This window comes from Chamaea fasciata, unplaced genomic scaffold (genome assembly GCF_029207755.1).
Source record: "Chamaea fasciata isolate MVZ Bird 193981 ecotype frontalis unplaced genomic scaffold, bChaFas1.0.hap1 SCAF_16, whole genome shotgun sequence".
NCBI classification, from domain to species: Eukaryota; Metazoa; Chordata; class Aves; order Passeriformes; family Sylviidae; genus Chamaea; species Chamaea fasciata.
This window is the reverse complement of record NW_027094101.1, coordinates 8,893,103-9,161,945: the sequence shown is the minus strand read 5'-3', so window position 1 is coordinate 9,161,945 and position 268,843 is coordinate 8,893,103. Positions and strand designations below refer to the sequence as shown.

Genomic DNA, 268,843 nt, shown 5'->3' with positions numbered 1-268,843 from the left:
CCAATCCATCCCCAATCCATCCCCAATCCGTCCCCAATCCGTCCCCAATCTGTCCCCCAATCCATCCCCAAATCCATCCCCAAATTGATCCCCAATCCATCCCCAATCCATCCCCAATCCGTCCCCAATCCATCCCCAAATCCATCCCCAATCCGTCCCCAATCCGTCCCCAATCCATCCCCAATCCGTCCCCAATCCATCCCCAATCCATGCCCAATCCGTCCCCAATCCATCCCGAATCCGTCCCCAATCCATCCCCAATCCATCCCCAATCCATCCCCAATCCATCCCCAATCCGTCCCCAATCCATCCCCAATCCGTCCCCAATCCGTCCCCAATCCGTCCCCAATCCATCCTTGGAGCTGCCGTGGTTGTGGAAAGGATCCCACACTTTCCTGGCGTGAGGATTTATTCCCTCCCGTCATTCCTGAGGATCCCGCAAGGAATTGGGAGGAGCAGGGCAGATCCTGCTCTGTTTATTCCAGAATTAATAATTAGAGTTGGGATTAATTAAAGTGGACTTTTTCCACCCGGAACACCTTCCACTATTCCAGGATGCTCCAAACCCTGCCATGAACAATTCCAGGGATGTGATGGGAGCAAGGATCCTCATCCCCAGAGTCAGGAATCCCAAAAGTTTGGGAAACGATGTGGCTGAGAGCCCCTGGAAATCCCCAATCCCTCAGAATTCCCACAACCTCACCCCGATTTTCATGGAAAACATCGGCAGGAAGGGCAGGGAACAGAGGGAATTCAACCCCAGGGAAGGAATTCAAGCGGAATGCAACTGGAAGGAGATCCTGGCGATTCCCATTTTCCCATTTTCCCATTATTCTCCCATGCACCTCATGGCAATCCTTCACCCCAGATCCCTCCTCTCCAGGCTGGGATCCCTCAGATCCGGGTTGGATCATCCTGAGATGAATTTTTGGGAATGCTGGGATTGCATCATTGAAATCTTTTCCATTCCTCTCTCCCGCTTTGTCCCTTTGTGTCCCCCACTGGAACGGCCACACCCTGTTCATCCCAAACCCGGGAACATCCCAGAAATCCCTGGAATTGCCGATGGATGGCTGCTCCATTAGGCTCAGCCTTGGGAGCGGCCCGAGCTCTCTTCCCAATTATTCCCAATTATCATTCCCGGTTATTACCCGGGAAGAGCATGGGGAGCAGCGTTGGCAAATGGAACGTGCCGCTGGATAATGAACTCCTGAAAACATTCCAGGAGACATGGAAAGATCCAGTCCCGGACTGAAATCCCATCCCCACAGCCCCGGAGCCCAGAAAAATCTACGGAATTCCAAAGGAATTCCAAAGGAATAAAACTTCCAGGGCTGGAGCGGGCGAGGACTTGCCCTGAGCTGTTTCTTGGGATCCCCGCGAGTTTCTCGGGATCCTTGGCAGTTAAACCCTGGAGTAGCCGAGCCCAGAGCTGAGCCCAGAGCTGAGCCCAGAGCCGAGCCCAGAGCCGAGCCTAGAGCCGAGCCTAGAGCCGAGCCCAGAGCCGAGCCTAGAGCCGAGCCCAGAGCCGAGCCCAGAGCCGAGCCTAGAGCCGAGCCCAGAGCCGAGCCCAGAGCCGAGCCTAGAGCCGAGCCTAGAGCCGAGCCCAGAGCCGAGCCCAGAGCCGAGCCCAGAGCCGAGCCCAGAGCCGAGCCCAGAGCCGAGCCCAGAGCCGAGCCTGGAACCGAGCCTAGAACCGAGCCTAGAGGCGAGCCCAGAGCCGAGCCTAGAGCCGAGCCCAGAGCCGAGCCCAGAGCCGAGCCCAGAGCCGAGCCTGGAACCGAGCCTAGAACCGAGCCTAGAGGCGAGCCCAGAGCCGAGCCTAGAGCCGAGCCCAGAGCCGAGCCCAGAGCCGAGCCTAGAGCCGAGCCCAGAGCCGAGCCCAGAGCCGAGCCCAGAGCCGAGCCTAGAGCCGAGCCTAGAGCCGAGCCTAGAACCGAGCCTAGAGGCGAGCCTAGCTCTAAACGCGCTCCCCCCTGCAGCCTGGGCTCACACAGGGGCCCGAGGGCGGATCCCCCCTGTTCTTTGGGCTCCATCTCCCTTTTTCGGGACTCTTCCCCCCGGGTTTTTTGGGATCAGCCGCGCTTGGAGGTGCCGGATCCGAAGCCGCTCCGAGCCCGCCGCGCCCTGGGGGTGCCTGGGGAGGGTCCCCGGCTCGCTGCCCCGCACCCATGGGTGCCCCCGGCCCCGCGGCGCCGCTCGGGGCCCGAACAAAGGCGGCGGCGGCGGCGGCGGCGGCGGCGGCGGAGGAGGAGGAGGAGGAGGAGGAGGAGGAGGAGGAGGAGGAGGAGGAGGAGGAGGAGGAGAAGGAGGAGGAGGGGGGCGATGGTGCGGGGCTGCCCCGGCGGCTCCTCCCGCCCCCGCCCTGCCCTCCCCTCGCTCTCCCTCCTCCCTCCCCCGGTAAATCCGAAGTTTCCTGTTGGGCACGGGCGAAGCTCGGCCGGAGCTGCCGCCTTCCTCCTCGCTCCTTGGGATTTACCGTCGGGAGAGGCTCGGGGAAGGGCCCCCGCCTCCTCTTCCTCCCCCTCTTCCTCCTCCTCCTCCTCCTCCTCCTCCTCTCCCCAGCCTTCCTCCATCCTCCATCCCCGCGGGCGGGCGCCGCACGCCGAGCCCCATCCCCTCCCTCCCCTCCCCCTTTCCCCCCGCTGGATTTCGGGGCTGTCACCGCGCCCGGGGCGGACTCGGCCGCCCCCCGGCAGCCGCGGTTGTCGCCGGTCCCATGTGAGCCGCCGGGCACGGCTATGCCCCTGGGGACGCCGCGCTCCGCCCCGCTAAGGTAGGACAATCCCCGCCAAGAGCCCACCGGGCCCCCCCCAAATCCCAGCCCCGGCACGCTGCTCGGGGGGCTCCCCGGAGCGTGGGGGGCGCCCCCGGCTCGCCGGGGGGAGGCGGCGGCGGCCGCGCCCGGGCGGAGGCTCGACCTCCCCTCCGCCCGCCTTTGTTGCGGCCGGAGCGCCGGGAGCTCGGCGGAGCGTCCCCGCGGAGCCCCCGGGGACGGAGCCCGGCCCCGACCCGCCGCCCTCGGCCCGCAGGTGCCGCCGGCCGTGACCATGAGCTCCGGCCAGAGCCGGGAGCCGCCGCGCCCGGCCGAGGTGCGGGTGCCCATCACGGCTCCGCGCCGCCCCGCCGAGCAGCCGCCCGGGGATGCCGGCACCGGCTCCGGCTCCGGCCCCGGCTCCGGCCCCGGCTCCGGCCCCGGCTCCCCCGGCCGAGACCCGCCCGCCGAGCTGGGCTCCGAGGAGGAGGAGCAGGTGCCTTACCCGGCGCTGGCACCCACCGCCTTCTTCTGCCTCAAGCAAACCACCCGCCCGCGCAGCTGGTGCCTCAGGCTGGTCTGTAATCCATATCCTTTCCCTCGGGACATCGCGACACCCCCCCGGGACACCGCGACATCCCCCCCGGGACACCGCGACATCCCCCCCGGGACACCGCGACATCCCCCCGGAGCATCCCGGCGGAGCCGCGCGTCCCCCGCGGCCCGGGGATGCCCCGGAGGCAGCGGCGTGTCCTCGGCGTGTCCCCGATCCCGGCCGGGAAAAGGGGACAGGGGGGATTTGGTGGCCGCGGGACAGGCGGGGAGCGTGTCCCCAGTGTCCCCCAGTGCGTGTCCCCCAGTGCGTGTCCCCCTGCCAAGGTCCCGCAGCGGCTCCGTGCGAGTGTCCGGGACGCTCAGGGGGGTTCGGAGCTGCGGCCCCCCACCCCGAAATTCCCAGCGGGAATAATAATAATAATAATCATAATAATCATAATAATAATCATAATCATAATAATAATAATAATAATAATAATAAATTCCCTCAACTCCACTGGCGGCTGGCCGGGGATGGGGAATCATCGGAATTCCAAAGGCGACCTTGATTTCCTTGGAATGCCGGGGGGGCGGCAGCCCCCTGCCCCCGCTGTTTATATAAGGAAGCCGCGAGTGCACGGGAGCTTTTTCCCGACGTGGAAAAAAAAGAAAAAAAAAAAAATGGAGCTGGAGTTGCTCCGGGAAAGGCGCATTCCCGAAAAAGTCCCCTCCGCTTTTGTTCTGCTGCGACTCGCGGGGAAGGCAGGGAACGGCGGATCCCTTAAATCCCCGCCGCTCGCCGCTGTCCTTTCCCGGCTTTAGGAATGTTAAATAATCATTCCCGGCAGCGTTTCTTCCCCCTCCGGCTCGTGACATCCAGGAGATGGAATTTTCCCCGGGATTCTGTGCCTGCGAGCGGGAGTTGTCCGTGCGGGCCGGGAATCTTTGGGAAGTGAGCTTTTCGCACGGGCGGTGTGTGGAGAATTCCTGCTTTTCCCTGCCCCTCTCTGTGTGCCCGGTATTGATTCATTGAGGAACCGGCTGCCCGTTGATCCTCCCGGCACACACACCCCTCCTTGCGCCCGGCAGGAATTGCACGTTCCCCCCGGGGCTGGGAGCTGCAGGAATAATCGGGAAGGGGGGGAAGAAAACCCAATCCCGCAGTTTTTTATGGATTTGGGGCTCCTTTCGTTCTGCACGAGGTGCTGCCCGACTTTGGTCCTGCAGCGATCCCTAAAAAACCACTCGGGGGTTTATTCATTCACTAAGGGTCGGATTTAGTCGGGAAAAATCCTTTTTCCCGGTTTTTTGCATTTTCCCCCTGTGGAAAATGGAGCTCCTTGGCCCCAGCTGGTTCCTTGGCTCTGCCCTTGCTGGGTGACGCTCGCAGCAAACCTGGGCTCTAATTCCTCCTCCTGAAGCGCTCCTTGCGCCTGGCCGCCCATTCCAGCCTTCCCAAGAGCCTGGCTGCTGGGAAAACGGGATCTGGGATACTGCGATGGGCATTTCCAGCCCTGAGGGGGGAACCGGCACGTGCGAGCGTGGGAAGGAGGGGTTCGATGCTTGAACATTCCACGGAATGATAATTCCATAAGAAAACCGGGATATGGAGGCGGCCTTGGGGAGGGCACTGTGCTGTCTCAGCCAGGATGGATTTACTCCCTAATCCAGGCGCTCCTGCTGGAAAACTCTGGGAGTCTGCGGGAGGAAAAGGAGTTTCCTTTGGGTTTGGCATTCCCGAAATCTCCTCCGGCACGAGGAGAATTCCAAGGCAGGTTTGGGGTTTTTTTTGGGAAGAGGGTTCAGGTGTGTGTGCTCAGGCTGGGCTTGGATTTTCCCGTTGGGAATTCCCAGCAGAAGACTTTCCTTTCCCGAATTTCCCCATCCGACAAAACACCAGCTGGAAATGGGGATGGGTTTTTAACAGGAATTCCGTAGAATTCCCAGGATTTCTGGGCTTGAGCTCCTTGCTGGGATTTATTCCCATTTTTTCCCGGTCTCCACAAGCAAATCCTTCCATGACATTTTTCGGGAAGAGCCGGTTGGGATTTTTGGAGCCACCTCAGAGCAGGATCTGGGTGTGTTGGACCAGAGGCACCTGGAAGTTCCTGGGATTGGGAAAAATTCCATGGAATGGGATCCTTGGGAAGCAGCCGGATGAGGGGATTGGAGCAGGAGCAGGGCTGCAATTCCCGGGAGATTTTCCCAGAGGGAAAAGATCCCACGGAGGGAATTTCTGCCTGGGTGGGTTTGGATTCTCTTCCCGCCCTTCCCCAAAGCGCAAATCCATAAACCAGGAAAAGGGGTGTTGGGATTCCTTAGGATTTATGGGAAGGAGGGATGGGACTGGGAATGCTCCCCAAATCCTTGGATTTTCCCCAGCACCCTCCTTGGATGGGGCTTCTGTTGGTTCTTTTCCAGGGAAGTTTTCCTTGCTCCCACTGGGATTCATTTGGTGGGAAGAGGCAAAAGTCTCGCTCCGAGCCCTCCAATTCCCAAATCCCTCTTTTCCCTGGGTTTGCCGATTTGGGAATTCTCCTCCTGTGAAATTCCAGCTCCAGGCTCCGATTCCCAGCAGCTCCTCGGGGCCGATCCCATGGAGCTGCCTTTGGACGAGGCACCCAAAATTCCAACACTTCTTCCACCCCAATCAATCCCTTCCCAACCCAAATTCCCCAAGGACCTCCCCAAATATCCCGCTCCAGAGATTTTGCGGGAATCGGAGCCATCCCGGCCCCGTGGGCCGGAGCGGGTGGGAATCTCCGGGAAAAGGCCGTTTGCGTTGGGAGCCGAGGCGGGAAGGGCTCCCTGGGAGCCTTTGGAGCGGCTAAAAAAAGCTGGAGCCGGGCTCTGGAGGGGAGACAGGTGGGGCGGGATCGGCTTACGCGGCCGGCGGCATTCCCGGGAAACATTCCCAGCGGGAACACGGGCCCGGAGCTGCCCTTGGGGCTTGGGAACAACCAGGGAAAACCATCCAGGAAAAGCTCCCGCTCTGTGTCTGCTTCCAGAGGTTTGGGTTGGAAACACCAATTCCGGCGGGGAATCCTTGAGGAGAAGCGTTGATTTGGGCAGGTTCCCACCTGCATTAATGAGCATTAATTAAGAGCGTGTTAATTTCATTGATCGCAGCACGGGCGCTCTGGGCTCACCCGTGCCGGCCAGTGCCATTCCCGGCGTTTGTTCCTGGATTTTGGGAGCGCGGGAAGCTCTTGCCGAGCTCCAGGGTCACCTCCAATCCCAATCCCCACCCCAAAAAATCAGGGATCACGGCGGAACAAACAAGCCGAACATCAGTTTTGGGATGATCCAAATGGGATTTTTCCCTCAAATCCGGGCGGATTTTCCCTGCTGCGCTTCCAATTTCCCGGTTTTTCTTTCTTCAATCCACCTGAAATGGGGATCGAGCTTCCTCATTTTCCCCGGGATCGGGTTTGGGATTTGCCTCCCCTCGGGGTCATTCCCTGCCTTCTCCCCTGTGGATCCACGGAAACCTGGAATGTCACCCGAGGGTTCCCTGGGAGATTTGGGATTTGCAAGGAAGGGCTGAATCCCTGGATGTCCTTGGGAGAATCTCCCGGATTTCTGGCTCATGGATGTGACCCCTGAGGTGGAGGAAACCTTGGAATTCATCCCAGGACATCTCCGAGGGGTTTTCCCTCTGGAAAAGTGGGAAAATGGGATGGAGGGATGGGAGGAGCGGCACTGGGAATCTGCTCTAGGATCCCTTTATCCCAATCCGTGTTTTATTGCCGATGGATTCCGGAGTGATGCATCGCTGCATCCCCAAATCCGGGTTTTTTTTTCCCTGGAATTCAGTGATTCCAGGCTGCTTTTGTGGCTGCTTTTCCTCTTCTCCTGATTTAGTTTAAGTTTTCCTGGGAAAATCCCCTCTGGTGCAGACTGAGAGCCGCCAGCTCATCCCATTGGATTTTCCTGAGGATCCCTCCCAGCCTCTGGGAGTTATCCTCAATTTATTCCCTTTTCCAGAGCAGCCTCATTCCCATTTTTCCTGCTATTTATGGATGCACGGATCCATGGCAATCCCAGACTCCGCTTGGCTTTTCCAGCTGCCTTCAGTTCCTCCCCTCAGATTTCCTGGGAATCAACAAATCCCGTTCCCGTTTGGAGTTTGGGTCGGAATTCTGGGATGTGGGTTGAGCCCGGGTGTGTTTTCCAGCATTTCCTTGGAAACGTGGATCCCAGTGGATCCCAGGAGCCGAACTGGGAACGCAGCAGATCCCGAGGCTCCAGCTCATCCCTGGGGATGGATCTGGGGAAGCTGGATCCCAGATTTTCCCCGGATATTTTCTGAATGACCGCCCAGCTTCTCTGGGATGTCTTGCCGGTTTTTAGGGAGTTGTTTTTAACGGGAAAACGGGGTTAGGTTGATGGACGGTTTGTGTTCGGGGGCTCAGGCTGATCCCTTGGGAGCCAAATCCTGACTTTCCCAAGCTCCGGGCGGGATAATTCCATTGGAACAACTGGGATCACTCAATGAACTGGGATTTCCTGGGATTTTCTCCCTGCGTGTGCATGGATTTGGGATTTGTTTCCCAATCCCTGCTGCAGCCAAGAATTCCTGCTTCCCACTCCGAGTTTTCCTTGGATTTCCCCCCTCGATTCCCGGTCTGAGATCTCCTCGGGCTGCTGGAAATCCAGGAGGAAATCCCAAAGATCCGAAACCATCCAGGCTGCGTTTTCCTTCAATCCCTCGGAATTCCATCCCCTGGAAAAACCAAGGCTGGAATTCCTCAGGCGAGGAACATTTCCCCAAACATTCCCACAGAAACGCTGCAAACTCGGATTCCGCTCTTAATTCCTAAGGGGCAAAATCCCTAAATCCCCAATCCCCTAAATCCCGAAGGAGAAGACACTTTTAGAGGGAATATTTGGGAATATTCCTAGGGAATATGCCCGGGATAGGAGGGGAGTTCCTCCAGGGTTCTTCCATCCAGGAGTTAATCCCAGAACTCCCAAGCCTTTTCCTGAAGCAGCGGGGGAGCGGAGTCGGAGGGTGGAAATCCAGGAATGGTCACTCCGGAGCCATCTGGGAAACTCTGACCAAAAGCAGCTGGAAAAGCCAATTTTTTTCCCCCTTTATTTTCCCGGGAAAAAACGCCGCTCTGGGCGGGGATTTGGCAGCGGACGAAACGCTCGGCTCCGGGATCTCGTTTTTCCCTCTTCCCACGGACAGACGGGAATTGTGCGAGCTCACAATGCTCCCAGTATTCGGCTGCTTTTCCCCAGAAATTCCAGAGGAACGGGATGAGCTGGGTGTACGTGCAGTTATTCCAGGCGGGAATTGCAGGCGGGGCGCTGCCCCCAATCCCTTCCCTGCGTCCTCTTTGCCCGGATATCCAAAATCCCGGGAGATCCTGCTGGGAGCAGGAGCTGCAGTGGGGGGGGATGTTTTGGGATTCCCGAGGGGTGGAGGACGTTGGAGGGATGTTTCGGCAGGAGCATCCCCTGGGATTCCTCTGGAGCTCCCCGTTCCCGAACTCTTCCATCCTCCCCGCCTGTTCGGTGTCTGTTTGGATTTTCTTCTGGCCCGGGAATTCCCGGGGGATTCGGGATGGGAACGCAGGTGTTTCCATGGATTTCTGCTCCCGTCTCCGAGGATGTGCAGACGAGGAGGAGCTGACACCTCCTTTCCCGGGAATGACAGGGAGACGAAGCGAAACGTGGGATTCGGCGCCACAGATGGGAATCCTTTGGGAAAGGGCTCGTTCCAAGGGCTCGCCCCGGCTCAGCTGGGATGGGGCTGCTCAATCCCAAAATCCCGATCCCAAATCCATCTCCGGCTTCCCTCGGGAGGGAGCTGAGGGCAGACAAGGCAGGATCGTCCCCGCTGGAGTCGCTTAAAGCGCGAGTTTAAGCCGGGCTTAACCCCGCGTTTCCCGAGACTCGGGAATCAGGGAGATTCGGGAACCGGGGATCAGGGATCAGGGAGACTCAGGAATCAGAGAGATTTGGGAACAGGGAGATTTGGGAATAAAGGAGACTCAGGAATCGAGGAGTCAGGAATCAGGGAGATTTGGGAACAGGGACACACAGGAATCAGGGAGATTTGGGAATCAGGCGGGCGGGGATCCGGGAGATTTGGGAATTGGGATGATTTGGGAACGGGGAGATTTGGGAACAGAGGGCCTCAGCAATCAGGGGGATTTGGAAATAGGGAGAGTCAGGAATCAGGGAAACTCGGGAACCGGGGAGATTTGGGAATGGGGAGAACCAGGAATCAGGGAGCTGGGAACAGGGAGACTCGGGAATCAGGGAGAGTCGGGAATCCGGGAGATCTGGGAATGAGGGAAACATCAAGGCCCGCTCCCGGCCCCGCAGCGTGTCCTGATCCCGGCTCCCGCTGGACGTTCTCCAGGATTTCTGTCCATTCCCGCGGCTCCTGGAGCGACCCAGAGCCCAGACATCCCTGGGCTCCGTCTGCCCGGGAATGCCGCGCCGGGATCCCTGAAAAGGCTCCGGGGCCGGCGCTGCCAGGAGGGACGAGCTCGATCCGTGCGGTTGGTTTCTCTGGAATTCTGGGATGTGCCGCCCTTTTCCAGAGGCTTGGGAAGCCAAGAGCTTTTCCCAAAGATTTTCGCCAGGAGCTTGTCCCGAGCTCCTTCAGTCCGGATGTTGGGAAAAACTTGGGGTTTCTCCATGGAAGTTCTCGCCTGCCCAGAAATATTCCCGGGAATGGGATTGGAAGAAACCTGGATAAACGTGGGATTATCTGGGATGGCCTCAAGGCTTGGATTTCAATCCTGGTGGATCCCTGAATTCCCACGTGCTGTTCGCTGAGGGCTGGAGAACTTTGGGATGACGGCAGGAACGAGGGAATTCCCACCCAAGGGGCGGGGCTGCTTTCCCTTTGGAATGGCTGGAATTGCTCCATCCCGGATCCAGCAGCTCCTCCCGGAATACGGATCCTGGAATATTCCCCTCAGCTGCCACAGTTAGACCCAAATCCTTTGGATCCGATCCACGTATCCCAGATTTTTCCAGCAGCGCTTTTTTGGGATCAGTGCTTGGGATCTGAGTGTTTCCCACCTTCCTTCCCGGTGTCCTGGAGCATCCCTTGGATCCCAGAGCATTCCTGGATTCCCAGGGAATCCCTTGGATCCCAGAGCATTCCTGGATTCCCAGGGAATCCCTTGGATCCCAGAGCATTCCTGGATTCCCAGGGAATCCCTTGGATCCCAGAGCATTCCTGGATTCCCAGGGAATCCCTTTTATCCCAGAGCAGGCTCAGAGACAAATCCCAATCCCAATCCCAATAAAACTGCTCCAGAGCACTTCATATTCCCAGCTCCGCCCAATTCCTTGAATTCTGTAGGAAAAGATCTTAGGAGCGGGGTTGGGTTGAGCTCTGGTGTGGGAAATTTGGGATTTGGGAAAGGTTTTGGAATTCCAGAGGGTTAATTTGGAGGAAAATCCTACGGAATAGGAGGAGAAGGAAGTGAGGGAAAGGGAGCTCAGCACAAATTCCAGGGCTTGAATCCTGCCTGGAATTTTGGGGATTGAAAGGGGCGTCAGAGTATGGAAGGGACAGGATTTCCCGGGAATTCTGCAATTCAGGGATCAAGCCTCGCTGTCCCTTCAGCTCCAGTCGGGAACAAGAGGTGATGATGGAGGAAAAGGTTCCACTGGGCTGGAAAAACGGGAATATTTTAACCTTCCCTGCGCGGCCTGATCCCGGAATTTCCAGGGAATTTCCCTTTAGCAGCTCCCAACGGAATCCCGCCCCAACCCTTCCCTCATTCCCAGGAATTGTGGAGGGAATTTTCCGGGTTTTTCCCCAAACTCCATTTCCTCCATTTCCACCACGGGGTTTTCCAGGAGCTCTTGGTGTTTCTTGGGAACGCCCGGAGGGAATTCCGAACCGGACTTTGGATCCCATCCTCCTTCATCTCCCTTTTCCCGCCTTTTCCACTTCGAACACCGTTCCCAACCCAGGGTTTTTTTAGGATGAGGAGGGAATTCCCAGTTTGAATCCAGGGAGAACAAATTCATCCCCGGAACTGGGATTTGGCAGGACACGAGGGGACGGGAGGGAGAAAACCACGGAATTTTTTGCCTTTCCTCATTTTTCATTGAGCCCCCTCATTTTTCCCTTTGGAAGCAGCTCTCAGTCCACAAAAATCCCGGGAATTGTCCCTCAAATCCCCACTTTATTTAAAATCCCCGTCGGAAAAAGGTGATTTGGGGAGACGAGCGGGAATTTCGGCGCCAATTCCCCGAGGATTTTCCCACCCCACGCCCAGGAAAAGTTGGTTCAGGTTTGGAATTGGGGTTTTTTTTGGGAATTGGGATGGGGAGAGGGGAAGGAAAGGAGGAATTAATGAGCTTGGAGCCGTTGCCATGGCAACCCGCTGCTAATGGATCTCTGGGGTTCCCTCTCCACCTCCAGCCGCTTTCCTGGGAATATCATTCCCATGGCAACGGATGGCGCCGATCCCGCCTGGGCCACCGCCACAAAAAGCTCCTTTTCCCACCATCCCGGGGAATTTTTAGTGGGAAGAAAATAAATTCCTGCTGCTCCAGAGGGCTTTTTTTATTTTTTTCTTTTGGAATGCTTGGAGCAGAAATTCCCAACTTGATCCTGGTTTGGGTTTTTTGGGGTTTTTTTTTTTGAGGAATTTTTCATCTCGAATCCGGCCCTCGCCTCCCGTGGGCTGTTTGCTGCCTCCTCTTCCTCACCCTCCCCTTGACCTTGGAATTTTGGGAGGAAAAACCTGGGGAAAAGGGGGAATTTGGGGGTGTGGGATAATGAGGCACAAAGGGATTCCCTTGACCTTGGAATTTTGGGAGAAAAGCTCGGGAAAAGTGGGAATTTTGTGGCGTGGGATAATGAGGCACAAGGGGATTACTGGTCCCCTTGACCTTGGAATTCTGGGAGAAAAACCTGGGGAAATTGGGAATTTTGTAGTGGAATAATGAGGCACAGAGGGAACCGCTCAGAACTGCTCATTCCTCGGAGAAATCCCCCTTCCTGCCTTGGCTTTCCGTCGCCTTTGGACGACCAAGATTCCATCAAATTCCTGCCTCCCTCCTCCCAATCCCAACGGATCTGGACCCAAATGGATTCCCTGGGGCGAGCGGCACCCTGAGGAGCTGCTTTCCCAAGGAAAGTCGGGATTGCTTCTCTTTCAGCCCAGGGAAGGGCACTCGGGGTCGTTTTCCAAAGTTTTCCCGTCCCGTGGCCGTCTCCGTTGGGTTCCTGGTTTTCCAACGGCTTCTCCCGCACGGATGGCTTTGCCAGGGAGCCTGGAATGTTTGGATCCGATTTTATTTTGTTCGTCTCCGGAGCTCCTGGAGTTCAAACGCTTTTCCAGCCTTTCCAGAGCCTTTCCAGAGTCTCCACCCGGCAGGATCAGCACTATCCCAACCGTCCCGATTTTTTTGGGATTTACGACCTAAAAACTTGGGGGTTGGGGTTGTAAATCCCTAAAAATCCCAAAGCTCTTCCTTTTCCCCAGATTATTCCCTCCCAGCCGCTGTGGTCTCGCCGTTTTCCGGTGCCCGGAGAGGAAAGGTTGGATTTGAGGGAGATTCATGGATCCCGGCAGCTTTTCCAAGGATGTTCCCGCATCCTTGACCTCGGAAGAGAAGGCGGGCGGCGCCGCAGGTTCCCACTCGGCTCCTCGGCCTCAATTCCCGGCCCGTCAATCCCCCAGAAATGCTGATGTCGGGATTTGAGCGGAGCCGTTCGAAATCCGGGATAATTACCTCGGAATCGGATCGTTCCATGGCAGAGCTTCGCAGCTGCTCCTTCCTAATCCGCCGGGCGCGTTTAGGCTTCATTCCCTATTTCCTCTCGGCTTGTTCGAAGGGAAAATAAATTGGCTCCATTAGGGAAAAGAAGGAAAAAAGATGGAATTATTGCTTTTCCAGCACATCTAGGCCGTGGTGAAATCCTTCCGTGGTGAAACAAAAAAAGAAATCATTCCAATTACTGGAGGAGGAATTCATTTTTTTTTTTTCATCCCAACCAAAGCTTAAGCGGTCACCCTCGGCTAAATTCCGCCTTTTATCAGTTTAATTGGAAAACGTTCATTCCGTGAAATAATCTGGGAATGCCGGGAAGGAATCGCCAGTTGCCAGGACAACCCGTTGCTCCGTGGCTCCTTTTTAATCCTGATTTTTTTCCTCTCCCCCCCCTTTTCCTTTCTCTCCAATGTCACTTCGGATCAGATCATCCTGACGGGAGATTTGATTATTTGGGAATTCGGGCGGCCTGCGTCGGAGGGCGAGAGGGATTGTTTTGGGAAGTTAATGGAATTTAGGGAGCTCTTCTTGTACCCGTGCCCGTCCTCCGCGGAAGGTCGCGAGGAGAAGTGGGAATGACGGGGAATGATGGGAAATCAGCAGAAGCGAACGAGAGGCGGCTCCTCCCTGATCCCAACAGCTCGTTCCAGCAGATTCCAGCTGGGAATGTCCTTGAGTCCGAGTCGGATTGGTGACTTGGGACATGGCGTGGGCTCCATGGGATCCGTGGGATCTGTGGGATCCATGAGCTCCATGGGATCCATGGGATCCATGAGCTCCTACTCGGCGAAATCCCAATGGCAGAAATGAGGGTGGCTCAAAGTCTGTTGGAGTTTTCCCAGAAAACCACTTCCCTCTCTCCCACCTTTTCTCGTCCCTGCAGAAATAATCGGGATTTCAGGTCGGGATGGAATCTTGGTTCATTAGGAAGGAAAGAATTCCAGAGGAAGTCAGGGATGCAGGGCTGGGTGTCACCTCAAAGGGACGAGTTGGTGGCAGGTCCATCCACATTCCATAGGAATCCAAGGCCTCCAGTGCAGCCTGGACCAGAAATCCCTGGATTGGGTCATTCCAAGGAAACCCTTGGCTCAATGGCCCAAGGGTTTATCCCATGGCTGCATTGCAAATCCAGAGACAGGATTCCACTGTCCCATTTTTCCTCTGGGAAAAACGGGAAAAGCTCTGGAATGCACCCAGGAATGGGGCAGCTGTGATTTCCAGGGAGATCATTCTGGAGCGGGATTTGGGGGGCTGTTCCCACATTCTAAAATTGTCCCACAAATCCCAGAGCTCTGCCGGCCCGGGCGTTGGAATTTTGGGATGGATGCGGTGGAATTTTTGGGAATAGATTTCCGAGGTTCGTCTGAAAAAGAAAAGCCTGGAAAATAAGGTTATTCCTAAAAAAAATCTTGGATTCCTTGGAAGCCACTGAGATCCCAGCCTGCTGTGAGTGCCGGGCTCCGCAGGGGATGAATCCATTCATTCCGTTCCTGATCCATTATTTATGGCCCAACATTTGCTCTGGAAAACGTCTCCGCGTGCTCGCCGCCAGAACCTTCGGATCCCGCGGGATTTTCCCTGGTTAACGAGTCCCCGGGGTCAGGACAGGGGCAGACTCCCAACGTCTCCGCTCCGGGTTTTTTTCCTGCTCCACTTCTGTAGGAATTCTCCTCCCCGGCCCAGCGAGATCAAAGGGAAAAAAAAAAAAAAAGGGAAAAACGAAATCCGGGGAGCCACTTGTTGGGATTTCCCTTTGGAGACACCTAAATTGCGGCTTTGCTTTTCCCGTCCGCTAATTACCCGTTGGTGGATTTTTCCATTTCATTTGTTGGTTGTTCCCTTTTTTCCTTTTTTTTTTTTTAATTTCCCTTTTTCAATCCTTTTCTGGTTTTTTTTTCCTGGGAGAGCCCCATCCTGCGGGAAGCTGCTCCGCCCCATCCCAAGGATGCTCTGGGATGAATCCGTGCAGGATCATTCCCATTTTTCTGCCCCTTCCCCCCCCTTCCCCTGGCCCTCGTGGCTCTGGCTCCAATGGGATGATTCATTTTCCATTTGCCAAAGGATGGAATAATCCATATCCGTGTGCCTCCGGCTCTAATCCCTCTTTTTTTTTTTTGTCCCGGGGTGATTGGATTCCGTGTGGGAGGGGCTTTAAAGCTTTGATTTTGGGGGGGGGAGGGGATTTGGGATTAAAAAGCAGGTTGGAAATGCAGCCTGGCATGTGAGGAATATTTGGATGAAATTTGTCCTTTCCCCTTGACTTCAGCCGAATTCCAGGGAATTGCTCCCTGCTCTCGTCCTTCTCCCAAACATCCGAGGATCGAAAATCCAAATTCCTGAAAAATCAAGGGAGTCAGCGACGCTTCCTGGCTCCGTCCCCGAAAGTTCATCCCATCCTGGAGAACTTTCTCCATGACCTCTGTGGATTCCCATCTCCCTTTCCCGCTGATCTCGAGGGAATGAACCCGTCAGGCTCCTGGAAAAGGCGGCCTTTCCACACGGAAAGGAGGGAAAACCAGGATTTAGGGGGGGTATTCCCAGCATTCCTGGCCCATTGGCAGCTCCATGGGAACGGGGCAGTGCCGTTCAGTCCGTGCAGCCTCACTGATTCCCAATAAATTATTTGGGATCGCTTGATCGCGTTCCGTGTCCCCAATCCAATGTCACTCATCCCACGCGTCAGCGCCGGCTCCAAACATCCCAGGCAGCTCCCAGCCCTTCCCACTTGTGGCTCTGGACTCCCCAAATTCTTTTTTATCCGTGGATTTCGTGGGGAAAAAAATCCTTTTTTTTTTTTTATTTTGTTTTTAATCTCAGTTTTGGCAGTTTTCTCGGGATCTGGGAGGAGGGAGAAGCTGTAAATCCCGGGAATGGCCCGGAGGGAGCCGGGGAGTCACACCCAGCCCCATTCCCGGCCTGAGGAATCCCAAATCCCGCTCCTTCCTCGCCTTTTGTTCTCCCCGGGCCGTCCATATATGGAGCTTTTCCAGGGGAAACCTCCCGGCGGGGCTCCCGTCTGAACAGTGGCGGCATCCCAGGATTCCTGCAGCTCCGAGCTCCCGGAACTGCCTCCGGCTGGAACTGGGAACTGGGAACTGGGAATTGGGAACTGGGAATTGGGAATTGGGAATCCCAAGCAGTGCTTTTGTCATGTCAAACTCCCGGCTGGAATTTTGCTCGGAAGTATTGGAAAGCTGAAGGGAGAAACCTCTGGAATGTGGGAATTCCTGGGATTGGAGCATTTTGAGGAGTTCTTCCCTTTTCTCCCTCTTTTTTTTTGTTCAAAGTTCCCACCTCTGGTAATTGATCTCTCCATGGAATCCTGCAGGGATCACACTCGGAATTCCTGTAGGCAGGGTCCGATGGTGCAGCCAGAATTCCCGGATTTCCCGGGGCTGGATCACAAAGGAAGAGGAATATTCCCTCTGCTCCATCAGCCTGATCCATGAGGAAAAGTGACCCAGATTCCCAGAGAAGCTGTGGTCGCCCCAGGATCCCTGGAATTGTCCAAGCCCAGCCTGGGAAGTTTTGGGATTGGAACTGGATGAGCTTTGAGGTCCTTGGAATTAGGGATCAGTGGCAGCATCCAGAACTTCCCATTTCCATGGGATCATCCCCTGGATTGTGACGGTGGGTTTGGGATAACGAGGGCAGGATTTGATCCTGGATTTGATATCCATGGAAATCAGCTCCTGGTGTCCTAAGGGAGAGGAGGAAAAGCGGGAAGAGCAGTGGGAAACCCCAAAGCTTTTCCCTCCTTCCCATCCCTGTGTTCTCAGCATGGAAACATCCCACTCCAACCAGAAATCCTCATCCCGGGGGGGATTTTTTTTTATCCCTCTGGAAATGGAATTTTGTGCCGGCACATCCTGGCAGCCCCCCCACGCCGGAGCCGAGTTCTCCAACAATTATTGGAAATCGGACTGGGAGCAGCTTCCTCTGCATCCCTGGCCCATCGATCCGATCCCGGAGTGGAAATGCGGGGAAGGAAATGGGAATTGGCATTTGAGAGGCGAGGCGGGGATGATAACTAACGGGATCGCTTCCTCCGGAGCAGCGGGAAAACCCGGCTGATCCATCCGGCATGGGGGATGTGGGGCTTGGCGTTGGCTGGAGCTGGAGGAATTCGTGGAATCACGGAATGGTTTGGGTGGGAAGATGGTTGAAGATGAGTTTTTTCCGATCCCAACATTTCCCACCATTCCAGGGTGCTCCAAGTGGCCTCGGACAATTCCAGGGATGAGGCAGCCACAGATTTTCTGGGAATCTGGGGCCTCCCCACCTTCCTTTTCTCCCACTATTCCATCTAAACTTTCCCTCTGGCACACAAGCCCCACCCCCACCCCCCGGACATTCTCCAGGAACTCGGGATCGCTTCCCAAATCCTTCCCAGATCCCAGGAGCGGGCACTGAAAGGACTTCACCGCTTAAAACGAGTCAGGAATTTCATCCCAAAGTTCAGTTCCAGTCACATTCCCGTTCTCGGGAATTTTCCGGCCGGTTCGGAGAAGGAAACAAGCACCTTAAAATCCAACTCTATTGACTCATCCTCTCGCGCACGTCCTGCACAGCCGGCTTTGGGAAAAGCTGGCATTGGGTTGACGGGAGCAGGAGCTGGGAGCTGCTTTGGGCTCATTCCACGCTGGCTCCCATGGGATGACGGTGCTGAGGATTTTTGGGAATATGTGGGATGGGATGCTCTGGATATCGCCACTCCAGAACGTGTGGAGCCGTTTGCAGTTTTCCTTGGGGAGAACTCGTCCTTGGGAAGCCAAAATTCCCCCCAAAAAATTTCCTTTGGGATTGGATTCCGTCCGTTTTCAACTCGGGTAAAAATCAGATTTTAGCTGGGGAGATGCTGGATTGGGATAAATTTTCCCGGAATTGGGATATTTATCCCTGAAAACAATCCCTGGCGCGGAGGGATTTCTGCTTTCCCACGCTGTTCCCATTAAATCCCGGAAAATCCCTCCTCACTGCTCCCCCTGTGACGCTGCCGCCTGACGTTTCCCTTTCCTTTCATCCCTCCCATCCCCTCTCCCGCCTTTCCCTGCTCCACTTTTCCCGGGAGTTCACGCCCTGGTCGCAGCCAGGTTGGAGCAGGATGGAAACGAGGCCAGGCTTTGTCCCAGTTGGAAAAGGAGGAATATTTTTTTTTGCTCTTGGAAAACATTCCCGGCGTCGCTTAGCGTTAGACACGACTCCGGCGCCGGCGCGTTCCCGGCGTTTGCTGGGAAATCAGGGAATTTTGGAATTTTCCAGGTGCTTGGCAGGCGGGAATTTCTCCTTCTGCTGCTTTTCCGTGTTGTTTTTTCCTGGGAAAGAACAATCTCTCCTTCAGGAAGGAGGGATGGCTGGGAAGGGGACGATGACGGGAGGGTTTCAAATGTTTGGGGACTTGAGGGAACAAAATCCTGCTTTGTTCCTCTTGGGAGCTGGGAATCCTCTAAAATCCCACGGGATTTAAGGCTGAGGAGGGGGAAGGGAGAGGGAAAAGAGCGTGGAATGTCTGGGTTGGGATCGAAGGTTGGGATCAGGCTGCTCAGGCCTTTGGGGATGTCCCAGGGATCCCAAATCCCTCCAGTTTCCATGGAGCCAAGGCTGGGAATGCCGAGGGCTGCTGCATCTCCCAGAATTCCAGCCAGAAATTCACAATTCCCCATCCAGGCTCACAGGGATTTCCCTGGATTCGTGGCGTCCCCCATCCCGGCATTCCCACCGTCCCTCAGGGCATCCGACAATTCCAAAGGGGCTGGAAAAGAGCAGGAATGCTCCTTTTATTCCAGAATCCAGACCCGGATTCCCAAATCCTCCTTTTGGAGCTGGTTTGCAGGGCAGGATCGGGACAGCTCCAGCATTTCCAGGGAATATTTTGGTGCTAATTAATCCCCCATTCCCAGCACTTCCAGGCTCTGCTGGATCCGGGGAATTTCTCTGCAGCTGCTCAGAGCCATAAATACGGAATTTGTGTCAGCTTGATCCCTTTGGATCGGCATCCAGAGGAGGGAAAATGCCTGATCCAGCGTTTCTGTCCTGGAGAAAAAAAAAGAACATCCCAAAGGCAGCGATTCTGGATGCCAGGAAATCCTTTGGTGTCCAAGGCCGGCCTCCTCTGGATTTTCTTTCCCAGTGGAAAGGAGGGAATGTGCCCTGGAAATCTGGGAAAACGCTGGGAAAGCAATTTTTTTAAAATCACCTTCTTAGGGAATTTCAAACAAAATAATTTTTGGGAATTCTGAGAATTGGATTTGGGGCGTGTCCGTGTCCCACCACTGGGAATATTGGGATGCCCTGAGGAATCCCTGGAAGTGGAGGAAGCAGCAAATTCCCTCTTTTTTCCTTAAAAAGTGGCTCAGGAAGGAATTGGGGAAAAGGGAGGAAAACCCAGCTGAGAGCTCTGTCCGTTCCCAAGCCACCGACTCCTGGGAAAGAAAAAAAAAAAAGGGATTTATGGGGAAACACTTGGAATGATCCCACTTTGTGGAGTTCGTGGGGAGGGGGGGTTGTGGGTGGTTTTTGGGGGGTTTTGGGGTTTTTTTGTTGTTGTTGTTGTTGTTTTGGGGTTTTTTGTTTGGTTTTTTGGGGGTTTTTTTTTGTTTTGTTCTTGGTTTTTTTTTTGTTTTTGGGGATTTTCTTAAATCCCTTTCCCAGAGGAGGAATCTTCCCTTTGGCCAAACGGAGCAAAAAAAGGAAACTCTTCCAACTCCTCTGGCTCACGGGGCATCCTCCTTTTCCAGGCCAGCAGAGTGGTCAGAGCTGTTGGGTTCCCTTCATTTCCCATTTTTTCTCCTGGTAAAACAAGGATTGGGAAGTGGCAGGTGTGATTTGGGATAAACCTCTGCCATTCCAGCTCCTCCTCCCGTTGGATTTTCCATCCTTGTCCTGCCTCTTCCCGCTCGCTCCCAGCTGGAGACGTTGCTCCAAAGGGAGATTTGAACGGGAGGCAGGAGCAGGATCCCTGAAAATCCCAGGAATCCTCAGGGATTTCATGGATGAGGTTAAAGCCGGGTTTTAGCGCGGGGGTGGCTCCCACCTGCAGAATTCCCTGCCAATTAGCGGGAATTCAGGAATGGTCTCGGCATGGAGAAGGATTTCCCCACCCTCAGCTGGGTCTTGCTTTTTTTTTTTCCCCCAGGAGTCAGAGGGAAAAGCGGGAACAGAGAATTCCAAGAGATCTAAAATCGGGTTGGGGGGGGGGGGGGGGGGGGGGGGGGGGGGTTGGGGGTTTTTTTGGCTTGGCTTCTAAAACAGGGCAGGGAAAATCCCGTGCCGGAGAATTCCATGGAATTCTGAGGTGCTGCAGGCAGGGAGAGCTCGGGAAAGGCGGGGAACGGGAGAGGTCTCATCCAGGAGCAAAAGCCGGGCTGGCAGGGAGATCCCGGGATGAAATTGTCCTAAATAAAGGCGGAATTCCCGCATCCAGCCCCCAGGGAATCCTCTCTCCCTGCTCCGTCCTCTTCCCATCGGGAAAGGTTGGGGAAAAAATCTGGATTTGGGATGGGATGCGAACCCAAAGGGGGGGTCGGGGGGGGGGGGGGGAGGCAGCAGCCTTTGGAACGGGATCGGGACGAGGCTTTTCCACCTGCGCGGACATTCCCACCCCCCGGCACGGCCCTGGAGCCTCTGGAATTGTCCCAGGCGCAGAAACCCGAGCGGGCGCCGGGGAGAATCCCAAGGTCAGGGCGAGGCTTCGGTTCCCTCCCCGCCGGCCCCTCCCCCGCTCCTGGAATCTTTCCTTTTATGTGGGAAGTGTGGGGATGGCTCCCGGCCGCGGCCGTGTCCCTGTCCCCTCCGCCATCCCGGCAATCGTCCCGCTCCCTGGCTGTCCCCAAAGGAAGGCTTCGGGGTCGGGATGAGCGGCGAGCTCAGCTCCTCTTTTCTTCCCCACAGCTTGGAAAATCTTGGAGAGACGTTGGGAATTCTGCGTGCTGGGATCTCCAGCCGCATCCCATCCCGTCCCATCCCATCCCGTCCCATCCCGTCCCACGGGAAAACGTGGAGCCGTCCCGGAGTGTGGGAATGCTCGGCAGGCGAGGGCCGGGCGGGGTGGGATCCCCGCTCCATGAGGAGAATCCCAACTCTCCCCACCCCAGTGCGTGATCCCAGGCGGGATTGGCAGCCGGGGGAGCCGGGGCAGGGACAGCTGCTCCCGCCGGGAATTCCAGCCCCGCGGGATTCCCACCGTCCCCACCCCGGCGCGTGGGAGTTGGGAGCAGCTGGATCCCGGCTCCTGGAATGCCGCCGGGGTGGGAATTCCTGGGCGGGAAGGAGCAAAGCCCAGCCCGGAGCGGGTTTGGAGACGCCGAGGTCCTGCCGGGGCTGGGAACAGATTCCCGGGAAATCCATGGCTGCCTCACCCCTGGAATTGGCCAAGGTTGGACACTTGGAGCGCCTCGGGAGAGTGGGAAGAGTTGGGGTTGGAGCAAAATGGGGGGAAAGTTGCGAAGGGCCGTGGCCAGCTCTGAATCCAAGGAATTTGCAATTCCCAATCCGCCTGGAATGCCACAGGCTCTCCCTCCTCGAGGGGAGCCCTGGCTCAGATTCCCAGAGAAATCATGGAAAAATGTCCAGGGCCAGGTTGGACGAGGCTTGGAGCAGCCTGGGGTAGGGGAAGGTCCCTGCCCACGGCATTGGATGAGCTTCAGAGTCTCTTCCAACCCAACCCATCCCGGGATTCTGGGAATATTTCCCCCCAAGCAATCCATTGTCCTTTCGCTTTTCCTGCCCCTGGAGCTGGGAGATTCCCACCCCTGGAGCTGGATTCACCCTGATGTGGGAATTCAGGAATTTTCCAGAAGTTTCCTTCTTCCTTCCGCCTCCTTTTGGGATTGCTCTGCTTTGATTGGAGGTTGCTGATTCCTTGTCCCCGTGGATATTCCCAGTTGGGAATTCCCGCTGGAATGGCTCCGTCCTTACCTCAGCCTAAAATATCCCTGAGGTTCCCACCCTGCAATTCCCGGCCGGATTTCACATTTTGGGATGCGCTGGGAGGGATTTTTGGGTTTGTCCCGGCAGAGGAGGAAATTCCAATGCTCATTCCCTCGGTGTATTCCCGTTTTCCTGCGTGTTCCATCCCTTCTCCCTGTCCTGGCAGACGAGATGTCTGATCCATAGGGAATGCTGTTGTTCCCTAGGGAATGTTCCATAGGGAACGTTCCATAGGGAATGCTGTTGTTCCCTAGGGAATGTTCCATAGGGAACGTTCCATAGGGAATGCTGTTGTTCCCTAGGGAATGTTCCATAGGGAATGTTCCATAGGGAATGCTGTTGTTCCATAGGGAACGATGCCGAGGCTGCTGTTGCACTTTGCTCCCTGCTCCCGTTATCCCACCTGGGTTTTCCATGCCCTGGAGCCGGGATTCCCTGCTGAGCTTGGCTCGGGAGCCTCGGGGTGGGATGGAATGGCGGGAGCTCAGGTCAGGAATCCCGGGAGAGGCCCAGGGCCAGCCGTGGAGCTGATTCCCAACATCTGGCCTGGCTAAGCACAGCCCTGGAATGGGCCAAGCTGGGCAATTCCCACTCCTGGGGGCTCCTTCCTGAGCATTTCCCACCTCTGGAGGAATCCAAGGAATACCTGGATGTGGCGCTCGGCGCTCTGGGCTGACCAGGTGGGATCAACCATCCTGGAGGGCTTTTCCAACCTCAATAATTCCGGGATTTTATGGAGAGGGGCGGCACTGCTGGAGGTATTCCTGTCCCCGTGCGCTCCGGGCGTTGCAGCAATCCCAGGTGTTGGGTGGCTTTTCCCGGGATTTCTGGCGATATCCGGTAGCCAGCGGGTTCCATCCCCGGCCAATCTCCCCTGTGGATCTCGCAGAATCCCTCCTTCGGCCCGAATTCCAAATAAACATGGCCATGTTTGGAAATCTCCCTGCCGGGCCCCCCCCGCCCCCTTCCCTCCCGGCGGGAACTTTGGCCGGAGGGTGACTCATCACAATCCCTTCCCAAAGAGCTGAAATTCCCGAGGGAGCCTCCGGCCGGGATCCGCGGGAGCCTTCGGACACCACAAAACCCCAGCCGTTCCCACTCCTCGGGCCTCCAGATGGATTCTTCCCTCATTTTTCGGTTTTCCTGGAGCTCCTTTGCCAGCAGCAGGGAGCAGCACCTTGGATGTGCCGTTCCGTGGGGTGATCCCAAGTTTGGGAACACCTTTTCCCACTCAAACCCTTCCCAATGCCGGGTTCATCCCTTTTTTCCTCCATGGACTGGATTTTAATGGAAAAAATTCCCTTTTCTTGGAATGCCGCTGAGCAGGGGCTGGTGAATAACGAGAATAACGATTAGTGCTGGTCAGCCTGGCTCGTTAATTAATTAAGTAATTCATTAATGAGCTGCAAATTCCACTTGGATGAAGGATAACCTTTGAGGTGTAATTAGAGGGGAGCAGTAATTAGCCAGGCTGGGGTGGAGGGGAGAATTCCCAATCCCAGCGGGATGCAAAGCTGCCTCGGGCAATCCGCAGGGACGAATCCCTGCTGCCTCCGAGGGGACGGAACCGATCAAACCCATCCCCCAAATCCCCCCAATTCCCGCTTTTCCAAACACTAGGAGAGATGGAGGGACGGTGAAGCGGCAGTGGTGAAGGCAGGGTGGATTTATGGGATTTTTTGGGAAGGAATTCCTCCCGGGAAGGGTGGCACAGTTTCCCAGAGAAGCCGTGGCTGCCCCTGGATCCCTGGGAATGTCCAAGGCAGCTGTTCCATCCTCGTGGATTGCGGTTTTCCCAGGAATGCTGGGATGAGCCTGGCGATTCTCTTTGGACATTTCCACAAAGTCCCAGAGGATTTGGGGGTTCCCTAAATCGTGGGACGTTATGGAATCACGGATTCATGGAATGCTTCGGGTGGGAAGGGACCTGGAAGTTCCTCCATTCCCATTCCACGGGCAGGGACACCTCCCACTGTCCCAGGCTGCTCCAACCTGGCCTTGGGCACTTCCAGGGATCCAGGGGCAGCCACAGCTTCTCTGGGAATTCCATCCCAGCCCCTCCCCTCCCTCCCAGGGAATATTTCCTTCCTCGAATCCAATTTAAATCCATTTCTTCCCTCTTGTCCCGACCCTGGTGAAAGTCTCTTTCCACCAACCCAGCCGCCATTTGGGAATACTCCTGGGATGTCTCTCCAGGGCTGCCTCAGCCGAGGAGATCTCCTCGGCAGGGGCTGCCGGGAGCTCCCATCCCTTTCATCCATTGCTATTCCCGGAAAACACGATTTTCCGAGGCCGGGGAGCTGCATTTGGGCAGTTCCTTTAAATAACCCTGATGATAAAGCGTTATCCCTGGAAAAGCCATCTGGTCCCTGTGCTCCCGGAGCAGCTCTTCCCAAACCCCTCCCTCCTTCCAGCATTCCCAAAGTTTCCAGCTCAGGCTCTCCCCCAACCTCTCCCACCCATTCCAAACTTTTTTCCAGCTTTTTTTTGGCCCTAAATCCAGCTCCCCTTGGAGGAAAGGTTGGATCTGCACCTGAAATTCCGGGAGCTGCTTCCCTCGGAATTCCAGCCTCGTTCCACGTGGATCTGGAGCAGAGGGATCAGTTCACCTCAATGATCTGTTCCCAGACTGTGCAGGCCAACTCCTTCCCACATCCCTTCCTCCCTCCAGCATTCCCAAAGTTTCCACCTTTGGCTCTCCAGCCTGTCCCACCCATCCGAGCCCTTCCAGGCCGTTTTTTCCCAGGTTTTTTTTGCGTGCCCCAAATCCAGCTCTCCTCGGAGGAAAAGTTTGGATCTTCACCTGCAATGCCGGGAGCTGCTTCCCTCGGAATTGCAGCCTCGTTCCGCAGGGCTCACGTGGAGCGCAGGGAGCAGTTAACCTTCAGCGGGGCCGGCGGGGGAGGAAAGGCTGGGAAGCGGTTCCGTCGGAATGTTTGGATTGGGAGGGCTGACATTAGAGTGAGTAAATGTCAGCGGGAGCGCAAACAGCGGGACGGCTCCTGGCGGGCCCCGGCTCCTCGGGGGGATCGCGCGGCAAATCCGCCTCCCTCCCACCCAGAATTGCTAAGCAGGGCTCGCATTCCCACCTGGAATTCCAGCCGTGAACCTGCCGCTCCTTTCCCCAACTTTTCTTTGGATTCCAATTCATGTTTTCCCAGTCTTTTTCCCGCTTTTCTGTCCTGGCTGGGGCCCTCTCCGATGCGTTTTCCAGTGATCCCACCAGGCTGGGTTTTCTGGAGCGTTCCAGGGTCTCCGGTGCCGTTTCCCACCTGGAATGGCCCGTTGAGGATGAGCAGGGATGAGCTGGAAATGGAAACTCCCATTTTTGGGGGGCAGGAATTGTTCCCTCTCCCTGAGGGACAGGTGGGATTGGGATTGGGATTGGGATTGGGATTGGGATTGGGAGTGCCCTGGGCAGCACCAGCAGCTGGATTTGCTGATCCCTGGGATCCCAGCTCAGGGATTTTTCCCTGATTTTTGTTGGGAGCAGAGAGCTGGAGCTGCTCAGGGGTGAAATCTCGGCAAAGCGCCGGCAGGGAATTTATGGAATGACCTTGGAGAACCATTCCCGTTTCTGGGAAGAGGAAGGGGTTGTGTGTGTGGGGGGGGGGGGACACAGGGAGGAGCCGAAGGTGCCGCCCGCTGGGCTGGGACCATCGGACAAACCAGGATCCTGGTCTGAGAACCCATTCCTGGTGGAATTATTCGGGATGAGACAAGGCTTGGGCTTGGAACGTGTCCCTGCCAGACGGGATAAATATCGAAGCTGCGGCTGGGCGGGATCCAAACCACAATGGATTTCTCAGGTTGAGCTTTTCAGGACAGGGTTGGGTTGGTTTTGGTTTGGTTTTTATCCGAGGGTTTTGCTTTGAGATTCCCTGAGGAATTTCGGGATGGTTAAAGTTTTACCGCGCCCTTCCCAGCCCGCCAGATGGATTCTCCATCCGCTGTCTGGACGGGCAGAACGCCGGGGAGGTTCCTGCAGGGTCTGGGATGGGTCTTCTCCGCCTGGTTTTGGCACAGAAGGGAAATTCTGGGTGGCATCAAGAGGAGACCACCAGGGTGGGAAGGGTTATCCCTCATCCCAGAATTCCATCACTCCACGGTCGCTTCCAGAGCCGTGTGTTATCCTGGGATAACAGCACATGGATCCAGCCATGGACATCCCTGAATTCGCTTCTCCCAGCTTAGAACCTGGGGCAGGATCCATCCTCCAGGAGCAGGATCCATCCCTCAGGAGCAGAATCCATTCTCCAGGGGCACGATCCATTCTCCAGGAGTAGGATCCACCCTCCAAGAGCAAGATCCACCCTCTAGGAGCAGGACCCATCCCTCAGGAGCAGGATCCATCCTCCAGGAGCGGGATCCACCCCCCAGAAGGCGGATTCCCGCTCCCAGCTCATCCCGCGGGGTTTCCCCTCCCGGTGGCTCCCAGCCCCCACCCAGGCGATTACTCAGCTGTTTCTCAGCTGTTCCCTGGGGCGGCAGGGATGAGAAGGCAGCGGGGATATCACTCCCCGGGTGGGGTTTTTTTATTTTCCCGGATTTTATGGCTGGGATAAGCTGCTCCCGAGGCGTTGGAACAGCTGTGGGCCGGCAGAGCCGCGTGCCGGGCGTGTCCCGGGGCTCCAGGTGCTTCTTTGGGATCCCTGCTCCCGGTGTCCCCCCTGCTCGCGGCTGCCAGGCTTTTCCCAAGCAGCCTTTTGGGAGGGGCGGGATTCGGGAAAAGCCGGGAAAACGGGACCGATCCCCTCAGGCTCCGGTCCCCACAGATCCTCGCGCTCCCTGGGTTTTCCTGCTGGGTTTTCCCCAACCTCCTTCCCTCCCTCTCTTTCATCTCCCGGGATTTGTTTGATGGGATTTCCTGGTTTTCCCCGTGGCTGAGGCCGCCCCGGCCCCTGCTGCTGAGCAAACCCCGCAGCTCCCACAGCCCGCGATCGGCTTTTCCGGGCCAAAACCTGAGAGAATCCTCTCCAAACCCTGCCAGCTCCTCATCCTCTGGGATAAATCCATGGCACAGAGGAGGAGGAGCCAGAGCTGGACCCTCTTGTTCCCATGCTGGTTCATTTGACTCCATGAAGAACCGCTGGAATTGCTATCCTGAAATTCCAGAGCTTGGCAAGGTTCAAGCAAAACCTTCCCCGGCCCCTTTACACTTTCCAAGCCCGATATTCCAAAGAAAAATCCCTCTGCAGGCAGGTGGTGAGCAGGTTAATCCAGGAGAAACTGAGAATTCCTTGGAGCAGGGGCGGCCTCGTGTTGAACTGACCCGGAAAGGAGAATCCCGGGATCCCAAAGCTCATCCCGCAGCAGTTTTTTGGGAATGATCTCCGGGTGCCTCACTCCGGGATAACCCCGGGGATGCTCAGGTGCAGCTCCCGGCAGTTTTTTGGGAATGATCTCCGGGTGCCTCACTCCGGGATAACCCCGGGGATGCTCAGGTGCAGCTCCCGGCAGTTTTTTTGGGAATGATCTCCGGGTGCCTCACTCCGGGATAACCCCGGGGATGCTCAGGTGCAGCTCCCGGCAGTTTTTTGGGAATGATCTCCGGGTGCCTCACTCCGGGATAACCCCGGGGATGCTCAGGTGCAGCTCCCGCCCACGGCCGCTCGCCGGGTCCCGCCGAGCCTCGCCCACGTTCCCGGGTTTGCCCTTTCCAATCCGGCAGCTGCCAGGACCTTGGGAAGCGCCTCGGCCGCGTTCCCCTGGCAACGGCGGGAGCCGGGAATGGCGAGGTGTGTGGGAGAAACACCGAACTCCACATCCGGCCGCTCCAGCGCCGCGGGCCAGCCCCATCCCCAAAGGCTTTTCCACCTTTTTTTATTTTCACGGCCAGGGGGGTATTTTTAGCTCTGACACGTCGCAGGGATCGAATATCCAACGGGATGGGGGAATTCGCAGGGGGGAACCCTTGGGATTTACCCTGTAAGCTAAACCCGGCCCCGGCTGCCGAGGACGGGCTTGGGTTCCCCCCGGCTGCTGCTCCGGCTGAACTCGGGGATACCTCCAGCATTCCCCATCCCCGGGAACGACTGACACGGCGGGAAAAGTGCCAAGGGTTTTCCAGCAAAAAAAAAGGGGGGAGGGGGGAACAAATGAACTTTGCGCTCGCCGGTGTGGGCAGCTCCCCGCCTGCTCCGCTCTCCTTCCCCTCCTCGGGTTATTAATTTGTCCATCTGCTCCCAGGGAAGGGCTTTATGGGTTTTTTTTCTCTTCCCTCTCTCAATCCAGGGAACCAGAGGAGGAGGGGGGAGAAAAGGAGCAGGGGAAGGAATCTAGGCCATCCCTTTGTGGCTCTGTCTGGGGCTTGTTTGAAAGGGCCCGTTTCTGTCTCGGGCTCCGCGCGTTTGGTTTTATTTGGATTTTCCTTTGTTCGCTCAGCTGGAACAGGCGGGCGCAGAGGGAGGGGAAGGCGGAGGATTCCAGGAACGGGGTTTTGGCAGCAGGTTGGGCATGAAACAGCCTCATCTGGGATTTGGGGGGGGGGGTGTTTTTTTTTTTTTGGCTGCAGCGGCAGCGGCAGCAGATGAAAGGAGCTCGTGGAGGGGCCGGGGCCGGGGCTGGTGGTGCCCAGGCTGTGCCGGGTGAGCCGTGTCCCGCTCCAATAGCTGGGATCCTGCTGGGAATCCCTGTCCTGTTGGGAATCGTGGGGAATCCCTGTCCTGTTGGGATTGCTGGGAATCCCTGTCCTGTTGGGATCATTAGGAATTCCTGCCCTTCTCTGTTTGGAATTATTGGGAAGCTGTTGGTGATTGATCCCTGGCTCCGACCTCGATGCACCCACCCCGCTCCCGTGCCCACCGCCCCCAGGGCATCCCAAATCCTGGGATAAACACAGCAGGAAGTTGAATCACGGACTGGGTTGGGTTGGAAGGGATCTGAAGGATCACCTAGATCCAGCCTGGGGTCTTGTTCCCACCGTGGGATTTGGCTCCCAGCTGGGAGCCGCCCAGACCCGGCTTTTCCCCCAGCAAGTTTCCTTTGGGATTTGCTCCCTGCAAATCCAGATTTTCCTGGATTGGTGCTGTTTCCCTTCCCTGCAGTCTCGGAATCCGCTGATGGAAAGCTCCAGTTTGATCATTTTAATCACGTCAGGAGCCCAAACCTTCCCAGATCCCTGGGGCGGGATTCATTTTGGGATGTGTGTGCTGTGGCAGTGCGGGGCCAGGGAACGGTTTGGGTTGGGAGGGACATTAGGAATGATCTCATGCCATGGGCAGGAACACTTCCCACTAGCCCAGGCTGTTCCACGGATCCATCCACGGGTCCAGCAGCCTCAGTGTCCCACCCTTCCCCTGTCCCTCCTTCCCTGACATCCCACCAAATCCCCCGGGAGCTCCTGGTGGCACGGGATGGGCTTGAAGGTCCCTTCCAGCCCGACCCATTCCGGGATTGTGGGAAGCAAATCTTTGCTGTGCGGTAAGCGATCATCCCTCAGCAGCAGCCAGGGTGGGACTCGGATAAAACTGAGCTTATCCTGACGGGCTCGAGCCTAAACCACGTGCTGAGGAGCTCGGCTGACCGGGAACCCTGGGGAGTGAGCAGGCGCCGGAACGTTCTCGGGAGGAATCATCCCAAATGTCGAGCTGGTCTCCAAATCCTGGTGGGAGTAAATGTCGCCGGAATGGCTGAGGCTGTGGACGGGGGGAAGTCTGGGAAAGCAGCTCCAGCAGGCAGCGGGAGGGGGGTGACTCCCGGGATCCCAGGGAGAGCAGCATTCCCGGGATGGGGACAGGGACAGAGCCAGAGCTCGCGACTCTCCAATGGGCTCCTCCTTCCTCTGGGGTGGAAGCACCTTTGGGATCCTGACCGGGATCTTGGAGCAGGGAACCCTGGGGGGCTTTGGGAGGAGATCTCTGAAGGGTGAGCTCCAGGCTTTGGAATTCCCACCCTCTGTTTTTCCATCCCTGGATTTCCATGGATTTGGAGCAGCCAATCCTGTCAGAGCAGTGTCCACATGAGGTGTGGATGGGGAAACGCTGGATCCAAAGTGTCCAGTTCCCTGTGGGAGGCAGGGGTTGGATTCCTTGCAGGACAAGGGGGGATCGCTTTAAACTCAACGAGGGGAGATTTGGGTGGGATTTTGGGAAGGAATTCCTGGCTGGGAGGGTGGAGAGGCCCTGGAACAGATTCCCAGAGAAGCTGTGGCTGCCCCTGGATCCCCGGAAGTGTCCAAGGCCAGGCAGGACGGGGCTTGGAGCAGCCTGGGACGGTGGAAGGTGTTGGGGTTGGAACTGGATGGGCTTTCGGTCCTTCCCCACCCAATTCCCACTGCTTTTTGGTGGGAATTCTCCTCATGGATGGACATCCCTTGTCTCACCCTCAGCAGGGACAGCCCTTCCCAGGTTTCAGCAGGATGCTGAGTGAGCCCCCTCAGCATTCCCTGCACTCATGGCAGGAAACATCCCTGGGAATGGCAGCTCCCAAAGAAACTTCCCGGAGCAGCTCCGAGCTCCAGGCAGGGCCCGGATCCGCCCGGATCTGCGGCAGGAGCCGGCTCCGGCTCCGTGCTCAGAGCAGATGGAAGGAGCAGCATTTCCCTCCCACGCTCCTCCCCAGGAGCCCCTTTGGAGCGATGACATTTTTCCTTTAACCCCCTGATATTTTTCCGGGATCTCAATGAACAGCCCACACACACCAGGATGGGGATTTGGGGTTGGTTTTTTTTTCCCCCTCCCTTCCTTTTCTTTTTTCTCTCTCCCTGGATTCAGGGAAGGGGCTGCTCCCAGTATTTCAGGGAAAGCCAACCTGGCATCCCCCCTGGCGCAGGTTGAATTCCTCATCCACTGGATTCCCAGGAATTCCATTAATTGGAATTCCAGCAGAAAATGAGAGCAGAGGGGAGATCATTTTGGTGCTGCAGGTGTGGACGTCACCTTCCCAAATCCCCCCACCATCCATCCCCAAGCTCCCCATTTTCCCAGGGATCATCCCCAAGGGATGAAGGATTCCATTTTCACCAGACTTCCCGGGGTGTAGCTTTCCATGGAAGAGGAATATCCCTGGAAGTATTTAAACTTCTGCTGCTTATCCCTCGTTCACTAAGTCCCCAAGCTCGTTAAAACCCCAAGCGGTGGTTTAATGTCTTAAGCCTTGACCTAAATGACCCGCTCCGTGTCCTAGGATTAGGAATGCTCCGGATTGGGAAGAGTCCTGTCCTCCTCCAGCTTTCCCATCAGTTCTGCATTTGGAATTTGGGTTGGTTTAAAGCCCATTTGGGAGCAGCAATTGGACTTTTCCTGATTGGAAGGCTTTTATTTTATTTTTTATTTCTTTGTAAGCAGATCGGGAGGGTTGGAGTCAGCCTTTAAAAAGCCTCGTTCATCCCTAATCCCGAATAATTCCGTCTCGGTGGCTTTTAACGTGATTAAATCAGGGCAGGCTGTGACGACACCCGGCAATTCCGCTGCTTCCCAGAGAATATTGGATTTGACCCGGAGGGAGCGAGGCTGCCCAGCCTCCGGAGGAGGAATTCGGTGCTTGGCTTGGGCAGTGCCGAGTTCAGCCCCCCGTTCTCCCTGGAGTCTGGAATTCCAGAGCTTCTCCCCATCGGTTCGGCCTCATCCCTGCGTCTAAAGCTGTTTGCATTCCCTGGGAATTCCACATCCCAGGATTTCCTTGCCTGGAGCTCTTTGTTGGTGGATGTGCTGGGAGGCGGGGTGGGGTCACCTGGATTGCCCTGGCCGTGGGTTTGTCCCCCTTGGCATTCCATCCCTCTGGAATTCCATCCCTCCATCGCTCCCCCTCTGCACAACGCCCGCATCCTCCAGCCAGGAATAATTAGGAATAATTAGGAATAATTAGTTCCCTGGGCGATCTTGTGCCAATCACTCGACCTCGTTATGTCCCAATTCCTTTGTGCTTAACGAGGGGATAATCCGGGGAAAGGAGCTTTTCCAGAGGGTGCTGGGGGATAAACCCATTGGCAGCTCGGAGGTGCTGAGCCGCGGGGACGTGCCAGAATCCCGGGAATACGGCAGGGAATGGGAAATCCTTGGGGCAAAATGGGATGTTACAAATCGCAATTCCCAGACAAGGGAAAGCCCCCAAGGCAGAATTCCCCGCTGGCGAGAGGGAAATCCTGGGATGGCGTTTATGTCCATAAATTATATATATAATATATAATTAATTTTATATATTGTAATATTACATTATATATAATAATAATAATATGTATAATACGTATTATACATAATGATGAGATATATATATATATATATATTATAATTTTGCCCCATAAATTCACATTGCTCCGATATGTTCCCAAAGGACTCTGCAAGTCCCAGTTCCTCGTGGATCTAAAAAGTGGCATTTTCCAGGTCTTTTTTCCCCCCTCAATCCCGCCAATCCCTCAAAAAAAAAAAAAAAAAAGGAAAATAAAAGAGAGGGATTGATGAGGAGGAGGCATATCCAAGGATTGCGATCAGGACTCTGCATTCCCAAAACTCCCAGGCACTTTGGGATGGGGACATTTCCAGGGATGGATTTTTTTTTTTTTTTTTTGATCCAGGGCGTGCTCCAGGTTTTTTCCTGGAGCCTGGAAAGAGGGAGAACAGGCTTGGAATTCCTCCTTTCCCTCAGGCACGGCAGATTCCTGACCTGCCCGATTTACCCTGTGGGGATTTAGTTCAAGTCTGGCTTTACTCTCTCAAGTTCCAAATTCCCACAGCAGCCACCACGTCTCCTTTGGCACAACTTCCCCCCATATCAAAACATCCCCTCTCCACCGCGGCCTCCATCCGAGATTTAACGTGCAGGGGGGGAAAAAATCAGGTTTCTTTCCTTGATTTTTCCTGCGTTTTTAATCCTTCAAAGGGCTGCTCAGCCCCCATTCAAAGCACTTCTGTGTTCTTGAGGGAAGACGCAACTTCGTGGTGGCAAAACAGCTGCGAGGAGACGTGAAAACAGAATAAATGGGAGAGGAGAACAAACGGGAGAGGAGAACAAATGGGAGAGCAGAATAAACGGGAGAGCGGAATAAATGGGAGAGCGGAATAAATCAGGAGCTGGAGAAAGGAAGGAGCGGGACGCTTTTATCTGTTCCAGCATTGTCCCCAAACGTCCCCGTTTTTCTGTCGCTCCCAGCTCCTCTCAGATCTGCCAGACGGGGACGTGGCGCTGCAGGGGATGAGGAGAGATAAGGCAGCGGGGCTTGGTTAATTATTAACATCAAGATTCCCAAGGAATCGATGGGAGCTGTGGAGGGGCTCCCAACCTCCGGGGGCAAAGCTCAGCTTTAGAATTCCCTCACCGGGCGATTTAGGCTCATCCTAAACTGGACTCGGGGTTTTACTGAGAGCTTGAGGGTTTTTTGGGGAGGTTTCAGGGCAACAAATCCCCCGGGGGGGAAAAGCCCTGAGCCAAAATTCCCTTTCCGTGGGGCAGCCACTCCCTCCTTCCCAGGTGTGGATTGAAAGCAGCTCCATCCTGATGGGCAGCAGGGTCCAAGGTCATCTCCAGAACCATCCAGGACGGGAGAGGAGCAGTTTGTCCTCCTGCCGCCCTTCCCTCTCCGCAGGCTCCGGGATTTCTGGAAGCACAGGGCAGCCCTTGGGTTTAATTGGGATCTCCCCCTGAGCAAACCCATCCTCAGGAAAAGATGGAAAAGGGAGATGTGTGCTGAGCTCCAGCAGGAGACGGGAGGTGGATCCATATCTGCACCTGCCGCAAACACAATCCCGTCAAATCCTCATTTCTTTCCCATCCCGCTGCTTTGATGGAACAGGAATTTGTGATCCACGGGATAATGGATTGGTTTGGGCAGCTCTGCCTCTGTGGGATTGCTGGGGAGGAGAGGCCTGCTCCTCTCTCGGCATTCCCAGGAATCCCTTCCCAGCTCTCCCACGGAAGTTGGGAATATTTTCTGCTCTCACTCAGCAGGGTGGGATGGGGCCAGGCTGGAAAACCCCGAACGGGAACGTTTTCTCACCCTCATCCGTGCAGGAGCAGGGCTGGAAACAGGGATGCAGGAATTCCCACCCGAGCCTCAGCTGGATTAGAGAAATCCCAGAAATCCAGTGCGGGGAGGGGTTTGGAGCCTGGGCTTTTGTCTGAGTTATTATCAGGGGATTTCGAGGCCTTCAGGGAATCCCGGAATGGTTTGGCTTGGAGGGGACCTTAAAAATCATCCAGGGACACCTTCCCTTATCCCAGACTGTGGTCTTGGACATTCCAGGGATGGAGCAGCCACACCTTCTCCGCCCAAATTTCTCCCAACATCCCACAAAATCCCATTCCAGCAAACCACAGCCACCAGGGCCAAGCGGTGCTTTGCCAAAACTCCTGATTTGGCGTTCACCCCGCGGTGTTGCCCCATTCCCTGCCCCCTTTTGTGGGAGCAGCTCCTCCACATTCCCATTCCACAACCCAGGCTTCGCTGCACAAACCCAGCCGGACTCGTTACCATTTGGGAAGCCGCGATTTCCCTAGGAGAACGGGGGGAATCAATCAGCAGCTCCTTTGTTTCCACGTCCGCGGGCTGGGGTTTGTTTTTCCCGGGAGCCGGAGCTGCTCCGGGGTGGTTCATCGCAGGCACTAACTGACTACCACGCCGCTTTCTTTTTCCTGCTTTTTTTTAATTCCCACTATTCCTCAGCCGGAGGGAAAAGCGGAGCTGACAGGCAGGGAAGGGACCGGCGCGGGTGACACCTCCCGGGCTGGCACCCGGGGGACACCGAGGGGCTCCGCCGGGGATGTTTTCCCGGGGTTTCTTGGGAAACCAAAGGCTGGTTCCCAAATTGAGACCCGGGGCGATTAGCGGGTTCTAATCCGCGAGGAAATGGGGGTTTCTTCCTCGTTTGTTTGGTTTGGTTGTTGTTTTTTTTTTCTTTCTCCTTCCAAGTTAAATTATTCCTCCAAGTGCTTTAGAGCTGGAGCATCCAGAGAAATTCCAGCCTTGGCCACCTTTTCCTTTCCTGTTTGTCCTCCCGAATCTCTTTTTCCTTTCTCTGTGCAACCCCATCCAGAAATGTTTCTTCTTCCTGGTTTTGGGTTTGTTTGTTTTTTTTTTTTTCCTTCAAATTCAATCGATTCCTCCACGTGCTTTTGAGCTGGAGCATCCAAGGAATTCCCTTTCTCCCTTCTCTGTGCAGCCCCCCTGAAACAGTTTTTTATTCCCGGGTTTCTTTTCCCCCCACCCCTACAAATTCATTCGATTCCTCCACGTGTCTTAGAGCTGGAGCATCCAAGGAATGTCCAGCCTTTGCCACCTTTTCCTTTCCCATTTTTTCCCCCCAAATCCCTTTTTCTCTCCCCTGTGCAGCCCCTGTGGGATGAGCTGCCCCATTATCCCATCCTGGCCGCGCTTCCCAGTGCTTCTGTGGGACTGAGCCGCTTCCCAGAGATCATTTGAGGCGAGAAAAGCCCAATTAGCTGCACATTCCAGCCCTCCGCTAATTGAGAAGGGAATTGACGGTTATTTTTACTCGGTCTGGAGACAGCAAAATATTTTTTCTCGCTGAGGAAGTCGTTTGGCAGAGAGAGAGGGACAATCCGGGAAAATTCCAGCTGGGAAGAGTCGGGTCAGGGCAGGGATGGAGGGATCCAGGGATTCAGTAGTGCCAAGGTTGGTGTTACAGCTCCTGGAACATCCTGGGTGGGGGAAAAAGGGGGATTTTGGGATCTGACTCACGGCTGGGAAAAGCTGGGAAAAGTGCTGAGGGGTTTCTGCTGCTTGCAGCTGGATATGAGGAAATTTTTGTGGGGAAGAATTCCGGTTTTCCTGGTGGTGGTGAAGCTGTTTGTGTCGGGTTTGGGTTTTGCTGGAGGGCTGGGAATTTTCTGCTGGACTCGTGGTGGGAAATGGGGTTCTGGAGGCCGTGGGTGTGGTAGGAAGCTGGAGGAGCCTGGATGAGCTTGGAGAAACCTGGGAATAGTGGGAATTGTCCCTGCCCATGGCACTGGATGAGTTTTTTCCAACCCAAAACCATCCCGGGATTCTCGGAGCTGGACACAACCAGGCCGGGGCCTGAAGCCCGGGAGATGTGGGGGTCCCGCTCTCCAAAGTGGAATTTGCCACGGGAAACATGGAAAAGTCAGATCCCGCTTTTCCAGCCGGGCCAGGAGGAGCCTGTGGCCGTTCCCACCTCATTCAGGGCATGGATAAGGACACGGGAATCTCCTGGGATTGGGTTGGATTCGGTGTTGGATGCCTTGGAGCAGCGGGACTTCTCCTGCCCAGAGACTTCTCCTGGATCCAGATCCAGTCTGGAATATCACACAAGCACAGTAACGACCTCAAGGCCCCGCTGAGGGCAGGATCTGTGCTCGTTAGGGCTGCAATTAACGCTGCTAAATGAGTCTTTGGGCCCCTCAGGCCTGCAGGGTTTCCAGCAAGGCCGGAGTTATCCAGGTTGGAGCTCCCAGAAAATCCCAGAGGAGCCACCCGGGGAAAAATTCCAAAGAACCTGAAGTGTGCCAGGGTCTGATCTTCCAAATGGTTTTTGGGATTTTGGGAGAATCCAGGCTGGGGAAAACTCCTGGGGCTGCTCAGGCACAGCGCTTGGGGCTGGAGATCAGGTGGGGAATTCCCGGGAGGAAAACTCGGGAGCCACGAGCTCCAAGCCTTGGATCCCCGCAGTCCAAACCTCCTGGAATTAACCCAGAGAACCGGGATGAGGAATTCCCTGTTTTTTTAACGACTGGAGCACGGGGGTATTGTGCTGGAATTAAACCCAAGAGTTCTCCCAGAGGGAAAAGCCTTCCCAAGGATTTTCCTGGCAGAGCTTCACCCCGGTGTCTGTTGGGATTTTTCCCAGCCCGGCTGCGCTCGGGAATGAATTCACACCTGACTTATGTTGGGATTCGTGTCTGGGAAAAGGAGTCTGGCACAGGCAGCTGCAGCGGGTTCAGCCTGAGGTGGGAATTGCAGGCTGGAGCTGGTGTTTGTGCCCTGGGATTCCTCCAGGATTTGATTCCAAACCTTCTTTGAGCTTTGCTCTTTTGCTGAGAGGGGAAAAAAAAAACCCCAAACCAAAAAACCTGATTTGGGTTGTTCTTCCTGCACACAGAATTCCCCAATTCCAGCTGAATTCCCTCTTGGAAATCACCCCCCAGCGAAGGAGGGAGGAGGGAATGGAGACGGCAAAAAGTGCCCTGGCAGAAGTTGAGAAATTCAGGTTCACCTTTGGTGGGCCACCAATTCCTGCCCTTCTTGGCTTCCCGGGAATTCCTCTCCTGCTCCATCACACCCTCCCTCCTCACCTTCCATTTCCAGCCCTGAACCCGGGTGAGATCCGCAGGAAAAGCTTGGCTGAAGGGGCTCTGCTGGATTTGGGCCGGCTCTGCCGGGATTTCCAGGTATTCCTGAGCCAGGGCTAAACCCTAAATGCATCACTCCGCATTAAAATATGGAAATCCGCTCCCTGCGGCGCCCTCAGGATGCAAAGATGGGACAAATCCACGGGATTTCCAGCCCGGTTTTAAGCCTGGCTCATCCAGGCCTGGCTGGGACCTCCAGGGAATTCATCCCTGGAATTTTTAGAGCCGTTTATAAATGATGGGTTTGGGATTTTTTTCCCCAATTTCAGACACCAAACCTGATCCCTGAGGAAACACCCCCGGCCCTGGCACTGCCCCTCTGTGCCCCCTGCTAACGAGCAGGGCCTTAATTAGTGTCAGGGCTTTAATTAACAGGAGGAGGGAGAAGCTTTTATTCTATTGGGAATTGGGAATTTATTCCCAAATTGGGAATTTATTCCCAAATTCCCCCTGGCTCCAACCCCACGTTTCTTTGCCCTTTGTGGCACAGGGGCAGGAACGTCCTGCCCTGGGAATTCCCCGACAGAATCCCGGTGATCCCGAGGGATCTGAGGTAGGAAAACTTGGGGAAAAAATGGGATTTTGTGATTTTGTCTTCCCTTTGCAGCTCCCGCTCCCCGTGTGGCACCACAGCCCTCCCTTGGTTGGGCTGCCAGCGCCGCGGGGGGAGTTTTTCGGGAGCTTTCTTTTATGGCCGTGTGAAAAGAAAAAGGGGGAAAAGGCAAAAAAAGCTTTTCCATTAACGGCGAGCTCGGGGAGCCTTTTGTTCGCCGGGTTTGTTTACAAAACCTCTCGGGGCTGCGGTTGATTCCTTTGGAAGAAAGTGTTGGGATGGAGCTTGGATCCGGTCCAGGGGTTTTTTTGGGATCTGGAGAATCCCAGCCCGGGGTGGGGATGGATGGGGCTGGCTCGGGGAGCAGCCGCTGGGCATTGCCGGTTGAGAAAAATGAGGTTCATTTTTATTTTATTTTTTTTTTAGTAAAGTTTCAGTTTATTTTTATGTTTTTTGGTGAAATTTCAGAGGTCTATTAAAGATAATAGAAGATAAAGTAAAGGGTTAAACGGCTGGGCGTTTGCTATTTAGTTAACTGTACACTTATTATTTTTGGAGATATTTTTAATTCCTTTTTATTATTTATTCTTATTATTTTAATATTTACCTTAATTATATTACCTTGTTGTATATTTATATTTTTATATCATTAGACTATTTAATCTATTTTTAAATTTATTTTTTATCTATTTCTATAAATTACTTTATATATTTTAGGAATTATTTTGCCTGCCCCTTCCTTGGGTTTGCTGTTTTAGAGTCTATCTGGTTTTTTGGCTGTGGATTTTTGGCTGTGGATTTTTGGCTGTGGATTTTTGGCTGTGGTTTTTTGGTTGTGGTTTTTTGGTTGTGGATTTTTGGTTGTGGTTTTTTGGTTGTGGTTTTGCTCTTTTTTATTATTAATATTATTTCCAGTTTGGGCTTTGGCTCCTACTTTTTACAGGTGGTCGATGTTGATAGTTGATATGATTGTAGTAGGGGTTTATTATATGTTTATTGGAAGTTATTTTAATTAAGTAGATAGATTCATTATAAGTATAATTATAATTATATATTAGCTATTCTATTATTATTTTTAAGGGCAGAAATAAATCTGGAGGGAGGAGAGGCACAGGGAGCATCCAGACAGAAATAAATGGGGGGAAAAGTGGAAAAAAAAATCAGGGATAAATCACGGAGGGAAAGGAGGGAGAAATTAACCCAAAATTGGAAAAAAATCCCATCAGGAGCTTGTCCTGCTTCACTCCTGGCGTGGCTGGGATTTTATTCCGTTTATTCCATCATTTATTCCATCATTTATTCCATTTATTTCTCGGGAGGGGATGACAGAGCCTTTGGGGTGAGGAGCAGGGCCGTGCGATACTCACACCCACAGAATTAAAGCTCAGGATCTGTCTGGGCTCCCACGGCAGCTCCCAGCAGGGAAAAACACCCCGGAGAACATCCCTGGGATGAGTGGGAACATGAGGAGAACATCCCTGGGATGAGTGGGAACGTGTTTGTGTCGGGGTTGTGCTGCTGCTGCTGCAGCTCAGGGATGTGTCACAGCTCCGGGGCGGATCCAGCCATCCCAAATCCCAAATCCAGCCACAGCAAAGGAGGAAGAACTCGGGGAATCCCTGGGAAAGGTTTTTCTTTGGAAAAATCCGAAGTTTTTGTAGAGCAGGAATAAATCCCCAGGTGGTTCAGCTCCGTGGAAATCCCTGTTCTCCGTGTTTTTGTTTCTGGGGGCACCCCATGCCCTGTGCTGCGGCTCCTGTTCCCTTTTGGGGCCGAGGATTTGGGGTTCAGGATCCCTGGGATGTGTCCAGCCCTTCCCATCCAGCTGATCCAGGATGGGGAAATGGAAAGGGGAAAAAAAAAACCAAAACGAGGTTTCCATCCCGGCTGGATTTATCAGGGGATGTTCGAGCTCTCCGCATCAAATTAAAGGGTTTGGGGAGAGTGAGAACCCCAAATGCTGCGCTGGGGTGACCCCGGGTGTCACCTCTGTCCCCAAAACCCGGCACGGGGACCCTGCGTGGCCTCTCCATCCCCAGAGCAGCCCCCGGGTCACTCCAGCCTCGAGCTCCTTCCCGGGAATTTGGGGAATTCCTGCAGAATCACAGCTGAGAATAAAGCTCGGCTTAACTCTGAGCTCAGCCCAAACAGCCCCCGGAATCAAAACTGCTTCAATTATCCTGAAAAAAAACCAAAAACAACAAAACAACAAAAATTGCCTGTGTCCATGGAGGGAATGTGCCGGGGATCCCAAGGGTTTGACTGAGGATTTGAGTTTATTTTTCCCTCTTTTTGTCACTATTACAGCCAGGAAAAAAAAAAAATTAAACCGAGCCCAAAGCGTCTGTTGTCTCCCAGTGAAGGGGAGAGCTCAGTCCGTGGAATTGCAGGATTGGGATGACAGGTGTAACCTGGCAGGGGTGGATGTTGTTGCTGCCGCTGCTGGTGGAAATCCATCCCCAAATTCCGGCTGCAAAGCCCTCGGCTCTTTGGGAATGGCGCCGGGATTTTTCCAGCTGAATTCAAATCAAAATGAAAAAAGAAAACAAAAATCCCAGGATGTCCCGTGGAAAAGGGAGATCATGGGGAGCTCCAGGGTTGTAGGATCCTAGGAGTGCCGTGGATGGAACATTCCTGAATCTCAGAATCTTGGAATCTCCTGGGCTGGGAGGGATCCCCAAGATCCAATTCCCGGCCCTGCACAGACACCCCGAGACCCAGGTGTGTCCTGTGGGTGCTCAGGATGCTCAGGCAGGGAACAAAAAGATGGAAAACTCAAAAAAAATTTCCCATTTTCTTTTGTTCCCTCGTCACCTCTTTTAGCCACCCTCATTCCCAGCCCAGCTCGGGATCCACCCAAGGCTGGAAAAGCTCTGCACATCCCAGAATCCAGGAAAAATTGGGGGGAAAAAAAGCTCCTGGAGCGTGACAGAGCCTCTGCTCCCCGAGCTGAGAGTTCCCGTGGCTCTGGGAGCGTCATTCCCGAGGTGAAAAGGGCATTCCCTGTCTGGATCCGGCTTTGGGAGGGATTTGTCTCCTCCAGCTCAGCGCGTGGCTGGAGCAGATGTTGTGGGCGGCCAGGCTGGAATGTGCGGCTGCTCTGGATCCCGGGAATGCCGCCAGCTCCCCCTCGCCCGAAATTCGGGGCCTGTTTGGGCTTCTCCTCGATCCCAGCGGCAAAAGCTTTTCTCCTCGGAGTAAGGCGGGCGAGGATCGTTGGGAATGGCGCGGGGGAAATCCGTCCGTCCCTCTCTGTGTGTGTGCCTGTGTGCCTCGAGGGTCCTCGTGGTGCTGTGTCCTGGGAACTCCCTGGAGCAGAATTCCCTGGGGAGCAGAAGGAAAAATTGCTGGGGAGCAAAGGGAGAAATTCTTGAGGAGCAGAGGAAAAAAATCTTGGGGAGGAGAGGGGAAAAAAATCCCTGGGGAGCAAAGGGAAAAATCCCTGAGGAGGACATGGAAAAATCCCTGAGGAGCAAAGGAGAAAACCTTTCGGGAGCAGAGGGAAAAATCCCTGGGGAGCAGAGGAGGAGCAGGAGCTGCTCGTGCCCAGGTTAAGAGCAAAGGCAGACCGAGAATCCCAGAATTATTCAGGGAAAACCCTCTGAGATGGAACCGACCCCGCTCTGCCAAGGCCACCAGTGTCCCCCAAAGCCACCAAACGTCACCCAGGGGCTCCAGCCTCAACAAGCTCCACGGCCCGGGAGCAGCCCTGGCTCAGCTTTGGGAATTTCAGTTCACATTTCCCGGGAATTCCACACGTCTATTTCCCCCCCACTCCTTTCCCCCCCTTCTTTTCTCTCTTTCCCCTTCCCAAATTCCCCACCCAAACGTCCTTGGAACACTCTGGAATTCCCAGGATCTCTGTGTGTGTGTGTGTGTGTATATTCCCTGCATTACTCACATTTTAAACTTCCTCCCGTAAACATTTGCTTTTCCTTGGAACCAAACTGGGATTTTGGAGCTTCGGGATTTTCCTCAGCCTCGGGACAGATCCATAATAACCAGGATCCCACCAAATCCCAGGGGTTAAAATCACGGGTTAAGTCTCCCAAATCCCCTGAGTGGCTTAAAAATAATGAGATTATGGGAAAACAGCGCCGTGGTCTTGCTTCTGTTCAGTCCCTGGGTGTGAGGATCGTGGCGCCGGCCTCTCTCCGATGGGAAGGGAAAATCTGGGAATTTTTAAATGGAGCTGCTCCCTCTGGAGCACCTGGGAATTTGGGAATTGTGTCCATCATTCCACAGATGAAAACTTGTGGATTTGTCACAATGGTGACGCCATCCCACTTTTTTTTTTTTTTTCTGTGTTTATTGGGGGACTATTTGTAGGATTTGGGAGAGGGATGGTGGAGAACCAGAAAATAACCAGGAAAAGAACAGGTGGGAAATAACAGGTTAAAATCCACTGAGTGTCTTTAAAATAATGAGATTATGGGAAAACAGTGCCGTGGTCTTGCTTCTGTTCAGTCCCTGGGTGTCAGGATTGTGGCCTGGCAATTTGGGATTTGGGAGAGGGATGGTGGAGATCCAGAATCACCAGGAAAAGAACAGGTGGTTATCTAAAAAGTGAAAAAAAATAACAGGCTAAAATCCCCTAAAAATAATCAGATTATGGGGAAATGGCGCCGTGATCTTGCTTCTGTTCAGTCCCTTGGCCCCGATGTCCCGAGATGTTTTTTCCCTGGATTTTTGGCCAGAGGAAGGAATGTGAAGCGAAGCCTTTGCCTCCAGCGCGGGTCCCCCTTTGGATCGTTCCCTTTCCCAGGGATTTGGGAAGTCCTCGAGCCGCCGTTGCCATGGGAACTGCCACGTTCCCGGTTTTTTGCCGAGTCACGGTGTTTGGGGGATTTGCCGGGAGGATCCCGGTGCCATCCCTCACCTTCCCGGCTGGAAAACAGCTGGCAAAATTTGGTCTGGGAACATCCCCGAGGATGTTCTGTGGGAATTCCCTCTCCGGTCACATCCCTTGTGCTGCTCCAGGACTTTTTTTTCCCACCTTTTATACTGGGAATGGGCTCTGGCTGTGGTTGGGGGTTTTGGGGTTGGATTTGGGTGTTTGATCTGTGGGGTTGGATTATCCCGGTGCCTCCAGCCAGGGAAAAGCATCCAGAAAACTCCTAAAGATGGGAAAAATCGGGAAGAAATCATGGAAGGGAGGGAGAAATTAAATCAACGTTGGAATTTCAGCGATGGAAAAATCCCATCCGGAGCTTGTCCTGCTTCACTCCCGGCGCGACCGGGATTTTATTTCATTTCTTCCTCAGATTTCCTACGTTTATTTCCATTTTGGACAAGTGGGTTTCCAAGTCTTCCCTGTTGGTTCCCATCTCTGAGTTAAATTTTATTTAATTAAATTAAATTTTTTAATCAAATTAGATTTAATTTCCAATTAAAGCGCCTCTAAAACAAGAACCGGGCTGGGATCAGGTTTTAGGGAACTGCATAATTTGACTCCACCGATTTTGCCTCTTTATTTTTTTTTTTTAATCTGGATAACTAAGAACGTGCAGAACCAGTTGGAGACTGAAGCCCTGATCTGCTGCAATCAATTTTATCCTGAACGGATAAAACCCCCAGATAATAAAATATTCCTAAAGGAATAAACACGGAAAGCTTTTCCTGCCGGTTCCCAAAGCAGAATTACTGTCATCAGAAATAATTCCGTGCCTGTGCCTCTCTCTGCCTCCCCCAGGTGTGGGTTTGGAGGCACAAAGGTTTATTCGCATCCAGATGTTCCCAATTATTTCCCCTAGAAACGGTTCTCCGGTTTCTCGCCTCATTTGTGGAATTATTCCGTCTTTTTGTGGGGTTTTTAATTGTCCTGCCAGCAGCAAACGGCAACTTTGGGCCCGTTTTGCGCTGATGGAAATCACCACTTCCTGCTCAGATCAATTAATTATCGGTTAATCGAGCGCTGGCGGGTCCTGGTGAGGAATACGGGGGAATTTTGGAGGCTAACCCGGGAGCCCTTTTCCTTCTTTTTTGCTCCCTCTGGATCCTGCATCCCAACATTCCCATCCCTGGCCCCGCCAGCTTGGCTGGGCGGTGTCTTTGTCCAGCAGGATGTGGGATCTGTCATTCCTGGAGATGGGGAACTGGGAGGAGAGAACCACATTCCCATCAGGATGTGGCTCTCAGAGTGAAATTTGTCATTCCTGGAGATGCAGGAATGGGATGAGAGAACCTCATTCCCATCAGGATGTGGAGGTGAGAACCTCATTCCCATCAGGATGTGCGTCTCAGAGTGGAATCTGTCCCTTCTTGGACATGTGGGAATGGGGTTGGGATAGAGAACCTCATTCCTATCAGGATGTGACCCTCAGAAAGGAATGTGTCATTTCTGGAGATGTGGGAATGGGATTGGGATGAGAGAACCTTGTTCCCATCAGGATGTGGAGCTCAGAGTGAAACCTGTCCCTTTTGGAGATGCAGGAATGGGGTTGGAATGAGAACCTCATTCCCATCAAGATGTGTGCCTCAGAGTGGAATCTGTCCCTTCTTGGACATGTGGGAATGGGGTTGGAATGAGAGAACCTCATTCCCATCAGGATGTGGGTCTCAGTAGAATTTGGCATTCCTGGAGATGCACGGATGGGAGTTTGGAAAGAGAGAACCTCGTTCCCATCAGGATGTGGCCCTCAGAAAGGAATGTGTCATTCCTGGAGATGCAGGAATAGGGTTGGAATGAGAACCTCATTCCCACGACTCCACAGGGAAACCAGAGCAGGACTGGAGCGAGGAACCGGGCACCGTTCTGCTGGTGCTGCCCTCGACTTGCTCCTTTGCTGTGGGGTGATTCCCTGCTAAAACTCGGGATTTGGGGCTGGGAATCGCCCGGGAGAAGGGCTTTGGACGGGAGGAGGGTTGGGACGTGTCACCTGGGTGTCCCCTCCCGAAGCCGTGCTGTCCTTAACCCGCTGGCACCTGGTTCGAGCACGTGAGCATGCTGGTGATCCTGCTCAACTGCGTCACCCTGGGCATGTTCCAGCCCTGCGAGGACGTGGAGTGCCAGTCGGAGCGCTGCACCATCCTGGAGGTGAGCACCCACGGCCCCGGGATTTGGGGGATTTGTGGGATGCAGGGCTGGGGTGGCTGCTCTGGGATCGGTGGGATCCATTTGTGGGGTGGCTGCTCTGGGATTGGTGGAAGTCTCATCCTTCTCCCCGGGAAAACTTTCCCACAGGGATGAGTTCGGGATGGCCCCTATGGGATCCACTTGGGGTGAGGCCCAAAGGCTGATTTGGGTCTGACCCAAGCAGATCCTTTCTCTCCACCCTCAGCAAGGGCAAGGGGGGCTCAGGAGTGGGGAAACCCACTGCAACGAGCCAGGAGCTGTGCCAGGGCCGGCCAGCTCCCCGCAGGTTTGATGTTGGGGCTGGCAGGTGGCACTTTGGTGACAGGAGCACGGAATGTCCCCGTGGTGGGAGCACTCAGGTCCCTCCCGCCCCCTGTGTCGCTGTTAGGGACTCGAAAGAACCACGCTCAGTCCGGTTGAGAGGAGAGCAGAGAAAGAGAGAGTTTATCATGATTTGGGGTTTGAATAGGATTTGGGATTTGATCAAGGATTGGGAGATGAGAGGAACACCCCTCTGACTCCAGTGGTTAAACCAGCAGCCCATCACAGAGAGAAATGGAAACAATCCACTTTTGTTTATGTTACATGTGTGAGAAACTCCAGTAGAAAACGCGCAAACGATGGTCAGAAGGCTGAAAATCAGGGCGACACCGCCCAGCAGGGCAGCTCTGACTGAAATCCCCTTTTCCCTGCCCCCCCCCAGGCGTTTGACGACTTCATCTTCGCCTTCTTCGCCGTGGAGATGGTGATCAAGATGGTGGCCTTGGGCATCTTCGGGCAGAAGTGTTACCTGGGGGACACCTGGAACCGCCTGGACTTCTTCATCGTCATGGCAGGGTCAGCCACCGCCTCGTCCCTCCCTCCCCACAGGGCAGGAAAACCCCCGGGAGACAAACCCAAGCCTGGTCCTGCCTGGATTTCAGAAGGCCAAATCTGATTTTTTTAAATCCTCACCCCCAAAACCACGCTGGGTTGTGAATATCAGGCAGAGCCGTGCGGAGGGGGTTTGGAGCAATCCTTCAATCCTAAAACATCCTCAGCTGATCCAGAGTTGTCCCGGTGCGGTCGTGGCCGAAAAATAAAAATCATCTCAGCCCCACGCCAGCAGAGCCAGGCAGGGACGGGGCGAACAAGGAGAAGGCAGAAAAGCCCGTTAAGAAATCTGAAATCTCAGTGGGAGAATTGCTGGGAGTTCACCCAAATTCCAAACTCCTCTTGGTTTTACAGCTTAATCCCGTCTCCCCCAGCTGCTGGCTCGTGCGGGATGTGTTAATAAACAGCTCCAGGGGCGATCCCGTTGCTTTTGACACCGCTTCCCTCACCCCCACGGGGAAATCACCGAGCGGAGTAAAAGCTTGGCAAAGCTCACACTGATTTTTATTTTTTTATTTTAATTTTTTTTTTAATTCCCAAAAAATAAAGAGCTTTGGAAAGCCCAGGCCTCTCCTACCTGCTCGGTACATCCCGAGGAAAGGGATGGAAAGCTTTAATTACCGCCTGACTTCTGAATTCCCGCCTTCCCAATGGCCGGCCCGGGGTTAATTAAAACATCCTCGGGATATGTTGGGGCATTTTTTTTTTTCCCTTTGCATTAGCGCTGTGCCATCTTCCCCTGCGCTAATGGGGGCTTTTGTTATTTGCCTGGAACACAATTAGGAGCGGTTTTAGTGCTCTGAATAAAACATGAGCTCTCTCCTGAGCCCGGCTTCCTTGGAACTCGGCTGCAGCTCCAGCCCGACAAGGAACATCAGGGACAGAAAAAAAAAAAAAAAATCCAAACCAACCTTATTATTAATTATTTTTTCCTTAATGATGTTTTCCCATAAAGCTGCTGCGGTGTTTAAGGGAGGAGCGGTAGGGGAGAAGGGAAAACTCGGGGTCAGGATCCTGATCCAGGAGCTGGGGGGGGTTTCCACATTGGATACCCTGAGGAGGAGCAGGGAATCCCCAGCTCCTCAGGGACCCCCCAAACCCAGGATTTGGGGACCCCGTGGAGGCAGAAGGGCCGAGCCCAGGAGCGGCTTTGTCACCGGGAGTTCTGCTGTTGGAATGAGGGGGACAGTGACTGCTGAGGAGTTTCCCAAGGTTTGCCCCCCACATTCCACGGCTGGAATACATTTGAGGAGGATGAAAGCAGCAGGAGAGCCCGCTGCAGGTGGGGCTTTCCTCAGGCTGGGGATGAGAAGAGGAAAAACCCATTCCCTGACTGATCCTGGGACATCTCCTGAAGGTTCTGGTGCATTTGAGCCATTCCTGGGATAGGATTTCCCTCCTTCCCTGGGCTCTCTCCAGAAGGCTTTGGTGGTTTAGAGCCATTCCTGGGATAGGATTTCCCTCCTTCCCTGGCCGATCCTGGGCTAATTCTTTCTTCCTTATTCAAAACCATCTCCAGAAGGTTCTGGTGGATGTGAGCCACACCTGGGCTAGGATTTCCCATCTCTCTGAAGAGAGGCTGGAGCTGGGATTTAGCCCTGTGCCAAGGGTCGGGATCCACCTCTCTCACCACCACCACCCTTCGATCCATCTCCTAAACCTCGAGCCGTTCTCAGCAGGGAGCTCACCCCTGGAATAACAAAGCTGCTTTTTTTTTTTTTTTTTTCCAGCGAGGAGCTGGGCGTGCTGAAGTTATTCCGAGTGGGGTTTTTTTTGTGACAAGAAGGGAAACAAGTGATTTGTTTGCCCCGTTCTGCCTCCTCAGAGGAGCTGCTTTGCCTCAGCAGCAGCAGCAGCCCCAGAGGGAGCGAGGAAACTACAAAATAAACACAGCTCCTGCCTGCAGCACAGCGTGTCTGAAGTCCCTTCCAGCTCCCGGAGTCCTTTCATGTTCTTTCCTCGCCCCAGAAATGTTCCCTGGAACGTTTCGGGCCCGCTGGAACTCGTGGCCTCCCCGTCTGCCCGGCAGCTGAGCTGATGAAAGCGTTTCCCCAGCGGCAGGGATGTTGTTCAGGAGAGCTGTTCCCGCCGCATCCAGTCCCTGGAGACATTCCAGGCTCCCAGGATATCATTTGGGTTTGACAGCTGAAGGTTTGGGAGATGTTGATGGGCAGAAAACATCCCAAAGCTTCTTGTTTTTTCTGGGTAGGGAATCACTACCGAGTGCCAATCCATCCCAAATTCCCAGCTCCAGCAGGTTTCTGTTGGCACATTCCCGAGGGATTGAGGATTTACAGGTAGAATCTGATAACAGGACACCACATTTGGCATCCCGGTGCATCCAGTCCCTGGAGATCTTGCAGGATATCATTTGGATTTGACAGCTGAAGGTTTGGGAGCTGTTGATGGCAGAAAACATCCCAAAGTTTTGTGCCTCCCGTTTTCCAGTGCAGGGAATCACCCACTGAGGGCCATCCCAAATGTTTAGGGGGAATGGGGAGGAAGAATCAAGGAGGAAATGTTCTTCACTCATAACAATCTAATGGGAAGCAAATGGTTTGTGCAATTTTTTGTTGTTGTTGTTGTTGGTTTGGGTATTCAGGTTTGGTCCCGGGAGGGAAGAAAAGCAGCTCCTTGTCCTGGAGAGTCAGGGAATCATGGAATGGCTTGGGGTGGAAGGGACCTTAAAGATCATCTCACTGGCAGGGACACCTTCCACTGGCCCAGGTTGCTCCAAGCCCCGTCCAGCCTGGCCTTGGACACTTCCAGGGATCCAGGGGCAGCCCCAGCTTCTCTGGGAATCTGTGCCAGGGCCTCACCTCCCTCCCGGGCAGGAATTCCTTCCCAAAATCCCATCTAAATTTCCCCTCTTTCAGTGTGAATCCATTCCCTCTTGTCCCACCACCACAATTCCTGCTGGAGTTCCCCCCTCCAGCCCCCTTGGAGGTTTCACATCCTGGAAGGAAAATCCTGCTGTGCCAGCAGTAAAGGAAGGGAGAGACCTTAGAACTCATCCCATCCCACCCCTGCCATGAGCAGGGATAACTCCCACAATTCCCTGATTTCCCCAAAACCCCTTGGACGCTTCCAGGCACCTGGAATTGCATCCACGGGAGGAGCTGGAAGCACAGGATGGGTGGATTTTCCACCCCTGGGGCTCACAGGCAGCGAAGCTTTTCCAGACCCCCCACTCCCTGACCCCCATCCTGAGCCCTCTGCCGCTTCTCCCTGCAGGATGATGGAATATTCCCTGGATGGACACAACGTCAGCCTCTCGGCCATCCGCACCGTGCGCGTCCTGCGGCCCCTCAGGGCCATCAACAGGGTCCCAAGTAAGTGACACCCGCCCCGGGAAAACTGGGAATCCGTGGGGATGAACCCCTCACACACATGGATGTTGGGAAAACTGGGAATCCATGGGAATGACCCCCTCACACACCTCAGTTTCTGAGCTCAGTCTGGGAAAACTGGAAATCCGTGGGAATAACTCACCCCAATTCCTTAGTTCAATCTGGGAAAACTGGAAAGCCATGGGAATAAAGCCACCCCCCACCTGGTTTCTTGAGCTCAGCCTGGGAAAACTGGAAAACCATGGGAATAACCCCTCCTACACCTGGCTGGCTGCTTCGTGCAGCTGACGAGAGGAAATCAATTAATTTAATTTATAACGGCGAGTTTAGAGACGGCCATTATCATAATTCGTGTGGGCAGAGGGTGAGGGAGCAGGGGATCGACCCCCGGAGCTGTTCTCCAAGGTTTTTGTCACTTCCCTCAGGAAAACACCTCTGCTCGTGGGGCAGAGTAAACAATGTTCCTCCAAAGGGAGGGAAAGGTCGTTTCCAAGAGGGATCTTCGTGCCCTGCTGGGCTCCTTTCCCCTCCTCAGGGATTTAAGCCCTTTCCGTGACTTTTCTTGTTCGGGATTAGCAGCTCCGGAGCTTCCCTGGCTGCCGAAACCCCACGGAGGGTTTTGCTCCACGTGGAACAAAATCGGGATCATCCTCGACGGGGAGTTCAAGTGGCTCCTAAATCCATTTTCAAGTGGTTTCAGCTGCTTGGCTTCTAAATCCAATTTTAAACCCGAGGCACCGCCACGCTGGAATAATTCCCTGCTGGAATGCGCCGGCTGCCGAGCCGCCCTTTGCAAGGTGCTCGTTCCCACGGCGAATTCCGTCTTTTCCCAACCCAAATCCGCTGCAATCACGGTGCTGCAGCGTCGTGTGGAAATCACAGGGAAGAAGGGGGGGAAAAGAAAAAAGGATATTTTTTGGAGCCAGCCCCACATCCCGCCTGGATTCAGCACATCCAGGGACAGCCGAACAACCTCCCCCCAGAAAGGATTTAATTCCAAGCCCTCCGAGGAAAATTTGAGGGAGCAGGTGGATGTTTACACCCGGGAAATTTCTCTCCAGAACTCCCAATTCCACGGGATTTTTATTTTTTTTTTTCTCCCTTCTGGAAAACAAGGGAACGAAAGCAGTGAATCCCACAGCGAGGTCCTCGCTTTAAAAACGAGGCCCCAACACAAAAAAAAGGAGAGAGAGGGAGAGGCCGAAAGGGGCCGTGGAACCCTGTGGGGCTTTGCTTTCCTAACCAGGTTTCGTTGCCAGGGCTTTGGAAAGCACAACACCAAGTTTCCCTCTGGGATTTGGGGCTCCGGGGGAGTTTCCCTGTGGGATCCGGGGCTCCATTTGGGATGGGGCGGAGCAGAGGGATTCCCGGCACGGGCTGGGCTCGGAGCCCTCCCTGAAATCCACAAACCCCTTCCCTATTCCCATGGAACAGTGGGAATCTCGAGCTGGGATCCAGCGGGGCAGCAGCCAGGGGAATTGAAGGATTTACACCGAGCTCCAGGGATCCAAACAACTCCAGCTTTAGGTGGGATTTTGCTCTGAGTCCAGCTCGTGCTTGTTTCCCTGAGCTCTGACACCAAAAACTCCTTCCAAGCTTTTCTCGTTGCACTTCCCGTGGGATTTTCATCTTTTTCCGACAGACAGGTGATAGAAAACGTCCCATTTTTTAATTAATATTCCGTGGGATGAAATCCAGCAGGGTTCAATCCGTGTTTGGAGTGTGGAGGGGCCGGAGGAGCAGCTGGGCTGGGCTGACACCACCAAAGGAGACCTGAGCACCGGGATGAGGATTCCCGGGAGTTATTCCCAGAAATATCCCCATTCCTGGAGGTCAAATCATCCAGCCCCCACTTGTCTGGGAGACACCAACTCCATCCACTCAGAACATCGGGAATTTTGCTGTTTCAGACCGGAAGATCCCAGGATCTGCAGAGAAGGGATGGGAAAATCCATCCCAAAAAAAGGGATTTTGGTGGATTTTTTGTGGTTGCATTTTCAGCCTTTCATCCACAGCTCAGCCGAGGGATTCCCTTGGAATTCCAGCCCATCCCAGCAGCATCCATGCCATTCCCAGCTCTGGGATTTGGGATTCCCTTGGAATTCCAGCCCATCCCAGCAGCATCCATGCCATTCCCCGCTCTGGGATTTGGGATTCCCTTGGAATTCCAGCCCATCCCAGCAGCATCCATGCCATTCCCCGCTCTGGGATTTGGGATTCCCTTGGAATTCCAGCCCATCCCAGCAGCATCCATGCCATTCCCAGCTCTGGGATTTGAGTGTGGGATTTTCCACAGGATAAAATTTCCAGCTGGAGCAGAAGGGAGGAAGCTGGTGCTAAATCCCGGGAAACCGGCAGAACCAACCTGGAGATTTCTCCCTGGGATTCCTGGGCTCTTCCCTGGGATCCAGCCAGGGCTCTCAGCTCGTGCCTTCCAGGCACAATAAATTCACCCACGAGGTTCTTTCGGCTCGATGCGGTTTGGTAAGAGAAGCAAGAAAAACCCCGGCCAATAAAAACATCATTTCTATTAGAAATCATTCCTTCCAAACTGTTGGGAAAATAGAATTCCATCCATTTATTCTCCTTGGCAGGGGCTGGAGTCAGGGATTTCCTTTTTTTTTTAGTGGTGGTCAGTGGGTTGTTTACTTTTTTTTTTTCAAATCCTGCTTTATTTTTATATTTATTTTAGTATTTTTTAATATTTAATTTCCATTTATTTTTGTATTTATTTTAATTCTGTTAATTTTTGTTTTTATGTTTATTTTTCTATTTATTTTTCAATTTTTCAATTTTTATTTTTAAGTGAATTTTTTATTTTTTACGTTTATGCTTACTTTTCTGTTTATTTTAATTCTTAATTTTGTTTTATTTATTTTACATGTATTTGTATATTATTTTTATTTGTATTTGTTTAATTTTTTTATATATTTTTAGTTTTATTTCAATTTTTAGTTTTATTTCCATTTTTTAAGTTTTTATTTCTATTTTTATTTCAATTTTTAGTTTTTAGCTATTTATTTCAATTTTTATTTTTTATTTTTTATTTTTTTCTTTCTTTTTTTTTTAAATTTTTTTATTTTTCTGCCGTGGGGTTTTAAACCAGGCATCCCACGGAACGGGAATGAAAATCCCGCTCCTTGTTTCAGCCTGGGTGATGCTCTTTTCCCCTGGCACACTGGACATTCCAAGAAAAACCCCGGAGCGGCTGGAGAACAGCTGGATCCAATCTCCGGGCTGATGCCACTGAACAATCCCAAACACCAAAAGGAGCTGAGCAGGGAAAAAAAAATAATTCTCTGGCACAGGGAGAGAGAAATTTTACCCATTTTTGGAAAAAAGAGGGAAGGGGGGGAAAAAATCCGGGAGAAAATCCCAGCGTCGTCTTTCCAGCGGGGATGGAGCGAGTCTCTCCTTTCCCAAAGACGGATTTGCCAGGAAAACGTGGGATCGCTCCCGGGGTGTGACAGCGCTGGGCAGGGCCGGGAGCGGGATTTGACCATCCCGGGGTGTCCCTTCCCACTCGGGGCATCCCGTGATTCTGTGCCGGGAACAAACGCCAGGAATTCCAGCCCCGTTTTCCCTCCAGAGGACGGGATTTGCTCCGTCCCTTCCCTCGGGGCGGCACTGGGACAGCGGGGACAGGGACAGCCGGGCACGGGCACCTCGCAGGGCTCTGCACGCAGAGCTCGTTACCCAACCCTAATTATTAATTAGCTGGGAGTTCTTGGCCGGGCTGCTGGGTGCCCTCGTGCCGCGCTGACGGCACGATGGGATTTGGCTCCCTGGGATTCCCCCTGGCAAATCCATGGGAGGAGAGGCAGGAGGAGAAAGGTGGGATAGGTGGGTGGGAATGGTGGGAATGTTGGGATAGGTGGGTGGGAATGGTGGGAATGTTGGGATAGATGGATGGGAATGGTGGGATAGATGGATGGGAATGGTGGGAATGTTGGGATAGATGGGTGAGAATGGTGGGATAGACAAGTAGGAATTTTGGGATAGATGGGTGGGAATGTTGGGATAGATGGCTGAGCTCCAAGCTGTAATTCCCATTTTATTCCCATTCTATCCTGGATTTTGGAGGTATGAGAGGGGGCAGCTCCCAGCCCCATCCCCATCCCTGCCCCCTTTCCCAGCCTCATTCCCACCCCAGTGCTGGGAATGCCAGGCTGAGCTGAGGCTCTGCCAGGCTCTCAATCCCTCCAGTCAGGATATCCACGATGGAATATCTGCCGTGGAAATGCACATTTCCCTGCTATCCAGAGGCTGGAGGAACTCGGGGTTCATGGAGATCCTTGTGGAGAGCTGTGGGATTGGTGGGAAGGTCCCCACAGCCTCGGCATGAGGAGGGAAAGGGAGCAGAGCTTTCCTTGGAGGAAATCCATCCATCCTCAAAAAAAAAATCCATCCTGCTTTCCATCCTCAAAAAAAACAAAAACAAAACAAAACAAAACAAAAACAAACATCAAAATTTCCCGCCTTGCCAGCCAGGAGAGGAGTTCCCCACGGAAAAGGAATTGCCTGGGGTGGAGGCCCAGCTCCCAGCCCGCCCCCGGTGTTTAGGGGAACAGTTTCTGTGATCCGCGAGAGGAGTTTGCAGCGTTTGCAAATCCAGATTTTAACAAATCTGACGTTTCTCCCGGAAAAATTGCCTGGCAGCTCCTGTGTGTGTCCTCGAATGCCACGGGAAACACCTGGAAATCCCATCCTTGGATCCCCCCTCTGGGGATTGCTCTTTGTTTCCCATTTTTTGGTGGTTTTCAGCCTCAGGATTTAGGGGAAAAAATCCCACCAAAATCCCGATTTTTCCGCCCTGGCTGCACATCCAAGGGGGGAATGGCGATTTCTCCTCATCCCAACGTGGTTTTTTTTTTCCCTTCTCCCCCAGGTATGAGGATCCTGGTCACGCTGCTGCTGGACACTCTGCCTATGTTAGGCAACGTCCTCCTCCTCTGCTTCTTCGTCTTCTTCATCTTCGGGATCGTCGGGGTCCAGCTCTGGGCAGGGCTGCTGAGGAACAGGTGCTTCCTCGACAGGAATTTCGCCATGTAAGTACACAAAAAGGAAAAAAAATCTCCACCTTTTCCTTCCTTTTTTAATTTTTCCCCACCTTTCTCTTCCTTTTCCAGCCGGGGATTTTTCTATCTCCTGCTGGAAAAAAAACTCCCAGCTTTCAGCAGGGTTCTGGGTCCAGCTGGGAACTTTTTGCCTGGAAAAAAAATTTTTTAAAAAATCCCATTTGTCAGCAATTTCCTGAGGGTTTGAGCAGCTCTTTTTGTGTTTTCCTGCTGCACCTGAAGGACGAGGATGGGAGCGGGTTGGATTAGCTCTGCCTGAGATCCCTGACCCTGGGAGCTGGAGGATTTAAAACAAATTCCCAGCTCTGCAAACAGCTCGGGTCACCCAGCACAGCCCAACCTCTGGCAGGGGCTGCTGAGATGGAGATGCTGCTGAAACTCAGAGATTAAAAAAAAAAAATAAATAAAAATCCTTGTCAGGGTTTTAAGATAAGAAACTGGATGTGAGAAGCATTGGAAATCATTTGGAGCGTGGGACGGGCGTCAGGGATGGGCAGCACCTGGAATCATGGAATTGTTAAGGCTGGAAAACGCCTCCAGGATCACCAAGCCCAACTTTAAAGAGACAAATTCCCCATTGGGTTCATCCAGGCTGGGCAGTGGTGTGGAGCAGCCCCTGTGAAAATAATAAACCTTCATGGCCCTGCAGAGCCTCACCTGGGATCCCCCAAGGCCCAGCAGATCGATTTCAGCCCGGCCCAAGCTCTTAGTCCTGGTTTGGGCTGGGCTGCTGCTGTTTGTCTTTGCTCCTGGCGCTTTTGGCCCCGGGATAAATCCTGGGCCTGGCTCTGTGGGAAACAGATTTGTAGAGAGTTATCAAAGCTGCTAATGCCTTAAATCACCCCTCGTGGGTCCTACCACAACGCACCTTCCATCATTCCATTCTTCCCAAAGCGTTCGGTCTTATTTACAGGACCATCCTTTAAAACTTCTTTCCAGTTCCGTTTCTCTCCTAACCGTATATCCATATCCTATTCCATGGCATTTCTAGAGGCGACATTTCTCAGAGTTTACATACAAATGCATGCTGTGTGAACCTTCTGTGGAGCTTTAAAAATTCCCTAAAAAATCTGTTTCCCAAATGGCTGATCCTTTGGAGCCTGCTGCCAGCCCTGGGATGATCCTGGGATGATCCCGGTGTTGGGATGGCTCCTGGCTCATCACTTGGGGCACCCCTTGCTGCTCCCCCGCCCCTTCCCGGGGTGACGACACCCCTGAGCATCCCCCCAGGGTGAAAACCAGCACGGGGGAAAAAAAAAATAATGGGGATTTGCCTGGAAAAAACAAATCCTTCCTGTCAGAGCCGTCAGCGGCTCCGAGGTGAGGAAATGCCCCCGGGGCAGCTCTTAGGGCAGCTCAAACCCGGCGGGAGGAGACGGAGCCTGTAATTACACCTCGGGGAAATCATCCGCTGCCCGCGCTCGGATTGACTCAAGACAGGCGGGGATCATCCCTCAGGTCCCGCTCCTGCCTCTCACGGCTCAGCCCTGGCCTTCCCACCTCCCTTCTTTCCCTCTCCCTGTCCTCTTCCCGGCAGGGATCGATTCCACCCCCCACATCCCGACGCTCCGAACCCTCTCCCGCGTCCCCCGGCAGGGAAATCTTCCCGATCCCCATCACCACTCTGAGAGCGACCCCAAAACTGCCATTCCCAGCCCCAAACCGAGCTGCTCCAGCCCCGCCCGGGTGTCCCCGCTGCTGTGGTTAACTCCGGGCAGCCCCCCTCTCTCTCTGTCTTTCTCTCGGAGTCGGGTTTTTAAAGGCCGGGTGGTTTCTCTGCGAATTTCTCAGGATGAACCACGGGGGAAGCGCTCGCGGAGCGCGGACACTGAGCAGCGGTTGTGGAACGGCCACTGGCGGCCCCGAGGGCCTCGCGGGGATGGCTTTTCGGGGCTTGTTCCCCCGCAGGGAAGGGTTTGGGATGAGCCGTGTCTGAAGGGGTTTGTCCGGGATTTCTCCTTCCCTCTGGGATGGGCTCTGCCGCCCCCGGTGAATTTGGGCTCCTCTGGTTTATTGTTTGGTTTTGGGATGAGCCGTGTCTGAAGGGGTTTGTCCGGGATTTCTCCTTCCCTCTGGGATGGGCTCTGCCACCCCCCAGCAGCTGGGAGAGCTGAATTTGGGGGGGCTCTGCTCAGCTGGTTTATTGTGGCTGAAGATGCTGAATCCCAGAGGAATTTGGAGAAAGCGGGGTGCCCACGGAATATTCCAGTCCGTGAGAGCAATGTGGGGTTCTGTGGTGCCCTCACCCCCAGTGCTGCTGGCTCGTGGTCTGTGTTAATTTTAGATCCAGCAGAGATCCACTCCCTGCATTTCCAGCTGTCCCAGATTTCCTGGAGCTCTGTGGGGAAGTTTTAAGGAATCCAGATGGAGCTATTCCCTTTTTTTTTTTTTTTTTTTAATCATTTCTGACTCATTCTCTCAACCCAGGCGTCAGGGTTCACCCCTGCAGTGGTCATTACCACGCCAGCAGCAAATTGTAAAGGGGAAAAAATAAAATAAAAAAGGCACGGAATGACCTGGAAAACTCTTCAGGGTTCCATCCTCCTGCTGTTGGACAGATCATGGAACCCTGGAACGGGCTGGGTTGGAAAGGACCTTCAAGGCTCCGATTCCAAGGGCAGGGACACCTTTCCCCTGTCCCAGGCTGTTCCAAGACGCGCAGGGCTGGGAAATCCGCAATCCCTCAGGGCACAGAGGAATTCCAGCCCTTCAGGAGGGGCTGGACAGCCAGGCTGGGGCTGAATCCTGGCTCTGGTTTCCTTTACAGCCCTGGAGAAGAGGGAAAACCTGAATTATTGGAGGGTGTCCCCTTTGGCGCTGCTGCCAAACCCTCCCAGCTGAAACCAAAACCAGGATCTGGACGAAATCCTGAGGCCGGCAAGCCAGGCAGGGCCCTAACCCCAAATTTTGTGGATGAAAGGAGGTGTAAGTGAGCTCCCAAACAGCTGCTTCAATCCAGCCTTGCCCTGCAGCTTTTCCAGAGGCGTCACATGGAAGGACTGACTTTGATTTTTTGCCATCATCCCTCTCTCCCCGTGGAAACCTTTTCTTTTCAATCCCCCTCGAAAGCTGGCAGCTCCGAGTAAAGCGACTATTTTTAAGCCGGGCGCATTGTGAGGGAAATTTTTTGGGGACTTTTTTGGAGGTGCACTGGGAATTTCTGCTTTTCTCTCTCCGTGTCTTTGAGAGCTGTGCCGCTACGGGGCTGCAGTGAGGTTATTTAAGGATTTTCAGTCGGGATTTTGAAGGGATTGTTGCAGGAGCGGGTTGGAACTCTGGGATCTCTGCTCGTGGGGATGAGGGAGAATTTCTCCCTCCCTCAAAACCTGGGATTTCATGGAACAGCAGGGCCAGGATGGGTTGTGAGGGAGATCCGGGTGGGGGGAGCTGCAGGGGGAGTTCCCCAAGGATTTTTTGGGGTGGGAAGGAGCGTTAGGAATATTAACCCACAAACGCCAGAGGTTTATGTCCAAAACAAAAGGAGACAGAGGGGTCCTTTGACTTTATTGGAATAAAGGGAGAGGCTCATGGGGCATTTCCCCTGGGGTCTCTCCGATTTTTGGAGGACTCAACCTCCTTTTTATCCCAATTTCCCAGCCCCATTTCCCTCCCTCTTTCCCCACTGCCTGAGGTCCTTGAGAGTTCCAGACTTCCCAGAGTGCCCAACACCTAAAATTCCCCTTTAATGTACAACCCCCCTTTTAATTTTTAATTCTTATGGAAATCCTGGGGCTTCCCCCATCGTTTCTTCCATCTTTCAATATCCAATTTCACTTATCAGCCAACCTACAGCTCGTTCGTACAGGCAAAAATCTCCTTTTCCATTCATCAGTCGGTGGAATTGTTCCTTTGATCTCTCAGTGCTGGTTTGTTTTTTTTTTTTTCCACCAGCAGACTCAGAGTTTGTTTGTGAAGACAAATCTGTCATTCCCCTCAGGAGGAAGGTTTGGTGTGGGAAAGACCAGCAACTCCTGCGTGACATCCCCAAAAATGTGTTTTTCCCACCCTCCTGAGCCTCTCCCGGTGGAAATAAAGGAACCGGGGCAGGCCCAGCCCAGCCGGGCTCCTCTCCTGGGGCTGCTCGGGCTGTGTTGGGATGCAGGGCAGCGTTTTCCAGGCCGGGAGCCTTCCAGGGAACTCAGTGGCTCGGAAAAGCAGGAGAGGGGAGGGAGCTGTGAAGTGTTCCGTGTTTCTCCGCTGCCTCGGGATACTCCTGGTGTGAGTTTTCAGTTTTGATTAACTCGGTGCTGTTCTGCCTTCAGCTGCTGGGAGGAGGCTCGGGCAGCGCAGGGATTTGTCTGAGAGGTGTTTAATTGCTCCTGCTGGCATTGGGTTCCCTGGGAGAGCAGGGAATTCATCCTGCTGGGTTCCTGCCACCTCCTCCCATCCCTCCGCTGCTCCCCCGAGCTGTGTTCCGCAGCTGGATTCCAGGGGTTGGGATGTGTGGATGGGATGGGTGGGCTGGGGAAAAGCTCCCCTGGAGGAGGATGGAGCAGAGGATAATCCAGCAGGAGTGGGAGAAAAATGGATTTTCCTGCCCCGCTGTTGTCCTTCCTGCACATGGACACGCCGAGGGGCAGGGAAAGGGAAATCCAGATGTGCAGGGTCGGGAAAAGCCGGGAAAGGGGCGCTAATCCTCTCTGATCCATCCCGGGGCTGGGCTGCTCCTGCCTTTCCCCCCAGCTCTCCTGATTAGCGGGTTCGTTAGCATTAATGAGCCATTTCTCTCTAGCTGTCGGCAAGGGACGGGGAAGTCGGGAAGGAGCGGATGGTCCCGGCAGAACTCGTTCATTTATTCGGGGGATGTTGGGGTTCCCCTCAGTGCGCAGCATTTTTGGTTCTCCTTCTTTCCCCTCTTTGGTTTTGCCAGGAAAAGAAATTTAAAAAAAAAAAAAAAAAAAGGAAAAATGTTTTAAGAAAAGGTCTGAAATTTGCAGTTCGGGTCCCTTCCCCTCTCACCGGGTGGTGCTGGAGCTTCCCACAGGAGCAGCTCCTTCCCAAAAGACTTCCCCAGGGAGCTCCAAGAAACCTGGGATTAGCTGGAAATGCAGGGGCTGGATCCCTGCTGGGTTTCCTGGATCAGGACAGGGAAGAGGGACAGGTTGGGCAGAGTGCCCCCCAAGGGACTGATTCTGTCATCGGGGACAACTTTTCATTTGGAAATGGTTTTGGGCTCAGCTGCAGAAGGGAGAAAAGGGAGGATAAAATCCATCAGCAGCAGCGGAACCGGCCCAGGCCTCGCCCACCCCTCCCAGCAGAGCTGGGCTTTGCTCTCCTGCTGGGATTTTCCTTCCCAAACTTCTGCTTCTCCCGGTGGTTCGGGCCTTGGATCTCCTCTGTGCAGCTCCTCAGACCCCAGCCCGGGGCTCCGTGTCCTCAGGCAGCCGTTGCACATCCCAAAACTTCCCCAATGGACACTCCTGGGATGCACAGAGCCGCTCCAACTGTGCGTGGCCCATCCCAGTGCCACGGGGGCAGCTCCTGTGGTTTGCCTTCTGGGAGTTTAAGTCGCCCCCCAGGTGTCTCCTCGCTTCTTCTCCCGAATTCTCCAGCTCTCCCCAAGTTTTCCTGCACCCTGGCGCGTTTCAATCCTGTGTTTAATCCTCCCCCTGCGTGGCTGCAGCTCCTGGCCCATTCTCCAGCCCGTCTCACGTGGAAATTTCCCCCAGCCGGTGGGAGGGCAAGGAAAAGTCTTGGGGAGGAAAAACCAGGTTTTGTTTCTCGAGCCCAGAAAGAGCGGGGCGGTGATTGTCACGGTTTAGTCTGGAGGTGTGGGCTGGGTGAGGAAGGATTTGAACACAAATCATTCCCAGCCAACAGTCCCCAGGGATTGTGCTCCTCCTCCTCCCCTCTCCCGTTCCTGAGGCTGAGGAACCCTCCACGCCCATCCCAGGTAACTGGACGGTGGAACAGAGCCGCGTTCCCCAGGGAAAGTTGGCTGAGGGCTGATTTCCCCTCAGCTCTGCCCTGCAGCAATTGTTCCCTCCTCAAAGTGCAGCCGCAGAGCTTGGCTCCAGGGTTTTGGGGGAGCGATTCCAAGCAATTGTCTGGAATAACACTTGTTAAAGCCAAATCTCTTCGCCAGATAGGGACTGTTGGGAGAGAGATAAAAATAGAGCTGTCCTGGCTGGAAGAATTACCTGGTTATCTTCTGCCCACATCTCTCCGAACGTTCGTGTCGCCTTCCCGCTTATCTCCGGGTGATTATGGAGGAGCTGAGATCCCTGGAGCTCGGAAAAAAACAGCGGATTAAGTTGGCTCGGGAGCAATGCGGCTCCTCAGTTGGAGCCCTGAGCTCTGCAGGCTCTCACCGACGGCCCAGAAAGTGCCAGATCTGGGAGGCGAATCTGGAAAAAAAGCAGCTCCTGCAATTCCAGCAATTCCTTATCCAGGCTGGGACGGAGCCATGAGCTTTACCCAAGCCAATCCCATCAGAAATGCAGGAAGCACCGTGCCTTTCCCATTAACGTGGGCTCTTCCATTTTATTATTTTTTTTTAATGGAAATGGGAGATGGGCCCTGGCTGGGTCTGTCCTTGTGGGAGCTCAGCCCCTCATCAGACACGTCCTGAGGGGAAAATTCATTGGGGAGCTGCTCTGCCACCGGAAGATTTATCTCCAAATCCTTCCAGAGAGCTCAAAAGCTCCCTGGATTTGGGGAAAGAACCTGACCTTGCTGGGATTTTTCTCCCCATCCCCTCTCCTATCATGCTTGTACCTGCTTGGGGAAACTCCGACTGATCTTCACCGGGAGATCAGCGGGGCGTGAAAGGATTTGGTTTTAGGGGTTGGAATTTTGACTTGCTGAAGGGACAGCAACCAGCACCTTTCCCTGCTGCTAAAATCAAGGATGAACCAGGTTGGGGGTTTTTTTTCCCCTTTTTCTTCTTCTCCAGGACATACAACCTGACCTTCCTCCACCCCTACTACCGGCCGGACGAGGCGGAGGAGAACCCCTTCATCTGCTCCTCGCACCGGGAGAACGGCATGCAGAGGTGCTCCAACATCCCCAGCAGGAAGGAATCCAAGGTGGAGTGCACCCTGAGCATGGACTCCTACAGCCCCAGCCTGGGCAGCCCCGAGCCCGGCAGGAACTCCTGCATCAACTGGAACCAGTACTACAACGTCTGCATGGCCGGGGACGTCAACCCCCACAACGGCGCCATCAATTTCGATAACATCGGCTACGCCTGGATTGCTATCTTTCAGGTAGGAGCCTCCCAAAGGTTGAGGGGATTTTTCCTGGTTTTCTTGAGGGTTTGTTTTGTTTGGGGTTCTCTGTTTGTTTGGGGTTTTTTGGTGTTTTCTGGGTGGGTTTGGTTTTTTTTTTGGTTCTGGGTTTTTGGTTGGATTTTTTGGGAGGTTTGAGGGTTTTTGTTGCTTTTGGTTTTTTTGTTATTGTTGTTGGTTTGGTTTGGTTTGGGTTGGGTTTTTTGGGGAGGGTTTTTTGTTGGTTTTTGTTTTGCTGTTATTGTGTTGTTGGGTTGGGTTGGGTTGGTTTTTCGGGTTGTTTTTTCCTGTTGGTTTCCTGGTTTTTCCCGGTTTTGGGGTTGGTCATTTTTTCACCCAGAAAGCTTTTGGTGAATGAGGCAGAGGAGGAAGGGATTTGCTCGGCCCTGAGGGAAACCGCAAATCCAGAAACGGGGAATAAATGAATCAGGCAATAAACGGTGCAAGAGGGCGTTGGGAGAGGAGAAACTTTTCTTTAGAAATCACTTCAAAAGAGGGAAAAGAAATTCTCGAGGCAGCAAAACTCACGGCAAGTTCCACCTCTGCAAATCAGATAAATCCCAGGGAATTTTTGGGAGCGGGGTCTTTTTCAGGAAACTGGAAGTGGTGTTGAGGTTTTTAGGCAAGACTTAACTTCGTGCTAAAATGAAGGAAGCTTAGGCATGGCTTAGGCTCGGTTTTAAGTCACAGGGTGAGCACTGAAGGCTGGAAAGGGGGAAAAAATTCCTGAGAGGAAATTCTGCCCGCAGGGAATTTCACTCCCTCTTTTTGAGGCACTTCAGAAAAGACCAAAGAAGTGCTTCTCACTCAGACTGGGGCGGGTTTTCCAGGCGATAAAACCCGTCATAACCGAAGGGTTTTCCAGGCATTTGGAGAGCTCACGTCCAGAGGCCGTGCTTTCCCAGGGCTGCCCCAGCTGGAAGGTCCCTCGGTTCTTTTCCATCTTTTCCATCTTTTTTTCCATCAGGGGCACTTCCTGGTGTTAAAGCATTTCTTTGGCTCAGCCCGGTTGCTTCAGTTCCCCCGAAAGTGGAGGTGACACCTGTTCCCGGAGCAGAATCCTCCTTTTAGCTTCGTTAACGAGGGGTAATTACTCAGGCAGAGCTCTGCCTTTCACTGATGGATTTCCTCCCCGTTCCACATGATCCCGTGGACTTCAGCGCTCCCAGCTTTCGGCCGGGAGCAGCAAAGTGGGGAATGTTTGCCCTGAGCACCTCCCCTGCTCTGCTGCTCCTCGGGAGCTGCCCTTGGATCGCAGTGCTGGGGCCAGAACCACATCCAGAGGGGTGCAGGTAGATCCCACTGGGATCTAAATCCCGATTTTCCCACTGGGAAAAGGCTTTGGAATGAGCGAAGGAGAGAGGAGCTGCTGGATAAGGGGAAGAGGGAATTCTCCTTTTCCTGCTCTTTGGTAGGTCTGAGGGACGTTCCCAGGAACCTGGCTCCTTTTGGCAGGGAAAGGACTCTGAGGGGGAGCAGGAGGGGTCCTGCTGCCTCCTCCCTTCCCGAGCCCTTTTCCAGCTGCGGATTTCAATTCCATTTGATTTCCTCGTCCTTACAAGGCTCAGCTTAACTCCAGGAAGGTCCCCCCAGCCCCAGGAGAGGTTTCAGCTGATTCCTCTGGGCAGAACAATGCCCGGCAAAGTGGGATCTTGTGTCCTCAGATTGTTCTGGCATCCGCCAGGAGGTCGATGATTCGTTTCAGGCCATCCAAAGGCTCCAGAGGATTTCCAGCCAAAAAACCCTCCTCTCCTGTGTTTATTCCTGTTGGAAGCCAGGGCTCGGTTTTTAGGAGCCGGGAATGATTTAACTGCAGGTGAAGAGGCAGCAAGGTGCTGGATGTGGGAAGAGGAAATGATCAGTGCGGCCGGTGAAGCCCTAAATCCAAACAATGGCTGGAAGCAGGGAACGCCGAGCAAATAAATCCATGGAGTCGTGCTCTCATCCCTCTTAATAGCTGGAGCTGGACAGCAGCAGGTCAGCAGTCGGATGAGGGCTCCAAGCGAGCAGTGCAGAAAGTCCAGCTGATGGATTTAGGAACTCGGGAGCCTCCCTGGGGATGGGCATTGATTTACTGGGATGAGCCTGGGGCGGGTCGCGCCGAGCCGTTATTCTGCAGGATAATGAATCCGTGGCACTTTGCAGGAGCTGTGGTGTGCAGAGAGCCCCGAGGGCTTGGCAGATCTCCAGTGGGGAATCGAAGCAAGCTCAGGTGGCTGCCATGGACACGGCTTCCCTCAGGATTTATCCCGAATGAGCCGGGCACCTTGGAGTGTTCAGCCTGGCAAAGAGGGAGGAAAGAGGGGGAGACACTTTTGGGAAAGGTCTGGAATGCCAGGACAAGGGGGGAACAGCTTCCAGAGGGCGGGGGTGGATGGGATAATGGGAAGGAATGGGAGCACGGTGAGGTGGGCTCATCCCTGGAAGTGTCCAAGGCCAGGTTGGAGCACCCTGGGATGGTGGAAGGTGTCCCTGCCCGCAGCAGGATGGGCTTTAAGGTCGCCCCCAGCCCAGCCCATTCCAGGACTCCGTGCTCTGGTGCGGTTTAGGAGCTGGCAGAAGGGAGAGGGATGAAATGAGCCCCACAGGGAATTTTTATTTCCCCCCAGAAGGAATTTTTGTAAGCGCAGGTGGTGCCCCCCAGGAGCTCCCAAGGGCACTGATACCGTTCAGACCACGAATGAACCAAACCAAAAGCAGAGAAAAAAGCAGAGTTTGCAGAAAAGCCTGAAGATTTCCACCCCAGAACATCCAGCAAACCCAGGGATGGGTGGGCTCTTCCAGCTCCCAGAACTAAGATTTCTAAAAGGCATTTTTTCTTTCCGAGGCAATGACCCTGAACTTCCCAGAGCCGGGACAGGTGACAGCAGGGAAACAGGGAAAAAATGTGTTGTCGACCTTCCGAGGAGAAGTCGGAGACAGCAGAACCTGGTGCAAATTAAAAAAAAAAAAATCAAAAATAATTAAGGGGGATGGCTGCATCCCTGAGTGCTGCAAAGGACGATAATTCCTTATGTAATCCTGAAAATGATTCATGTTTTGCTTCCCCTCATTTGTTGTGCAAGAGGCTAATTCGTGCCTGCGTTCGTTACAAAGGCACGTTCGGTGGCAAATTAGGCGAACTAATTATCTTATTACAGACTAAATGAAAGGGAGATGGAGCCTAAATTAACTGTGAGGTTTGGCATGATACGAAGATCCCTTTATTGCACACGAATCCCAGCCCCGACAACCCGAGCAGTAATTACAGGTATTGTTGTCACGCGGCAGATGATGAATTACCCACCTCGACAAAGTCCAATTTAATCGGAATTACTGGCGGATCCCACTTGGAGCAACCAAAAACCTTCCCACCTCCCTGACCCAGCAGCCTCGGGGTGGGCCAGGCCTGAGGGCAGAAATCCTGATAAAAATTTAAAAAGGGATTGGGAAGCTGGAAGTTTGGGAAGAGGAGGTGTTTCAGGCTGCTTTGCAAAGCAGAGGGACCTGGAGCGGGGAATTTCCTAGACAGGATTTGTAGGAAAGCAAGGCCTGCACTCACACTTTACTCCAGGGGTGACAACGCCTCTGGGAAAAGCTGACGAAATCCCGGCCAGATCCGAGAGGAATGCTTTTCCCATTGTCCGAGGGTGCTGTAAATCCCTTTACTTGCTTTCTGCTGCAGCCTCTGCTCTCCCACTCCCAGGAGTCCTGCAGGTTTTGGGAAAGAGCCAAAAAGCTGGAGCAGAAGGAGGAGGTCTGAGGTTTCCAGCTGTGCCCCAAGTCATTTTGGGGCTGTGTTTTCAGGAGCTGTCACACTGGGTGATTGTGTTTTCAGCGTTCGTTGAGCAGAGAAATTCGGGATTTGGGACCTAAAGGAGGTTTTGGGGTTTTTTTTCCTCCAATGCCTTTAAATTGGAGATCTGTGTCAACAACGCTTCTCCGCGCTGAATTTGGCAAGGAAAAGAGCTTGGAGCTTTTCATTCCCACTGCTTGGAGATGATGCTTTGTCACTCAGCTCGAATCTGTTTTGGATCACCGAAAATATTTCCCTGGAAATGACGGGGTTTGGAGCTCTGTTGCTGTTGCTTTTTTTAATTTGGTCAGCCAAACAAACAGCACTTGCTGCGTTTGAAGAGCTCTCAGGCTGAATACCCCCAGCTAAAAATACCCAGCCCTCTTCAGGCAGCTCGGAGCGTGCTTCCAGGAGGGGCTCGTTGCCTTTGGAAAATCTTTGCTGGGAAGGTTTGGGAGGAATTGTCTCGTGTGGGATGGGGCAGAGAGGCTGCCCCTGATGCCAGGAGTGCTCCCACAGCCTCTGGGGGTGTTGGATGGGATGAAAAATCTGGACTTCCAAACCTCTGGAGTTTTTTTTGGAGAGTTTCATCCAAGCTCAGTGGTTGATTGTTGTGTTTGGAGCAGGAAGAAGGGCCTGCAGCCCAGTCAGGAGGGCAAAAAGCTGCTGGGTTTGAGGAACATCAACAACGGATCCAAGGGAGCGGCTGGAGCTGTGTCAGGGCAGGGTTAGGTTGGATTTTAGGGAAAGGTTCTTCCCCAGAGGGTGCCGGGGCACTGGAGCTGCTTCCCAGGGAATGGGCACGGCCCCGAGGCTGCCGGAGCTCCAGGAATGTTTGGACACCACTCCAGGGGTGCCCAGGCTGGGACTGTTGGGGGGTCAGGGTTGAACTCTGCTCCTCCCAGCTCGGGATATCCCAAAAGTCCATAATTCTCTTAGGGAAGTCTCCCTTTGCATTGATTGCCCCAAATCTGCTCCGTGACCTTTCCCCCGAGCCAAAGGTGCAGCTCCCCCATCCCGATTTCCCAGCCTGTTGTGGTTTGGAATGAGCTGTAAAATCCCCTCCAAGATCTCAGCCTGGCTTTGCTTCCTTTTCCTTCGTGGCAAACCCTTCACCCCCCAGAAATGTGGGATTTGTGGGGCTCCCTGTGCTCACGGTGCTGCGGGTGAGCAGGTGAATCCCTTCCCTTTGCCAAGGATCCTTTACACAAATCGTGGAGGCTGTTTGCTGGGATAATGATGATTATTGATATTATTATTGTTGTTATTATTGCTATTATTATTGTTGATATTATATTATCATATCGTAATTATGATATTACTATATTACACTATATTACATTGTAGTTATAATAATAGTAAGTTATAATAATTAAAATAGTTGTTACTAAATTATATTATCATTATAATTATTGGTTTTGTTTTAATATTATCATTATAATATTATATTTAAATATAATATATTGTAGTTATAATAACAATAGTTATAATAATTTTAATAGTATTATATTATAATTATAAGTATTTGGGTTATTATTATATTATAATGATAATATTATTATACTACAATATATTATATTGTAGTTGTAATAATTATAATAGTTATAATAATTATGATAGTATTCTATATTATTATTATTATTATTATTATTATTATTATTATTATTATTATTATTATTATTATTATCCCAGCAAACCAAACCTCGGGAATCTGGGCTGGGCTGGGATTTGCTGGAGCAGCAGGTGAGTGAAATCGGGGAGGTTTTTGCTGTCGGGTGAGGGCCCTGCATTGTTTAGTGTGAAACAACAACAGTTCCCCTTCCCCTCGGAGCCAAAGTGGGATTTGGGTGGCTTTTGGTCCCAGAGCTGCAATTCCGTGAGGATTTGGGGTGACAAAACAACAGCATCAGTGACGTGCCTGACTTCACCCCACGCTTCATTCCCTACTTTGCTTCTCCAAATCCACCAGGAACCGCCAGCACTGCCCAGGGATCACATCCATAGGAACAGGTTGGACAGGTCAGGAGCCCAGGACACGGAAAGAATCACAATTTCCTTTTTTCCCCCATCATTTAGGGCCACTTCTCAGAGCAGATCCCTGCTTTGCAAGGCTCAATTTATACCGAATGACAAAACCGAGCGAGGCCTCAGAGCGAAAGGAAAAGCATCTGTTCAGAGGATGTTACTCAATGTAATAAACCTGTTTTTCTGGCCACAGAGGTTCCTTAACGAGATGTTTCGGGAGGAAATAATTAAAATCGTGACGTTGGCTTCAAAAATAGGGATTTGATTATCTGCCAAAGCTCGCTCTGCCTGTGGAATATTCCCAGGAATATTCGCCGGGCAGTGCTGGGGAGCTAAATCCACGTTGCCCAGGAGGGGGGAATCCAGATAAGAGCCTTTCAGAAACGGAGGCTGTAGGCCTTAGAAAACTTCCTGAGGCCATCAGGGTAATTAATAGCCCTCACAATTTACAGCACTGGATCCCATCCTGATAAGTTGGATGAAAATAAAATCCGAAGAAGCCGTGCAGCAGGGCCAGGGGGAACGAGGAGATAAAAAGTAAATGACCCCAAACACTCACAGCCATCCTCAGAGTTGCAGCTGGGTTCAGGATTATTGATTTGGATGCAGATAATTCCCAGGTTTCCCCCCACCCCCCCCAAAGGACTCAATTTAGGCCTGAGAAGAAGCGGCCGAGTACAAATTAGAGATGTCAGTCAGAGATGAAGACTTCAAATGTGGGTTTGTCTGGATTTCCAGAGCATCTCCCACCCGAGCCAGGCGCTGAGCTCAGCCAGCAGCTGCAGCCCTGGAATCAGAGGGAACTTCTGCTTTGCCAGAGCTGCATTTTATCGGGGTTTTAATAAGGGAGACAGGCTGATTTTTGGGAGGCTGTCACTCCAAGAGGAGTTCGCTCAGGTAATCAGAGCGGGGGAATCACGCCAGGAGACAGCTCCGGGCTGGAGTTCTGCGCTCTCACTCCCTGCTTTGGGCTCTGATCTTCCCAGCCTGGCCTCACGCGGAGCTTTCCCAGCCTTCCCTCGACTGCCTGGTGGCACCTCGAGGTGGGTTTGGAGCTGCAGCTCTGGCACCAGCCCTCGGTGCCTCCTGACAGCCAGGAATCCAGCCCTTGACTAATTGAAGTTGGAATCTGCACGAGGCTTTTCTCCCCTGGATGATTCTTTTTTGCTCTTTGTGATCTGACACTGAAGTGAAAAAAAAAAAAACCCAACCCCGTCCTGCTCTCGAGCTGGCTGCAGCCAAGAGCTTGCAAAAAATTTTTGGCAGAGCTCAGAGAAAAGAGGGTTTCTGGTGAAAAACTTGTGGACACGATAAAAGAAATAGCCCTGTGCAACCCCTGAAGTGACCCCAGGAAAAAGCAGTGTAAACCTGCTGCCTCCCTGGGAGCGCTGAGGAGGTCTGAGTTAATTGCCAGCATCTTTAATCTCCATTTCCCTCGTGATTTTCGCTCTGGAGTTCTAGATTGACTCTGATTAGCTTCCCTAGAAGATCTGATTCTGTCCCCAGTTACTCTCCTATAAATCAGACGAGCATCTTTATTACAGCTGATGAAATTGCCGTGGCATGAGCAGAGCAAGGGGGCTCGGAATCAGCGAAGACCTAAAAAAAATTAAATCTGATTGGGTTTTGCCCGCTCTCCTCCTGCTCCTGTGGGCGAGGTGCTCGGGGAGCGTTCCGGCCAAGGATCAGTGAAATCAAAACCTGCCTGCGTGCTCAGCTGGGGGAGTCTCCTGTTCAATCCCTGCAGTGAGGGGAGGGAGAATTGGACAAAACGGAGAGATTTGTTGGTGTTAATGGGAGAGAAATGATTTATCCCAACCCTGGGGAAGGGGGGAAGAGCTGGAGGAGCAGGGAGGGACCTGAGCATCACCCAGGAGCTGAGAGGACGCCTCGGTGGTTCTCCTGGCAAGGCAGGAATCTTTCCCGCAGGCCGCGGGCGTGGAGCGGGAGCAGCACCTCCAGCACCACCCTGCCAATCATCTAAATTGAATCTCCCAGCTCTGCGCCCTGCAGCTGCCGATTTCCCTGTGCCTTTGCACATCTTTCCCATCACGGCGGAATTAGGAGCGAGTGAGTTCTCGCCCTCTTATCGGGCTGATAAATAATTGCGGGTTGCGTTGGTGGGAGCCTTTGAAGGGGAGAGCCTCTGGAGAGGCTCTTTAATGGGGCTCCGTGTGAACAGCCGGGGCTCGAGCAGGGTTTAATTACCGAGGAGGGATTGCCGAACTTGGGAAGCACCAGGAAGGTGCTCCAGGGCTTTGGGAGACGTCGCTGGAGGGGCAGTTAAGTGGATTAATCAGAGTGGGAGTGAAGGGAGGAGAAAGTTGTTTCTCTTCGGTGGAATAAGCAAAGCAGGGCTGGAAAAACATCCCCGGTTTTCCCTCTGAGCCCATGGGATCCCACAGGGGTTTGGGCTGGGGAAAAGCCCGTCCAGTTTGGACAGGGGCACCATCCACATCCCCAGGCTGCTCCAAGCCCATCCAGCCTGGCCTGGGAAGATGCCTTGGGAAGGCTGAGCTGGAACAGAGACTGGGCAGAGCCGGAGAATAAAATACGTGTTTATTAAAAGGCCTTTAGGGTACACCTTGGGCAGTACAAGAGCCTGGCCAGGGCTACACCCAAGGTGGGCCCAAAATGGTCACAAAATGGACCCAAAATGGTCACAAAATGGACGAGCGGTCACGAGGTCTCACACTTTTATAAGTTTTGGTCCATTTGCACGTTGGGGTTTAATTGTCCCATTCCAGCTCCAGGCTGTGAGGTCCCACCCTCCTTGTTCCTCCCTCCAGCCCACCCCTCTTTGTGCTTTTGGGCTGAAAGTTGTCCTCGGTGTGCAGCAGGACAAGGATTTGTTTTGTGTCCCTGCTGTGTGCAGAGCTGAGTGACACTGGCTGTGAGCTCAGAGCGGCACCCCTGGGCACCACAGAACCTGAAATACATGGAAACTAAATCTTCAGGCATCAGCAAAACTTCCAGGGATGGGGCAGCCACGAGCTCAGCCGCTCTGAGGAGGAACGGGTGGGATCCAAGTGTGCAGAGCAGCAGCAAACCTCGTGCAGGTGCCTTGGTTTGGGTCCCAAAACCTGTTTTAGGCTTTAGCTGGGGGTTTATAAATCAGCTCTTGGCAAAGTCCTGGTGCTCTGGTTCCCATTTCCACCAGGGAGCTCTTGGATCAGGGAAAAATGACCTTGGAAAGTCCTTGGAATGGGGCAGGGATGGGCCTGCAGGTGGCTGTGCATGTGCTGTCCCGCATTTCCCCAGAGCTCCGGGATTCAAAACGCCTCCGGACGTGTGCGAGCCGCCTCTTCTCTCTCCAGGAGCATCCTGGCAGCCCGGGAATCCTCCCCTGCCAGGCCAGGGATGAATCCCCCAAGCGGGGACAATCCCCAGCGGGTCCCTCTGTCCCTCTGGCATGGCCCTGCTTTACAAGTGAATAGCACAAAGCCTCATTTTATACACCTGGAACATTCGCCGGGCTGGGTGAGCATTTGCCACCCTCCAGAGGAGGAACGAGGGGGCGTTGATTGATCCCTGTGGGAAACGCTGCCTCTCATGCAGCAAAAATATCCCTCCAAGGCTCGGGTGGCCCTCAGCGTTGGCTCAGACGCCCTCGGGTGACTCCTGGTGGGTTGTTTTGTGGTTTTTTTTTTTCTCTGTGTTCAATGGGTTTATAATCCATTCCATTCGAGGGTTTCCAGCTGAACCCAAACCCAGTGCAGAGGCGCATCCCGTATTCCCGGGGTCCCTGGGCTGGTTTTTCATCCCTCGGCGGGAATGGAGAATGTTCTGTGCGTCCAGAGGGGAGCCGGGCAGCACAGAGGAAATAATTCCCGGGCGACAGGCAGAGGTTTGGTGTCACCTTGTGTCACCTCCTGAGGTGATTTCTGTTCTCCCTGTGGGAGGCTCAGCTGTGCTCGGAGCCCTCCCAGCCCCACAAGGACTTTGTCCTCTATAAACGTGTGCGGGGAGAGGCAGGAAAGGGCAGGAAGGGGTTTGGTTGCTCGGCTGCTCCTCAAGGATGAGCGCCCAGGGCAGCTTAACCCCTTCCCACTCCATGGGAACCACGGGGGGAAACGGGGATAAAACCAGCCGTGGATTGAGCTCTGGGGTTAATGAGGAGTAAAGGATTCTCTGGGGTTTTGTGGCAGGACAAGGGGCAGGGGTTTTAAGCTGGCAAGAGGGTGGGGTTAGATGGGATTCTGGGGGAGAAATTCTTCCCTGTGAGGGCGGGGAGAGGCTGGGATGAAATTGCCAGAGCAGCTGTGGCTGCCCCTGGATCCCTGGCAGTGCCCAAGGCCAGGCTGGATGGGGCTTGGAGCAGCCTGGGATGGTGGGAGGTGTCCCTGCCATGGCAGGGGTGGGATGGATGGGCTTTGAGGTCCTTTCCAACCACTCCGGAATTCCGGAATTCTGGGAAGCAAAGCTCTGCCGAGTGCTGGCTGCTCAGCGAGGGTGGGATGTGGAAGAGCAGCTGATGGATGTGAGGAGGAGCGGGAGGGGTGGGAGCAGTTTGTAAAACGTGTCAGACCCGATTCCTGCCAGCCCTCAACAGCCCCGACACGGGGAAACAGCTGCAGAGACAAATTTCACAGGTATCTCCTCCTTGGCAGATGAGGCTGGTTGGGTTTAGCTGTGCTGCCTCCTCACCCAGTGCAGGGTGAACCTCCACGAGATTCCATGTGGGAAGAAGCATGGAAAACTGGCTGGGAAAACATCAGCACTTTGAATTGAGGGTGAGAAATCCCCCAAGAGGCAGAAGCCCCGAGCTGCTCCCTGGGCTCTGATGGCTGTGTGAATGCGTGGGCATGTCCCGAAGATCCGCATCCAGGAGTTTCCTTCTGTGCCTTGAGCAAAAAAACCCCAAAAAATCCAGGAATTCATGGATTCGTGCCTGATTTCCCTGCAGGGTTTTATTCGCTGCCTCGGGGTTTATGCATCAGCTTTTGGGGGGCACACCAGGCAGAAAATCCTCTGAGCCTTCCCTCCCCACGGCAGTTCCTTCCCTGGTTTAAATCAGGGATGAAGCCACGAAAACTGGGGGCAGGAGCAGTTGTGGGGTTTGCCAAGAGCCCTCCCAGGCTCCCCTGAGGTGATGGTGAGTGGGGGACGTCACCAGGAGCGAGTTCAGACAGGAGCTCGGGTTCTGGTGGAGACTGGAATTCCAGGATGGAATTTCAGCCCTACTAGTGAGCCAGCACTGGAAGTTTGGGTCGTTTTATCTAAATAAAAAGTGTAAATTACGTGGCAGAGCTCTGCACACAGCCTGGGCGGTGTTAATTAAACCCTCAGCTGCTTTTTTTAGTGGAAGGAAGGCTGAGAAAACGAGCCTTAAATCAAGTCTACATTTAATTAAAGCCTCTCTTCCATTCAGATGCTCTCCCACTATGATAGCGCTGGTGCAGTTGGAACGCTGAGCCAGGAGGAATTCACGGGGAAATTGGGTTTGCAGAAACAAAACCAAGTTAAAAATGTGGGAATTTTCTGGGCTGCATTGCAAAACCAGCAGATTTAGGTAAAACTCCAGCTCTCTACAGGGAAAAGAGGGTTTTTTTTAGGGTTGTAACCCCTCCTTGGAATTTCTTTGCCTCGGAGCCGGTGTTTCAGGTGGTTTATTTGAATGTCTCAGGGTTTTCATTGCACCGGATTCCTGTAGGAACCTCAGGCCAGTCCTTGGGCCGCACATCCCTTCTCTCCCAAACCAGCTGGGAGCGGAGTTCTGGATGGATCCCAAGAGTTTCTGCGGAGCGATGAGTACCTGGCACTACAGGAAAATTGATATTTAATAATTTTTTTGGGGAGGGGTGACTTTTGTCCTCACGCTCTCGTTTCTCTGTCTCCCCTGCAGGTGATAACCCTGGAAGGATGGGTGGACATCATGTATTACGTGATGGATGCGCACTCTTTTTACAATTTTATATATTTTATATTGCTCATCATAGTAAGTACGACCTGGCAGATTCTCCTTCTCCTTGTCCTTGCAGGGGTGATGTTGTTCCCTGTTTTTTTTGTCCACAGGGAAGAGCCAGGCAGGGTTTAGGATTCGGGGCTTTCCCTCCCTCTTGCCCTCCCACTCTCGGTCTTTTCACCTGGACGTGTCTGTTCCAAAAAAAATCCAAACTTTTCCTCCCTTAACCTCCTCAGTGTGCCAGGGGGAGCCCCATCTCTTTGGAGATGACAGCACTTTTGGGGAGCAGACCCTGGGATTTGGGAACGTTTGGAAATCCCGGGATTGCCGAGAACCGTGTGAGGTTCTCCCCCGGCTCCCTGCAATCCCTGCCCCTTGGGATTCTGGAGACTGAGAATTTTGGGGTTTGGGGTGTGGTAATGCATGTGAGTCAGGATGGAGGGCTTGGGGTGTTGTCTGGGTCCTTCTTCTTCACCTTCTTCCTCCTTCATCTTCATGGGTTTGGCTGGTTTTCTGTAATTGGGTGGAAAAGGTCAGCCTTGGGTGGTCATTATTGGGTCAGAAATGTAAATAATATCGGTGTCACCTCGTTATGGGCTAATTGGCCCTTAAATAACCTTGGAAACAGTTAGAAGCTCTCCATTTTACCTCGTTTCTCTAACCTGCCAGTCAGAGCTCATGGCTGGTGAGTCTGTAAATAGATAGGAAATAATAAACACCGGGTGTGAACACAGAACCGACGCTTCCCGTGTCTTAATCCCGACCTTGCCGAGATAAAAAGAGCGGCAGGAACCTTCACCCTGACTCCTCTCGCTGTTTTCTCCCCCAGGTCGGCTCCTTCTTCATGATCAACCTGTGCCTGGTGGTGATCGCCACGCAGTTCTCGGAGACCAAGCAGCGGGAGAACCAGCTGATGCAGGAGCAGCGGGCGCGCTACCTGTCCAACGACAGCACCCTGGCCAGCTTCTCGGAGCCGGGCAGCTGCTACGAGGAGCTGCTCAAGTACATCTGCCACATCTTCAGGAAGGTGAAGAGAAGGACGGTCCGCCTCTACAACAACTGGCAGAGCAAGCGCCGCAAAAAGGTCAACCCCAACAGCGGCGGCGGCGGCGGGCAGAGCCAGCGCGGCAGGAGGAGGATCACCTCCATCCACCACCTGATCCACCACCACCACCACCACCACCACCACCACTACCACATCAGCAACGGGAGCCCGCGGGGGCCCCGGGCCAACCCCGAGCTCTGCCAGCTGGAGCTGCAGGTGATGAAAGGCGGGCAGCAGCTGACGCTGCCCGCTCCCGCCTCGCCCGGGCCGCGGGGCCCCGCCGCTCCCCGCGCCGACGCCGGCGCCGTGCACAGCATCTACCACGCCGACTGCCACGTGGAGGGGCCCCCCGCGGGCTGCAGGGCCGCCGGGACCACCAAAGGGGCCGGGCTGGGCGGCCACGGCAGCATGAACTACCCCACCATCCTGCCCTCGCCCTGCGGCTCCGCCGCCCTGAGCAAAGGGAAGAAGAACGGGAATTCCCCGGCGGCCGTGGGGAGCAGCCCGGGGAGTCTGGGGCTGGATTCCCACGGGAAGCTGCAGCAGCTGGTGGGAGAGCATGGTAAGGGCAGCCAAGCTGGAGTTTTCTTTGTTTAGGGTGACTGGGAGAAGGGTGAATGGCTCTGGAGTCGAGGTTTTAATGGCGGCCCTGTGGGGCGCTGAGGGTTGGGATCGTTGTGAATGTGCTGGAGCTGTGGGGAAATCCAAGGATTGGGACCATTGTGAGTGTGCTGGAGCTGTGGGGAAATCCAAGGATTGGGACCATTGTGAGTGTGCTGGAGCTGTGGGGAAATCCAAGGATTGGGACCATTGTGAATGTGCTGGAGCTGTGGGGAAATCCAAGGATTGGGACCATTGTGAGTGTGCTGGAGCTGTGGGGAAATCCAAGGGTTGGGATCGTTGTGAGTGTGCTGGAGCTGTGGGGAAATCCAAGGATTGGGATCGTTGTGAGTGTGCTGGAGCTGTGGGGAAATCCAAGGATTGGGATCGTTGTGAGTGTGCTGGAGCTGTGGGGAAATCCAAGGATTGGGATCGCTGTGAGTGTGCTGGAGCTGTGGGGAAATCCAAGGGTTGGGATCGTTGTGAGTGTGCTGGAGCTGTGGGGAAATCCAAGGATTGGGACCATTGTGAGTGTGCTGGAGCTGTGGGTAGATTCAAGCATTGGGATCGCTGTGGGTGTGCTGCAGCCAGAGGTGGGACAGGTGAATCCTTGGATTTCCCATCATGGATGGTCCAGGCCGCTGCTGGAGGCCTCTTTGCTGCAGTTACAAAGTCAGGCTTTGAGCTCTCGTTGTGCTTTGTGATATCCTGGAGGTGCTCCCACCCTTCCCACCCAGACCCAGAGCTCTGCAGCTCCTGGGATTCCCAGCTCCAGCAGAGAACCCCCAGGGGCTGGGAGATGGTGCCTTGAGGAGGATGAGCAGGTGGAATCTGCGGGAGAAGCACCAGATAAAGCAAACTCAGACGTTTAAAACAGGCAGGCACTGAAAGAACCCGAACCAGACACTTCCAGTTCTGCTCCGATGGGCCCCGGAGCCTCTGAATTCCTTTTTGGCGAGGAGGAGCGGCAGGTTCAGCACTCAGAGGACGTGTGGAGGGCAGAGCTGCACATCTCAGGCTTCTCCTGTGTGCAGAAGAAACGCGGGGCCGAGTTTTCCTGCAGATTTGGGGGCTCCATTCAATCTGGGGAACATTTTGGGGAGCTGTTTGGTGCCTGTGTCCCGTCCTCTCTGCACAGACGCAGCCAGCCCGGCACAGTCAGTGAGGTTTTATCTCCCCTCACATATAAATCACCCACTGGAGCGGTGATTACACGCAACACTTGGATTTCTATTTTATAAAATGTTTTCCCAGCCCTGGTGGCTGGAGCTAAAAAGCTGCAAAATACCCTTAAGCCCCTGCAACAGCGAAAAGTCACAAAGATCCAGCTTCTATTTTTTAATCTCTTTAAGCCAAACTCGTCATTTGGGGGTTTTTTTTAATGCCTCTGTTTTCCAAAACTGTTTATTCGCGTCTGCACGGACACAAATATTTACCCTGGCGATGGATGTGCTGGAGAAAAAAAAAAAACAAAACAAAAAAAACCAAGCCTGGCTTGAGGGGAGCGGGGGGGTCGCAGGGGAGGTTGGGTGGCTCGCCTTTGTTAATTTCTGTTGTTTTTAAGGACCACACAAAAGGCTAGGAGTGGATTGTTTATAGAAACCGCCTCGGGCAGACGCTTCCGAACTCTCGGGAGCTCGGCACGGGGGGCAAGGTCGCTGCCAGCAGTTCTGTTGTTCAGCAAGGACTCCGTATAAATCACCGCTCTCATCCTGAGCTGTGCAAATTAATGAAGGTTTTTTAGGAGAAGAAAAAAAAAAGCAAACCTTTTACCTTGAGATAAAAAAACAAACCCAGGCTCTGTAGAAGGCTGGAATTGGGAAAGAAAGGAGCAGGAGAGCTGCTGGAGTCACGGTTTGGATCCTCCTGCGTGCTGCTGGGGTCCTTTTTAGGAGAAGAAGGGCCCAAATCTCAGTCCCAACTGTGCCGTGCCCGAGCCAACTCAGTGATTGAGGAGATTTTCCCGTAGCCTGGGGTGGTTCTTTGAAAGCTGGGATTAGATTGAGTTGTCATTAATAATGCAATTACACCGTCCACTCTCCACAGAGGGATTTCAGCCCAGAGGATGCCAAAATGCTTTAGACAAATCTCCTGGAATTGTTTTGTCTCTTCCAGAAGTGTGCTCGCAGCTGGGAAGGGCTGGAAGGTGGGGAGAGGCTGCTCGTCCATGCCCTGAAGGAAACGGGCTGGGGAGGGGTTCGGGGCAGACCTGGAGACCCTGTGAGGGCCCTGCTCTTCCCTTCCATGGATCTGGCTCTTCCCAGGCCCTGCTTCCCGCTCAGCCACTCCTGCAGGGCTGAGCCAGGGTCAGCTCTGCACCAGGGCTGAGGGATGTGACCTCCAGGAGGGCTGGGTGTGACCTCCAGGAGGGCTGGGTGTGACCTCCAGGAGTGCTGGGTGTGACCTCCAGGAGTTATGGATGTGACCTCCAGGAGGGCTGGGTGTGACCTCCAGGAGTGCTGGGTGTGACCTCCAGGAGGGCTGGGTGTGACCTCCAGGAGGGCTGGGTGTGACCTCCAGGAGGGCTGGGTGTGACCTCCAGGAGGGCTGGGTGTGATCTCCAGGAGGGCTGGGTATGACCTCCAGGAGTGCTGGGTGTGACCTCCAGGAGTTATGGATGTGACCTCCAGGAGGGCTGGGTGTGACCTCCAGGAGGGCTGGGTGTGACCTCCAGGAGTTATGGATGTGACCTCCAGGAGTGCTGGGTGTGACCTCCAGGAGGGCTGGGTGTGACCTCCAGGAGTTATGGGTGTGACCTCCAGGAGGGCTGGGTGTGACCTCCAGGAGTTATGGATGTGACCTCCAGGATGGCTGGGTGTGACCTCCAGGAGGGCTGGGTGTGACTTCCAGGAGTCCTGGATTTGACCTCCAGGAGTGCTGGGTGTGACCTCCAGGAGTGCTGGGTGTGACCTCCAGGAGTGCTGGGTGTGACCTCCAGACTTTGGGATGTTCTTTAAGTACCAGGATGGAGCTCTGCCGGGCACAATTCCCCTTTCTCCATCCCTAAAACTCAGCGAAGGAACCACAGGGAAGAACCCCGAGCTCCTCCAACCCTCCCTCAGCCTTTTTTGGGGGGGAAACAAAGAGCCTTCAGTTCTCTCTCCCCTCTCCCAAGCCACCCAGCGGAGCGTGTTGAGTGCAAGACTCGTGCAAGGAGAGCCCAGAAGTGACAATTGAGATCTTTAAGGAGCGTTAACAGCCCGGGCCGTCCCAGCCCCAGCTGGAGGCAGGTTGGTGTGTGCAGGGAAGGAAGGATGCAGCGGAGGGAGAGAGCGTTCTCCTGCCTCTTTCGTTGTGGGTTTGAAGAGCTCCGAGTACAGCCTGTTCCCCGCGTTCCCGTGCCCTGCGATGCTGGAGGTTATTTTAGCAGGCAGCCAAGGAGACTCTGGTATTTTGAAGACATCTGCGGCGCCAGGGCTTTTCTCATATCGCTTTTAACGCTTTGATAGCGCTGGGAGCCATCTGGCAAAGGCCCCTCCCTGCGCTGCTGCTGCTGCTGCCGGGGCCGGGCTCAGCCTTCCCCCCTCGGCTCTGGCTGAGCAGGGACACCGTGCAAGGGGCAAAATATTCCTGATCCCGGCCATGGCTTTGACGCAACGCCCCAGAGCCAGGCCCGTCCTCCAGGGCCGTGCTGATATCCCTGTGACATTCGGGGAAAGGAGAAAAATGCGTTCAGCCCCTGGTCACATCCCAGTTTTCCAGCGAGGGTTTGGTGCCATGGCTGGAGTCAGCATTCCTGCTGGGTGAGCTCCAAGCTCCGGGGCTCAGAGCCAGCAGCAGCCACGCTGCTTTTAGCCCAAAACTGCTCCCAGGGGTCACCATCCCACCTCCAGACAGGGACCACGTGGAGGTGGCACTAATGGGCATGGTTTGATGGTGCTGGGTTAATGGACTTGGTCTTTTGGTCTTTTAAAAGACCTGTAGAGGTTTTTTCTCCGTGGTTCTGTGAGAGGGGAAAATTGTTCTTTTGCCTTGCATGCCTCTGTCTCAAGGAACTGATGCTTAAACGGAATTTCGTGGGAAGGAGTAGCGTGCTCATGCTGGAGGTTTTTTTCCTGCCATTAATATCTGGTTCCTAAAAATAAGGAGGCTGAGAATAAGGCTCCTAAATAGGAGGAAACTTAAGGATTGGATTCCTAAACACGAGGAAATAAAATCTGGGTGCCGCTCCACCCAAACCATCCCAGCTCCTCTCGTCCCCGTCCCTCCATTCCCTGGCTCCGGGACAAGCAGCATTTCTCCTCACACCACAGAACACGTGCTTGATTTTAAAACCCCCCTGCCCGCCCGGCCCTGTGCCTCAGGCAGAGAATCCACCTGAGCTTTATTAAAGGCTGAAGGAGGCCGAGGGGACTCTGTGGCTCTCTGAGATGTGACCCGCGGTCTGCAGTCTGCAGCCACCTTTGGTCCTTTCTCCTTCCCCCTCCTCGTTAGGAGCTAAATGGCAGCGGTGGCTGAATTGGGTGGAAGAGCTCGATAGTGCTCAGAGATGGTTAGTGGTGGGATAATCAGGAATAATGGGAAAGGAGGGATGGGCCGGTCACTCTTCCCTCAGCCCGGGACACAAAACGAGGGTCACACTCCCTGGAGAGCCCGTGGAGGAGGGAAAAGAGACCAAGAGGGGAAAATGAGGCAAAACCAGAGCTGCTGGGAGGATGGATGGATGGATGGATGGATGGATGGATGGATGGATGGATGAGGGATGGATGGATGGATGGATGGATGGATGGATGGAGGATGGAGGGAAGATGGATGGATGGATAGATGTAAGGATGGATGGTTCCATGGATGGATGGATGGAAAGCTTTTTTAGGGTCTGGAGAATAATTCCTGTGAGGAGCAGTTGTAGGAGATCAGCCTGAAGAAAAGGAGGCTCAGGGGGGACCCTGTGGCTCTGCACAGCTCCCTGACAGGAGGGGACAGCCAGGAGGGGCTGGGTTCTGCTCCCAGGGAACAACAGGGCAAGGGGGGATGACCTCACCTTGGCAGATGGTGGCTCTCAGTGCGCGGTGTCTCCCAGTGTGTGGTGGCTCTGGTGCACGGTGGCTTTTTGGTGCACAAAGTCTCCTGACACACGGTGGCTCATGGTGGCTCTCGGTGGCTCTTGGCTGCTCACGGTGGCTCTTGGTGCATGATGGCTCTCGGTGGTGTCTTGCAGCGGCTCACGGCCCATGGCGGCTCTTGGTGTGTGGTGGCTCTCAGTGGTGGCTCTCAGTGGTGTCTCATGGTGGCTGTCAGTGCATGGTGGCTCTTAGTGTCTTGCGGTAGCTCTTGGTGTGTGATGGCTCTCTGTGGTGGCCCTTGGTGCATGGTGGCTCTCTGTGGTGGCACTTGGTGAGTGGTGGCTCTCAACAGTGTCTCTCAGTGTCCTCAGTATCTTTCAGTGTCCCTTACTGTCCCTTGCTGTCCCTCAGTGTCTCTCAGTGTCGCTCAGTGTCCCTTGCTGTCCCTCAGTGTCCCTTGCTGTCCCTTGGTGTCCCTTGCTGTCCCTCAGTGTCCCTTGCTGTCCCTTGGTGTCCCTTGCTGTCCCTCGGTGTCCCTTGGTGTCCCTTGCTGTCGCCCAGTGTCCCTGGCTGTCCCCCGGTGTCCCTGGCTGTCCCTCAGTGTCCCTCAGTGTCCCTGGCTGTCCCCCGGTGTCCCTGGCTGTCCCCCGGTGTCTCACCGTGCCCGTGTCCCCGCAGGTCTCCGCCGGACGCCCAGCCGGCTGTCGGGGCTGAGCGCGGCGGGCTCTCTGCCGGGCCCCGGCGTGCCGGGGCTGAGCTGCGAGCTGCAGGACTGTCCCTTCTGTGCCACCCTCCTGGATGACCCCGACCTGGCCCTCAGCGACTCCGACAGCAACGCCGACTCCGACAGCAACGGCGTCTACGAGTTCACGCAGGACCTGCGGCACGGCGACCGCCGCGACCAGCTGCAGCAGCAGCAGCAGCAGCAGCGGGGCAGGAGGAGGAGGAGGAAGAAGAAGGCCAAGGAGAGGAACAAGGTGGTGAGGCTGTGGAGGGCGTTCGGCGCCAAGCTCAAGAGGATCGTGGAGAGCAAGTACTTCAACCGCGGGATCATGATCGCCATCCTCATCAACACCCTCAGCATGGGCATCGAGTACCACGAGCAGGTGAGCGGCCTCGGGGCCTGGGGGGGTGGCTCGGGCACCGAAGAAAGATGAGAGGCTCTAAATATTTCAGAAGGCAAAGAGCGTTTTATTGTCTAATTCTTGCTGCCTTTTGTAAGGTGTTCCCATACAGACTTGACATGGTTGGTGAATAGGAACGACACCTCTCTGATCCCGGTGGTTAAACCAGAGAAACAGCAAAACACCACCTGGAGAAATGTTTTGAGAAAGGAGAGTTGTTTGCCAAGGTTGTTTTGAGAAGCTTTCTTGAGAGATTTTTCCTTGGGAAAAAATTAGGAGCTGTTAGCAGGCTAAAAATCTCTCAGACCCAGAGAAATACCAGGCCCACAGCTTGGGGTGACTGGAGTTGGTTTCAAGTCTGCCAGTTTCTCTTTCCCGAATTATTTACGTGTGGTGGTTCGAGTGTCTGCTAGAATTATTTGCTCTTTTTCTGCTGTGAGATAGGATTAGGAGAAAAGCAAAGCAGGTTTAAAACCTAAAAGGTATATGGAGATGTAAGGAGGATTTTTGTTGTTGGAAAAGGGGCTGAAGATGATCCCATGAGGAGCAGGAGAAGACTTTGGGGTATGGGACACCTGGAAGAGCTGGTGGGGTTTGCAGAGCAGAAATGTGTGTGGTGTTGGACGTGTCTGCTCAGAGCCTGGCTGCTCCTTGGCTGGGAATTATTGATACAAAAAAAGGAATTTCTGTGGTGGAAATACCTTTGGTCTGACGGTTGAGCTGGAGATAACCCAGGCAGAAATTTCTTCTTTGATCCGGATCTTCAAATGAGACTTAAACTATCAGGCGATACTAAAAGCGACAAAGGAAAAGAAATTAGGTTGTCCCTGAAGGCTCCAAAGCCTTTAATCTGCTCTCACAGGGCGCGGGTAGGATTTTATTGAAGTGTTTTGAAGGGAGGGAAGGGGAATGGTGCCGTTCTTCCCAGCGCTGGGATGGCAGGGAGCAGTGCTGGAGCTCAGGACTGGAGGGGCTGAGCCACAGGAGCATCTCCACTTGCCCACCCTTCAAAGTTCTGTTCCCCTGGGCTTCCCTTCCGTGGAAAACTTGGGGATTTTCCGCTGTTTTCTCGAGGCGTGCTTGGGAATTTCTCGTGTCACCTCCGTGTCAGGTGCAGGAAACGCATCCCAGCGAGGCCAGGATCTATTTTTTCTGGGATCAAAGGCATCCAGTGCTCCTCCAAAACCTTCCCTGCAGGGTCATGACTAGGTCAGGGTTATTTTTAAAGCTTCTCCTCCTCTCCTGCATGGTCTGTCCTTTTGGGAATGAGGAGCAGAGGCAGAGCAATCCACCCAAAAGCAGGACAAAAGGCTCTGCAGCTCCTTCTCCATCATTTCCCAGGATTAAGTCCTGCTCAGGACCATGACAAACAACCCTCTGGAGTGCTGCTATTTCATTTTCTCTCCACTCCTGTGCTTTACCACCCCCTATTTTAGGCCGAGACTTATTTTCTTTCAAAAAAAAAAAAAAAAAAACCAAACAAAACCCCAGGACTCAGCTAAAACAACCTCAGCCGTGCAACGACAAATCAGAATTACAGCAAAGTGTCCAAAATCCAGCAAGGATTGAGCTGTCCCCGTCAGCTCCCTGTCGAATCCCGCTTCGCTGTTCCGTGAGAAGTTCTAAAATTGGGGAAAAAAAAAAAAAAACCAAAAAAAAAAAAACCACCTTGGCAGCAGCTTCTGAGCAGGCCATTCATCCCTCATTTCTGCATGGATACCCCTTTGTCAGGCGGATACAGCTCTGTCAGCCCCGGGGGTTTTGCCGTGATGGGAGCTGGGGGAAAACCTGAGGCGGGCAGCGGGGAGGAAATCCAGGGATCACACGGAGTGTGTCCCCAGTCGGTCCCGCCAAGGCGAGCGGGGATAATTACAGCCTTGCTGCTAACAAAGGAGAGCTGTAGCTGGCTGGCTTTTACTGCCCCTTCTACCTTGTAAAAGCTTGGCTTTAGGGCACCTCAGAGCCAATGGCAATAAAGATTCCGAAGCTTTTTTGGCCGCCGAGCGTCGGGTTCCTGCCAGCTCGGCTCGCGGGCGCTGCCCAATAAAAAGGGAGGAATTTGGAAGTGAAACCTGGAAAAGTTCTTCCACGTGCCTGGGGCGCTGGGGTAATGAGGTGCGGAGTGTCAGAGCCCAGCTTGGTGACACCTCACCCAAAACCTCTCATCCCAGCCGTGTGCCAGGGGCTGAGGCACCGTCCAAATCCCATGGGAAATGGCTCTGGGCTCCCAGACTGGGCACAGGGATTGGGGGGCAGAGTGGGGCGATTTGGGAGCCCCCCTGGTGTGGGAATTGGCTGCGGGGCTCGGGGTGTGGGGCTGGTTGGTGTGGGGAGCAGGAGGAGCTGTCCGGGCAAAGTGTCCCCGAGCCCCAGCAGGGTGTTGGGGTGGCGGGGAGGGAGGATGGCCCGGTTTGGGGACATGAGCCTGACAGGGAAAACAGCGGGATCACGGTGTTCCGGGTGCTGCCCAGAGAATTCCAGCTGGGAAGTTTTGAGCCTCTCCAGGCCGCAACCAGCTGTGGGTGTTGCCATTGTCCTCTTCTCCATCCTCCCAAATCCAGAGGCCATTCCCCAAGGATTTAGGAGCTGCTCTGTGGCTCTCCTCAGTTTCCCTTGCTCCGACCCAGCTGTTCCATGTTATCCCAAGAGCAGTTTTTAGGGAATCCAGGGAAGCCTGTGCCCTGTGCCTGCTGGTGGCAGCATGGGAAGGGCTCTGCTGGGCCCTGAATCCCTGCAGAACACAACCACACAACCCTGGAGTGGTCTGGAATCTTAAAGCTCACCCAGTTCTGGCCCTTTGCCATGGGCAGGGACACCTTCCGCTCTCCCAGGCTGCTCCAAGCCCCATCCAGCCTGGCCTGGGACACTTCCAGGGATGGGACAGCCACAACTTTCCTAGGAAACCTGTCCCGCCAACACTTGCCACCATTTATTCAGAGTGAAACAGCTTCAGCAGCTCCTCTACTCTCGACTTACTTTGAGCACTTTTCTTTTAGGCCATTGTCTGGTTGTATCAAACTGCAAACACGCCAGAGCAGCAGCCCCAGGGGAGCGCATCCCAAACCTCACTGTCCGTGGGGAAATGCCCAACCCCTTTTGTAAAATTTATTCGTGGCTTCTTGTTTTGGTTTATTTTGGGTTTATTTTCCGACTTCTCCATAGTCACCAGTGGCTTTGCAGATAGATGGACGCAGAAAATGGATTTTTACTGGAGCTGGTCGGGGCCAAAGCGTCGGCGCTGTGTGTGTGGGAAGGGTGAGGGGCTCTGAAGGCGTGCGGAGGGAGACGGGGCAGGGCTGGCCCCGCGGACGCCGCTGCTCGCTCTCATCCCGGGACGAGGCAGAGCTCTGCAGAGAAGTCTCACGGAGCCCTCTTGAGGCAGTGGAGCATCACTGTCCGCTCCCGCGGATGAGGGAATCGTGGGTGGGAAGTGCCGGGCTGGAGGCAAAACCCCCCAAAAAGACAAAGATTCTTTGTCTTTGGAATCACAGAACATCCCGAGTCAGGAGGGACCCGCAGGGATCATCCAGCCCTGCACAGACACCCCAAAACCCCACCCTGGGCATCCCTGGGAGCATTTTCCAAACTCTCCTGAAGCTCTGGCAGCCTCAGGGCAGTGCCCGTTCCCTGGGGAGCCTGGGCAGTGCCGGCACCCTCTGAACCTTTCCCTAAAATCCAACCCAAACCTCCTGCGAGACAACTTCACCCCATTCCCCGGGTGCTGTTCCTGCCGCAGGGAGCAGAGGTGGGGAGGAGCTGAGGTGGTGCTGCCCCAGCCTCGGGAGAGAGAGAGCCCCATCCGTATCCCTCAGGGCGTCAGTCTGTGTTTTTATGGGAATTCTGGAGAAATTCCCACCAGTGGCTGCTCTTGGCTAAATGGCAGCACCCCCTTTAGTGCACGGAGCTTGGGTGGAATTATGGAATCATGGAATGATGAGTTGGAAGGGACTTGAAACAACATCATCATCATCGTCATCATCATCATCATCATCACCATCATCATGTCATTCCCCCCAGTCACAGGCAGGGACACCTTCCACCATCCCAGGCTGCTCCAAGCTTCATCCAGCCTGGCCTTGGACCCTTCCAGGGATCCAGGGGCAGCCCCAGCTTCTCTGGGCACCCTGTGCCAGGGCCTGCCCACCCTCACAGGCTTTAACACTTTTTTCCAAACCATTGTTCCAAACATTCCCCCCGAGGGGATCCAGTCCCGCGCCTGTGGCCGTGACAGCTCGTGGGGAAGGTGAGGAGATGCCAGAAGGGCTCCGCAGAGCTTTCCTCAGGGCAGCACAGCCCGTGCTGGGGCAGGAGGCCCGGGCAGCCGCTGATGGGAAGCGTTTCCTTGGCATTCCAGGCGTTGGGAGCAGTCGGATCCTGCCCGGCACATCCGCAGGGTTCACAGCCAGCTCCACTCGGGACGTGGCTGGGAACTCAGAGCTCCCGGGGTGCTCTTCATTAGCAGCAGCACGGCTTGGATTGCAAAGCTTCATTGCCCGCCGTGGAGCCCCTGGTATTTTTGTTTTGTCCCTCCTGTGCTGTGTTTGTTTATAAATTTATTAATTGATATCTTTATAAATTTATTGATTTGTAAATGTATTAATTTATTGGTTTGCTGACCTATTGATTTATTGGTTTATTGATTTATTAGTCCTCCCGTCCCCAGCACAAGGAGCATTCGCTCCCAGGGATGAGGAGAGCCAAGTACAAAGAGGGAGGCGATCCTTGCATTAATCTTCCGGGCGGTTTCGGAACATTGGATGAGTTTTTTTTTGTTCTGCATTTCATTGCAGCTGACAACCCTCCAGAGGAGCTGAGAGTGTGCCACGGCACTGCAGCACCGAGCAGGGGACAGGGCACTCCAAAGGCGTCACCTTTGGGATGCTGGGCTGGGATACCTGCCACAGGGGATCCTATTCCAGGAAAACCCAATCCTTTTTTTGCCCCAGACTCGGTGTCACTGAGTGCTCCGAGGAAATAATTGCTGCTGCTTCATCCTGCCTCGATTCCCAGCTCGGTGATTACCCAGGAGAAGGACAGAAGGAGAGGTGCCGGTGTTATCCCTGCAGAAGGAAACCATCCACGAGCCCCCCCCCCTCCCCCCACCCCGCTCCTCTTCCCAGAAGAATTTGCTGGAGGAGCCGTTGATACTTGTAATGATCCCACATAAAAGGCTCCATTTACATCAAATGGCGCTGGGAAACGTTACTTTATATTCTCTCCTCAGCAGAGAAGTACAAATTAGTATTTGTTCCGAGCTATTGCTGTTCAAAGGGGCTTTTAATTGCTTTTCTGATCCCTCATCCATGGCGCGCGTTTGGTGGGGAGCAGCTGCCTTTGGAGCAGCTCGGAGCTGACCTTGAGGGGCACCCAGTGGTCCGTGGCTTGTCAGGAGTGTTGCTTTTGAGTAGAACATTTCATTATTCCGGAGTAAAAAGTCATCCTGTGTGATTGAAGGCAGCACTCGCTTCAGCGGTGACGTCCCTGTTTTTTTAAGCCTTTGCCAATTTTGGCCTGAAAAATTGGTTTGGCATGGGGGAAGCTCGGCGCTCGCTCGGAGAGCAGAGCAGAATTTTTCAGCGGTTGTTTGAAGCAAATTGCTGAAATTCCTTTCGAGTCGTGAGTCAATAAAATATTACCCTGAGCTGAGATTCGCGCTTTCAGCTGGCGAAGCTTGCTCTCTCTTCCAGATTTTTTTTTTTTGCAGGATCCAATTTTAAGGGCTCACACGCTGCTGGCAGGATTTGAGGAAAACCGATTCCCCCGGCCCAGCTTGGGATGTGAAAATTCAGCCCAGCATGTTTGTGGTGGTTGTGTAAATGGTGTGAGACTCATCCTGCCCTCAGGAGTGCTTCGGGTTTTTTGTTTGGGCTGTGCCATTCCAAACTGTCCTTTCCCTGCTCCCTCTCCAAGGTCCCAGCAGTGAGAGGACAACTCTGCCCAAGTGGAGAACACATCAGTGATGGAAATTCGGCTTTCTCCACAGCTTGTGGACAACCTGGCTTCTGTCTCCACCTCAGGGAAGGGTTTTTCCTGGGGAACTTTGGGAAGAAAGGGATGTTTTCCATCTTTTGTGCCCCAAGATGATTTTATTGCACATCCAGGCCCTCTTTCTGTCAGGTCAGCACCAGGTTGGGCTTCCCCTCCCTGATCAGAACCAGCAGCAGCTCCCACGTGGAGATTTCCACCTGGAAGGTGTCATTCCCACCTCAGAGGGAATCAGGGATCGGAGGCAGGGTGGTAGGAGCTGGAGGCAGGGAAAATCCAGGTGTCCTGGCTCGGTGTTGGATCATTCTCATGGACAAACCACAGGGAGCCTCCTCTCTCCCGCTTTGCTCCAATTTAAGGGCTCCTCCCCTGCTCTCTTCTCCTTCTCTGGGTATATTTTTTTTACTATATAAGGGAAAGAGATCCCAGAGATCCTTCCATTCCCGAGCCTTGGAGCAGGCAGGGGCAGCCCCTCAGCAGGGCAGGGCTGAGGTCACACCCCCCCCAGTGCTGACACCCCGGGCAGGGCCGGAGCAGCGGGGTCTGGATTCCTCTGGATGTGCTCACTGGCCATGGGAATATCCCGATATTCCCTGTGGAGCTGCAGGCACATTTCCCACTCATTGGGAGGTTGCTTCCCCTCGCTCGTGCCATCGGTTGTTCTCCCTGCTGAGGGATTGGGATGTAAATCCCAGGCAGGTGACCGTGCTGTCTGCACACGGGGATGTGCTCAGCCCCACAGCGTGCAGGACCCTCCCCCCAGATGTGTGTTTTTCCATCTGGATCCATCCCCAGATCCCACTGAACCCCCCGGGGTGGCACGGGGCCGGCAGCTGGCAGCTGCAGCCGGGCTTGTTTGAGTTTCTGCCGGCAGGTGAAATAAAGCCAGCGGGATCCAGCGCCCAGAAGGAGAGCAGAGCGCCCCTGGCAGCTGCACTCCCTCCGGAACGTGCGTGTGTAAATCCCAGCCGGGCCCTGGTGCTGGGACAGTGGCTCTGATGTGCCCTGGGCAGGGTTGGCACCGTGTGGCCGCTCTGTGCAGAGGGACAGGGGGGTGACAGTGGCTTCCACAGGCACAGAGAGGGGTTTTGTTGGGTTCTGCTGCCGGCCAGATCCGTGATTTTCACCTGGGGCTGGGTTTGGGAGCTGTCTCAGTTTGGAAAGACAGGTGTCTGCCAGGGAAAAGCTGGAGCTTCCCTTGGAAAGGAGGATTCAAACCCCCTCCCTCCGAATTGTTATCATTTTGAAATTAAGGGGCTTTTCAGGCAGAGATATGGGGATAGGAATAAGAGTTCTTTACTGGGAATATGAAATGTTTAGTAGTGCAGAAAAAGCAAATGAACAAAAAACAGAAAGACTGCCAGAGTCAGAACACGGCCTGACCCCCTGTTGGTCCCAATCCAGTCCTCCTGCAGTGCCAGCTGTGGTTCTGGTGGAGCAGAGATGATCCTGGAGAAGGGCCCAGTGGTGCTGGGATGGGTCCGATCTCCCTCTGGGAATCCAGGGCACACAGGCTGTTCTGGATCCCAGGTTTGATCCAGGCGGGAATGCTGGGCTCCTCCCCCTGGGTGGAGCCTCTCCCCGTGGGATGATGGGATTGTATCAGCCCTGCAGTGAGCCTCGATGGCCCATGAACAGCAGAGATCCCCTGGAGGGAGGGCGGGTCCTGGAAGGGATAAAGAAACACTGCCCCACCCGGTTTAACAGCTGCCCATTAACAGAACAGACCCGCCCCCTCCACCCTGGAGCTACGAGGGACGGGTCAAAGAAGAGCTAAAGAAAAAACACCTCCCCGGCCGGTTTCAACAGAACACATCTTGCATTTCCACCCAAGATGGGAGCGGAGCAAATCCATGGGGTGGCTTTGAGCAGGGGAGCAAATCCACAGGCCAATTCCACAGGCAGCCCCTCGGCGGGTCTGGGGACAGCTCCGGGTGCCAGCTGTGATCAGGGACCCCAGAGGTGTCACAGTGCCCCCCCAGCCAGGTCCCTCCAGCAGCCCCTGCACGTGGCAGCAGCTCCCATCCTGCAGGGAGAGCAGAGAGGGAATTGTGAAAGGCTGAGGCAGGAAAGCTTTGGCACCTCGGGAAGCGAGGAGTGGTTTGGATTGACACAGGAGGGGTGGAGCCGCTGGTTCCATCAGCTGAGGATGTTCCTTCGTCCATCTTTTGTTCCCTGGGATTTTTCCGTTCCCTGGGACAAGGACTGCAACGTGCTTGGTGCCAGCCTGATGTGCCAGGTGGGATTTTAGGGAATATTTCCTCACTGGGATACTGGTTAAACACAGGAAGGGGCTGCCCAGGGCAGTGGTGGTGTCACCATCCCTGGAAATGTTGGAAAAAATCAGTGGATGTGGCATTTTCATGGTGGTGTTCGGATGATCTTGGAAGACTTTTCCAATTTCAGTGACTTTGTGACAATGAAATTGGGAATGGGAACAGAGCCTGGCACCTCTAGAGCAGATTTAAGAGAGAAAAACGTTGTGGAGGCATGGAAAGACCAGCCAGGTGTGGATTAAAGGTGCCCAGGGTGGAAATGCAGCTCCTTCCCCCCGGGCACCCAAACTGCTCCATTCCCCAATCCACCCAGCCGTGGATTTTCCTCGGGTTTTAACCAGGATTCTCCAGCCAGGACAGCGAGACTTCCCAGAATTATGAATGAAGTTGGAGAAGTCACCTTGAAAGCTCCTTCTGGGGTTTGTGTTCCAGTCATGGGGATGCTTTTTTCGGAGCGGGGCGGAAAGCTGACGGGAGAGGAGCGAGACTCTTGGAAATGAGGGAGGTTTGGCATCCCCGCTCGCATTCTTTTTCGAGCTCTATTTTTGTTTGCACTGCCTGCTTTACAGCCCTAAAGGCAGCCTGACTCCCAATTTGGGAAAAACGCTGCGCACGGGCCTCGGAGCATCAGTGGCAAAGCTTTTTTGGAGCGGGGAGGATGGGCCAGGAGACCACTTTCCCAGGAGTTTTCTCTCCTGCCTGATCCCTGCGCAGATTAATGCCTCCTCTCTCCCTGTCCTTGTCCTCTCCTTGTCCCACGCGCAGACAAATCTGAAAGTTGTCAGTGGAGTAAAAAAAAAAAAAGAGAAAGCAGCATCCAAAAAATAAAAATTAATTTTATATACTCCAGAGGGAATTGGCTTTGCTGCAGACAGATGGATCCTGCAATTCCCTGTCTCTAGACATGACTATACATGGATTGGTCCCAGTTCCTTGGGGTTGGGGTGGGAGCTGGCAGCTCCCAGAGCTGCACCTGGAGGAGCGCAGGGACCAGGAGCACAAATCCCTGCCTCTCTGCTCCCCCCCCCGGCACATCAGGCAGGAATTTCCCAGCTCTTGAGCCGGCCTCAAATCCAATCAATAAACGGGAATAAATCAAACCGCGGGGAGAGAGAGCAGGATATGGGAGAGAAATCAGCATTTTTCCTTTCATTCCTGAAGGCTTCGGGGCCAAAACATCCGCCCTGAGGGCACCGTTTGTCCCGGTGGCCGCTGCTGGGAGGAAAAAGAGTTGAAAGTCGTTTGTGGAAATGATTTGGAGGCGAGAGAGGCCGAGGACAGCGAGGACAGCGCGGGTTGCTGGGCGATTATCTCCTCAGCAGTGACCTGCGTGTGCCGCAGAGCCCTCCCCGGGGCTGCCAGGAGGAGAGACCGGCGTCTGGGACGGCTCCGAGGCACGGCTCCTGGTGTGCCGCCTGTGCCAGGGAGAGGGGAGCGCCAGAAATCCCAGTCTGTGCCTCTGGAAGTGCCAGAAATCCCAGTCTGTGCCTCTGGAAGTGCCAGAAATCTCAGTTTGTGCCTCTGGAAGCACCAGAAATCCCAGTCTGTGCCTCTGGAAGTGCCAGAAATCTCAGTTTGTGCCTCTGGAAGCACCGGAGCCAGAGGTGATGAGAGGAAAGACTCATAACCCCCAAAAAAACGCTTCTGCACCGTTCCCATTTCTCTGCTTCTCCCCCCGGCTTTCCCTCCACCATTCCAGGCTGGAATGATGGGCTGGATTTCCTCCCCTGCCTTCCCCCTGCCAGGCTCCCAGCACACACAGACACCCCCGGAGCAGCAGGAATCTCTCCCTGGCTGCGCTGGGGGGATGTTCCTCAGCTCCTTCCTTTCCCCCAGAACAGCTTTTCCCCGCTCCTGAGGCTGAGCTGAGGCTGCAGAGGGTGACGGACAGGCAGGCTGAGGCTCCCAGACAGGTAATGAGGGAAGCAAAGCGTGCAGTGGATGTTTCCCACCCGACTCGCACAAGCTCCTTTTGTATTTCAGAAATTACCTTAAAGCCGTGGATTTCCTCCCACTCCTTTTTTTTTTTTTTTTTTTCTCTCTCTCCCTCCTCCTCCTCCTTGCTCGTCGGGGTGTAACAGCGCAGGGTTTCACCCACATTTGATTGCTTTAACTGTGACAGGAAACCTGAGCGCTGGATTTCTGGCTGCAGCTGTCACTCCTCTGCAAACGGGCAGGGAGATGAAGGTTAACAAGTCTGGGCTCGGGGGAAGGCTTGTAAAACAGCCCTGCAGAAGGGTTTTGTGTCAGCACACCTGCCTGAGGAACAGATCCTCTCCCAGCTTCTCCAGCCCGGGGTTATTCATCGTCATCTGCAGCCAGTGCTTTTCTAATTGCGTGTCCTCGTTGGAAACCCTCAAACCCCGAATGGAATCCTCTTCCCTCGTTCGATGCAGAGGGAAACGCAGGCCGGGGAGCCTGGGCGATGCTTTCAAGGCCCCAGAATGGCAGCGGGCAGGCTTGCTGCAGCCATCTGTTCCAGTCCCAGGGGTGAGCACTCACCAGGAGGCACGGCGTGCTCCAGAACATTCCTGGTGTGCTCTCCAGATGTCCCAATCCCTGTGGCTGAGGGCAGCGATGCTCTGCCCGTCCCCCAGTGTCCCCTGCCACGCTGGCACTGTCCCCTCCTGCTCCCTCGCTCCTCTGGCTGAGGTGTGAACTCCTGGCTGGGTGGTTTTAGGGAGGTTGGCTGAAATAAGACAAAAAATCGCTCCTGGCTTCGGTTTGAACGAGGGATTTGGCCTGGGAGGTATCAACCCTGCTTGGAAATGGTGTGCTGGGAGCAGAGGGACTTGTCAGAGCACGTGGCTGTGTGTCCTCAGGGTCACTGCACTCGGGTTCAGGCCCTGTACGGCTCGAGGGAGTTGTTTCAGCAGGATGGGAAGTTTTGGCCGTGTCCATGGACTTCTCCGTGCCTCAGTCAGCCTGGAGAAGAGGAAACTCCTCAGGATCTGCAGCTCCTGGGACCAGGGAATGGCTGCAGCTGTGCCAGGCAGGGTTAGGCTGGATTTGAGGAAAAGCTTCTTCCCCTCAGAGGGTGCTGGGCAGGGAATGGGCACGGCCCCGAGGCTGCCAGAGCTCCCGGAATGTTTGGACACCACTCCAGGGGTGTCCAGGGTGGGATTTTTGGGGTGTCTGTGCAGGGCAGGATGATCCCTGTGGATCCTTTCCATTTAGGACATTCCATAATTCCGTGAGTGGAGCCAGACTGGGACCCCGCTCCTCGGCAGGACCCCAATTCCCTCCTCACTCCTCTCTCCCAGCCTTTGCCGCTCCCCCAAGTTTCTGCCGTGCACCCCGAAGGTTTTTTTAGCATCTCCGTGGAAACCACTTCGGGGTTGTGGAGGGCAGGGCTTGGATTTGAAAGGGAACTCCGGGAATTCTTCCGTGGGGCCAGGTTTGGGGCTGCCAGCCGGGCAGGAGGCGGCGCAGCCAGCAAAGTTGGGAAGGGAAGCAGTGGAAGCCCTCGAAAGGCAGAGATGCAACAATCTCCTGCCGTGTGGGCTCAGGGGTGAGGCTTTTGTGACAACACAGACTTCATCTGGAGACGGTTTCGGAGGGAGGCAGACTCGGCCCTGCCTCTCCCACAGGAATCCGGACGAAGTGCTCACCCGGGAGGGAACTGCAAAGCCGCCTTTTGATGCGCCAGCTCCTCGCGCACACCTAGTTAACACATCAGTCTCTCAGCGTGACCTCTCTTAAGAGGTTTAAACGCCGATAGATTAATTTGCTTTTGATGCCCGGGCTAATGAAGTGCTGGGCCTCCTCTCTGCTTCATTTTCCAGCCGGTGGATTTGAGGCTCGGCAGCAGCCGGGGTTGGAGCTGGGCTCGGTTTGCCGCTGACTGAGGGAAAGGTTAATTCGGGGTTGGAGCTGCCACGGACCGAGGACGCTTCCCTGGCTCTGCACAACCACCTGAGGCAACTCCCGGCTGCGGCTGAGCTCCCATAAAAGCCGTCATTAGGCGGGGAAGGAGGAAACTCCGTGCTGCGCTCAGCTGTGCAGAGGTCAGGGCGCTTCGGCAGCGCCAGCAGCCCGCGGTCACCAAGGCGATGACAGCTCATTGTCATGGAAACACACTCGCCACCTCCTCCAGCCCGGCTTTCGGCTCGGGATCCGCTGTGGATGCCTCGAATGAAATAATCTGGGCAGGTTTCAGCGTGGTCTGCCTGCTCTGGGAGCCCACGAGGAGGGTTTCTGCCAGGGCAGGAGGCTTTGGGAGCTCGCGGTGTTTGGTGGCGGAGCTTTGGGAGTTTATTAAAGGCACCAGGCGGGAGCTGCAGTCTAAATCCTCTCACTCCCACTCTCTCAAATTCGGCCTGGTGTCGCCTGCTCCAAAGCCAAACTCATCCCCTCCTGCCTGGGGAGAGTCTCAGGTGTTCACCAAGCTCAGGGTAGCAGTGAACGGCAGTAATTCTAATTGGTGCTGCTGTTATTAGGGTAATCCAGCTAAATTGCATTGTTTTAGCAGTGATTTTTATGCCCTTACGTCAGATTAGAGCCGCTGGGTTTTTATTTTTTTCCCCGTATCATTTTGTTCCCGTAACAATAAAACCGCCCTGAAATCCAGGGCATGCTTGGGGGTGAGGCATCGTTCCTGCGAAAGGGATGAGAAAAATCCGATGGAAAGGTCACCTCCTCAGTTTGAAGTCCTGTTTTTCCAGACTTTTTGGTTTTGGTTTTGTTTTTGTTTTTCTCCCGATGTTAGGAATAAATATGGCAGGAGCAGCGCAGGGCAAAGCCAGCACCGTGATTTCTGTGAGTGTTGGTGGTGGTTTCATAGGATTCGTTTCATTGGAGGGGTTTTTTTGGCCAAGAAGGTGAAAATTTGGGAGCTCTGGGCCATCTCCAGACTCCGAAATTCTGCCAAGTGCAAATCCTGTGCCTGGATGGAATTATGGGATGCCAACAGGTGATGAGGAGCAGGACTCCCTGAGCTCTCCTGCTGCTTTTCGCTGCCACTTGGAAATCCCAGGCGTTCCCTCAGCGCAGTGTCCAGGTGATCCCACTGTACTGAAAGGCAGCTCCGCCTTGGGATTCCTTCCTGACCTCTCGTGTCCTTCCCTTTGCCTTGGAATTCTTTCCCAACCTCTGGTGTCCTTCCCTCCACCTTGGAATTCTTTCCTGACCTCGGTGTCCTGCCCTGCCCCAGCAGCACGCGCCGCTCTCGTCTCGGGGAGCAGGAGGGATGTCGGTGCTGCCGTCGTTGTTATTTTTCATTTCCTCAGGCACAAATGGCCTGCAGCTTCTCCTGAGGGCCACGGAGAGCTCTGCTCCGCGGTGGAGCTGTGCCAGGGGAGGCTGAGGTGGGATTTTAGGGAAAAGTTCTTCCTTAGAGGGTGTCGGGCACTGGGTCAGCTCCCCAGGGAATGGGCACGGCCCCGGAGCCTTTGGACAACGCTCCCAGGGATGCCCAGGGTGGGATTTTCGCTGTGTCTGAGCAGGACAGGAGCTGAACTCTGACCTTTGCATGTCCTTCCCAGCTCAGGGCATTCCATGATTCCAGAATTCCCGAGCTCAGAGGGAGCAGGAGCTCCAGGGAGCGGCTCGTTCCCGCTGGGGGCTGCTGGCAAACACAGCCCCGGCCCTTTGTGCCTTTTTGTCTTCTTGCTTCTCCCTCTCTGATCCTGGTGGATGGGCTTTAATTGCCTCTTTAGTCTGATGCTCCTGGCTAAAAGGAGGGATCAATAATTCACTGGGAAGAACGGCAGGGAGCTCCGAGGTTCCCATCTGCCTGCCTTGGCTGAAGGCTGGAGTGCCCTGGGCTCCCACAGATTCCTGTTTTCCCGGACAAAAAGAAGCTCAGGATGATTGCTGGGCTTGCTGGAGGGGGAGGAAAGGTGGATTTTCCTCTGGATTTGTTCTCCTGGCTCTGTGTTTGATCTGAGCACGGAGGAGCTGCTGCCTGGGTCCCAGATGTGGGTTTGCAGAGGATCGTTTCCTTGCTATTAAACCTTGGGATCTTCAGCAGTTTGGGAGCGTTTCCCGCTTTGGGAAGCTGCATTAAAACTGGGGCTGGACCAGCTGCAGGCCAGTCTTGGGAGATAAAAGGGCTGGAGGTTCCTCCCTGAACTTCATCAGCCTGTGGGAAATGGGAGTTACCCAGCCCAGGAATGACTTGGATCCCAAGATCCCAAGGGATCTTTTTGCTCCAGCGTCACAAAAATCACAATGGGCAGAGCTCGGCTCAGCTGGTCCCTCCTCAGGCTCTAAGGCAGGATCAAGTGTTCCCATGTCAGGGCCCTTGGAGGTTTCCTGGCTTTGAGAATAGCCCTGGTTTATTTGGATTAACTGCAATTGGGAATGTTCAGCCTGGAGAAGAGGATTTGGGGTGAGAGAATTGTGGCCTTCCAGCGTTTAAGGGAATCTGAAAGAAAGATGGAGAGAGATTTTTCTACAGGGGCCTGGAGCACCAGGACAGGGGGAATGGCTTCAAACTGACAAGAGGGCAGGGATAGACGGAATATTGGGGAGGAATTCCTCCCTGCGAGGGTTGGGAAGCACAGGGTGCCCCGAGAAGCTGTGGCTGCCCCTAGAAGATCCCTGGAAGTGTCCAAGGCCAGGCTGGACCGGGCTTGGAGCACCCTGGGACAGTGGAAGGTGTCCCTGCCATGGCAGGGGTGGCACGGGATGGGCTTTGAGATCCCTTCAACCCAAACCATTCTGGGATTCAGTTTCCCAAAGGGAAAACCTTAAAGAGCTCCCTGTGCCCAAACAAGACACACCCCCAGCTTTTCTCCTGCTGCCCTCTGACATTTTCATTCCTTCCTTTTATTCCAAGACCCCTGAACCTTTCCAAATCTCTCCCAGTCTCCTGCCATCTCTTCACGTCCCGCTCGGCCACTCAGAGGTCGCCTCCAGCCGCCGGCTCCCATTTTCCTCGAGAATTCCCCTCTCCTTGAACCCATTCCCCCCTCCAGCCACTCCAGCTCTTCTCCCTGGGCTGCACAGATGACTAAGCCGAGGTCTTTTTTTCCGAGCACAGCCTGAGCACATCCCCGTGCTCCCTCCCCAGCAGCAGCCCCTGCTGCGCTCCCCTGCTGTGTGTTCATCCCCCGGTGCCCGCCGATCACCAAAGAGCATTTTTCAAAGGGACTCTCCATAAAGCTCCATTAGCGGGGGGATGAGTAATGGCTTTGACAAACCGGATCTAAGTGGCCCCTTCTGAATCATCTTGGCAGTAATGGGGGGGGAGCATGTCCATTTTTTTGATTAAATATTTCCAGTGCCATCAACTCGGCCGGAGTAAACAAACCTCTAGTGGGTTTGCCTGCTAATGACAACCCAAAGGTCTTTGATCCCGGAGTTCCAGAGAGCCGGGAGCTGGACAAAGCTCCTGGAATCGTTGCTGAAGTGTCACCAAAGAGCTGGGGAAGGGTTCTTTGCTCTCTCTGCGTGCGTGTCCTGCCACCTCCAGTGGATGTGGTGGCACCTGTGATGGGCATCCAGAACCTCCGGGCAGCGGTGGGATGTGGCTGGAGGATTTTTCCCAGGAAAAATCCATCATTAACTTTCATTTCTTGTGCGGATTCCTTCAGGCAGGGTCTGTCGTGTTCCTCTTTTTGCCTGCAAGGGGCTGTGGTATATTCCATGGGGTTTGTGTGTATCCCAGCCTTAAATATTCCAGCTCTTTGTATCCCAGGACTCCGTTCACACCTAAAATGGAAAGGTAGAGCCTCGTTCTTCTTTCTAATCAGTGAGACATCTTCAGCCTAAATATAAAAATATATTTAATAATATATATTTTTAAAAGGGCCATAAATCAGTAGGAATGCTGCGTCGTATTTTAAAAATTAATTCTTTGTGGTTAACCAGCCAAACAGGGCTGATTTCAGGCACTGTGCTGATGATTTGGGGGCCATTAATTATTGACTCCAGCGTGGAGCGTGGTCAGGAGCGGCTTTGCAGCGGGCAGGAGCTGTGTGGACAGAATTCCTCGGGTGAATGTAATTTTTTTTGTGGCGAGGGAGAAGCCAAATGTCTTGGATGAGAGCGAGCCCAGGCCCTGCTCCGAGCTGTCCCCGGCCAGCAGATCCGCTGGTGCTCCTCAGCATATGGATGGGAATGATTCAGGCTGGATGAATTCCCTGGATTTTGGCCAGAGGCTTTTAAAGGAGCCAAGGCCATGCAGGGTGGGATGGCAGCAGGGAGAAACCTGCTCCTGTTTCCAGGGAAAAGGCTCCAGTAACAGGCTCTGGAATGTTGGGGAGAGGCCGGAGCATCTCCGGGGGGATCCTCCTGAGGGTGATCCCAGCACAGGAGACATTCCCCGGCCTCAGCACAGCCACAGAAAATTCCCATTTTCCCTCTTTTTCCTGCCAGTGGGACCAGTGTGCAGAGTCCGGCTCTCTCCTGGGGCTTTGCTGGAGACATTCCCCGGTAATTTGCAGAGCTCGGTCCTTCCTGCTGCGGCTCCTCATTTAATCCGCGAACCTGAGCACTCCTGGCCTGCTCTGGGGCGTGGCTTGAGCGGGCCTGGGTGGGTGGGTTTTTTCCTCATTTTAAGGCTCACTTTTGAGCCATCTGTCGCTCCAGGCGATCCTCCACCCAGATATGATCCAGCTGATTGTCCTGCTTTCCCAAACAGCTCCGCTGATAACGCTTCAGACCGCCCAGGTCCCGTCCTCCAGGGGCTGCAGGAGGCAGCAGCTGATCTAATCCCGCCTGGCACTCATGCCACTGGAAATGAAATTGCGTTCTGCTGAATGAAACCGAGAGATGGGAAAGTAATGCTGGAAATATGCTCCGCCACGCGGGGCCTCCTGCCTGGGAAGCTTCCGAAGGAAGTCGGTGATCCCAGAGAGCAAACTCTGCTCCCGTGGCTCTTCTTGCTGGAGAGGGAAATGTGGCAGCCAGGGATTCCTCTGGAGAAAACATTCTCAGCCAGGAGACAGAGAATCCTGGGATGGGTTGGGTTGGAAGGACCTTAAAGCTTATCCAGGGTCACCTCCCACATTCCCAGGTCGCTCCAAGCCCCGTCCAGCCTGGTCTTGGACACTTCCAGAGATCCAGGGGCAGTCACAGCTTCTCTGGGAATCCGTGCCTGGGCAGTTCCTTCTCAATATCCAAACCTGAGCTTGAAGGACTGGCAGAAAAACCTCGGGGAGTGGTCGAATTTGGAATTTGGTCACTGCAGGAGCAGCTGAACTCTGCTGGGTTTGGGGGTTTTGGTGCCTCCTCCACCCCACAATGTCCCGTTGGCAGCCCCGGGAAGGAGCAGAGTTTTGCCTCTGGAGTCGTTAACCGTGGAGCAGGGAATTAAAAGGAGCTCTGCAGAGCGTTAGGAGATCAAGCAGGTCAATTGAGAGGAGGAAAAAATTACCATCAGTTATCTTCAATTAAATCGTTATCGCTCCACATGAAGGATCCCATTTAGAGGGAGGCATAAAACCTGAGAGCCGAGGTGACTGAGAGAATAAATTCCCCATTTTTCATCCCAGACCCAGAGAGGGAACATCCATCAGCAGGCACAAGGAGGAAATCTCTTTTTTCTTTCTGTCTCCAGCCCACTTTGAAGCAGAGCTCATTTGGAAATCTCTCAGTGAAATTTTTTTTTTTTTTCTGTGGGAAGCACAAACTCCTCGAAGCCACAACTTTTAGGAGAGGCTTTAATGACAGAGAAACCCTTCTCGAGCAGGACTTGTGCCTTCGAGAGCTTGTGGTTGTGTCTGGCTGTTAAATTTGGGGGCAGTGGCACCCCAAAATAGCAAATATCTCAGTTTGCAGGGCTGGGATATCCTGGTTCAAGTCCCTGACCCCTTTCCAAGGCCAGAGAGCAGAAATAACTTTGAACTCTGCTCATGGGCCTGGGAAAACACCACCCAACCCCTTTTTTTTTATTTTTTTTAAGGAAGTTATATCACAATAAGGAAGGCAATTCCTGCGGTCTAGATGGACTGAACCAGTTTGATTTCCAGACACGGAGAGGCCAATCCTGTAGGAAATAAACGTCATCCAGGCGGTTTACACGGGAGATGCGCTCAGGTGCAGGAGTTGAAAAGCCCACTCGTGTTATTCCTGGGGTTTGGTTTGATTTTTTTCAAGGCAGGGAAGGCAGCGGAGGAAGCAGCCAGGTCTGCAATTGCTCGGGGGGGTTCTGCCTGTTTGCTTTGCCGGGTTGTTTACTCACCTCAGAAATATCAGAACTGCTCAGTTTGATCTTTGACGAGCAAAGAAAAGGAGAGAAAAAATAAAGGTCAAAGCGGAGCCTTCATCTCTGCCGGGGTGTCACTTACATCCCCTGACAGCTCTGCCTCCGCTGGCTCCTGAAACCCCCTGGAAAAGGAGCTTTTCCCAGCCTGCTCCAGGGGAAAAACGGGAATCAAACGCAGCAGATTGCAGAGGGCAGGGCAGCCTGGCCCTTCTGTGCGCAGCTGAGCTTTCAATCCCCGCCTGGGAGCTGCCACGGCTCCCCTCTCCTTCCCTGTTATCCCGGGAATGCTCAGGTTGTTCCCTGGGAGGATGAGGAGGCTCTGGCACACATCCCAGGGAAGCTGTGCACCCCTGGAAGTGTCCCAGGCCAGCTTGGACAGGGCTTGGAGCAGCCTGGGATGGTGGAAGGTGTCCCTGCCCATGGATCCCTCCCAACCCAAACCCTTCTGGGATTATTTCGTTTGCAGCTTTCTCTCTTCCATGCCCCAATCAAGTTTTTTGGTTTTTATTTTTTTTCCTGGGTTTTTTTTTTTTTGGTTTGGTTTGGTTTGGTTTGGTTTGGTTTGGTTTGGTTTTTTTGTCCCTAGGTGGGACTGGACTGGTCCATAAATTCCCTGGATTCCTTCTCCTCTCTCTGCACTCTCTCTGCGGGTTTTAATTCCCTGACACAGGTGAACTCCGCGGCGACGGAGAACCCGGTGATTGGAGAGTTATAATCGCCTGAAAATTTATAATTGCCCCAAAAAACGAGGTGAGGGGAGGAAACACGGAATGCCCGGGAGGCAGGCAGGGATTGACAGATCATTGCTGTGCCTGCTCGGAGCCTCTGCGCGCTGAACTCTGAACTGCAACATCTAAAGCAGAAAAGCCAACACAAACAAGCTCTGCAAAGTCCCATTGACAGCTTTAGGCTCGGGACTAAGAGAAAAAAAAAAAAAAAAAGAAAGAAAAAAAAAACCCCAGCCCAAGTGCAAAGGATGTTTATGAGACTCAATGTTCTGAGTTTGTTTACTGCTCCTCGGGGCTCTGCCACTCTCAGCTCTCCCGGCTCAGGAGAAGTTGAGCTGCTTTTGGAGGGGGGGATTTCTGAAGGAGAACACGTTTTTACATTTTTTTCCGGAACCTTCCCTTGGTCCTTCAGCAGGAAGGAGGCGGCGCTGGCAGAGCCCCTTTTTCTCCGCTGTGAGGGATGCGGGTGTGATTATTCCTCCCGAAATTTCAGGAGCGGGAAGGTGTCCAGTTGTCCTGCTGGGAACGAGCCTGAATTATGTAAAATAGCAGCTGGTGGATGGCAGCAATCAAAGGAGACCAGGGAGAAGGTGGGCGAGAGGAAAGAGAGGCACAAAGAGATCCCTGGTCCTCAGAGGAGCTGCAGGAATTCAGGTGCACAAAGAGAATCCGAGGCTGCAAATTCCACCCCTTCACCCTCTGCTTGGAGGAGCCACCCATAATTTGACCGCGGTGGGGTTGTCTTTTCTGGGATCCCGTGGTCCCAGGCAGCCTCTGGGGGTCCTTGCTAAAACCACACAAAAAAGGACCTGATCTTCCGAGGTTTTCAGCCCTCAGCTATTCAGGAAAGGATTTTTTCTGTTCTGTTTATCCGAGCCCAGAATGAACTGTTTGAGGTCTGTCCCTAATAACAGCACAGTTTGGAATTGCTGGAATATCCTGCAGGGTAAATATGGCCTTGGAAATGGGGCAGAGGGGGGACGTGCTTTGCCTCCAGTCAAGGCTTGCTCTGATTTAAACTCAAGGATGCTGAAATCTTCCAAATGATCCCACACAGTTCCTGCCCTTCCCTTGAATAGTGGGAAACTCAATCCTGCAGCCCAAGGATGATTTAAACCTGGAATTCTAAAGGTTGGGCTCAAATCTGAACTTTTTGGAGGGTTCCCTGGGCTCTGCCAGTGGGACTTGGGGTTAAACCATTCTGTGCTCGTTTTTGGTGGCAGTTTCCAGCATGGCCATCCCCATTCCAGCCTCCACACCCAGACTGGGGGATCCTCATGCCAGCATTGCCACTCTTCTCCCATATCCTAAGGATTCCTGGGCATTTTGGATCCTCCTGCAATTCCACATGGTCACCTTCCGGCTCTGGAATCCTGGACTAGTGTGAAGGTCAATAATTGCAGCAGCAAAAGATGTGGAGATCCCCAAAGCTGCTGGGGGGGTCCTGCTCTCCCTCTTTGTGTTTGGAAAAGGAATTTTTTCCTGATGCAGCTTGGAGCCCAATGGTGGGCAGGCATTTTCCCCGCCAGAGTCGTTAAGGCTTTGGGAAAAAAAATTGGCAAAAAAAGCAAAAAAGCCCTCCACTTTAGACCAACTCTCCTGGAAGTGCCTCATTATGCTGCCAAGCTTTGTTACACCTCCTGATCCGAGCTGCATTTCGTGACGGAGCCACTGCTTGAGCCAAAAGCCTCAAGTTTCCAGCTCCGAGCAGGTCAGAAGGAGACATTGCAGCAATCTGAAAGCACTGTTGCAATTTTCGTTTTTTCTCCCAGCCAGGAAGTCGGAGGAAAACAATCCTCGCCGTGAAAAAAAGCTTTGTTTTCAGCCGATCGACGGGCTTGTTTCACCCGGAGGAAAAAAAAAAAAATTAAGACTCCTGGAAAAATTCCTGCTCTGGGATCGGCATTCATTTGGACAAAAAAAAAAAAAAAAAAAACCAACAGTGGCTCCTAGTGGCTGCCTCCAAGGGAATGGCCAAATCCATCTTGGGTGTCCCTTCCCTGACCCTTCTCGTGGGTCTCTGCTCGTCAGCGAGCGGGGAATTTGCGCTGCTGATGAGCAATAAACCGTTTTCAGAAGGCACGAAAACATCCCGGTTTCCCGGGCGCCCGTCGGTGTCAGGAGAAGGTAATTCCACGGGGAGGCTGGAGCGCTGGACGCTTGGCTCGTCTTGCTCCTCTCAGCATCCACTCCGACAATCCCCGAGCTCCCGGCAGAGCTTGGCCGCCGTTCAGGCCCATCCGTCCTTGTCTGTACCCGGCGGGTCCTGCCCGGTGTCCCGGCAGGATCCTGCTCTGACATCCCTGCTCGCAGCTGGCCCTGTCATCACGTTCAGAGCTGCCTGGCTCCCAACGCCATCCCAGAAGGATAATGAAGATCCCCGAGGTGAGGTTTTGCAGTGTCAGCCCCGCCGCTCCAATCTGCTGGATCAGCTCCTGGGGAGCAGCTGCTGACGTTCCAGGCCACCTCCTTGTCCTCTCCTGTCCCTCGTGGACTCTCTCCCCCCCCGCCCCCGCCTCCCTGACAGACCACTGCGGATTTTTTTTTTCTCCCGGGCTTCAGTAGGAAGCAAAAGTCACGGTGCTGGAGGTGAAGCAGAAAGGGCACAAATCGTCAGAGGAAATGGGGAAATAAATTCAGGATTGGCTCTGTGCTCCACAGGCCGCAGGAGAATCTTGGGTTTGCCTAAGAAAACCTGGGGTTTTAGAGAGTAACGATGTACAAATTCCTTTTATTTGCAAAACTCCTTTTGTTTTCAAAATTCCTTTTGTTTTTAGGGTGTTTTCGGGGTTGCTCAGCTTTTCAGACTCGACACTGACTTATTTGGTGGTGTCTCTGAGATTGTCTTGTCGTGTTGCTCTCGATGACCTTCGAGGTCTTTTCCAGCCTCAGCAATTCTGTGCTTCTATATCCCCATTATTCCAGGATTCGGGATTTTGAAGTGATCACCAGGAAGCCCAATTTTTATGATGGAATTGTAACTCCCGGCAGCAGCAAGGGGAATTTGGAGAACCCCACACTGTGTTCGCCCTCGGTGCATGAGGCTGCTGCTCTGTGGGAGAGGAAGAAGTTCTGGGAATAGCAGTGGGCAGGTTTTCCGTGTTTCCCAGGGGGAAAAAGTGCTGGGGAACAGCAGGGAAAACAACAGAACAACCCCAGCAAGCTGCAGGTTCCTGTCGGGAATGACGGTGGCTTCTTCTCCAAGACAGTCAGCAACAGGACCAGAGGAAATGGCCTCCCAAGGACATGTCCCTCCAGTGGCAGGGGAGGCTCGGGTTGGACATCACAAGGATGGGAAGGGTGCTCGGGCACTGGGAGGTTTGGAGTGCCCATCCCTGGAGGTGCCCAAGGAATTCCTGGAGGTGGCACTCAGAGCTCTGGGCTGGGGACAAGGTGGGGATCAGGCCCAGCTTGATGGTCCTGGAGGTCTTTTCCAACCTCATCGATCCTGGGATTCCGTGCAATTCCTTGCTGGTGATTGTCATTAATTTCCCAGCCTCAGCCTGTCACCGACACCCTGTTCCAGGAGCTCTCCTCCGTCTGTGCCCGCGGGGACACGAGACTTTAATGAGTTATTTTGCTCCTTGTCAAGAATTCCCTCGTCCAACCCGGCCCGGGGGGGGGGACCCTGAACGTGCCAGGTCCTGACAGAGCTCGGGGACGCTGCCAGCGCCGTGTCCTGCCACCACGGGGGCTCGGAGCTGGCCAGCCTGGGAGCCTGCGGGGCTATTTTGGGATCAGTCTCTGTGGAGAGATGCTTCAATTCCACCCCTGAGCGGCCCTGAGCCTCTGAGGGGTTTTGGGTTTTGTTTTTCGTTTTTTGATTTTGTTTTGGTTTTGGGGGGTTTTTTGGGGGGTTTTTTTTGTTTTTTTTTTGTTGTTGTTGTTTGTGGGGGGTTTTTTGGTTTTGTTTTTGTTGGTTTTGTTTGTTTGTTTCGGGGTTTTTTTGTTGGGGGGGTTGTTTGGTTGGTTTTTGGGATTGGTTTTGGTTTTTTTGGGTTTTGTTTTTTGGGTTTTTTGGTTTTAGGGGGCTTTGTTGGTTTTTTGTTTGTTTGGCTTTTTGGGGGTTTTTTGGTTTTGTTTTAGGGGTTTGGTTTGGTTTGGTTTTTGGGGAGTTTTTGTTTGGTTGGTTTTGGTTTTTTGGGGGTTTTTTTGCCTCTCCCCGGGTTGTTTTGGCTTCGTGAGGGAAAGGAATGGGATGGACGAGCTCTGCCTGGCGTGAGGGAATCGGGCCCTGCTGCTCAGGTGTTGGACAGGAAAGAGCCGCACATTTCCCAGCCCTTCTCCCGGTATCCCATGGCAATTGGAGCTTATGGATTAGAACCAGGAGCTCTGAGTGCTCTTCCCCCCCGGATAAATGGTTGAGCAGCAGACAGACGATTGCAGGGAGTAATTTAGCGGTGAATGATGGCTCATTAGCAGCCCACGGGCTGCAGGGGATGTGTGGGCTCTTCCCGAATCCCGGTTTAACTCTTTCGCCCTCTCCTTCCGCTGCCAAAGGAGTTGGATATGCCGAGTGGGGGAGTTCAGTGCGATGGTGCTACGGTGGTTTCTCCTTCAGAGCCTCAAACAGTGCAACAAAACCCCCAAAAAACCCAGCCAGTTCTTAACCCCCGTAACGAGGGATGGGGAATAAAGACAATTATTATCAGTCCGGGAGATGAGTCAGATATGAAAATCACACCTTTTCCCAGACAGTGTCCTTACGCTGAGGAAAAGGAAATGAAAAAGGCTCGTTTTGTCTCACAGAGGAGCAGGCCTGGAACTGGAAATGCTCATTCCAGCAGAGCCGAGTCCTCCTGGAAGGAGCAGCTCCGGGGAGTGAACAACCCGATCCCACCTTTTCCCGTTTCCCCTGCCGCGTTTGGGAGCCCGGGTGGGCTTTGCTGCACTTCCCAGGAAAGGAATGGAACGTCTGGAGCCCTAGGGGATGTGGTGCTGCGATGGAAGAGTGGCATGGAAAAATCTTGGATTTCAGCTCTATTAATATTAAAACTCAGAGATCCTGAATGCAATCCTGGCACTCAGGGCCACGCTGCTGTCACTTAAAATCTGCCGGTTTTAGGAAAGACCATTTTGGGGTTTTTAGGGGAAATTCCCAAAGGGAGATAAGTACCTCAAGAGGCATTAAACTATTGATCCCACTCACTTAAATTGTTTTGGGGTTTGTTTCCTAATGCTCTTCGGAGATGTCTGGAAGAAAAAGAAAAATGGGGATTTTTTAAATGAATAGAGCTGTGATATTCCTGTATCCAAACCGGTCTGGATGTAGCAACATCCATAAAGTTCTGCTGGACTTGGTGCAGTAAAAGCAGAGTGATCCATGTGGATCCAGGCAGATTCCAGCCTGGAGAATTCCGTCCTGGAACAATGAACAAAACCCTCTCCTTTGTGCAGCTTGAATTATTTCGGGTTAGGGCACAGTTGTTCTCCAGCTGCTCCAGAAGTGGGATCCTGTGATTCCAGTAAAACCCACCGGGACTCTCCAGGAGGTTTATCTGCTGTCCCCCTCAGACATTCCTTTTTCTCCACAGCTTTCCAGAAGGAGCACAAACCCCCAGCGGGAGGAACATTCCCGGCCTTTCCCATTTTTTTCTCTGACCACGTTCCTTTTCTGCCCGCAGCCCGACGAGCTGACCAACGCCCTGGAGATCAGCAACATCGTCTTCACCAGCATGTTTGCCCTGGAGATGCTCCTGAAGCTCCTGGCCTTCGGAATCTTCGGCTACATCAAGAACCCCTACAACATCTTCGACGGGATCATCGTGGTCATCAGGTCACTGCTGGTCCTTTCCCCACTTTTTTGGAGGGATTTTTTTTTCAGATGAGTTGGGGACTGGGATGGGGATCGGGGATGGCAAGGGGGATTTAGGTTGGATTTTCAGGACAAAGTTTTTTACTGCAAGAGCGATAAAGTGCTGGAATGGAGGCAGTGGAGTCATCATCCCTGGAAGTGTTTAAAAAAAATTGGATGTGGCGCTTGGTGCCATGGTTTAGTTGATGAGGAGCTGTTAGGGGATGGGTTGGACTCGATGATCTTAAAAGTCTCTCCCAACCTGGTGATTCTGTGATCCCATGCGTGAATCCAGGGCTGGGATGTGCTGGACTTTTGGATTCCTGTCCAAAGTAAATCAACCTGGCAGATGGAGAGGAAAATCTATTTATGCCACACATCTGGCACTGGGGTGGATTTTCCACTCCAGGGCGGCGTGGCTGGTCCTGGGAAAGGGGTACTGGGAGTGTCCCCGTGCCAGCAGCGTCCTCCCTGTCCCGAATTACCCCAGCTCGGCTGGAACTGGGCAAGCAGGAGGGGAAGGGAGGGCCCTGTTCCTCTGTGCTCCCCAGGGGACACTGTCCCAGCCCAAACTGGGGTGCCCCAGCCGCACCCCAGTGCTGGGATCCTTTCTGATCACCCCTCAGTCAGTCATTTGGAACAAAGAATTCCAGGGGCACGGAGATGTAAAGCAGGAGAGCGCCCTCGGCACATCCCTTAGATCCAGACAAGGTTCAAGGTTCTGAGCAAAGGTCCTTCTGTGGCCTGATCAAACCAACACCCCCCAAAACACCCCTCTAAAGAATGTCCAAAGGGAGATAAATACCTCCACGGACATAAAACCACTCGTCCTGCTGACTTGAAATGGGGTTTTTTGTGTCCCTAATTCTCTTAAGAGAAGCCGGAAGAAAAAAGAAATGCTTTGCTTTAATGAATTGAGCTGTGCTGATATTCCTATATCCAAGGACTGGATATTCCCGGGACAAAGTCATGATCCACACTATTATAGTGGTGCAGACATTGCGAACCCCAGGAAAAAAACCAAACGGGAATTAAGGAGAGAATTTCCCCCAAAACCAGCTGTAAAGGAGACGAGCTGCGCCGCCAGAGGCGCGACCGCACAGCCGGTGGGAACGAAGCCGCTTTTCCAGGAGCAGGAAAAGACAGGATGGGGTGGGGGGGGGAATTCCTGGAGGGAATCGTCTCCCACGGTCCTAGCAGTGTCCCCGTGTCCCCGCAGCGTGTGGGAGATCATCGGGCAGTCGGACGGGGGCCTGTCCGTGCTCCGCACCTTCCGCCTGCTGCGCGTGCTGAAGCTGGTGAGGTTCATGCCCGCCCTGCGCCGGCAGCTCGTGGTGCTCATGAAGACCATGGACAATGTGGCCACCTTCTGCATGCTGCTCATGCTCTTCATCTTCATCTTCAGGTGTGGCTCGGTTTGGAGAGGACAGGTAGCTCGCCAGGGGAAAAGCTGGAGCTTCCCTTGGAATGGAGAAATGTAACCCCCCTCCCTCTGAATTATTCTGGTTTTGAAATTAAGGGGCTTTTCAGGTAAAGATATGGGAATAGAAATAACAGTCCTTTACTGGGAATATTAAAAATACCAATGTAGCTGTACAAAAAAAACCCGAGCAAACAAAAAAATATTAGAAACACTGCCAGAGTCAGAACACGGCCTGACCCCCTGTTGGTCCCAATCCAGTCCTCCTGCAGTGCCAGCTGCGGTTCTGGTGGAGCAGAGATGATCCTGGAGAAGGGCCCAGCGGTGCTGGGATGGGTCCGATCTCCCTCTGGGAATCCAGGGCACACAGGCTGTGCTGGATCCCAGGTTTGATCCAGGCGGGAATGCTGGGCTCCTCCCCCTGGGTGGAGCCTCTCCCCGTGGGCTGATGGGATTGTATCAGCCCTGCAGTGAGCCTCGATGGCCCATGAACAGCAGAGATCCCCTGGAGGGAGGACGGGTCCTGGAAGGGATAAAGAAACCTGGCCCCACCCGGTTTAACAGCTGCCCATTAACAGAACAGACCCGCGCCCTCCACCCTGGAGCTACGAGGGACGGGTCAGAGAAGAGCTAAAGAAAAAACACCTCCCCGGCCGGTTTCAACAGGTGGCAAATAGAACACACATTTTTGGTTACATATTGTAACCCGAGCCTGCGCTGTTCCACTCCAGGGGTGTGTGACACACCGCCCCTGTGTGTGGGGAGTGCTCACAGTGGGATGTTTACCCCTCTCCAGCCTGGTTTTCATGGAATGCCATCATTCCAGAGGTGAATGAAGGATGCAAACGGGCAATAATTGCCCCTCAGAGGCTCCTGAGCTGTGCCTGTCACTGACTGCACCATGCCAGTGTCAGATTTTGGGATGGAAGCTGTGCAGATTCCAAGATTTCTGTCTGTTTGACCCTCTAATGCCCCTCAGGATCCTTTGCTTGGAAACCAGGGAGCTGGCAACGTGGTTTGTCACTTTTCCAGACAAAGGACATCCTTGATTTTCCTTCAGCGCAGACAACTGCAATGAAATGTGAGGCAGGAGAACTGAATTGCGGGGTCAAAAAAAAAGAAAAAAACAAAACCAAACCAAACACTGGGAGCAGAAAAGCGTCCATAAACCCCCTGCAATCCACATTTCACCCACGGGTTTCTTCCATCTCCCTCTTTCCCCGCTGCAGCATCCTTGGCATGCACCTTTTTGGATGCAAGTTCAGCCTGAAAACTGACACAGGGGACACGGTTCCGGACAGGAAGAATTTTGATTCCCTGCTTTGGGCCATTGTCACCGTGTTCCAGGTAAGCTCTGCGCCCTCGGGGATGTTTTAAGGGGGAACAACGAGGAGTTTTTATTCCACTGAACTCTTCCAGGAGGTGTCAAATTGGGAGCGAAGAGTTATCAGGGCAGAGACCAGCACTGTCCTTATCTCTTATCAGTAAAAGGGGGGCATCCACTCTTTTTTTTCCTTTTTGCTGCTCATCCTGCTCCTGCTCTGCACATCTCTGTTCTCCTTGCCTGCCCCAAAGATGCCCTTTGCAAACAGCTCTGTGTGACTGGGAGTGACAAATCCCCTCACAAATCAGAGCTGGAGGTGGCTGGAGAAGCCTTGGTATGAAAAGTTGTGTTTCCTCTGCAGCCGAGTTCTGGTTTGTGCCTGAAATTCCTGGCAGGAATCAGCTGCTGTTCCAAGGATTTTTTAAATATAAAGATTAGGCTTCTCGCGTTCGAAAGCTCAGGCTTTAGGATCTGAGTGCAACAAGTTGTAAACGAAGTTTCTGAAGGCAGAGTGGCACCACTCGAGGTGGAAACCAGCCCAGAGCCTTCACTGTGGATGTAAATTCTCACAAAGGAACGAGGACAAATCAGCCCCAGCCTCAGAGCTTCCCTTTTCTCCCTTCCCAACACGGGGATTGCTGCATTTCTCCTCGCAGCCCCTCGGGAAATGCAGCTGGCACGGAGCACAGAGGCTCAGGCCCGTGTCCCAGGAAGGTTATTGAGCAGCATGACTCAGTGCAGCACTCCCGTCCCCAAAGCCACCTTGGTTTAGGGGCTTTGAGGCCGTTTTTTCCTGGCAGGAATTAATGTGGAACAAGAGCCTGTCATCCATTTTTCTAAAACCTCTGGGATTTTTGAAGCTGGAGAGTGGAAATCCCTGAGGAAGATCCCTCAGGGCAAAGCTTTGCAGTGATGGGTATTTTATTTTTTTTTCCCAGTGTTTTTACCTAAAGGAAACAACTTCCCCATGGTTCTGGAGCCACTCAATGTCATTTATCTCATTAAAAATCCTGTCCTTTCACCCTTTCCTTCATCTCCAGCTGCCTTCTGAGGAGCAGCCTGAAAGGAGAAGAGCTCTGTGGCCTCAGATCTGTTATCTTCCGATGGTTATCAAAGGAGGCAACATCTCCTCCAAACAATGGGATTAGGACAGTGAATCCTTCACTCTGGGATGTCGTGGATCCAGCCTGTCCTCTCCGGGCAGGGGAGTGCCAGACCTTCCTGCGGGGAGGGGAAGCTTGGCCAGCAGAGGTGCAAAGATCTAAACAAAGGCAAATCCCCACGGCATGATCAGAAATCACACGCAAGGAGCCAAATAAAGGCAATTCCCGAGTGCTTTGGCTCAGGGAAGGTCAGGAGGAGAGGGAAGGTGTGATGGCTCTGGCTTCTTTTCCTCCTCGCCAAGGGCAGGATGAATAATTCACATGGGAAATGTAGATTTTGAGTTCGGACTTGGATGTTTACTACTTCTTATCTATTTACCGTCTCACGAGGCGTGAGCTCTAATTAGCAAGTTAGAGAAATGAGGTAAAATTGAGTGCTTCTAACTCTTCCCAAGGTTATTTGAGTGCCAATTACCCAATAACGAGATAACACCTTTATTATATTAAATATATAATATATTATTATATCTATTATATATATTATAATTATATGTATATATAAAAAATTTATATTTCTGACCCAATAATGACCACCCAAGGCCCGCAATGAGGACCTTTTTCACCCAATTACAGAATTACACCCAAACCCATGAAGAAGAAGGAAGAAGAAGTTGAAGAAGAAGGACAAAGACAACACCCGAAATCCTCCATCTTGACCCACATATATATATTCTAGAACCCCAAATTCTCATTTTCCAGAATTCCAGCAGGAATGGAAGGTGGCAGGGCTCCAGTGCAGCTGCTGTGCTCAGAGGAGCTGAGGCTCTTCCCTTTCCCTTTCCCCGCAGATCCTGACTCAGGAGGACTGGAACGTGGTGCTGTACAACGGGATGGCCTCCACCTCCTCCTGGGCCGCCCTCTACTTCGTGGCCCTGATGACCTTCGGCAATTACGTGCTCTTCAACCTCCTGGTGGCCATCCTGGTGGAGGGATTCCAGGCAGAGGTGAGAGATCCCAGCCCGAGGGAGGGGGACAGAGCTGACACACTCTGTGTGGGGATAACCCACCTCAGGGAAAACATCTGCCCCTGCAGTCAGCCCTAAATTTAAATTGAAGGGGTGCAGATGAGCTGGGCTGGGCACTTGAAGCTCTTCAGGATCAGTCTCTGCAGCCTGAAATTTAAATTTAAGGGAGGGCACCCGGAGCTCTTCTGGATCAGTCTTTGCAGCCCTAAATTTAAATTTAAGGGGTGCAAATGATCTGGGCTGGGCACATGAAGCTCTTCTGGATCAATCTTTGCAGTTAAAGCCCACTGGATGTGGAATGGGAACTGGGGGGCCAGGACTTTGACCTAGAAGAAATAATTTCAGATTAATTTTACTCACCAAATGTCCCGCACATCCCACAGTTTGTGTTTCTATGTGGTGGAACTCAGGCTTTCAATATATTTGAATAAATAAATAAAATCCAAAAAAGATTAAATCAGCCGGCTTCCCTTGATAAGGGGTGGTTGCCTTGTGTCCCAAAAGGAAGTCAGGGCTGCTAAGCAGGACTTTCCCCTCATGAAGCCGGGCTGTACATGACTTTATTCTGAGATTCCACATGTCCCGGCCCTCAGGACCAGGCAGGATGAGACCTGGCTCTGAGCCCTGTCCTTCCCTTGGGACCCCGTCCCTTCTGGAATACTCAAGGCCAGGAGCCCAGCTGTCCAAAAGCTCTTTCCAGGCTGCCAACATTAAATTCTCGGATCTTTAGGATGATGCTATAAGGTGGAAGGAAGTTTTCTCTGCTCAGCAGCCTGGCAGCCCACAGGGACCTTTGCAGGGATCCTTTCAGGGATCTTTGCAGGGATCCTTTCAGGGATCTTTGCAGGGATCTTTTCAGGGATCTTTGCAGGGATCTTTGCAGGGATCTTTGCAGGGATCTTTACAGGGATTTTTGCAGGGATTTTTTCAGGGATCTTTACAGGGATTTTTTCAGGGATCTTTGCAGGGATCTTTGCAGGGATCTTTGCAGGGATCTTTGCAGGGATCTTTGTAGGGATTTTTTCAGGGATCTTTACGGGGATATTTGCAGGGATCTTTGCAGGGATCTTTGCAGGGAACAGCTCCCATTCTTCCCCTGCCCTCTGGGAGGCTGAACCCGGCGCTGATGTGATGGCAGGGCCGGGCAGAGCTCTCTGAGTGCCTGATTGCTCCTGCAGACAGGCAGTTGTGGTTTCCCTGCTCGGCCCTAATGGCTCCTTTCAGAGCTCTCACAGACCACCGTTTAAGTGTGTGTGAGCTCAGCTTTTCTGGATTATTCACCCCAAAGGCCAGCAGCCACAGCCATGGCATTTGCAGGGCACATTTTGCTCTCCACTCCCATTTATTATCAATCCTGACATCAGACCCGTGGGCTTGTCACTTGTCTCAGGGAGAGGTGTTACACAAAACCCTTCTCAGCTGCCAGGGCTCTTCTCAAAGCCTTGCACTGAGAAATGATGGAATCCTGGAATGCTTTGGGTCAGAAGGGACTTTAAAATTCTGGTTCCAACCCCCTGCTGCGGGCAGAGAACCCTGCACCAAACCAGGCTGCAAACCAAAGACAAATTCTCCGTGCAGCTGGGTTTGATTTTTGTCATCCCTGGTTCTGCTGCTGTGCTGGGAACGAGGCAGAATTCTTGTTTTAACCTCTTTGCCCTCTGCCAGGGGGTGGTTCTGAGCGGTCACTGAGGAGAATTTCTCCATTTGCTCAGGTGTCTCTTTTCTTTATCTGGAGAGGGACTCGTGGGAGATCTGTGCAGCTGAGAGCTGCTCTCAGCTCAGAGCCATCAGCAGGGCTTCAGCAAGGACGCTAAAAATTGTCCTGTGAGCCACAGCACACGCTCTCAGCCTGATCCCAGCTCCTCATCTGCCTCTGGGACAAGTTTGCCAGGAGTTTTGCTGGAAGAGAACAGACTGAAACGGCCACAAACCCATTTTTAGTACATTTGTGCTCAGTACGAGTAGCCAGGCTTCAAACGGGGCCGTAATTGCCTATTTGTGCTTACACCGTTCCCGTGTCACTTTGAAATCTCCCGCAGAGCTGCTCCGGGAGAGCAGGCAGACCTTCCCAAATTGTGCAGATCTTTCATCGCCTCTTCGCTGGCGCTCCTGCCCTGAAACAAAGATGGATCGGGGAGCTGGAGCCTCTCAGTCATCCCGGCTGGCAATAAATCACGGGCGAAATGAAGCTCGTTGCCACTTCAGCACCGCGTCTCCGGGAGCCGTGGGGAGTTGTTCAGGCACCAGGCAAGGAGCTGTGCTCCTTTTCCTGGGATCAGCTCCTTAATCCAGCCGTGTGCCATCAGCTGGCACAGATTCCTGCAGCCCTGAGGAATCCTGCTGACGTTCTGCTGGAATCCCTCCCCCAGCAAGGAGAGCCTGAGGATGGATCCACGGTCCCAAGGCTGGTGGTTCCCGGCAGCAGAAATGCACAAAAGGGAAAAGGAGCTGGACTTCCAGGAGGAAAGGCAGGGTGGGGGTGGCCGTTCCCTGCCCTGAGGGGCTGCAGGGCTGCCAGGCAAACTGGCCTCGCTCCCTCCGCCTCAGGTTGCCAAAGAGATTTCCCAAATCTCTTCCCAGCCAGCACCGAGAGAGCAAATCAGATCTAAGTCAATTTTAAGGTGCTGTCAAACACAGGATTAAAACACTCTGACATCGTCTGACAGCAAACCCTGAGTGCTTTCAGCTGGGATCAGGGAGAGGGCAAACAAGGAGCCCCACCATGCCAGGTTTTTCAGTCATTCCTGCAATTCCGGCTGCTCTGGGATGTTTTCCCCTGGGATTTGCTGTTCCTGGAGCAGTGTAGGAAGCACAGAGACGTGGTGACAAGCACAGCACGGGTCTTTCTGTCCCCATGTGTGAAAACAAGGGAGAGGGACTTGCCTGAGATCATTCCCAGGGTGGCCCCAGAGGGAATTTGGCAAAGCCACCCACGGGGAGCGGAGGGAGCTCTGAGCTGCTGAGGAATCCTAATGAATTTGGTTCATTAATTACCCTCCTGCTCCTCTCTGCAGGGAGATGCCAACAGGTCTGACACAGATGAGGACAAGACATCTGCCAACTTCGAGGACGAGTTTGAGAAGCTGAAAGACCTCAGAGCAACAGGTGGGGGGTTTTGTGTCTGCATTTCCCTGGGAAAACCTGGGAGCTCCAGCTCCGCTTCCACAATGGAAGAATCCGGTTTATTTGGCAATTAACCCGACTGCAAAGTCACCAGAGCAGCTCTGCAAAGTGTAGGGGACGCTAAATGAGCACTGATATTTCCTTTAGGCAGATGTTTTCTTCTTAATTTAAACATCCCCAAGATTTTGTAGCCGTGTCTCCTCCTCCCTCCTGCACCATTAGCACAGAGTGCTTTGCCGACAGCGATGTTCTCACCCCACTTCTCGGCAGCTTTTCCAATCAATCATGTTCTCATCTGTTCCTTCTGGTTTCCCACACAAAATGTGTTTTGGGTGAGCTTTGATGGATGGGAAAATGCCGCTGCTCATTTGTGCTCCAGGAGGGTCTGGCAGTGGGTTTGGGGGAAAGGCCCACACTGCTCTGGTGCACTAAAAACACAGAATTGGAGGTGACAGCCTTCCCTTGGCAGCCAGAGGGGTGACAAGAAGGGATCACACACTCTAACAGTGACTGATGGCAAACAGGAGCCACTGCAGTTCCTGCTTCCCTCGATTCCCAGCCTGGGCTCTGCCAGGATCCCTCCAAGTGCTCCCAAACCAGGATTTGTTTCAGCCAAGGATGTGCTGGTTGTGGGGAGCAGGTGGAATTCAGAATTTGTTGGGGAAGCTGAGGCAGAGCTGGGTCACAGGGAGGTGATGGAGCTGCTCAGGCTGGAGATGAAGCAGCAAATCCCCAACACCAAGTGATCAAATGTCCCTTGCAAATGCTTGGGAAGGGGCCCAGAGGACCAAACCTGCACCAGCCTCAAATAAGGAGAGATTTCTGGGGGAAATAAACATTGTCACCTCTGCTCAGGTGACACAGAGCTGGAAACCAGGGCCAGACATGCTGTCAGTCCGAGTCCAGGAGTGACTGTGGCCAGGGGCCAGCTGGTGACTCAACAGCCAAAAGGTTTCAGCAGTTCCAGGCAGAGCTCTTGGTGTGTGACACACTCGGGGGCAGGAGGGACGTGTATGAGAGATGGGATGAGAGATGGGAATGAGATGGGATTAGATGGGATGAGAGATGGGATGCGATGACCTTCAAGGTCCCTTCCAAGCCAAGGCATTCCATAATTCCACAATCCCTTTGGAGGGCACTGAGTTCCCAAACCCCCTCAAGAGCTGGCAGCATTCCCCCTTTCAACGCCGTGGTGGGGGATCTTACAGCCCCCAGCTCCTCCTGGCAGAGCTCCTGCAGCAGGTCCCCGGGAGCAGCGTCCCCTCACGCGGTGTCCTGTGCCCCCTTTCCCCGCAGAGATGAAGATGTACTCGCTGGCTGTCACCCCCAACGGGCACCTGGAGGGCAGGGGGGCCATGCCCCCGCCCATCATCATGCGCACGGCCGCCACCCCCATGCCCACCCCAAAGTGCTCCCCGCACCTGGACTCCCTGCACGCCCTGGGGGACTCGAGGAGAGGCAGCAACGCCTCGCTGGAGCCCGCGGGCTACGACCAGAAGTCCTTGGTAGGTTCAAATCCCCCTCGAGTGACACGGGGCACGGGGTGGTTTTGGTTTCTGGGTGGTGGTGGGGATGTTCTGGGGTGGAAGGGACCCACAGGGAATGGAGGGGATTGTCGCCGGTAGGGACACGAAAGAACCACACTCACCCAGGTTGAGAGGTGAGCAGAGGAAAGAGGAAGTTTATTGTGATTTGGGGTTTAAACAGGATTTGGAGTTTGATCAAGGATTGGAGGACAAGAGGAACACCTCTCTGACCACAGTGGTCAGTTCACCGGTCCATCACAGACTGGTTTATGTTACACCGTGAGAGACCCCACTAGAACTATGTAAACATCATCAGAAGGCTAAAGAATCAGGGCGACAGGGGATGGCCCTTGCAGGGGTTGACCCCACAAGTTGGGTGTTGTCAGCACCAGCTGAGCTCAGCTTAGGGTGACGTGAGAGCTTTGTGCTCAGCTTAGGTTGATGTGAGACGTTTGTGGCAGACGCTGCTGGAGAATGAAAGGGAGGGTGGTGGAGGTGGGGAATGTGCAGAAAGGCAGGAGGAGAACAGGGTTGGGGCTGCAGTGGCAACAGGGCAGCCAAGGACAGTGTGTCCATGGAAAGGGGAAACAGGGATGTGCCGGGATCCAGCGTTTTCCTGCCTGGCACCTCACTGGAAGCCCTTGCCAAACCATCTCCCTGGAGAGCCATAACCTTACCTGGAGATAACCAATCCACATAACCTTAACGAGCCCAGCTACCCTCAGAGGAGGAGCAGGAACCTTTTCCAAGCACACCAGCCATTCGGGATGTCCGGGAGAAGCTGCCAGGTGTCCCTGTGAGGACGAGACCTGCTTCCCCCCTGGTGTTTTAGGGTTGTGTCTTAAATTTACATTGTGTCGGGGGTGAAACATTTTCCCTTGAGCTCTGGTTGTGGGAAAGGTTGTTCCCTTGAGCCCTGCTGGAGGGGAAATTGAGGGAACAAGGGATGAGGGGGTTTGGAATGAGGAGGTGGGATGAGATGATCTTCAAGCTCCCCTCCCAAGCCAAGCCATTCTGTAATTCCACGATTCCTTTGGAAGGCGCTGAGCTCCCAAAGGCCCCTTTAGAGATGGTGACATTCCCCTGACGCCAGGATTGCACCAGGAGCTGCTGCTCTGGCAGCTGTGCCTGCTGCAGGAGGGCAGCCCTGTGCACACAGAGCGGCACAGGCAGCGGGCAGAGTGGATTTTCCTGCTGCTGCTCATCCGTCCCGCTCCGTAGCTGCGGGATCATGTTCAGATCAAGGCAGCAGACCGTGAAGGCACCTCACGCCCAGGCACGGCCACCGCCCCCCTGGCTAAGCTGCTTAGTCAACCTGCTGCCTTTGAAAGGAAAACAGAGCTGACTGCTGTTTGCCTTGGGCTTTCACGGGATTGCGAGCTGCTGCAGAGGGATGTTCATCCTTCCAGTCCTCTCCCGGTGGCAGTGCCACCAGCCAGAGGCAGATGGAGCAGGCAGGGGAGTGCACTGAGGAGGAGGAGGAGGAGGAGGAGGAAGGCAGTTTGCCTTGGTTTGTGCTGGGAGGAAGCCATGGAAGGTAAAGGGAGTTTTCCTCCTGGCTTTTCTGCACTGACCTTCAGCTCTCCCCTCCCGGGAGTTGCCTGGTACCCGCCCAAGTGCACAGATACGCACTGGAATTTGTGGAGGAGAAACGTTCACTCCGCTCCCTCACGCAGCAAACGGAAGGAAAGCCAAAAATAGGGGCACAATTCCCACGAGGCACACTTGGGTGACTCAGGTTCCCTTTGGAAGGCAGGGAAGGTGTGAGCTGAAACCACCTGAACGTGAGCAGAGAACGTGCCGGTTCAGCAAAATGCCACTTATTGGTGTCTTTGGGGTCATTTTTTATGGAGAGTTGGTGTTGCCCAGGACAGAGGACTGGTGGCTGTGCTCCAGCTGTGGCCCAGGACCACCTCCAGTGTGGCCTTGGCCGGGTGCTCCCATCTCCAGGCTGGAATTGGGGTGAAAAGCGGGAATGGGAGGCTGTAGCAGTGTGATTTTAGATGGTGGAGCTGCTACAATTTCCCAATAACCATCTCCTGTGGAAAAACCACTTGGGGAGGATTCAGGTCCACACATTACACACGCCATGGCCAGCTCAGCAAAGAGAGGCAAGAAGGGCCTTTGGTATGACAAATTCCAGTGTAGGTTTATTCCAGCACTCTGAAGGGAATCAGGGACAAAAGACCCGGCCATGTGCTGTGCACAGGGTTAAGTGTGGGGTCAGGAACCAACGGTCTGAGGGCACAGGGGCGGTAGGAAGGGCAGGGCAAAGGGCAGTGACCTATAGAGGACATGGCGCGGCCATACCACAACCGATGGGGAAGTGGGGAAAGAAGAAACCACGAGAATTAGGGACATACGGGGAGAGCAAAACTGGGCTAGATCACACAGTGTTGCAAGGCACCACGGGGGAAGTCTTCTCCTCCAGCCTGGGTGGAAAACTCTATGGCAGATCCTTCCAGGGAATTCCCCTGAGAGGTTCGAGGGATTCCACAGGAGGCCATGACTGGAAATCTCCTCCAGCCTGAGTGGAAAACCCCACGGCAGATCTCTCCAGGGAATTCCTCTGAGGGGTTCAAGGGATTCCACAGGAGGAGGTCGTGACTTCCACCACTCTGGGCAAGACACCTTCGGCTTCCTCCTGCAAACAAACCCCCTCCCAATTCCTTCCTTCTCTCCCAGTCCAGCCTCCGCAGCTCCCCCTGCGCCAACTGGGGCACGGGCAGCACGTGGGGCAGCCGCCGCTCCAGCTGGAACAGCCTGGGCCGGGCTCCCAGCCTCAAGAAGAAGAACCAGTCGGGAGAACGGGAATCGCTGCTCTCCGGGGAGGGGAAAGGCAGCACGGACGACGACTCGGACGACGCCAAATCCAGCACGCTCAGCCGGCCCTCGCTGCCCCGGCGGGCGGAATCCCTGGATTACCGCGGCTCCCAGGAGCTGCCCGAGCTGCTGAGGGTGCCCTCGGTGAGGCAGCTGGGGCTGCTGCCCCCCGAGTTCCACGACTGCAACGGCAAGATGGGCCACGGCCCCGCCGAGTTCTTCCTCAGGGTGGACGGCCACAAGGAGGACGGGCTGGACTACGAGGATGACGTGGAGGATGTGAGTGCTGAGGGAGATGGCGGGAGAGGGGTCGTGTTTAAAGTGGCTTTTCGCATTCCCTAAAAGGATGGATGAGAATTCGGTGTGGAAATGTGCTATCTCCTCAAGGCTGGGGGTAGGGGCTCATGTCTTAAGCGGCTTTTTCCATCCCTAAAAGGATGGATGAAAGTCCAACATGGAAATGTTATGGCCTCAAGGCTGGGGTCGGGAACGGCCTTTCCTTCCTGAAAGATCCCTTTTTGAAGAGATTTTTTTGGGCTGTGATGTTGCAGTGGCATCCCGTGAGGTAAAACTTCCTTTTTTTCCAAAATTGCCTCATTTTTGGGCCGATTGGGATTGTTCCCCCTGGCCCAGGATGCCTCCAAAAATGAGCTGCAGACACAACAGGTGAATGGCTTTGCTCACAGGAGCTGTTTTGGTGTCATGAAAGCATGAAAACCTAAAAAGAAATGTATTCCACTTGAATTTTTGGTCACTTGAGGCCTTTTTGGGTTCGGCACAACTCTTCATCTCAAAATGACACCCTCCCAGAAATCTTCCTCTGTCCTGTCCATCTCTTCCCTTTTCCTACCCCCTTCCTCCTTATTTTCTTGAACAAATGTGACAACGGCCACCACAGCTCTGTCCCCAAAGCTGCGATTGCCCACAGGCACGCTGAAAAGCCATTTACTGCCCCCTCCTTCCACAAAAACACCGTGAAAGTTGAAGAGGCAGGGAAATAAAAGAGGAAGAAAAGGTGTTCCTTCTTTTCTACCCAGAGTTATTGCTACCGGATCCGCAAAGCCCTGGAGCCCTACAAACCCCAGTGGTGCAAGACTCACGAGGACTGGTCCCTCTACCTGTTTTCCCCACAGAACAGGTAAGAAATTCCCGTGGAATTCCAGCCCTGCAGGCATCTGAGGTAATGGAATATTGCATTCCTAGCAGGATTCCCCCTTCCTTGGGAAAAATCCTTCGGAGTTTCAGGAATCCAGTTTCTTGATTTTGAGGTCAAGCTTTCGGTTCGGCACGGGCAGGACTGCGTGGTTCGCCCCGTTGCTGTCAGTGGCTTGGCCAGCGTTAGTAATAATTAATAATTAATGATAATCATGGCTGAAGCCTGGGGAGATGTTGCCTCACCACCTGGGCGCACCAGCAGAAGGGTTCTGGGGAGGAGCCCGTTCCTGACCCCAACTTCCAAAGGATCTGTTCTTTTTCCCACCTTTCCCCAGGTTCCGAGTGACGTGCCAGAAGGTCATTGCCCACAAAATGTTTGACCACGTGGTGCTGGTCTTTATCTTCCTCAACTGCATCACCATAGCTCTGGAGAGACCAGACATCGACCCCCTGAGCACGGTGAGAGCCATTTCCTTCCTCCATCCCCCATCCAGGTTTTCATCTCCTCAGGACCAGACCCTGCAGGAGAAATGTTGGGTTTCTGACCTGTCTCTCTTTGCTGTTCTGTGTTTTCCAGGAAAGGATATTCCTAAGCGTCTCTAATTACATCTTCACTGCCATCTTCGTGGTTGAAATGATGGTTAAGGTAAATTAGAGCTTCACCCCACGGCCCAGAGCGGACCCTGGCAAAGACCAGACCACGCAGGGGTTACGATCTGGGTGAAGATTCCAACGTCTCCCTTCTCCTCCTGGCTGCAGGTGGTGGCTCTTGGCTTTTTCTCCGGGGAGAACACGTACCTGCAGAGCAGCTGGAACGTCCTGGATGGAGTGCTGGTCTTTGTGTCCATCATTGACATCATTGTGTCCATGGCATCAGCGGGAGGAGCCAAAATCCTGGGGGTCCTTCGTGTGCTGAGGCTCCTGCGGACCCTGAGACCTCTCCGGTACGAGCTGATAAATCACAGTTTGGGGAATGCACAAGGTCTGGCTTAATAATACGAAAAAACCGAAATACGACACGGGTAGAGACGTCTTTGGGGACCTCTAAACTCCTTGTGAGGAGCTGTTTGAAAGCAGTGAAATGAGTTCCAATCCATCTCCTCCAGCTGGGAGACGCTCGGCTGGAGTTTGGAGTGAGAGGTGTTGTCACAATCCGGAGCGAGTGCAGTCAGAGCCTCCTCCACACTGCAATTTTATCAGCCCTTCCCAAATCACTCTGGCTCCTTCTTCCACTGCCAGGCATTCCCCAGCAAAGAGGGATTTGCAGTTGATCAGGTGCTGATGAGGATTTGGTAAGCTCCATCATCCTTCCCTGTTCTCCTGACCCTGCCAAACATCCCTGCAAAGCAATTCCTCCCCCAGCGAGGCACAGGAGGGCAGAGCTTCCACTAGTTGAGAACAGGAGTGAAGATAATTTGTATTTTAGTTGTGTTTATGCAATAAAGAGGGATAATGCTTGGGTGGGGGGAGGATTGGATCTGCTCCTGTTCTGGTTTCATCCTGCTTGGTAAGAAACAGGAGCCTTTTTTTATTGAAAATTCAGGGGAATGAGACAGCCCCCTCCAAAAACCTGGACACTTTCTGGGACAAAGCCGTGCTTGTGAGAGTGACAGGAGGAGGGAATCTTTTAGACCACGAGAACAGCAGCCCTTTGTGCTCTGTGTCACCTTAGTGACAAGGAAATCAGTGTTTCTGGCTCCTGGCTGTCCTGCTGGTGGCACCAGGGTCCCCTGGCAGTGCTGGCTGCCCAGGACACGCCGGACAAGTCACCCTGTGTGACCCACAGGAGTGGGAACAGAATCCAGGGCACGGGCAGTTCATGAGGAAAGGGAAGGGGGAAGGAGGGAATTGGTCTTTGAGAATAACTAGGCCAGGTCCTATGAATAGAAAGGAATTCATCACCTCTCACCAGGGCCTCACTGAGCACAGGATGGCTCCAGGGACCATTCCCAACACTTTGGAGGTGCAGTTCAGTCTCCACGTGACTTTTCTCCAACAAGACCCTGTGGAAACGCTGCAGCACAAAACCCTTTTCTCTGGGCTTGGCAGGCACAGGGCGTCATTATCCATGTGAGCCGCAGCTCCCTGCCAGGCCTCGCCCTCCACAAGCCCATCCTCAGAACAAATTTGGTGTTTTTCAGGCAAAACTCCCACCTGGCCATTCCCAGGAAAGCTTGACTTGGGCTGGTTCCACTCCCTCATCCCCAGGGATGGATGCAGGCCCTACTAACACCCCAAACTTGCCTCAGAGCACACCTGGAATCTGCTTCCCGACAGGATTGACCTTTTGGCCGCAGAGCTGTTGACCACAGGCTCCTGTTGGCTAAGAGCCACTCCAGGAACTAGTTAGGAAACAAATCGGAATTGGTCTGTTTGGAAAGCCGTCATGGCCACTGCTGGAGAAAGAGCAGCAGAGGTGCTCCGCAGGCCCACTGGGAAGCTGCTCACGTATTGGGAGAGGAAGGAGGGTCCTGCCTGTGTCCCTGAGCTGGGATCAGAGCCCTCAGAGTGGGATCAGGCTCCTGGGGTGAGGTACAAACACCCCACAGCGGGAACTCCGTGATATCCTGCCCACAGGGACTCTCCCCTCCTCGCTCTGCCCAGCTGTCACTGCCTGAGTTCCATCTGATGTGCCTGGGAAATGTTCTGGTTCCCTGAAGAAATCCCTGCCTGCAGGCAGAGGAGGGTTGTGCAGAGCAGAAGCAGCTGAGTGATAACAGGACAAGCATAAAAATTAAAACTTTCCTCGTCTTGTCATTTTTTTTTTTTCCCCAGAGTCATCAGCAGAGCCCCGGGTCTGAAGCTGGTGGTGGAAACCTTGATCTCCTCCTTGAGGCCTATTGGGAATATTGTTCTCATCTGCTGCGCTTTCTTCATTATCTTTGGGATTTTGGGGGTCCAGGTAGAGTATTTCCCTCCCCTGTCAGGGACTGCTGCAAAAGAGAAGCTGCTTTTGTCACCCGCTGGGGCTGAGGTGGAAATAATGAGCTGAAATGCCTCCGGGGGAAGGTTTCAGTTTGGGAGGAAGAGCCAGGCTTCAGGAGAAATGATCCAGGGTGGGGCTGGCAGCTGCTCCCAGCAAGGATCTCAGGATTAGGAGAACACACAGACCTCCCTGATGAACTCTACTAAAGATAAAGCAGAGAACAGACTTCTCAAAGCTGCTTACTTTTTGTTCTTTTTTTTTTTTTTTTTTTAAATTTGTCCTCTCAAACGCAGCTTTTTAAAGGCAAGTTCTACTACTGTGATGGCCCCGATGTCAAAAACATCACCACGAAGGCCGACTGCACCAACGCTCACTACAGATGGGTCCGGAGGAAATACAACTTCGACAATTTGGGGCAGGTAAAGTCCTCCCTGCAGGGATTTTCCATGGATTTTCACCTGGATGAGCACTAGAGATGTGTGGCTTTAGGAGGCTGTGGAGCCTCCACCATGGGAGGTTTCCAAAATTTTAGATGTCGCGGTCATCTCTCGGCGGGGTGATATTTGCACTCGGTGACCTTCGAGGCCTTTTCCATCCTTGGTCATTCCATGGCTTGATCTGGAAATCTCTGTCTTCCACCCTAAATGTGTAAAAATGGATCAGATCAACTCCTGATCCCTTGCTGCGGTTGTACAATTCCTTGGTTTTAGGAGTGTTGTCCTAAAGCCTCTGCTTTGGGATGCAACCCCTCAACTGCCCCTTTTATTCCCTTGATTTCTGGCTGTGCTGCATGCAGATAAAGAAAACAAGCTGCTTCATAGTGGCTGAAAAGCAGGCCAGGCCCCAGGAGGAGTTGAGAGTTCCTCCTCTGGGGACTGAAAGGTGAGACCAAGCTCTCCTGTCCCTTTTCCAGGCCCTGATGTCCCTGTTTGTCCTCTCCTCCAAGGACGGCTGGGTTAACATCATGTACGACGGGCTGGACGCCGTGGGCATCGACCAACAGGTACCTGCAGGGCCCACATGGGCTCCTCTCTCCCCTCAGGCCTGGGCATTCCGGGGTTTTTTGAAATCCCAGGAAGGAGCAGAGCTGTGGAACCTCCTCCAGATCCCGATCACTCCTTGAGCTGCCGGTTTTCCGTTTTTTTTTGGAGTTGGTTTTCCGCTGCTGCTTCCCGTGGTAGGGCAAGCTCTGACACGCCCTGCGTCAGAGGACGTAGGATGAATTGGAATGAGGGTCCTTGAGGATGGGGAAGCACCGGGAATGTTGTGGAAAAGGCGTTCAGTTTGTGAGTCTCGTGGCGTTTTCCATGGGAAGTCGAGTCTGGCATGAGCAGGACCCACCCAGAGCCACAGCAACGCTTTGGACTTCATTCCCCCCCCACTTCTGAAGATCTGGTAACGACTGAGAGACATTAAGCAGGAGCCCACATCTGAAAAAATTAGAAATCTGGAGCCTATCTTTAGCTGAAACTGTCTTGCTGGTGGGATGATGCTCATCCGCTGAGATTTATCCGGAGCCGTGTGAAACAAACGCCAAAATAATTAAACCCTGTGGGGCGGTTTTGGGTGGGTTTTTGCTCCAAACAGTAAAATTTTAGTCAGTGAGAAGGCGAATGAGAGGAAAACACTTTGGGAAAAACCTCTTCTCCTCCTCCTCCTCCTCCCCCTCCCCAGGCAACCTGTTGCTCCAAAAATCTGACTTAACCCACCCGCTCTGTGCCGCTTCTCCCTCATTTTTTTCCCCTTCTCCCAGCCCATCCAGAACCACAACCCTTGGATGCTGCTCTACTTCATCTCCTTCCTGCTCATCGTCAGCTTCTTCGTGCTCAACATGTTCGTGGGGGTGGTGGTGGAGAACTTCCACAAGTGCCGGCAGCACCAGGAGGCGGAGGAGGCGCGGCGCCGGGAGGAGAAGCGGCTGCGGCGCCTGGAGAAAAAGCGCAGGAGTAAGGAGATGTACCTGTCTGGTCGGTAGAGTGCCTTACGAACCAAAATCTTTCTGAGCCCCGCCTGCTCCCAAAGCGAGATTTCCTTTTGGGTTTGGTGGCTTTTTCGGGGGTTTTTTTGGGTTTTTTTTGTTGTTGGGGATCAGGAGGTTTTGTTGCCTCCTTACATCTTTGGCGGTGCCTTAAGGCTCGGGGCTGGCGACGCCTTGGGATTGTCCTGGTGGGAAGAGCCCACCTGCCTGGGGAGAAAAATCCTCCTCCAGCAGAGTCCTCTCTGCAGGGGTGAGCAGCTTCAGTGCTCCCCCTGTGCCTGGAGGCCCCTCCGAGGCTGCCCCGAGCCCTAACGCGCCGCCTCGCACCCCAGGGCAGCGCCAGGGTTTGATTTGGGAATTCTTTGCTCAGCTCCGACGGGGCTGATGCAGTTTGGGAGTCCTGGAGCATGGGCCCCGCATGCCACAGACACTGCATGGGGGCATGGCCAGGGCCACGGGCTGGGGACAGCAGGGAGAATTCCTCGGGGGAAGATGTCCGTGACGAGAGATGCTGGTCCCATTCCAGGCTGGGACTCAGTCCTGGGACTCTTGTCGTCCTTGGGACACTGGCCAGGGGCAGGGCCATGAGCCAAAAAAGGCCTTTAGCCAGAATTTCCTTCTCAGTGGGTCTAATAGGGACCATCAAACCCCAAAAGCACCTGAGCCCGTTGCTCCTTTCCTGCCCCAAACCTGTTCATGCCCACCTCCCCTGGGCAGGTTCCACCTGGGAGGGTATTCCCAGGAAAACTGCCAGGAAAGCAGCCCCAGCTTCCCCAGGAGTTTCAGTGAGCAGGGAGAACCTGCCAGGCATCTCTGAGCAGCGAGCAAACCTGGCTTGGCCACTGAGGTAAAGCTGAGCTTAGTCAGGGGTAAGGCCAAGCTTTTGTTTGCCGTGACTCTGCCTGGCCGTGTCATCTCCTGGAAGGACCAAATGTTGTCACAGGTTGGTTGTGTCCCACACATCAGGCCGTGGATATCCATTTCCAGCTGGAGGAGCAGCCCAGCTCCAAGGACAGGGCAGGCACAGGCTGTGCCGGGATTTTCCCCATTCCCTGCATCCCTCCAGGCCTGAGGCAGGAGCTGTGCCCCTCCCAGCCCCTCTCCTGCTCCTCCCTAGAGCCAGGGGACACCTCAGCACTAAATGGTGGCACTGTTGTCCCCACGGGACCTTGATGACACCACAGGGAGGGCCGAGCCCGTTTGATTTTAGCCCGCTGTGAGCTCAGTGCCCGGCTCAAAATGAGATCCAGCTCAGACACTGATTCTCTCCAGAGATTTCCAAGAGTTCAAATGCAATCTCCTTCCCCTTTTCCCATTTCGCTTTGGCAGTCTGAGGGTGGAAATACTGGAGGCAGCATTTCCAGCCCGGGGAGGAGAATCGTGTTTAGGGTCCCAGGGGTTTCTCCTTGTGCAGTCTCTACCCCAATGTGCTGACCTAAAAGACATTCAGATAAACTCGAAGTGTAGACGAAATTAAAAAAAATTTAAAAAAAAAAAGCAATTTTAAGCATCCTTAGAGGAAACAGGGGCGCAGGGATGGAGGCACAGCTCTGCTCGTGATTAGGAAATAAATCTTATTAAAGCCTGGCTGTGACTGCACAGCTCAGACACCAGAAAGAGCCAGTCCCTGTCAGAGTGATGGACACGGTGGCACTGTCCCTCCCCATCCACCACCTCCAAGGAGCTATTTCAGAGCAGCCATTGCACGGATGAGGGCTGCAACATTTCCTGGGGAGCGCGCAGGGAGGAGGACAGATTTCTGGAAGGGGATCAGCTCAGTGGAGCAGCTGAGAAGTGAAACATTTGGCCGTGAGCTGGGCTTCCAAAAAATTCCCTGAAACTCTCTGGCCCTGCCTGCAAGGACAGCTCGGCATCCCAACTGTTAACGAGGTGACCCCAAATATCTGACACACGTTTGGGAATTTGCTGCTTCCATTTCAAGGGGTTATTTTTTTGTTTCGTTTGGGGGGGGGGGTCTGAACTTCCTGGGTCGTTTAGATGATGATGGATTTGATGAAAAAAAAAGAAAAAAAAAACCCCCCGTGGCAGACTCAGAAAGATGTGAGCTGTGACTTGTGTGTGTGTGCTCGTCGAGCTGTGGGGTCTGCGTGGTGACAGCAGCTGGCAGCTCCCTCTGCTTCCATGTGTCCCTCCCAGCGCTCCCACGTGTCCCAGCACCCCGGGTCACCCCTGTGGGGCAGCGGGAGAGAGCCTGGTCACCGCAGGGGAGAGGAGGGAGGAGTGTGGGAATGCTGACAGAGATCCCTGCTTTTAGTTCAGCCAGCATCTCGCGGGAGAGGAGGAAGAACTTGTGCTTTAACAGGAGGGAAAATCCAGCCTGGGCCACAAATGCACCCTCCGGCTGCCTGGCACCTTGTCTGTGCGTGCTGTCCCCTGTCTGTGCTGTCCCCTGGGGGTTGAGGGCTGGGGGATCTGCCCCTGCCGGCACAGAAATGTACCACGGAGCTGTGGCAGGCTGGGCTTGGGGCTGGGAGTGGGTTAAACCTCACCTGGGTGCCAGTCCCGGGCTGGATCCAGGATTTGGGGATTGCTCCTGCCCTGCGGCAGGACCCAGCCCCTTCTCAGGTGGGATGGGGTGTCACCACCTGCTTTTGGGGTGATTTTTCAGCAGGAGGGTCCCTCTGAGCCCAGTTCCCTGCTGTCACCACCTCAGATCTCTCCAAAACATTTCTTCTCTCCCATCTGAGAAGGGATTGCCGAAGGGGTTGGCAGCAGGTTCAGTCTGCTCCAGGAGAGCAGAGGGCAGGGGGTGAGGACACTGACAAATGCATTTGATGTGGTTTGAAAGGCAGAACCGCTCAGTGAACTTTTTTTGTTATGCGAAGAGGGAAAAAAAATCAAGATAAACCAGAATATTTTTTTTTCCTGATGCTGTCCCTGCTCCATCCATTATATCCAAGTGTAATTTAACAGTCCTGCTGCTCTCTGCCTCTTAATGAGCTTCTCAGACGACACAGACCGAAAGCAGGCTCCCCAAACTGAAGGTTTTGATTAAAAACACGTGGATCAGCTGGATCTCCTCTGCCTGTGGGATCCAGGGCCAAATCCAGCCCTCCTGGATCTTCGCTGCCCTGTCAGCTCTGCACTTCAAAGGCTGCCAGAGGGTCTGGGTGACACCGGGGGCTGAAAGCAGAGCAGGAAAAGCTGGGAAAGCTGGGAATCACAGCTCCAGCTGGGAGCAGAGTGTGCCTTTCAGTGGTGTCCCTTTGGGAAAACCCCCAAAACTGAGAATTCAGAAGAACTTTTTTCCCCAATTTCAGCTCTGTGAGAGGAAAGCGGCCACAAATCCGTTCCTCCGAGGCTTTTCCCACCAGAGCTGAGAACTGTGGAAGGACGAGGCGAATCTTAAGCCCCCAGCAGAGGTGCCTTTCAAAGCACGGACTTCAGGCCTTTCTCCAGAGGGTGATATTTCAATTTAAACGTCCTCTCAGTGCCACGACCTCCTCTGTATCCGGCAGAACCTCCTGAGCTGGAGCTACAAATTTTTGGGTGCTGGATCCCTGAGTGCTCAGAGTTTCCAAGCGGGGAGTTCTCAAACCCTGCTGCTTGGGGTTTTTTTTGGTTTGTTGTTTTGCTTTTTTTTCCAGGCAGCTGCAGGTACAGAGCTGCTCTGTTCCAGGCATGAATAACCCCATTAGGGCTTTCTAATGTTTCATGCAGAGCGTTGTTATGGAGGAGCTGGAGCTGGGAGTTGTAATGCCAGCTAGAAATGCTTTTAAGCCAGGGGGAAACGGGGCTTCATTAATTTCCATGTCAGCAGAACCCACAAGCAAAGTTGAAAGACTCTGCAGAGAGGTGAGATTCAAGTGTTAGCCAGCATCTAAAAGCAGGGGGAGGAAAAGCTGGGATTTTCCTCCTTTTTCATCTGATGGTTTACGGGTTTTTTTCCCCTCCTGCTTTTCCACCAGCAGCTGAAGGGAAACTTGTCTGTGTTTGATGGAGAGAGAGCATTTACAGAGCACGGAGTGCCAGGGCAAGGGGGATGGATTCCCAGTGCCAGAGGGCAGGGTTATGGGATACTGGGAAGGAATTCCTCCCTGGGAGGGTGGAAAGGGGCTGGGATGGAATTCCCAGAGAAGGATATCCTGGCTGCCCCTGGATATCCCTGGAAGTGTCCAAGGCCAGGCTGGATGAGGCTTGGAGCAGCCTGGGATGGTGGAAGGTGTCCCTGCCATGGCAGGGGGTGGCACTGGATGGCTTTGAGGTCCCTTCCAACCCAAACCATTCCCTGATGACAGAAATCTGCCAGCCGGCTGCAGGGAGTCTCATCCCAAAAACCACTTTCCCAGAGACCCCGAGGCCCAGGCTGTGTTTTGCCTGCTGGGATTGATGATGGATCCGGCGTCCCCTGGTTGCTGTGCCCACATCCCGTGGAGCAGCATCCTCCTCACCCCGGTTCCCCCTCAGATCCCACAGCTCTGGGTGTGCCAGCAGCAGTCGGGGTGTGTGCAGTGAACCCTCAACGCGATTTGGGCGCTTCAGATTCCCCCCAGGGGTTAAAAATGTGAACTGAGAGGAGCCCAGAGCTCTTTGCTGTGCTGTCAGCAGAGCTGAGACTTCCCGCAGGGGTTGGGAATGACCAGAGCTGAGGCTCTGGAGCTCTGGAACGCTGCCTCCGTCCTGCCAGAGCTGTGTGGGGCTGCTCTCCCTCTGCTCCCACCCCGCTGCAGCCAACCCCTCTGCCTTCCCGGGGTCACTGATCCAGCCCTGGCTCCTTGGGCACATCCCTGGCCACATCCTGGTTCCTCAGGCACATCCCAGCTCCTTGGGCACATCCCGGCTCCGTCTGGGCACATCCCGACTCCCTCTGCCAGCCTGGCACGGGCAGCATCTCCTGGAGTGGACACTGCATGGGGTCCCCCTGAGCATGTCCCTGCTGCATGTGGTTATTGTCCCCTCTGTCCCCTCCCTCCCTCCCGGCTGTCCTCAGGTGTTCTCTCTCTGTGGGAATTCCCTTCCCATCCCTCGTTCTGGCTTTGGGCTGTGTGCATCCCAAAGGAGCCAGGCTCCTCCTGGAGCTCCCTGGGGTTAAGCCTGGCCTAAGTTTTGCCAGCAGGAATTTGGGCAGGCCTGGGCAGCGCCGAGAGAGAGACCTGTGAGCCCCCTGTGTGCTGCAGGGCAGACCCACCTTTGGGGCTGGCTGCTTCCTCCTTGGGTTTTTCCCCCTCTCCAGCCCGTTGGCGTAAGGAGCTGCCAGGGAATCTGGGAGGCTGACAGTGGAAAATGTCTCCTGGTGCTTCTCCTCCTGGAATTAGTTGATGAAACAGAATAAACACCTGAATATTCATTTTGCTGAATAAATCAGGCTTTGGGGCAGGTGAGGGGTGGTTAAAACCACCTGCAACCTCTTCTCCTGCTGTGCTGCCAAGCCATCCCTGCTCGTGTCCTGGAACCCGTTAATCAGCCAGTCACCACGAATAAATTGCCCCTTAATGTAACATTTAACTATTAAGGCGACTCTCAGACCTCCCAAGGAGTTATTTGCACTCCCAAGAAGACGTTTCCCTAAAAATACATTAAAAAAAAAAAAAAAGCCACAAGGATGTTGTAATCCTGAGAACACATGAAAGCACATCGTCCTGGCCGAAATAAATATTATACTGCAATGTTTTTATTATTATTTTTCAGGCAGGCTGAGCTCAGTAGCAGAGACAACCCCAGCAGTCCGAGATGACTCGTAGGATTAAGGCACATGAAAGCAACAGGAGAAAAAAAAATGTATTCCAGAACGACTCTGGTTGCTTTCATCTTGTTTTTCCACACCCCTTAGCAGAGAAAAAAAAAAAAGAAAAAGCTTTGGTGACCCTGGTCAGAAGGAAATGTTTTTCAAATGCCTCCACTGTACTTTTAACTACCAGGAAAAAAAAATCTGAGTTGAAAGAGAGCTGCACATTCTGTTTCCCTTTATCGAATTAATTTTAAGGGTTTGGATTCTGATCTGGCATCAGTTGCACCAAAAAAAAAAAAAAAACAAAAAAAAAAAAACCACTAAAAAAACTCCCACATTTCAAGAGTCCTTCCATCTGAAAGGTATTAGCAGGATGAGAGGAGTGGGAGATGGATTTCAGGAGGGCACTGAGCCCTTCTGAACTGATCCCCCTCCTTATTTCCAAGGTGAAGCAGCTTTTTCTGAGCTCTTCATGCATTTAAAAGCTGAACTGGCTGAAATGTTTGCAAATCTCTGTGAAGAACAGCCCCGCTCTGACTCGGGGTCACCTCAGTGTCTCTTCCCACTTGTAAAATCCACAGTAAGGCTGCCTCGGCCTCGGGTAAACTGGGAATATTTACATTGCTGAAGTCCGAGAGGAATTTGACTCCCGTGTAGTGCCCAGAGCCACCCCCGTGGTCACAGTTTCACTGGAGAGGGACACAAATGCAGCCCTGGGGTCCGAACACTCTCCTTGGAACAATCCCAGGCAGGAATTTTCATGATTCAAAGAGAAAAAAAAAAAAAAAGAAGGAGGAATCACGACCAGAGGCAGAGAAATAAAATCCACGTGAATGGTTTTAGACGCAGCCATGCCCCGAGCCCCAGATGTATTGTTTAATTCTATATTTTATACCTGTAAATTTCTATTTCTTTTTCCAGAGGAGCTTGTGCTGCTTGTCCCGGCAGAGCCAAGCGCTTTGTGGCTGTGTCCTGTGTGCTCCCACCCCTCGGGAATGCCCTGCTGCTTTTCCTTAGGCCTTCCCAACGCCCCCCAAAAAAAACCTTCCGGAGCTCGGGGCGTGTTCTTCTCCCACCTGGAATATTCCTGGCACCTGCAGGACTGGGGGAAGACGAGTCCTGCCCTAAGCTTTGCCCTCACCTGCAGCTGAAGCTTGGCTGGGTTTGAAGCTTTTCCCTCGGCTTTGGGTCCCGCGTCCATCCCGCTCCTGCCCCGCCTGCTTCCCGTTCCAGGGGAGACTGTGGGACACAGGGCAGGACCTGGCTGGTCCCAAAAACCCCACCGGGGCTGGCCTGGGAGGCAGGACCACGCAGGGATCACTCAGGGATCACTTGGGAATCATTCAGGGATCGTTCAGGGATCACTCAGGAATTACACTGGGATGACTGAGAGATCACTCAGGAATTACACAGGAATAACTTAGGAATCATTCAGGATTCACTCAGGGGTCACTCAGGGATCAATCAGGGATCACTCAGGGATCAATCAAGGATCAGTCAGGGATTACTCAGGGGTCACTCAGGAATCACACAAGAATCAATCAAGAATCACTCAGGGATCAGTCAGGAATTACACCGGGATCACTCAGGGGTCACTCAGGGTTCTCTCAGGGATCACTCAGTGATCTCAGGAATCAGCCAGGAGTCACTCCGGGATCACTCAGGAATCAAGAATCACTCAGGGATCAGGAATCACTCAGGGGTCACTCAGGAATCACTCAGGAATCACTCAGGGGTCACTCAGGGATCACTCAGGGGTCACTCAGTGATCTCAGGAATCAGTCAGGAATCACTCCAGGATCACTCAGGGATCAAGAATCACTCAGGGATCTCAGGAATCACTCAGGGGTCACTCAGGAATCACTCAGGGGTCACCCAGGGGTCACTCAGGACTCTCTCGGCCGCTTCCCACGGTTTGTCCAACTCCGTCCTCCTGACCGTGTCCAGGTGGGAGGTGACCTTCCCCCTGCACCGCCGGCTCACAGCTGTCCCCGTGTCCCCACAGAGGCCCAGCGCAGGCCCTACTACGCCGACTACTCGCCGGCCAGGAGATCCATCCACAGCCTGTGCACCAGCCACTACCTCGACCTCTTCATCACCTTCATCATCGGCGTCAACGTCATCACCATGTCCATGGAGCACTACAACCAGCCCAAGGTAGGAGCTGCCCCCCTCCCCGGGCAAAACTGGCCAAGGTGGGGCTGCTCCAGTGATGCCTCGGCGGTTTAGCTTTGGTAGTTTTAATATATTTTTAATCATGTCATTCTTTATTTAATTCTATGACTCTATAATTCTATAACTCTGTAATTCTATAATTCTTCTGTTAATTCTGTAACTGTAAACTCCACACGCTGCGTGAGCTGCTGACGTTGTTTTGCACCACGAGACACAGACTCCGAGATTCAGAAGGCTGAAAAAACTTTTTTATTTTTGGGATGTGGGTTGTGTGGGGTTTTTTTAATACTATTTTACACAGACCAGTTTGATTGGTGAAACAAAGGCAAAACCTTTTCAATTACATTGGTTAGACTTTTTCTTGATGTCCCTCCTAGGAAAAGGAATGAATAACATAGGTACAGTTACAAAAACATTTCTGTTGCTTACAGAAAATTCTCTAAAAAAAAAAAAAAAATTTAAAAAACTAAAACACTTCAAGCATAAAACCAGAGCTCTAGGAGCTGCTGCTCTCCCATTCTGGGCAGACAAAACAATTCCTCTCCAGGGAATCAAGGACACCTCACTGCCTCAGGCCATGAGAGATGTAAATAAAAGTGAGTTGGAGGGGCAGCAAATTTGGGGTAAATGAGTTCATTACCTGAGGCTGTAACTGGGAGATTTACCCCTGATATGCAAATGGACCAAAGTGATAAAATCGTGAAAATCTGTGACCCATCTTCCATTTTGGGGTGCAGCCCCTGGAGGACTTCCTCTGCCCTAAAGGTACCTGAAGGCCCTTCAATAAATAGAACTGCTTTTTATTCCCTTAATCTTACCTGGCCTCTGCTTTTAGGTAAAAGTCCCCAAAGGCATCCCCAGTTCTTGGGAGAGCCTCACCATTCTGATCCAGCTCTGCCATTTGGGACCCACTGCTCAGGCAAAACCTTGATTTACCTGCTTTGGGTAAAAAAAAGCCCAGCTAATGGAGGGTGAATTGAGCTTTTACCAGGAAAAGACCAAGCCAAGTATTTCCTGCCCCGATCCCAAACCTGACTGAGCCTCGCACTGGAAAACAGTCTGGAGTTTGAGAGCGTTCCATCAGCAGATATAAACTCGGAGTAACGGCATGCAGAGCGTTTCTCCTCCTCGATGAGTTCTGAACAAGCCAATCTAAAAGCACAATCCTCCCCTTCTTAAATGGATTTTCAAATCATTCTCCCCTCAGAACACCTTTGCCACAAATCACAGGGGCCGAAAAGTGAATTTATAGAAACTTATAAAATTTTTTATCTATAAATTTTCCATTTCGTTATCGCTTACGGAGCTCTGGCTCAGCATTTACTTTTCCAGCGTTCCGTGGTAGCCTGCAAATGCCTCCTGGATGGGGAACTCTGTGTGTGTGTGTGTTTTACACCAGGGTAATTCCCTTGTTTCCCATGGAAATGGTGTTTGTCCAGATTAGGTTTTATTTACGCTTGGTTTACGTTGACTTAACACTGAGTTGTAAATCCGAACGATGGGAGAAGTCAGGCTCAGGCTTTGGCTGGAACAGGGAATTGTCCCGTGGTTTTTTTGAGCTGCCATTTTTATTTTAGGTCCTGGAACAAAAATAGGGATTGTCGCCAACACCTGAGAAACTTCCAGCTCTCGTTCCCAAAAACCAGGGCATGGCCATGGCCCTCGGTGACCTCGCTGCGTGCGGGGTCAGCGAAGCCAGGCGTCACACAGAGGGGACAAAAAGAGCTTTCCTGTGCCCTGGGGTGTCCTGCAGCCTCCTCTGTTGCGTTTATTTCCAATTTTATCTGGCTCGATGCTCACGATTCCCATTTTTCATTGGAAATTTAGAGTCCTGTGCTACGCTGAACTGAATTCCCCTTCCCTCCCTGCTGTCCCCCACCCCAAGAGCTGCTTCCCCCCCGTCCCCCAGTGTCTATTTTAAGGCCCCACAAGATTCCTTTGCTATTGTTGGCCCCCAGCTCCAACGAAATCCATTATAAACACTCGAGTATAAACACTGTGGATTCCTGACTTCCGAGAGCGGCTCCGGGGAGAGCGGGAACGCTGCACCAAATATGGACACGCTTTGCCCGGCTCCGGAGAGGTCCCATTTTTCAACAAGGAAAAGTTTAATCCATCCCCGAGGTTTATTTATTTTCCTGAGCTTTTTTGGAGGCGAAGCCTCCGTCCCGAGGGCTGGAATCAAGGAATGATCCGTGGAGGTTTTTCCCTCTCCCCGGGGCTGGGCAGGTCACACCAAGGAATCTTTCAGGAGACGGGGAAGGGGAGAATTTTTTTTCGTGTCTGGCCCAGGCTGAACAATTTGTGCACCGAGCTCGAACCTGACATTTTTAGCAGAACTAATCTTAGTGCTCCGGAGGGTTTTGTTTGACTCGGGGGCTGAGCCTTTATTTGAGCTCCGCTGCGTGGTTTAGCGAGCTCTGCCAGCCTTTATCACTTTATTCCTGATATTTCTGCGCTTCCCCCACCCTGCTCCCTGCCAGGGGGGGTCTAGAAAGGGGTAACTGGGCTGGCCTAACTGGGATCTCTCTTTCCAGTCCCTGGATGAAGCCCTCAAGTACTGCAACTACGTGTTCACCATCGTCTTCGTGTTCGAGGCGCTGCTGAAGCTGGTGGCCTTTGGTTTCCGCAGGTTTTTTAAGGACAGGTGGGAGCACTTGGAACCCCCGTGGATTTGGGATTCAGGGCTGGGTTGACCCAGTTCCAGAGGCAGATTCTGGGCAGGTGTAGCAGCGCTGTGGGAAGAGCCCAGGTCTTGCTCTCTGTGGGCGCAAACTTTGTGGTGTGAGAACTAAAACTCCTAAGAGCTGCTGGAGGGCAGGAGGGATCCGGGAAATCTCCCAGAATTCCTGATGCTTTTCCCCCAGCATTTCCCTTCCCACCAGGCCTGACCAGCTCAGCTTAGAGGTCAGAAACACTTCCCAGTCACTTCCCAGATTTTGTGGCTCACAGGATGTCTGTGCCAGCTGCTCCGAGCTGCTTTTGTACCACCTAAAAATCCCGGGCCCGGGTGGGAATGAGGAGACGCACTTGGGATTTGCTGGTGCCTGCTACTGACACAAACATTAACACAAATCCTCCCCTTGGATTATCCAAGTGGATAACCCAAAAGGAACACAAAAGGAATTTCTTTTCTGTGCCCTTGCCCTCCCTGCAGGTGGAACCAGCTGGACCTGGCCATCGTTCTGCTGTCGATCGTGGGGATCACGCTGGAGGAGATCGAGATGAACGCCGCCCTGCCCATCAACCCCACCATCATCCGCATCATGAGGGTGCTCAGGATAGCCAGAGGTGTGTCTGGGAGCCCCCAGCCCCCCCGGGAAAGCCTTTGGGCGTTTGTCCTTCCAGCCCTGCAGCTCCGCTCCCGGTGGGGAGCACCAAGCGGCGGCTCAGGGAGGGGCCGGGGGTCCCACGGGGTTTTCCTGCTCTGACTCCAGCCTGGGGTCCAGCACAGAGTTTTCACACTGCTCCAGAGCAGAGTGGGGAAGGGATGGCAGGCAGGGCTTGGGAAGATGCTCTTCACTGGTGAGGGGCCTCCCATTTTCCTGCCTGTTGGAGTTCTTGTGGGTTTTTGTCTGTTTTCATGGAATTCCAGGATGGTTTGGGTTGGAAGGGACCTTAAATCCCATCCCACCCCACCCCTGCCATGGCAGGGACACCTTCCACCATCTCAGCTTGCTCCAAGCCACATCCAACCTGGCCTTGGACACTTCCAGGGATCCAGGGGCAGCCACAGCTTCTCTGGAAATTCTATTCCACCCTCCTAGGGAGGAATTCCTTCCCGATATCCCATAACCCTGCCCTCTGGCAATGGGAATCCATCCCCCCTTGGCACTGACGGTGGGATGTTCAGCAGGAAGAGAGAATTAAACCCTCCCTGCAAGCCCTGAGCCCTGATTTCCCCCCTGGATTTTTCCCTGCCGCGTCCCCCAGCCCTGCTGAGCAGGATTTCCTCCTCGTTCCAGTGCTGAAACTGCTGAAAATGGCCACGGGCATGAGAGCCCTGCTGGACACGGTGGTGCAAGCCCTGCCCCAGGTAAGCCCCCAAAATTCCTGCACGCCCAGGGGGTTCCCCTTGGGATCAGCAGTGCCTTGTTTGATGGGAGAAGCCAAAATTATAGGAAAAGTGTTCCCAGAGAGCAAATTCCTGCTGGTGCAAAGCCCAGATTTCCCTGGCAGGTTTGGGAAACACCAGGAGGGACAGAGAAGGATGCTGGAGAAAGCGCTGGGAGCTCCCAGCTCAGGGGGTTTTATTTGGGAGGCAGGAACAAGCACAGTTATTGGCAGAGGTGCTGCAGCCTTGGAAAGGCAGATTTGGGGAGATGCTTCTGAGGGTTACAATCTTGATTTGGGGTCAGCAATCACCGAATTCTCCTGAGCTGCAAGGGAAACAGCAACACTTCCAGATTTTGGGGAGATTTGATAGGATCCTACAAGTGTTCACTGCCTGGGACTGCTTTTTTTGTGGATCTGAGAAAAGAAGGAAAGAAACTTTTTGAGGCTTTCAGTCCTCCCTGAGAATTCCAAGGTATTTGGGTTGGGTTTTTTTAATTTTATCCTTTTTAAGGTGTGTTCTGCTCGTTTATGGGTGTGCCGGTGTGAGCTCTGATGGTTCAGTGCTTGGAGTGAACGCAGATCCCTGCCCATCCCAACTCCCTGGATCCCAGGAGTGTGGGAGTCTCCTCCAGAGGCTGAGTGGCCACAAGAGAACCAGCAGAAAACATGGAATTACCCCAAAACACCCCTGGGACTCAGTTCCCGAGTGCAAAACAACCCATGATCTATTCCAAGAGAGACGAAAAAACGGGGAATTTCTTTTCCCTCCAAAGACCCTTTTGCTTTGCTCCTCATCCTTGCCACGAAGGTGTTTCTAATCCCAGCATCTTCCCTTTGGCATCCAGATTTCCTTAAGGATTTTGGGCTGAGGCTAAAAGCAGGGATTTACCAACCTGACCCCTGGGCTGGAAATCCTTGGATTTGTGTCCGGTTTTCCAGTTTACAAAGCACAGACCATTAATTGTGCACCACAGGCCATATTTTCTCTCCCTCCTGGTTTTCTGTCCCCCCCCACCCCACCCCACCACAAACAATAGGATGGCTCCAGGCCAGGATTTTTGGTTTCCTCGGGGTGTTCTTGCAGTTTGCACTCCCAACAAGGTCTCTTGTCGAGGGAAAACCCCCAGGGATGTTCCCAGCAGATAAAAAAACCACCACTTTGGCCTCCAGTGAAGCTCCAGAAAATAAAAAAAGGAACTTTAGGAAGAGCTCTCTGACAGCCATCACTCTTCATAAAGCTGCAGCTTTCGTTTCCAAGGCAGGGCACGAGTTCCTGCCCTAATTGAATTAACATCCTAAAACCACAGCTGGAAAATCCTCATAGAATGTGGTTTCTAAGTGACAAAAAAAAAGAGCTAATTTAATGTTTATTCATTCAGGTTTGGGGGGAAATTCTTTGTCTGGTGTGTGGAGAATGCCCATGTATGGGCTGACGATGACAAGGAACTGTCTCTGCATTTGGGGGGGGGGGGGGTGATTTTCATCAGCTTTGGATTTGGTGTTTATTCAGCAATTCGAGTGACACTTGGAGGACCAGTTATCCCCAAATTTGGGGATGTAAATAATTCCCTTACTCCTTTCCCTATTCCCAGCTTTCCAAAGTCCAGCTCACCCTTTCCGCATCGAGATTTTGATCCAAGACTGTCCCAGGATTAATCTGCTCCTTTGGGGATTTCAGACTGAGCTTGGGCTGCTCTTTTCAAAGTGCTCCTGCCCTGCTCTCTGTGGGGTAACCTCTGTCTGCCAGGTCCAAGACCTTCTCCTCCACCTGATCTGTGGGGAAAAAATGAGATGGAGAAAAGGAAAGAAAAATGAGATGGAAAAGAGGAAAAAAAAAAAGAGGAGAGGCCACAGAGACAGAAAGAACGGTCAGGGAATGATCTCAGGCGGACACATTCTCTGCCCACCTTCTCTACGTCCTCTCAATCCCAGAAAAAAACAACCCCAGCTCCTGGTTCTTGTTTTAAGGATTCGGTGTTAGGGAATCAGCCACCCCTTGTTGATGGAATACATCCGTGTTTACTCTTCCTACTAAAAAAAAAAAATCTGGTGGGTTTAGTCTGAATTCGCCGAGTTCGTTTTTTTCACTGGATGTAATTTTGCTTTTTTCCTCGTGGCACTTCTCCCTTTTGCAGCAGTGGTAGCTAAAATAATCTCCTGCAGTCTGGTGGACAGGAGAGCAGTGAACTCCTTTAATCTCTCGGCGTGGAGCAGCTTTTCAGGACCCGCTTCGAGTGTTTTCCTCTCATTTCTAAGCTCCTGCTCGTTAGGGCTCCATAATCAATTACACCACTCATCCATCACTGGTCATTTCCTTGCTCCTGCATCTGCTGGCTGCTGGGTTTGGAAGCAAAGGCTGTTTGATGGTTTTTCCTTTAGTCCTTTCCCCATTCCCAGCTTTCCAAAGTCCAGCTCACCCTTTCTGCAGCAGGTTTGGGTTAAAACGCTCCTGCTGGAGGTGAACCCCCCCAGCAGTCACTGCTGAGCTCTTCCTGGTGGAGAGGACAACTGGAATCCAGCCCAATTCCCACCCTCCAACAGCCAATAAGATGTGGAACTTCCCTATCGAAAGATTTGGGGTTGTTTTTCCTCCTCTGGTCTCGCTTGATCCGTGGATGGCACATTAATTCCCTGCAGGCTCTACAGGAGGCTCCTCCCTGCCTTCAAAAGCTTGGAAGTGCCCCCACAGGGACTCTGTGCCGAGGAAAGAGTGAAGAACTCCTCGTTCCAGCAGAGCCCTGAAGGGCAGCACCTGAATTTGCTGCTGTCCGGGAGTTTATCTCCTCTTGGTGCTGTAATTCCTGGGCTTATCTCCATTTGGGCTCCTGAAGAGCTTTTTTGGCGTCGTCCAACAGCAGCTGGGGGAGAAAAACAACAACTCTGCCTTTGCCAGAGCCTGGAGAGCCACTCAGGGAGCAGGAGCGGCCATGGGGATGATGGATTTGGGGAGATGGGGAGGTGTGGGCTGTGCTGCAGAGACACGGAATTCCACAGGAATTCCACAGGAACAAAAACCCTGCTGGCTCCTGGGGCTGGGCTCCGTGGGGACACAGAAAAGGGGGACCTTGTTCAGGTCAGCCCGAGGCGACTCCACCCTCCAAGGTTCTGGCTCTCTGCCAGTCCTGGGATTGTCACAGATGGCCTCTGTTCTCCAGGCAGATGTGTCCATTTTCTCCCGGGCCTGGGGCATAAATCCGTGTTTTCCCACTGCCAGGATTGCTGCCTTGGCTAGAGAGCGATGGGAGGAAGATGGGGAGGACTCACGGCCTTGGAAAGGCTTGGCAGGAGCTGAAATCTCTGAGGAATTGCATCCCAGGGAGCTGAGAGCACCAACAACGGGAATGTCAGAGCAGGAAGAGGCGCAGGAGGCTTCACCCGGGAGAGGGGCAGCAGGAGACACAAATTCCCTCAGGGCCTCTCCCAGAGCCAGCTGGCTGTGTGAGCCTTGAGCTGAGGAGCTTCTCCCGGGGTTTTTGCAGTGGTGGGGCACAGATCCAGCTGGGATACCCTGGCACAGGCTGTCCCTGCTCCTCTGGGTGGCCTGGAGGACAGTGCCAGTGTCCCCACAGCGTCCCAGCGCAGAAGGGAAGGTCCAGGAGAATCAGAGATGCTCACCAGCATCTCCAGGTCTTGTGGCTTCTCTGAAGCCTTCAGGGCATCAACAGCATCTCCAAAAAGCTCTTCAGCTGGGCTTCTCTCCCTGTAATCCCCAGCCCCCCTGGCACCGGATTCCCAGGGAATGACCGATAGCCCCTGGCTGCCAGAGAGGGGGGATAGCTGGAGTTTTCTGTGCCCAGGTTAAGGGGAACTGGATGGGTGACAGAGCCTGGGCTGGGCTGTTCAGAGCCAGAACCTCTGCTCAGGGCCTGCTGGGGCTGCCAGAGCCGAGGCTGCTGCCAGAGCTGGATCTCTGCTCCTGGTGGAGCATCCCCGGCCTCTGGAGCACAGGCACCCCGGCCTCTGGAGAACAGCTCCTGCCCCCTCCCAGCCCCTCCAGCAGCATGATTCATGCACCATCTTCTCCCTGTCTGCCCTCCGTGGATCTCAGAGTGCTCTGGAGACATCCACTGCATCTCCCCGAGGGGATTCCAAAGGGGAATGTAGAGTTACAGGACGGGAATGACTCGCAGGGTCACAGACACACACACTGGCCCTGCCTTCCCTGTGCCCAGCCCTGGCCCAGCTCCTGCTCCTCAGCACATCCCTGGGAACCTGCCTGGAGTCCTGCTCCGAGCTCAGGCCTTGCTGGAGGCCATGGGATGAAGATTTTTCCTTTTCCTTTTCCTTTTCCTTTTCCTTTTCCTTTTCCTTTTCCTTTTCCTTTTCCTTTTCCTTTTCCTTTTCCTTTTCCTTTTCCTTTTCCTTTTCCTTTCCCCTTCCCCTTCCTCTCCCTCTTCTTTCTCCTTCTCCTTTTCTCCTTCTCCTTCTCCTTTTCTCCTTCTCCTTCTTCTTCTCCTTCTCCTCTTCTTTCTCTGCCTCCTTCTTCTTCTTCTTTCCTTTCCCTCTTCCGACTTCCCTCTTCCCTCTCCTCTCCGCTGAAATCCAGACAACATCTTTTACAGCCAACCCGCTAATAACTCCCACGTTACCCAAAATTCTTGGGGATTTCGTCAATGCCATAAGTTTGCCGATTTTTTTTTTTTCCAGGCAACCAAACACTCGGGCTGCTTTAGAGCAAAACCCACCCGCCCTCTTCTGTTACCTCCAAAGTTTGTTTATGGCTTTTATTTTAATTCCCTGTAATTATCTGCTCGTTACCTCCCCGGCAGCGTGTGTGGTGTGCTTGTGCCTGTTCCTGCTCGTCTCTAATGGCTCCCCAAACCATCAGTGGTCCAGCAGACAGGAGCAGGAGAAGCTGTTCCAGAAGGCAGATGAAATAACCCAGCCCAGCCATCCACATCCCTGTTTTATCTTTATTATTCCCTGGAGGACGGTAACAATGTTAGGGAAATTGCAGAGCCAGTTTAGGCTTTATAGCAATTACAGCCTGCGCTGGGTGATTGGACCATTCCCATTTCTTTAATAGGGAAAAAAAAAAAAAAAATCCCCTCTTTCATCAGCGAGGGCTGTGTTAATTTGATGATGACAGATATCACGCTGATAAACTTTCTGATTGAATTAAGCACAGTCCAAAAAAAATAAAAAATAAAAAATAAAAGCTGTGGTTGTACCACCTCAGAGAAGAAAACCCTCCCAAATCCAGAGTTCACTAAAACGCACCTCAGAGACCAGGAACCCCCCTGGGCCTGCCTGCCTGGATCACCTCTTAGTTCCTTGGATTTTTAGGGATAAAGTCCTGCTCGTGGTGCGAGAACTCACTTTGTCTCGCTTAGGAGCTGCTAACAGGGCGATTAAAGCGGCAGCAGAGATAAATGTGAGCGGCTCCTTGCAGGTGGGAGCGGGTCATGTCGCTCTGCCCTTCCTCTTCTCTGCCTGAATCACCAACAATCTGCTCCGGGAGATGTTTTGGAGGCTCGGATTCTGCGCTGGGATGGAATCCAGCACGCAGAGCTGCGATGCTGGGGTGGTGTGAAGAGTTTTTGTGGTGTTTTCATGTCACTTGTCGCCTCCCTCCAGCTGCCCTGGGGGGGTTTGGAACACCTCCAGCAGCCCCTGGAGCTGCCAGGGTTGGTGTGTGGGATAAGGATTTTCCTGTGGGATGTGGAAAGCTGAAATCTGGGAGGCTCTTGTTGAGAAGGAAATACAATATTCCTGTAAAGGAACTCAGGGGGTTCTCCTCTCCCTGGAGCACTGCAAGCCCTCCACCCCGGTGAAACCTTTGCAAACCAGCTCCTTTCGTGCCTTGCTGCTGTCTCAGAGTCCCCAGAAAGGAAAGACCCCCCCAAACCCCAAAAGAGCCCAGCCCCCAAGGCAGCCCAGCCCCGCGGAGTGCCCCGGGGTGGCCAAATTCCACACGAGGGGAGGGTGATGGAGCAGCTGCTGCTCTCCCCAAGGGCACAGAGAATTCCCTCAAAGCAGAGCCCTGAGAGGGACCAGGCTGCTGGAAGCCAGGGGAAATCTGATTTACCCCCCATCCTTGCTTTACTTGTGTTGAAAATGTGATGGAGCGATTTCATTCATGACCTCGACTTGCCTGACCCTTGTTCTGCTTTCTCCCTGTGTAGGTAGGGAACCTTGGCCTACTTTTCATGCTCCTGTTTTTTATCTATGCTGCCCTGGGAGTGGAATTGTTTGGCAAGCTGGGTGAGTAATGGGCCCGAGGCCGCAGGCTCCATCCGGTTGGTGTTTATTTGGGATCTGGCTGCTTCCTTTTCTCTCCCTCTCTCTCTCATTCCTGGGCCTTCCTCAGCTTCACACTCACGCTCTGAAGATGGAAGTTTCCTCTGGATCTCAGGGTCACAGCTGACACGCGGGGATGTAACACAGAACGCTCCCAACACGCACATGCAGGGCTTTGTCCAACGCCACCCTTGGCTGGTGGAGGAACTCCTTCGCTGTTTAAAATATCACTGCCCAGCATGGATTGGTTCAGGTTTGCTACCGGAGGCAGACCGCGAGTCTGCAGGGCTGGATGGGGGTCAGATTCCTGCTGGAGGGATGCCACCATAAACATGTCCCCGCTGGGTGCTTCCCCCACAGCCCTTCAGAGCTCTGCACTTGGCTCCTGCAGCTCCCAGGGCTCGTCCGCCCCGCGCTCTCAGCATCACCTTCCCCTCTCTCCATCCATCACGGGGCATCCCATGCTTCCTGCTCGTCCTGCATTAATTAATCCTCCAAGTCTGAGGACCCTGGAGCTGCTCGGGAATGTGCCCATCACTAAAATCAGAGCAAAACCCCCCAGCCCGGCCTTGCCCAGCCTGGAAAATGCCGTTGGAAGGAGCTGTGTCTGCATCCTCAACATTTCCATCCCAATTAGAGCTCCAGGAGCACCAGAAGGGCCCTTCCTGAGCGGAGTTTATGGCTGTCATTAATCCCCTTTATGAGCCCAGCCCTCTGCTCAGATTACAAGCGCCTGAGAGCAGAGTAATTCTTTCAGCCAAAACCAAATTATTTCTTCGGTCTCGCGCAAATTCCGGGGAAGGAATTAGTTCTGCACCCACCCTGAGAGAAACTGTGTGGGTTTGTAATCCATCCCTGGAGTTATGGGTGTACCTGTGCAGTCACAGGGGTGAAAAATGGCTCTTCTGGTGTTTCCACACACACCTGGGCAATGCCAGCCCAGGGAACCCCTCTGGGGCAGGACTCTGCTTCCCAACCCAATTTCATGGGAATATTCCCTCCTTTTTCCTGATCAAACCCCTCTGGGGCAGGACTCTGCTTCCCAGCCCAATTTCATGGGAATATTCCCTCCTTTTTCCTGATCAGTTCACACCAGCCACAAGAACCATCAGCCGTCTCTCTCCCCCAGGACTGGTCATTTGTGGGTTTTTCCTTGGATTTTTGTGTTTTTCCTTCCAATTTACCGCGGAATAATTACCTAAGACTGAAATGCCCAACCAAGAGCCATCGCTGCCCGTCCTAATGGATATTTAATGAGGCTGTGTTTTATGGGAAGATGGATATTTCATATGTTCAATTTGCATTCATTAGGCTGTTAATTCTCAGGGGGAAAATGTCAGATTGCTCCGCTTTATCTCAGCGAAAATATCCCTCGTGGTGGATGTAAAAAATCATCAAGGCGAGGGCTCAGTCAAGAGGAAAACAGACAAAGGAGGCTGTAGAGCAGGAGTGAAGAAAATCACAGAAATCAGAAGATCATGGAAGGGTTTGGGTTGAAAAGGGTTTGAAGGCCCCTCCAGTTCCACCCCCTGCCATGGGCAGGCACATCTTCCACCGTCCCAGGTTGCTCCAAGCCCTCTCCAACCTGGCCTTGGACACTTCCAGGGGATGAAAATTCCACCACCAACATTTCCACGGCTGAAAACACCTTTCCCCCTGTCCTCTCTGTTCCTCCTGAGGTTTTATTTTTTTTTTTAGTTGGTTTGGGAAAAGAATTTTTTTTGGAGAAAAGTGGAAAAAAATATTTATTTAAACAAACAAAATGCTTATAAGTGTAAAGAGTGAGTAACATAATAAAACTTTCTGTTGGTTTGAAGAGAGATGGTAAAATTGAGGAAGTTTTTGTTGTGGGTGTAGCTTAGTTGGTTTAGTTTTTTATTAGGTTTAGAGGTTTTTTAGAGGTTGAGGGGTTTGCTGGGTTGTAGGAGTGAGTTTTTGGTGCTTTTTTGGGTTTTTTAGTTTAGAGTGCCTTTAGAGTACAACCCCTGAATGCCAAAAATCCATGGGATGTAGCTCAGGGTGCCAGCCCCAGCTTTGGGGGCTGCTGTGGGGAATCCAGCGTGGCTTGGCTGATGTCCTAACCCTAATCCTAACCCTAATCCTAACTTTAACCCTAACTCTCCTTCCCTGCCCCACAGATTGCAGCGAAGAGAACCCCTGTGAGGGCCTGAGCCGCCACGCCACCTTCACCAACTTTGGCATGGCCTTCCTCACCCTCTTCAGGGTGTCCACGGGGGACAACTGGAACGGGATCATGAAGGTGTGTGCAGGCTCTGGGGGAGCTGGAGGGACAAGTTTTCACACGGATTTAGGCAGCTCTTGGGTGAAAACAAAAATGTTTCCTCTCAGAACGTCAAAATGAGGGTTACTAATATAAAAGCCGGGTGTGTTTTCAAGCAGGGATTTGTCCTAAATCTCACCCAGCCTGAAGTTTTGTTCCTGGGTATAATATTTAAGGAAAATTAGGCCAGTTTTTTTGACTGGGGGGAGTAGCCATGTGCTCTGTGTCCTGTGCCTGTGGGGTGTGTCATAGAATCACTGGATCATGGAATGGTTCGGGTTGGAACGGACCTTAATGCTCATCTAGTTCCACCCCCTGCCACGGGCAGGGACACCTTCCACTATCCCAGGTTGCTCCAAGCTCTGTCCAACCTGGCCTGGAACACTCCAGGGATGGGAAATTCCAGACTTCTGGGCAACCCATTCCCCTCCTTGTAGGTGGAAATCCCAAACCTTTGGACAACCCAATCCCTTCCTTCTTCTGGTCAACACATTCCCCTCCTCGCAGGTGATTCAATTCCCAGATTGAATTTTATCTGTATTTAATCTGTTTCAGTTGTACCCACTTTGTAGTTTTGGGGGGTTTTTTGGGTTTTTTTCTGCAGCTAGAGCCCCAGCTGAGCCCCACTAATGCCTGCCCTGTCCCCCCCTGCTGCAGGACACGCTCCGGGAGTGCACTCGGGAGGACAAGCACTGCCTCAGTTACCTGCCCGTCATCTCCCCCGTCTACTTCGTCACCTTCGTCCTCATCGCCCAGTTCGTCCTGGTCAACGTGGTGGTGGCGGTGCTGATGAAGCACCTGGAGGAGAGCAACAAGGAGGCCAAGGAGGACGCTGAGATGGACGCCGAGATCGAGCTGGAGATGTCCAGAGGAAGCAAGGCCACCGGCGGGAGCAGGAGCGGGGCCGCGGAGAGCCGGGCGCTGCATGGGAGCCAGGAGCACAGCAAGGGCAAGCTCCAAGCCCTGGTGAGAGCCTGGACAGGGCTGGGGTGGGGAGGGGATGGATCCCACCAGCCCGAGCAGCAGGTTCCTCACAGGTTGTTCCTCACAGGTTGTTCCTCACAGGTTGTCCTACACAGGCGGTTCCATGCAGAACCCGAGGGACGGGAGACAAGGAGCTGTCCCAGCCCCGGCGGCAGGGATGTCACCACCACCCTCTATATTCCTGCAAGGCCTTTTAAGGACAAACTGTCCTTAAATTATGAAGCAATTAAATTATGACCAATTCTGAAACATCTAATTTTTTTTTACTTTTAACCCAATAACCAACCACCAGTGGCCTGCAATGAGGATTTTTCTACCCAATTACAAAACGCCACCCTGATCCATGATGAAGAAGGTGAAAAAGAAGGACACAGCCCACACCCTAAAACCTCCATCTTGCTTTTTGTATATATTACTATATTCTAAACCCTTAAACTCTGAGTTTTCCACCCTGTGATATCACACACATCTATCCAAACCCCACACCCACAATCCCAGAGCTGTCACTCAATTTTGGGAGCCTTTTCTATGGCTTCAGGTCCATGCAGTGTTTGCTTGGGGGGGTCAGTGCCTGTTAGAACAGAAACCCTGAAATTCTCAGTGCCCGGGGTTCCAACAGCACCCCACACCCTGAGTCAGCTCCCAGGGCTCCTGGAGGTGGAAGGTGCTGGAAACGTTATCCCGGCCATTATTCCAGAGGAGGGTCGAAAGTCCATCACTCCACTTCGTTCTCAGGTTGTAGGGTTAAAGTTCAGAGCCATAAAAGCCACAGGTCCCTGTCCTGCTGTCCCAGCCAGTCCTTGTCCTTTTTTAGGGACAAGGAGCAATCCCAAAAAGCCTGGGAATGCAGGCACTGGGAGCCCTGGCACCCACAGCATGGGATGGGATAAATCCCCTTCACGTGGGCACTGCTCAGGTTCTTTTTAATCCCACTTTGGGATTGACAGAGGATCCTCCATCAATCCAGCGCTGGTGTAAACCCGCAGCTCCCCACTGGCTCTGCTCAGGACACGGATCACTTGGGAATTATCAGAGCCCCTGAGCCAGGAGCTGGAGGTTCCTGGGTTGATTTTCCAGACACTGCCTGCTCTCTGATTCCTATCAAATCAGAAAATAATCAAGTGCAGAGGGGAAGGAGGGCGTGAGATAATTGTCTCATCCCATGTCAGCAGCCTGTGATTAAGAGTGAACACGGAATTGCTTTGTCACCACGATCACAAATAAATCTACCGCGAAATCAGTGGGGGCTCGGAGATTAAATTACATTAAATTAGATTTTTGTGAAATCTATCAGACTCCATTAAGGCGAGGAAAGGGATTTGGTTACACAGCGATGGGGAACTGGATCTTTGAATGTTGCTCCTGACAGACATCCCCGCAGGGAAATGCACAGGTTGCTTTTCTAATTGAGGGAAGAGAGGGCACATCCTCTCACACGGGCTGGGCTTGCACACAGTCCGCTCCCCTTGGGTTTTCCTCACCTTCCAATACTTCCCAAGCACATCAGGAGCTGGGCAGAGCCTCCTTTTAATCCCACAAAAGCCCAGGCCACCAGGCCGAGGTGGCTGATGTGCCACCCACCGTGGTGTTGTGCTTTGGGGCTGTGTCTGAACCGTCCCAGACCTGTCCCTTCACACCGACAACCTTTCCAGCCTCTGTCCTTTCCAGCTGGGAAATCCCAGAGGAGTCAGCCCTCCCAGTGGGATAGGAGTGAAATGCTCTTTTTTAAGCCCTTAAAATGCGCATTTGGTGCGCGGGGTGATGTGGTGAGCAGCTTGACTTCAAATGTTAAACCCAGAGCTGCAGGCAGAGTTTCTGTTTGTGGAGAAAACAGTGCCAGGTTTGATTTTATTGTTGTTATTGTGAGGATTTGTTTGTGATCCTGAGGAAGCTGAGGCAAGGGGGAACAACACCTCAGCATCCAGCAATCCCCAGAGCTGGGCATTCAGGAGATGCTCCAGGGAGATTCCCAGCGAACCAGAGGGGCTTCAACCCCTTCTGCTCAGTCCCGTCCCAATTCCCAGGGTATGGGATCAGGCTCTAGAGTGCAGCAGGTGTTTCCCAGTAAGGAGGAGGAGCAGCAGTGATGTCTCCAAACCATCCTCACTGTCCAGAGCAGCTCTCCAGCTGGGAGCCAACAAATCTCCCACCTGTGGCTCACATTTCAAGCACTTACTTCATTTGAAATTTCCCCACGTCCCTAATTCAGTCAGGTCTCAACAGCTGAACCCTTAAAAACTGAAGTGGCTGGTGTCAAGAAGGGCTTTCTGTTCATTTGTTCCAGCCGAGGACAAACTGGGCTTTAGGAGCCAAATCCTGAGATCCTCCTGTTGGAGTGCTGAGCCCTTTTGTTCTCGCTGTGGCTCCGGGCTGTGAACGAGCCCCTGGCTGCCCCCAGCTCTGGTGATGGAGCTGGGATGGCCAAAAACCAGCTGGCACTGGCTGCTGAGGCTTTAATCCGTCAACTGAGAGCCCTGGGTGGCTCCTGGGCACAGCCAGAGTTGGCAGAGCTGGACGCCAACGAGCTGTAAATCCCTGCTGGCCCCCCCTATCCCAGCCAAGCTGCACAGGGTAAAACCGTGGAGTGATTCACCTCGGGGGGTGTGCATCTTCAGGGAGCTGAGGAGAGACATTTCCAAGCCCAGAAACACGAGGACAAAACCAGATTTAACCAGATCCTTGGCGAGCTCTAAAACCTGAGGGATCTCAGGGACAGGTTTTGCTGGCGGAGAGGGGAAAACAGCCCGGCAGAGCAGAGCAAAATACAATTAATTTAAGACATGCAGCTGGGAAACATGTTTTCAATCAGTCACCGGGAGGTTGACGTGAAAGAAAAACCAGAGGGATTTTAGATGTGTTAGATAAAAGGGTAACTGGGGAGGGGAATGTGTCCAGCCAGGCTGCAGGGCCTGGCCCAGGGGCTCCTGCTCCCCCAGCACTTGGCCAAGTCGTGGCATCACCTCTCAGCTTCTCCGTCGGCACCTCAGGGGCATCATTTGTGTCCCTAAAGCTTCCTGTGAGCCCCAGGATGGATTTGTTGAGGTACCTGAGCGGGCTCGGGTTTAAGGTTTGTGGTGTGGGCGCTTCCAGCCAGACCCATTTCAGTGACAACAAAGAAAAATCCCTTTTCCACCCCCAAAAAGGCTCCACGCCCCCAGCCTCACCGCCAGCATGTCTTCTCCTTCCCTCTGCCTCCTGCTTCAGGGCTCAGTGGTGCCCAAAATGCTCCAGGTTTTAGGAGACAGGCCTCAAGGTTTGCAGTGGTGTGTTTAAATATCTGCCCTGTGAGGGTGTTTTGGGGAGAATTTCCAGCAGGACTTGTTTTGGCCCCTCTGTCCTCTGTTTGAGGGGAAGGATGCCACCCTTGGGCCTCCTGAAAGCATCTCCCTGGAACATCAGATGGGGAAGATGTGAGAAGTGCTGCTTTTCTCGTGTGTTTAACAAACGGGCTCCTTTTCCGCCAGCCTTTCCTTTCTCTCTGTGTGCCCAGGAGTCGGCTTTGGACAAAAAGCTGACTTTTTTTTAGTGGTGGCTCACTGACGCCTCCCTTCATTCCAGCCACATCCCGAGCTCTCCCCTCAGTGAAACTTCTGTCTGCAGGCTCTGGGTGTGGGTGAGACCTGCACAAGGGTTTGGGAAGCAGCGAGGGAAGGAATTCCCTGCGAATTCCCCACTGGGGTGAACCCATCTCTCTCTCTCGTGTCTCTGCAGGGCAGCACAGCCTCCCTGAGGCCTCAGGATTCCCAGAACCTGCTGACAGTCCGCAAGATCTCCGTGTCCAGGATGCATTCCCTGCCCAACGACAGCTACATGTTCCGGCCCGTCACCCCGGCCAAGGCCCCGCTGCCCCTGCACGAGGTGGAGATGGAAACCTACCCCTGCAAAGCCCAAAGAGGTACCACCCTGGGAGATTCCCCTGCCCTGAGGCAAAATTTTGGGTTCCTCACGTGTCTTTGCTAAGGAAGGCAGGAGCCTCCCTTGAAATGGAAAGTGTAAAAACCGCCCCCTCCCTCCGAATTATAATTCTGAAATTAACTCTCATGGGTCAATAACTCAATGGACGTAATAACTAAATGGGGATAATAGCTAAATGGGCTCTCGGGCAAAGATATGGGAATAAGAATAGCGGTTCTTTATTAGGAAAATTAAACTAAAAATGATGCAGTAATTAAAAAAGAAAAAAAAAAAAACAACAAAAAAACCACTGACAGAGTCAGAATACAACCTGGCACCTTGCTGGTCAGGGTGTTGGGAGCAGTCCCATCCAGTCCTCCTGCAGTGCCAGCTGCGGTTCTGGTGGGGCAGGGATGATCCTGGAGAAGGGCCCAGTGGTGCTGGGATGGGTCCGCTCTCCCTCTGGGAATCCAGGGCACACAGGCTGTTCTGGATCCCAGGTTTGATCCAGGCAGGAATGCTGGGCTCCTCCCCCTGGGTGGAGCCTCTCCCCATGGGATGATGGGATTGTATCAGCCCTGCAGTGAGCCTCGATGGCCCATGAACAGCAGAGATCCCCTGGAGGGAGGACGGGTCCTGGAAGAGACAACGAAACACTGCCCCACCTGGTTTAACAGCTGGTGTTGGAATACAAACCTCTGGTTGCATCTTGTATTGCAACCCAAGACATCAAAGAAGGACGTGGAGGGGCTGGATCGTGTCCAGGGAAGGGGCTGGAGCACCAGGAGCAGCTTGGGGGGCTCAGCCTGGGGAAAAGGAGGCTCAGGGGGAAACTTCTGACTGTCCACAACCCCCAGGCAGGAGGAGGGGACAGGGTCGGGCTCTGCTCCCAGAGGAAACAGCCTCAAGTTCTGCCAGAGGAGGTTTAAGATTTAATTATAATTAAATAATTCTATTTATGAAGGATATTATGATAAATAATATTCTTATTTCCCTAAGAATATTAGGGAAAATTCCTTCACTGGGAGGGTGTTCAAGCATCAGAACAGGCTCCCAGGGCAGTGGTGGTGTCACCATCCCTGGAAGTGTCAAAAAAACCTGTGGATCCGGCACCTGGGGACTTGATTTAGTGCTGGCCTTGGCACTGCTGGATTCATGGTTGGAATCTCTGGATTTTTCCAATCTTTACAATTCCATGATTGCAACCATGAGGGGTTCAGCAGCTGCACAGGGGGGTTCAGTGGGGAACAACCAACCCAAGCACGGCCCGAGCAGGGCTTGCTCCAATCCAATTCCATCAGCAGAACACTGGTTTCCCACATCCTGCGTAATTCCACGTTTCCATCCCTTTCCCAGGAGCAAGCTGGTGGCTCAGGTGTTTGGGGAGAAGCTCCCAAGCACAGGTACAGGTTTTTAGCTGAGGAAAGAGGAGCTGTGCATTCCCTCTGACTCCTGCCTGCGGACCAATAACATCCCCAGGAACAAAAGCCGGGAGTCGGGATCGCTTCCAGCACAATTCCCCAGCGTTTCAGGCAGGCTGCAGCCTCAGGGCAGTGCCTTCCAGCACCACACGTGGAGTTCAGAGCTGCAGGGGTTTCTTTAGGAGCAGAAAGATTAGAAACCGCTCTCTGGTTCTTCCCGAGCCCAGCCTTGTAACGAATGTCATGGAGAGACCCCATGGAGAGATCCCATAATCCAGGAATCAGGAGTGCAGGAGCCTTTGAGGGGGCATTCATCCCCTGCAGCCGAGTACGTTTCCCTGAAAAGGCCTTTCTGTCTCTTTTGTCGAGCCGCTCTGAAGGGGAAATCGATCTGAAACACGATCTCTGCCTCCCTAAAAGCACACGTGCTCCCCAAGAACTGTTCCCAGCCCGGTTCCCTTTGACCCGGCGGGGTTTGAAACGCAAGAACTGCTCGGTGGGTTCTGCACACCCTGACTCGCTCTGATTTCCTTGGGAGAAGGAACTCTGTGTTTGTTCAGACTCTCTGGGAGCCAGGCCATGTTCTCTGCTCGATGTTTATTATTATTTCACCTGCAAATTCCTTGTGAAGGAAAGAAAACAGAGGTTTGAGTTTCACGGGCGGCCTCCAGGGGCTGCTTTTCATCCCTGGAGTGGCTGTAAAGCAGGATTTATATCCACATAAAAACTGCTGGGACGTTGGCAGGGGTGGGTAGAACCCACCGAGAATTCTCTGATGTTCTCTAAATTCCTACATTTCTCTCCAAGAGCACTGGAGGGATGGATATGATGGATATGATTTTTTTACCTGGTGGTAAAACCAGCAGAGCCCCGAGCTGTGCTGCTCCTGAGCTGCCCAAACTCTGCTTCAAGCCACAGGTCCATAAATTATATCCAAATGAAACTGCTCCCATGAGCATCTGTGTTTCCATGGGCTTCAGGATGTCTGATCTTCTCCCCATACTCCGCCGACCACACAGTGAAAATCTTGTGGGATGAGCAGATCTCAGGGTATTTTGGTTTTAGATGCAGCTTGCTGATTTCCTAGAAAAACAAGGGAAAAAAAATCCACCTCCAGAGATCCTCAGCGCTCCTGAGCATCCAGTTTGGAGGGGGTTTGAGTTTCCTATATGAGAGCTCGATGGAAAGTTTCCAGCAGGAGGAAATTCCAGCTGAGGACAGGGAGTAGAGCATCGGGTCTGGATTTTATGACCGTGTTTGTGACAGATTTTATGACAGAGTTTTTCTGCATCATAAAAAGCATTTCATAAAGCCTGGAATAGCACACAAACAGCACAGGCTCAGCCTGAAACTCTGGGTCGAGGAGAGCCCAAAAAAAAAAAACCTGAGGAGGAGCGGGGTGGGGGTGGGAATTCCTTCTGTGGCGTTCTGGAGAAAAGCTCCAAAAGAAAAATTATTAAACACTCACTTTTCTTTGTCCCCACCAACAAATCTGTCTGCGAAGTGCAGCTGCCATGTGTATGGATGGCTTTTGTCAGGGGCTCAAGTTCCCTGACCCCTGGGTGAGATCTCTTGGAGTGATGGATAACGGTGTTGTTAACACGGAGAGGGGCAGCGCTGGAGGAACAGACGCTGGGTTTCAAACTAATGAGGACGATAAATCCTGCAGCCAAAAAAACACCAGAGGAGCGGGAGACCTTTCAAACAACTCCCAAGTGCAGTAAAGCAGCACCACGGATGGGCTGGGGAAGGAGGGATGGCCTTCAGGCACAGCCCAGGAGGCTTCGGGAAGAGAAAGATTCCACCCTGTCCACGGCTCGGGGCCGTCAGAGCACTTGGAACTCCACGAGCTCCTGGTGGGACCGTGCTGAGCCGAGCTGTGCCTCGGGGACAGCCCCTGGTGGTGGCTGGGCTGGGCTGGGTGGGAGAACTGCCCTGGGCCTGCAGTGATGCCTCGAGAGGCTGCCTGGAACAGAGGCTGGACAGTGTTAAAGGAAAATAAAGTGGGAATTTATTAAAAAGGCCTTCAAAGGATACACCTCGGGCAGCACAAGAGCCTGGCCAGGGCTACACCCAAGATGGACTCCCAGCCACGAATTTTCACGTTTTTATAAGTTTTGGTCCATTTACATATTGGGATTGGGGTTTAATTGTCCAGTTGCAGCTTCAGGTTGTGAGGTCCCATCCTTCTTGTTTCCTCTCTTCAGCCCACCGTTGTTTGTGCTTTTGGACCTGAAAGTTGTACTCGTTGTCCTTGGTCTCTAGCAGGAAAAGGATTTGTTTTGTCTGCCTGCTCTGTGAAGAGAGCTGACTAACACCTGATGTGATGCTCAGAACTACTCCCCTAGGCAGCACAAAATCTGAAAAACACGAAAACTAAAACCTAAGGCATCGCCTCCACCATCACCCCGGGGCAGACCATCCCAGTACTTTACCACCCTTTCCGCAAAAAACTTTCCTCCTTCTCCCTCCTGTGTTTACTCCCTTCCTGAACCTTCTGCCCCCCAAAACCCTGAGAGCCCCCAGGCCAGGCAATGACTGCTCCCTGTGTCCTGCCCTAGGATCCATCACCTCCATCCGCTCCCAGCCCGTGGGGACGAGCTCCTCGCTGAGGGTGCCCCTGGAATCTCTGCCCGCGCGCTGCCCCGGCCACGACGGGCGGCACCGCTGGAAGGTCCTGGCCCCCCACGGCAGCCCCCGGTCTCCTGCTCTCAACAAGCTGCTCTGCAGACAGGTGAGGGGGTCCAGAGCACACACAGGTAACTCCTGTGTTGTCCGCCTGTTGTCCTTGCCCTTCCTTTCCCAGTCCTCTCTCGTGTTTCTTTGCTTGGAGGTAAGGGTAGAGTTCCTGTTTAGAAATGAAACGTGCCATGAATTTTATGTAATAAGTTTTATATTCCTGTCCCAGCAAATGACACGTGGGAAGGCCCTTTTCCTCTACTTCCACCTTCATGGCTGTGCTATCCCAGGAAATAAGAGTTAAAGCGTGGGGAGAAGGTGCCCAAATCTGTTTTACCAGTGCTGGGCGAGCCCTCCTCTGTGATGGGTTGTGCTGGCTCAGGATTTGGGGCTGGAGCAAGACCATGGCCCGGCAAATGCCAGCCCTAAACATGAAGGCTCCCGCCAGCAAAATTTATCCTCTTGTACAGGAGGGTGTGACAGGACTGGCAGGAATGAGGTGGGCTGTGCTAGACCCACCAACCCTTTGCCTCGTGCCATGGGCTCCCCATTCCTGCGAGTGTCCCACGCCAGGTTGGACAAGGCTTGGAGCAGCCTGGACTGGTGGGCGGGCATGGAAGGAGTGGAGCTTTCAAACCCCTTCCAACACGACGTGGTTCTATAGTTCTGTGTCCATCACTGGAGGTGCTGCTGCCCAGCACACCCCCAGGCTCTCACCCCTCTTCTCTCTCCTCCCCTTCCAGGAGGCCGTTCGGACGGACTCAGTAGACGGACAGACTCCGGAGCGCAAAGACAGCCTGCAAGCAGAGCCTGGAGAGCCCCAGCCATCAGCAAAGCAGTCCCAAAGCTCCCTCACCCCCAGCCCTCTCCATTCCCCCCTGCCAGCCACCCCTCCACGCTCCCCTCCGTCCTCCCCACACCGGCCCCTGGGCCCCCTGGCACGGAAGCACACGTGTGGCCAGCACGGCGTTCCCAGCCGGCCACCCAGCCCCGCCAGCCCCCCCGGCCCCGAGGGCTGCCAGGGCGAGCCCTCGGACCTGGCTGACGAGGAGGTCCGGCACATCAACAGCTCGGCCAAAGACTGGGCAGAGGAGCACTCGGACCCCGGCAGCCGCTCCGCCTCGCCCTTCGCCTCCCCGGCCCCGTCCCCCGTGCCCCTCAAGAACTGCAGCACAAGCAGCCTCTCCCGCAAGGAGAAGGACTTGAAGAAGTTCTACAGCACCGACGCCAAGGGCTTCCTCAGCAAGCCCAGCTGGGCCGACGAGCAGCGGCGGCACTCCATCGAGATCTGCCCCTCCGGCAGCGCCCCGGACTGCGGCTTCCCGGAGCCCGCCGAGGACAAGCCGCGGCCGCCCGGCCACGTCCCGCCCGAGGCCGACTACATCCACGGGGCCCGGAGGAAGAAGAAGATGAGCCCGCCCTGCATTTCTATAGATCCTCCCATGGAGGACGACGGCGCGGCGGCTCCGCGCACCAAACCCTCGGAGAACACCCTGCTGAGGAGGAGAACCCCGTCCTGCGAGTTCCCGGCCTACCGAGAATCCCTGGAGCTCCCGGAGAGCCAGCCCCCGTGCCGAGGGGAGCAGCACCTCAGCGTGCCCAACTTCTCCTTCGAGCAGCTGGACGGCGGCTCCTTGGGCGGCCTGTCGGAGCTGCTGGACAGCGGCCAGCCCGCACCGGGCTCGGCGGACTCGCGGCCGGACGCGGAGCCAAAAAAGACGGATCACTTAAAAACTCAGCGGGGCGGCGGCGAGAGGGGCAAGGAGCTGCTGGGCGCTGCCAAGAGCCCCCCGCACAAGCAGGACTTGGGCCCCGCCGTGACTGTCGCCACAGAGGAAGGCACGGAGGAGCCAGTATAGCTGCTGGGATGGGGGAGAGGGGGGGTCTCAAGGGCTTGTCACCAATGTGGGGGTTCCAAAGCGAGGGGACGGAGGGGTGGCCGTCACCCGGGGCCGTCCCCTCAACGCTGTCGCCCGTTGGGAAGCGCTGTGGAAGTTTGCAAAAAAAAAAAACAACCACACACACACACACAGAGAAAAAATGGAAAAGAAACCAAACAAGCGGCTGGACGAAGCTGGGGATGGGGGTTTTTTGGGGGGGGAATTTGGCAAGAGGTTTTGGGGTTTCTTTTCTAAGGGGTTGGTGCAGGGGTGGCTTTGTCCCTCCCACCCCGCTCTGTGACCTCGATCACATTGATTCGGGTCCGAGGCGGTGTCGGTTGGGATCTGGGGGGATTCTCTTGGGGTTTTGTTGTTTTGTTGAGTTTGGGTTTTTGTTTTTTGGTTTATTGGTTTTTGGGTTGTTTTTTTTTTTAATTTTATTTTAAAGTTGCTCAACTTTTCCTGAGGCACCTTTTCAAGCTGTCACGTTAAGGCGGGAGTGCCTGGGAGCTGGACATTGTCTGTATATCAGCAGTTCTAGAAATAAAAATCCTGTACTAGTGAGCTACAAAACGAGGAAACAAACAAACAAAAACCTGGAAAAAAGGAAAAAAATAGACCCGCAAAAACTCTCTCTTCATAATGCACATATTTTTATAGAGAAACAGAGATGCTGTTTTTTGCATTACATGGGTGGTGTTTCCTTGGGTTTTCTGTGGAATTAATTATTCCAGCCGTTCATTTTCCAAATGTTTCTCCTCTTTCCTTACTTCCCTCCCTTGCCTTCCCTCCACCGTCACCCCACCAGCTTCTTCTCACAGCTGATGCTTCTGACGTCTCGCTCCTTTTTTTTTTGTACTTTAGAGGTTGTCCTAATTACAGACAAAAAAACCAAATCACTACTGAATTGTAGCCAGTGCAATAATAAGTTATTCATTCTTCTTGTCTGTCCAACTGTCCTGTTGCTTTTTTTTTCCCCCTTTTCTTTTTTTTTTTTTTTACTGAAATTCAGGTTAAACGTCGCAATAATCTGAACTAACGTGCACAAAGACGGTTTCTTGTGTTACAAAGAGAAAAAACTAATGAAAAAAAGGAAAAAAAACTACATTTACAGAGAGATTAAAGAAACTGAACAAATAAATAGTAAATTATTTAAGAAATGTATTTTGTTTACTGCAGTTCTAAGTAAATTATTGATAACAGTGTGTAAAGGTGTAAAGAGCTGTCGTAGGTGATGTTCTTTGTGAGCATTTAAGGTGATGATTTGTCCTCCTCGTGGCAGAACAACTCCGACCCCTGGGGGCAGTTTGCACTCCCTGTCCCTCCCTGCTCATCCCTGGACACGTTCCCTTCCCAAGGCCCTTCCAGAAGCCTCTAGAGGAATCCAGGTCACCTTTTACCACCACTTTTTTGGGGGGTTTTTTGTTTTTGGTTGGGTTTTTTTTTGCAGCTTTTGGGGTTGATTTTCCTCTCTCAGCCTCCTTCCCCACCCCTCCTGCAGGCCCTGTGTCCAGGGCACAGCTTGGCCACGGGAAACAGGAGCAGGAAGGAGCCTGTGGACACCCAGGGAGGGGAACAAAACCCATCCAGTCTTTTCCGTTTGGTTCCTTCCGTGCCGCCTCATATTTATGCCTTCACATTTATCTTTCTGTTATCGATGCATCCATTACTCCGAAGGAAATGTATCTTGTTTCACATCTATTAAACTGTATAAACTGGAAGCGTGGCCTCCCTTTGTGCCGCAGCGCGGGGCCGGGGGGAGCCCAGGTGTGCCCCTCCTTCTCCCAGAGCTCGGCATCCCCCGAAAACTCTTTGCTCAACTCTCCCACCCCAGGTGTGAACCATCCCCGCTGGAGTTTGGAGGCTTCTCCCCCCTGAGCTCAGAGAATCCCTCACCTCACCCAGGAGTCTCCATATGTTGATCCGGCTGCTTCCCGAGGAGCACCTGCGCCGCTGTAATTAAGAGTCGTTTAGAGTTATCGTAAATAATGATTCCGTCTCGGCGGGATGGCGAGGAATCCCAGAAAAAGAGCCACGAAATCCGTGATTAACAGCGCCTTTGGGGAGGATGGCAAGCTCCTCTTTGGCTGCAGTTTTAAGGAGGGGAGGTGAATCCCTCTGAGTGCTGCCTGGAGGCGTGAGGGATGCTCCGGGGTGTCCCCCAGGGTAAGGGGACACTCAGGGTGTCATTTACTGCTGGGATTATTTAGCTTTGCTGGAAAAGGCCTAAATTCCCTTCTGGCCCTGTGCCTGAATTCCCTTCAGGGGGAAAATCCTCTCAGCCACGGGGTTGGTGGCTGGTGGTGGTGATGGAGAGCGGGGTGTAGAACAACTTGGAAGGGTGTGAAGCCATGGCAGTGTTGGGAATGAGTCGGGATATTTTCTCCTGGTTCTGGCTCTGCTCAGCCTGCCACCCTTCCCAAAGCCCTTCCCAAAGCTCAGTCAGGACCCAAAACAACCCCATCCATGGGTCTGCAGGAACATCCTGGCAGCGTGGGGAGAACCAAGCTCCAACTGAATTTTCCAAGAGCAGAGAGTGACCGTGGATTGCTCCCTGACGCCTCTTTTGGGGATACTCACCTGGATTGGCAGGTGCAAAACCCCCACAGCTGCATCCCCAAACCTGGCCATGACCAGAGAAACTATTTAACATCAGCCAGTGTTAATTTTGTTGATTAAATCTCTGCAGCATTAAGCGATTTTTCCCCCCCAGGCTGTCTGCAAGCCTTGCTTAAGATCGGAAGTGAAAAGCACGGGGTAAAAAGCAAGTCATGATTATTTAATTGGATCGATTTCTATTTTGCATTTTTAATGGCCATTCAGTCCTGTCCATTTATCAGGCAGACTCTGCCCCAGCACTCTCCATTCCAGCAAACCCACAGCCCACGGGGACGGGCGCTGTGTCCATCTGGGCTGGCCCAGAGCCACCTCAGCACCCTTTGAGGAGCAGGAATCAGACAGGGATTAAAAACTGCCACGCTGAGGAAGGAAACCATCACAGGGGCTCCGCTTCAAGGGTAAATCTCAGATGGCATCAATCTGAAATTCTCTTTGTCATGCTGGGGAGGAAAAATAAGCTTTTAAAAAATACCAACCACCAAATCTGACGCCATCCTGGGTGCAATTAGCCCCAACCTTAATCTGTCAGAGCTGTGAGATCATACAGGTTGCATGAATGCTAATAAGCATTTGATATTTGTACAAGCTTTCTGGGGATGAATAATTCAATTGACTTCATCCATTAAATTTCCCCTATTAAGTTTTCAAGCCGTGGCTGGGTTTTAATGGCTGGGGCCACCTCATCCTCCAGACGAGGGGGCTTAATTAGGAATTTTAGCACACCCTGACAGAGCCGCAGGAGCTGAAAACCCCGTGGCTCTTTGGGTTTTGAGCAGCTCGTGTCTCTCTGCTGGAGCCCTGCTGAGTCCCTGGAATAACTCCAGCTCACACCAGGTGGGTGCTCCATCCTCTTTCCAGCGTGATGGTGCTGCCACAGGCTGGTTTAGCCCTTTCCATGGGCTCAGCCCCTCTCTGGAAGCTGGGAAGGTGCTGAGGGGCTGCTTGGGGTGAAGGATGTGCGGTGGCACCGATGCACCCCCTGGGTTTTGGCACCACTCGAGGATTCTGTGGGGCCCTTCCAGCTCAGGATATTCCATAATTCCATGATTCACTGGCGTTCGCTGACGTCACCAGGAGTGTTCCACACCCAGCTTGGGCTGCTCCTCATTGCCAGGACCCTTCACTTGTGCCCCGCACTTGTAGGTCAGCGTGGGGTTGTTTTGTTCCAGCTGTGGGTGTTGGGCCATCCAGTGAAAAATAAATCTCATCTTCATTTTCACCATGAGAGGGAGAAAATGCCAACGACCCTCATTAAGTCACACCGCAGGGGAGAACCAGATTAATGATTGGAATATTTGATTGAAGTCCCCTGGAGCGGCTTATTCTGATTCGGCTTTGCCCCACGTGGAGGAACAAGCTGCTGAGGGCCCGTGGCCATGTCTGCAGGGTCTGTTGGATGCATGGAAAGCAGCATTCCCACCTGAGTTATTCCCAAAAAATGCACTCACCTCTGGACAACAAGCACAAGGGCTCCATGCCTGGCAGGAGAAGGAGCTTTTTTACCCTCCCCTCTTCTCCCTGCTTTTATTCCTTGTGTCCTTATCAAATCCAGCTGTCCTGCTGGGCACCATCGCCCCGGGTCTTCCTCACCCCTCCCTACCTCCATGTCAGTTTATTCTGACTGGCTCATTAATTAATTTTGCTCATTAACCAAAAGAAACCTCGCCGATGATAATGAGTTCCAACACAAATGAATTCTTCAGGGAAGACCAGGCACTTCACAGCTCCTTGGCAGCCACAGCATCCAAACCCAGCAGGACCCCTGGCATGGGGCTGACAGCCACATGGACACAGGGATCATCCCTGGAAGTGTCCAAGGACAGGTTGGACAGCCAGCTGGGATAGTGGAAGGTGTCCTTGCCCACGGCAGGGGGTGGAATGGGATGAGCTTTAAGGTCCTTTCCAACAAAAACCATTCTGGGATTCAGCCACGTAACACAAAACGTGGCTTCACTCAACCTCCAGGGGAATATATTCAGCAGGAATTCAGCAGGAATATCCCCCTCTTCGTGCTGCTGTGAGATCCCACTCCTTCCCTGCTTGATTTGAGCAGCAGGAGCAAAAGGCAGGGAAGACAAAGGGCAGGGAAGCTCCCTGCAGCCCTCCTGGCAGGCAGGGATGAGTCAAGGCTGTGCAAACAACTCTAAAAATACAAACGCTTTATTGCACATTAATGACACCGTCACACGTATTTCACTGGCCAGTTACCAGGTGTCCATCATAAATATTTGGGATTCGAAATAAACTTTTGTGCTGTGCCGCTGTTGGTGGTGTTTGTGTCTCCCCCACCTTGCCTGGATCAGCCCCGGGGCTTGAGCAGGGAATGGATGGAGACAAAGGAGCTGCTCCTGCTCCCTCCCTGCAGCACGGGGTGTCTTTCCAAGATCTTTTCCAGGGATCTACTGGGATTACAGTGGATGAGGCCAGAGCTGGGGAGATGGGCAGGAGATGATAAAACCCACAGGGATCCCCTGCTGGCTGCCCAGGAGGAGGAGAGCCCCTGCCTGCTCTCCCCAGGGCTCATCCAGAGGCAATTCCAGGGGAAACCCAGGGAAAAGAGCTCACCACAACTCCCCAGCCTCCCTGGGAGCCCCTGGGCCTGGAGCCTGGGCAGGTCACGGCACCTGGGTTTGATTCACAAGCTCTCAGGGACAGAGCTCCCAGCAGTTTGGATTTTTCCAGCCCCTGGCTCTTCCTGGGGATGAAGGAAACAGAATTCCCTCAGCTGTGCGACATGCCTCCTGCAGAGGTCAGTGCTGAAGGGATACTGGGAGTGGTTCTCCGGGAGCTGGGATCCAACCTGGGAGAGGTGACAAGTCAGTGATCAGCGTGTCCTTCCTCCCTGTGAGGATGACTGTGGCTCCAAACACCCCAGGGAGGCTTCCCGTGAGTCCCATCACAAATCACAGGACCGGGACAAGTCCTGGAAAAGAGGAGAGTGTTTTAAATGGCCAGCAGAAACAGCAGCTAAATAACACCCACGGGGGTCACCACCATCCACAAACCTTCACCACGCAGGGAAATCAAGCTCTCTGATGGAGCATTAATTAAGTTTTCCAGCAGGATAAAACCACTTCCTAGCTTGGGATTTCACTCTGCTAGCAAAGATTAAAAAAAAATACAGCTAATTAAAACAAGGCTGGCATGCGAAGAAGGGAAGAATAAAAGGTCTTGTTGTGGCTGGGAGGGGAGAGTCCCTCCAGATGCAGGTACAGATGACTCACGGCTGCTGAATAACCCCCCTGCTGCCTCTCTGCCGTGGGGAAGGTCTCCTGGTGCTGGGAGAACTCCTCCAGCAGCTGTATATCACCTGCCAGGCAACAAAAATGTCCTGAGATTGGCTCCAGGGTAGGTGGTAGCCAAGCGCAGTGTTAATTAAACAGCCTCACTGGCTGCTCCAGACAGCTGCTCCAGAACTGCTCTACCTCCCCCCCCACCACCCCCGATCATTTTCAGTTCAAATGAATTCTTTTCCCTGAAGCCTTTCTGAAGGGCTGTGGGGAAGGGATAACATTACAGGCATTCCCTCCCATCCCTCCTGCTTTCCTGTCCCCTTCTTCTCTCGGCCGGATTTGTTTGGCCTGAAAAAGTGAGTCGAAGCAGGTATTGACAGAGAACACATCCACTGAAATGGGGAAAGGCTTCCTCCATCCCTCCCACCCTGCCCCAGAGGGTCTGGCAGCAGTCAACCATCCCAAAAATTCCTCAAGGAGAGGGGGACGTGGCCTGGGATGCAGGAAGGAGGCGAAGGGATGAAGCACAGCAGGCTGGGGAGTCTCCATGGCGCTGACGAGTGCGTGGGCAGCAAATTTCCTTGTGTGAGCAGCAGCACAGCCACGGCCCCAGTGGGCCAGCGCCGTGTCACCAGCCCAGAACTTGTGGCATTTCATCTTCTTTTTTCTGTTTGAGCCGGGATTAATTGCACGAGAGACGTTGTTTCGCGTTCAGACTCAGATGTTTATTAATTCTTATCTATCGTACAGGCTGACAAGCTGGGAGCTGTAGCTAACAAAGTGAAAAATGCCTCTGTCTCTATCTCTCTGCAAGGCTTTTTGAGAACAAAGAGTCCAATTATGAAATGACACCTAAATTATTTTTACTTGTAACCCAATAACCAACCACCCGTGGTCCACAATGTGGATTTCTCTACCCAACTACAAGAAACCACCCAAACCCATGAAGAAGAAGGTGAAAAAGAAGGACTCAGCCAACACCCTAAAACCTCCATCTTGCTTTATATATACATTACTGTATTCTAAACCCCTTAAACTCTGAGTTTTCCGCACACTTCTATCCAAACCCCACACCCACAATCCCAGCGCTGTCACTCAGTTTTGGGAGCCTTTTCCACGGCCTCAGGTCCAATGCAGCGTTTGCCGGGGGGTCGGTGCCCGTTAGAACAGAAACCCTGAAATTCTCAGTGCCCGGGGTTCCAACAAGAACTGTCACATCGCTGGGCCAGAATTGTCACATCGCTGGGACAGAACTGCCACAGCCCCATCCTGTCACCAGCCCAGCACCCTCACACCATGGTCTCCGTGGAGAAACAAATCACCATCGGCAGATTTCAGCGGTTCCTGCAAAGCCTCAGCACCTTCATCCTCCTCATTTACACGCCCAGCTCACCCTTTTCCTCTTAATTAGAGCGGGATAATTAAACCAGCACGGTGCTGTTCGCCCCCACAATGCAGAGCCGGCGGTGTGAGGGCATTTCCCCTGATATCCGTAATTAAAAATCGCCGTGCGGAGGGCACGGAGCGCCGCTCTCCTCACCGCTGGGTCTGACCCTCCGGACAGCACAAAATCCACCTTTTATTTCCCTCTTTCTCCCGGGCAAACACCTCCCGGCTCCGGCCCGGCGGCCAGAGCTGCTTCAGCAGCAGCATCTAGTGGCCGTGGCCTCCTGCACACGTGGAATAATGGCAGGATCGGGAATTTCCTCAGCTGGAATCATCCCGAAATCCCGTCCGGCTCCTTCCCCGTCCGAACCGCACAGCAACCCCGCCCTGAGCATCCCTCACGGCGCTGTTTCTGAAGTCTTGCAGCCTTTGGGACAGTGCCCGTCCCCGCTCGGGGTTGCTTTAGGCTGATATTAAACAATAATGACGATAATAAATAAAGTTCTAGGCACGTGGCGCTGCGAGGGTAACGGGGCAGCGCCGGGAGGGCTCAGCGGCTGAGGGGAGCGGGTCGGATCCTCCCGGGGACACCCGTGCAGGGAGAGCCGGGGGTGGGCTGGCCGCGTTTTGGGGCTATTTCGGGGTGATTTCGGGACGATTTGGGGGCGATTTTGCGGATCGGGAGCCCCGCGAAGAGAAGCGAAGAGCGGCGCCCGGGAGGTTTGTCCGCTGCGCCGCCCCGTCCGTCGCCACGGCAACCGGCGTGCCCGCCATGGCGGCGCCCAGCGTGTTCCTGCTGGCCGTGAGCGGCGAGATCGAGAGCGGGGAGGTGCGGGAGGGCCGGGGACGGCGCGGGAACACACCGGGACAACACGGACGGGTGGCGGGATCGCCCTGGGCCGGTCTCGGTGCTGCGTTCGCCCGCGCGGGATGAGAATCCGCCCGAGCCCGGCCGGCCTCAGCCCCCAGCGCATCCTCATCCCCCCGAACCCCGCACGCCCTCAGCGCCCCCATAACCCCGCCTGGCTTCATCCCCCTTAACCCATCCCTGTCTTTGTCTCCCTGTCCGGAACTCAGCCCGGCCGCATCCCCCTAATCCAGCTCAGCCTTTTAACCCGCCTCAGCCCCTCGAACCCATCCCAACCTCAATCCCCCCAAACCCATCCCGATCTCAGCCCTCAAACCCAGCCTTCTGTCCTAGTCTCGCTGGCACAGGCTGCCCTCAGCACCCTGACTGGGGCACTTCCTCACCCCCAGAAATTCCCAGTGAATTCCCAGTGAACCGCCTCTCTCTCTCTCTCTTTGTCTCTCTCCCGCAGTTCCCGGGATTCGATGACCTCTACTGCAAGTTCTCCTTTGTCTACGGCCAGGACTGGGTCCCCACGGCGGTACAGCCCCTGTGTCCCCTGTGCCCACCCTGTGCCCGCTGTCCCCACCCTCCCCTGCAGCCCCCCGGGCTCACCCCACACTCCCTGCAGGGCCTGGAGGAGGGAATCTCCCAGATCACCTCCAAGAGCAGCGTCTCCCCCACCACGCTGGTCTGGAACTTCCCCATCGACATCACCTTCAAGAGCACCAACCCCTTTGGCTGTGAGTGCTGGGGGGCTGCAGCCCTGGAGCCAAAGCCCCATTTCCCCTCTCTGACCCCATTTCCCCTCTCTGACCCCATTTCCCCCTTCTCTGACCCCATTTCCCCCTCTCTGACCCCATTTCCCCTCTCTGACCCCATTTCTCCTCTCTGACCCCATTTCCCCTCTCTGACCCCATTTCCCCTCTCTGACCCCATTTCCCCTCTCTCTGACCCCATTTCCCCTCTCTCTGACCTCATTTCCCCTCTCTCTGACCCCATTTCCCCTCTCTGACCCCATTTCCCCTCTCTGACCCCATTTCCCCTCTCTCTGACCCCATTTCCCCTCTCTGACCCCATTTCCCCCTCTCTGACCCCATTTCCCCTCTCTGACCCCATTTTCCCCTCTCTCTGACCCCATTTCCCCCTTCTCTGACCCCATTTCCCCCTTCTCTGACCCCATTTCCCCCTTCTCTGACCCCATTTCCCCTCTCTCTGACCCCATTTCCCCTCTCTGACCCCATTTCCCCTCTCTGACCCCATTTCCCCTCTCTCTGACCCCATTTCCCCTCTCTGACCCCATTTCCCCTCTCTCTGACCCCATTTCCCCCTTCTCTGACCCCATTTCCCCTCTCTGACCCCATTTCCCCCTTCTCTGACCCCATTTCCCCCTTCTCTGACCCCATTTCCCCTCTCTCTGACCCCATTTCCCCTCTCTCTGACCCCATTTCCCCCTCTCTGACCCCATTTCCCCTCTCTCTGACCCCATTCCCCCTCTCTGACCCCGTTATTTCCTTGCAGGGCCACAGATTGTGCTCAGTGTCTACGGGCCTGATTTCTTTGGCCACGACGTGGTCAGGGGTTACGGGGCTGTGCACGTGCCCTTTGTGCCCGGCAGGTGAGTGATCCCTGCCCCGTTGTTCTGTTCTTTCAGAAACAACAAAAAAAAAAAAGCTCCCAAAAATCTCCTGGTGGTGCCCTGTCAGCTCACAAAGGTTTTCTGTAAGTTTTGGTGATCCTGTCAAATATCCCTGTTCCGTGTGCAGGGAAAGCACCGGATGTGTCAGGAATTCTGTGCCTTCATAAATATAAAAATCCTTTTTTTGGTTTTTTTTCCCCAATGCTTTTTATTAATTCCTGAGGTTCTGGGGGTCTCCCTCTTTGTTTCAGGCACAAAAGAACCATTGCCATGTTCGTCCCAGAGTCCAGCTCCAGGCTGCAGCAGCTCACAAGGTAATAATTAATGACTTAAATTCATCAAAGAGTGAATTTCTCTCCTCTCCTTAGCCACAAAGGCATTTGCAGCCACCCAGTGGTGCAACTGTCCAGTGCCATCACCAGTTTTGTGTTCTGTAGGTAAAAAAATCACATTTTCAGCTGGCTGGGTCTTCTGAATAGCTTCCATAAACATTTTATTTATATTAATAAACAACACTAATGTACAATAAACATATATTAATATGTTAATATTCTTAATATTGTGTGTGAACAGACAATATTATATTAATATAGACCTATTGATGTATCAATATATAATACAACAAGCAAATTAATTAGCTGCTAAGTGCACTAAAGTGCTGCCTGAATCTCCTTGGGGTTATTTTGAAAGGACAGCCACAGGAAGAGCAAACCCATGAAAAAACAATTCCCGTTCTGCATTGCTTTTGAGAAATTCAAGGTCTCCAAGCCTTCTCTGGGTGATGAAGAGGAACAATATCTTTTCAACAATATCTTCACCACAGAAAGATTCTTCTAGCCCAGAATCAAAAAAAAAAAAAAAAAAAAAATCCCAAAAAGATCCAAAAACCCTGGATTTAACAAAATCTGTATGAAATCAGTTGCTTTTTTTTTGCGTTTTTCCTTAAGGCAAAACTTACCTTTGATTGCAGTAGATCAATGAAGGGAATCAAAAACCAAAAACCTGCTGGCAGTCTGACTGCTGTTCATTGTTTTGTGTTTCCCCTCCCACCCAACTCATTATTCTGTATTTCCCCTCCCACCCAACTCATTATTCTGTATTTCCCCTCCCATCCAAATAATTATTTTGTGTTTTCCCTCCCATCCAATTCGTTATTCTGTATTTCCCCTTCCACCCAATTCATTATTTTATATTTTCCCTCCCACCCAATTAATATTTTGCATTTTCTCCTCCCAGCTGGTTGACGGGGAGACGCCCGGAATTCACCGACCCCAAGGTGGTGGCGCAGGGAGAAGGACGGGAAGGTGAGTCCTGGCAGCTCAAAAAAAGAGCTCCACAGCTCACCCCAAACCTTATTTTCACTGGACTTTTGCCCATCCTCTCTGTGCCAGTGACCAGGGTGAGGTCCCAGGGCTTTGTGACCATTTCCTTCAACGTGATGACCAAAGATCTGCACAAGCTGGGCTACGACCTCCCCCCTGCAGAGGGGCCTGGGGCCCAGGGGCTGCGCAGCTTCTGAGCTCCCCACGGTGTCCTCAAACCTCTCTGGGGCCTTTTTAGGGAAAGGAGGAGCTGCTTCAACCCAATCATTCCAAAACCCACCAGCCCGGGGGGATCTGGGGAAATGACCACGCCTGATCCTCTCAGTGAGGTTGGATTATTTGTGGAAATTGATGGTTTTGATAACATTCAGTGTTTTTAAGGGTCAGGCTGTCTCAGAGGAAGGCCTGGAACAAAGTATTTTTATAGCAGCCTTTTGTACACCTTTTTATAGGATTAATGGCACAGAAAAGGTTCGAGCTGTAGCAGTTTTCCCTGCAGTTAAAACTTTGCAAACCCAGGTACTTTTTAGTGATTTTTTTGGGGTTTTCTTTTTGTTAGTTTTGTTGTTGTTGTTTTTGGGGGGTTTGGGGGGTTTTTTTCTTGTTGCTACAAACAAGGAATTGAAATTATTGCACCTTCCAAAAATGCTCCTGTAAATGCATCCCCCTCTAAACTCTTTTAGGCTGAATAAACCCAGTTGTATCAATTATCAATATCAAATATCAACTCATTTGTCTTTCTGCTGCTAAAGGGGTTTTTGCCCGGATGTTTTTAAGGGCCAAAGCATCCAAGCCCTGCCAGACTTCAAGGTGGAAGAGAAAAAGAAATGTTTCAATGCAGTGACTAATGGCTGAGTCATTTTCCTATTCAATTTTGGGCATGTAACCTCTTGTGTTCGACTGCAAATCCCGGGAGAACGACAACACCTCCCTAAAAGGGAGCTACCAAGACTTCCAAATGTAGAAATCCCAAAAAAAAACCACCCAGGGATGGACCACAAATCCTCCAGGACACAGCTCAACAAAACACCCAGGCAGAGATTGTTCTTATCCACAGTGGGATGGGAATAAATTGAATTTCTGAAAACATGAAGTGGTCACTGGAGGGTTGGTGGGAGCTGCAGCACCTTTTGTACGACATAGAAAGACTTTCCCAACAGCTTTTAGGGATAATTTTTCATCTCCTGCCTTGTTTTTGTTGACTCCACGCTTCCAGGGAAGTTGTTTTGGTCATTTGTAATCTCTGAACTGAGTCACGTTGGAATCCAGATTCAGAAGCATTTCCTGTTGGCTCCGAGGAGGCTCGAGGAATTTTGTTTCCTTTTCAGAAGTTTGGCAAGCAGCAGGATAAATGTCGGTGTTTGGAAGGCTTGGGAGGCAAACACTGACCCTCCTGCTGCTGCCTGAAGACCCATTTTCCCCCGGAGCACATTCCTAAGGTGACAGAGCTGCACACAGGGACCTGACAAAGCCCAAAACTGGGGATTTGTTCACCCCCAGTTCCTCATCCTGGTGCTCCAAACCCCGGAATTCCTCCTGTCCCAAAGGAAGTCTTTGTTGGGTGTTTAAACCCAGTGGGACCCGAGGCAGCTTCCCCCTGACAGCTGAGGGGAAGGGAGGTCAAAAACAATGAAAAACAAAAATCCTGTACTCTGTAAAATGGGATTAAAGACACCTTGAGGTATTTAAGGTGCTCTCCAGGCAGATCCCACACTGCTACCTGCATTTTTAGGGCTTTTTTTGCCTGTTTTCTCTGGGTTTAGTTGGATTTTGGGGTGGGTTTTGGGCTTCTCAATGGCTTGAGCACATCTGAGAGCTTCACCTTCCTTCCTCAAGGGTTGGGCAAATTTCCTGACTTAAATTTCCTGCGAGTGTTTCCCCCAGGGCATCAGCCAGGGGCTGATGTTTGGGATCAGGATTCCCAGGCCTGATGCCTTTCCTCAAATCCGAGGAAATCCCTCAGAAACTTCTCCCAGAAATGGCCTTGCTGCTGCTTTTATCATTTCCTGCTCAAAACCTTTGCTCCTCAGGTGTGGCAGAGAGTTTGCAATCTCTGAGTAAGGATGGACAGGGAACAGCGACAAGGAAGGGATTTAGGATCCCTGATTGTTCTGGGAAGTTAAACCCCAGAAGAACCAGAACAGCCAAATCCCAGTCAAAGCCAGCAGCTCCCGGTGATTTCCTCTCTGGAACACCCTGCTCCTTTCCTGCTTAATCGTTCTTCCTTCCCTTCAAACCTGCACTGAACTTCCCAACCCCACACCAGCAGCACGAGGCTCTCAGCTGGAGCTCTGCTTCATTCCCCTGAAATCTCTCCCAGACGGTGAAATTGGGCATTATCCTCTGAATTCCAGACGGGCAGGGAAAAAAATCTTCCTGGAGAACGAGTCCTGACACGGGGGTGGCTCCAAGGCCGTCACAAACCAGGGAGATGTCTGGGGTCTCTGCAGCTCTCCTGGCCTGGAGAGCCTTTGGATTCACTCCAAGGGAGTTTTCCTGCTGTTACCCAGGGAGGGAGACAGCCAAGGACAGCGACTGAACCCTTGGGGATCAAACCTGCAGAAAACGGAGAATCTTTGGGACAACCCTTAGGAATCGGTATTTACCGCCTTTCCTACGGGAACGACGAGCAGCAGCAGCGGCTCCCGCCCTCTCGTGGCTGTTCCCAACCTTTAGGGAAAGAAACCAAAACCGCTGGAAGTTCATTAACAACGATGAACTCCGAGGCTGGATGAAGAATTGCGAATTTCCTCCAGGGTGGGAAGGGCTCGGTGCTGGCTGCCCCGGCGCTGGCCCTTGTCCCCGGGCCAGGGGACAAACCCCTCCCGGGGCTGCTGCGCGGGCAGCGAGGCGGGGATCTGAGCATCCAGCGGCTCTGCCCCGAGGCTGCCGGGCTGCCTTCCACCAGCAGCGCTGCGGCAGCTGGGGATTCTCTCCGTCTGAAAACGAGACGGATTCGAGCTGACAGCAGCTTCTCCCCGGCAGCAGGGTCGGGTTGGGGGCGAGAGATCTGTGAAATGCTCCGAAGAAAAAAAAAAAAAAAAAAAAAATCAAACACTCAAGCGCAGAGCAGGCACGTTGGAAGAAAATCGGGGGGTTCGCTCCAATTCTTGACAGGTTTGGAGCGGGTTTTGAAGCGTTTCCCCCCCTTTGTGCCATTGGAGGTTCGGGGGGATAAAGGTCCTGGATCCTCAGGGCTGGACACGGAGCTGGGGGACACAGGACAGCCCAGTGGGGTGGCAGCAGTGGCAGAGCCGGGCTGGCACCCACAGCATGAAACATTCCCCGTTCTTGGGGACATGCAGACCCGGGAACCAGCAGGAAACCCCACCCTGGGCCTCTCTCTCCCCTCTGGGCTCCAGCAGCAGCTGGACGGGCTGGTGGCCCTGCAGAACCCACCCGGGACATCTCCAGGGTGTCCCTGAGCCCCCCGTGATGGCACTGAGACCCCCCAGCCCGAGGTCCAGGCACCCCTCGGGGTGCAGAGGGGATCCCTGAGGGCTTTTTCCATCAGCTAAGGAGTCCTCTGGGAGGCAAAAACGTGGAGCAGCTCAAACCCCAAGTTCTGAGACACTCGTGGGTATTTGCAAACCCAGGAGCCAGCTCCACTTTTGGAAGGAAAAACTCCCAAAGCTGCAGAGCTCCCCAATACCCTCCAGTGCAGCCTGGCTGGGGCTGGGGAGCACAGGACAGCACAAATCCCTCAGATCCCATCCCGTGGGCATGGAAAGCAGGGCTGAGCCCCCGGGAGGGAGGGGATAACATTCCCAGCAGGATCTCAGGGATCCAGCCTCGTCCTTCCGAGGGAAGAGCAGCAGACTCACAGAACTGCTGAAGGCGTCTATTTTTGGCTCCCTATTCAGGCCAGGATATTTAAGTACCCAAATTCACCTCAGAGAATATCATCACTCCGTTTAGTGCCAGACTTGCTGATGAAGATATTAAAAAAGCAGGAAAAAAAAAAAATCCCCCAGCATCATCACCCAACACAACCCCAAGGCAGCCCACGGACTGCGGGGCTGCCAGAGCACAGCACAACCGGCTCCCCGGAGCTTGGAGAATCCATGAATTCCATGGAAATTCCCTGAAGGGAAAAAACCCTTTAGGAAGAACGCAGGCCTGGTTCTCACAGGTTCCAGGGAAATGAAGGACACGAAGGTGTCTGATGATTTTTCCATCGCAGGCATTACCCGAGGTGGTTCTGGGGAGAATTCCAGGAGGGTTTGGGGTGGGTGGGTGGGACCGAGAGGGCTCAGGATGGATGGGTGGGATCGGGTGGCTCAGGGTGGATGGGTGGGACTGGGAGGATTGGAGGTGGATGGGTGGGATTGGGAGGGTTAGGGGGAGAGGGTGGGTGGGATCCGGATGGATGGGTGGGATCAGGACCGGGAGGGTTCAGGGTGGAGGATGGGTGGGATTGGGAGGCTTGGGGATGGATGGGTGGGACCGGGAGGTCTGGAGGTGGATGGGTGGGATCAACCCACGCTGGGTCAGCGTCCCCTGGAGGATCCTCGCCTCCACCCGCTCCAGCCCGGCCCAACCAGCCCAGCGGCGGGTGCCGATCCCGCAGGAGCCTTGGAGGGGGTGGATCCACTCGGGGGTTATCGGTCAGCTCATCAGCCACGGGAAACCCGATGGCTCCGCTCCAGCAACATTCCCCCGGCTCGGATGGAGCTCTGGCCCAACCTGCAGCGGCTGCGGTGGTTAAACAGGGCAGGATGTCATTCCTGCCTGGGAGCATCTCTAAGTGATCCAACACCCGTGTCCCAGCGAGGTTTCCTGTCGGGAAGCAGCAGGCAGGGAGCTGGGAGGACAAACTCCACCTTTGCTCCGGCTTTATCCGGGTGGTTTGAGGTGTCATCGATTTTCCTTCACCTGAAACGGGAACGTGTTTGCTCAACAAGTGCCAAGAACAGCTCAGGCAGAGCGATGTGAGCCGGGCTGAGGACACGGGAGATCCTGGAATGCTCTGGATAAAGGCCTGGAGTGACAGGACACAGGGAATGGCTTCCCAGAGCCAGAGGGCAGGGTGAGATGGAATACTGGGAGTAAATTCCTTCCATGGGGGGGTGGTGAGGCCCTGGCACAGGGTGCCCGGGGAAGCTGTGGCTGCCCCTGGTTCCCTGGAAGTGTCCAAGGCCAGGCTGGATGGGGCTTGGAGCAGCCTGGGACGGTGGAAGGTGTGGTGGGATTTTCTTTAATCTCTCAGGGAGATACTTCCCAAAACCAGGAGAGTCCCACAGCTCAGTCCAGGTCTGGGACAGCTCCAGGCTGTCCCTGCCCATGCTCAGGATGTGCCATGTCCCCCCAGGGTGTCCCCACACTCCCCCATTCCTCATTTACCACCTCCCAATTCCCTGTGGACCACCAAACCCTGCCAATGAACCTCCCTCACGGGAACTGGCACCGAGGGGAACTTCCCTTATAATTAATTACAGGGTACCACCAATCAACAGCAAAGCAGAGCTGCCACCACCACATCCCACACTGGCTCCTCAGCACCCCTAATCCCAGGCTCCCGAACAAACAGCAGTCCTTAGGAAATCCAGCTCATAAACGGGGAAAAGGTGACCTGTTCACTTGAAAAATATGAAAGTTTTGAGCATGAGGGGCTCATAAATCCCCTTGGTTCTCGGAAACGCAGCTTGCAGGGTGCTGCAGAGCACGAGGTGGGCCCAGCCCTTCCCTCACAGCTCCATGAAAAGCAGCAGGAGGGGCAGGGCTGCACCCTCAGCCCAGCACAAAGAGGTAACACAAACCTCAGCAAAATCTTCGGCAACAGCAGCGTGGGCGAGGGGAAGCGAGAAGATAAATCCTTATCCTGAGTCCTTTTCCTCTGCAGGGCAAATCCTCAGGAGAGGAAGAGGAAACGTGGGATGGGGGAGCAGCTCTGCAAGGTCAGCGGAAAGCTCGACCACGGGCTGGGGCAGCTCAGGCTCCCCTGGCTCACACAGCCACCAGAACCCACAGGATCCACCAGGACCCACCAGGATCCAGCTCCTCTGGAAGAGATCAGAGTCACCACAGCTTCCACTCTGAGCCATTCCCAAATCTTCCACACAGAGAGCGGATTTAGCTTAAAATGTGCAATTCTGAGAGGCGGGAATAGAACCAGAGAATCCCAGAATGGTTTCGGTTGGGAGGGACCTTAAATCCCATCCAGTTCCAACCCCAACACCTCCCACTGTCCCAGGCTGCCCCCAAGCCCTGTCCAGCCTGGCCGTGGACACTTCCAGGGGGATCCAGGGGCAGCCACGGCTTCTCCAGGGAAACTGGAGCGTTTCTGGGGCAGCAGCTTCCCCCAGGCAGCTCCAGCTGAAACCAAACGAGAGACTTTTCTCCCCAAAGCTGCTTCTCCTACAGTCACATCTCCAGCCTCGCCGCAGCTTCAGCATTAATTAGCGATCATTGATTAGCGATCAGCCTGATTGGCAGCAAACTAACCAGGGAACCTGGAGGGGCTCTGGAGAGGCAGCTCCTGCCGGCGCCTGCTAATGAAGTGCCCTTCAATTAAAGCAGCCAGAATTAGAAGCCTGAATCGCTTCCAGGCTGGAAGTCCTGCCACGTGATGCGTGGGACAGAGCCAAGGCTGAGCTACCAAATGGGAAGCGAGGACTCCCCAGGTCGTGTCCCAGCTCCCCCAACCCTCCTTCCACAGGCACCTTCCCCAAATTCCTGCCCGGACACAAACCCAGAGCCTCCAGCGAGGCGCCGCCCCGAGCTCCCTCCTCGGGGGCTGCGGCAGGGGCAGCGTGGGTTAAAGAAGGAATTCAGTCGCCTGCAACACAACAAATCTTCATTTTTATTGAGTCAGTCAGGTCTCAGCTGAGCCTGATTTCAGTGAGCCAGAGAAACCCTCCTGTCTCCCAGCCAGAGCAGCCTGTCCTGGGAAAAGTCAGGGATGCATCCAAGGAAATCATCCACAGCATCCCCCAAAACCACGGGGGGAGATTCCTCCTGCCACAAACCTTCCCAAGCCCAGCAGCAAAACTCCACGGAGCAGGGCTTGGCTGGGAATGGGACAACAAACACCACACAGAAGCTTGGAAAAAGCAACACAGCTGGAAATAGAAGCAATACAATTTTAATTCTGACCAGTCACCTCCAAACCCCTTCTCGTCTTTCCACTGTTCTGATGGCATCGTTTAAATATCACACCTGTGACACATCGCTTGGGGGGGGGGGGGGGGGAGGAAAAAAAAAAAGACACAAAGATACAGACATTATGATACAATAGTACAAATGATAAATTATTTATACAGTAAATAATGGCAAATAGTTCAGCACAAATCCAGAAAAAAAAAGCAGCCGGCTCCCGGGATTATGAGAAGTTTGGGAAATATTGGAACACTTGGAAAGGAAGAGTTGGGTGAGATTCTGCTGGGGGGAAAAAAGAAATCTCCTCTTTCTCCCCACCTGTGCAATATTCAGGCATAGAGCACACCTTGAACTGGAACAGCAAAGGGGCACCACAAGGGGACAAGAGCTCCAGGACTTCCCAAAAACTGGAAACACCACAACCCACCAGGGTTTCCCTTCCCTGCCCCCTCCACGGAGTTGAGTTTCTCTAGAGCATAAAACTGGATAAATATCTGAGCTTAATTGAGGGGGAAATTATGCCAAGGAGTGTGTGTGTGTGTGTGTGTTAATTTTTATTTTTACACAAGATATTTAACACTTTTCTCTTTGGTCAATTTGACCAGTAAGGCTATTTCGGGTTACTGATGTTTTAAAAATCAAAAAAGGAAAAAAGCACTTTGAATATTTGCAAAGTGAGAAAAAGAAGGAGGGGGCGGAAATGGAGAAATGGGGCAGAGGGGATGCAATGGGACACACAAACATCCTCCAGAAATGTGGGAGGGCCAGGAGGGAGGGAAGATTATCCTGGAGAGCAGGAAAATCTTCACAAAATGAGCTGGAGCATTCAGAGCATCCCCAGCCAGGACAGTGACCCCCCTGTCACCCCCTGGCGACACAGCCCAGCTCAGGAGGATTTACCAAACCAGCTCTTACCCCTCCTAAACTCAGCTCCTGCCACAAGCCCTGTGCCAGGCCGGCATCTGGGCTTGGTTAGTCTCAGCCTAAATATTTCCAGCACCACAATTTGGGCTGTGGCTGCTCAGGGAGCCTCCTCGGGGTTTGCTGTGCCACGAATGTCTCTATTTAATATAAAAGGGATAAAGTTCTGGGGGCAGTGACTCGGGAGGAAAAACAACAATTTGCCATTCAACAGCTTCATTAAGCCAGGAGCTTCAAGCTTCAGCAATTCACGGTGACAGCTCCAACTGCAGATTATTTCCGCACTTTAAATATTTCTGATCAACCTCATCTTGCCTCTAAGAAGTTCCCCAGGACGTGGCCAGGACTCTTGGCTGGACAGACAACGCCCCATCCCACTGCAGCTCACTTGAGGGGACAGGGTAAGGGACAAACACGGAGTGACCTCGATTCCAGCGCTGATCCAATCCAGCTGGGAAAAGAACCCGGAGGAATCTTGTCCCAGATCAGCTGGAAAGGACTTCGCCCCCCATCTGCAAGGATCACACCCTTCCTGCTCCAGGCTTTTCAATAACTCCAACAACAACAACAGAAAAAGGCTTTTCCTTGCTCTGAAAGGCAACATCAAGGGGGTTTTGTTTTGCCGTTAAAGACAGGCTGGGTGTGGACAGCAATCCTCTTCCCTCCTCTATAAAAACAAGGATTGGGAATGCTCCTTGCCAATTCCAGAGGATCCAACACCTGCACAGGAACATCCACACACTGAGCACTGTGTTCACTGCCAGAGCTACCCTGACCTACAGAGCTCCACTCTGGGATTGTGGCCCTAAATCTGATCATCCTTCAGCCTCCCCTTCCCAGCGGGAGATGGATCCCACTCCTCCCATGGGATCCAGCCCCTCTCCGGCCCCACAGGGGATTGTTCCACCACAACACAACTCTGGCAGATTCCGTTTTCCCCCTCTTCAATTCAGGAAAGGCCGCCAAGTCCGTTCAGAGGTGCCCTGCAGGCAGGAAAAATCCCTTTCCACAGATTTTTGGGAGAGCAGAGCTCAGCCCTGCCGAGGCCAGGGCTCCAGGAGAACCCCTGAGCGTGGTGAGGAGTCCAGACATGGACATTTATTAAAAAAGGGATAATTCAGCTCCCAAGGGACGGCTGGACGTGGAAGCAGCAATTCCTACAGCGTGCAACCTTCCAACAGGAAAAAAATCAGTGGATAAAACAAAACAAGCCGCGTTTGTACATCAGGATTTTTAACAGCTCCGCAAGTTTTACAAGGAAAATAAAAACCAAAGAGCCTCCCTTGGGATCTTCATCAAGGCTAAAAGTCTGTCCAGTCTGGGGATTGGGAAACGGGAACAAAGCAAGGGAAAGGCGACTTTAGTGTTTTTTCTTTTTAATGTAGTCTTAAATCATGTTATGCTCAAATTCAATTCATCTAAAAATAATTAGTCACGAGGATTTGTTTTTGATTTGCATTATGAATACTTCATTTAAAAGTAAATATTTTAGTGTTAATCTTCCCTTTTAAACTCTCTTTACAGAAACAAAGAGCTAAAACCATAAATAAGAGGGCATTAAAACCATAAAAATGACATTTGCCAATATCTTAATTTTTCAGCCAGACTTGATAAATCTATCAAAACCAGACAGTTAAATAAGAACCACATTATAAAAATTAGCAAAAAAAGGACTATTAGGTAACTCTGCAAACTCAAAATATGAAACTGTACTAAACAAAATATGTGCAAAAGTATACAAGAGTAACTGCATATAGCAAGGTTAAGCCTGAATTAGTTTTAAAGCTTGCCCCGGTGAAACTGAATTCAAAGTTGTCCCGCTGTGTTTCTCTTTTTTTTCTTTTCTTTTTTTTTGTTGTTTTTTCCATTTTTTTTTTCCTTTTCAACTCACATTGTAAGTCAAATAAAACAAAATACACATGAAAAAACTTCCAAACGAAGCTGGTACTGGACAAGCACAGAGCAGGACACTCACTCAGCACGAGTGCAGCCACTCACAGAGAGTTCCAGGAGTCCTCAAGAGTAGTGTAGGAAATTCAACACTGCACACGACAGCACGACTCGAGCATGGTCTTGGGTGTTTTGTCTGGGGTTTTGTGTTGTTTCTCCTTTCGAGACAAGCTTGCTGTTGTCAGTCACACCTCAGAGATACCAAAGCAGTGCGAGTTTGCAATGTTTAATGCATAAAAACCAAGCCCCCCTGGGCCCTCCGGGTCGGTCTCTTCTAAGAGTAAGGACTATGGGTGAACCAACAGTCTAGAACTGTGTGTAGTTATGTGCAAAAACATTCACTAGCACTCGGAATCTCAGCTCTATCTTACGGGCAGAGGAAGTGACAGATGCAGGGGAAGAGTAAATTCGGAAATCCAGCACATGATCTGACATCTACAAAATAGCCAAGGGAGGTTTTTCCGATGGCGGGTGTTCTCTCCCTAGAAAGTGTGTTTGAAATGATTAACAAAGTAACAAAAAATGGGCAGAATCTAACTTTGGTGGAAAGTCTGAACATTTCACATGATGCTCAACAAGCCAAAGTAAGGTACCATCTGTAGCAAAGACTAGATTTAGATTAACTGGTAAGTAGAGACAACTCTTCAAAGATCATAACTGTAAACTGCAAATCTACTTCCAAAGTCTCTCACACACCGTTCAGTCCACACAGGCCACGTTCGTTTCGCTGGAAAGACTTCAGCCTGGAAACACTAGGAAAAGAAAAAGTTCCTTTAATTGGGTCTTTATAGGAGGAAAGGGTTAGTTGTATTTGCAGCCTGGGAGGCTGCAGGCGGCATTCCTGTACTGTGCAGAGCTTGGGGCATTGATCCTGCAATGCTCAGCCCCTGGCCCATCCTGATGGTGCCCATGGCCGGCAGCGGTGCCATCCCCACGGGCACGGGGGCCATGGAAGACAGAGGTATTGGCTCCATGCTCATCGGGGGCACGGCGCTGAACGAGGGGCTGCTGCCCATCACGGGGCTGGCTCTCATCTGGTTCAGGGTCAGTGGCTGAGGCTGGTTCACCTGGAAGGGGTTGATTGGAGTCGCTGCGGTAGCGGCGCCTGGGGGGGAGAGAAGGGAGAGACAGAGAGAGAGGCAGTGCTGTCAACACCAGGGGCTGAAATCGTCTTTCCCGGTAAAGGACACTCCCTGTGTGCATCCCCGTGCCCTGAACACCCTGTGGAGCATCTCCCCCACAGCAAATTCCCTTGAAGCAGCCGATGCCTCCAAGAGCTCCCACTTCCGACAGCCCTGACTGGAGTCACAGGTGCCAAATTTGGTAACTGCAGCAGCCCCAACGACGACACCCACACCACTGATTGCATTTCTTAAACGCTACTTTGCAGGCTCTCTGTGCTGCTTTACTGCAGAGAGTGAGTTTACATTGGGTACTGGGAAGAAATCCTACCCTGGGAGGGTGGGAAGGCCCTGGCACAGATTCCCAGAGAAGCTGTGGCTGCCCCTGGATCCCTGCAAGTGTCCAGGCTGGAACAATCTAGGATACTCAAAGGTGTCCCTTCCTTCTTTAAGGTTTTAAGGTCCCTTCCAAATCATCCTGGGACTCTGTGATCTGTGCTTTCGCTCCAAGCTCTCAGCAGCCACCTCCATTTTCATGTTTCTGGCACCGAGCTGGGACAAGAATTCCCAAAGTAAACAACTTGTTTCCGAATTACAGCGGTGCTCGAAAAAGCAGAGCACAACTTTCCCAGCCTTTGAGGTTCCCTGGATTGCTGCCAGCCCTGCAAATTCCTTTTACTGCACAAGCCCAGGATTATTTGGATGGCCCAGTGACCCCTCACAAACTTTTTGTAGTACCCGGGAAGGGCAGATACACAGATTTCCTCTCTCTCCCTGCTCGCTGCCAAGGCTGCTCAGAATCACCGCTGCTTTCCTACTTGAGGATTTTAATAAATTGACTTTTTCTTCCATTGGAAGAGCGATGAAAATAAATATTGAAGGAGCATTTCCAAGTGTTTCACCCTGTGAGCAACACAGGAAAATGTCAGTGCAAATTCAGCTTTAAAAAACACATCTGCCACATGTTTGGTGTCACCATTTCAGTCTGCTCCAAGCAAGGGCTCACTTCTAACAGGCCCAGCTTGCAGCAGAACTGCATCAGCCAATTTTTTTTTTTCCAAAATACACTGAGAATGTGTTTTCAGATCGAAACTGGCTCACTGTGCCAGCCTAAGACAGCCTAACCAGCAGCTCACTGAATTACCCTGCAGGGTTTGCTCTCTGGGACCTCAGGCTGCATTCAGAGATCTCCTGTGCCTGCTGCAGCTCCAGGAAAAGGGCAATTCCAACCTTCTTCCACAGAAAACTCCCACCTGTTACCTTCCCAAGGTAATCTCACCTGCTTTGACAAAACCCAGCTGAAATTCACCCATTTTAAACAACCCTTAACCTAACACAGAAAACTCTGAGTGAGGGGAACTGCTGCAATGAAGTTCAGCTGCAGCCCAAGAGCAGAGACTTTGTGTTTTCAGGGACTGTCCCTGTGCTGGGTGAGCCCGGGATGCCTCTCTGAGACCCGCCTGCTCTTGCTCATAATCTGTTGGCTGAAATAACCAAGAAAACCAAGCCCAAACCACCCATCCTCAACCCCACCAGCACCGAGCTGTGCAGAGTTTCCCTCCAGGAAGGGAAAGCTCCAACAGAAACGTGAAGGACTGTGCAGAAACCAACCTGGTGCCAAGAACGGGTTCAGAGAAGTAACAGGTTGTGGTGGTTTGGACACCAGAGAATCCAGGTTCACCAGGGCAGCGTTGGGGCCCAGGAAGGACTCGGGGGTTTTCCGGGCCGTGCTCTGTTTCCCTGATGTCCCACTCGAGTGCTGGGACTCGAAGAGATCAGGACTCGTGGTACCGCTGTGCTGGGACGGCAGAGTGGAACCTGATTCAGCTGCAACAACACAAAGGGACAAACAAGAAAACACCCCTGGTGAATTCACAGAGGCAGGCAGAGAGAGGCCTCAAGTGTGTGAGAGCAGAGATGCTTTATGCTAAGTTTGTGTTAGTCGGGGTTTCAGGCTGTTACACCCTCTCAGCATGCAAGCAGGTCAGTGTTCTTTAGCAGAGCATGAAGAAGCTACAGTCAGAGAGTTACAGTGCTCTACTGATGGGATTCCCACAGCTTTGCTGCTCCAGGTGGGACTCACAGGCTCCAAGGAACAGATCCTCCAAAGCCTTGGCTTGTGCCCTGGCCCTACACCACTGCTGTGCCCTTCCTAGCTGGATTCCACCCAGGGTTTTCTTCTCAAAAAGCTCAGCTGTGCTTCAGGCAGAACCATCCTGAGAGCAATGGTACCACAGCACTGACAGGGTCTGGTAGTTTTGATTTACTGACCAGAGGAAAAATAGATTAGAGTATTCACAGAAGGGATTTTCTCACCTTCCTACTGGAATTTACACATCTGAGAGATTCAGTCAGCATGGTTCTGGTTGAGTCTCTGAGCATCAGCCCTGCTCCAAACGTGCTGGACATTGGAAATTAAGAAGTCCAACACATTTCTGGGTCAGTGCAGCAGAAGGTCACAGGGTGCAATTCCATGGATTACAAAAGGCCCATTCCCCACGAGTTCATGCACAGGCCAAAATGTGAACAAGGAGCTTTTACTGCTGCATCATCACTTCTTTCCCTCTGTGAAAGCTGATCTTTTTGTTCAACCAAATTCAAGAACAGAGACATTTGTTGCTGTGACTGTCACCCAACCTGTCCACATGCTAAGAATTTGAGTCGTACCTGGCTTTTTGGAAGTTCGAAGTGTGTCAAATTCAGAAAAATCATCTTTAACTGTACCATTCAAATTACTGAAGAGGTCAAAAGATGTACTTCCTGTTCAAAACAACAAGACAGCCCTGTCATTAACACATCTTCGGTTGCATCACACAGCTGATCCTCCTGGAAGCAATTCCTAAGCCATTCCTGTCACCAAGGTGCCACCCCACAGGTTCCAGGGTGGCAGCTGGGAGTGCTCCTACTCTGAGCCAGGAGCTGGGAGAAGGAGAATGTCACAGGATTGTCCTTTCTGACAGCATGGAACAACTAAATCAGAGCAGTTTGCTTTTGGATCAGTGTAGGGCACACCTGAGCATGCTGGGGGGTGGGTTGATTGAGTGTCCGCATTAGAGACAAGCGGGTCTTGCTGTGGAAGGAGAGAACAGAAATGGATTTACAGCCTCAACTATCAAGTGTTAGGAAAACACCACCAGTGATGATTTCACTTCTGCTTCCCAAGTGGAAAGGAGGAGGAATGCCAGAGCAGAGGTTGTGGAGATGGTAAAGCCCCGTTAGCTGAAGCACCAGCGCTCGCCCAGAGTTGGCAATCAGTGAAACATCACCATTCCAAAACGTGGACACGCTCTTACCTCGGACTGGAGGCAGAAAAACCACACCTAAATCATCAGCAGTCATACTCCTGAACAGCTTTAAGGTTTGTGTGGGTATTTTTAATTAGCTGCAACGTTTTCTTAGTTTACTTTTAACCTTCAACACGTTTTGAGCAAGATGAGTGCAAGATGACAAACCCCAAGAGAAGGAGTGAAAATTGAATACAAAAACAACGTTTATCAAGAACAAAGAGCCACCATGGCTAAAGGCTCATTGCACAATGCTCCAGTAATTGCCCTTTGCCCAGGGAAAAGCTACTTAGACAACTTTCCGCAGCACTCAGATTCCTTTGTCAGTTGTGTACTGGGATGAGTGACGAGCAGAAAATGCACTTTGGATGCTTTTAGCCACGGTGCCAATATGAAAATGCCAGGTATTAACACTCATCAAGGTTGCATTAGTTACAGAGCACGAACAGACAATTACAGCAGCACCTTCTGCATCTTTACCAGGGCTCAGGGAAGGTTTCACACCCTCAGTCTGAAGGAACAAACCTTCAATTTGCACCTCTAAAAGTCTCCTCCGAGCTGCTCAACCTGTCAATCTCCATCTGCAGAGACATCCATCTGCAGAGCTATTTATCGTGAGGAAAGGTGAAATTAGAGGATCATTCATCGCCAGAAATTAAGTCCTTGTCTAATTAAAGGTAAAACCCAAGAGCAGCAGTAGTCCCAAGTGCTCAGCAGGCAGCCACAAATACCAGGAGGAGACGTAGAAGGGACAGAGCACAAAGCAGCACCACAAATTCAGAGCTTTAAGTCCCAATAATTACATTCAAATTTCTTTTTCCTGCTGGTTATTACAAGTCCCTTTTATTCTCAAGACCAAATTCTGCCAATTGTTCAGTTTCTTTGAACCACACAATGCAAGAAAATCACTTGGACTTCTCCTCAATACTCAGATAAGATGGATATGGGATGAGAAGGTTGCTCACCAGAAGTAGAGAGAGGTTTGTTTGCAGGTGCTGATCCCCAAGGATCCACGGAAGATTTTGCTGCAGTAGAAGATGGCTGAGCAGGAGCCCAAGGATCCACATTTTTGGCCAGGGGCTGAGCTGTGGATCCTGCTGGTGCTGCCCAAGGGTCAACGGAAGCAGCTGGTTTGGCACCTGCAGGAAGAATCAGCAGGAAGAGGAGTCAGAGCAGCTCCCCTTTCCTTGGAGACTGACCCTTCCCAGGAGTTTTTACTCCCCACTAATACTGAGCAGAAATGGGAGCAGCAGCTCAGCACCAGCAACTCCCAGCATTTGTCACACACTCCGAACAACAACAGCGCCAGGAAATTCTGGGCAAGGCAGAGGAATAAACAATTCCCCTCTCTGATGCTGAATACAAATACCTGCAGTTCCAACAAGAAAATAAACTTGCCTTTGTCACTGACATTGCCACCACCAGTGACAATCCCTGGCTGGAGGTGACCTAAATCACAGGGTCTATTAATGAACTCAGGGGAAAGTGAGTTATAAAAAGCCCAAAGGTAAAAGGTGTGAGATGCACAACATTAACCCTTACACAAAGGAATCTGTAAGATCCAAAGGGAATGTTTTCCAACTCTTTTAACCACGCTGCCATTTTATAAAAATATAATCGTCTTCCCTGAGCCACCTGTGCTTTTTTATTCCCATTTCTAAGCACTCCTGACACGCACCTAAGCTGCCCACTGATACCCCTTTATTTTTTCTTTTAACCCAATGCATGTATGTTCAGGGCTCTCATTTTTACTGGAAGACGCTGACAACTCTTCATTCCTACAAATTCAATCACCAATAGTTTAGTTCCCAAATGAGGACTTTTATAACCCAAGAGAGCGGGACAGAATCACCTACATGCAACAACTCTTACCTTCAACATCCTGCAGGTTTCAAGTTACAACTGAGAATTATTCTAACTTTTAAAACTCCATTCAACCCCGCTGGCATCCCAATATTCCTGTAAATCAACTGAATGCTGCCCACGGTGGCACAAATTCCAGCTGGAATTTTGGGTTTTGTTTCATCAGCAGGCACGTGGTCACTACAGCTCCAGAGCAGGAAATGCCAAAACTCGCCAAGGGAAGCCCCATTATTCCCACACCAGTACTTCCACTTCCTTTATCTGCCCTCAGTGCTGAGTTAAGAGCAATGCCACACTCATGACAGCATTTCCCATCAACAGCAGCTTCCCAGAATGTCCTTTCTTTCCTAAAGGGAACACCTCAAATGAGAGCACTCAGGAAAATCCCTTCCCGGAGCTTCCATCAGCTCCACTCAAACACCACAGCACTGGCAGCATTTGGGAAATGCAGTTTCATCAGTCTTTTTTTTATTTTTTTAACCAGAAAATCCATAAACTTGCATCTTTGAGACTATCCCTGGGAGAATCCAGCAGGGCTTGTGCTGTGGTGTAAGAAAGTTGGGAAGCACTGAGGAAACGCCAGGGCTGGAACTGGTACAAGGAAAATCCCGTCAGAGGGTGACACATCAGGCAGGAGATTTCAGGAAGGTGGATTTTGGTTGCTTTCAGCCATGGAAAAATGAACTGAACAGCCTTAGGGTCCAAAATTTGGGGTTTTTCTCAGTTCCTATCACCAAAAGAAAACAGGTGACATTTGGAATGATGACCTGGCAGTCGGCCCAGGAGTTTTTAGGTGCCTTTAATGCCATCATGAGCAGGGGGAAAAAACCCCAAACAAGGCATTTCATTATTAAACTTCCACTTTTTCATGGTGGTGTGTGGAATGCAAATGACTTTGAAGCACTTTAGAGCAGAGGTTGTAGGATCACCAGCCTCAAGCACAACTGACAGAAAAAAGCTGTCAATCTTCATGGAAAAGCTTCTGTTTGCACAGAAATTCTCTGCCCCTTAAAAAAGTCAAAAATTCCAACAAAAAAAATAGATTCAGCTGCAGTTCCAACTCTAACACTGTGAGGAACCATCCGCTTTCTAACTCCTTGGACAGGCTGTGGCTGACCCCAATGCCAGCCCACCACACAGGCAGCAACATACACAAAAAAAACCCCACACAAAAATCTGGCTTAGTTGCTCTTTAAAATGTGAAACACTGCCTGCTTCCCTTCAGAAATTTTCCATGGATTTAGCATGCAAATCCTATGGAACAGTAAATATTTTAAACGCCAAGCTTTTTTTTTTTTGTCTGCTACAAAAAAAACTTAATTTAAGTAATTTAATCCTTTTGGTTCTGACTGTACACAAACACATCCCAATTCTCTAGGAGCAATTAGGGACGTGGTAATTCAGACTGATGGCTTTCTTAGGAAGCAGCCTGCCTAAATATCAGATTAAATTCTGGGAATACTCGAAACCCATGGCACTGGAGAGAACCAGTGAGACATGAGTTGGAAAAGCTGGAAAAGACAACAGAAGTGCCACTCTCCTCTCCCTTAGGATTCAAACTGCACACACAAAAACCCAACAGCTTAAAAAAAAGTGCAGCTGCCATTGGTTTCTGCTCGGGAATGAGGAATTCAGTGCAATGAAATGAAAATGGACTCAGTCACAAGCTGGAAACTGAGGAACTCTGAAACGCTCGAGGTTAAAAAAGCAAAACCTTTCAAATCCCACAGCCCCTGGCGGTTTGCTCTCACCAAATGATTGCCAGGGGTCGGAGGCAGGGGCTGCAGCTGTGGATCCTCCCCAGGGATCCGTTTGGTTGGCAGCAGCAGCAGCAGCAGCAGCAGCAGCAGGAGGAGGTCCCCAGGGCTCGGTTTTGGGCGGCGCCGGTGCCGAGGAGGGCAGGGCATCCATCAGGTCCAACAGAGTGGTGTGCTGAGGGCAGGAAGAAGCTGAGCTTTACTCAAAGAGCATTGTCAGGCTGAAGTACAAACCCGTGAGAGTGAAGAAGCAATTATTATTATTATTATTATTTTATGGGGGTTTTTTTCCTTTTACACGCCTGCATTGACTAGTTCCAAATTTAACCCGCGTGGAAGAAGCTTTAAGCTACACAACAAAGCAAAAACCCAAAAGCATTCAAGAGCTCAGTATTAAGCTAAGTTTGTGTTACTGTATTTCAGCTTTTTGGCAGCATAACCGGGATTTTCTTAGGCGAAGGCACTACCTCCTTCTTTTTGGGAATTTTAATTGTGTCTCTGCGACTCTCCTCCAGAGCCATCTGTAATCTCAGATCGTCTCCGCGTCTGAGGCGCTCCTCCTGCAAAGGAAATCAACACTGGTGATATAGACCATGAGCCTGCTCTGAGCTGCTGCTCCCTGCAGGGCTCCAACCCTGCCCACCCTGTGCTCCACAGGGGGATCTTTGGGGCTGGCATTTCCACGGAACACCAATGAGGGAAAGGAGCTTTCCTGTGATTCCTGCCTCCAGGAGCACCCCGACCCTGTGGTCACAACAACAGCGGCCAGTTTTAGCTGGTTGGGAGTTTACCCTGGTGGTGTGACATTCTTTTCTAAAGTTCAGTTAAGGAACACCACAGAAATTCGAGTGAACAACCCATCTGTCAGTTACCACAATGGTCTTTCAGCATTCAAATCACCACTGAGGGTTGTAGGGAACTAAACTTAAATTTCCTTTTGTTCACTTCCCCCCACGCTGGTGCAAGATCCACCAGGGGAAGCAAGTCTCGCCAATTCCGTGTGTAATTTGAAGGTTTAAACATCTGTAACTACAATGTTTACGCCACATTCAACTCCTTTAAATATCTTTGCTTGCATCACGTCTCTCAGAAGTTGACTAATCCCCCAGCTTGTCATTTTTGAAGCTACTTCAAATGCTTTGATTCTGATTTATATTTTTGTTCCTTTTATTGCCCAATAATGATGAAGTTTACTGGGTGATAGTTTCCCTTTCCAAGCACTCATGCTTGACATACTAAATTGTTACAGGAAGCCTCTAAATATTACAGGCACTCAGCATAGCTGACTTGAATTTTCACTCAGAGCTGAGATGTGACTTTGTTAGGTATTAAAATGCAGTCACTTTATCCAAATTTACTCCAAATTCAGATTGAAGCTCCTAAGAATTAGCACAGTAACATAACCCAGGTGACAGATAGGGAGTCAATTTACTTCAAACCAAGCTTTTTTTATATAATCTGGTACTTTGTGTCAGGTCACCCTCCTGTTCCAGAAACTCCCACCAACCGAACAGACCGTTCCAAATTCCACTGGAATGGGAATCCACTGACATTAATGAAGCTTTTCAGGACCAGTCATGTTTTCAGCCCTTCCTAACTGAGAACATCTTCAGCAATGTGATGATTAACATCCTCCCACACAAAAGTCTTCTCTCAAAAGCGACTGTCATCTTCCACTAGAGTCTCAACCAGCTCGGAGGCTGAAGTTACTTTAAAAAGAGATTTAAAGAAGAAAAATAATAATAATAAAAAACCCCCCACGCACACAAGATTCCACCTGGAGCAAAGCCAAGCTGGTATTAATAAAATCATTTAAAGAAAAGAACCAAACAAACTTTCCAAGCATGGACACTTTGGAAAACCTACACGGGCACCGACCTGCTCCGCCACCTCCCGGCTCATGGCCAGCGCCAGCTGCAGCTGCAGCTCCTCCTCCCCGCTGGTCTGGGGCCGCGCCTGCTCCAGCTCCGAGGACACCCGAGGGGATGTGGCTGTGGGGAGACAAAACCCAGCACGTTCAGCACAGCAAACGGGGCTCAGGTCGGGCTCCTGCACCCCGTGTTTGGTCTCACGAGGTGAAGTTTGTGCCGAGGGTGACGGGGACAGGTTGGGGTTCACGGAATTCACAGATTCACCAGGTTGGAACAGACCTTCCAGATCATCGAGTCTGTTGGGAGTCCAGGGCAAAACTTTTGAGATAAAAATTTAATAAACACCTTTTAAGACCGAGCTGCAAGTTCCGCGCTTCTTTCAAACCCTAGCACAAGACTTTGAAAAAGAAAAAAAAACCTAATTACGGGGATCTTGGACACAAAACACAAGAGTCCAACCCAGCCCCAACACCTCAGCTAAACCATGGCACCTCACATGCAGTCTTCTCTTAAACACACCCAGGGATGGTGACTCCACCACCTCCCCGGGCAGACCATTCCAGTATTTTATCACTCTTCCCATTAAAAAAAAACTTTTTCCCAATATCCAACCAATATATATCCCTCGACACAGCTTAAGGCTGTGTCCTCTTGTTGTGTCAGCTGCTGCCTGGAGAAAGAGACCAACCCTCACCTGATCAGAACCACCTTTTAGGAAGTTGTAAAGAGTGATAAAGTCACCCTTGAGGGGTTTCCTTTTAGCTCTGCATGACAGTTCACAAAAAAAAACCCGAATTTTTTTTTAATGAGGTGATATCAAGAAGCACCCCCAGCTCATGTTGGATATACCCTGAGTGTATCAGAGCTCCTCACTTAAAAAGGTACAGAATTATTGTTGGAGGAAACATTTGTGGGTATTTCTTACACCTTCCAGTGTCAGTAAGGATTTGCTGGGAGTGGGCCAATATCGGGGTAAAACTGGATACCACCCACTTTTCTGTAAAATAATACAGTCTTAATGGGAAGATAAAGAACTATTCTTAACTGCTGAGCAGGCCTGGGGATAAACAAACCAGCCATTCAGGCCCCAAATTCACACAAATGCAGGATCATTCTCTGGTAAAGCAGAGTTTGGTAAACGGGCTGGGGGTGTTGGCTGGTTTCTGGGGTTGGTTGGGGGTATTTCCTCCCCTCCTCTTCAAGGAACTGCTCAAATACTCAATTTCTCAAGACACAAACCATCTTTTGGTGATGTTCACACCCCAGGAGCATGTGGAATTCCCATCCCACACCACCAGCAGGTTTAGCACTATACAGTAATTAAACTATTCTGTGCTCACTTTCTCTCACACAGCATCCAAATCACTCGCACAGAAATTTTATCTCACTTTGGCAAGGAAGTTTGTATTTAGTGGCTGGAATGATGATTAGTTTGGCAAAACAGACATTGACATTTAATACTTTTAATTGAATGTTTCAAACTAGCGTCTCAAGCTCGAAGAAATCAAGTTCCTTCCTACCAGGTCAGCTGGGTATGTGAAAACGAGATGGCCAAACTCAGTTTGAAAACCACTTTTTCATCACGGCTTTAATCCTCCAAACATTTCCCAGCCTTGTCTCTCTCTCTCCTCAAGTTTCAGGCCAAAATGACATCACAAAACAAGTGGAACTTTCTCACCCAGCAGGCCAGAAGGAAGGGGACTGTCCATAAACACAGAATGACCTTTCCTCCTTCCCACCACGCCCCGAGGTGCCATCCCACCCCATCTGCTTCTAAAGGCACAAATTAATTTACCACCCACAATTCTTCCACCTTGTGCTGATCCTGAAGCTCTCAAGCCAACCTCACTTCAATTAAGATGCTACTCATCGCTCAATTCTATCACTTTTTCAAACTATCTCATATAAAATAATTAAATTTAGCCTGGTTGATGAGTACTTGCTGCTCCAACAGTCACGGCCAGGCTCGCCAATATATTATATTAGAAATACAGTGATTAAAGCACGTGATAATTCCCAGCCACTCACCTAATGCAGGTAATAAATCAGCACTAATTCTAATCATTCTAAATTCAAAATGGATGATTTGAAACCAGGATGGAGGTGGAAACACTTCCCTTTGGAGCACAGAGAGTATTTTCTGTTTATCTTTGCCAGAAGAAGATTGAGCAGTTTGTGGGTGTTAAACACCTCAGAGAGAGAGAGGAAAACGATTTCAGATAAAGGGGCAAGAATTCATGGTATAAACTGGCCAGGGACGGACTTGAGATACAGATGGAGAAGAGCAGTTTTGCAGCAGGGATTAGAGAAGGAAAGAGTCCTAACTGGTTTAAAACCAGAGCCTGGGGACAAATGGGACAGCAGCAGAGTCACCTGAGAACAGATGGCACCTGGACTGGGAGCAGGGAGGAACCTTCTGCTCTGCTGGGCTTTTAACTGGAGGGGGAAATGGGATTTCCTGCATCCCAGCTTTTCCATCTCTGCATTCCACAGCCACCAAGAACCTGATGGCAGGATGGCATCAAAATGGAAACGATGCAAAACGGGCTCAATTCCATTGCTCTTCCTCCCATTTCCACACCAAGGACCCGCTGAACGCACTGCCCAGTGCATTCCTGCCTGGGAAAGCTGGGAAAAGCAGGGATTGCATCCCACTCTGAGTCTTCCCCTGGCTCTCCACTCCCAGCCAGGCACGGGAAGAGCTGCCTTGGTTTTGGCAGGGAGCTCCATGAGCTCACAGCTCCCAGCAGATCCCAACAGCAGCAGCTCCAGGATGCCCACACGGATAACACGGGCTCACACACACACACACTTTATTCCTTCTCACTTTTAGGCTTTCCAGCAATTCCTTCGCCTTGCTCCCATTAACTCTAAAATTTCCAGCTCCTTTTGACTTCAAATAAAAGGGGGGAAATGTCCATTTGAAGTTCTTCCTCGGGCCTCAAGGAAAAAAAAAAAAAAAAACTAACTACAGGAATGTTGCTGTTTTCCATGTAAGCCTCTGCAGTGTTATAAAACCATCCACATTAAAGAGCTGCCAGCTCTTTTTTTATTTTGGAAAAGGATTAAGGGAAACTCAAAACACTCTTCTTGGGAGTAACCTGACGAGTTTTATCTGAGATTCTCAACCCACATGGGTCTCATCCTGCTCTAAGGTTGGAATTCCCAGGATCCAGCAGGAAGGTTCTGGCCTTAGGAACAGGACAGTGGCACACAAAGCATCCCTTATCCCCCAGCACATGACACTTAACTCAGAATGTTTATGTAAGATGGGACTCAATAGATCAATTCTGACCTGCTAAGCCCTGCTTTGCTGGGAATTTGGGAGATCCCAGTCCTCTCCAGGGAGCAAATTTCTGGGAATCTGTTCCCCCACAGGGAGCACCAGGGCTGGCTGCTCAAGGAAATCATCTGGAGGCTCAGTTAATCGCTAAAGCAGGATTCTGCTGCACCATCTGTGCCTGCCCAGGCTGGGGCAGCTCCCAGACACAGCTATTGATGATTCCCCATATTTTGGCTCTATTGGAAGGCCTCTGTGGCTGCTTATAGATCTGGCTGAGTTAAAGTGAAATACAGGACACGGAGAGAGCAGAGCCTGCATTAATAATAAAGATCAGACTGGATTTTAGTTCAGAATCCTGTGCTTGGCTTTTGGGGCAGGTTTTCTTATTTCTGGGGTTTTTTCTTTAGTGTCAGGCTTTCTAATTTGCAGGTGGAATTCTGAGGAACAGGATTCAGCTCTCAGTCACATTTGTTCAGAAAGAAAAGCTGCTTCTTCACTCACTCTGAACCTATAAAAGTGGGCAAAACCAAAAGTGACTTGAAAAAATGAAAGAATATCAAGGTAAGGACTCAGAAACCAACAGCAGTTCACTGGGGAAGCAGGCAGAGATCCCATCTGCCAGGGAAAGACCACTCAAATAAAGATGGGATCATTTTAAAAAAGCCAAATGATGGAAAGGTAAGTGCAAGCTGCTTCATCTGGAAGGAACCGTGTGATCCACCTTTCCCTCGGGAATGAAGGAACGAGGCACAAGGAGAGAGCTGGTAACACTGGTGGATGTGACAAGGTGGAGCTGCTCAGCCTTCCTGCAGGATTCTGACTGCACCGAGCAGACTGACAGCTTCTGAAATTCATTGAACACCCAACAAATCCTCCAGGTTTGTTCTGCTGGGAGCATTTTCCTCTCAGGTGATCCCTGCACCCGTGTGAATGGACACAGTTGGATAATTCAGTGTCACTACAGAGTCTGGATACGCCAGTGGCACCTCCCACCTTCACTCTCAGCACCAGAAAAATAAATGGATGATGAGAGGATTTAATCAAGCTGTCAAATGACATCTGACAGGAGTCTGCCACATTCCTTCAACACCTCAGACTACGGGAATTCTCCACGCTGTTCAGCCAGATTCACTGCTGGGGGATATTCCCTGTATTCCCCGACTAAGATGGGAGGGCAGGGATGTGTTCCAACCTGCAGAGATGCAATTAAAGAAATAATTATTAAACAAAAACCAAAGCCTTTAAAAGCAGGAGCATTCTGAATGGAACAGGGTGCCCAGTGAAGCTGTGGCTGCCACGTCCCTGGAATTTTCAAGACTGGAGCAACCTGGGATGGTGGAAAGTGTCCCATAGCAGGGGGTTGGGACAAGACGAGCTTCAAGGTCCCTTCCAACCCAAACCATTCTGGATTTCATAAATTTCCTATTGTGTCAAACCCAAACCAGCAATTCCTCTGAATTATTTTCTGCTCCAAGCAAAAGGGGAGACAAAATCGAAACAGATGAGTGAACACAAACTTGCTGAGGCTTCACAAAACTGCTTTAAAATAAAAAAAAAAAAAAATTATTCACATTAAGAGTCAGCTTAATGTGAATAATCACTGGAAATATAAAACTCCTTAATTCAGCTACAGCAAATTGCTCCCAGAATTCTTCCAGGTTCAGGTTAAAGGGATCCTATCCCTGCTTCCCAAACCCTCCTGGAGCACAGGGGAAAAAGGGAAGCATGTGGGCACAACCCAAAATAACACCAGGACGTCCCAGCTTGGGCGTAACACGACTGGATCTCTTAAAAAGTGTGGCCTCGGTAAACTTGGTTTTAAAACACCAGCAGGGTTTGCCAGGCTGGGAGCAGCATCCCAGCTCAGCCTTAAGAGGTCTAAATTAAGAACATCCTACTTCTCCCCGTGCAGCCATAAATCCAGAATCCTATTTAAGTGGTCACTGGCAGCTGGAGATGAAACAAGGCCAGGAACGAGAGGCTGAAGTTTTTGAAACTGGGTGACAAATGTCAGGCAAAAACCCCAATTATTTCCACCCAAAGGCAGATTAGGAGCGAGGGACTATTGCTCCAAAAGGTTTTAAATATTCATCTTATTTCCCTTCCTCTCCTCAGCTGGTTTAGTTTCAGCACCACAGAAGAATATTTCCACAAGGTGAAATAAAACCTGGGATGAGATTTGATGCAACTCCACAGAATTGGCGCGTTTTCCGAAATAAATGGAAATTATTCATTTTGTCGTGGAATATTTAAAAGCTCCTAACCTGAGCATTAATTGTTCAAAGAGGGAAGACAAAGCCAATTGTTCCCAGTATGTCAGAAACTGCTGATGGAGGCTGGGAGGAGCTTTATTTTTGCTTTGGAGTATCTCTCTCTTGGCTTCCATTTTCAGGTTATGAGACTAGGTAGGAAAAAAAAAAACCCAACTTTTAGAATTCACAAGCCATAATGTGCTCCCTGGAATTATCCAAGCACAGAGATCTTCAGGGCCAACAAAGTCATCAAGGCACAGCTTTGGGGGAAAAGGATTTTATTAAAAACCATCAAGTTGCACCATTTCATTTTGCACAGTTTCTAAAGGAGTTTTGAGAGATAAAATGAAAATATTCACAAAGAAACAGGGAAAAATACCCTGATCTGCCTGCAGCAGTGAGGGATGACTGGACATCAGTCAAGAGATCCTTTCCCACCTTGAATTCTCTCACACCACACAGGGTGCCAATATTGCTTTTATTTTGTCACAAAGGACGAAACTGGGACACAAAAACCAGCAATTCTTTAAGGAAACCCCCTGTGGCTCAACGTGGAGCAAAAAATCCAACTGTTCCCATGCAAACCCACACAGGCTGGGAAGCTGGAGGAGTTTGAGCAGAGTTCAGTCAGTGCTGCCTGCGCAGTTCTCAACAAATTGACCCAAAAAGGCTTCACTGATTTAACCAAAACTGCACTTTTAGCCCCTGGAAGGAGAGGGCAGAGATCCCAATCCAGCATCCCAGTATCCACTGGGAGTTACTGGTGAGCTGTCCTGCAGGAACTCCCAAACTCTTCCAGCTCTGAAGGCACTAAAAAATGAGATTTTATAACCCAACATAAATTCTTCGAGCCAGGGGAATGAATTCTGCAGCCCCCAGTCCGTGGTGCCTGGAAGGACCAGGAGGAAAATGTGCTGATAGCAAAGCACTGAGGGATGAAACAGTTCCTGTGGTGGTGCTGGCAAAAAAAGGCCCTTCCACTGTCCCAAACTTTATTTCTATTTGCCTGAAGCACTTGGCAAAGAGGGTGGCTGGACATTTTGAAGAGGCAAATCTCATGCTGTAGATGGCAAATCTAAATGTCTCTGATCTCTTCTTCAAAGGCTCAGAGGAATGAAAGAGAATTCTGCCAGAATACACAGAGCATCTTAGGGATGTTCTAAGGGGAGCATTTCCCAGGAGTGAAGCCGAACTTCATTCCTTTGGCAGATTTTTTTTTTCCCTGAATCCAGATTTTCAGCAGAAAAGAGGGTATAATTAAAAAAAAAAAACCCACATGATGGATAAAAATCTCTTACACTTTAAATAATGAAAAGCATCTTTTCCATCAAATTTAGCAGGCACAGGAATAACCCCACATTTATGTAACAGATTAAATGTCTGGGGTTTTAATGAAACTCCTTCCTCGTTTCCTGGGATAAAGCTCTTCCCAGTTTCCCAGTATCAGGAGGACTTAGCACAGCTGCTCTGGAAGGTGCTGGTTTGCTTTGCTCCACTCAATTAAACCAGACAAAAAATAAATAAAAAACCACATTAAAACCTCAAAATACACAAAAACTGACAGCCACCTGGATTTTTTGCTGATCCACAGTGAAAAAAAAAAATAGTCCAGGAGAGTTGAAACAGAGGAAAGAAATAAAAACCCTGAGATTTCTAAAGCTTCTTAGGGGAGGAGTGAGCAATTGAAAAAAAAAAAAAGGAATCTTTACCTCCAAAGCAATCCTGCCACAGGACACACACACAGGGAAGTGGGAGCAGTAAATCCGCACTTGGAATACTGAGGGAAGAGCCAAAAAAAGCTGCTTCTCCCACCAAAATTCCTCAAGCAGCCAAGGAACAATTGAGGAACACGCCCTGCACTGCTCAGCCCTGCTGGGAGGAATGGTTTGGAGCCTCTGGTGGCATTTAAGATTCCAAACAATAGATCCAGGCATTAATTAAAAAGTTGGGACTGGTGGAGCAATAATAACCCTGTGAAAGCCAAGGTGTGCTCAGCATATTTCAGCCCACCAGCCCCAAGTTAAAATCAATATTTCAAGCTGCCTCTAAATTAAGGATTTTTGTTGTGGTCAGCAACAATCTATACATCTGAAAAGGAAAGATGTTGTTATTGTTGAGGTAACAATATATGAGTTTTTCTTTAAAAAATCACAGTGCTCAAGCACGGTTATTACGGAAAAACTATATAAATACACCCAAATGATTATGACAGAAAGATAAGGATATTTGTTATCCTACTGCTAATTAAAAGCCAAGATCAAAAATCCTCATAGCTGGAAACCTTCACTCACATTTTTTGTACCCTCTACCCTAAAAATATTCCCTTTTGGAAAGAATTTTTTCTGTTTAATCCGAGATTTTCTCCATTCTGGTTTGATTTTCCTGCTCTCTCCGACTGCAAATGTCAGCATGGCTGACCCCACTCATGGATTTATGATTTAAGAAGCACTTTGGGACTCAGGACATGACGAGTTTCAGATTCCTAAAGCTGGAGCTCGATGGTTCCTGCAGCCTGGCTCAGTCACAGCCCTCCAAACACTCTAAACATTCATTTAAAGGAAAGATTTTCTTTCAGAATTAGACCACAACCACTGACATTCCAGCCAAAGCAGCTTTCATCAGATCATTACTTACATTAAGGAGGATTTAGTGCCAAATCAGGCACTCCTCCTGACATGACAGGGAGTCCCACCAAGCAGTGCTGGAAAGAATTTGTTCTTCCCACATCTTATTTTTTAAGAATGAAGTACAGTGTTTAGTATTTAGCACAGACACTCACACACCAAATACTGAGAATATAAATATTTAAATACAGATTCAAGGCACTCCTCCTCCTCCAGGAGATGCTGAGCAAGCAATAAAGGAAATTAAACAGCAGCATTGTTGCCAAAGTACAACAGGAGCAGCATAAGGCAGCAAAATGATTCAGGAAATATTCTGTATTTCCTATTTATTCTTAACCCAAGAGCAGGTTGGGCAGGGCTGGGAGCAGCCTGGGATAGCGGAAGGTGTCCCTGAGCATGGGCAGGGGAGTGGAGTGAGAGCAGCTTTAAATTCCCTCCCAACCCAAACCATCCCATGATTCCATCCTGAACAAAACGGACACATCTGCGAGCATTCCTTTTAAAAGCAGAAACAAACAGAAAAAACCCCCCTCACACCCTCCCCATCACACCAAACACCGGAACACGTTCACAGGAGCAGCCTGGCAGCGCTACCTTTGGGACTGACAGTAAACAAGCTTTTGAAATCGATTGCCATCGCTACACACAAAGCAAATATTTACCCAGGCCATCAACAGCAGGGAGCAGATCCCCAGGGATCCCAGACCCCCCCGCAGGCAGCATTTCCACCCTCCCAAAGGCACCACTGGCTCCCACCTCCAACAGCAGCTCTCCAAACCCAAGGATCAACACTCGGGGATGTGTCTGCCTGTACTTACAGCCGTGGTAGGACGCCGGGGACCCTCCAGACTTGCCATACTCCTGCTCTGAGTAGCTGGTGGACAGGTTGGGCTGGCTGGAGCCTCTGCCAAAGGTGATCTGGTTGCTGCCCACCCCAGTGGCCACCTGGGCCATGCGTTCTTTGGTCTTCAGGGCTTGGGCCCTCTCTGTCTTGAGGCGCTCGTCGTCCTTCAGCAGGGACACCAGCTGCTTGGATTTCTCCCTGACGTTGATGCCCTGGTCTTTGCCGTCTCGATCGATGTACTGAAAATCTTTCAACGTCTGGATGGCAAAAATATTCTCTTTGCACTGCTGGGCCACCCTCTCGGAGCCAGTTTTGATCAGGTAATCTAAGAGGGTGAGGGCCTTGTAGACATGCCGCCAGTTCTTGCCGTGGTCGTTGAGTCGTTTCCAGATCATGCTCATAATTTCGGAGAAGGCCACAACGTTGTAGGTCAGATCTGCTATTTCAGTCATCAAGGAACTGGAAGGACCCCAGGGGTCGTTGGAGGTCGCTTCCCGAACTTTGATCTCGGCCTCGGAGTAATTGTTCACGATGTTCTTCATCTGCCGTCTGATAGACGAAGTCGTCATTTTTATTTCCCTTTTTTTTTTTTTTTCTTTTATCCCGAGGCAGATCCCAGAACACACAACCAGCCAAGGGCTAAATTCACTCTCCCAGGAACGTTTCTGAACTGCGAAGGCTCCGGAGCAGTGGCGTGTTTGTGACACGTTCCTCCACTACAATCATTTCCTCTCCTCAAGAGGACGACACGAGAAAATAAAAATCATGACCTGAGTGAGGGAAGACAACGAGGCAGGTCAGTGGGGTCTGATTGTACTGCACACACAGCAAGACACACACACACACACTTTTGGGAGAAATTTTCCTAGATTTTTATCTCCTCGAATTTCTCCTGATTCTGAGAACGACTTGTTCTCCTCACGAGTCACATTAAACATTTAAGATTAAAAACCTCAAGTGCTGAGCAAAACAAAAGCAAGAGCACAACCAAGCTGATACAAAGGTAAAAACTGTTAAAGCAAACCAGAAACAAAGCCCGACCTGGAGACTTAGTCTCTGAAGCAAAACCTACCTAGAAACTTTTAATTCCCAAAATTACAGAGCTCAGATGAAACCACATGAGAAATTCCATGTTCAGCAGCCCACTAACAGCAGGAATGTGCATCCAGAGAGAACGAGCAAACTTCCTAAACACCAACCAAGCCATTTCTGAAAGCCTGGGTAAGTTTAAAGCCTCAGGGCCGAGATCCTGCGGCCCAACTCAAGGTGACCTCTCATGATAAGCAGATTAGAAGGAATATTTCCCCCCCCCCAAATGCATTTACTTTGTTCATTTGACAACACTCAGCAGATCCACACTTTCTGCTCTCTGTGTCTTTCACAGAGCACAGAAGAATTTTCAATTCTATGAGAACGGGACTGCAAAGCCAAAATGATTGGCAAGGAAAGGCAAGGACAAGCTGTGGAGCTGGAAAAGCTGTGTCAGTTCTTTAGCTAAGGTCACTGTTTCAAGTAAACAGAGGCCTATTAAGCTTTGGAATAAATTACTCGAGCAAACGGGCAGATTGGCCATTCCATGAACACAGAGCAGCCCTGGGAGCCACCAGAGGCACAAACACTGAGCAGGGACTGTGGAACTGAGCTGGCCACGTCCACAGAGATGCCCACTCCAGATGTCCTTTAATAATGTCCCTCCAAACGCTCCCAAGAACCAACCCCATCCCCTACAGAGGCACTGGGGACAAGGAAAGCACAGATTTCAAGCCTGACATTGTCATCATTCTTTAAATTAGAACACTCCCACTTGGAATGGAAGCAGAATTCAGTGTCAGCACAGGTCTGTAATGCTTTTATTTAGCATTAAGACAAACTCCCTTCCATGGAAACCTTTCTGGGCAGGTTTAACTACCACAGAACACACCTAATGAGTTATTTCATTTGATCTTCTTCCACTAAAGTTGATTTTTGGCAGAATAAAAACCTCTTATGACATGACAGAGGATTAACTTTGAATGAGACCAGCACTAAACTTCAGGTAAACTGCACCCCCCTGGTGCTCTCCCCGGTATTTACAACCCCAGTATTTAGAATATTTAGAATATTGAGGAGAGGAGATGGCTAACAGCAGCAGGAATAAAAAGAGGCATCTCCTGGCACATTTTAAGTTCTGTGTGGATCAAAACCAGAATCTGAAAATGCTGATCCTACACACACATTCCATGACTGCTCCTTCCCTCTGGAATTTTACGTTGCCCAGATCTGTTGGCTCACCTGCCCCTGTGACCCCTCTCTAATCCCTCTCTAATGACCTGTAAAGGGCGAGGAAATGATAAAAATTCAACAGAAAAAGCACAATGCACATCTTATTCAGCCCAAACCATTTCTTTGTGCCAAGAGTGGGTTAAGGTGAGTTCCCAGCAAAGCTGAAACCAGTTATCCAGAGGAACTGGCAGGTCACACTGAACTGGGAGCAGGCTGCAGGCAGGAGCTCCTGGAGGCAGCACAGGATCCAAGTGCCAGGGGAATCGTGGACACAACCCTGATGATTACACAGATCCCAGAGCAGAAGAATCCAACCCCCCTATAAAAACTGAGCTTTTTCAACCAGAAAAGCACTGAGTAACATGAAAAATCAAACCCAGGAGGACTACAAAGCCTTCTAAACCGGTTGGATAAAAAATCCACCAAGCCTGACATGCTCAGGCACAAATCCTTGTGGCAAAGAGCATAAGGAATACTTATATTCCCTTGTATTATCAGCAACTGGGACACCTGGGTGCCAAGTGTGGGGACACTGGACTTCTCCCAATCCCCCTGGAAGCCACCTGAGCTCCCTGTGAGACCCTGAGCAGGTACAACCAGTGGCCACACTCAACTAACAACCCCTTCAGGTTTCTAAGAAAGAAAACATCACCTTGGGCTTCTTCAGGTCCCTCATGGGTTTACAGGAATTGGCCAGCTCCTGAAATTCAGGCGACTGAGAAGCTTCTCCATATCTCAGTCTCTGTGGTCATTCCACGCAGGGATTAAACTCCACTTCTTGGGATACACACAGCCCCCAGCACCCTGCATTTCACATTTGGCAGCAACAAAAGTTGGTATCACAACACGGCCATTTACTGCTTAGCACTCCCCAAATATCAAATACTTCCTAGAATTCCACGTGCCTCTTGGGAGTTGTGCTTCTACTGCGCATTTCCTCTCCCTGTGCGTTTCACCTGCCACTTCATCCCTCAGCAGGTCTCAATCTTTCATCATTCCTTCCAATTCAAGATTCATTTCAAATTTGACTGATTTGACTTTATTATTTCGGGCCAATCTGCAAAGGGAGCATTTGCAAGAGGACTGATCTCTTGGCCAGGAAGAGCCCTTCCCTGTGAGAACCAACATTTAACTCCTAACCCCATTTCCTGGCTTTTAACCCACTGCAAACCTGTGAAAAAACATTCTTGCCTCGTGAAAGGTTTATTTCTTTCAAGGACAGGCATGAGAGGCTTTCCCAAAATCCTTTTCCAAGTACACTACAGGAGCAAGTGCCTCACCTGTGTGTATCTCCCCAGTCAAAGGCAAGTTTTAGTACTTTACAACTTTGCAAGATTTGGGAAAAACAATTTTAATGCCTCACAGGTAAAAATCCCTGAAGAATTCATCACCCTCACAAGACAAGACTGCTTCCCTTTTCTCTCTCTTGCACCAAATCCAGCCATTTTTACTCAACAGCACAGGAAAAATACTCAAAAATACTCAAAGTCTCCTAAGCTTTGCTGCACAGATTGCAAGACAAGTAAGAACAACCCAACTCTGGCTCACTTTTGGAGTTGATTAAATGCAACACAAAGTTGTCATGGTCTAAAAAATCAGAGCCAAGAGCCCTCATTCCCTCCCAATTACACCCCAGCAGGAAAGCAGGCACTTGGTTTTGGAGAAGGAACCAAAGGAAGAACTCCAATCTGGAAGATTTTCTAAGCCTGGAATAGTGCTTTGGAAAAACAACCCCAGAGCAAACACAGGAGAGAACACACTGGATTAAGGGAAACCAGCACTTCACACACTTCCAGGAAATTAAATATTTCATTTGTCCTGTAATAGACTCAAAACCCATCAATCCATCAACGCTGAGCAATTCTTCACTTTCACATCTTTGAGTCCTGAAAACCAAGGCCTTCCATGAGTGAAACACCAAGGTTTGTTTTTTCCTTTTCTTGATGGACGTCTTTTCATCTTACTCTACTCATAAGCCATAAAAACCAACTTACTCTAAACCTCACAATAAACACCCAAAGGATGACAGGACGGGAAGCTGACGGAGCTGGTGTTCCCCTCACCAACGCAGCTGGACCAAAATTCAAGGGACTGATCCTCACCCCAGAGTGTTTTATCCCTGCTTTCCACACTCTTTCCACAGTGAACACCTTTTCCTGGATTATCCCAAGCCTTGCAGCACCACGAGAACCACTTTTATCATTAAACAGATCAAAAAGCCGAACACCCCAACGGCATAAAAGTGAGGAACCGTTTCTAACACGTGATCAAATCCTTACGCAGAAAGTTTAGATTGATTTTTTTTTTTTCCCAGAGATCCCACTGAATTAACTTCTCCCAACAAACCACAGGGAAGCACAATGCACTTGCGACTTCAGCAAAACTGTGAGTTTGCATTTTTAACAGCAGAGTTGCAAAGAAAGCAGAAAGCGAGACCAGTTGATTCAAGCTGTTTCTGGCTTGCAGGAAAAAGGCTGGAGCAGATCTCTGTGGAAGTTGAACGGTTTAGTCTTGGGGAGCCTTCCTCATTTTCACTCTTGGCCCCCACAAGTTATTTTCTCTGATTTTGCAGCATCTTGACATCTCCAAAGGGCAAAGCAAACAGATGTGCGGGCAAGAAGGTGAAGCTTACCTGTGTTACCTGGAGGGAAACACCCCGTGCCCTTTCCCCTACTCCAACAGTTTCACTACACAAATAATGAATTCTCCTGGTGCTCTCCTACACACAGTGTGCAGACAGAAGGAATTCTTGCCTCAACTCCTCCTCTCCCTCACAAGAGATTAAGCTCAGTGAACGAAATCTGCAAGAGGAAACATCTTTAACTTGCTGAGACTAACACAGAACCAAGGCCAAGCCACAAAGTCCTTCATAAACTCAGCTCAAAGTAAACAGTCCCACAAACCCACCTATAGAAAGGCTTTCAGCAGAATCCATTCACACCTCTGGAATGTAAAACTCCAAGCAGGATTTGCCTGCACTGATAAAATGCCCTTCCTATCAGCCTGAAGGGAAATATCTGCACAGCCCAGCTAAGCATGCGCCGAAAATATAGGAAAAGCCTTTAATATCAAATGTGAAAATTAACATTGAACATCAGGAGTTCGCCAGGCATTTGCATAAAACTTTAATTAGCAGTATTACAGGCAACATATATCCTTGGATTAGACAATTACTGTAAGTCACGTGCGTGGAAAGGGAGGCTTGGAAAACAGTCATTAATCAAGCCAGTCTGTGATCTGAACCTGCAGACAGCAATCTGCATAAAAACATCCCTGCCTTGCTGCCTCCCCTCTCAGGGGGGAATACACACCCCCCCCCAGAGATGTGCTCCCCTTGCTGCCAGGATGGAGTGACAGAGGCAGGGGATGCTCAGGGACCTGTTATTCCAGGAAAAATCAGGGAATTCTTGCCAAGCTGTAAAGGATGAGGCTCAGGGAAGGTGCTGCCAGGTGCTGACTGAGGAAGACAGACACACACTGATACCACACCTGCACACACAACCCCGATTTCAACAAGAAGTGAGCTCCTATTTTATGGCAAAGAAAAAGGATTCCCATTGCCTGACACTAAATTCACATCCTGGCTTTCCTGGGACAGCTCATTACGTGTCTAAATCCAAGCCTACCGTGTTTTAGGAAGTCTCATTTTCCACAAACAGCTCAGAAATCAGAAAAAGACCCTTTTAATATAAAAATCAGGAATATAATGCAGAAAAAAAAGCCATTTTTCTTATACCAAATCCACGCTGCTAGACTGATTTTCAAACCTGATTAATTCTCTGATTTTTTTTTCCCCCCTCTCTTCATAAATTATTCTCAGGGAACAACTGGCTGACCAGAGGGTCTCATTACCCTGCCTGTGATACAATATTCAGCTGCAATCCAAACACTGTTCCCAAAACCAAACAGGAAAAGGGGGATCTGTGCATCGTGGCCACTTGGAGGAGAGAGGACTGAGAGGAGAGAAGACACTTGGCACTGCACAGAAAAGCCAACAAGCAGAACACTTATTAGCTCTCTTTTGCCATTCTACAGCAGAGAAAACAGCAATTCATGGGAATAAAACAGCAAAATGAAGAGCCTGAAATTCCCATCAATGCCCTTCCTCAACCCACAAAATTATTTAGGAAACGAGTGACAAATACAGATTGGCAAAGGGTTTGGAGAACAGGGTTAACTCCAGAGGAAAGGTTTCATCTCCATTTTTCACAGCTTAAATGCTTGTCTTCTCCAGTGTAATTTCTGAGGGGAGGAAATGGTTCAAAATTCAAAGTTTTGGAAGCTTTCCACTCCCTTTTACAAATGAGAGAACAAGGTCAGCTTTCACAGACAGCAGGTGGCCAAATTATTTCTTTATTTAAAGAGTTAATGCTAAAAGATAATTCTCCTTCAAATCTCTGCATATTCATGAGTGCCAAGGTTTGACTCTGCACTGGTTTTGCAGTCCTGTCTCAGCCTCGCTGAGGGAAAGCAGCTCCAGCTTGAGCAGACTTTCGGCTATAAGAGATTCAGGGACACAAATCTGGTTCTGTTTTCCCCACGCCACCTTTTCTTACCCCTTGTCTCCCGAAATTCCCAGGATTTCAGCTCCACGGGGAGCTCATTCCCCAGGGTGTATGGGAAGGGGGGTGAGGAGCAAATCTCTGACCTGCCCCATACAGCAGCACCACCTGGCCACGTCCTTTTGGGACCTGCCCAGCCTCAGGTGGGGTTCTGTCACCCCCAGCTCCATCAGCCTTTGTGGGGTTCTGTCACCCCCAGCTCCATCAGCCTTTGTGAGGTTCTGTCACCCCCAGCTCCATCAGCCTTTGTGGGGTTCTGTCACCCCCAGCTCCATCAGCCTTTGTGGGGTTCTGTCACCCCCAGCTCCATCAGCCTTTGTGGGGTTCTGTCACCCCCAGCTCCATCAGCCTTTGTGGGGTTCTGTCACCCCCAGCTCCATCAGCCTTTGTGAGGTTCTGTCACCCCCAGCTCCATCAGCCTTTGTGGGGTTCTGTCACCCCCAGCTCCATCAGCCTTTGTGGGGTTCTGTCACCCCCAGCTCCATCAGCCTTTGTGAGGTTCTGTCACCCCCAGCTCCATCAGCATTTGTGGGGTTCTGTCACCCCCAGTTCCATCAGCATTTGTGGGGTTCTGTCCCCCCCAGCCCCACTGGCCTTTTTGGGGCTTTGTCCCCCCAGCCCCACTGGCCTTTGCAGCAGGAATTACTGTCAGGGGGGCAGTAAATGTGCTCTGAAGGGCTGGGAGCGTGGACAGCTCTGCCAGACCTGCAGATCACCACTCACGACCCAAATCCGACCTGCACCGGGATCTAATTTTAGGATTACGAGCTTTGACAACAGCTCTTTAAAAATAACACGTTCCTCCTCCTAGGGCCGGGTCAGGAGTCACCCAGAGTGCCACCTGCACCGTGGGCACATCTCAGCTCATTCCTCATGCAGCAGGTGTGCAGTGAACATCAGAATATTGCAGAGTTACACACCAGTGTGAGGTCAGGCCACCGGAGCAGAAATGCCAAATGCAAATTAATCCAACGGGGCAGTGAAAACACCTCCCCCCAGAGGAATTTGTTCCCTGGGGATTACCTGTTCCAACAAAAGCATTTTTGTCTGTTTTCTCACAAAATGAGTAGACAAAAAAAAAAAATCACCCAATGTGTGCTTTGACTGAAAGGTAACAATCTGAAATAAATTCAGCTCAGTTAGACTTGTATTTTCAACTGAATTAAGGGCAGCAGGAGACACTTCTCTCCTTTCATATTTTCCTTTTGGAAGGGAAGTGGATATCCCATATTCCTGCCAGAGGAAGTGCTTTAGAATCTATAACTAATTAGCGAAGTCCAGCCTCGTCACTGAGGCTGCTGTGGGGTAACAGGCACCTGCCCAGGCCCTCATGGACCAGCCTGAGCACAGGAAGAAGTGCAAAAAATACAAGACCACAAAATGTCAGCTCCCTTCTTTAAGCCCCAGTGTTTCCCTACAGAATTGCAATTTTTCAAATTTACATCCACCTGAAAGTGTGCTCATGTGTCAGGCTCCATATTTTGGGGATGTGTTTTGGGAAGATACCTGCTACTTAAAATGACCTGATGATTCCATTAATTAAACTGATTTTGCATTTTTATTAACGTGAAGCAGACATCACCAAGTGCAGTTTCTCCCATCCTCCTCCACACACCAGACATGAAACCACTTTAATACACTCAGCAGGCCAGAGGCAAACGCTCACCGTGACAAAGATTAGGGGCAAAAACAGTTTAACTCTCCATGTTGCTACTGGTAGAAGCTAAAGGATTAATACTTTTATTTTGTGACCTGGGTTTCTAAGAAAAAGGATCGTTCAAGAAGCACAAGATGCCAAGAAATACCTGTCCATACATCCAAACACTCTTTTTTTCCATTTTAATTAAGGGTGCTGCCTGCCAGCACAAACTACAAGCCTGCAAAGAAAACAGAGATTGATTTAATATCCTATTTACATTCATCAATGTCCATTCATGGCATTGAACTTCAAGTGCCTTCCCTGACACAGCCACCAGATTTTGCACAATCATCTTGAGAAGTCAACACAAAGTCTTAATTCAACTATCAGAGCAGCGAATTGCTTTAAACCTCAGAAATTCAGGAGCATGAGCTGGCTGCTCATGAGATGGGACCGGAGGAGAAAATCCTTCCCTGGGAGGGTGGGGAGGCCCTGGCACAGATTCCCAGAGAAGCTGTGGCTGCCCCTGGATCCCTGCAAGTGTTCCAGGCCAGGTTGGATGGGGTTTGGAGCAGCCTGGGATGTTGAAGGTGTCCCTGCCATGGCAGGGGGTGGAACTGGATGAGCTTTAAAGGGACTTTAAGGTTCCTTCCAACCCAACCCATTCTGGGGTGCGTGAAAAAATTGTAAGATTGCAAAGTAGGAAACACATTCCCAAATCCTCCCTGCCCGTTCTGGCCAAAGCCCAGGGTTCCAGAGCAGGATTTGCTGCCAGCAGTGGGGCTCAGAGGAGAACTGAGGGTGGGACTGTCCCAGCTCCTGCCTGCCCCACTCTGCCTCCCACCAGCGCCCTGATCCCACACACCAGGAGGGCTGGGGCTGCTCCCAGGTCACATCACCCACCCCATTCCTGCCAAGGTCACTCCAATTACCTGAAAGAACACCCCAAACAAGGGCAGCACCAGCCATTCCATTCCATCAGCAGGCTCCAGTTACAGCTCACCGGGCCAAGCTGCCCCTGGGAAGCTCAAACTGGAGAAGTTGATGGTTTAGATTTGAGACTTGGCTCAGCAGGTGACTGTGCAAGGGCTGCAAACAGGGGCTCTGGGAAATCTCCTTTTCCTGCCCAGTGACACAGCAACGCCATCTTGAAGATGACAGAGGAGGAGGAAATTTGGTCTTTCACTCTCCAAATCACCAAATTTCAGAAAATCTCAGCCCTGCCCTTGTCCCACCCCAATTTTAGCTCTGTCCTGCAACACCAAATGTTCAACTTTCCCTCTGACTCCTCCATATCTCCTGTCTTTTCACACCGTACACACCAGAGTTTCCAAAATCCTTCCCAAACCAACCCACCTCCTCTCCCTCTTCCCACCAGACCTGTCTAACATGTCCAGCACCTCGGCAGGAGCAATTCCAGAGGAGAGGTCCCAGCTGTGCCACCACCAACCTGGATCTACCCTGGATTCTGGTCCCCAGGAAATAGAACTCAAGAATAACGAATAATATAAAAAATAATTCGCTTTGGTCAACTTCTTTGCTGCCCCAGTTCCTGATTCTGAGTTATATTTTTAAGTTTAGCTTTGATGGAAGTGAATCACTCAAAGATTTTTTCTTTTTTTTAAATCTCAGGACATTTGATATACAGATTTTGCCTCATTCTGCTGCTTTAAACTTTCCAATTCCTTCATTCATCCACATAAAAGACATCCCTGTTCAACAATGAAAACTATTTGTTGTTATTATTACTTTGTTGATTTTTGTGGAATTAGGAAAAAAAAAATCTGGTTTGAGAACACCAGTGAACCCCACATTCTCCTATGCAGATATCCAGAAATTTTCAGCTGTCAGCATAACAATCCCTCAAGTTTTCTGAATCCACCCTCCAGCACTAAAACTCTACCTACTCTTTTATCTATTCTGGATATTTAGACGGAAAATTATTTGAGTGGGAGGCAGCTTGTTCGTTTCAAAGGGGATGACAAAGACTTGTTACTCAAAAGCATCTGTTCCTGTTCCTTCATTAAAGGTCATTTTCTTCCAGTCAGTTCTTGCAAGGAACATCTTCTACCCCCCTTGGCTTTGACACCAAGGATTGTGTCCTTGGGACTCCAGGTGTCTCCTAGGGAATCCACAGGGAAAAGGCAACACACCTCTGTTTCCAAAGCAGCTGGTTGTGGCTTGGGATGTATTAAATAAAATGCAAGAAATCCCTTGTGCAGCACTGCTCCTCCTCCCTGTCTCTCCCAGAGCTGCCTGGTGATTATTGTTCTGACCATTGTTTTCGTGCAAGTCATTAAAAACATTCTCTGCTTAGATTTAGAAGCAGAACACAAAAGTGGCTTTAAAACTCACCCACTCCATTTTCTCCATTTTTTTTTTTAGAGCTTTCCACCTAGTCCAAATGCACAGAAGAAACCCTAGCCCATTAACATCCATCAGGGAGCAGTAATGAATTCATCAATATTGCTCCAGTCCGTGGGCACGGCGTCGTGCTGAATCATTTGGTAACGACATCTGCAGTAGGAAGGGCTCACACAACCCTCCCTCCCCACACCGCCAGCAGCCACCTCCCTGAAAAAGGGGGAAATGAATGTGTTGAGCTCTCCCTCAGCTCTGTTAGCCCTCTGGATTGGGGTTGGTGGTGCCTCTCCACACCAGGATTCCCAGAGCCATCAAATCCTGCCTGGATATGTCCCTCCTTTGCCAAGCCACCTGCAGGAGCTTTCTCTTTCCTTTTATCAATTACACAAGGATTCGGATTTTTTTCCCCCTGCTTTTTAATGTGCAATACAAATATGTTAACCCTTCATTGAGTATTTAATTTGCAAAGAAGAAAAAAAACAACAAAAACCCCTCCACACCAGGTTACTGCAACGATGGTGAACTGTGATTTTATTTTTGTGTCTATTTACAGAGCTGTGGAGGGACAAACTTCTTCCTCCAGCAAGAAGTTTTCCTACCAGCATAGAACTGTTTCTGTGCAGAAGAAAAGCTAAAAGCTACCAAAATCAGCCAGTTTTAAAAGAAAATAATTATCAAGTACCATAGGAGTTTAGCTGCCAAAAAAAAGCCCATACCTGTGGCTGGAATACAAACAGTAAGTTACTGTTCTCATAACAAAGGAAAAGGAATCTATTCTTGGAAAAAAAAAATACATCAGCCTTAATGATATAAACAAAATTATCCTGAAATGCAGATTGGAAACTACTCTGCCTGCTTTGCCTTGCCCAGGGATGCCGAGGCTGGTGGGCTCTGCAGTTTTCCATCTCTCCAAGTGCCCTCCTTGTGTTTACACTCTCAGCTCTAATGGCATCTCTAATTAACCCCCGGAATAAATGAGGTTTTGTTACGGCAGCCCTCACAAAGCAAGCACAGCTAATCCAGGTCTCAGCACCTCTGCTGCCTTAGCACAGATGATGTCTCAGAACACAGACTCACACATGTGTCTACACAGCCTCGACTCCCACGGCTTCATTCAATTAATACTATTAAATCTTTAATGCTTGCCTTCAAAGGCTTTTTTTTTAAATTTTTAATAGCTCTCATAGGTGAGCACAAATGTTTTAAGTCTTCCTGCTATATTTTAAATAAACTCTTTTCTTGCCACTTTGATGGTTGCCTTTCTGACAAACCTCTGCTCTGTGAAGCTGCTGCTGACTTTTTGTTTTGTGTTTGAGGATGACATGATGAGCTCCAAAAGATATGTTACTCACCGAGCTGTGGAATCTGGGATTTTTTTAATTCCTCTCACCTGCCCTCTGGGCTGGGAGTTGGCATCAGAACAGCTTTCATCAAAACAATGAAACCCAGGAGGAGAGAAGAGGCAACTGGAGGGAGGGGGCTCTGATTTGCATCTGTTCAGCATGGAAGAGGCAGGTGGGGCTTCATTCTCGTATTCCTCTGCTTTCCCATGGAAGGGGAGAATGCCAAAGTCACCGTGTTTTATCGGAACAGTTAAAACAACAGCTTTGACAAAAGGCTGGTCAAGCTGGATGGAAGAATAAGCCTCGTGGCATCTTCAGGCACATCTGTTCCACATGTTTCATGGTTTTAACTCTCCTCTTCTTACACTCCAACTACCTTGAAACCCCTCCCCACCTTGCCCTGCCCCGTTTCTAAATTTTGAACTTGTGAGACAAGAGATGAAGCTTTGCCAGCACATTTCAGGCCTTTCTATAAAGCATAAACTACAAGAAGAAACGAAAAAGCAAAACAAAACAAAACAAAACAGCACAGACTTTTCTCCTCCTTTAAAGTTTATTTTTCTTCTGAGAAAGAAAAAGAAGAGCCTTCTGAAAATAAAACTAAAAATCAGCATTTCCAGGGACAGGAAAAGGCACTATAGTATTATATACACTATCCAAGCTGACACAAAAAAAAGAAGAGATTAAAAGCCTGGCTGGAAGCCAAGGCACCCAGACACAATTTTGCAGAGAGCATACAGAACAAAAGTGTTGCTGCATTCAGGATGTCGGAGCGTGTTTCCTGCGCTCACACCTGGAAGCAAACAGCCCTAAAAACCAGGAATCTCAGATCAACAGGTCCCTCACCCCTCCAGAGGCAAAGATGTGCTCACCACACTCTGCTAGATCCGCACCACCTCCTGCAGAACAGACCCCCCACCCCTCCTCATAAAGCAAATTAAAAACAGAATAATAAAGACGAGCTACAAAACTCCCCTGCTGCTCTTCACTCCTCAACATTTCAGATTCATCACTCCCCCAAAATCCCAAATCTCCAGCCACACACGACACGTCCTGGCTTTCAAAGCCCATGTAAACACTCCTGTGGTCGTATGATGATGAAATTAAATATACACAGACACTATTGGCAGGCAGGCAGACACCAACACGGCAATTGCAGCCCTCAGTGTGTTTAAAGCAGCAGGCCAGGCAAAAGGAGATTATTCACTAGGTAGTCAAACGTAAAAAAGAGCCAGACATGTCAGTCTGCCTCACAAAAGGGTCAGCCATTTGTACATTTTAAACACACAACACTTAAGCAGTTTTGCAGACTAAAAAGCCTTTGATGATTTACCTCGGTGCTCCTCTGCACTTTAAAAGTTGAAAAGTGATTTTGCTGGACTGGAGTTTTCTACTTCGGCTTCTCTACAGGAATTCTGAAAGCCAAGTCAAAGCAATCATAAACATTCCTGTATTTTACTTCCTTATTAAAGCTTCCCAAGAGAAGCAGTAAATATAAATATCTTTCAGAGGAGTCACCCAAGTACCAATAAAACCTTCAGAAAGCAGCTGCTTTGCTGAAAAAAAGTATGAAAAACCATGGGCTGCATAATCACAGCCTGGTGTGAGGACTGTCATGCTGCTCCTCTGAGCAGCAGACAGAAATTCCTGCCTTAAAAATCCACATAAATTGAAAAGATTTTCAAAGATCACAGTATTAGATACTGATTTCTGAGCTGCATTTGCATACTCCTAAGAAAAGTAGTCACTATCACCTATGCTGTTTATCTAAAAACATTCCAACGGAGGCATTATCTTGACTTTCTGAGAAACTCTTCTAAATTGGTAGGCAAAGTTTAACTTCCTGAACTCTGCTCAACAACAGCAGCAAAATATAGTAACACTTCTCATAGGTAATAAGCATTCCATCCTTAAAAGAAAAAATCACTGCAAGAAGCAATCAAAGCCCTGCAATAAGGCAGGATGGGCTCAGAAGGCAAATATTTCATTAGATAACACAACAGAGGGGAGTTGATGCTTTCCAGGGGGCATTAGAGAAAGAGGTTTTCATCAAATAATTAAATACCTGGGCAGGGGCATTTTAAAGATGCATGAGATCTCCCCTGGATGTGAATATTGAGGGTTAATGCCTGATCAGGAACCTCTAACCAGCCATCACCAGTCCCAAACCAGCAACGGCACAAAACGGGAAGGTGTTTCTCTGATCAATAAAGTGAATAATTAAAGATTATTAAAGTTCTGGTTTTTACAAATAACAGCTGAAGTGCTTTCCCTCACGTGCACCACGTGGCAGAGCACGCTGTGCTTGACCATCCACCACAGAACAGGCATGTTAAAACAGTTCTGCAGATAAGGATTAATTAATGAACTTCAATTCTGGCTGATTTCATAGGTTAAAGCAAACATCTCTGCCTTACTGCTGTTGTCACAAGCCTCATCCCTGTCCAAACAGAGCTGAGAGTCAGGAGAAAAGCAGCTTCAGCAGCAATTGGGTCAACAGACTGGGCTGAAGAAATCCTCATCACTAAAAAGAAAGAAATAAATGAAGATCAGAATGACAAAAGCTGAGGTGGGTGCTTGGGGCCTGCTCACCCCACACCAGCAGCACACACCTGGAAACTCCTAGAGGGAAACGTGTTCCAAGGATTCTTTTGTGCTGCCATCTCAGGGGAGGAAGTTACCTTTAAAAACACTTTGTTTGGTCTCTCCCTGAGGAATTATCAGAACTCTCTCTATCAGTTGTTTCAGGTGGGGTTTGCCCCACAAAGGTTTTACTCGTGAACTGCACGGCTCTTACACCAGTGAGCAACTTACTCATGGGATTACTCCCAGTGGACTCAGGAGAACCGTGTGAGGAAAAGAAGGAGCTCTGCCAACCTAAAGGTTGCACAATCGGGAGGGGGGAAAAAAAAGAAGTACAACCAAATCAGGGAGGAGGATAAATTACAACTGACAAAAACTACAATCAAGAAATAGCTGGTGACAGATTGTTATTTAAGTACAAGGAAGTGATTTAAACAGGAGCAGCTGTAATAAGATTACACGATTCTCTATTAAGATTCTTAAAATGTCTTTGTTCTAGCAAAGCTCTGAAAAAGACCATTGCCCTTGCAAAGGTTCAGAAACTACTAAATTGATGTTAAGTCTAGAAATTAATATGATTTGGGAGAATAAAGATAAAAACGTAGAAGAACATCCCAGACATCATTAGCACCCTGTCACCCGTGCTGGTGCTTTGCCCTAGCAGGGGTACAACGTGTGTTGTAGCGTTTCTCTTGGTGGCAAAACTCAAACCCAACAAACAGAAGGAGGGAGCTTGCTCTGCCTGGGTTTCTGCTTCTAAATAATGAACACTCCCAGGTTGATTTTAGAAGCCATCACATTATGTAAGTGACATCTCCAGAAGGGCAGGGAAGTCTCTGTGAGGTTATACTGGGGAGAGATTAAATCAGTGTCTGGCTGCTGAATTTCAGCCATCACCCCCAGACTCCATCATGTATTTTAAGTGAACAGCTCTAAGACTACAGCCTCCAAAACTGGCCAGAACTCCTCCAATACTGAAAAACAAACAAGGCAAGGGAGTCTTCCGATTTCTGTCTGGTAGGGTGAACATAAAACATCTCTAACTAACGTCTCTGCCATGGTTTTAAACTAATAAGCAGCTTTGAACTTTCCAAAAAAACCGATTTATTACTTAATTTCTTCAAGTATTGTTCACTGAGTGCTGCAATCTGAGAAACGAAAAAAGCCTCAAAGAGCCAGGTCTGTCCCAAGCCTGCAGAAGCAGCACAGAGGCTGGGTCCTCCAAACTCTCCTGGACTCCATGACCATTGAGGATTTATTATATGGTGACATGAAAGGCTCAGGCACTGCAGACAACATGGCTAAAACAGCTCTGGGAGAGAGGCAGGAGCAGGAACGGGGGAAAGGAAAGGCAGGAACAGGGGGGAAGGAAAGACAGGAACAGGGGGGAAGGAAAGACAGGAACAGGAACGGGGGGAAGGAAAGACAGGAACAGGAACGGGGGGAAGGAAAGGCAGGAACAGGGGGGAAGGAAAGACAGGAACAGGGGGGAAGGAAAGACAGGAACAGGAACGGGGGGAAGGAAAGACAGGAACAGGAACGGGGGGAAGGAAAGGCAGGACCAGGAACAGGGGGGAAGGAAAGACAGGAATGGGGGGAAGGAAAGGCAGGAACGGGGGAAAGGAAAGGCAGGAACAGGAACAGGGGGAAGGAAAGGCAGGAACAGGAACGGGGGAAAGGAAAGGCAGGAACAGGGGGGAAGGAAAGACAGGAACAGGGGGAAAGGAAAGGCAGGAACAGGAACACGGGGGAAGGAAAGGCAGGAACGGGGGAAAGGAAAGGCAGGAACAGGAACAGGGGGAAGGAAAGACAGGAACAGGGGGGAAGGAAAGACAGGAACAGGGGGAAAGGAAAGGCAGGAACAGGAACACGGGGGAAGGAAAGGCAGGAACAGGAACACGGGGGAAGGAAAGGCAGGAACGGGGGAAAGGAAAGGCAGGAACAGGAACAGGGGGAAGGAAATTGCAGAGGTCTCATAGACAAATTTCAGCTAATTCCTTGAGGCAGCTCAGGGAGCTCCACTCCTGATAGTGGAAGGAAAACTACGCCTTGAAAACAATCTGTGTGGGTCACGACAACAAAACAAGAGCACGGCTGAGACTCCTCCAAACCTCCCCAGCCCCCTCCACCATAGAACACGGGTCAGGGGAGCCTCCAAGGCCGGGCTGCACCCAGGCCTGGGCTGGGACTGGTTTCACCCAGTCCCAGAGCAGAGGCAGCTGCACTCCCACTGCCAGCGGGGACCTGTCCCAGCCTGAGCTCCTGCTTCCCCACCTGCACAGAGCTGGATTTTGCAAGCCAAGGCACAGGAGGCGTGAACAGCCCCGGCTTGACCTTGAACACAAGCTCGAGGCACCAGTTAGAGGCATTTATGTTAACAGCCCTGGGTTGTTCCTCTGGACAGGAACCAGAGAGACAAGCTATTAACAATTCATGCAACACGGGGTATTGGCCCGGAGATCAATTCAAGTTCAATTTTTGTAACAACACCAGAAAAATGAGCTGGAAATTATCTGTACAGAAGAAAAGCATCTCGCTAGCGTATTAACTCAAAGTTATGTTTCCATATAAAAAGGCACAGTAGTGAATTACAAATTGAATTCTGCAGACACCTCCAGTGCCAGTGCAACCAGCAAAGCAGTTCTATACTGATTTTCTAATTAGTATCATCATTCATACAAACTCCACTATTAGATATTTACATAGAACTCAATCTTGGTAACTAAACTTACTCTCCTTAAACTCTGCCTGAATCTCTCTCTGGTTACCTACAGAAAACACCATGGAAACTTCTGACCCAGCCACTTCACCTTTATCAGTGGTCTGGAGCAGCACCATAAAATCAAGCAACCCCCAAATTTGGAAACCAGAGACAAAGGTGTTGTTTGTAAAATGGTAAGTAAAGAACAGCAGTTTTCCAGTAGCTTTCTACCTGCTGCACCACTCACTGAGAGGCTCAGCCCATCAGCCACTGGGTTCTAGATCCATCCCTGAAGCCCACAGTCTCTGAATACACTCGCACATTCAACCATCCTGAATTCTTCCTCCATGCAGAACAGGAGAGCAGGCCTGTAACAACCAGCTAAACTGATTAACTGGGACTTTTTAGGGTCTGTTAGTCAGCACAGCCCGGGTCTGTACCGAACCTGGAGCAGACCTACAATCAGCCCCAGCAGGTTTTATTCCAGAGGACAGCAATCCATGTTGTTCTCCTCCATGGAGTCTCCTGCCTCCTTAATGAGCAGCCAGGCTACTGAAACAACACAAAAAACCTGCTGTTCTTTGAAGCACTTAAGCCAGCAGGATGCTGGTAGGTTTCGATATTTTCCCCTGCACAGATCAGAGCCGGGCGAAGTGGGAAAAGAACATTACAGGCGTTCCTACAAAGCAGGCACATTTCATTTTCTATTAGCAACATCCCAAGGGACACTTTAGCGCTCTGCAAATATGGCCCTGGAACACTGGGAAGTTGCTTCCTGAGTACCAGTCATTAAAGAAAGATATTAGAGTAACTCATATTCTTCTACACCAAGCAAAAGCCAGAGTCATTTCCCCATCCTACGTACAAGACCTAAGAAAAGCAAGATCAGGAACATCATAACTACTCTTTAATGTATTTCCCCTAAACTGATTATCATTTAATGATTTCTCTCTCTCTCTCTAAAGGAAAAAAAAAAAAAAAAAAAAAAAACAAAACCAACCACAGAAACAAGCCCCGATTTCTGTATCAGGAGAGACTATCAGCATTTTTATGAAGTAACAAATTAGGCCTTTGGCATTTCCCAGCAGCGATCCAAGATTTGAGGCTTCTTAAAAAGCTCCAAGTTTTAAAGCAATCAAATGGCTGACAGCTGGAACAAAACTAGCATGATTAACCAGTTATGTAAATAATGATGTGGTCAGTGCAAGCTGAATTCATTTCTGCTGCCTGCATTAGACTGGACATCAGATGTTTGTGAACTCTTCATTAAAAGTGACTGCAGGAATAATGGAAGTGAAAACCAACACGAGCATCACCAGCCAGGCCACCTGACAGTCGTGGATCTCTCCTGTGCTCCTTCCACAGCCATCAGGTAACTCACAAACTGCACTTTTTTAGCCCAGATATTACCCACCACGGCTGAGCTTCTACCTAGGCAACAAGTCAACTGCTTTTTCTCAGGAGACAAGTCCATGGAGAGATGGAGAAAGATGGAGGGAAGCTATTTATTCACAAAGGCCTGGAGTGAAAGACCAAGGGGGAACGGCTTCCCACTGCCAGAGAGCAGCGTTGGATGGGATACTGGGAAGGAATTCCTCCCTGTGAGGGAGGTGAGGCCCTGGCACAGCTTCCCAGAGAAGCAGTGGCCACCCCTAGATCCCTGGGAGTGTCCAAGGCCAGGCAGGATGGGGCTTGGAAAAACCTGAGCTAGTGGAAGGTGTCCCTGCCACAGCAGGGGTGGGACTGGATGAGCTTTGAGGTCCCTTCCAACCCAACTCACCCTGGGAACCCACAATCCTGCGAGTGCCGCGCTGCATTTCTTAAAGGCTGACAATAATCCTCATTCCTCAGTAGCTGTAAAAGCCAAGCTGCTGTGTCAGAGAACTGTTGTTGTGACACAGGTCACTCCATGGAATCAAGGAAGTTGCAATCAGCAGTCCCAAGTCAAACTTCCTCAAATGGAACCCACGGTCAATTTGGCCTTATCGGAATTCGCCCTCACGAATGCACACTCATGGATCATTGGTGCTTGGTGATTTTTGATAACACAGTTAAATATTTAATACGGGGAAGATTATCTCTGAAATTCTGCCCAGCTAGTTTACCATTACTTCCAGCTCATAAAGGAAAGTTCATCAAAAGTTTTGATTCTCCCCAGTGAAATTCTACACTTGAGTTTGTTCAAAAATAACACATGTGAGAATCAGCCAAGACAAACATATTTAGAAGTAACTCCTAAACAGGCTGCACTTTGCTAAAGATGCCATCACAATACAATTCTATGTCTAATTAAAAAAAAAAAAAAATATTCATCCCACACTTCACACCCCAACAATACAATTTCCTATGACCTTGTGTCTCACAGCAACACACCGGAATTATGCAAGAGCTCTGCATTACCATAAAACACAGATTTCAGTGGAGAGAATAATAAAACTTAATCCCGTGGCCTGATTTGCATTTTGAACTCCTCAAGTCGGACTCTACAGCCCAGAACATCTGCAACAGCTTCACCATCCTAACAAGTCCTTTAGGCCTCCTGTTGAAAATGGATGAGCACGTAGGTAATTCAGGTTATTTTCTTAATAGATGAGAACAAGAAATACGTCCACAATTGCTGTGAATTTAAAACCTCACTTGGCTTTTCAGCTACCGTACTTGAGAAGGGGGGAGGGGGAAGCATTACACACCCATAAAACTGAGACCAAACGCCACCAGTTTTAAAGCCTTAGAGCTTTAAATCTTTAACATGAATATTTTAACGTTTACATTAAAGCCTCACGGCTTTAAAACAGGGGACTTTCATTGTGGGCAGCCTGCGATAATTACTGTTTCAATACGTTTCACAGCAATAATGTAATACAGCTCGCTGACTACCCAGCCCTAATCTGTAGCATCGCAGGTACTGCAGGTAAAAAAAAAAAAATAAAATTTTATATATATATATAAGTACGTATCAGTGTAAATATATAGAAAGAGAGAGAGAGAATACCACAGAAAATCACAGAATTATTAGGGTTGAAAGAGACCTCTGGAGACCATCCAGCCCAAGCCCCCTATATAAAACACCCTTAAAAAATAATTAAAAGCATTAATACACATCTCCCAAACAACGATATCGCTGAAAACACAACAAAATAACCCTCCCCTCGCCCCGCCACGATGGAGAGGCGAACACCGCCGGGGCGGGGGTCGGACCGGAGCCCCCCCCCCCGCCCCGGGGCCGCCGCCGGCAGCCCCCCGAGCCCGCAGGCCCCGCCGTCCCCCGCAGCCCCGGGAGGCCCCATCGGCAGCCAGGCCCCAGCTCGGGGCGGCGGGGAGCCAGCCCCATCCCCGCCCGGCCGCCCCACCGGCGACAACAAAAGGCCACGGCGGCCCCGCGCCCTCCCCGCGGGGACCCCGGGGGGCCCTTCCCGCGCCCACCCCGCGGCCCCGCCGAGGGGGGAAAGGCGGGGCTGCGGGGGCTGCCCGCCCGTTTTCCTTCCCCCCCCCCTCCCCACACACGCACGCACACCCCGGTCCCGCAGCCCGCGGGAGCCGCGCTGACCTGCGGGCGCGGGGCGGGCGCGGTGTCCCGGTGTCCCGGTGCCCGGCGGCCGCGGGCTGCGCTTGACACCCACACGCACCATCCAACATGGCGGCGGCGGCCGCGGGGAGGCGGCGGAGGAGGCGGAACCGGCGGCCGCGCGCGGCCCCGAGGCGCGGCCGCGCTGAGGGCGGGGGGGACGCGGCGCTGCCCGTCCCCTCCTTCCCTCCCTTCCCTCCCTCTTCTCTTCCTTCCCTCCCTCTTTCCCTTCCTCCCCTCCCCTCCTTGGCGCGGCTCCTCGCTGCCAGCCCCGGCGCCGGGGAGGGGTGAGGCAGGATCGGCCCCCAAGCAAGGGCTGCTTCTGATGGAAGGAGAGCGCCTGAGGAGCCCCCACAGCGCCCAGGGGTTCCCCCCCGCAAAAAAATGGGTGAAATAATAGCAAAAAAAAGTCTGTCGTTATGAAATAACCACATTTATGGGTCGGGGAATGCTTTAAGAGAGGGTCCGGGGCTGGTTCTGATGGAAGGAGGATGCCCCTCAGTGCTCCCACAGCCCAGGAGGAACTGGTTCCAGGGCTACAGATCCCCCAAAATCCAGGGATGACAAATACAAAATAATGACTATCAGTACAAAATAACCACATTTACGGAGCAGGGTACGCTTTGAAGCAGGTCTGGGTGTGTCTTTGTTGGAAGGAGAAGGCTTGGGGAACACACTCCCCCTCCACACTCACAGCACCCAGGAGAAACTGATTTCGGGGCAGGGTAGCCCCCCAAAAATCGAGGTCCAATGTGGGCTGGCAGCCCCAAAGCAGAATCACAGAATGAATTAGTTTGGAAAAGACCCGAGATCATCAAGTCCAACTTGTGGTTAAACATCCCCTTATCAACTAGACTTAGGGCACTGAGTGCCACATCCAGCCTTTCCTTAAACACCTCCAGGGACAGTGACACCACCACATCCAATATCTAATCACCCTTTCTAAGAGAAAATTCCTCCCCATGTCCAACCTGAACCTCCCCGGCACAGCTCCCATTGCCTCACACGGCACAGATACTCCTAATTCCCCCCTCCCGCTGAAGACGCCAGTATAAAATAACCACATTTACGGCTAAGGGGACACTTGATGGGCACATTTGTGGGTCACACTGGGTGGGGAAGGGGAGCTCAGCAGGGACACGAACGTGGCAGGAGGAGCCAGATGGTCTGGGTGGGTCGGAGCACACGTCCTTCCCCTCGGGATAATGACTAAACCAGTGTCCGGCGTTGTGGGCTGGAGGAGGTTACTGATCCCATTGTAGTCCTCCCTGAATATATTTGTTCCCATCTTAAAACCGGGAGACAATTCAAGGAAACGGGACAAGTCGGGGTTGGCGCGGGCCAGGGGAGAAGCTGGAGAGCAGAGCTCTGCTTGGATCACTGCTGGCACAGGGCAGGGCTGCTGGTTATTTAAAACCCAAATTCCTGAGGAATCGTGCCTTACAAAAAGCATAGGAAAACAGAAATGTGGAGCAAAATCCAGTTTGTGACTCACTGCTTTTAAGTGAAAGGAAGGTCAGGCTGAGCACTGCAAACTTCATCAAATCCCAGAACATTTGGGAAGGGACCTTAAAAATCATCTTGTTGCAAACCCTGCCGGGGCAGGGACACCTCCCACTATCCCAGGTTGCTCCAAGAACTGTCCAACCTGGCCTTGGAAGCTTCCAGGGATGGAGCATCTACCACTTACAGCCCATCCCTTCCTCCCATGGAGCCACTGTCAAATCTGCCACAGATTTGAGGTTTAAATACAGAAGAACGGGGACTGCAGTGAAACACCGATTGAGCTGCATTTAAAGCAACTTGTTTGGAAATGCTGCACATTCCAATGCCTTGAACACCATCTGGGAGCCGGGAAGCTCCAAATCTTCTGCAGCGAGCTGTGATTCTGGCTTAGCTGTTAACCTTGAGCTAGGCAGGATTAAATTCTGGGTGAAAAAAATAAGGGATCAGCACACATCTGATGGTATCAGCAGGAGCTGAAAGAATACTTCCCCCTTTTCTTCTTTGCAAGAAAACAGCAGTGATGGAAACCCAATGTTTCTGTGCACGTTCATTAATCCTAATGATCAGGTGCTGACAGCTCGAAAGGAGGAGAAGAAAGCTCTTGGTTAAAATACAATGGGAAGGACAGGATTTTTCCTGCTGCCTTCTCTCCTGCCTGTCCTTCCAGATCTGGGCAGACAGCTCTCCAGAGCAGGGGGCAGCTTCCTCTCCATTCCCAGCTCCATCCCAGGTGTCTGTCTACATCATTAAGTGTGCAAATCAGCAACCCCAGCAAAAACCTCCTGCAGCTGGCACGCTTCCACCAAAAAAACTGTTTTCTATCAACCAGATCAGGCCCCTTAGTGCAAGTAAAACAAACCAGCCAAGTAAAATCACTTATTTTTGATTATTATATCCTTGAATTGCAGCGTTCCTGCTACCCTGGGCAGGCACATGAGTGGTAAAGCTGCACCAGCAGAGCTTTGCTCAAGCTGCACTGGCATGTTCCCTTCTGGTGGCTCCCTGAGAGGACTCGTGACAGTGGATTTACATCTCTCGTTTCATATTAGCAACAGGAGGTCACTGAGTCAGTCCTGTGATTTTAAACCCAGGAGCTGATGTAGAACACTTCCCACTGCAGCCCTGCCCTGTCCCTCCTTGGATCAGGCTGTACCTGGATATTGACCCGAGCCGTCTCTGCTCCTTCCCAGCCCACAACATTTCAGCTGCGTTGGCAGAACCAGAGTCCAAGGCCGTGATTTGCAGTCTGAGTTGGGCACTGGGAGCTGTGGCACCACCCTGATAACCAGCAGGGCAATCCACATGGAGAAGGCAGCTCACAGACTCCCAGGGGATCCTCGGGATGTGGAAAGGACTCACAAGGAAAATCCAATGCAACTCGTGGTCCTGCACAGGACAACACCACGGATCAGGGATTTCACCTTTCACTGGACCAGGCTGCCCAGAGAAGCTGTGTCTGCCAAATCCCTGGAAGTGTTCAAGGCCAGGTTGGACAGGGCTTGGAGCGACCTGGGATAGTGGAAGGTGTCCCTGCCCATGGCAGGGGTGGAACTGGAGGGGTTTTGAGATCCCTTCCAACCCAAACTGTTCTGTGATTCCATGAATCCCACCCTGTGCCTGCGAGTGTTGTCCAAACGCTCCTGGAGCTCTGGCAGCCTCGGGGCTGTGCCCTTTCCTTGGGGAGCCTGTTCAGTGCCCCACCACCCTCTGGGTGAAAAACCTTTTCCTGATAACCTAAACTTTCCTGGCACAGCTTCATACCATGCCCCCAGGTCCTATCACTGGTCACCAGAGACGAGCTGGTGGCAGTGGATCCTAGGAGTGGGAGTAGAGGGGCTGTTGCAAGGCAAGGAGCAGGAGGAAAGGAGTGGGATATCTGGAATGCAGGAGGCTCTCCCAGAGAAGATGAGGAAGGCACATCCTCCCCCAGCTGCCCTCCCGACTAACCTAGGGAAGAGCAGCTGCCAGAGAGCCCCAGGAGGGCCTGTTCCACAGCCATAGTGGGAATATCACCCACGTGGGGCTGAGCACACCACTAATTAGCTAATGAGTTTGTTCCAAATGTCTGGCCATGGTGCGGGGGACAACAGGAGCAGCACTTGAAAAGCCCCGAACAATGACAAGTGCATTTGCCTCTTGTCGCTGACCCCAGCCCTGCATTAACAAATAGGTCACAAACAACGGTGCTTTGCAGTGATCTAATCCTCCAGCCATATGTCGGCTGCCCGAAAAAAAAAAAAACACTGCACAGAGAACGCCCCAAAGCTCTGCAAAAATCCCGAGGAAAACTCGATAAATATATCCCTGCCGTTTGAAATTTGATTTCCTCACTCTATTGTTCCTCATTTCCTGAGAGCTGGCTTGGTGGATCACATTTTCTGCTTCTGTCTCCAGTGCTTGTAAGCAAACAAGACTGAATCTCATTATCCTGATGCATGGCCCTGGCTGCGTGCAACCCGATCTCTAAATCACAGTCATTTTGCTCCATTACTGATTTTCCTTCCCACTCCTAACCTGCAGGTCTTCAGAGGAATCAGTGCAGAAATAGAGACAAGCATCATCTAATGAAGGTGTGTGCTTAATGCTCAGCGCTTCGGTCTGGATTAAATAGCCAAGTGAGAAACTGCCTCGTGTCTCAGGAGATTGGGCACCCTCCAACTCCAGAGGCAGCTGGAGCTTCCCAGCCTTCCCGGGAAGCCACATGCTTCCACATGGGGTAAATGGGGACTTCAGTCCCTAAGAGCCCAATTTGAGAAATCTGCTAATTAAATAGTCTGGGCAAACACAATCATCATTGTCCTTAGAGCCAAAGCAGGCGAGATGTTTCTCAACAAGCGCAGACCCTCCCCGGAATTTTCTGAGCTGTCTGCGTGTTGCTGACAGTTATAGAGAATATATTCAGATTATACAACTTGATGTTCACCCCGGGTTATTCTCTCCTGGATTCATGAATATTTCATTGAAATATGCAAAGTCTGAGTTACAGTCTTGTCTGCTTCAATTAGACACAGGGATCCACGGGGTCTGCAGCCCTACCACACTTCCAGGGCTTGTCTACAAAGCGAGGAGAACCAAAATAAGAGTTTAGCTCCCATCATATTTAGCCTGGCTTCTTCAAACATCTTTAAATAAGGGAGAAAAGCAGAAGGATGGGAGTGAGGGAGAGTAGAGCCCAGTGAGCCTGTGCCTGAGTTCAGCTGGAAGCAACCCAAGCTAATCAGAACAGAGCCAGCAGGAGGGGGGTTCGTTCCCTTCATGATGCAGACAAACTCGTAGAACTGTTTCCAATGCAAATATTCCATTTGACAAGTTCAAAATTAATACACCTCTAATATGGGTATTCAAACCAGACCTTTTCTGAACACGTTGGCAGATTCATGAAAAGAGAAGGGAGAATGCAAGCCCAGCACATTCTGATTTTCTCAAAATGAATGTGCTCTGACAGTGCAAGAGGCAGTGACGTTTGAATGTGCTTAGTTCTAGTAATTACCAAGTGTTGTGTTTCTTTAGAAGCTGGAGCTGTTCTCATCTGTGGGCACCTTCCCTCATTCCTTTCTCCTTACTGCTCCGGAGGTGCAGTTTCTCCCATGCCACAGCAAGAAGCCAAGGCTACTGTGCTGCTTACATTAAATCCCACTGAAGCCCGGGGCTGAAATTCCACGAGTTTTAATTGACCTAAGTCAGGCTGTTGTGGTTCTTGCCCTTCCTCCACCACCCCTTCCCATTCCCTCCCTGCCACCAGCACCAGCTTATACCACCTGTGGTGAAGATTAATCACTTTTTTTGGGGGGGGGGTGTTGCTTCTCAGCCAGTTGAGCTCCCTGAACCAGCTCACCAGAGGCTCAGATCAGCACCCACATCAGCAGAAAAGAGAGGACAGGGCCATGCAAGGCCACACTGACTGCTGAGGAGGTGTTTTTCTGGGTTTATAGGACACAAGGGACACAGTTGACCTCCAGAGCCCGGGTCTGCTGCTTGTTTCCAGGCTGGGAGCACTCACCCATTAGGACCATCTGCACAGTTTGGAGTGGCAGACTCAGGCCCAGCAAAGTCAGGCTCATTTATTGTTACCATCTGGCTCCCCAAAGCAAGGCACCAAGGCAGAGCCTGTGAGGTCCTGCTGGAGGATAGGCATTGCCTTTTGCTCGGTACAGTTTGTTCTCTCCCTCTAGACTTCCTCCTTGTCACAACAAGAGGACTTCCTGCCAGGATGGAGCTGATGGACAGCTGTCACCCACGAGAATTCCCCCTCCTCCTCATTCTTGCAGCCACCCAAAGAATGTCACCCAGAGAGTCAGACCCTCCCTTTTGCCCCAGGCCCATCCTCAGACTGATAGAGGCTCCATAATGACTTCCACACTGCAGGATGACCTGTGCAGTTGCACAAGGATCTCACGTGGCTGTGGCCAGGGATCATCTTCACTCCTCCCAGTTGTTTCTAACCTTGAGGGAGAACGCCCTGTGGGCTTTGCTCTGAGCAATTCGACAGGAGTTATGCTCCTGGCTCTGCAGAATCCTCTGGGATTTGGGTCTCCTCTCTCCTGCTGGGACAGGGATTTTGACTGGTCCTGGCTGGAAAGGGTGGCAAAAGACTTTGTACACTTGTGGAACAGGGGGGAGTGATGTGTACCTACAGCCAAGGACCCAGTCTGTGACCGCTCCTGGCAGAGGACACGGTCCAGCACAAGGAGTTTCCTTTTTAAGCACAAAACCCCAGAAAGCACCAGCCTCCCCACAGGAATCAGATGCAGCAATTCATCCACCCCTCACCTGGGGAAAATCAGGGGTACTCACACTGAAATCAGCATTATCACACCACACCGTGGTGCTCACAGAGATTTGGGGCATCATCGGGACAACCGGAGCTTCCTTCACGTGTGCTCTGCTCCCACGGCATCCAGTGCCTGGAAAGTCACCTCAGCTCCAACCCTGGGAGCCGAGCTACACAGCCACAGCCAGTTTCAGGTCAAATTTCAGAGCCTTGCTCTCTGACACCAAAGATGTGACACCCCCCCCACCCCCCCCGCAAAGCACAGCAAGTACTGGAGGCTGTGGATATTTTGGTGTCTTTTAAACGGAGAGGCTGGAACAGGGCTGCCACATCCCTGGGTTACAGCTGGATGCCCATCACTGACAAGCTGGTAGCTTTCTCCCTTGACAGATGAAAACTGAGAGCTGTCTGTTTGGTTTGTGTTTGCACAGCATCCAGCCAGTCGCTTAATTAGTTGGCCCAATTTCTGGGTTTCTGATTCCCACTTCTGCAAGTAACTTCCTCCATTCCCAGGCTCACAGAGCCAGTTGAAACTTTCATATCTGCAAGCACGGTTGTGACTCCAAACTTGTCCCTGTTGTCCCATCTCATCCTCAACAGGGCTTCCCAAGAACTCTGTAAAAAGCCTTAAACAACACTGCAGAGCTGTAAATACATGGTCCCTGTGTGATAAACAAGCAGATTAAAAAAAATTCACCAGCTGGGCTGGAAGAGATTCATGACAAGCCATCAGGACTCCACAAAGCAAACAAACTGCACAGCACTGCAGGCAAGAATTCCTCCAGAACGTGTTCAATCCTAACACCATCCAGCCAAGCTGCTCCATGGACCAGCCCTGCTCTGAGCTCCTCAAAAACCTGGTGGAAGGAAAAATGCTCCTCTTCAACAACAGCAAGTCTCAGGAGCCATCTGAGCACCTCAGCCAGTCAAGCAGGTTATAATTGGCTGTAATTAATACTCCTACGAGCTTCCACATTCTTATGAGATGGAGAAATACAGGACTGCTCCCCGACCCTGTGAACACCAGAGGAAGTCAGAGGGGTCTGTTCCCTTCTGATTTTTTAGAAATCAAATTTTTCTGATAGGAGAAGGTGAGAGGCAAACACCAGCACTGCTGGGAACTGGCTGTGCACAGCCCCATCTTTTCTGGGGCACAAACCACAGTAACCTCAACCAAAAATAACTGCAGAGCAAGTTGCTACAGACAGCGAGTTTCCTCCGTCCCCCAAGACGCTCCCACGTCACTCAGAGCGTTTTGGGAGGGGCACGGGCTGCAAACCATGCACAACCGCAACAGATTTAACAGCACTGAAAGTGGCCTTTGGTGAAACATCAGCTGAACTATCCAGTCCAGGAGGGTGAAAACTAAAGGAGCCCAAAATGCCTGATGTCATGTGTCACCAGTGGGCTGGAAGAAGGGTTTGTGGCAGCTTCAGCTGAGAAGTTCTTTGCACTCAGCAGGATCTCCAGCACTTGGGGAGGAAGGGCTGGGCTCTGCAGGCCATTTCCTCCAAGAAGCCACCAGCTGACCCTTAAATGAAAACTGACAGGCGCTTCCACACAAGCACCCAGTGCTTTGCTCTTCATTATACGGACGCGTTCCAGAGCGTGTCTGCATCAGCTTTTCCAGCTTGCACTTGAGAGAGAAACGTGATACTCCAGTGTTTTCCCTCCAGGCAGGGCAGGACCTCTTGTTTTGCTCTGCGATCAGAGCCTGGGGGAAGGCAGGGAGCTGGAGATGCTGTCACTCAACGGGTGCCTCTTTCAAGATACATCTTGCAGACAGTTCGGGAGGTGCCCAGAATTACAGAATCCAAGGAGAACACGGCGTGGAATTCTGTCTGCTCACTCACTTGTTCCTCTTATCAGAGAATCATAGACTGTTTTGGGTAGGAAGGGACCTTAGAGATCATCCAGCTCCAACCCCCTGCCATGGGCAGGGACACCTTCCACTATTCCAAATTGTTCCAAACCCTGTCCAGCCTGGCCTTGGGACACTTTCAGGGATCCAGGGGCAGCCACAGCTTCTCTGGGCACCCTGTGCCAGGGCGTCCCCACCCTCACAGGGAAGACTCTGATATCTAATCTAACCCTGCCCTCCTTCAGCTTAAGGCCATTCCCCCTTATCCTATCACTACACACCCCAGTGAAAAGTCCCTCTCCAATTACATCCTCCCATTATCCTCAAACATTTGCTACAAACACTGCCAGTGCTCCGATTTTGGACTGGACACCTGGTTTTCAGCAGGATGGATGTTCTCATCTTCCCACACGTTGGCTCCAGACCTTCATGTTTATCATCTCTGAGAGCAGAGGCCGAGAGCAGCACCCACCGGCTGTTTTCCTCAGCTCTCCTGGGTTTCTCCCAAAAGCTGCATCCCTGTGAAGCTCCTTTCCCCAGACTCTCCATGGACTGGCACATTTTCCACCCTCAAGCCTAAAGCCTCCCCCGAGCCTTGCAGACACGTGGCACATTCCCTAAGCCTTCCACACCCAGGGGTGCTCAAGGAGATTTAAACACATGCTAAAATGATTTACTGAATTGTCTCTGCCCCGGGGAGCCAAGAACAGCACAGCTGCAAACCACTGGAGGCTGCATTCCTGATCCCAGCTGAGGGAGCAGCAAGCAGGTATCGTGTTGGGATATGGAATTTGTGCTAATCTGGTTTCCAGAGGAAGAAGATGCTGGTGCCCACACTGGAGAGGGGCTGTAGCCCCTTCCCAGGCTGTTTTTGAGGGTCTCCCACAAGTAATTTCAGTCCTTTGTGCCGAGTCCAGGCTGTTCCTGCTGCTCCAGAGGTTTCCTGAGCTCCTCCAGCCACCTCACCCTCCACTCAGTCCCCTCCACTTGGAGCTGGAGCTTGCCCACGATCAAACTCTTGCCCCTACTGCTGATCTGAGCCCTTCCAAGGCATCCTGTGCCCCGTGGTGCCTCCAGGCAATGCCAGAGCCTTAATCCTGGAGTGTGCTGAGCTGGGACACACAAGGATCATTGATCCAACTCCTGGCCCTGCACAGACACCCCAACAGCATTTTCCAAATGCTCCTGGAGCTCTGGCAGCCTCGAGGCTGTGACCATTCCCTGGGCAGTGCCCAGCACCCTCTGGGGAAGAACCTTTTCCTAATATCCAACCTAACCCTCCCTGACATGAAATGGCACAGAAATCCCAGCAGGGAGGACCAGCAGGGCCATTTCTCCGGCACAGCAGGACATCACCACGTAACATTGATGTGACAAATGGACACAACACACCACCGTGTCCTGCTGCCACCTCGCCAGCAGCTCAGCCTGTAGTGACCATCAGCCACCCAGCAAAGCCCAAAAACCAGCAAAACCAAAACCCAGTTCCTCTTTCAGCCTGAGAGAGGAAGAGAAGGGAGGAAGGGAGATAACAAATCTGCAGTTCAGACGCTGAAAGGAACACAGTGTAGAAACGTATTTTACAAAATTCTTTGCTTGCTGCCGCATCTTGTGCCAAACACACCTACGTCGGGAGGGTTTTTATTACCTGTGCTAATGTTAGTGCCTTACATCACGAGCCCTGTCAGAGCAATGCTGTTCCTTTGCCATCAGCTTCACAGGGAGGGGGCTCAGGTCCCCGTTTTCCTGGGGATCTCAAACTCTTCCATTGAAGCAAATGCTGTTTCCAGCTCTACAGGAATACTTAAAGAGAAAGGAGCACCTTGGCTTCCCATTTAAGATGCAGAATTGCCTCCTAGGAGTGCTGCATTTGCTAAGAGAGCAGAAAGCAAGAACACACATCTTGGAGAAAACCCCTGGGCAGTGTTCCTTTAACACAGGCCAGATCCTGCTCTCATTTACACACAGATATCTGGAGAGGCTTCAGTGAAATTACCCTGGATTGCCACGGCTGATGTGACAGAAATCACAGCCCAACACAGCCCTTGGGAGGAATCCATCAGTTTTATTGTGGCTTCCTGAGAAATCCGCACTCAGTTTTTCCTCTTGCCTTGCACAGGCAAAAATCAGCACTGAGGAAAAGCGCCCTGAGAGGGGTTCTGCCACCACAACAGCAGCTTTATTCAGCTTGGTTTTCCACAGGGCAGCAGCACGGCGAGAGTTGGGACAGGCAAGGAAAGCCACGTGTGTGGATCCTCCCATTCTTTGAGGCTCATTTCAGCCCCAGCTGATGACAAGGCTGGGCAGAGTCCTCACAGCCACTCAATTACTAAACATTTCCTGCAGATTCTCAGCTGAGGAGATGAGAGAGATCAGAGCAATGAGGGACAGCCCAGCCCTGGGTGAGACTTCAGAGAATCTACACAGACCTATAGGGAAGGGGTGAGGAAAAAAAAAAAAAAAAAAAAAAAAAAAAGCAGCACTGGACAGTGTGTGACAACAGGAATAAATCAGAGCGACAGCAGCTCTGGGGGGACTCCCGGGTGCATCCCCCGCGAGAAAGGGCAGCGTGGAGCATCCGGGGAACCCACAGCTGCACCTGCATCCGTCCGGCCACACACAGAGGCCTTCAGTGCTCCATCTTCCCTCCGCTTCCTCCCTCTTGTCCTGCCCGTCCGTGCCCTGAATAGGCGGTTTCAGGAGGAGCACAGTGCCCGGATTCTCTGCGGTTTCTCCGCGCATCCGGAGCTCCGCTCCAGCGGCCCCTCCGCTGCCCGGGATGTGGCACCGCGCACATCCCCAGCCTCCTCCTCCTCCTCCCTCCGTGTCCCCACGGCTGTCACCACCTGCCCTGGCACTGCCCAAATCCCTGCCACACGCGGTTCCTCTCCCCAGCACACCACGCTCAGGTCACCTCTGTACTGGCGGTCCCCCACAGCCCTGGAGGTGTCACCTGTCCCCTCCTCCCCACCCCCAGCAGCCCTGCGAGGAGGGGACACCGCCCCAAATATCCCCCCCGAAGGCAGCGGGGCGGGTACGGAGCCCAAGGAGGAACCAGGGCCACTCTTGCCACACTTCCAGAGGAAGGCGTGACGTGAGCTGTGGCTTAATTGGTTATTAATAACGTCTTTGTTAACCAGCCAGCCCTGAGGAGGAACCGAAATTTGACTACCCCGGTGGAGAGCTCAGCCACCGATCATTCACAATTTCTCCCTACTTCTTTTTTTATTATTATTATTTATTTATTGTTCCCGGGAATCGCAGCCCACCCCCCCCCCCCCCGGGTGAGTCACGGCGGTGACAGCACGGCGACAGCACGGTCCCCTCACCTACGCACGCAGCACAGGCTTTCCGCGCTGCGTTGTTGGTTTGGTTTTTTTTTTTTCCCTTTTTAATTCCTAGAAAAATAACAGACGCTCTTTGTTGAGGGGGAGATTCTTGGAATCCGTTCAGGCCCCTCGGGGCTGTGCCTGGATGTGACCAAATTCTCGGTTTGCCCCTCGAACAAGCCCCGTGGGAGCCGCGCAGCTCCCCTGCCCATGGGTGGTGACTCCGCCAGCCCATGCCGAGGGCGAGGAGCCTCCCCCCATGGCAAACACCGACTGCAAACAGCCTCCACACCCAAATCCCACGCCTCCTGCCCCGCTTTCTTGGGAACTTCCAGTTAAAGGCGCCCTTTTCATTTGCCTCCCGTGCCAGTCAAAGGCGTGCTGTGACCCTCTGCGCTGACAGAATGCAGCACAGGGGGTTTTTCCAGCTTCAGCTGGCTGGGAGTGGCTTCTGAGGACCCACAAGAGCTGGCAGAGCATTCCCCGCTCCCATCCGTGCTGCAGCACCAGCCTAGCTAGGAAATTTTAGCACGGGGACCTCACCTTCTCCACAGGCAGCCCAGCACCAAGGATGAAGATTGGAGGCCAGACACAGTTGCTCACACTGGGAGTTGTCATCGGACATTTCCACAGCAGGATTCAGCAGAAAACATTCCTCCCACAGCTTAGAGCAGAGCCTGACCCGCATGAGGGAACCCAGCAGGTCCCAGAGTTCCCCCCAGGTGTGTCAGTGACCACAGCAAGGCCTCAGGGCAGGGCCAAGGGCCAGGACACCGCAGCCATGGTGAGATCTGCTGCCAGCTGCACACCGAGTACCTCCTCCAGGTGCATCTGGACAGCTCCATCCTCCCCAGGTCACACCAGGGAAGACACGGCCACCATACAGAGGGACAGCTCACCTTGTGCTCTTGGTGCATCCCAGGGAACAGCAGGATCTCAGGAGTAGCTCCAAGACACAGCCACAGGAGAGAACACTCCCTTCTCACCAGCCCAAACCCAAGCAGTGGCCTCCACATCCTTTTATAGAGCCCAGGGAGGCAAATAACCTCCAGCTGTGCTGGCCCTGATGATTAACTCCTTAATGGTTCACACCTCCGTAAAGGATCCTGGCCTGACCCCCATCCCAGCCGTGCCCAGAGCCAGGTACTGACAGTGACCTCATCCAGCAGCCCAAACCTGAGTCCTGGGAACTCCCAGGAAGCCCCCATGGTTTGTTCCCCTGAGGCTGCTCTGTCTGGGCTCTCCCTCCTCACCAAAACCGTGTTTGGCCCTTTCCCAGGAGGCAAATCCCAGCCACCATCCAGGGCTGTATCCCTCCCGAAGAGGCTGTTTGGGATGACCCCATCAGTGATCCTTTCTTGTAGGTTTGGGGTTGGATTCCACACCCGAGGCTTCCTGACTTCCAGTCCTTTTCCAGATCCAATTTTGGGGCCAAAAGCAGAAAGTGAGGTCCCAGCCCCCTGCCCTCAGGCTTCTCCCATGAGAGCACAGTCCCACTTCCTAACCCACCTACATCACAGGCAAGCTCTGATTTACCAGCCCAAAAACCCCAAGCACTCATGCTGACCCTGAGGAGATGCAGCTCCACATCTGGAGACCACCAGCACCTCAAGGAGCCTTTCATGGCCACGCTGGACCCTGTGTGGCCAATTGTCTCCGGGTCTGCTCCTCCTATAAATGTTTTCCTGCAGGTCCTGTGGGATAATGTGAGGTCCAGAGGGGTCTGACCCTCTGTCCTCAGCTCCACCAGGGTGTAAATGGTGACACAAGCCTCTCAGTGTGGGCTGAGAGGTTGGGTTACACACCAGCTCCGACGCTCAGGAGTCACCGACGTGGCCTCCGCTCCGGGGGGAAAGTGCTGACACTGAGATCCTGTCTGGGGGCCCTGATGTGGCATTTTCTAGCCCAGGATGTCACTTCCTCTCTGCACGGGGCCTCAGTGGGGCTCCCGCTTCCTCGAGAGACATCCGGATCCCCATGAAGGGCTGATTCCATCCCGGGGCACACAGGCAGCTACGGCCTTTATCCTGCAGGATTTGTCCACAGTCACCATCCTGAAGCCCGGCTGTGCTCTGTTCCCGGCCCCCAGCACGGTGCTGCGTTGTGGGGCAGCATCCATCCTTCTCTCCCTGCTCTGGGAGCAAAGCGCTGGAGCTGCAGTGAGCCGGCTGGCCTTGCCCAGCCCTGCACCATCCAGGCCCGGTTCAAAGCTCCTGGGGAGGTAAAGCCAGGCTTAGAACACCCCCTCCTCTCCAATGGGCACAGAGGGGCCAGGGAGCCCGGAGTGGTGTCCATAACAAAGCTCCCCAGGCCGCAGAGGAAGGGGAAGAGGCTCCCCTCCCTCCTCTTCCTCCCTCCCGTGCGGGGGATTTTGCAGCCAGGTAAACACAGGATGTTGATGAAACAGGGCTGGGCAGATTGGGCAAGCCAGGAGTCAGCAGGAGCTCCAGGCGGCTCCCAACGCCTGGAATGGCCCTGCAGCTGGGAAAGGGCAATGCCAGAGCCCCTGGCACCTTCCTCTGCCTGTCCCCAGGGTCATGGAAGTCCCGTGCTTGCAGGGAGAGGCAGCGTGGGCTGGTGGCCAAACCCGGGGCAGGGTGGGCTCCCACTGCTCTGTGCCCTCGGGTGATCCATGGGATCCCTTGGGATCTCTTTGCAGGCTGAGCTGAACTCGGTACCTAACTCCGAAGCTCACAACAGCAACCATGTGGCACCCCCAGTGTCCCTCTGAACACCAGGGACACGCAGGGCACAGGGGTGAGGGGACAGACCCCCAGGATCCCACCCTGCCGGGCATCGGCCACTCGGGATGGGGCACCCGGGGAGCAGCTGAACCCTGCAGCCTTTGGCTCCCGACCCGGAGAAGGGGCCACAGCCTGGTCTGGCACCAGCCCAGCCTCTCTTGGGGTGCAGGTGCTGCTGTCACCCCCGCAGTGACCATGTGTGCTCAGGGACAGCGCGCCAAGAGCGGGCCACCAGCGAGCAGGAGGGACCTGGAGCCTGCACGGGGAGCACGGCCGGGACAGCGGGAGAGAGCGGAGCGAGGGAAGGGCGTCGGGGAGGCGTTTTTGTGATGTAGGAGGTGACAGAGGTGTCAAAGGGGCTGCCTGCCTCGTTAGAGCCCGAGTGGAGGGGCAGGTGGCGCTGTCCCCAGTGTCCCCAATGTCCCCAGTGTCCCTTGGGGCACTGCTGCCATCTGCTGGCAGGATCCCATCCTGCTCCGGTCCTGAGCCTGCGACCCTCTGTGACCCCACTGTGACCCCACTGTGACCCCACTGTGACCCCACTGTCCTGTGGCCCCTCCCAGGCACTGTGGGACCACGTGTGGCTCCAGCCCAGACACTCCAAAGTGCCCCCAAAGCCTCCCTGCTGCCCCAGGAAACCAAACCCCAAAAATGCTCCCGGTGTCCCCCCCCGGCACAGCTGATTGTCACCCCAATAATCCACCCCTGGGCTGCAGGTTTCTCCCACACCAACCCCTTCCAGTGCCTAGACACCCTCCCTGCCCTCTTGTTCTCCGTGTGGGGTGGCCTGGAGTGGCCTCTGCAGCGTCCAGTTTGGGCTGATGGAGCAGGGACAGGATCAGGCCCTTGGCCACAGCAGCGGTGGAACAGCGGCTCTGCTGGGCTGCTGTCCCCAGGGAACAGAGGAAGCTCATCCTGAGATGATTTCCTGCTGCATTCCCATCCCCTGGTTCTCTCTGGGACGTGGGGAGTTGCTGAATCCCATCCTCCATGTGACAGCCGAGCACACTCGGAGCCGCTTCCCACGGCCTCGCCGACCTTCCTGGCCTTCCTGGCACCTCCGTGTCCCCTGGGACCAGCACATCCCAGGAGAACCATTGGGGATCGTGCCTTGCTGGGCGTGGGGACATTCAGCAACACCCCCTGTGCTTCCCAGGGGCACTGGGAGCCTGGAAGTGCCCTCAGTGGGGTGTTACAGGGCCTTTGCTTTTCGGATGCAGTCAGAAGTGGGAATAAAGTTTGAGAGAGTCAAAATCACCTAGCCCATGTCCCCACAGTGTCCCCACAGGCACCCATGGCTCATCCCACCCCGGGCAGATGGCAGCAGCATCCTGCTCCTCGCTGGAAAATGCCCAAATCCGCGGGCAGGGACTGCGCTGCAGCTGTCCCTGGTTTAATTCCTCGCAGCAGAGCGAGGCAGTGTCTGGCGGATTTTCCGTGCCCCAGCCCACACACAGGAAGGCTGAACAGCTCCGGAGACCTTCCCGCTGGGAATGATCCCCGGCGTGTGAGCCCTGCAGACTTGCTGCCTGACGCCCACGGGAGCAGCAGGAAGTTTTTAGTGCTCAGTTTTAGTCTAAAAGGGATTTTTTTATTCCCTAAGCCCTGCAGAAGAAAACTGGGGAAAAAAATCAACCCCCTCAAGGGGGCCACAGCCCAAAGAGCCAACACCAGTTGTGTTGAAAGCTCGCTGTTCAGAGCTGAGCCGAGCGCTGTTCCCTCGGAATTCCAAAGAAACCAGGTGTGAGCATCCACCCACCTCCCTCCGCCTCCGCCATTCCGACCTGCCGCGATTTTCTTGCTTTTGGAACAACCAACCCCACCAAGCCCCCTTTTGGCAGCTCAGCCAGAGACTCCCCCATCAGCGCTGCCTGTGCTGCTCTCCAGCCCCAAAATCCTGCGCTACCCTTCCCCAAATCCTCAACCCTCCCGTTTCCATCCAAACCCCGGCCGCTCCCCACCACTCACCGCGCAGGACACGCCAAACCCTTCCTGCCGTCCTTTGGCACATGGATCCCCTGGCACCCGGGTGGGCTGGCACGGCTCCCCCCCGCCCCCGCCGCACATCTGGGCAGCTGTGGCGCCCCGGCAGCGCTGACATCAGCGCGGTTTCCTGCCCGCTGCTGCACCGTGCGCACAGTCCCGACCCCAGAGCCCCGCGGGCTGTGAGCCCCAGGCAGCCCCGGGACCCCTCCAGCAGATCCCGATGGAGTCGGTGGCCCTCTACAGCTTCCAGGCGACGGAGAAGGACGAGCTGCCCTTCCAGAAAGGGGACACCCTGAAGGTACAGGGGACAGGGAGGGGTTGGATGCTGTTGTTTTGTGGGGACACAGTGAGCACATGGTGACACCGGCGCTTTCTTTGTCCCTGACTTTAATGCTTCTGGGGCTTTCTGTGCCATAGAAGGAGCCAACCTCGAGGATTCTGGAGGGTTCGAGTAGCATTCCCTGCTCACCTGTGCCACCAGGCACAACTTCAGAGAAGAACAGCCCCAGCTGGGACATGGCATGTGGCCTCCCCGGCTATTAGTGCCACCAGCAGTGCTCTGTGGCAGCCCCGCGGGACTGGGACACGTTTTCGCTGTCCTGGAGGTCACAGGGATCCGGCAGCAGGGAGCATGTGCCCAAACACCCACTCAGGAATTGGGGTGGGCTCTTAGGTGCCACCTGGGGATCCCAAAAAGCTCCAGGAGGGGCTCAGAACGTCCCTGGGGAGCAGCAGCCCCTCCCTGCCCATCTTCTCATCCCTGTGGGGCTCCTCCCGGAGCCCTGGCACACTGCAGCCCCCTGGGGAGGGCGGGGGCACAGCCTGGCTGGAACCCAGAGCCCCAAACTCGCGTGTTTTCCCCGTGCCCTGACCCGGGGTTTCGGATCCTGTTTTCACAGCTGGGCCGGCCCCGGGCCCCTGCGTGGGAGGCTGGAAAATGTTGTCACACGGAAGCGGTGTCAGCACCCACTGCCACCGTCCTGGGGAACACAGGGGCCTGGCTCGTGTCCTGGCTGCTCCAGGGACAGATGTCACCCTCTTCCCCGGGCAGGGGGTTGGGACAACACCAGGTCCTTTCCAGCTCTGAGACCCCAACCCCCCCGGAGTGTGTCAGCACTGTCAGAGCCCCCTTTTCCCCAGGGGAGGGTTGGTGGGTGTTGTGGGGTCTGGAGCAGCAATGGGGCCCCACTCAGCCCCTCTCCCAGGGCAACGGCAGCCAGGCTGACACCTCCCTGCTCCTCTCCCACCTCAGATCCTCAACATGGAAGACGACCAGAACTGGTACAAGGCTGAGCTGTTCGGCTGCGAGGGCTTTGTCCCCAAAAACTACATCAAGGTCAAGCCACACCCGTAAGTACCATCCCACCAGCCAGGCAACAATCCCGATTCCCAAAGGTCTGCCACGAGCCAGGGTAGTCCCACACGTGGGGAAACTGAGTCCCAGAGATGGGGTCTGCCTGCCGGGTCAGTCTGTCAGTGCCACCACAGCCCGAGGGGACAGGAGGCAGCAGCACACCCAGTCCCCCCAAAAATCCAACCCTCACACCGAGCTGCCGCTGAATAAATGATAACTGGGGAACAACAAAGCGTTATGGGATTACGACTGCATTAAACACAATCCTATTACGGCATTGTTAAAGCCCAGCCTAATCCATCGCTGACTGAACCTGTGTTTTATGTATCCTTAGCCCCTGGTAAATCACGTTTAAATGCCAGAGCGAACGCGTGGGCTCGGGGCAGCCCGGGGCGCATCCCGCTGCTTCTCCAGCTTGGGATAACACCCGGGATGGGCGAGACACAGCCTCTTCCATGCAGCACCTGGAGGGCTGCCTCTGTGCTAAACTCCCTGGCTGATTGTTCACCGGGCAGTTTTTACAGCAGCAGGGAATCCTCACAGCCCAGGGACCTGGAATCCCCGGGCAGAGCCTGGGCAGGGGTGGGACACGGGGACTCTGCTCCTGCAGCCCGGCAGTGCAGGCAGGAGGGGTTTGTCCATCCTGGCACCGAGGGTTCTTTGCTCCGCACCTGGAAGGGCTGTTCCCACCAGGGGCCGAGGAGGAGGAGGAGGAGGGCACAGGCAGCAAAGAGTGGGCCGAGGCGCGGTGTCACAGGCCGGGTGACAGGATCCGGTCGCGGATGTCGGTGACGCAGCGCGCCCACAGCACCCCGCGGTGCCCCCCGATAATGCCGGGGTGAACCAGGATGGGGAAAGGAAGGTAGAAACTGCCGGGGGAGGGTCCCAGCCCTGTGAGGAGCCCGATGGACACCCCTGGGAGTCCGCAGGATGCGGATGCGGCCCTGGGGCAGCCCCGAGGGTGTCCGTGGCTCATCCCGGTGGCCCTGGCAGGTGGTACGCGGGCAGGATCTCCCGGCACCTGGCAGAGGAGCGGCTGCTCCAGCGCAGTCACCTGGGAGCCTTCCTGATCCGCGACAGCGAGAGCGCCCCGGGCGGGTTCTCCCTCTCGGTCAGGTGAGTGCCTTTGGGACACGCGGCAGGAGGGGAGAGGGTCCCTGCAGCCCCCCCCCGCTTTGGGGACAGAGGCATCGGGCCACCCTCGCGTGTGCTGGGGAAGGGCTGAGCACCCTGCCCTGTCCTGCCACCACCTCGGAGGGGCTGCGGGGCCGCGTCCCCGACACATCCAGCCTCGCACAGCACCTTCCTTCCTTCCCTTCCTTCCCGTCCCTCCTCTCCTCCTCAGCTCCGCCTCCATCCCCGCTGCTCCCCGCACCGCTGCCTCGCTGGGGTCCCTGGCAGGGACAAGCCTAAACACAACCCCGTGGGTGGTGACGGGGCTGGGGCCGAGCTGCACGCACAGCCCGGGGGAGCAAAGCCCGGAGCATCCCCGGGGATGAAGGGATGAAGGGCTGCAGCATCCCCAGGACTTCAGCACTGGCTGTACAAGGGGCAGAGCCTGTCCCCGGGCAGCTCACCCCTTCCCTGCCCCGGCCTGGGGATCGGGGGGCGGCCTCAGGCCGGCCAGGCACTTTCTCACATTTTTAATCCCTAATTGAACGTTTCGGGAGCTTCTTGCCCCTAATGAAAGGGAGCCTTGCTGTGCCGGGCGTCACCGGCAGCGCGGCCGGGTCCTGCCCCTGCCCGGGGGCAGCGCCGGGGCCCTGCAGTGTGGGCACCCAAACCTCTCACCCTGTGGGGTGACAGCCAGGGAAATCCTGCCCGCCCCGTCCTCCTGCACCACGGGGGTCCCCAGGAGCCCAATCCCAACCTCTGCAGCCTCCTGGCGTGTGCCCAGACCTGCAGCTCTCACCACGCCTTCCTCAGATGTGGCCCTGGACAAAGCCACCCGCCCTCCACGTGGCTGTCACACTGCCACCCCCCTGAGCCCCCGCTGTGCCTGGGCCGGGCACCGAGCTTTGGCTGCCTGTGGGGTGAGCTGTGGCAGGGCTCAGCTGTGGGTCCTCATTGCAGGGCCGGGAATGACCCCAGTGCCACTGTCACCATGGCAGGAAGGGTGCAGGGAGACCCATGGGCTCACCCCGACCTTGCCAGCACCCCCAGGCTTTACTCACCTCAGGGGATGCTGCCAAGCTGCCCCCAGGGTGACATCCATCCTTCTTCTGCAGCTACGGGAAGCACGTCCAGCACTTCAAGGTACTCAGGGAGAGGAACGGCAAATATTTCCTGTGGGAGGAAAAGTTCAACTCCCTCAACGAGCTGGTGGATTTCTACAGGACCACCACCATCTCCAAAGAGCAGCAGATATTCCTGTGGGATGAGGACCAGACCCAGAAGGTACCACAGGTCCCGAACCCCTGCGTGAGCCTCCTCAAAGCTCTGTCCCTGCAGAGGGGCACAGGGACATCCCTGGCTGGCATTTATCCTTCGGCTCAAGGGAGTGAGGAGCAGGGGAGGGTGCAGCAGCCTGAGACAGGCAGTGGTGCAGGGAGGAAGAGCTCCCGGAGCAGCTCAGCGGGGCAGGGCAGGGCAGGGCGCACATCACTGTCCCTCTGGCCAGGGCTGGTGCCCAGGGCAGGTGGCAGAGCCCAGCCAGATCAGGACAGGGCACAGCAAAGCCAAGCCCCAGGGCAGTGCTTGTGGAGGTGGCACAACTGGACTTTGGGAGTTGGGATGGGGAAGGCTCCAGCACCTGAGAGGACCTGGGAAGGAGAGGGTGCCAGCTGCCTCCAAGGGTCCCCTGGGCACCCATCTTGGGTCTCCCAGCAGCAAGAACAGGGAGTTTTGTGCCCTGGGGTGTTCCCCTGCACCCAGCACTCCATTCTTCCCTTCTCTAGCTTCTGTCTCTTCAAAGCAGGCATCCCAAGGCTCATCCTCACCCCGTGGTGGGACAGTGTCCCCATCACCCTGAGGACCCAGGCAGTGCTGCCCACTGGGGGGGTTGGCAGATGGGGACCCCTCTCCTCCTGCCAACCCCTGCCCTCGGCTTCCCTGCAGGTGAAGAGACCCCGATTCGTGCAAGCCCAGTTCGACTTCCCAGCCCGGGAGGGCTCCCAGCTGCCCTTCCTGCGTGGGGACATCATTGAGGTCCTGGACTGCCCCGACCCCAGCTGGTGGCAGGGGAAGATCTACGGCCGTGTCGGGCTCTTCCCCCGGAGCTACGTCCACCCCATCCACAAGTGACCGTCACCACGTGCCGGGGACCGGGCAGGACCTGGCCCCACTGTCCCCACTCGCCAGAGCTGCCTCGTGTCCCTTTGTCCCCAGGATGGTGCCTGGTCCTTGTGCCGTGTGACACCCTGAAAGCTCAGCTGTGGCTCCCCTGGCCCCGAGAGCCCCGTGAGCCCCAGCGCAGGCATGGGGCTGGCAGTGCTGCTCCCCTGGGAGGGACTGTGGACTGTTCAACCACGGCCATAAAAACTTTTCCAGAGCCACACTCCAGTGGGATGACAGCAACAGAGGGAGCGAGCCCAAAACCCCAAACCTTGGCTCCTCTCCAAAGCAAAGCCCCAGCTCCAGGGAGGGCTGCAGGCAGCCAGGACACAACCAGGATCCAAAACTCCACGGAGGAATTCCAGGACTCAGGGTACCAGGGAAGGCTGATCCAGGGGGATTCCGTGCTGCAGGTGCTGTTCATAGCTGCAAACTGTGGCGCTTTTTTAATATTATTTTTTATTTAGGGCCAGTAAAATGTGTTTGGGTGTTGCCCTCGAGCGTGGCTGTTCCTTTTCCAGCACTGCCAGGGTGGTCCTGTCCCTCCATTCAGGCAGGTGCTGCTTCACTGTGGTTTTGGTTCCCTGCAGCACCCATTTCCCCACCCCAATACCTGTCTCAAACCCCTCCCAGGGATTTTCTGTCCCCAAAAATGCCTCTCACACCCTCTGGGATGCACTCAGGGAATGCAGTGCTCAGAACACCCCACTCACTGCATCAGTGGATTTAAACATCCTGTCCCAAACAAATAAAAAATCCCACCTAAATCCTCAAATTTTTCCCCTCTCCAAACACTTCTTCCCCACCCCAAGGGGCTGTCAGGGTGCTAGGCAAAATAGGCATAACAGAAAATATTGACACACATCAGGACATCAGGCTGTGGAGGATTCCCAAAATCAGGGCTCAGGTCCTGGAGCTGGCCAGGTGCAGCTGGGTGATGTCCCCATGGGGGATGACAATCCTGCCACTCCCTGCTCCATCTCAGGTGGGCAAGCACTTCCCAGGGCCCTGCCCAGCCCTGGGGGGCTGCTAAATTGGACCCCCCCCCCCAAAGGAAAACACCAGGCAATGAACACTTCCGCTGGGAAAAGCCACCATGGGCAAAGCCTGGGTGCTCTGGCCAGATTTGGGTGATGCCCTCAGCCCCCCCGTGCGCAGCCAAGGCTGAGAGCTGGGGACATGGGCTGAGCTGCCCCACGCTCAGGTCACCCAGCCAGGCTGTGACAGAGGGCTGTGTCAGTCCCCGACATCACCCTGACCCCATCCCAGCCACACCCTGCAGCATCACCCTCCACTGAAGCATGAGGCATTAGCCAGACCCCAGATTTTGGGCTCAGCCTGGGCAGGACCCACCCCAAAGCTGCTGCGTTTATAGCTCAGCCCAGCTTATTTACAGCTCCACGAAATTTCCTACATCTCCATCTGCTCATCTCAAAAAGCAAAAGTAAGGAAAAAAATAAAAGGAAAATAAAGCCATGAAAGCAGCTCTAGCTGGAACTCCCACTGCACTGCTTCCTGGTGCTGCAGGAAGGGGAAAGAGCCTGAGTGTAAAATGCACACCCTGATCCATGGGGAAGGAGAAATCCCTCTGTCTGGAATGCCTGTGAGCCTCAGAGGATAGAATCAAAGAACAATGGAATGGTTTAGATGGGAAAGGACCTTAAAGCTCATCTTGTCTGACCGCACGCCATGGGTAGAGACACTTTCCTCTAGACCTGCTCAAAGCCCTGTCCAACTTGGTCTTGAGGCTAAAAGATCATGGAAAAGCAGGAATGTGGGGGTGAGGCAGGAGCTGGGTGTGCCGAGTGCTGCTGAACCAGGCAGGGAACGGAGAGAGCACCTGGCACAGCCCGGCCCGGGGGGGCTGGGGAAGGATCAGGTGTTCCCATCCCCACACCACCACCTCGGCATGGAGCGGCATCCAACCCCAGCAGGAGTTTCCAGCCAGGCACCACGGCTGCAGCAGGAGCTCAAAGCCCCAGGACCGGGAACTTGGAGCTCTTTGCCACCCCACGATCAAAGCCCTTTCCTCAGGGCTGGAACGAGATGATCTCTGAGGAACCTTCCAGCCCAAACCGTGATCCCAGGATGTGGCATCCCCACCCTGGTGGGTGTGGGGGCAGTTGACACCCCCTGACAACTACTCAGGACCCAACCCACCTTTCTCCACGCTGAGGGAAAACCTCAAACTTGCAGCTTAAACAGCTTTTTTTCCCTTCTCCCAAGCACATTTCCTTGGCTCTATCCCTGCTATCCGCAGCGTCCCGCTGGCACTAATCACCCGGCACTGAGGAAGTTGCCCGGGATCCGCCGCAGCAGTGACTCCCGCCCCGGGCGGGCAAAGCCCTTCGCAAACATTCATTATCCATCCTGGGGAAAGCTGTCCTGCCTTGTCACACCCTTGTCACCGGCAGCGAAGCCAGTGCCAGGGAGGGGTTGAGCCGGCCCCGAGACAAGGGCCCCTCTTCTCAAGGGGAACAATGCGGGACCCCCATCCCCCGGAATCGCTGCCCGTCCCTTCTCCACCCTCTGCGCATGGAGAAGGCAAGAAACAGCCTCTCCTGCAGCCGCTGGTCCAGCCAAGCTTTGGCACAGCGCAGCCAAAGCCGTGACCCAGATTCTCTCCTTGTTATTGTCTCCCCGGCCGAGGACGCTCCTGGCCCCGTGGCACCGCGCCGGGGCATTCCCCCGCGCTGACTGCGCCGCCCCGAGCGCGGCTCCGCGGGCGCTGCCGGGGCTCCCCGGGGATGTGCGGGCAGCGCTGGGCTCTGCCACCCGCCCCAGGTCCCCTCTGTGTGATCCCGGCTCCCCGGGGATGTGCGGGCAGCGCTGGGCTCTGCCACCCGCCCCAGGTCCCCTCTGTGTGACCCCGGCTCCCCGGGGATGTGCGGGCAGCGCTGGGCTCTGCCACCCGCCCCAGGTCCCCTCTGTGTGACCCCGGCTCCCTGGGGATGTGCGGGCAGCGCTGGGCTCTGCCACCCGCCCCAGGTCCCCTCTGTGTGACCCCGGCTCCCCGGGGATGTGCGGGCAGCGCTGGGCTTTGCCACCCGCCCCAGGTCCCCTCTGTGTGACCCCGGCTCCCCGGGGATGTGCGGGCAGCGTTGGGCTCTGCCACCCGCCCCAGGTCCCCTCTGTGTGACCCCGGCTCCCCGGGGATGTGCGGGCTGCGCTGGGCTCTGCCACCCGCCCCAGGTCCCCGGTGTGTGACCCCGGCCGGGAGCAGCCGCAGCTTCCCGGCGGGACCGGGCTGGAGGCGACGGGGAGAGGCTGCACCGAGCGCCTCGTCTGCGTTTCCAGCGCTTTCATCCATAAAATAATCCGAGGGCTTGGTTTCCTGACACAAGCCGGGCTGAGTGGAGGCGCTTCGCAGGCTCGACCGGCCCCACCGGTCTCCCCGAAAGCCCCGGTGTCCCCGAAACCCCCGGTCGGCACCGGCCCGCCAGGAGCGGCTCCCGGTCACCGGCCCGCGGCCGCAGCTTCCTCCAGACGTCCGTGGTGGAGAGGGTGCTGCTGCTGTTGAAGATGGAGGGGACGGATGACACGAGCGCTGCCATCGTCACCGCGATCATCAGACCCCGCAGCCCTGCGGGAGAGAGGGAGCGGCTGAACCGAGAGAGGGATGGGATGGGATGGGACAGGATCACGCGGGGATGGCACCGACCCCGCTGCAGCCGCACGCTGGGATCTCCCCTGGGGCGAGGATGGAGTTTGGGAACATTCAGCTGCACCCCGGGACTTCACATCCCCTGATCTCGCTTCTGGAGCGACCCTCGGAGGGGCTGCATGGGCTGTGACAGGCACTGACCCCCCAGACCATCCATGGGGTCCCTTCCAACACAGACCCCCCAGACCATCCGTGGGGTCCCCTCCAACACAGACCCCCCAGACCATCCATGGGGTCCCCCCCAACACAGACCCCCCAGACCATCCGTGGGGTCCCCTCCAACACAGACCCCCCCAGACCATCCATGGGGTCCCCCCCAACACAGACCCCCCAGACCATCCGTGGGGTCCCCCCCAACATCCCAGCCCTGGCAGCAGCCCCAGGGTGCAGCCGAGTCCGGTGGGGATGGAGTTACCCCCTGGCACCCACCAGCATCAGCTCGACCACCAGCCTGGGGTAGGCGATGTTGGAGCAGCCCATGGCGGCCCCACACACACGGGTGCACTCCTCGGGGTCCACACAGGCCACAGTGTCTGGGGGACAGAGGCAGGTGACATGTTAGAGACCCCTGACAAGGTAGAGGCCAACTATGAGCCCCTTCACCCTCCTCATGCCCCCTCCCAGCAGGCAGATATTGACCCTTTGGCATGGGCACGGTGCCCGGACCTTGGCAGGACACCGGGTGGAGAAGCAAGGAGCACATCCCACGTGAAAATCCACCCCTGCCTCACCCACCTCATTCCCACCCTCCCCTCCAACACAGCAGGATTCATCCCATCCCTCACCTCCTGCTGCCCACATCCAGCCCAGTGCAAGTTGGATCTATTCTCACGTTAAATCCAGTGACAGCTGCCCCGGGAGGGATCTCCAGAGCCCCACCAGCTCCTGGGGCTGCTGGAGGCAGCTGAGCCCCGGGGCAGGCACTGCCCATCCCCACCCACGGGGCCAGCCAGGTTCGTGCACCGTTGTGGCAATTTCCTGGGCATGGGCAGCACCAGCAGCTCCCTGGATTTGCGTGGCAGGGCGCCAGGACCATCAACACCCAATTATTTCTTATGTCTCAACGAGCGCTGAACCCCCAATTTTTTTTTTCTTTAATTGTTAGCTCATAAAATATTGAAATGGATGGAAATTAATGTCAGTTATAAATATGGATGGGCTGCACCCGCCCAGGCAGGAGCACGGGGACGAGCACGGGTGATCCCTGCACAGGACTGGCAGCATTGTCCTGGTTCTCCTGCCTGGTGACCTCCACCTCAGCCTCCCAGATTGTCTCAAACACCAGTGGGGACACTTTGGGACTTTCCACAAAGGAGCGTGGAGTGAGATGGGAGCACGACTCAGTTGTGGGCAGACCACAGGCCGTGCTCAGCACATCCCAGGGATGCCAAAAAGCCCAACCTGGTCCGCCTTTCCCCAAGGTCAGAGTCAGCGCTGGGGCTCTGGTGACTCCTTCCTGCAGCAGCCGTGAGCAAAGCTGCCATCAGCGCTCCGTGCCTCAGTTTCCCCTCTCTAAAACACCACGTTGTGCACGGCTCCATGCAAATCGTTGGTGGCTGGAGGGTGGAAAACGTTCCAAAGGGCAAGGCAGTGTCTGGATGTTGTATTCCAGCTGAAATGCCAGCCCCAGGCTTCAGTTCCACCAATGAACACTCGGTGGGACCTCGGAGCGAGTGGGAAGCCCCTGAGCCAGGAGCAGAGGCCAGTGTCATACCCCACTGCCTCACTTTTAGGCCCTCTGCTAAAAATGGAAGATGAATGAGGACCTTGTAAATGAATGCTTCCATCTGCAGGAAAGGGGCTGTGTCTGCAGTGGGTGCTGCCTGTCCAGCTGGATCCACCCGGGGACGCCTGCAGTGACGAGGACCAACCTGCTCGGCCACTGCAAACAGAGTCTGCACCCAATTCAGGGGCTAAATTCACCATGTGGGGTGAAGAAACCCCTGGGAGGGGGAGATGGGGGAGTCAGGTGTCATAGCCCCTCGTGAGGATCAGGTGGAGCTGCTCCAGGTGTGGGGCTCTGCCACCCCAACCCGCCCCCACCAGTGGAGCCAGCACATGGCACACGCTGGCTGGGATGCAGCATTTACCCCACATGCAATAAATCATTAATGCACACACCCCGTGAAAGAGTCTGTAAATCTCCTGGCACAATAAAAACACCCGGAGCAGGCGGCTGAGGCGGCGAAAACCACAACACGCTCCTGCCACGCCACGCACACCCACACTGCAGCACCCATCTGGGCCATCTCCCATCTTACCAAAAAAGGTCCTGGGTGCTGGCTCAGCGCTCGCCTCTGTCCCATTTGCTGTCCCCATCACTGCCAGCTGCGCTGGGATTTCACCTGAAACACCCAGCTTTGGTTGCAGCTCCCTCAGTCTCTGCTGCACCGGCGTGGGGATGCGATCCCACCGCTGGGAAATCCCTGCAGGGCCAGTCATAAAGCCACCAGCTCCACCTGAAACACCTGCTGAGCTGATATCCTTTGGGAGCCAAATCTCCCCCAAGCTGATGTGACACTTCGGGACACGGTGTAGTGCTGGACCTGGCACTGCCGCGTTGGACTCGGCGATCTTTTCCAACGTTAATGATTCCGTGATCCCAACAAACAGCTGTCACATTTCTGTGTCCCCCAGCCCTGCTGCCACCTCCTGCACAGGCCAGGCCAGGGCTGGGCACAAGCCCAGGCAGGATTTGTCACTGTGGGACGAGCAGGGCCTGCAGAGAGGAGCTCTTTGATGGCCGAGCACCCGGACAGACGGGCGGCTTTGCCCCGGGAGCCTGACTCAGGCAGGGCCCTCATTTCCCTGGCTGTGAATCCAGATGAGCCACACCAACGCCGGGGACAGACACGCAGCCCATGGCAATTCCCTTCTTTGCATTGGCGCAAGGATCTGACCCCAATTCCTGAAATTCATCTTCAGCTGAGCTTCCAAGAGAAAAGCTCAAGAGAGCTTCCACATTTCTGGGTTGTGAGCACCGAGTGGCGAATCCAGGGTCGGGTTTTTTGACCATCTCACGGTTATTAATGAAATCTGTCATAGCCAGATGTGGTGATGTTACTGTGACCATGCTGCAAACCCTACAGAGGAGGGAACAGGACAGGACAGGATAAATGGTTTCATTTGGAAGAGCCCTCCAATAATCATCTGGTCCCACTGCCTGACCACCTGAGGGCTGACAAAAAAAATGAAGGGCATTGTCCAAATGCCTCTTAAACCCTGACAGGTTTGAGGCCTTGACCACCTCTCTAAGCAGCCTGTTCCAGGATTGGAACACCCTCTCCACAAAGAAACGCTTCCTGACATCCAGCCTAAACTGCCCCAGTGCAGCTTTGAACTGTTCTGGCAGCTCCCACTCGGTGCTGCCCCCCAGGACCCACCCGGGCTCCGAGCCCCTGCACCAGCACAGGAGGGGTTAACCACAGGACAGAGCTCTTTTCCTGGAAAATATTGACTTACCAGCCGGCACATCGCCAGAGGGGGGAATCTCAGAGGCTTTTTTTAAAAAGACAAAACACCCAAAGCCCTCTGGGGCCGCGCAGGACCCTCCCGCACCCGCGCGCTCCGGGGGGCTCCCGGGGGGTTCGGATCCGCAGGTGTGAGGGCGCATCAGCCGAAAGAGTTAATCGGGCTGGGCAGGGAATGTGTGAAGGCAGCATGTGACTGCAGGTGGGGCAGGGCGGAGGGATGAATCACTCTTTTCCTTTTCCTCTTTTCACTTCTTGCTGTTACCTGTCCGGCCCCGGCACTGCGCGCTGGCAGAGCCCCGAGCCCAGAGCTGCCAGGGCCATGCACAGGAGGCTGAGGCGGAGCGTTCGGCCCCGAGCAAGCCCCAGGAACGAGAACCAGGGACGGCACCTCGGCCGAGACATCCTGCTCCGCGCTGCCCTGCCTTAAGCCGCTTTCCTCTTTGTTTCTTTCCCCACTTTTTATTTCATCCGGTTGTCTTGGGAGAGCGGAGGATGAGGAGGGAGCGGAGCCGGGGGTGAAGGACCTTCCTGGTGGTGTAGGCACACCTGGAGCTGTCTGCCCCCGTCAAGCAGCTCCTGCTGGGGAAACTCGGCGTTTTCCTTGCCTGGAGCCGGGAGCAAGGCAGAAACCAAACCCTCCTCCCCGGCAGGAAGAGCTCCGGCGTGGCAGGAGCCGTTGGAAAAGGGAGCGGTGCCTTCCCCAAGCTGCGCTCTCAGCCGGGGAGGGTGAAGCAAACCGTGTATATTTAAAGACTGGAGAATAATTAATTCCTATTTATTGCCGACATCCGGCGCTCGCTGGGGGCACAGAGCTCCCTCGGGAGAGGGGACCGGCGTGCGGGGCCACCATGGCTTTCTCCCAGGTGCAGTGCTTGGACGACAGCCACGTCAACTGGAGGTCCAGCGAGTCCAAGCCCGAGTTCTTCTACAGCGAGGAGCAACGCCTGGCCCTAGAGGCACTGGCCTCCCGTGGCCCCGACGCCTTCTATGAAGTCCTGAAGAGGGAGAACATCAGGGACTTTCTGTCCGAGCTGGAGCTGAAGAAGATCCTGGACACGCTGGAGACCTACGACCCCGGCTCCGAGTACATCCCGCGGCACGGCAGCAGCGCCGGGGACAGCGAGGGCGACGGGAACAGCCAGGGGGACGAGCAGGACATGGCCCCTTCCCTGGAGTACTGGCCCCAGAGGTCGGACCGCTCCATCCCGCAGCTGGACCTGGGCTGGCCCGAGACCATCGCCTACCGCGGCGTCACCAGGGCCACCGTCTACATGCAGCCGCCCATCGAGGGCCAGGCGCACATCAAGGAGGTGGTGAGGAAGATGATCTGCCAGGCTCAGAAGGTGAGGCGCGCCGCGGGGACGGGGCAGGGCTGGCCCCGGGGCGTCGTGCTGAAAGTCCTGCCCAGCCGGGCAATCCCTGTCCTGCGGGAAGCTCTGCCCGAGCAGAGGCAGCGGGGCCAAGCCTGCAGGTTTTCTCCTTGTAACCGATATTGGGTTTTGCTGAGGATGCTGCTGGCCTGGTTCAGCACTCCTGGGAGCAGCACTGCCCCAATATCCCAATAACAGCAGCACTGCTCATCCCGGGGTCCCTGCAGGGCTCTGGGGAAAACTGCTGGGGAGAAAAGTGGGTTGAGCTGTTCTCCAGCTGTGAGCCCATGGTCCCAGTCTCTCCACAATCGCTTTTCCCGGTGTGACAGCACGTGACAGCATGCAGGAACCCGGGATTATGTCCTGGCTTCAGGCCCTGGGTCTGCCAGCTGTCCACTACTGACCCTGTGGTCATGGCCTGGCCTCAGTCCTTGTATCCACCATCTGTCCAGTCCATGACCCTGGGGAAAACCAGTCAAAGCTTCTGGTCCAGCACTGACCCACACGAGAGTCAAGTTTGGCCCGAGGTGGCTGCAGTGCTCCGAGCTGGCTCATCCTGGCTCTCAGAGGAAAAGGATGAGCTGGTGAGCGGGACAAGGCTGGGCAGATGCTGAAGGGATTTGGGTTGAGACTTGTCCTCCCCGTGGCATCAAACCAAGGAGCAGGGAGTGGGGATGCGTGAGCCATCACCTGTGGGCAGCAGGACCGGGGAAGGAGGGAGGTGGTGGCCTGTGCTGAAAGTCAGCAGAGGTGGGCAGACGTTGCTGGTGTTTCCCTGTGACCCAGTCCCAGCTGGGAAGTGCAGGAGGGGCTGGTACCTGCTGCTTGCTTGGTGCTCTGAAGCTCTCTGAGTTCTGTGCATCCAGTACCGTGAGAGCTCCAAGGGAGGAGCTTCCCAACCCAGCAGGAAAACAGGGACACCCTGCCAGGGGAGCTGTGGAGCAGAGGGGACAAGCAGGGATGGCAGCTCCAGAGACACTGCTGGGGTTTGCAGATCCTGGCAGGAGAGAGGGAAACCTGTGACATGCAGCCAGCAGAGCCTCTTCAGACCAGCTCGGGCAGAAACATGAATCTCTCAAGAACACTCAAGGCAGCAGGGTCACGGCAATGTCTGCTGGGGGTGTCAGGAGCTGTGGGCAGGAGCCATCTCTGGCCACTGTCACCTCGCAATAGCCGAGGTGACTTGTGACGTCTTCCCCACCAAAGTGCTTTGCAGCGAGGGCAAAGGGAAGGGAGAGCTGACATCCCGTGGGATGGAGGAGGATGGGAGAACAATCCCACAACAAACAATGCCTCATCTTCGGGTCTTTCCCGCTGCCTCAGACTCGGGCTTTGCCTACTCACCGCTTCCCACCTGCCCCACGCCAGCGGCTCCTCCTGAGTCACCCCACACCCTGCTCCCGCTCCCGGAGCTGAGTCAGGCACATCCCCACCTCCCCTGGAGCCTCTCCAGCACACAGGGACGTGGCCACTGCTGATGCTGCTGTGCTCATCACCGGCGCCTTGATGCCCCCTGAGCTGGGCTGGGCATCCAGACGGTCCCTGATTGTGGGATGAGACATGGTGACACCACTGGTGACACGCAGGAGCCTGCTTGGAGCTTATGGTGCCTCGGGAAACGTAGAGATGGGTGAGTGCTTCATGCTGCAGTGGCTGGGGATGGCAGGAGTTACAGGGGCTGGAGAGTGGGGCTCTTCCATGGTCCCAATCCCGTATTTGAGGACAGAAGTCCCTGCAGCTGAGCCTGCTGTCACACAGTGGAGCCCAGGTGACAACTTGTGGGTGTTCCCAAGGGTGGGGGACACTAGGCTAGACCACCCTACTGATTTCTGCCAGGGCTCAAGGTCTTCACAGCAGCTCAGAGGTGAAAGGGTTTGGCTGAGGAAGCTGAGAGTGGACAAAGTGACCGTCCTGCTGCCACCACCAGATGCCACATACATTGTCCACGTGCTCTGTGCTCCCTGGGGACATCCCTGCCGGATTGTCCCAACCCAGCAGGCAGGGGAAGTGCTCTCCACCACGTGCAGGCTTGGGAGAGGCTCCCAGTTCCCTGCCAGAGGATGACCCTTGCTCCAGACGTTGTCCCAGACGTTGCTCCCAGTGCCAACCCCCAAACCCCGCCGTGCTCTCGCTGTCTCATGGCCAGGAGAGCAAAGTCCTCTGGTGTTGGCCCAGGAAAGTTCAGAGCCCATGAGAGCCCTGCTGCTGCTGGAAGGTCACTGGTGAGGCAGCCCAGGGATGTGAGGCCGCTCTGAGGGTCAGGGGAGCCCTGGTGCTTGCAGGAATGAGGCCAAACACTGCCGAGTTCAGCACCTCAAACCCAGGTGTGCCAGAGAGGGAGATGGAAACGATCCCCTCCTCCTCCTGGGAAGGAATGGGAGGAGGCAGAGGCAGGATCCTGTGGCCCTGCTCTCCCTGAAAACCCCATCTTTGTGGCCAACAAGCAGAGGTGGTGAGGGATGTGGGGCACCAGCAGCTTCACCCCGGAGACCTTCACCAGGCTGAGCCATGGCACAACCGTCTCTTCCTTGCTACCAGGCTGCAAAGCTCACAGGCTAGACATCAGGAATGATTTCTTCATGGAAAGGGTGGTCAGGCACTGGAAGGGGCTGCCTAGGGAGGTTTGGAGTCCCCATCCTAGTGGTATCCAAGGAATTTGTGGACATGGCACTCAGTGCTCTGGGCTGGTGACAAGTGGTGATGGGTCCAAGGTTGGACTTGACAATCCTGAATGTCTTTTCCAACCTTAACAATCCTATGATGGAAGGGAGGAAGATCTTCCTTCTCCTCTCCTCTTGGCTCTCTCTGACCAGAAACCAGAGCATGAAAACATTGACCTTGGCCCAAAGCCACTGGAGAGAGCAGTGACTCTGACCTCCTCTCTTCACCCGAGGTTCCAGGTTGGGATTGTGGTGATGTAATTACCCTGAGCAACTTCCAGCGAAGGTTGGGAGGCCCTATTAATTACTGTTTACAAAACCTTCTGCCATTTCTGGATGAAAGGGTCGACAGGGGAGAGCAATTATTAATGTTACCTGTCCCACCTCTCCTCCATCCCAACACTCTTCCTCTAATTGTGACTTGGTGCCTGCCTAATTTATTAAATGCCCACGTGGTGCACCCTAAAAGTCATTATCTGATGATTCACAGTGAGACAATAAAGAGCTGCAACTTCCTCTCTAAAACATGATCCTGCAGTTTATGTGCTCATCAAAGCTGTTCCAAAAAATCCCAGCTGCATCTGCCCCGTGTCCGGGGGGATACAACACTCACTGCTCCTCAGGGGTTTGAGAACCCAGCACCTGCACATCTGCTGTATCCAATGGATTCTGGCAGCTCCTGGGACTGGCAAGAAAAGCTTCACCTGCGTGGGCACTGGCAGCCTCCAGCTGTTGATTTAGGGCTGATTTCCTCTGCACCCTCCAGGAGAAGGGCAAAGGGATGGCAAAGCTTCCTGGGATGACACAGCAGCAAAAGGGCTTCAGGAGAGGGAATGTCCCAGCACCAAGCAGACGTGACAGGGACAAGGGACAAGCTCGCTCCTCACAACCAGATGGCACAGCTGGCTCCAGACAATCCCATTCCCCAAGCTGGGAAGCAAAGAGCACACAGGATTTCACTGCTCCAGAGCAGACAGGCCTCCACTTTGCAGGTTATCCCTCTGCCAGGAGGGTTTGGTGTCCCAGGGCTCAAGCACAGGCAGCCCAGCAGCAGATTTCACCCAGACAAGGACAGTCACCACATCGGGAGTGCTGCCAGCACTGTCCTCACTCTCCCAGCCCGCCTCATGCCAGGGCAGTGTTGGCACATTGGCGTGACATCCCGGTGACAAACCAGGGCCAAGCCTGTCCTGCAGGCCAGACGCAGTGGGGAGGGAGGCAGGAGCTGAGCAGTGACAGGATGCACCAGCTGAGCAGGAGGAATTGGGTTCAAAACGTGGGCAAGTGCCTGGGCTCCCTTCCCGTGCCCTGGGCCACCCCTGCAGTGCCACTGCCTGCCCACCTGCCTGTGTGAGCAGGGCTGGGGGACAGCACCCTGCCCACAGCCCTGCAAAACTCCCTCACACCTTCAGAGCCACAGCTGAGAGCCAAGGGACTGCTGGGACCACCATGGGAAAATGTTCTTTTCCCTCCAAAACGAAGGTCAGCGCTATTCTCATCCCCATTTCACGAGTGGTCAACTCCTCCTGGGGAAAACACAGCACACAGACGAAGTGACACGAGCACGGAGCATCGGGGCAGAAGCAAATCATCTGCCACCAAATCATCTGCCACCAAACCCTCGTCCTCACGCCAGGCACACACTGTCCCATCACATCCACTGTCCCAGGACTCACTGGAAGACAGCTCAGCTCCTCCCCAGTTTCTTGCCGTACACGGCAAATCCAAGCCCAGAGCTCCCAGAGTAGCTTTGAACCCGTCTCACTTTGCATCCATGCAAATCCAGCAGCTGGTTCCTGCCTCAGTTTCCCCACCAGGATGACGAGGATGAGCACAACACACGAGTGGGTGCACAAGGGAGTGAGGACTTACCCTGTCACAGCAAAGCCTGGGGAGAGGCTCCTGGGTGAGGATAAATGGGAATTCAGTTATAATCGAGTGGCAAGGCCATGAAGTGCCCCCTCAGCTGGCTCGCTGGCACCTCCCAAAACACTCTTGTGTGGTCAGGGCTGGGGACACCTGTGTGAGCACGGCTGGAGCTCTCCACACGGCCTTGCTCTTCCCCCCATCGCCTGCAGAAAAGGAAGGGAAGAGACAGCAGTGTCATAACAACCCTCTGCTTAATTAAAGCTCTCCACGTCCTGTGGCACAAAACTAATTAAAAGGCAGCTCAGTGCTTTGAGAGCTCCGGACTGGACGTGTCTGAGTGTGCAAGCACCCAGCACCACCCCCATCCCTTCCTGAGGGAGGGAGGGAGGGAGGGAGGAGCACCCTGGGGTCTCCCTGGTGTCCTCCCTGGCTCAGCCACGTGCCATGGCCAGCAGGGCACTCCTGGAAGGGCACATGGCTGAGAGCACCCTCCTGCCTCCAGCCCAGGACACCCTCCAGGAGCAGCCACAGGGATGGGAGCGCTGGCAGGTTTCCAACCATGGGACAATGACAAGCCAGCAACCTGATGCCAGGCCTTTTCCCTGGGATGAGGGGAGGCAGAAATCCCTGTGGAGCTGCCCTGGGATGCTCAGCTCCAGCCCCTCTGCGTGCCAGATCTCATGAGTTGCTGCTCACCGCCACAGGTGTTGCCATCACCAGGAAATCAAACACCCATGGGCACAGAGCCCAGGGGGCCCAGGCAGACATTCCAGTGACATTCCCTGCATGGCCCAGATCCATTTTCCTAGCAGCCCCAGCTGTGGCTGGGAGAGCAGCAAACGCCCTGGGTACAAAGGCAGCTCCAGCTTGTGAGTATCGGTGACTCTGCTGTGTGACAAACACGGCTGTCACCGCTCGGGGTGCTGGCTCTGCTGTCCTGGCTCTGCTCCTCCCATACAGCCTGGATCATTCCTTGCTGTGCAGGAGGAGCAGCACTCCGGGCTGGGCAGTGAGACCAGGACAGGTGGACCAGGACACCACTCAATGGCTGGGCTTGATGATCCTACAGGTTTTTATCAACCTTAACAGTTCTGTGATCATTGTGTATCAAAGATCTCCCCTTCTGAAGCTCCCTGCAATGCTGATGGCAAAGAGACACCAAACTTCTCAGCCAGAAGCTGGACTCTGAATTTTGTGAAGCCTGTTAAAGGCAGGAAAGTTAGATTCACCCTCAGTAACTGTTTGTTCGTCAGTAGATTACGCTATGGATCACCACTGAAATGCTTAGGAAAAAACATCCAAAGACCATCAAGTCCAACAGTTTACTCAGCACTGCCAGGGCCACCACTAAACCGTGTCCCCAAGTGCCACATCTACCTCTCTTGGAGATCGAACTTTCCACAGTGACGGCAGAGGAATGGGAAGACTTTCCATCCTCAGACTGTCTGGAGCTGAGGGCAATCCTGGGCTCCTCCACCCCAAATTCCAGCCTCCTACAAGGAGCCCTTTGCTTTGGCTCTCACAAACCAAGCACTGACTGTTCCTTGGGTTGTCCCTGGCCACACTACCCAGACTCACCTCTCCTCTCTCCTCTCCCCTCTCCAGGTCATTGCTGTGGTCATGGACATGTTCACCGACGTGGACATCTTCAAGGACCTCCTGGACGCCGGCTTCAAGAGGAAAGTTGGAGTCTACATCATTTTGGACGAGACCAACGTGAAGCACTTCCTTCAGATGTGTGAGCGAGCCCACATGCACGCTGGACACTTGAAGGTAGGGATGAGCCGAGGGTCTGGAGCTAGGAAACCTCAGAGTTATCAGCTCTGCTCCCTCCTGTCCTGGGCAATCACAACCCCCCGTGCTAGAAGGGTTTAGTCCATTTTCCCCATAGCCAAAGCTGGAGGGGATGCCCAAATTTAGGGGCAGCAGGATGGAGGGGAAGGGGTGAGGGGCAGGGATGGGATTTGCACCCAGCAAAGCTGGATGCAGAAAGCCCAGGGGGCTGCTGGTGCCCAGCCAGAGCTGGGATTGGGACAGAGGAACGGTTGGGGGGTCCAGCCCTGCGAAGGTGGGCACGGGGCAAACCTGCCAGCTCAGCTCCTCCTGGGAAGAGAGAGGGAGCAGCAGAGGCTGTGCCAGGCTGGGATCCGGGATCCGTGCTGTCACCGGCTCCCTGCCCCGGGGGCAGCACCGGCAGCAGCAGCCGCCGGCCGCTTCTCGCGCTTCCAGGCTCTCCTGCAAGTCAGAGGCTGGAATTAAAAAACTCGATTTTCCCCTTTTCCGGAGCCTCCGCCCCAGCACAGGGCCGGGAGCGGAGCAGGGAGGCTCCCACGCTGCCTGAGGATGCCCTCACTGCTCTCGCTGTGCTGGGCAGTGCACACTGCAGGGACTGATCTGCCCGCACAGGCCGCGTTCTCCGGCCGTGGATGCACATGGAATCACTCCTGTGCACGAATCCCACGGAAAACCAGGGAAGGCAAAGCACAAGGGGGGATGCCTGTTAGCGCAGGGGTCAGTTGGATGGGGCTTGGAGCAACCTGGTCTAGTTTAAGGTGTCCCTGCCCATGGCAGGGGGGTGAAATGGGATTCAAGGTCCCTTCCAACCCAAGCGATTCTGGGATTCCTCTTCCAAGAGATTTTGAGACTCCCTGTGTGAGCAGGGAGTGCAAAGAAAATCCCTGTCACAGTGCTCATGCAAAGGCAGAAGGAACAGAGGAGAGGGCAGGGGGTTATTTCAGCCTCAGGAGCAGCAGCCAGAGCGGGAACCCTCCCACGTCACTCCAGCCACAGGACAGTCCCGGGTTCTTCCCCAGCCACAGCACTCCCACCACCAACATTGGATACAAACACACCAGAGCAGCCCCACAGCCTCACAGGGGGCTTGCAGACCCCCCACTCCTGCCCACCACGGCTGGGCCTCGCCTGTTCCTTGGCAGAGAAGTCGATGTTGCTGCTCCTGACGTCAGCCGGCCGAACGCCCGCTGCCAAACGCCGCCGGGCAGGCCCGTGCCCGGGCAGGCTCCCCAGATTTGCTTACGGCGAGGGCCAACCCCTGGCTGAGCAGGAACACGTAGGAGCCACGCCACCCTCACACCTGGCTGGCTCCAGGTGGGCTGGGCTCAGCGACCCCCATGTGGGGAGCACCGTCTGGCCCAGCCGCGCACCTTCCCCTGCTGCCCTGCCCGCCGGCCTGGCGTAATTGCTGCTCCCAACGATGAAAGCAAACACAGCCGAGCTTTTACCTGTGTCCAAACTCCCTGGAGAGTCTGAGATCCCGCAGGCTGCTGGGATCAGACCAGAAAAGCCAGCGCTGACGCACTCCGGTGTTTTCCTGCATTAGCAGCCCGGTGGCAGGACTGGAAAAGCAGGAGAACATCTGCAGAGCTCGGCAAATGCCTAGAAGTTGGGATTTGCCACATATTGCAAAGCAATCCGCTGGCACGGGATGCAGGAGGAGGTGAGGAAAGTAGGGCAGAGTCTGGGAGCCGCTTTCTTACGCCAGGAGATGTTTAACGAAAGGTCCCCTCGTTATCTCGGCGCTTGGCAATCAGCAGCCGGCTTGGGCAAGGCGGGCTCTGCCTTGAGCAAGGGCTGCCTGGGGAGTGATTCACCCAGCCCGGCTCCCCGGCCGTCCCGCTGCCTCGGCAGGGAGCGGAGAGGCAGATTTTACTGAACAGCAGTGATGGGCCAGGAGGAAAAAGCATCGTTGTTCCCGGAGAAAAAACCCGGAGCTGCTCCTTGAGTTTGGGCAAAGGGTGGGCTCCGGGTGGGTGAAGCCGTGGGTGTCGCTCCTCTCTCAGCGGCCCCGTGTGTAGGGATGGGAATTGCCATCCCAGCCTGCTCACCAGCCAGCTCCCAGCCCTCTCTGTGCAGCACACTAGCAGGAATTAGGATGCTCAGCATCAGTTTCACCCCAGCCACCACAGGCACAAAGGAAAATACAATGAAAAACATGAAGTTCACAAAAAATTCCTCCCCCCGAACCTTCTCCGTTCAGTGCGTGGAACTTCCCTGGAAACACGGTCAGGAAAGCTGCTGTTTTCACGTCATCTGCACTGAATTTTCCTGCCAGGCGTGGGGGAGCAGGGACTAGGGGTGCACCTGGGCTCAGGACTGTGCCTGGTCATGGTCTCCAGGGAGAGAGGAGAGCCCAGGGGAGCAGATGAGAAAGGCTGGAGGAGGGGAAGACAAATATTTCGGATGCTTTTCTTTTAAAAACAAAACAAAACACACAATAAAACAGCCATGGAGGGCATGACCCAGTGATGACACAGAGCCCTTTGCAACAGCATTACCAACATCCCAGCAGGGACAGGAGGAATTCTTAAGAAATTTTTTTCTCCCCACCCAAAAGGAGCCCATTTGCTGTGGGAGATGCTATCTGCTCTATCTGCTCTGCTGTGGAATGTGCCAGTGCCCTCCGTGGAGACACCAGAGACAGGAGCCAGACTGGGGATATGAAAAAACCAAATATTTTCACAGAGCCAGGGCTGCCCCTGCATCACTGGGCTCCCTGGGGAGGACACCCAATTCCATTCCAGGGACCTGCTCCCATGTCGCCAGGTTTCGTTTCCCGAGGGTGAAAAGATGTTTCCCCACTGCCTGATTTCCCACCAGCCCCTAAAAGCAGCACTAGATGCCCAATTTTAGGAGCACAGCGAGGGGGGAACATGGGGAAGGGTAAACTCACAGCCAGCAGGTCCACATGGGCTGTCCTGGGGTCACCACCTGGCCCTAAAACCCCCTGCAGATCTCCTGCTGGGAGCAGGTGTAGAGCCTCCTCTCCCATGGTGGCATTTGCATAGATTGCAGGAGCTGGGGAGTGTTTGGCAGCAGCAGCAGCACACAGCACTCGCCCACGGACACCAGCAGCACCGAGTTCAGGAGATGGCAAACACAGGCTGGCACACAGGCGCAGCAGGAAACTCTCCAAGCCGAGTCCATGGCTCACTGCGTGGCCTTGGGCGAGATCTTTTATCCCCCCATCGCTGTGGCCTCCTCTGAGCCGGCCGTGAAGAACGTTCCCACCCCTCCGAGGGGCTGTGGAGCATCCAGAGGGGCCTTCTTGGAGGGGTGGGAGGTGGTCTCGCCCAGCTCTTGGCTCCTGCTCACACCTCTGCCTTGCAGAACCTGCGCGTCCGCAGCACCGGAGGGACGGAGTTCTTCACCCGCTCGGCCACCAAGTTCAAGGGGGCTTTGGCCCAGAAGTTCATGTTTGTGGACGGAGATCGAGCCATGTGTGGCTCCTACAGGTAAATCAGTGACATCTCCTCTTGGCCACCCCATGGAGGTGTTGGTCAAAGGATTGATGCAAACCCATATAGGCCAAGGACCCCGTGCCGGACTTGCTCTCCTCCTCCTAAACTGGGAGACGATTTTCCAAGGAGATTTGGAGTGGGCCCAAGGGTTTCCCACTGCTCCCTACACCACCAGGTCTAGGACACCCATCCTTCTTGGAGCTGGTGGGACACACCAAGGGTTTCTGTGCTGAGGAGCACAAGGAAGGATCAAAGCACTGAACCACAGCCAGGCCAAATTCTCACACCAATCTCAGCTTTTCCAGTCAGTTTCCTACACAAAGTATATTTCAGTTTGTTCAAAGGAAAACTTATTAGGTAGAAAGACCAGCCCTGGTCAGGTGTCAGGTCTAAAAGACAAGTTTTATAAACATGGAGCTGAAACCTTTCCTCCTTTCTGGCCATAACAAATAACACACCCACTTGTGAGTCGCTTTTCTTAGCTAACCCAAACTGAGATGGGGACAACACCAAAGTGAAAAACTGACCAACTGCAAATACCTTTTCTTTTTACTTCAAGTCCCACTGTGCTCAAGACTTCAACCCTTCACTCTAAGCTGAGATGGCAGCTATTTCACCCATCCTACTATTATTATTATTATTATTACTATTAATGTTTATAGTGAGATCACCTGGCACCTGGGGAAGGCCAGGGCTGGGGAGAGGTGTTATTTACCAGCCAGTGCTCAGAGAGAGTCTCCAATGTGTTTCTGTTCCAGCTTCACCTGGTCCGCAGCGAGGACGGACCGAAACGTCATCACGGTCCTGTCGGGCCAGGTGGTGGAGGCGTTTGACAAGCAGTTCCAGGAGCTCTACCTCATGTCCAAGGGCGTGAGCCTCAAGTCCATCTCCATGGGTGAAGAGCCTGAACCTGAGCCCGTAACGCTGCCCTCCGTGGTGCCGGTGACCCCCGCCAACGCCGTGGTGAAGAAGCTGATAAACCCCAAATACGCCCTGGTGAAGGCCAAGAGTGCTGATCAGATCAGCAAGACCTCATCCGAGAACCAGGACAAAAACCAGAAGAGTGACAACAAAGGCAAAGCACCTCCTGAGGGCCAGGGGGGCGAGCGGCAGGGCGACGTGGCCGACCTCTCCCTGCTCATCCACCCCGGCCTCCTGAACCTGGAGAAGGCCAACATGTTTGACTACCTGCCCACCTGGGTGGAGCCCGACCCCGAGCCCGGGAGCGAAGTCCTGGGCTACATCAACATCATCGACCCCAAGGTCAAGAACGTGAAGCTGTCGCAGATGAACCGCATCAAAGTCTGCGACGTCTCCCAGGCCAGCGCCCAGCACCGGCAGATGCTGAAGAACAGGGAGATGGAGGCCAGGAAGAACTCGGACCAAGAGCTGCCTCTGCTGTCCCCCAGCCACAGACAGATCCCACAGCCCTCCGTGGAAGCTCCTGCAGCCCCCACTACCAGCCCCATTGAGGGTGTCAGCTGGACAAGGCAAGTGGGGACATTCACCTCTTCACCCTTGGGTCACCATTTAAAGCCACAGGAGGAGGAGGTCAAGCCTCCAGTTCCAAAGCCAAGGACCGTCCCGGTTGGTGCCTTCATGACCAAAGTCACTGCGAGCTGTGACAGCAGCACTGCCCTGGGGGGTGACACGCGGCCACCACCGGCCAACCACATGGGTGTGAAGCAGGAGGAGAAACCCAACCGAGCTTCTATGGAGCCCTGCCACATCCAGGCAGACCGGTCAGTGGCAGTTCTACAGGAGGACAAAGGGCCTCCCTGCACCCACAATGGGCTGGGACAAGAGGAGGAGGAGGAGGAAGAGGAGTACATCACCCTCAGTGACCAGGAGAGCTACTCCAGCAGCTCTGCTGACCACAGCTACCGCCGCTCCAACGCCTCCTCCATCTCGGACGAGTACTTTGAGGTGAGGGATCGCTACGGGCCCCTCCGGAGAACCAACTCGGATGTCACCCACAATGGGGAGATCATCCCCATGCAGAGAAAGCTCAGTGACCCTCATATCAGCCGGGGCACCTTCATCAGTCCCCTGGGCAGCCTCCCCTCCCTGAAGCACCTGCGCCTGGAGGACATGACCAAGAGGAGGAGCAACGCCGTGGAGATCAGGCCTATGCTGCCCCGCATCCTCCTGGATGGCAACAGCTCCTACCCCAGCAGTGCTGCCCAGGTAGGACGTTCTGCTATGACCTTGTGTTCTCCACACTACAAAGGTTTGCATACCTGGAGGTGACTGAGTCAGCTGGACCGAGGGGTGGTGTCATCCTGAGTTTTGGTGTCATCCCGATCCTTTGGTGTTGCCCTAGATGCTGAGATCACACTTCCCATACAGGAGAATAACGCCCTGCACGTGGCCACAGTCATCCAAGAGGTGACCAAAGACGTGGTGGCCATGCCACAGCTCTTGGTGTCCAGCAATGGGCATGGCTGTTAAAGGAGAGGGTGTTGGTGATTAAAGATTATCCCACAGCACTGGGCTGGGGGCGGAGCCCAGCAGCTCCAGGCACAGCTGTACAGATGTGCTGGGACTCGCTGAGCTCCATCCCCAGCCCATCAGCAGTGGCATCACACCCAGCTGGGGACAGACTGTGCGTGCAGGCGTGTCCTTCTCAGGCTTGTTTTCCAGCGCCTTGCCAGGGCGATTAGCATCAAAGGGAAAGCGCTCGGACACATAATTAGGCAGAGAAAGAGCAGAGGAACAGGGACAGCAACCTCTGTGGGTGAGTGCCACAGTCAGCAGCTTTGTGGCTGATCCACGGGTGACGCTAGACCTCGTCACCGCACAGGGCCAGCACCCTGCTGCAGTTCCGTGCCAGAATCCCACTGCCAGGAGCACGAGGTGACAGCACCATCCCATCCCGGGGTGGTGACACTGATCCCCAGATTTCCACCCAAGCTGTGCAACCTCTTGCACCCCTGCCAAGCATTCTGGCTTCTCAAGGCTCCCCCGCCCGCTGTTTTTGGGGCATTCAAACCCCCAGGGCTAAACCAGCAGCTGAAATCACTGAAACTGCCTGAGGTTACCCCAGCTGAGCATCTAATCTGTATTTACAGGGAATTAAATTTACTGTCCCAGAGTCCACTTGCTTCTCCCTTCCCAGCCAGTGACAGGGAGCTCAGAGCTTTAATCCTTGCACATCAAATACCCCCAAGCCCTGCAGGGCAAGGAGCATCGAGGTCTTTGATGCTCTGTGACCCAGGTCCCAGGTGCCACCTTGCTGGGGATGGCTGGGTATGCTGGTGTTCCTGCAGTAACTTGTTCTGGCCCTTTGATGAGAGGCAGATAATTAGCACAGCACCAGGGTTAGGAAAGCCAGCACTCAGTGTAGAGGTGCAGGGAAGGGTTTCGCCCATGTGTAAAAATAATGAATTGAAGCAACCCGTGATTAACTCTTGAAAACTCAAATCTGACAGAAATCACTATCAATTCTCCCAAATACACTTCTTTTTTTTCCTGGGTCCACATTTCTTAGGTGCTGGCCCATTGCCCAGCATGGCCCAAATCACAGGTGGAGGCTCACTCAGGGCAAACATCATGTTTTCCATATCCTGGAAACCAATTCCTCTCTGGAAATCACCTTTCCTAAACACACAACCCCATTCACACCTGGATGCACAGCAGGCTGCAGGAGAGCACCACCAGGGACACCTGGGTCCTCCCCTGTCCCTCTCCCACCTGCAGAGCCCCTAGGTCAATGCAGAGCAGAGGCTTCCAGACAAGCCCCCCTCCATGACAGGGAAAATCCCCAACCCCACCAGCTCCACGGCCGCATAGGGGGGCCCTGTCCTGGGTACAGGACCCTGCTGATCATCCCTGGCATGGGGGACAGGGGCAGCATCCCCAGGTAGCTGGCCAGGATGGAGCCAGGTTGGCGTGGCTCAGGTTTTTAGCAGAGAGTGACCACTGGACAACATGGAGAGGCAGGCAAGAGAGCTGAGCAGCACCAACATCTCTTCCACATCAGCCTCTTCCTTGCCAAACTACATCCCAAATGCTGGAGCCATCCAAATGCAGTGTAGACATGCACCCAGCCCACAAAGGGGTTTCTCTCCAGGCCAGTAACGGGTTGGGGTTACACCACAGCACCAAAAAAGCCCAGTGCAACCACAGCAGCACATCCTCCAGCCAGGAGCAACCATTCCCCACCACCATCCCACCCCTCTTGCCCCTTCTCTCCGATCTCCTCCCCAAAGAGTGCCCACAATGACATGGAAACCGAGTCCAGCCTCCTCCTCCTCCCACAGCTCCACTCAAACCATCACACCTCAAAGCTCTGGCCAAGCTGTGTCCATCCCACAGAGCCACCCCTTGGGCTTTGAGGCAAACCCTGTTAAATAGGCAATATCTGTAGGAATTGCTGATTTCAAAGATCTCAGAGTCTCTCCAAAGGCTTCCAGGGAAGTGCTCAGCACCCAGCAGGATCCAGACTCTCCTGAGCAAGCACTGCCTCATTCTGCTGGTGGGCAGGAGGGACAGGGTGCTGGTTCCTGGGGTGGGATACTTGGGAAAGCCACAGTTTAACTTCTTCCCAAGAGCCAGAGCATGTCAGGAGCTACAGGAGCCACCACCCAGCTCGGGCACATGATGAGCTCAGAGGGAGAAAAGCTAAATCATCCTTAATCCTTCTCACCTGAAGCCATCTCAGACCTTAACACTGATTTTAAGCATCTAATTAAATCAATCTCGGACTACCTAAGCTAAACTGCTTTAACACAACCCTCCTGGTCAAAGCAGGAGGTGCCAGCTCCATGGCCAGGGAGGCCTTTGGGACATTGGGACTGCCTGACAATGGAGCTGCTGCCGGCAGCAGCACGGTGAGGGTCAGGGCAGAGGCAGGGCAGGTTGGCACAGCCAGCTCTGCAGCCTCCCGGCCACAGCTCCTCCTGCCATCAGCACCTTGGCTCACCAGATCCCACCTCCCCTGGTGCCTCTGCACAGGTGCAATCGCACCTCCAGATCTCGGTGCAGGCACACCCAAAGGGGAGATAAACATCTGGTGACCACAGCCATGTGTGACAGCCTTACCCAGGCCGGAATTAAGGTTAATGGTGCTCAGACCCGACCCAAACGTGTGTCTCAACCCAGCTAATGAGAGCCACCCCCGCAGTGGTGTTGCAGCTCACTGCTGTCTCCTGATCCCACCTCCTCTCCCAAGCCTCCATCCTTTCATCTGATCCTGGCAGGCACCTCATCCCACAGCTTGGGTCTGGGTGACTGAATGCTCTCCAGGCCTGACACGAGGGCTGAGATGATTCAAGTGGGCGTTGAGGCTGCTGCTGGAGAGAAGGTGATGAGATGTCTTGTCCTGGATTTCCAGGCAGGAGGGACTTGGCTCGGGACAGCCTCCAGACTGCCAGGGCTGCTTGGGAAGTGGCTGCTGGGAGTGTTGGAGTGTTTGGTACCAGAGTCAGGAATCAGACGAGCAGCCATGGTCAATATTTGAGTCAGGAATCAGATGAGCAGCCATGGTGAATTTTTTTGGCAGTTTTGAGCTGCCCCTGAATTTTGGCAAGGGACCAAGGGACAGAGGGATTTGTCCATGAGGACACCTGGTGAAGAGGTGGCCTTGAAGAGGGAGCAGCATTCTTCCAGCAGCCAGAGCTCACCCCTGTCTCTGCTCTTTCCCCAACAGGGCACGCACATCTTCCACTACCGGCCCAGGACCCCGGCAGGCAGAGAGCCGGGCACAGAGGTCTCCTGCTCCCCAACACATGAGAAACACCTCGGGGCCACCAAGTACAGAGGGGAGGGAGCAGAACCCAAAAAGACCATTGCAGGCAGCCAGCCCTACTGGCAGAGCAAAGCCCTCAGCCCCAGCAAGCCCACGGCACCCGGCCACCCGCCCCCAAACAAGCCCAGAGCGTCGGGAAAGCGCTTCAGCTCTGCGCCCGAGAGCCAGAAGACAACCGAGGAGATGAGGACACCCCTGGGCATCCCGGTCTCCAAACTGTCCCAGTCCAAGCACCTCAAGAACAAGGTTGCAGGGGCCCAGGGTGCCTCTGTGGACTCCAAAAAGCAGCCCGCCGAGAGCACGGGCCAGAAGGAGCAGTAGGGGCCGGTGATGGTGGCCTTGCAGAGCTGGTGGAGCTCAGGCACCACCGCCTTCCTTGGGGCAGGGGGTTCTTGTTTACATTGACCTGGTTGGTGCACCAGTACCACATGGCCATGATGGACGGCCCAAAAGTCATCCCTGTCCAGGGCAGATCTCCAGAGACCGGGTCTTGGAAGAGGTGCATGGCATCCGCCCTGGGCAGGTGGTGTTGGGAACAATCTTGGACAGCACGGACTTTAAATAGGCCTCTTCCAGTTTGGCGTGACCTCTGACCTCGTTAAAAGCGGAAAGCATCATTGGGGAGCTGGTTAGAGTGGAGCCAAACCCAGCAGTCAGCTGGCAAAACCCAGCCAGATCCCTACCCCAGAAGGCTGCCTGGAAAGGGAGGGATCGTCCCTGATTGTGTTTTCTTCTGGTTATTTAAGAGACTCTTCTGTTACCATTTTGCACAGCAGGTCCCACTGCATTCTGCCCTCCCTTCGGAGGGTGACCCGTGTCCTGGGACAAAGACTCCTCAAGGGACCCACCTGTTTTAACCTTGTACTGTAAAAATGCAACCTGTTCATTAAAGCTCCTTGGTCCCACGACAGGAGAACCTCGCCTGAGACTATTAAAATGCAAGATTGGGTGGCCTTGGACTCAATAAACTGCAGCTCAAGGTGCCTTAGCACAGATATCCAGCCAAATATTTTCTACCCCCCCCACCCCGAGCATTTCCCCAGCACCCCCATCCCCAAACCTCCAGCAACCAGTAAAAGAAAACTAAGAAAATAAGACCCTTTTCGCTGCATTTTTCCTAGGAAATGGGACCCAGGGTCTGAGCCTGAGCCCTGACAAGGAATATATGCCATGAACAAGCCCTTGCAAGTGAGCCTCGAACCCTTGGCAGCTGCCCTGTGCTCCTCCTGCAGCGCTGCCAACCAGCCTTGGGCTCTGCCCTGGCACCCCACTGCCTCCCAGCTCCTGGGGGGCACGGCATGAACCCTCCTTGCAGCTCCCCTGGTACTTCCAGCGGGAGAATTTTGGAGCCAGAGGCATCACTTTTTGGAGGGAGGGATGGGAGGCACCCACCTCGCTCCCCCCACACCCCAGGGCCACCCAGGCAGCAGCCTGGGGAGATGAGCAGGGAGGGGCATTGGCACCCCCAAACCCGCGGCAGCTGCTGATGCTTGGGACAGGAGAGGAGGCTCCAGAGGCCTCATGGAGGGAAGAGACAAAGCAAGACCCATGAGCATCCCTTGGTGGATTCCCCACAGCTGGTCATGCTCTCCCCTTTCCATCCCTCACTCTGTCCCCTCCAGGGCAGCAGGATGAGGTGGGAATGTGCTCCTGAGCAGCCTCCCTCCCACAGGCCCGTGCCCACGAGTGCTGCTGTCTTTAGACCAAGTACAGATCCCTCAGGGATCAGGCACAGTGACCACCATCAAGTCCAGCTTGAGCAAATCCCAGTTTCCAAGCACTCATCCTCTCCTGCCTGAGAACAGCGCTCTCCCTGCAGCCCTCCCATTTCCATCACCAACCTACATGCCTGTCCTCATCCCAGATCATCCTGACCTGAGGCTTTCGGGGAGCTGGCAAAGGGGCATCACCCACCAGCATCCCCCCCTTCAATCCATCCTCCCGTGTTTCACTGGGAGTCAGCATTTGGGAGCTCCTCCTGCTCTTGTGCAAGAAGCCCTGGCCCCGCTCCAGCGCTTGGTTTATCCAGGCGCCGGCTACTCCCAAACTTTGCATGGGAGTTGGGCACCAACAAAGGCTCTCCAGAGGCAGAGGCCGAGTGCTGAAAGCAGAGATTTGTGCCTGGGGGTGCGGACCTGCTCCCTTCCCAAAGCTGCTCGCCAGCAAGTCACGGCACCCACGCCTGCCGAGGAGGAAGAGCAGGGAAAAAACCCTGCAGGCAGCAGGAGCTCAGCTGGCAGAAGCTGGGATGCAGCCCGTGGGCTCTGCTGGGATTAAATCCCCGTGGTGAACTGCAGGTGGGGGGTGGGATGGCCCAGTCTGTCTCATCTGTGATGCTGGAGCTGGGCAGAGCCACCACCAAGGTCTCTGTACAGCAAAGGGATTGTAAACTGCCAGAGGGCAGGGTTAGATGGGATATTGGGCAGGAATTGTTCCCTGGGAGGGTGGGGAGGCACTACACCAGGTTGCCCAGAGAAGCTGTGGCTGCCCCTGGATCCCTGGAAGTGTCCAAGGCCAGGCTGGATGGGGTTTGGAGCAAGCTGGGATAGTGGAAGGTGTCCCTGCCCATGGCAGGAGGTGGAACAAGATGAGATTTAAGGTCCCCTCCAACCCAAACCATTCTGGGATTCTACTGAGTGTCCTTTATTAGCTGAGCCTGACAGGAGCTGGAGCAAACCGAGCACCCTTGGGGCATACCCACCTCCAGGTCCTGAGGTCTCCTGGGACCTGAGGAAAAACCTGTGCAACCAGCAGCTTGTCTTTGTCTCCCCCGGATCGTTCCCTCTGCCAGGCACCCCTCACCTCCCGGCAAACACCGTGCCACGTTCGCAGGCAGCAAAGCCAAAACAAACCGGGCTCTGTAGCTCCCCGAGGGGATTTTCCAGGCTTTGTCTAAGTGCCCTCCTCCTCTGGCTCCTCTGCACAGCTGCACCTGGCAGAGACAATCCTCAGAGCGCCCCACGGACAGCTCCAAACAACCATTCCCAACATCCAGGCGCTGCCTAATGCACAGGCTGTGGCCACTGCTCCGATCTGCCCCGACAGGCAAAGTCCTCCTCTGCCTGGAGCAGCTCTGTGCTGCTGCTGGGGTGGTTAAATGCTATTGTCCCTTCTCCAGAAAGTCTCTGTCCTTTCATCTGACTTTTGTAAATATGCCTTGCTGCTTCCAGGGCTCTGCTTTGGCACAGGGGAGCAGCCACAGGACGGGGCTGGGGCCGCTCCCACCTCCACAGCTCTGGGTCAGACCTTTCCTACCTTCCTGCCTGCTCAGCCTCCCCCAGGAGATGGTGGAAATCACCTCAGGAGAGCCTCTAGAAATCATCCTCTGTAGTTAAACACCTGCCTTTGAAGCTGGGACCTGACTTCTTGCTTCCTGCTCCTCAGGGCCAAGAGCCCCGATGACAGAGCCAGGCTGATGAAAGCTCCCGGCCTCGCAAAGATGCTCTGAGGCTGAAAGAGGGGAGACACAACAGTGCTGGAGGTTCAGGAAGGGCTGGGGATGAGCCACCCTCACTCCAACCTGGAGCAGGGCACCGAGATCCACATCCCACCCCTGCAGCAGTGCCTTGTTCCAGCCCCATCTTCTGCCGGGCACGTCCCTGGGCTCTGGGATCCTGTGTGGACACCCCACCAAAACTCCTGGAGCACAACTGGGAATTCTGCTTTGCTGCCAAACCCCTGATCAGCCTCAGAGTGAGACACAAACTTGTGGAGCAGTGGTGTCATCAGGAATGTCACCAGGGCAGGGGACAGTCCCACATGGAGCACCAGGGGATGTCTCATGGCATCTGCCCTGGAGGAATGGCACACAGGGGACACAGGGGGACCACAGATTTTATTAAGGTGATTGCTACAAACTGGGGTTCTGCTGGGCATCTTGGCCACCAGATTGCTCGGACTGAATATTTATTTCCAAGACCACCCTGCTGGGGGAAGAGGGTCCCTCTGAATGGATCTGTGCTGCCCCAGCTCTCACCTTTCACTGCCAGCACGATGGCTCCCGGGACCATGATGGGTGTCTGCAGTGTGTCCATGTAGATGACAGCTGCCCCTGCAAGGGACAAAGGCACAGTGCTGGAAGCACCACTGGATTTGGCCTTGGAGCGGTCAGAAAATCCCAACAAGCCTGCCAAGCTTGCAGCGCCATGCCTGTCCCCAGCCTCGTCGTGCTGACACTGTGGTGGGGGAGCTGCAGTGGCAAGGGGGAGCAGCTCCTCAGTGGGTCTGGTGCCAAGAGGAGGACAGCAGCCTCACAGATGGGGTGGCAGGGAGCAGCCCAGAGCCACAGGGGCTGCAGCCTCACCAGGGGCTTGGAAGGGGAGCCAAGGGATGGCTGGAAGGGAGGGATGCAGCCCCACACCTCTACACAATCAGGAGGACACCAGCCAGCCTCAGACCACATCCAGGAAATTGGGATTTAGGGAGAGGTGGGATAAAGGTGAGATCAATCACCCCTTCGTGCACCCCTCAGCTCTCCTCCCAGCCCTACAGTTTTATTTTTCCACCTGATGCTTAGCAGGGTCCCCTTTGGCCATCCAGAGCTTGTCCCTTTCCACCCCAAGCTCTCCCTCTGGAGCTGCTGCAAACCCCAGCCAGAATCCATCACTCAGCACACCAGCCAAAGCATTAAAAAGTAGCAGAATTTTAAAAAGTGGGTCAAAAATGGAACCACCAGTCACTAAATCACATCCAGGGAAGTCAGGGCTGCACCATCCCCAGCCATGCCTGGGATTTGGAGGGATGTTCCAGGATCAGGGTGATGCAATGATCACACCTGGCTGAGCTCACACCGAGGTGCCTCACAACACAACAGGCCTTGTGGGCAGGAAAAACCCGAGCTGGGATTTGCCTGAAACCAAAGCCTTGCAAAATCCACCGTGTTATGGATACATTTTGAATTGTTTCCCCTTTGGATGGCCGGGATGAGATAAGGAGGGAGGAGGATTCACTGACGGGTGTCTCCACTGGCACTACCAGGGGAGGGAATGTGCCAGCCCAAACAATAACCCAAAGGGGTACACAGTCCCCTGGGCTGAGAGTGGGGCTGGGAGCCAGGAACCCACAATTTCCAACTCCAGCTCCAAACCCCCATCACCTCTAGAACCACCATATGGGTTGACCCTGCACGGAAACAGCTGGTCACACATCAGGGAAGCAGGGCCAAGAAATATTCCTGAAGGCTTTGGGAAGGGAGGGCAGCAGGCTGCATCGAGGGCAGGGCCAGAGGGAGGGAAAGGAGCCAGGTCAAGGCCTCTCAGCTCCTGGATTCCGCAATAATAATCCTGTAATAGGAGAAGCCCAGATCATTGCTGGTACAAATAAGTACACACACCGGGAAAGTGCTTAAGCCGTGCTGGGGGAGGAGTTATTACAAATAGAAAGGTGTAATGACAAAGGAGAGGTCGTGGGCTGAGTCATCACCTGCTCCAAAAAGCTGATCAGATACTGGCTGGATGGAGCAGGGACACCAACCCCACTGATATAAACCTCCAGGAGCAAAAATAACGATGATCAAATAAAAGCAGAAGGGTAAGTAAGGGGTGTGTTTCAATGGAGGAAGAAAATTGAAGGCCAGCAGATGCTGAGCAACCCACCTGCAATGGTGTAGAGCCCCGTGACCAGCAGCATCAGCACAGGGGACAGGTAAAGGTCCCAGCCCAGGCAGACTGGGAATTTCTGTGTCAGGGCCTCCCCACCCTCACAGGAAAGGATTTTTTTCCTTATATGCACTCTAAATCTCACCTCTTTTATTTAAAACCTTTCCCCCTTGTCCTATCACTACCTGCCCATATAAAAAGTGGGTCTCCCTCTTTTTTATAAGCCATTTAAATACTGGAAAGCCACATTCAGGTCTCCATGGAGCTTTTTCTGAAACCCTATGGCACACCACCAGGACAATCCTGAACCCCAGGGTCCCAGGGGGTGGCTGTGTCACCTTCCCCCAGCCCCCAGGGAGCAGAGCAGGCAGTTCCAGCTGCCATTGCACCCACCTGGGGTGGTCACAGCCTGGTGGAAATGAGATATACAGCAGAGACTCACAGCTGGGACACCTCCTCCGGCAAAAGCTGTGACACCGTGGGAGGACAGCACCAGGCACAGTGACAGTGGCGGTGCCACCACCACATCTCCGCCCACAGCTGAGCTCAGCCATCCCCAGCTCTCAGCTGGGGCATCTTCACAAAAACCTTGTTTGGGGAAGGGAATGAGGCCAGAAGGGGCAGGAAGAGGCAAGAAGAGCTGACTCCACACCCTGGCCCCGAGCTGTGACGGGTTCCCACAGCCAAGACAGCGGCTCTGATTTGACATCTCCTCACACACCTCCCAGCAACCCTCCCCCAGCAGCAGGGCTGCCTTGCCCTGTCATGTGGGAGCAGTCTCTGGGGATTAGGAAGGTGCTGGGCAGGCATTGTTTCCCATGTCACCCCTCCTGGCCCCAACTCTGCCCTGCTCCTGCTCTGCCCCAGCACATTCCCACACGGAGCTGAGGATCAGCATCAGGTGATGGAGAGGGACCATGCAGAGGAAGAGCAGAGGTGTGAGCTGTCCAGGAGGGCTCCAGCAGCCCAAAATCCACACCAAATCCAGCTTCAGCACAACACAAAAGCTGTTCCTCAGGACCTGAACCCACAACATTAGACACAACCTCAGTTAAATCAAATCAAACCAGCCAGAAGAGCACTTACACCATGGTCTTGAGGATCCTAACTCAGGGCCTCTTCCATGGCATCTGGACCAGGCTTTACACCACAGTCATGCCTGGCATTCCCAAGGGAGGTACTGCGTGTCCTCAGCTGCACTTGGGATTGGCCGTGTGTCTGGGAGAGCCCTTGTCAACACCAGGAAGGAATTCAGCCCTGGAATGACCTCTTGAAGAGGAACCAACTCATGGGCAACCATGCCATGACCTCTAGCAGTGGCTCCTCAAATATTTTCCCGCTACAAATGCAACCCAACCACAGCTTGACATCCCTGAGCAGCCCTACAAGGGAACAAGTGAAGCCCTCCCCCAGCACAAGTTCCAGTGACGAGGCAGAAAAGCCCCAACCAAGGGCCCTCAGCCATCTCCTCCCAACACAATGTGAAGTGGGAACTCAAAATAATCTAAGCCTTCCTAGCACAGTGCCAGCCAAGCATCCTTGGTGTCTTCCAGAGCTCCTCAAGTCCCTCAGAGAGATCCATCACTTGTCATGCCAGCACCACCCACCCAGGAAGCTTTTTCCCCCCTGATTTTCTCCCCCTTTTCCAGCAACCCTTCCCTGCAGCCCAGCTGGAAGATTCAGCCCTGGACAAGATATTTCATCATTGCTTCTCCAGGCTTTCTCAATGCTAAATCATTTTTGCAGTCGTCTGCAAATGAGTCGAAGCCTCTGCTATGAGGAAGCAGAGGTATCTCCACCTCCCTTCCTGGTGATTCTGCAAGGGTGGGAAAAAATAAAAGCACATGTGACTGAGGCATTAATAAGACATCCTAAATACAAAAACAAGCTAATTAAAACCAGGCATGACCTATTCATGAAATAAGTCCTT

At 53.1% G+C, this 268,843-nt stretch overlaps 5 protein-coding genes and 1 long non-coding RNA gene across 15 annotated transcripts; 4 read left to right on the top strand and 2 right to left on the bottom strand.

Annotated features, from left to right (window-relative positions):
* The first annotated feature begins 44,732 nt into the window (after positions 1-44,732).
* On the top strand, positions 44,733-157,230 carry CACNA1H (calcium voltage-gated channel subunit alpha1 H). The gene is made up of 33 exons (XM_066198495.1): positions 44,733-44,832; positions 45,575-45,708; positions 48,979-49,076; positions 53,983-54,142; positions 61,068-61,380; positions 73,047-73,139; positions 73,936-74,713; positions 80,433-80,860; positions 105,645-105,796; positions 107,034-107,219; positions 108,464-108,581; positions 110,510-110,665; positions 113,701-113,791; positions 115,106-115,314; positions 118,021-118,437; positions 119,196-119,296; positions 119,649-119,772; positions 119,891-119,959; positions 120,073-120,257; positions 122,089-122,215; positions 122,533-122,658; positions 123,153-123,242; positions 123,993-124,185; positions 131,912-132,063; positions 134,619-134,728; positions 135,239-135,372; positions 136,047-136,117; positions 142,263-142,341; positions 144,516-144,637; positions 145,316-145,624; positions 149,354-149,537; positions 153,519-153,691; positions 154,380-157,230. Exons 1-33 carry the CDS (start codon positions 44,740-44,742, stop codon positions 155,493-155,495), a joined length of 6,891 nt encoding a protein of 2,296 aa, XP_066054592.1. The 5' UTR covers positions 44,733-44,739; the 3' UTR covers positions 155,496-157,230.
* Positions 81,046-91,145, bottom strand: LOC136297806 (uncharacterized). Its single transcript, XR_010723230.1, has 3 exons — positions 91,130-91,145; positions 81,580-81,670; positions 81,046-81,066 (listed from the first exon to the last, which is right to left on the bottom strand). It is a non-coding gene; the product is annotated as an uncharacterized lncRNA (long non-coding RNA).
* Positions 157,231-163,515: 6,285 nt separating the features above from the next.
* On the top strand, positions 163,516-168,191 carry B9D1 (B9 domain containing 1). 3 transcript variants are annotated; one of them, XR_010723216.1, is made up of 8 exons: positions 163,516-163,583; positions 164,074-164,142; positions 164,233-164,344; positions 165,123-165,219; positions 165,492-165,554; positions 166,477-166,544; positions 166,632-167,081; positions 167,340-168,191. XR_010723216.1 is itself a non-coding variant. In XM_066197926.1 (7 exons), the coding sequence occupies exons 1-7, from the start codon at positions 163,527-163,529 to the stop codon at positions 166,757-166,759; spliced, it is 594 nt and encodes a 197-aa protein (XP_066054023.1). In that variant the 5' UTR covers positions 163,516-163,526; the 3' UTR covers positions 166,760-167,290. The 3 variants fall into 3 exon arrangements, 1 of the variants encoding a protein (XP_066054023.1); XR_010723215.1 differs by having other exon boundaries at positions 167,315-168,191; XM_066197926.1 differs by lacking the exon at positions 167,340-168,191 and having other exon boundaries at positions 166,632-167,290.
* A 5,439-nt stretch (positions 168,192-173,630) lies between these two features.
* On the bottom strand, positions 173,631-228,901 carry EPN2 (epsin 2). 6 transcript variants are annotated; one of them, XM_066198417.1, is made up of 10 exons: positions 216,432-216,558; positions 208,934-209,015; positions 195,405-196,200; positions 186,423-186,547; positions 185,024-185,116; positions 184,551-184,731; positions 181,902-182,075; positions 180,320-180,412; positions 179,264-179,479; positions 173,631-177,636 (listed from the first exon to the last, which is right to left on the bottom strand). In XM_066198417.1, the coding sequence occupies exons 3-10, from the start codon at positions 195,997-195,999 to the stop codon at positions 177,317-177,319; spliced, it is 1,797 nt and encodes a 598-aa protein (XP_066054514.1). In that variant the 5' UTR covers positions 196,000-196,200; positions 208,934-209,015; positions 216,432-216,558; the 3' UTR covers positions 173,631-177,316. The 6 variants fall into 6 exon arrangements, with proteins under 6 accessions (XP_066054514.1, XP_066054515.1, XP_066054516.1 ...); XM_066198418.1 differs by lacking the exons at positions 208,934-209,015; positions 216,432-216,558 and adding an exon at positions 228,816-228,901; XM_066198419.1 differs by lacking the exon at positions 208,934-209,015 and having other exon boundaries at positions 216,511-216,568.
* A 3,917-nt stretch (positions 228,902-232,818) lies between these two features.
* On the top strand, positions 232,819-237,771 carry GRAP (GRB2 related adaptor protein). 3 transcript variants are annotated; one of them, XM_066197914.1, is made up of 5 exons: positions 232,819-232,944; positions 233,899-233,996; positions 234,994-235,116; positions 236,229-236,397; positions 237,058-237,771. In XM_066197914.1, the coding sequence occupies exons 1-5, from the start codon at positions 232,867-232,869 to the stop codon at positions 237,241-237,243; spliced, it is 654 nt and encodes a 217-aa protein (XP_066054011.1). In that variant the 5' UTR covers positions 232,819-232,866; the 3' UTR covers positions 237,244-237,771. The 3 variants fall into 3 exon arrangements, with proteins under 3 accessions (XP_066054011.1, XP_066054013.1, XP_066054012.1); XM_066197915.1 differs by lacking the exon at positions 232,819-232,944 and adding an exon at positions 233,656-233,716; XM_066197916.1 differs by lacking the exon at positions 234,994-235,116.
* A 7,475-nt stretch (positions 237,772-245,246) lies between these two features.
* FAM83G (family with sequence similarity 83 member G) lies at positions 245,247-262,381 on the top strand. The gene is made up of 5 exons (XM_066198332.1): positions 245,247-245,753; positions 251,915-252,082; positions 255,437-255,561; positions 256,326-257,754; positions 261,218-262,381. Exons 1-5 carry the CDS (start codon positions 245,259-245,261, stop codon positions 261,635-261,637), a joined length of 2,637 nt encoding a protein of 878 aa, XP_066054429.1. The 5' UTR covers positions 245,247-245,258; the 3' UTR covers positions 261,638-262,381.
* The last annotated feature ends 6,462 nt before the right edge of the window (positions 262,382-268,843 follow it).

Coding starts and splice junctions, on each gene's coding strand:
- CACNA1H (XM_066198495.1), top strand. CDS start 44,740: ATGCTGGTGATCCTGCTCAACTGCGTCACCCTGGGCATGTTCCAGCCC. Junction 119,773..119,890: donor ACATCGACCCCCTGAGCACG/GTGAGAGCCATT, acceptor TGTGTTTTCCAG/GAAAGGATATTCCTAAGCGT. Junction 122,659..123,152: donor ACTTCGACAATTTGGGGCAG/GTAAAGTCCTCC, acceptor TCCCTTTTCCAG/GCCCTGATGTCCCTGTTTGT.
- B9D1 (XM_066197926.1), top strand. CDS start 163,527: ATGGCGGCGCCCAGCGTGTTCCTGCTGGCCGTGAGCGGCGAGATCGAG. Junction 164,143..164,232: donor AGGACTGGGTCCCCACGGCG/GTACAGCCCCTG, acceptor CACTCCCTGCAG/GGCCTGGAGGAGGGAATCTC. Junction 165,555..166,476: donor AGGCTGCAGCAGCTCACAAG/GTAATAATTAAT, acceptor TTCTCCTCCCAG/CTGGTTGACGGGGAGACGCC.
- EPN2 (XM_066198418.1), bottom strand. CDS start 195,999: ATGACGACTTCGTCTATCAGACGGCAGATGAAGAACATCGTGAACAAT. Junction 179,480..180,319: donor TCGAACTTCCAAAAAGCCAG/GTACGACTCAAA, acceptor GTGTTGTTGCAG/CTGAATCAGGTTCCACTCTG. Junction 177,637..179,263: donor GAACCCGTTCTTGGCACCAG/GTTGGTTTCTGC, acceptor TCTCCCCCCCAG/GCGCCGCTACCGCAGCGACT.
- GRAP (XM_066197914.1), top strand. CDS start 232,867: ATGGAGTCGGTGGCCCTCTACAGCTTCCAGGCGACGGAGAAGGACGAG. Junction 235,117..236,228: donor GGGTTCTCCCTCTCGGTCAG/GTGAGTGCCTTT, acceptor CTTCTTCTGCAG/CTACGGGAAGCACGTCCAGC. Junction 236,398..237,057: donor ATGAGGACCAGACCCAGAAG/GTACCACAGGTC, acceptor GCTTCCCTGCAG/GTGAAGAGACCCCGATTCGT.
- FAM83G (XM_066198332.1), top strand. CDS start 245,259: ATGGCTTTCTCCCAGGTGCAGTGCTTGGACGACAGCCACGTCAACTGG. Junction 255,562..256,325: donor GCCATGTGTGGCTCCTACAG/GTAAATCAGTGA, acceptor TTTCTGTTCCAG/CTTCACCTGGTCCGCAGCGA. Junction 257,755..261,217: donor ACCCCAGCAGTGCTGCCCAG/GTAGGACGTTCT, acceptor TTTCCCCAACAG/GGCACGCACATCTTCCACTA.